We start from the raw sequence: 278,602 nt of genomic DNA, 5'->3' as shown, positions 1-278,602 counted from the left end.
TCAATTTTTTATGCCTTACTATACTATGATATTTTTTCAAATTCTTTTATGCCTTACTATACTATGACGTTTTTCAATTTTTTTATGCCTTACTATACTATGATGTTTTTCACATTTTTTTATGCCTTACTATACTATGGCGCTTTTTCACATTTTTTATGCCTTACTATACTATGGCGTATTTTTTACATTTTTATGCCTTACCATACTATGACGTTTTTTCACAATTTTTTATGCCTCACGATAGTATGATGTTTTTTTCACATTTTTTTATATGCCTTACTATACTATGACGTTTTTTCACATTTTTTTATGCCTTGCTATACTATGAAATTTTTTCACGTTTTTTTATGCCTTACTATACTATAACGTTTTTTCACATTTTTATGCCTTACTACACTATGACGTTTTTTCACAATTTTTTATGCCTTACTATACTATAACGTTTTTTTACACTTTTTTATGCCTTACTACACTATGACATTTTTTCACTTTTTTATGCCTTATTATACTATGAAATTTTTTCACGTTTTTTTATGCCTTACTATACTATAACGTTTTTTCACATTTTTTTATGCCTTACTATACTATGGCGTTTTTTCACATTTTTTTATGCCTTACTACACTATGACGTTTTTTCACATTTTTTTATGCCTTACTATACTATGACGTTTTTTCACATTTTTTTATGCCTTACTACACTATGACGTTTTTTCACATTTTTTTATGCCTTACTACACTATGACGTTTTTTCACTTTTTTATGCCTTACTATACTATGACGTTTTTTCACATTTTTTTATGCCTTACTACACTATGACATTTTTTCACTTTTTTATGCCTTATTATACTATGAAATTTTTTCACGTTTTTTTATGCCTTACTATACTATAACGTTTTTTCACATTTTTTTATGCCTTACTACACTATGACGTTTTTTCACATTTTTTTATGCCTTACTACACTATGACGTTTTTTCACATTTTTTATGCCTTACTACACTATGACATTTTTTCTCATTTTTATGCCTTACTATACTATGACGTTTTTTCACATTTTTTTATGCCTTACTATACTATGACGTTTTTTTGACTTTTTTATGCCTTACTATACTATGATGTTTTTTTCACATTTTTTATGCCTTACTATACTATGACATTTTTTCACTTTTTTATGCCTTATTATACTATGAAATTTTTTCACGTTTTTTTATGCCTTACTATACTATAACGTTTTTTCACATTTTTTTATGCCTTACTACACTATGACATTTTTTCACATTTTTTTATGCCTTACTACACTATGACGTTTTTTCACATTTTTTTATGCCTTACTACACTATGACATTTTTTCTCATTTTTATGCCTTACTATACTATGACGTTTTTCACATTTTTTTATGCCTTACTATACTATGACGTTTTTCAAATTTTTTTATGCCTTACTATACTATGGCGTTTTTTCACATTTTTTTATGCCTTGCTATACTATGACATTTTTTCACGTTTTTTTATGCCTTACTACACTATGACGTTTTTTCACAATTTTTTATGCCTTACTATACTATGACATTTTTTTGACTTTTTTATGCCTTACTATACTATGATGTTTTTTTCACATTTTTTATGCCTTACTATACTATGACGTTTTTTAAATTTTTATGCCTTACTATACTATGACATTTTTTCACATTTTTTTATGCCTTACTATACTATGACGTTTTTCACATTTTTTTATGCCTTGCTATACTATGACGTTTCTTTTCACATTTTTTTATGCCTTACTATACTATGACGTTTTTTCACATTTTTTTATGCCTTACTACACTATGACATTTTTTCACATTTTTTTATGCCTTACTACACTATGACGTTTTTTCACATTTTTTTATGCCTTACTACACTATGACGTTTTTTCACATTTTAATGCCTTACTATACTATGACATTTTTTCACTTTTTTATGCCTTACTATACTATGGCGCTTTTTCACATTTTTTTATGCCTTACTATACTATGGCGTATTTTTTACATTTTTATGCCTTACCATACTATGACGTTTTTTCACATTTTTTTATGCCTTACTATACTATGGCGTTTTTTTCACATTTTTTATATGCCTTACTATACTATGACGTTTTTTCACATTTTTTTATGCCTTACTATACTATGGCGTTTTTTTCACATTTTTATGCCTTACTATACTATGGCGTTTTTTTCACATTTTTTATATGCCTTACTATACTATGACGTTTTTTGACATTTTTTTATGCCTTACTATACTATGAAGTTTTTTTTACATTTTTATGCCTTACTATACTATGGCGTTTTTTTCAAATTTTTTATATGCCTTACTATACTATGACGTTTTTTGACATTTTTTTATGCCTTACTATACTATGACGTTTTTTGACATTTTTTTATGCCTTACTATACTATGGCGTTTTTTCACATTTTTTTATGCCTTACTATACTATGACGTTTTTTCACATTTTTTTATGCCTTACTACACTATGATGTTTTTCACATTTTTTTATGCCTTACTATACTATGACATTTTTTCACATTTTTTATATGCCTTACTATACTATGACGTTTTTTCACATTTTTTTATGCCTTGCTATACTATGAAATTTTTTCACGTTTTTTTATGCCTTACTATACTATAACGTTTTTTCACATTTTTTTATGCCTTACTACACTATGACGTTTTTTCACAATTTTTTATGCCTTACTATACTATGACGTTTTTTGACATTTTTTATGCCTTACTATACTATGACATTTTTTTATGCCTTACTATACTATGACGTTTTTTCACATGTTTTTATGCCTTACTATACTATGACATTTTTTTTTACATTTTTATGCCGTACTATACTATGATGTTTTTTGATTGATAAAATTCGGAATTCACATAGAGAAATCGAAGCGAACGGACGAGTTTCGAGAATGCAGAATTTTTAGTTTTTTTGTTTGAGGTTAGTTTTTGTTGTTTTGTTATTTTTCACACACACACACAGCAGTGTGATGGACCTCTGGTCGTCCTTGCTCAGGTTCGATCCCATGCCTTCAGGTACTATGATTTATCTATGGGGCGGCACGGTATGGCAGTGATTAGAACTGTCGTTTCACAGTGAGAAAGTTTGGGGTTCGAATCCCGGGCCTGTGTGCCTTTCTCGGTGGAGTTTGCATGTTCTCCTTGTGCATGTGTGGTTTCTCTACGGTCATTAAAGTCACTAATAAACCTAATGTTCATGTCTTTGGACTGCGGGAGGAATCCGGAGTACCCATAGTGAACTCACACAGGCACCGGGATAACATGCAAACTCCACCAGAACCATCTGACTGTGAGGCAACAGTTCAAAACACTGTACCGTCATTTGATATATCCACCATCCTCCTGCTAGCAACCTGATTGCTAGCCTACAGAAGACAGAAACCAGGGTTTATTTGCTAGTTAATGCTAGCTAACATTGTTAAATAACATCAATTGACATTTTACTAGTGATGTAAGGTACCACTGTGATATTTTCATATGACATGAGCCTTCAGATATCCCCTGCCAGTCAATCAAATGCTAGTATGCCTAAATTGGTTGTCTTGGAGACGTAGCATCCTGGAGGGCACATTCGACTGATCTAATATGATTTCACTCCAAACATAGTGCGAACAAGTTGACTCAAATATTGCCAGGGACAATTCTGTCCTCACAAAATATTGGTAGGGACATGTCCATATGCAAACCTATGCCCTTGGTGCAAGGCATGGCAGGTTGTGGTAACTGTGAGTGAATAGTGTGGGCCTATATTGACATATAGCAGCAGTTTCAGACCAAAAAATCATTACTGGTCTTAGCCTTCAAAACTCTGTGAAACCCCTGGTATATCTATACATCTGTGTGCATGAGAGAGAGCATACCTGGGGAGAAAACGCTACAGAGAACCTTTGACAAATAAAAGGTGGGAGACAAAGAGGAGAGCTAAAAAAAAGAAAAGCATCACAGGGACTGTGATGGAGAGAAAAACATCAATACTGTGTGCATTTAGAGGAAGTGAGTGAAAAGGGAAAGACAGAGCCATGGGAGAGAGGCAAGGAGCTCCGCTGAGAGAGAGAGAGAGAGAGGCTTGAGAATCAAGAGGGGAAGTCTAAATGAGATTATCTGAAAGAAGTCGAAGACAATGAGAGAGGCATTCAGAGAAATAGACAAAGGGAAGAGTAGAAGGCTTTCTCCAAACTGAGCAGGAGAAAAAATCCAGCCATGTCAATGCCGTGAATTCTGCTCAAACAGATCTTCAGCTTTTTCTTTCAGCACGGACATAAAGACTTTTATCTCCATTAATGTGTGAACATACAGTAATTGACATCATCGTCTTCCCTGCACATGCACTTGAAGTACCCAAGGTGATAGGCTGAAAGACGCATATTGAAATAGACTTGTAGAAAATAAAGAAACGAGGGGAAAAATACACAGTGGCCCTGCAACTCTACCAATGTGCATAAATCAAAGTGGCGAATAGAATAAAATACAGCAACTCCTGAAAGAATGATTGAAAAAAATCTAATGTTAAAGGAAAAGGCTGTTATTACATACTTTTCTCATTATCAAAAAATCCTCAATGCTTGTCTCCAACTTTAATTACCTTTAAAGTTCAATACACTGTTGATGTGCTTTTTAGAGATTTTGGAAAATAACTGAGGTCTATGACGGAGGAATAGCAACATATATCAGGCTTTGGATATTCAGGAGCATGTGTTAGTCATTCCACAATTAGTACGTGTATATGGCCAATTCAGAATTCAGAGTCAAGTCTCATTTATTAAGTCTGCTTGGACCAGTCTTTTATTTTAAATGTTTAATCCAATTTATTACCATGTGTGTAACCTTTTGAATGATCTAACACAGAAATTACACTTCTGCAAAGATACATGTAAATATCTACGTGGAATCAAGGCACAGAGGGTTGTTATGAGTAACTGCTGGGTTGCAGAGGTTCACCGAGAATCTGACGAAGATGCCTCCTAAAACTCAACAATGTGGATGCACATCAAACAAGCTGATTGGTTGATCCAACTCTCTGTCGGGAGGTTGTTCAAAAGAGATCACTCTAATTGAGCTCAACACATCGACATTAGGCCCAAAACCCTTACACATACAAAGGAAAACAGAATGAATGACACCATGAAAGACAGAATTATGTTGTAAGCCTTTGATGGACTGTGACATTCTTGCAACTATTAGATTAAAACACTCAAAAAATTTGAAATATACTTAAATTAGTACTCTAATAGATAGATAGATAGATAGATTGATAGATTGATAGATTGATAGAGTATTTTATTTATCCCCTAGGGATGATTTAGAATTGTACTTTTATACCACTGCTGGACTCACAATGAACAGTTATAAAACATAATCAAAATTGATGCAATAGAACCTTAGATTTCATCTTTTTTATTTCTTGTCAAAACCTGTCACTTACATAACCCACAATGCAACTCAACTGCCAGGAGTTTGGTCAGAGAATAGCAGCTAATGTAGCCTTGAGCTGTTAGCGTCAAGCAGACAGCGTCTATAACTCCACAAGACCTGTGAGCAGACTCCGATGTTGAAATACTTTCCCCTTTAACCAGGTAAATATGGAAAATTACCAGAAGAAAACATCCTAAAAAGAGAAATAAAGGTAACATATAAACCACCAATAGTCATTTTTGTCACAAGTTAGCTGCCAGTTCAGCTACATCCACATATTCAACCACCTAAAATCATGTCTTTGAAGGGCTTGTCCATGAATGTGTGTGTGTGTGTGTGTGTGTGTGTGTGTGTGTGTGTGTGTGTGTGTGTGTGTGTGTGTGTGTGTGTGTGTGTGTGTGTGTGTGTAGAAGGTTTTGGTGGGGTCACTTCAACAGACAGTCAGCAATATAATTGCACCTCATTAGTCGTACAGATTGGCGCCTTACACTCCCTCTCCATTTTCCTCGCTCCGGACGACCCCATAGGACGGCTGCCACTCAGAAGAAAGTCATTAACCAATCACAGCATGGCGTTTGTCACTAAGGGAAAAATAATGATAATCGTAATCCTTAGGATCTCCCAGATAACAAATTTATTTCATTTAAAAGCCAAATTACAGTGCTCAAATACAGCGGAGGCCACAGTGGCACTCAAAGCGGAGCGTCAGAGAGGGATGAGCGACGTGTCGTGTCTTCATTAGCTGTGCAAGAGGGAACCAAAGACTCTGCACGCAATTAATGCAACATCACAGCGCTAACGTTTATCACTCGCCCCCATAAGCGCACACACACTCACACACACTCACACACAGGCACACACATATACAGAGCGACATAGACACAACAGCGCACTGCTCATTACTCCAGTGCAGGTCTGGTCTCCATGGTCTAGGTGATGTGATGGGGGCTGTGGGAGCAGCCTCCCAGTTGTCTGACACACACACACACACACACGCACACACACACACACACACACACACACACACACACACGCACACACACCAGTCTTCACCTGCTATAGGGGATCAGGATGAGGGAAACCTCTGATTCACCGCCTTTTATCTCGGGCACATACTGACACACAGAAACACACACTCTCTCTCTCTGTCTGTCTCTCTCTAACACACACACACACACACACACACACACACACACACGCGCGGTGGAGTCATATCTTGATTAGGCGGCTTAGGTGGTCCCGGGGAAATACACTCATCTCTGTCTGTCTCTCTGCCTCCCCCTCTCTGGCATGTTGTTATCTCCAGGGTCCAAATGTTTGGAGATATCTTCACACACACCTGATGGCAAACAACCTCAGTTGTCTCCCTGGCCTGTCCTTCTTCTAACGGGCTCCTGCAGCCTTGACCGGACCCGCTTACAAAGGGTCGGCCCCAACATGCTATTTAGCCCTGATTGTCAAAGAGGAGAAACAGAAAGGTAAACGCAAAGGCGGTGAGCTCAAAATCCATCTCTGGAAAATTGGATTTCTTACCAGCCGAGGAACTCCATTTATATTTTGTTAAAAATTACAATATATTGTGTTGAATTGTGGCCGACTCTCTACCAGGTGGAATAATACTGAAGACTAGTTAGCTAAGCTAAGTTTTAGAACAAATATTTTCATTTAAAAAATCAACGCACGGATTTTGTTTCTCTCATTTGTACAAACAAAAAGTGACGTAAGTATTTATGTATGAATGCAGATGTGCGGACAAATGTGATCACATCCACTCGTAATGTATTAAAAACACAGCGATTAAATAATGGGAGCATCTCACAAATTCATGCAAAGGCTTCAATAGCAGTTGGCTCGACCAACTAGAAAGACAGTGTCATAAAACTGTCACAGCGGTGTGATCACCTCTCCTCTTTCACTATCACTAGTTCTGCTTTCTCCACCACCTTCACCCGTCAAAGACAAAACCAGAGATACAGATGCTCACGTTGGTGCCCTGTTAAATGTTTAAATGGTGATCCTAGATAGATAAACACAGCCAGACACAGGAAAAGAGGAGTCCCTCGTCAGTTGTGCAGATAATAAAATAAAGTATAAATCATCTTATCTGCACAGTATGCAAAACAGACAGAACAGGTTCATTGGAAAACTGACATGTGTTACAGTTAACAGTGTTTGTGAAGGGAGGGGTCAGCAGGTCAGCTACAGGTAAATTTAGTCTAGTTGGTTATTTTAGCACAAATGAGATGATGGTCTTCTTTGATCACAGAATTGAGGAAAACAAAGTAAAGCTTGGAGAAGATTCCTGATGTTTTATTCATAAAGACTTTATTGAGACTTATTGCTGCTGACAGTGTGAACATGCCGCTCATCATTACATAGGTTAATGACAGAAATGCATGTTGTGTAGACTAGTACATTATTAAACCTACTGTATTATAGAACATCTTTGCTGTTTTATGAGCAATTACAGAACACTTTAGAGACACTTCAATGGGATCACACCAGCTGCAACTCACGAGTGCTCAGGAGTCATTGTTGCATTATCACATGACTCGGCGCTCATGGGTCGGACCACACCCATCTTCGAACGCGGCCTTCGACTCCTCACCTGTAAAGTTCCGTGACTGCAGGTTGCACGGTTGTGATGTTATCAACGGTGATAAAAAAATCTTTCCACAGAAAGACAGACAGACAGGCACCTGCTACTCAGAACCACCTGTGTGGAAGGTCCCGCTACAGTCGCCGTCTCCAGGACCATGGTTTGCACATGATGACACACACACACACACATAAACATATTCAGGTGGCAGCTTGTAATAACGTCAATGTGTTGTTTTCACCTGCTCATCCGGAGGTATTCTGTTGACACAGTGAGTATTTAAGGCTATATGGGGGTTGGTATACACAGCTTGCAATTTCACAGGATGCAGGAATTAACCTTGAATATCCAACCTCGCTGTAGTTACACACACAACTCTGTGTGACAGCACGTGAACCACGGTGAGGAAATTCTTGCAGCAACAAGACTGAGGGATGAGTGACTTGAGTACACACAAACACACACACAGACAAAAACACAATATGCACATATTCCCTCTTTCTATCTCCATCACACACACGCACACACGCACACACACACACACACACACACACACACACACACACACACACACACACACACACACTGACACATCTGATCTGGTTGAGTGGGTTCTGTTCAGCACGTAATGACAGTGCTATGTGTTTTTTATTTTTCTTACTCCCGTAAAGTTGACTTATGCTCCGTTGCCTGGTGCATGCGTGGGTGTGTGGGTGTATATGTGTGTGTGTGTGTGTGTGTGTGTGGAAACACTAACAGAGTTCACTCATCTCATATTCACAATAACTGATGATGTGGTGTGGTCTGTGACTGTAGCCAAAACGATTGCAAACACGTTTCAAAATGAGTTTGAGAAGAAGCTGTTCAATTTTTCAACCGACTGGCCGTTGAAAGCCTGAGCTGCTTGTGTAAATACATGAACGCACACTGACACACTCGCACGTATGTGCAGGCCCAAAATGTACAGAGGCGCAAACACACACACGCATCGGCAGTCTTGTAGCAAAATAAGCAACTGATAAAAAGGCAGTATAAAAATAATTCACGCCACTTCATCCTCAATCTTTATTTTGCTGCTTTAGTTCACACACACAAGCAATGGCACGAAGGCACACACACACACACACACACTCACTCACACACAGGGACAGGTATATCATACATTCAGGGTCTACAGTGCCGAGGCGTTCAGTAATTGAAAACAGGACTGAATAATCTGAGAGAATGACAGCCCTGAAAGATTATGTGAACTCAAACATTAACACAATTAAGTGTGTGAGCACTGGAGTATGTCGCAGCCTTAGACACTGTCTTAATAGTCCCTCTGAACAAAGACAGAGGAATGTGTGTGTGTGTGTGTGTGTGTGTGAGAAAGAGAGAGTGTATGCATGACAACCCATATCACCATGGTGCGATGAAGAAAGACCAGAAGCAAAGCAGTGGCTGTGTGTAAAGCGCCAAATGTTGCAAAACAAAGAAATATGCTGCCACTTTAATTTGTTTAGTTTGATTACGAAACCAGAAATTCACCCAGACTCCTCCTGAACCCTGCGAAGAAGAAAAACACAGTGATAACAAATAGTCTTATTTTTTTATAGCAGTGATCTGCTTGTTAAAGACAGATGCTTTATCAGACAGTGAGCAAATGATTCAATTGTCTCCTGGTGATTCCAAGCCTTAGCAACAGCCGCCGGGTCGGCGTGGCGACGGCCCAGTTCTGATTTATCTAGCGAGCTGCGCTCAGGTGCTGTTTTGTTAACAGGATTGCAGCCATTTATAACTGTGTTTCATTACTGTACTAAGAGCCGATAAGATGATCACTCACGCACACACACACACACACGCACACACATTCGCACACACAGAGGCGCTAATTCAATCCGCTGACAGGGAAACACGGCAAACAACATCCATTATGGCCTAAAGCTAATTGGTAATGGGGGGCGAGGAGAAAGGGGGGGGGGCTGAATAACAGGAGCTTGGGTTTGGTGGGGGGATTTCTACAATGAGATGTACCTCTGGAGAATATTTCCTCTATTTTTCACCACCTATTGTTTGCAATTATTCATCACATCTATCTCCCCCACTCTCGCGTTTTACCTAAAATCAGTACAGGGACTTTTCAGAGTGCAAGATGCATCTTTCCTTCCCTATACCTTCAGTCTGCTTTCCTTCTTTTTTCTATTTTTCTTTCTTGCCACGAGGTAAAAGTAGAAATGAGAAAATCTGCCAATAAAGCAAAAGCATCCATCTGACCAGCAGCAAACAGTGAGCCCGAGACAAAGATGGCATCTCAGCCCCAGGTGGCATCAAACTACTGGTGACATTTAATAATTCCCTCTCTCCCGCTAACCCTCATCTCCCTCCCTCCTCGATCACCTGACTCACTATTACAATTAGAGATAAATCTTCACCCACAAGCAGAAGAAACAGGTAAGGAGAGACAAGCTGGTGATGAATTACCGTCATTCATGCAAAGACAAGATCTTTTAGGATTCCTGGTTTTGGCTCTGTTTATTTACTTCCTCCAGTCACACCACATCTGCAACAGATCGATGGTGGATGAACGGCTGGAAAGGCAGGCAGACCGTCAGACAGATGGAGTTGCAGGGAGAAATAAATAATGCCAGTGGAGGTGTTTGAGAAGAGAGGAGAAAAAAATTATAATAAAGAGAAGAGGAAAGAAAAGGATTTGAATGCCCGGGGAAGAGACACAGATAAACAGATAGAGGCGAGTGGAGACAGAAGAGGCAGGGAGCGATGGATGAGCAGATTTAGAGGGCAGGAGATAAGAGGAGAGATAAAAGCGTAGAGGAACAGGAGGAGGGAGGGAGAGGGGAGCTGCTGCAGCGTACAATGTTTACATGCACCAATACGTTGTTGAACATGTCTGCTTACTTATGTCATTAACTGGAGCTACTGAGCATGCACGCACGGAGGATGACGGCGCATGCAGGAACCAATGCACACACAAACACACTTATACAAACACCGCACATACACACACACACACACACACACAGAAAGAAGGAGCGAGAGTGATGACAAGTTGGAAAAACATAAGTATGTGTTTCAGCAGTTACACCCTTTTCATGTTGGCACATCCTCTTCCTGTTCTGTGTGTGTGTGTGTGTCTGTTTGTCTCTACCTCTTGAACAGACCTGCACTCTCATAAATCTATAGAAAAGAACATACACAGAAGATAAACAAATGATTTAAAAAAAGAAATGTGACACATTTTGAGTCTTGTGCATTGTTTTCCGTCTCACAAAAATATGATGAAATTACAAAGAACTCTGAGACCCAGAGGTTTGTGTGACCATGGTGAACGTGTAATCGTGAATGAAAAGTTACAGCAAGTTGGAGAGACTTGACCTATGTCGGTTGATCAGTCACTTTGGTCCACACTGAAATATCTCAATAACTTGAACCATGGAATCTGGTGCAGGGATCCTCTTCCTCTTCTTCTTCCTCTAGCGCCACCATGAGGCAGATATTTGTGGCTTTTCAGGAAGATGTCTCCAGAACTATTGGATGACTTGCCATGATCTTTGATTGCCACCTTCATGTCCCCATCAGGAACATTTATTTGATCATTTTGGTGATCCACTGGCTTTTCCTGTAGCACCATCACCTGCAAAACCAATGACATTCACATCAGCCTCAGATACTTTGATCTTTGTGCTAATTAGCAAACACGCTGCCATGGATAAACACGGCGAACATTATCTGCTAAGCATCAGCATGTTAGCGCTGTCATTGTGAGCGTGTTAGCATGCTGACATTAGCATTTAGGTCCAAGCACCACTGGTCGTAAGTACAGCCTCACACATCCACTAGTAAGATTGTGGACTCGTAGCCTCGTTCAGTGACTGACACTTGAAACCTGAAGCCATTGAATCCACCACTATAGAGAATAGAATGAGAATTGTCCAGATCATTTCTGAAATATAAAAATGAATTGAATTCAGATGAAATTTATAAACTGTACATTTGGCCTATTATATGCAGAACCGCCGGAGGTGGGCTGCTATCTCTCATCTCATGGAGTTTTTCAGGCTGGTGTTTTGGTATTTTCTCATAAACAGTGTCAGCAGCCAAGCAGCGTCTCGCTGGGTCTAGTGAGTCATATTCAGCAGACATGGAGTTGATATCCAGAGCCATGTAGGTGTCACTGCTGGGGTGAAGAGGCCCGAGGACAGAACCAGCACATCCATTCCTCTTCTTATTCTTTATCTTTTCTACTTTGAGGACCATCCCACGCAAACAATGGCTACTACCATTACAGAGAATATGAGCACTGTTGCCTTTGCATGTCTGGAAATTGATGAAGTTTGAGTCGATGGAGCTCTGAGCATCGCAGCCATGTGTCTGCCTCTGTACAGTGTCCTTTTTGATCCAACAACACAGATTTCACCTGACAGCAAAGTGCTTCTGGGTCTTCTCTGGACTCTGAGATTGACTGCAGATGATGGGGAGTCTGTGCTTGCCAGTCAAGGCGCAGACATAACTGCCCATATCATTACTGACTGGGTCCAAAGACAGCAGCAGATGTAGCCTGGGTTGGAGTTCAGATGTGCAGCACAGACACAAGTCGGCATCATCCTCTGACCCTCAGTCACTGTCCAATTTCCAACAAGCTCCTCCTCCAGGGCTCTTACAGGAGACGCCAAAATGTCTGTCTGGAGTCTCACACCAGGGACACTTGATACTTGATACGTGAGCATTGTCACTTGGCACATCGGTATTGTGAAAATATTGATTATAGCTGCTTTAAACTAAAGTAATAGCCTTGTATGTCATTCTAAAAACGTCCTAGTCTTCTATAACTATAAGGCTGAACCAACCGAAACATTTCCGTAGCATTGAGTATGAAGACCTGTTGATCACTAACTTCACGAGGCAGCTGGATTTCTCATAAGCAGGAATCCACCTTGCCAAACTCAGAGTCGTATCAGTGTGGAGCTACCGGCAGTTACAGACGTTATCAACAATGGTAGGTCCTAAAGACGTTAGCGTAGATGCTACAGCATCGGTTACATCAGACCTGGAGAGTATTTCATCATTGAAAGAAGAGCACAGCGCTGAAGGCTTTTCTCGATATAAAAGATGTTTTTGGCTTCGCCGAGTTTGATCTAACAACTGCTCCACAAAAAAAGGATCGGCTGAAGTTAGCCGGTGATAGACAGTGAGAGACAGATGGATCATCCAATCACCTGCCAAGTATTTTTTTGCTCGTTTCCAAACGGTTTCCAATGAAGCCTTCCCAGATGGTTCTGTGTAAGAAACCGTCTGATGCGTCAGGGTAGTCAATCACAAAAAAAAAACTGGCATTGAACACACGGCCAGTTGCCATTTTGGAAGGTAATTTATCAGAGCAAAGTTTTTGTATGGCTGCACATGTTTAAACGAAATTAAACAATTGAGAAGTTTGCCTTCTTGTGTTAGAATAAAAAACATATAAAACGTGTTTAGATTCCTCAAAGCAAGGTATCTAAAAGTATAAATCACACTGGCAATAGTATTTAAATAAAATTGCAAAATTGAGAGATTTAAAAAGACGCAGACGGACTCTTTAAAAATCCTCATCTCTGTACTTGAGACTCTGTGTGAAGATGTCAACAGCAGTGCTCGGGGATGTTCAAGTGGTCATCAGCAATATACCATCAGAGGCGAGATCTGTGCCACCTTCAACAGGGACATACCTCTCTGATTTAATCAGATATAGTATGAAAAGGTGTTGTTAGCCAATGAGAGCTCAGGCTGGATTAAGCTAGTTACCTAGCTATGTTCATGAAAATAGCAACAGAAAAATGACTAAAGCGTGGGTGAGATCGACAAAACTGAACGAGATGTTAGAAGTCAGAAATACTGACAAAACTGCTCAACAAAGGTCCCACATTATATAAAGTGAGATTTCTGTTTCCTTTTTTTTTTTTATTATAATGCACACAGCCTGTATTCATTTGTTCACTTGCAATCTTCTTAATTGGATCACTCACAGAAAAAGTGAGCCAATCAGAAGAGAGGCTCAGAGCCTCCTCTCTTCTGATTGGCTCACCGACCTCTTGAGCTCCAGAGACAAGCCAGACAGAGATGTAAAACTACTTTTAGGTGGTTTTTGGTTCTTAAAACCACAAATATATCTTCTTATATATCAACAGTTCAAATAAAACACAGAGGAAGTGTAAACATGGGACTTTTAACTGCTTAAGAACATCAACTGTTCACAGTAACCACAGCTTTGACATTGGTGGGACAGAATGAAACTAAATGGCACTTCAGTCCGATTATCAGACCAGGACGATTTATCACTGACTGTCAGCGCTGGGAAACAAAATGTGACCTGGCTCTGGCTCATATGGCTGCCAGATTTGGCAAGGCTTCGGGGGTTACAGACTTTGGTCGATTTGGGCTGAACATCAGCTCCAGCTAGTGGCACTCTGGTCCAGAATCATCACGTGTACCTGAGCCAACTCTGTCGTGACATTCATCACCTGCTGACACAAATCTGGCCACTCAGCTGGGAAAAACCATTTTGGCCACTTCGTTAACATTATAAATAGTAGCTGAAAAACAGAAAGGTTTTCATGAGAATAAACATTCCACTGTTCAAAACTACTGAGCGATCACCATTTAAAGCAACTGCTTACAAGAGCTGTGACAAAAATGTAATCAGTTAGACTCATGTGGTTGATATTCTCAGGATGCCTCCTCACCCACAACATACTGCACATTGCCTGCATGCCCAGGCAAAAGGTCTGCCATGAGCCAGGACGGGAATATGCTGCCAGAACAGTGAGATGTCAGCGAGAGCTGAACCGGTCTGAGTCCAATATGTCACATATTTTAATGAATATGCCAAATTTATGATGTTGAGTTTGACCAGACTGAATCGTTACATGCTTATTTTTAGGTCAAAAATCCCTAATGGGTGAATTCCACTTATACAGTAGATATTTAACAAAAGCAACTCCGCTGAAATGTCGTGTGGACATAGAGAACAAAAAGACATGACGTGACCTTTCCTGCATTTCAATAATATATTTACCCCACCTCTGAATACACCCTATTATTTCTTACTGTTAATTAAATTCTGTGTACTTTGGTTCTCACACAGGATACACTTTAATGTCTTTTAACAGATGTGTAATGATTTACACAACAGTACTGTAAATTGAAATTAATTAATCAGAAATTATTTTTGCTATATTTTGATTTAATTTGTAAGAAGTTATCTGTAAAATATAATAATAATAATAATAATTAAAAAAAACTTTAAGGCCTGTTAGACTGAAGGAAAGAAATAGAACTCAATTTAGATAGATAACCAGATAAATTAAAAATTTAATTACACTTTTAACACCAAAGTGGAGTTCAAGGCTTTTGAGTGAAAGATGTAATCAGAGACATGAAAATTTTACTTTTAATTGTCAAATGCCTATTTTCGGTCTTAAATTCCTCCACATGGTTTTGAGGATTTACATGATAACAGCAGCAAGATGACTGAAGTTAAGTAACTGGCCATACTGGATACTGGTTTGTATCATTGTCCTCTAACGCTGCCTCCAGTGCTGTTCCACAACCTGAACAGGTGACTGTTTTGAATTTGGCCGTTCTTCGCGGGGTAACAAAGGCTCCAGGTGTGACAGAGACGGATTTCGACAGAGGCTGTGAAACTGATGAAAGATTTTTGACTTCATCCTGGAGCTCACGAAAATACTTTTTCAATTTCTTTAGCGGTGTCCATGCAGACATAATCATGGTTCGATACGGACAAATGATGCACTGAAATGGCCTCATATTCTTCAGCTGTACAAAGGAGCCATCGGACTCGATGGACTCCCGTGTCACCTATAAGAGAAACATGAAGACAGCTCATTAGATCATCTTACTCCTGTCCATTGCTCAGGGCTCCAGGGTTTTGTGGTCCTTGTACTAACTGCATCTTTGTGTCTTGGCCTTGGTAATAGGCAGTTTGTGAATAGCAGCCCTGAATACCAGCTTTGTGACGCTCACACTGCACGGTGTTGGTTGACACCGTGTCACAGAAGGGTTGAGAGGTTGATTAAAATCTGTGTTCAATTCTGACGCTGTATTTTCACCATGTTTAGCAGCTTTCCTGCTGCGGTAAATGTTTATCTATCTCTGTGGCTGAGCTTTGACTTGAAACCACTTTAACCCTTGGCCCTTTCATCTCTTATATTAATGAATTCAAGAATTTTGTCTCCTGTGAAAGTTTGACATGAGTAGTTTGGACTTCTAAACCACATACAAATAACTGTCTGTTGTATTATCAAAGTCATTCTCATTTTTCTTTTTTTTTTTATGAGGACCTGTTTTTAGGTTAAAAAATAGGTTTGCATGCTAATTTTCTCAACCTATAAAAATTGATTTAACCCTTTAATGAAAGCAAAAATATAAAACTCATCTCAATCAGGGGAACACGAAATATTTTCAGTGCACGTTTCCTTGATAGATCAAGAGTCTTGTCTCCAAATATATCTAAATAGGCCTTTTTTCACAGCAGACGCTTTGACTAGACATTGTAGGAAAAGCCCAGGTGGATCTGATTAACATTTCCGACTGCTCTGCTCTATTCAAGTGTCCCAGTAAGTCATGGCAGTGTGAACATGAGCCAGAGCGCACAATACTTTAACACAAAACATTAATTTTATTATTGACTCCTGTGTTTTTCCCACTCTGACCTGTCAAAATCTCTTGAGTGGAAAAGGGCCTATCGTGGAGTAGCTGTAGATTAGATGGGTTTGCAGAGCACATCTGGCACTGGATTGTGTCTCAGTTGTCAGCTGTATGCCAAAATTAGCCTCATTTTTAAACATCTAGTACAAATTTGTATTATCAGAAATGAATTGCTGCAAAATTTGAGTTTGTTTATTCTTGATCTTGGAAACAATATTTTGAGGATTCAACTCATTACACACTGACTTGGACTTGTAAGGTCCAGAAAAAGCATGAGGAGCTTGAGTTTTTAAATCAAACTGCTGCAAAATTGTCTTTTCACATTAGCTTTGCACTATATTAGATTAGGTTCAGGTTAGATCAGATGAATTCACAGCTTGATCATCACTTAGTCCAGCAAAGACCATATTCTCAATTGTGTTTTGACGACTTTTCAAAAAAAAAAAACTTGCTTCTACGTTGCGCAAAACTGCAACAGAAACCCGGCTAGTGAAATTGTTCAGTTCATGGCAAAGATTTCTTTCTAAGCAAAGCGAACACATCACCATTAAAATTTTCAATCTGTTACGTTCAGTTCAGTACAAAACTCTGCCTTCACCAGCACTGTTGTTTATAAGGCTAATAGCTCAGTAGATTATTATTTACAACTGAGTTATCAGATTATATTTGTTTCTATGGCTTCCACTGTCTTTTAGTAAGGTTTAAACCAGGAAGTAGTCACGACCAAGAGCAGTGAGGTTTGATGTCATAGATTTGTTGCATGAACTGAATACCTTTAGTATATGCACACATCTGTCCTTGACTACCTCTGGCCACACTGGGTTCATTCACACCTCCAGTGCTTTAGTACCTGTGATCCAATCCCTCATTTGAATTCTGGCGGTGTATAGTGAGACTATGAAGAGCTGGCAGGCCGGCTACGGATGATGCCCACACAGCGCCCTGCCTTTTACATGCTCTACCCCTGGAGAGATTTCAATTAATTACTGTGTCAGTGTCCCACATTAGCACACTGGTCAGAAAACAAAGGCTCCTCAGCAAACAAACAAAACCAAGAATAAACCATTAAATTAATTTATTCTTGAGGCGATGGCAGAGTCAAGCCCATGAAAACGGAACCAAACACCAACCATTATTCAGAGCAGAAGCAAAGCCATCTGGTTTGAGTTTATATCTCTATGTGCATGTAATCTGTGCTGTAGTTGATCCGAGTACTGTGTAAACACATTTTAATACACTGGGGTGGGGTGGGGGGGGGCAAGAGATGTGGTGGTGTTCGCTTGTGTCTCTCTCTGCTCTCTCTCCATGCCTTTCCCTCCCTCCCTTTCCCCTGTCTCAGATACTTTTGGTATGTTGATGGATACAGCACACTCAGCAATATTTCAAGGCATGATAGAGGTGCAAAAAAAGAAAAAAGCCTTTCATGGCAAAACAAACAGGCTTCGAGCTGCTTGGGCTTGTGTTGACAAATGGGGAGGGAGCATTAAGTACAGTCAGAAATGGCAATGTGAATCCCCTGAAGAACTGAAAGAAAAAAATCTGACTACTTGGTTAGACTATAACCGTAACCATAAGGCCGGGTAAGTCTCACACACACACACGCACGCACACAGACACACACACACACACACACACACAGACAAACACACACACACATGCACACACTCACACGCAGTCCTTTGAGGAGCCTGAGGCCTAGAGGGAATAATGGTTAGCAACCTGAAAAATGCCCTCATCACAAAAGGCCTCCGACAGTAATAAATGAAATAGTTCAGGCACACACATTAATTCATGCTGGTGCTTCTGTGTGTGTGTGTGTGTGTGTGTGTGTGTGTGTGTGTAACCCTATGTGTGCATCCTTCTTTATGCATTTGCTGATGGTATCTGTGAGTGTTTTTGTGTGCCCATGCACATGTGCATGCATACAAGCACACATGTGTTTGTGCATGGATGTGTGTGTGACCCAGACAGAGAAAGAGAAAGAGAGAGCGAGAGAGAGAGAGACCAAGACTGTGAGCACTGTCACATAAGAAAGTGAGAAGTAGTTTATATTTATATATATATATATATATATATATATATATATATATATATAAAATGTTCTAATGTTGGATGTCCAGATGGAACGTGGCCAAAGTTTCAAATAATGAGGTAAACGTATTTAAAAAGCTCAGGTGTATAATCGCTCTGAACGCTACGATTCCAATGTCACCTCGTCATGGATTTCTTTATACGCTCATCCACTACAAGCACAGCTCGTTCTGCAAAAACAGTCTACGCTAAAACAGCGTTTCAAAATTAAAAAAACGATCTCCATCCAGACGACAGAAATGATCTGTCCGTGGTATCACACATGAAAACATAATTCACACGATCATTCACTGCTACGAACGAGGAGGAGCAAAGTCAGTTGTAGCGGTAAAATGCAGAATTTGGTCAGTTTGAGATCAATAAAGACTATTTTTGAACTGTGAATCACATAAAGTTCCTTTTCTGGAATCCCAGATTAAAAAATATAGATCTGGAAATCAGCATAATAGATCTCCTTTAAAATACCTAAAAACCACTTATGTGTAACGTCTACCTGACAAGGATCTGTGGTGGCTACATTAAGTCTGACGTTTGTCTGTCAGCAACAAAGACAGAAGTAGTTTGACGTAATAGAGTCGCAAAATCTCCTGAGCTCAATGAAGAGACTGAGTAGCTGATCTGGTCACTTCCATTTCCTATCAACGACAGTTTCTTTTGAACCTGACCACAAGCTTTCCAAAATTGTTCAGGAAATACGCGTATTTGCATCTGGCAGAGAGTTAGACGATATGATGGATACCACTCTAATACACTGTATGTCCATCCACCCAGACATTGTTCCAAAAGCTCAGTTTAAAAACTAAAATCTGCAGCCAGTGTTTAGATCTTAGGGTTTTTGAAAAGCTTAGTTTTCAGGTGTCGGTGACCTGTCCCCCGGTCACTACTCCTCTCGACCAGTTTAGCATGTTTGACCTTCCACTTAGTCTTCCACTCTTACTTTCCTCATCTCTGTCACTTTCTGAACTGTATACATTTCCTCTCTCTCTCTTTGTGTCTAAACTGTGTATTTTTAGTCACCGTTTGGCCTCACCTTGTTCTTCCCGTCATTCTCTTTACCTTTGCTCTGTCTCTCTCTCTCTCTCTCTCCAAACTGTGTATATTTGGGTCTGTCTATGGGGAGTCAGGGGTCATTATTAATCTTGCTAGCTCTCCTACCTTCAGGCATAACAGCAGGGCAGCATCTGCGTGTGTGTGTGTGTGTGTGTGTGTGTGTGTGTGTGTGTGTTTGTGTGTGTGTGTGTGTGTGTGTGTGTGTGTGTGTGTGTGTGTGTGTGTGTGTGTGTGTGTGTGTGTGTGTGTGTGTGTGTGTGTGTGTGTGGTGTGTGTGTGTGTGTATAAGTGAGAGGGAAAGGAGTGGTTGTGAATAAGTCAGTTACGCTGTTCGAGTAAAGGTGTGGGAGAACATGTTTTTGTGAGTGCACCGTCTGTATGGCGTTTAGGTGTGTGAGCATGTGTGTGTGTGTGTGTGTGTGTGTGTGTGTGTGTGTGTTGTGTGTGTGTGTGTGTGTGTGTGTGTGTGTGTGTGAGAAGGAGAGGGAAAGTGCATTTTGCCATGATGGATCATGAGAGACCCACATTCTTAATGCACAAGACAGACACCCATGAGAAATGAAGGGGAGAGAGAGGGGGAGAGTGAGCAGAGAGGGGGAGGGAACGAGTGTGAGCGAGAGAGGTGATGAGGAAACAGAGTGAGAGAGAGTAACAGAGAAAGAAGAGGGAGAGAGCAGGGAGAGTCCCTGTTCCTCCTGAACTCATTAACCGTTTTCCTCTCCGCCCTCCCTCCTGCACTCCCACAATGCCAAGCAGCGGCGTGCATCAATAACGCTGGTGACAGCACGAGGGGGACAGGTCAGACAAGCAACCGCCATCTCCCTGGCAACCACCACTATGGCCACCATCGCCACGACAACAATTGCAGAGTGCACATGGGGGGTATCCCCCCTTCCCTGCTGGCCCAGCTCCCCTCCTGCAGCCATCACACAGCGAGGGCCGCCGTGCCTGCTGCTGCTGGATCAGAAGCAAACTAAATCCCCAGCACGGCTCCGGCAAAGGATGAGGCGAGAAAAAGCTGAGTGATCTTGATTCTGAGGTGAACTGAATGGACAGGAGATTCAATCTGAGCTGAGTTTAGCAGCATTATTCAACAATTCAAGAGGAGGAGGAAGGGGAAGGGGCGTTCTGGAGTCACTGTGGCCGGTCTGTAAGATGCAGTGAGAAAAATTGAACATGATTTATAGAAGCCAGACGGTTGCTACACAAAAACCAGTAATATTTGGTGCCTGGTCATTAAACCAGCATTAGTTCATATTTGTAATGTGCAATATGAAAGAGGTCAGTCATGGTCATAAAATCATAGAAAAGTAATTCCCAACTCTGCAGCTCTTACAGAGCTTTTAACTCTCTTAGCTCTTTTTTTTTTTTTGATTAACCACTGTTCACTTCCTGCTTAGCAACAAACAGCAGACAAACAAAGTTAGCGACTCGCTGTTTGAAAGAAAAAACGTCTGGCAAACCAAAGAGCCGGATATTTTTCTAAGGAGTCAGTGGAGACCATGGCAAAGACCAACACAGAGTTGCAAGCACATTCATCAGGTGGCCAGACACATGACTCCAAATGCTTTTCTGCTGGATGTTTAAGTACACAGACACGGCTATGGTTGTAGCAGCAACACTGTGCGTTTGTTTTGTTATTTCTGCCCCCTGGTGGCAAAAACATTGATGCAGCTTTGTCATTTTATCACTGAATGTTGGACAAACGAGCCTCAAATAGGGAACGTCCTGCCCCCGCTGCTGGTGGACTCATTTTCCACTTGCCTCCGGTCTATTTTTTTTATCCTGAAACATATTTGAGAAAATTCTGTCCATTTTCAAATATGAATTACTGTAATTTGTAATAAAATCTGAACACCTCATCATTTGAACCGTGCTATATGAAGCGTTCGACAACTCCCAGCTCAGCTCCCACGAGGTGTTGACAGAGCGCCAATGTCAAACCTTTTAAAGTCTTTGGCGCAAAAAACGCCATGTTTTTGGCACTGAGAATCACCCATTATTTAATTCAATTTGAGTTTAAAGTGTTTTGTGAGCTTCTTATGTGGCATGGGTGCCTAGGTTTTTATAGACTCACTGTATTTTGCTTTTCTTTAATACCGTGATTGCACGTTCAACATGTTCAACTCCAAGACAGATTTAGTCTGGTGATGGGAAAAAGGGAATAATGTAGAAGAAAAGCAAGAAGTGAATGTTGAGTTGTTTTCATCCTAGCCAACATTGTTATATATAGGCCCTACATATGGCTGAAATGTACATGAACTACAGGTTTTAACCGTTAATGGGCATAATTTGTTAGCTAAAAGTGAAATAAAATTGGTGGCCGTCACCAAAAAAAAAAAAAAAATAGTGTTAACATGCATCTACTGAAAATCCTGTCATTTTTATCCCTCATTAAACCGTGGTTTCTTCATGAGAGGACAGAATAGCCATTAACCTATTTTGCCAGACAAGAATAAAAACAAACAAAGCCTCGTGCAAAAGCTTACTGACATGATCTGAAATGTAATGTGTGTATGTGTACTAATAACAATGAACTAAACTAAGTACCTATCAGTATCCAGTCCGTGCTGTTACATCTGTTTTCTTGCAGTTTAAAGACTGAGATTTAACCAATTAGCCTTTACCACTACACCCTTGTTTGTTACATCGGTTCATCTCAGCCGTGTTGAATACTGCATAACTAAAAACCACTGTTAGAAGGGCTCAGATTTTTTTTTTACTTTGTTATGCTGTTTTCCTTCTAAACTGTAGCAGCATAGTTAATGTTTCTCAGTTAACAATTTACATATAAATAACTTCTTTAATAAGAGACTACTACATGTTAGTGGTGCAGATTAATGAGATAGATAGATAGATAGATAGATAGATAGATAGATAGATAGATAGATAGATAGATAGATAGATAGATAGATAGATAGATAGATAAGGGCCAGAGGCTATACCCTCACACACAAATTTGATTTAACTCTCTTGCCTGTTAATCTTTAGTAATATAATTAATTCATTAAAGGTTAACGGTCCTGTCACTGCAAAACTGTGCATATGAACCTGGACACGACTCTCTCTCTCTCTCCGTGTGTGCGTGTGTGTGTGTGTGTGTGTGTGTGTGTGTGTGTGTGTGTCCAGTACAGAGGGGGAGCGAAGCGGCCGCTGCTTTATGAAGAGAAAATGAAGAAACACAGAGGCAGACAGAGCAAACGTCTCGGGGAAATTGGCGATAAAACGAGTCGGGAAACTTCGCCTGGAGACGTCGAGGCTGAGTTAAATATCATATCTAGTAATCGTGGGTTTTTTCTTTTTTTCGTATTTTCGGGTCGTTAAGAGGATCGGTGCGAAATGTCAGACCTGAGTTCGCGCGCCTCCTGATAGACGTGAAGCGGCGTCAACGGCTGCGGCGGCGGCGCGGCTGCCTGCGCGAGCCCACGGAGCTCGCGAGAGGGATATTTCCTTTCCTCTCGGACGGAAAAACAAGGCGGGGAGGGGCGGAGGGGGAGGGGGAGGGGCTGATAGAGGCAGCTCGGCCAATAACACAGCGAGACCCTACGCGGGCGGGTCTTGAGTCTGGGGTCTCAACCACTGAGAGCTCGGATGAGGGTCCGTGCCCCCACGTGGGTGTTGAGCTCCAAACGACAACGACCGGGCTTTGGGCCAATCACAGACGCGCAAGGTGTTAATCTTGACGCGGATTGGCTCGCTGTTTTTCACAGAGTCCTCTCACTCATCACGTTTAGCCCGTTGTTATTAACTCTTTCCTGCCACCGCGCAGAGAGGAGCCGCTCTGCCCATAAAATACAAACCAGCACTGTAATAGCAAAATGTGAATTAATGAATGATTCAGAGGCGGTTTGTTTTTAGAAACGCGATACATCAGATAATCCGGACTGTTTCAAAGCCTCGTTTCAGACAAAGTTAAAGAAAAGCGAGAGTAATATACTGTACTGTAGCGGAGCACATGGGGCGGCCGGAGCAGCGCTGCAGCCTCTAAACGTGTGTTTCCCTGATTATAATCAAATCAACTAGCATGAAAACAATGATACTAAAAGCACATAATAAATGTAGCTATACTCAACAGCAAGGTATAGCCCACATTCACACATTCAGGCTCTAAAAGTGTGGGTCAGACCTGCTCTTGCTTGGGCCTCCATGGCAGGGAGAGAAGCTCGGGCACGGCAACTGATTGAAACAGGGGAAACACTCCGCCCCGCCCCTGTCGTTTTAATTGCATTGATGTTTTATAGTTGATAACGCTTCACGTGTTGTTGACGCCTTTCAGTTTCTGCAAAGTCCCCTCCCCAAAAGAAAGAGACATTAAAAGCAGCCATTTTAAAAAGCACCAAAGTCCTTCCCTCCTACGCTATGCAGTCACACAGGCACCAACAGTGACACACCAAGCATCAATCTTCTCCCTTTTTTTTTTAACCTCCAAAAAATATATAGGCAAGCTTCATATAAAGGAGCCAAAGTAGAAGTCTGACACCGCCTCTTAGTGGTGGCTTTGGGAACTACAACTGCCTGTAGGCTATGTCAGGGCTACATAATGAGTGAGGATGCAATTGACTCAAAATGCATAAAACGCAGGAAAAAACGACTGAATTGTTGTTCCTCTTTTTAAAAACTCTGAGACGTCCTCTAATGTGTCATGAGCGCCATGAATCTATTTGTACTACACATGCGTATGTATCAAAAACAAGAGGAGTGGATGGGAAAGGTCAGATGTTCACAGTCTTTCCCATTGTTTTTCTTATAAAAGTTGCAAAAAGTTAAATTATAAAACTGTATGGACAAAGAAGACAGTCAATTACTCAAAGTTTGTGTTTTCTCTTGGTTAGTCATGTTTCACTGGATAACAAGTCACTATATAAACAAATATTCCCAGCGTTTAAAGGACAAATTTGGGTCCTGATAAGTCGATTTTCACTGAAACGGATTAATAATGTGTCGGCCAAAGAGAGGAAGGAAACTGACACACGAAGAAGTGAACAAAGCGAGGTAGAAGTAAAACCCCCTTACAGCTTGTTTTGGCATGATTTTACAACAGTAACAACAGGGACAAGCAGTGGACTCAAAGAATGATCCGGCTGATCTCTCTTTCATTTAGTTCACAACCTCTGGAATTGAACTGAGGACAAGCCGGAGAGGAGGGGGAGAAATACTTGAAGGGGGGAGAAAAAAGAGGGAAGAGGAGGACCGGAGGAATAAACTGAAGAAGAGGGAGACTGTGTGCATGTGTGTGTGTATGTATGTGTGTAGACGGGGGTGTCTGTAAGAGTGTGGGGGGGGCACGGTGGGGTATGAGACAGCACCCCGCAGTCCCACGTAATGGCAGAATAGAACTTAATAGGGTAGAAAAAAGGCTGGAGGCTGTTAACTCAGAAACGGTCATTTTGAATTCCCCATTCTCTCTCTCAGTCACTCCCTTCTCCCTCATCCCTTCTTCCTTGCACGTTCTATATCTTTAACTTGGTTTCCCATCCCCGTCTGCCTGTGTAATTTGCCGATTTTCCCTCCATCTCCCAGCACCCTTAACCTGTCTCCCACCACTCACCTTTCGGGCTGTTTCTCCTTCCTTTTCCTCCCTCTTTCACCTCCTTCTTCATCTGCTCCTCCATTACCTCTCTTTTCCTTTCCCCCCCTGTCTTACACCCTTACCTCCTCCCATCCATCCTTCCTTCCCTGCCTCATCTCTCCCTTCCCTTCTCACCTCCCTCCTCCCTCTCCTCCTCCCTCTGTGTCTCCTTGGAGGAGGTGTAATGATAGCTATTTGAGTGTCATCAGAGGACCGCTGTAATGGCTTCTAAAGCACCATCCCATGGTTGCCACGGTGAACCTGGCACAGCCACCGTCCCAGAATAAGGGGTGAAAAAAAAAAAAAAAAAGGAGAGAAAAAAAAAAAAAAAAAAACATCTGGTTGGCTATCGACAGGCGTCACCGTGCCAACGGCAGCAGGAGTGCTGGCGCATCAGCAGACGATGACGCAGCCCCCGGGGGCCACAGAGAGCGAGCTAATGATGCGTGGGATAGGATACATATGAGGAGGAAGTACAGTAATAGTGATAATAGTGATACTAATGAAAATAATAGCACTGATAACAATAACAATATATGACTTTTTTTGATTTGTGAGCAGCGTGTCTGTGTCTGCTGACCCCTGCTCTCTCCCACTGTCTGCAGTGTGTTTTCTGTGTGTGTGTGTGTGTATAAGAATGAATACATGTTTGTGTGTAAATTTGTGGTTGAATTTAAGAAATAGAGAGAGATCTGAGTTCCCTATGTTATTTTAAAAAAATAAGGAGTGTTGAGCACTGAATGAATTACTCACGGGTGCATACACACATATACACACACGTCATGGTGCAGCTCCTCTTACCAATAAGAGATCAGATGGCTTGTCCAAGTAGAGGAGCAGACTGAACGTTTAGAGTGAAGTGATTTCATCCACATCATTAAGCATGTATACAAAGACACAAGAGGGCTTTTTAAATTGCTTTTGTCCAGACAGATTTGATAAAGTATGTGTGATACTGCAAACTAAATGTACTCGCCTATTACCCCTCAGTTATCCTTTGATGTCTTAGTTTGAAGGGGCGAATGTCAAGTCAATTAACTTGAACATGTTGACAGAAAACTAAAAATTTTAAATCTGGAAGATGAGTTTGGGTTCACACCAGACTGTAAGGACCTGATCCGGACCCTCTGTCTGCAGAACAGGGACGCCCTCTGTAGGGCGGCGTACAGCAGAGCCCTGCGTCGTGCATGAAGATGAAGAAAGTCAAATTTAGGTTGTTACTTTCTGTAGCCATCAGTTTTTATTTATCTCCCTGAAATAGTTAGTAAAATATAATATAGCTGTCCTCATCTTATTGTGACAAATTACAGCTCTGAAAACGACGTGTCAATGCATTGTAATAGGAATATAACAGCTACCAGTTGAATCTGATTAGATTAAAGTGTAATTAAACATTTTCATTAAGATTCATCTAAATCTTTATAACACTGATATGAGGCCAGTGGTTTATTACTCACTGCTGAACATTTTAATTCCACTTTATATTATCATTAGGCCTTTACTAGAAAGTATGACATGCATCTACTTCAAGTTAAGATCTTTAAGATTCTCACATCAAACTCACTTTTTGATGAAGGCTGGCGTTTATTCTGCTATAGCTGTTGTATGTGTTTAATTCCCTCTCTATATAGTTGTTTTAATTGTCAGTGGCAGAGTCCGCCACTCATGACTCATCTTTAGATTACATATTGTAGAAAGAAAATCATTATTTAAGAATTATAAAGAAAAGGAAACATTTATGAGACAGCTAATAAAAAGTGAATAATTACTTGTATTACTTAAAACCCTGACAGAGGTTTGGTCTCAGTGTTGTGGAGATTGTTTTAAAATCTCCTATCACGATATTCCAATTTAAGAAAAACAATATTACTTTAGACACTTGACTATATGATTTCATTTTTGGAAAATGTTTTCTTTAGCCAAGCCGGTGAATGTGACATGATACATGCTATAAAAACGCTGACTGGAGATCGTTTTAGAAGGAAGAAAAGCTTCAGACGAGAAATAGAGAAGCTGATCTCAAGTCAGCGTCTCAGAAACGTGGGATGCCTGTGCGCTCGTCACCACGGGAACAATTACACTCATGTCCTTCAGTACCTGTGTTTGCGTATGTGTGAATTTAAGTGTGACACACATTGTTTATCACGTTTTGCGTAAAGCGCAGCAGTTCAAGTCCAGGTCAGGAGGAGTAAATCATTGGGTGGGTGATGTTTACTACAAACCCTGAGACCTTACTGACCTTTGTGTGTGTGTGTGTGTGTGTGTGTGTGTGTGTGTGTGTGTGTGTGTGTGTGTGTGTGTGTGTGTGTGTGTGTGTGTGTGTGAGAGTGTGTGTGTGAGTGTGTTGCTGTGGGTCAGTGAGTCTATGTGTATGTTTATGGTCATTGACAAGCAGAAGGGGGAGCGTGTGTGTGTGTGTGTGTGTGTGTGTGTGTGTGTGTGTGTGTGTGTGTGTGTGTGTGTGTTAGAAAAAGTGGGGAGGGGTAGTTCTGGTAGATTAGGCAGTTTGGGATGATTGGGTTGAGGATTAGATGGATTGAGGAACAGACACGTCTGTTTACTCTGCAAAGAAGACTTATAATAGGCTGATTGGCAAGGTTGATTAGTCACACACACACACACACACACACACACACACACACACACACACACACACACACACATATGCACTTCCTGCACACACACACATTCATTCAAACCTCCCATATGTTGATTAGCTTGTTATTGTTGCCTTTACAACACCTGCCATCTCTTGTCCCTTTGCTCGTCTCCCAAACTCAGATGTAAAGTCTGAGTCCCGGAGCCTCTCAGACACGTTTCCCATTAGGACTGACCCAGAGAGCGTGCAATCAGAGAAGGTGTGTAACTAAATCTTCAGCATAGGCAGGTAAGGGGAGCCGCACTTAGGCAACTACCCCAAAGGCATGGGGGGTGCTCTTGTTACCCGGCGCTGTGTGTGTGTGTGTGTGTGTGTGTGTGTGTGTGTGTGTGTGTGTGTGTGTGCATTGTTTCTACTTACCTGTCTTTTTATGTGTCACAGAAAGAGGCGAAGTGCAGAGCTCAGAATAAAGCGCAGAGGCAGAGAAAGGCGGGATTATACACATGGCAGGTTAGAGAAAGGCAGTGAGGGAGAAGGAGAGGATGGGAGGAAAAAGCGACAGGGAGAGGCTTAAGATTACAGAGGCGAGCACCCTTTGTTGCCGAGTTCAGTTGTGATGGACGGCTTATGTTTAGGGAAAGACTGAAGGAGTCCTTCAATGCACGACCATAAAATCTGCAGGACTGCTGAGGATGTTCTTCTTCACTGATCAAACTTTTGCCTGATAAGCGAGGAACCTGGACTTCAAGGAAGGTGAGGCAGAAGTCAGAGTATTCGATGTGATCCAAAGACAGTAGGCAAAGGAGGGCAAAAACAAAACCCCAAGAAGTATAGTCTGGGGAGGGGGGAGGGGGGCAAGTGATTGAGCCTTCAGGGTAAATAACAAGTCAAGTAAGTGCAAGAGTGAGGCTGGACGAGAGAGCCCTGTACAACAGGAGAAAGAGAGAGAAACAGGGAGAGGGTCGGCTGCAGAAGTGGAGATAAGCAGTCGAGAACAAAATTAGTCTACAGTGGTAGAGAGCTTGACGCGGGACTGAAGAGAGATCAAGGTTGACTCAAGTCTTTGCTGCCTCTAACCTGATTAAGGAGAAGAGAGGCAGCGGCGGAGGCGAGCTGCGAGACCCGATCCACAGAACGTTTGAGCCGGCGAGAGAAGGAGAGGAGAGAGAAAGAATTACAAGAGGACGCTTGTTGAAAGAAGCCTCTTAAGTCTGGGAGCTGGAATTAGAGCCACAGAAACTGCAGAGGGGAAGCCACAAAACCACAGTAAGTAAATTAGGAGGCTGTGGCTGGAAAAATGTATAATAAAGCTTTGGGCGGGGAGGGAATTTGTGGTCATGGGCGTGCTTTATATACTGTACCTTAATGAATTGATTTCCTGTCTTTAAAACATTTGCATTTCATCATTCTCCATGACATCACCTCCTTCCTTATTTCTCACCTTTATAAAAACCCTCACTCCACCATTTCATGCGTACACCTCACTCCTGAATCCAATGCCGGTTCCATTTACCCCACTTTTTCTTTCTCCCCCAATCCCTAAATTGTCTCACCCTTTGCTCTCCCTCTGTCTCTCGCCCTCCTGAATCCACAGGTGAAGATGCCTGCTAATGGGAACCGTCCCCTGAAGTTGCAGTTTGGTCTAATCAACCATGAGGGTCGCTACCTCACTGCTGAGACCTTTGGCTTCAAGGTACGAGCATGCCGTCCTGTATGAAAGAAGAGCTGTCGCATACTCTCTGCATGACTGTCGGTGTCGTGGTGGTGGATCCGTGCAGGGCCACACCATTTGAAGCAGAGGCTGCAGGCATGAAACTGCCAGGCTTGTTGTAAATAGATTTTAGATTGATGCCGTTCTTGTTTCTCAGGTGAATGCATCAGCTCCCAGCCTTAAGAAGAAGCAGATATGGACCCTAGAGCAGGACTCCCAGGACACCCAGGTAGTCTACTTGCGCAGCCACCTGGGACGCTACTTGGCCTCTGACAAGGACGGCAAAGTCACCTGTGAGGCCGACGGGCACAATTCAGACTGTCGTTTCCTCATCGTGGCTCAGTCTGATGGTCGCTGGGCCCTGCAGTCTGAGCAGCACCTCCGCTTCTTCGGCGGCTCTCGGGACTACCTGTCCTGCTTTGCCCAGATACTCACAGATGCCGAGCTGTGGGCAGTGCACCTGGCTCTACATCCGCAGGCCAACCTGCTGTCTGTGGCCCGCAAGCGTTACGCCCACCTCTCCAAGGAGGATGGGGAGATCGCTGTGGATTTGAACATTCCCTGGGGTGTGGCGGCACTCCTCACCCTTGTCTACCTGGACGGGAAGTACTGCCTAAAGACCTGCGACAGCCGCTTTCTCAGTAATGATGGGAAGCTCTTGACACAGAGTGGGAGGGCTACGGCATACACGCTCGAGCTGAAGTGTGGGAAGCTGGCCTTTAAAGACTGCGAGGGGAAGTATTTGTCTCCCATGGGGCCTACGGGCACCCTGAGGTCTGGACGCTGCTCCAAGCCGGGCAAAGACGAACTGTTTGACCTGGAGGAGAGCCACCCACAGGTGGTTCTGATGGCAGCCAATGGGCGATATGTCTCCATAAGACAAGGTAGGAAAACACAGACACATCAACAGCAAAGGATATTGTCACAAATCTGATTTTTTTTTCCCGAAGCCTTGCATGCATGCACACGCTGCAGCTCCTGAGTTTCCTAGGTTGCTTAAAGTCTCGCACAGAATCTCAAAAGTCTGATTAAAATGACAAAGCTTGACCTTAGGTGCCACTGACTGTGGTCACATGAGCCTGTAGCTGACACAAACTGACCTACACACATACATAATGAAACAGAGGGCCAGTAAATACTACAACTACTACTGGCCTGTATACTGTGCACTGATACACCTCCAGGAAACTGAGCTGACAATTCACAGGAAGTTCCTTATCATGTGGACATGCTGAATATGCATGGTTAAGAGAATAGACCACTCTCTAATGGTTGACAGCTGATAAGGGATGCGTGGTAATTATGGGTAATGTATTCTGCACATCAACATGTATTGGCATCACATTGGATGGTTGCATCTTTCCAGGAAAACAAGATAGATGAGGCTGATAGTCTCCCATATCAGCTGGGAGACCTGAGACGAATACATCATTTGTTTTAGGGCTGCAACTGATTTAGGTTAGTGCACTGTCGGTATTAAGTCTTACACCAGATTTGGTGAAATGACAGATTTATTGTGCAACCATGTTGGAAATAACTACAGAAATAGATTTAGTTAAAATTGCAGTACAGTTAAAGTTAGAGTTTTATAAAAATCCAGCAAATAGAAAAGAAAAAGTGGAGAGTAGAAAGTTGTTCTCCCTTTCTTTTACCAAATAATCATAAATGGTGATGTTTTTGAAGATCCCATTTCAATGCCTCTCAAATGTTCCTCCTGGCTTTGTTGGGTAATGGTGTTAACACTTTACGCTTTTGCCCGCGGGGCTTACTGAAACAGCTGCTTGTAACTTATATGCCGCACAGTAATGCTCTGTTGATAGTGTATCATGTATTTACTCTTCGGTCTTGTGACAGGGCTGTTGGAGTGCGTTATTTGATCAGCAAATAGGCATGACACCACAATGCTTCACTGAAGGATTACACCTGCTCCACATGGGCTTCAAAGTTACTTCTTCTCAAAAGCAAGGTTGAATTTCTTTGATCGGTTTCAAAAACTAGAAAAATTGTAATTGTAAGTGTCACATTACGTCTAACCAGAAGTGCACTACAAGTACTTGCCAAGAGTTTCAATTGCTGATGGGGAAAAGGAGTTTGCTGGTCAGATTTTAGCCTGGATTTGGGGTGGATTAGCATACACCAACAGTGCTTGTCAGCATATTTGGCCATGACACCCATCTGCAGGCTGCAGATTCTTGTCTGCAGGCTCCAGTTACTTCAGCCCTGGGTGATGTAATTGAATCTCTAAATGCTCATTGTTCCTGGTTAGCAGAGGGAGCTTCAGGCAGAGACCGAACGACTGGGAGCAAAGCGATTGAAGGCTGAAGAGAAGGAGACATATGGTGGAGTGTAAAGCACACATCCAGTATGGAGAGAACCGTAATGTAAACATATATACAGTACATGTGCATTCACACACTAAGAAATAGCTGCAACACGCTCCCTTCTGTCTCTTTTTTCTCTCCCTACACTTGTTCTGCACAAACAAAAGCTTTATCTTTCTCCGACACACTCACCCACACATAAACATGCAGTCCTGCTGCGGTGAGTGCTGAAGTGAGGTGTGTTGAATTATTGATGAAGTTGGCCCCTGTTCCTGGAAGGCTGGGGGGGGAGTCTGCTTTCAGAAACCCAAGCTGCCTCTCACCTGGGGCCATAGCTTCTAACCCGCTAACCCCGGCCTCCAGTCTGTGCCTGTGTCCTGCTGAAAATCAAGGGAACAGTCAGAGAGAGAGTCAAAATGCTGTATTTAGCAACATGTCACACTGCAAAGTCAAGATACAAGATTATACTTTCTGTTATGTTTTTTGGTAGGAAATACGCTTCAGTTCAAGCAAAGAGAAAGACAAAGATCAACCTGTCTTGTACGTGTCGCAGTCAGCAATACCACTGGACAAGCCTGTTAAATGCACGACATTAGCCGACTTTCCCTGGTTTGCAGTTGGCGCGAACACGTGGTAACAGTGAATGAAAATCTATATTAGTGTGAAAGGTTGAATTGTGAAGTTACACTAAAAGTGGGCTAAAACAGAAAACCCTCACATGCTGGCGCCTCAGAATTGTTCAGCACTTGTGTATTACTTTCTATCTCTGGGTTTGACATGATGATTAAGGGGAGAATGGAAAGCAGAGAAGGGAGGATACAAGTGTAGGAGGCCTCTCAAAGGACTCTGGGACAATAGTAGTGCATGTGGAGACAGGTGGGCTCTTCATCCTCCCTAATGTTGCTCGTGTCTTTAGACATAAATTAGCACCTTTGTTCATGCTCCAGTTAGTGCAGAGGAGTGATGTTGGCTATATATTTTAAAGTGAGTAAGAGTGTAGCAAATGGGTTAGCAATAAAGAGGATCCTTATTTCAGACATACAGTATATAAGTGTAAAAGTCTTTGTGCACAACAACGCAATGCAATTCTCTATTTTCCATCAGCCCTGAGTTGCTCTTTATTGCCTAAGGAGAGTGTGTGCATGTGTGTGTGTGTGTGTGTGTGTGTGTGTGCCTTGGTACGTGATGTAGGTCTGTCATCATGTCTCTCGTCACCTCCCCGTGTTCCCGCGGTCTAAGTGGTCCACTCTGCCCTGAAAGTGAAGAAGAAATGATAGTCCAAAGACATATACTTTCCATTAACACACACATGAGCACGCACACACATATACATACAAACGCACACACACACGCGTAATGCATCTATGGACAGATATACACACGGACAGATATACACACACACACACACACACACACACACACACACACACACACACACACACACACACACACACACACACACACACACACACACACACACACACACACACAGACAAGAGATAAGTGGAAAAAAAATGAAGGGACTGAAATAAAAAAACAACAGAAAATGCAGCTGTGGAGGAAGGAGGATTGGGGGGGGAAGAAGAAAATAAGGGACAGGGGGATAGTGGCATCAGCTTACTATTAATAATAGATGTCAGAGGCATCTATCGCTGATGGATTAGTTAGGCCTGCTCCACTTGCAGGCTGCAGGTAGGACAACACCAGAAAGTGGAGCTGGATCTGGGGTCTGATCCAAAATGTGCCGCTATTGAAGCTACCTGTGTGTGTTTGTGTTTGTGTGTGTGTGTGTGTGTGTGTGTGTGTGTGTGTGTGTGTGCAGCATAGTTTATCACTGATCGTGGCTATGATGACATCTTATTTCGTATGCTTGACCAACTGGTGTGTCAAAGATGGTCATCAACATAGCTATTGATATCTTCAGATTGCTGGCTTGGATTTCACTGTGTCTAATCTCCTTTTCTCCCGTTCTCTTTCTCTTTTTCGTCCTCCATCCGTCTCTTCTTCCTCTGTCTCGTCTTCTCTCATCTATCAGATAGAGGTCCCAGCTGAGCCCGGACTGAGGATCATTTCTAGCTTGAATTAGTGTGAAATGGACACATGGAATAGGTAGACAAAGCATGACATTGAGTCGGGATGAGAGAGAAGGAGAGTGATGGGCCCCCAGGCATAGGTGCGGAGTAGAGGGGGCAGAAATTTATGCCTCAAATGTACTTAAGATCGATGATAATTTAACCAGTTGTAAGACCCCATGATACCCAGTTTATCTGGTGTGAATAAGATGTGATTAAAGCGTCCCGGTAGCTCAGTAACCATGGCGTCTTTGTTGCATGTCATCCCATTTCTCCCTCCTCCAGCCCGTATCTACAGTCAGATATCAAATTGAAGCAACACACCCTTAAATAATCTTATAACTAGATGGAATATGCTTTTTTTTCAATCACCATCTAAGGCTGAAGAACCGTTTTGAAGAAAATTTATTTGTTGGAGAAATATTAAATAAATAAATAAAAAACTGTGCTGTGAACAGGCTCTTCAGAGTGGTATGTGAATCTGCATCTGTGTTGGATTAAGCATATGTTATTTATATGCATGCATCTATCAGTGGCTTTAAACCACTCAAGTGTATCACAGGTTCTAGTGGTTCTAGTGGTTCTAGTGATATACTAACATTACATCACCATAAAATATAACACTAACCTGTCCTGACCTCACTGGGAACACGCAGACCTTGCCTTCGTCCTGTGTTGTTGTTAGCCACGCTATAGGCTCCAGGCATGACTATGTTGGTGTAACTCATCTCAACAACTAGTGGATGGATTTCCATTCAGTTCTGTAGCTGCAGACATTCATGACCCATCATCAGGTCAAATGTTTAATTTGTCATTAGTCATAATAGTTTGGTTTATGACCAAATACCTGCAAATCTAATGACATTAGCTAATTAGCTAATGTTAGCATGTTAACATCTTTATGATTGTTACAGAGGACAAAGTTTTATTTTTCTGCACCATTGATAATTAAATAATATTTTCTGCTTCTTTAAGCCACTGCTGCAGTTTGGCTCTTGGTTAAATAAAAAGTATCTCTCTGTGCATGATTTTAACTTTGGGTCATTTAAGATGCACAAAACAACATAGCCAGTTAGTGCAGATACATTACTTATGGCAAACTCTCTCTATATTTGATTATTCATGGCTATGGCTGGTGCGTGGGAGGGGTTGAATTATCGGTACATTGTGCCAAGTGTGAACCATAATATCCTCTGGTCTTTTCCTGTTTTTCTTTTATTCTCTCATGGAGGGGATTGAGGGATTGGACGGGTAGCACTCGAAAGCTGATTATATCAGAGCCCCGCAGCGAAGAGGGCAGATAGGCAGGGCCGGAGGTGGGGCGACGGTGGGAGGTGGGGGTGGAGGGGGTCAGGGATAAGGAGGGAAAGATGGGGGAAGGGAGGAAGGTAGAAAAGGATGACCAGAGTGGAGAGGAGAGAGAAAAAAAGAGGGGATCAGTGTTGTTAAAGGATTAAGAAAATGTATTGGGGATATTCTGGGATTTAGCTCTCTGGCAATCTGTCTGTTAGTGGTCTAACAGACTATTGTTTTTTTTTTTGTTTTTGTTTTTTTGTACCAGCAACATGTTGAGTTGGAATAAAATATTCCATTGGACTGTTTTACTGTCCGGGCTTCTAACATGTGCATTAAAAAAAACTCAGCTCAAAGTTAGAATGAGGTTAGTGCCGGTTCCTCTGAAGCTGGAAGCCAAACCACCCGAGAGGGAGGGGCTGTCACTGCATTTGTGTTTACCCCAAGTGTTTGACACCAACGCTGTTTCATGTGTTAGTGATGAAAATGATAAAATAATTGGTTTCTATAAAAATGTTTGTCAGTCGAAGGTGTGATATTTGTGTAGGTGTTAAGTGGTCTCAGTGTAACTGACGCAGAGCTTAATGGTGAAAGTGTCAGCTGGTAACATTAAAGTGAGATGTGCATTCCACATATCAAGCTTGACTCTGTAAGATTTTCCTGCTTGGCCACATTTGGTGTATTTATTTTATCTATTGTATATTCTGTCCTTAAATGCATCCAGAAGTCCACTCAGTGAAAATGTATTTACCCTGAGGAAGGCACATCAGATCAAGAGCACAGTTCAAGAGGGAACTAAAAAACAACCCAACATCCCAGGATCAGACATGATTACCATCTCTTTCATGCTGGGCCAAGTTAAACATAACAATACAACCTGATTACCAAGCGGCTGTCTGTGGGTTTTTGACTTGCCATTGGGAATCCAGGGAGTAATAAAAGAGGTCTGTAGAGGCATCTGTTTGGTAAAAAAAAGTCTATTGGGACTTACAGATACAACAGTGCCATTGAGAAACAGCTGAAAAGGGAAAGTAACGTCAAATGAAAATGAAGCAGAGCAACAGATGGATGGATTTCTCCAAACATTAAATAGTCCGCAAGTTTTCATGCTGAAGTGTTAATTACAGAATGTGCTCACTGTGCCCCTCCAGGAGTCAGCCTCGCAGCCAATCAGGAAGATGAGACAGACATGGAGACGTTTCAGATGGAGATCGACAAGGAAACCAGGAAGTGCACGTTTCGCACCAGCCAAGGGAACTACTGGGCCCTGGTGGCTCACGGAGGCATCCAGAGTACCGCCACTGAACTGTGAGTGAGAGCTCGTTTATCAGCTGTGCAGAGTAGAAATAAACACATCTCCAGCTGTTTGTGTCCGTCCTACATTTTATATTAAAGATATGGGTTTAGAAAAAGGAGCTGCACCATCACAGTATGGTCCTTGGCTAAAACAGAGTCACCCTCTATAAATCACCATCAAATCATAAATCCTAAATCCCACGTGTAATCTCTCCAGAACAGTAGTTCCCATCCTTTTCCAACTCGTGGCCCACTTGAAAATCAGAGCCATTTTTATTTTTTATTTTAATGATAATGATCCAACATTTGGGATTGAACTGAAAGCAGGGGAAGCTCAATTTTTCTGTTTTGTTAGACACGGGAGAGATCACTTGTCGATTCACCATCGGTCTCTTGACTCTGTTTTCCTTTTTTATTTCTTCCTGTTGCTAACCAGCTATCCATCTCGATACTCCAGTTTTTGCCATTTCAGACTGAGATAGCAAACAAGTAGGTGATGTGCTCCTACCACTGGCTTATCTCAGTGACAGGCCTTGGATAGGCCTTTTAAAAGATCATTTTTGTTTAATTAAAAAGATTATTTGTATGTTTCTTATATAATTACATCTTTTCACCTGTTTTGCAAACAATTTGTCAGCCCTCTCCTGGCCCACAGGAACCACTGCTCTAGAAATGTAATTAATGTTTCATAATAAACAAAGTGAATTTCATGACACAATGGCAGATTTTTTTTTTTTTAAGAATAATGCAATGCAGTCACGGTCATTGAAAATTAAGTCAGTCATTGAAGTTAAATATAAATCTAGTAACAATAAAAATGATTGATGACTAAAACTGAAGGAATTACAGTAATAGTAATAGTTGAACTTCCCCTAGGAGATAAATAAAGTATCTATCTATCTATCTTGGCAACTCTGATTTGACAAAACCTTTAGTCTCTCTTCTTTGACTTGCTTGTTTAATCTTGTACCTGCACTCAACATGTAATCACAATATTTCCAAGAGAACTTTGAAGCAAGGAAAGTCTCATCTTCTCTTTTGTGATGCCAAACTTCAGGTCAGCAAACACCATGTTTGCCGTGGAGTGGCTTGGCCACAAGGTGGCACTAAAAGCTAACAATGGAAAATACATCTGCATCAAGAAGAACGGACAGCTACTTGCTGTGAGTGACTCCATAGGTAAGAGGCTTTTTGTTCTCCCCCCTTTTCTCCATGTATCTACAGCTCTATTTACAGCTTTTCTTATGCTCCTCCTGATGTTTTTATTATTTTTGCTGTCGACCTTTTGTCAGGTGAGGATGAGCAGCTCACTCTGAAACTGATCAACCGACCTATGCTGATCCTGAGAGGGGAGAACGGCTTCATCTGCCACCACAAGAACTCCAACACGCTGGATGCCAGCAGATCGGTCTATGACATTTTCACCCTGCAATTCAGTAACGGGGTCTATCATATTAAAGGTCAGGACACACTCACTCAAACAGGCTTCAGGAAGCAGCAAGACTGATGAGTTTCTCTGCCTCTCACCTCTCATTTACCGCAGCATCAGACTTATACTCTGTCTGTCTGTGTTTTTTGCTCTAAATCCTGCAGGTGTGGATGGCCAGTTCTGGTATGTGAACAGTGCCGGGCTGGTGTGCTCAGACGGTGAGACCCCTGAGGATTTCACCCTGGAGCTGCTCGAGCACGGACGCCTCGCCATCCGTGGCAAGAATGGCAAATACCTGCGTGGAGACCAGGGGGGAACGCTGAAGGGAGACGGACTCAGCCTGAGCAGCTCAGCGCTGTGGGAGTATTAAAACACTCCAATACAGGTTCCAACCTGAACCACTGAACTTATCTCAAGTTAAACTTTGTGGCATTTCCTTCCATGTTTTTCCTCCTTCTGGTTGCAAAGAGGCTGCAGCAAAGGACTTGAGGCAAAAGAAGAGGAAGGACTGACAGTCAGCCAAGAGAAGTCTTCATGAAGTTAGCAATGTTTTGAGAGAGCGCTTGATCTGAAATTGTGACTGAAAAGTTTTTGTGTTGTTCCTATAGATTTTGTCCAGGAAGCATTAAATGAATGTCAGAAACTAAAGAAATAAAGACACGTAGATTCTCCGGTAAAGAGATGTAAAACCAAGCAACAGCATAAAATACAACTATCCTTTCAGTCCTATCCTTGTTTCTTTCTCCCCAGCCTTTCTATCGCTCCTCACAGATATTACATGAGTGAAAACCTGGCAACAAAGTTGTGATACAGGTGTCACTCATCCAGTCTGGGGGCTCAGGGTGCCACTTGAGACGGACACTGAGGTCGCCTTTGAGAGGAGCTCAAGTCGTTAGCATAGTGTGGCTAACTGAGGATGCTGATGAGAATTACTGTAACCAAGACTCATGTACATGTTGGCAGTAGTCTACTAATAGGACCATTTCAACCTGTCACTACAAGCAGGTGGATTTATTTCATTTGTACCTTTGTTATGTTATAGTGAACATTTCCTGTGTCTTTCTTGAACATAGAGAAAAATAATAAACTTGTATGGTAGGTTATGTTTTGTTTCAGTAATGCCACTTAAAACTAAAGGTCTTTATAAGTAAAAGCCTTTATAATTTAGTTAAGTACAACAGTATTAGCTACAAAATATATCAGCTAGCAGAATGACCTTGTCAAAGTCTGCAATCATATTGGATTGGGTATTATTATTACCATGTAGGCAGCATGTGAATGATCGAATTGAAGCTAAATACAGTTGTCAAATAGATGTGGAAAAAAGTGCAACATTTCCTTAGTAATGTAGAGAAGCAGAAGGTAGAATAAAATTAAAGTAATCAGAACTGTTCAGTGCTTACTTTCCGCCACCAACCTCAGAGCCAGGAAAGCAGGTGTTAAAAATCCTGCTTTAATTTAGAAACATTATTAACCATAAAATAAAAACAATGGAGTTTCAGAGCTCATGAAATCAAAACTAAGATTTAAGAAGCTGAAATTGGGTCTGTAGTTTTTATTTGAATGCTATTGGGAATAGTGAAACAGTAAATTGTAAAAAAAAAAAAGTTTTTTAATTACTGTCAGTGACAGAGCAGCAGCTTCACTGTGGTTCACCTTCACCAGCGTTTCTCAAAGTGAGATCCGGGGACCTCCAGGGGTCCTTGAGGGAGTTCCTGGGGGTCCCCAGCAATAAGGGGAATCATTTATTTCCACTATAATTCCATCCGTAAGTAACACAATGACAATGTGTGATTATTATGGTCATGGGTTTCACACACTCTCTATAATAAAACATTTAAGCAAAAATCTTATCAGGTGGGGGTCTGTGGTCTAATTTGTGTCAGTTTAGAAGGTTCTTGACATGAACCATTGACCTACACAACTGGTTTCACTCGTTGCCTGACGAGGGCCCTCAGCAACCTCCCTGCACATTTAACCAGAGAACGGATCTAAATGTCCAAATCCACCGGCCTCATGTTCCAGGAATATTTAGATCTCAGTTCAGTTCATGTGTTCGGGGTCGAGCAAAGTCCCTCCACGAGCTCCAGTGGCGCAACCGGTCAGCGCGCGGTACTTATAAGACAGTAACCTGCAGAGTGATGCCGAGGTTGTGAGTTCGAGCCTCACCTGGAGCAACAGAGTTTTAACATGGTGGCTGAGAGAAAACTAAAGAAACTGATCACAATGCTAAACAACAACAATATCAACAATAAATGCACCACGATGACAGGCTTTAGCCTTCATGCAGCAGCAAAGGTGTGTCACTTCCTCTGAAGAGACTAATGATCGGGGGTGGTTCACCTGGTTAGAGCACGTACTATTAAGGCTTAGTCCTCACTGCAGCGGCATAGGTTCAAGTCCCATGGGGCTTTGCTGCATGTCATCCCCTCTCTCTCCCCCTGAACTGCCTGTCTATCTCTCACTGTGCGAATAAAGGCAAAAATGCCCAAAACTATAACTTAACAAAAAAAAGAGAGACAAATGATCACCTTCAAACTTAAACAAGATTCTCTTTTTAACTCTCTGTAATCATTTTACTCTAATTACTAACAAACCAACTTAGAGAGGAACATTCAAATCACTCTCTTAGTACTGAACACAGGCTCCAGTGGTTCAGTTGGTCACAACTCGATATTTGTAAACCAGTGATGCTGTGGTTGGGGGTTCAAGCCTCACGTGGAGCAAGAATTTTCTTTGGCAAAAAGATGATACGACGGCTCGCACCGATCACTAGGAGTCAGACAGCAGAGACGCCTGCAGATACGCTGAGTCTATTTGAAGGCATTTTGATTTTCACAAAGATGATTCTCATGGAAATCTCAGCAACTGCTCATCTTGCAACTCCTACAAAACATTTTAGGTTTGGAGTGCAGACCAGCCCACATTACAGTCGTTGCAGTGCATGTTAGTTAGCAGCTTTCTAGTGGGAACACTAGGAGTCAATTGTTTTCTTTCATTAGACTTTGACGCCTTGAGCAAGCTGTAAAAGTACTCTTGAGCAGTGGTGTAATAGGTGATGCTGAGGTTGTGAGCCTCACCTGCAGCAGGTGAGGAGACAACACATACTCGTTAACTAACAACAGGTCTGCATGTCTAACGTGGGCATGAAGGAAGGAAACAGCAAAACACTGTTCACTCACTCAACATCTTTACGGTTTGTTCAGTTCAGTTTCTCAATGAAAAGACCAGCGAACATCAAGTCACATCACTGCCACCTACTGGACAACATGTCACTTTCTCTGGTGTTTGTAGTTCTGCATTTTTCCTTAGAACAACCTTCAACTCATGAAAAACACCTGAAACTCTTTGTTTCTGCAACTGATTGAATTACTGACAATTTGGTTCCCTGCAAAACCTACACATAGAACAAGGCTGTTAAATGTCACTTTGTGGTTCTATTAGTTGTAATGTTTTGGAGAATGCACTAGATTATGATTACGAGCTTTAATCAAATAACCGGCTTCATTTTTTATTTGTTGATCATTCATAATCAAACCCTTATAATCTACCGGTCGTCTGTAAATGTTGCCACTTGTCTGAAGCCGTGTTCAGTAACAACTACAAGACAAGACACCAGGTCCTGAGTCATTGTTACACCTACTTGTCTGGCACATCACATCAGGGGACTGTAGATCTTCATCTTGTGTTGAATGCATCGGTTGTGTAAACTGAAATTGAGCGCGCAGCCGACAAGAAGCGATGAGTGATGTGGGTAACCGTTATTATTATTAGAGCTGTAGAACATGTCCAATAGAGAAATAACAATGATAACAAATGAAATTACACTCAACACAAAAGTGTATTTACAGCAGCAATTATCATGGATATTATTTCTCAGTCAAGACAGGTTACATAACACCGAACAAGGTTAACAGATGTGCAGGCGCAGCTGGGAAAAAAAAGTATTAAATTATGAGGAGAGGATTTTCTCTGAGTTCTCTGTAAACACTGAGAAGAGATCGGGTCATCTGCCCTGTGGACACACCCACGCCAAAAGCTCCTGAGATTCGACTTTGCTGGATCTGCTGCAACAAGCGCTGACATGAGAGGAGGAGGGGAAAAAAAAAAAAAAAAAAAAGGTTTTAAAAAGAAAGAACACCCACATGATTTGTAAGCAGAATGATGGACAATGACAAAAAGCTAACGGGTGCGTCTCTGCGGTCTTATAGAAGTCTTGGGTTCAATGGGTTTAAAAAATATATATATTACAGTGGCTTAAATATCTTCAACAAATTTACCAAACAGTTGCTGGTTATAGTTTCTCTATTAAGTTCATAGGCTAACTGTTCATTAATGTGACTGATTACTGGAAAAAGATAGATGAATCTGTAATGAGAGTAAGTGAGTTACAGGAGTGAGTGAGCAGAATTAAGCACATGTAGGTCTTACCTCCGCTCGCTGCAGCGCCTGTCTTAAACCTAAACTCTGGACCCTCTGTGTGGAAGCAGCCCTCTCAGGAGCACTCTGCAGCAGAGCCTGCGCCCAGGACCAGAGCAACCGATGAAGAGAAGGAGTTTCAAATAAAACATCTTCCTCCAAAAAGCAAGAACAACCCGAACACCTAAAGCCTGACCCCTAACCCAACAGGATTCTTAAGCCTCATGAGATCAAACTGAGAGAAGGTCTAGTTACGGCTATAGTCATTACAAACAATGAAGTTGTCTGTGTGAAAGAAAGACTGAAGTCTCTCTGGAAACAGGCCACACTGCAGCATGACTTTTTAATGTAGGTGGAGGAATAAAACGAATACCAACAACCAAACTATGGGTTTAGCTTGATTCCAGCAAAACTTTAAGAAAAATGCTGGTTATTTCTGCAGCGCATGCAACCAGCTGCAGGGGGCTCCTCTTTCAATCAATCAGTGTGTGTGTGTGTGTGTGTGTGTGTGTGTGTGTGTGTGTGTGTGTGTGTGTGTGTGTGTGTGTGTGTGTGTTCGTACCTGTACCCGGCGCAGCACAGCATGGTGCAGTCCACTCACTGCTGCTATAGATGAGCTCTCTACCCGAACTTCTATTGTGCTCAGGGACTCCTCCTCCCCTACATTTACCTGGAGAGCAAACCAGTCACCATACAACACTTGTTTTATTCCAATCAAATGTTTTTATAACAAAAATTATACATGGTAAACATTTATTAATATAATATTAGATCATGTTTTACCTCTTTTGCAGTCAGTTTGACTGTGTCTCCATTTGGACCTCGAGCTGTGAATACTGAGCTGCTCGGGACAATCTTGTCTCTGTGGTGTCCCATCTTCACTCCTCCAGGACCTTCAGACAACAGCCAGTCCAGCAGAGAAAGGCAGAGATTCTGAGGAGCCACCTTTGTCCCCTGAGGGTCCAAATCTGAGCTTTTTAACACCAGTGTATCCCTCAGTAACTCTGATGACACCCGTACACTCGCTGAGTACTGCTCTCGCTCAGCCTTTGAAGCACTCTCTCCTCCTCCCTCCCCTCGTCCCACACACCTAGTCCGGTGTGAGCTTAGAAAAGCTTGGATGCCGTCTGTTGGGATGTTGCTGGATTGAGATGTGGGACTGTTCACCTGCAGGGCGTGCAGCCAGTCTACTGTCAGTGTGTTCAAGGGCAAACTGATACAACTACTCTGCAAGCCAGGAAGGTGTGCCGTCTCCTCCTCCCCCAGGAGACGTGAGAGTGAGAAGATGAGTGAGCAGCTCACTCTCATGGGAAAGGATGAGTCGCCTGCAGCTGCTAGAGGCAACGATACCTCGAATGTTTCTCCTGGATGGAGATTGTGGAATGGGAATGAAAAACTAGTGGAGCAGCTTTCCCCTCCTGCACTGGATGAGTAGGAAAGAGGAAACACGGTGACGCTCAGTGTCCAGCCTCGTTCCAAAACATAAGGACTTGAATTATCCAGGACACATGTCAAGTTCAGGGAGTCTTTCTGGAGCAGTCTGCTCCACCTGGTCATGGCATGACATCTGATTTGCTTCTCCTGCCCAGGAAGATGCTCTTCACTGTTTGCACTGGTTATCAGCAGGAAGCTGACGTTGAGCACCTGATTCAGGTGCCGCAGAATCAAGTTTTTAGATTTGATGGCAGTTTTCAGCGCAGATGCTCTAAAGAAAAGCAAGGAAAACATTATTTATGTCAACAGAGAGGTTGTGTTAAGTATAACAAATCTCAGCTGTGTTATATTTCAGTGTTGTGTTATATAAACAATCAAAAAGGAATCATTTTGCGTGTACCTTTCACAAACATCCCCGATAGCAGACAGGAGATCCCTGATGCTGCGGCCCACCTGTGTGGAAGGCAGATAGGACAATCCTGCATCCTTCCTCCCCACAGGTAAGATAATCCTCTGGAGCTGTCCTCTGACTGACAGCCCCAGCAGCTGAACTTCTCCTGGTATAACACACAAATTTACAAAGATAGGAAAAAGGAAATTGTTTGATCTTTAGAGATGTGAGTCACAAGTTAAACAGAGACAACACACAGAGATATGCACAACAAGATAAGACACTGAGACAGAAACAAACAAGTCGGCCTTGTTACATCAGTGCAGAACTTAACTGCCACTGAGGTTGAAGAGCGTTTCACACACAGAATACAGAGCAACACACATTTATAACCACATACTCTTGTCTACCACATAAGTCATATTTTACAGTTGTGTATGAGCAACATCCACTTTACAACTTGTGCACTTTTTCCAAATTAATTAATTAAGTTCAGGAAGACACTATTATAAGCATTTAACATTTAATCACATTTATTTTCTTATTTCTTTTCTGTCAAAGTCACAGGAGCCTGTGTGAAGAGGATAATGTGATTTGTTGAATTTCTGCTTTAAATAAGTTGGTTGCTGTTCAGCAGCTGACTCAAGACGCACCTGGACAGACTTAGTAAGAAAGTTTTCAAAATATTCACTTTTTGTAACTGCTTTATCACACCGACCCATATCTATTTTTTTAACTCACACAACTGTTCAACAAAGTTCACCTTTATAGTGTGGTGGTATGGATTAAAAGCAAGGGCATTTATAAATTAAAGACTTTTTGTGTCAGGCCCGACTCACCTGAAGTGTTGTGTTCAGGTGCAGCCAAGGCGATGACTCTACACACATTTAAACTGGCGGGACTTCGGAGGGCAGCAGCCGTCTTACTGGACGTCTCCTCATCCCTTTCCTGGTCTTTTCTCCCAGACGATCCCTCTGATAGATCCAGCACCAACAGGTCTGAACCAGTGCTGTAGTAGAGATGGTGTTTATCCACAAGGCCACACACCACAGGCCCCGGTACACACCCCTCGATAAAACCAACTGTGTTGCCCCCTCCCTCTGGGCCACCCTTGTCAGTCTTCATCAGCACCACTCTCCCTTGTTCACCCACTGCCACCAAACACTTTGCATGTCCTGGACCCGTTTCCATGACAACAGACGCTCCAACAAATACGACTGGCTGCTCAAGGCTATGAATGACTCGGAGCCGTGATCCTGGAAGACGCAGAGGGAGGAAACACAGGCGTCCATCTGGAAGGCCACAAAGGATAACCGGTAATTTTGCGAGGGCAGCATCAATCCCAAACAGAAGTTTGAAGAGGACAGGCTCGAGGAGGAAATGACTGTCCGCTAAGGATGATGTTGATTTTGCATCACCAGAATGGACACAAATCAGCACAGGCCTCCTTCCCACTCCTGTTTTCCCCTCAGTGTCACCATGTACAACAGCTGAGACAAGTGGTAGACTGAACGAACTGAGCATCTCACAGCTGCTGGACGGGGCTTGTTTTGGTGTTTTGTACAAACTCAGGAGCCAGGACGCGTCTCTCTGGGATAGGATCAGGAGGACAGAGCCGACGAGGAGCAGCGATAACACACCTTCTTCTCCTACAACAAGGGATTCAGAGGAGATCTTCAGCTCAGCTGGACAAGACGATGCATCAGCTGGGGAGCTTGAAGCCCTGCAGAGGTGAAAGATGTGAGACATTCATGAACTAGCACTATTGTGAATACATTCATTTTGGACTGTGCATATCAATGTACATACCTGGACAGCAGAAGTGGCAAGCTGACACAGTAAACTCCACTCGAACAGGACACATAGAGGAGCTGTCTGTCATGACTCTCAACCAGGTCACTCACAGGACCAGGAAACTGGAGGACAGCCTGCAGCAAAACAACATATCAGAATGAAGAATAGAACATGTGAGCATGTATCTTTAACACCTGACTCTAGTCCAGTGGATCTGTGTGCAACAGTGCTCTGGAGTTTACTTGCCGTGAGTTTTCTCTCTTGTGTACTGAAGACATACACCTCGTCGCTGCCAGTGCAGAGGAAAACTTCTGTCTCTAAACCAAACTTGATCTTCGGTGTGCATGATGAGCCTGAAAAACCAAACTCTGTCCAAGTCTCAACAACACAGCGTCCTTCCATAACCACAACACCGAGGAAGAAGCAGCCAGCGTCCACATGTGTAACGTTAGGTAGGCACACTGTTACACTTAGCAGAGTCCGGTATAACAAACGTTAAAGTTGGTGGCAAATCTGAACTAGGTAATCCTGATCCGGAAGCGTGGGGTTCGGCGCCGGATGTGGATTTTAATACTCAACAATACTGCCACGTCCAAATTATGGTCTCGAGTAAAACGATAGAGGGTGTTTTCTGTCTTTTTTAAAATACAATCTGATAGAAGACGTGTTTGTCGTTTGATCGTATTTGGCGCCATTAGTCTGCTCAGTCAAGAACACTAGATGGCGTACTTCTGAATTTTCCTATTTTCAATTCACCCACGAAGAAGAGTTAGTCTCCGTCCGCCAATCAAAACAGCCGAAGTGAACATCGGCCGAAATTTGAAAGCGCCCTGTAGCCCGGTGACTTTAGGTGGTGACACAGATTTGCACTAGTCACAGACAAATACTTTAACGCTAAACACAATGGAACCGTTCGCTGAAGAGGATATCACGATGTATTTTTATGAGAACAGACTTAAAACTTTCGATGGGTGGCCATTCGACGAGGACTGCATGTGCACCCCGGAGAACGTGAGTAAACGTTAGAAACGGTTGACTTTTCCCGTGGCTAGCGACGCCTTTCCACTAGCCAGCTAACACAACAACAATTAGCTCCGAAGTAAGAAAACCACTAATATTCAAATGAAATGCTGTGGGTTTATCGCCAACACACGCTGGCTCTTGCATTTTATCGTAGCTTTGTCACGGAAGTATAAAGATTAGATTAAAGTTGTGAGTTAGGTTAGCTTCAAGGCTGCTGTAGTTTGAAGTCAGCTAGCAAAGTGCTATAGCTATATATTGTTAAAACACATAACAACAGCAGCAGAATCCTGTAGAAAATTTGGGAAAATAACAATATATAGATGTTTACTTGTGAGTGGTTTTGACTGATTTTATATCAAGTTTCCAGCTATAAGTGCACGTAGTAAAAATAGCAAGTTAAAACAGTGAAATATAAGGTAGTGGATGATGACAGGAGCCTTAAACCATACACAATATGTCACAATCATACACTATATTGACGGTTTCCTCAATTCTTATATTGTATCTGAGATATTTCTAGGTACTGTGTAAAAGTCAGCCGAATACAGTCCTATTTGCCACAAGATTTGTTAAGTTTACAGTAGTTTGTCAACAAAAATTCACAGATATCACAAAATATTTATTTTACAGTGTGGTTTTATCACAGTTGTCAAATCTGCAGATTTAAAAAAAAAAAAAAAAAAGAATGAATACCTGTATACCTTGGAGTTCAGGCACATGATTTGATTAAACTAGGTGCCACTGGTTTAGGTAGTTTAGTTTCATTATAATATAACTACAGCTGCACTGATTTCTCTGTCATGTTTTCAGTTACTCAATTAACCATTTAGTTTATACAGTTGAAGAAAATGGTGAAAAAGGCCAGAGATTTCCAGGGTCTGATGTGACTTTTTCATATCGCTTGTTTTGCCTGACTAACAGTCTCTAAACCCAAACATACCAAATTTACAATGACATAAAATGGAGAACAGTAGCAGTTGCTCACATTTGAAAAGCTGGAAGAAGAAAATATTTTGGGTTTTTATTTGGAAAATGATTGGTATCAAAATAGTCAACGATTAATTTTCTGTGAACTGACTGTGAACGATTTATTGTTCAGTAAAGTTGTTGATTACTTTTCTGTGTGTCAACTTTTATAATCAATTGACAGAAACAAAAAATCTCATGTTAAACAAATGTTCACTTGTTCCTCCAGATGGCCAAAGCTGGCTTCATTCACACCCCTTCAGAGAACAGCCCAGACATCGCCATGTGTTTCTTCTGCCTCAAAGAGCTGGAGGGCTGGGAGCCGGAGGATGATCCAGAGTAAGATAACGACATTAGGTCTCAGCGAGGCAAATAAAAGGACAGGAGATTACATTTTTTATGAGTCAAGCTGTAAAAACACTGGCTCATAATTTCTCATAATGAACTCAATAGCATTTTTTTTTTCAGAGCCTCTGTCACTGTTAAGCTGCATATTTTAAACTCCATGCTCAGTTTTTAACACACACAGTCTTTGTGTTACAAATTTGAAGTCTCCGAAATATCATCCAGATCATTTTCTCAGACTTCAGAAATCTTGAGAAGTTTTTTTCTGCCTGGGTTTTACTCCATGTGACTAATAAACTGATCTTTAATGTATGAAATCAGTGAACAAAGTGATCCACAGAAACACATTTTGAAAAAGCTAAATACCTCTTTTAAGTTTCATTTTCCCCTCTTTGGCTGGCTAACTAAAATCTTCCCATGTGGGATATGTGGTGATACAACTAGTGGACACAATAATCAAAGCACTGTACAGTTTTAAACAGCTTTAAATGCCAGTTTGCTGAATTAGAATAGACTAAGAGCTGTTGACTCTCAGCTCAAAATTTCAAGGCTATAAATGTTGTCAAGCACATATAACCCAAAAGTGTATTTTATTTGGCGTGAGAGAGTTCATTTGTGACCAAAGCTCCACACTTCAAGTGAAATTTTCCACTTACCTTCTGTCTGTTACATAATTTTTGCAATGTTTGCGACTGATACAACAGCACTTCAGGCATCAACTATCTGAGCTCATTTTAGCTCTGTAAATATATGCTTTATATTCATGGTCATTAAAATGAGACTGTTTGAATTACTGTGACACTTAAACTTCACATAATAGTGTGTATTATTTAGTGTTTTCTCTATGGCAGGCAGAACTTTATTGAAGAACTCAGGGCCACAGTTGGCATCTGAAACTTTGCTGAAATATTCTGTACCAGTGTTTTCCACATCCATATTCCCAGTGCAGTCATTCTCATGTCCATTTTACATGGTACAATGTATATTACCACAATATGTTTGTGTGCACAATTAACTATTTGTCTCCCCATTCATGTTTACCTCTTCATCACTGTGTTTGTCTTTGTTTCCAGAAAGGAGCACAAATCTCATTCATCATCCTGCCACTTCATTAGCCTGAAGAAGAAAGTAGAGGAGCTGACAGTGGAGGAATTCTTCAAACTACAGAAGGAGAGGCACAAGTCCATCATTGTATGTTCTTCAGAAGACTCCATAATTTTCAAATTACTAACTTACACAATACGTAGTGAATCCACTGTACAAGTCACATAGAAGTATGTAACTGTTTACACATTTTATTATTTATTCTAGTCTTTTCTGTTATATTTTTATCTTTTTGCTCTGTGAGCATGTCAGGCAAGTGAACTAATTGCACAGCAATATTAACATCTACAAAATGACAGTAAGTTCCTGTGAAAAAATGACACCATGTCATTATTCCTGATTGCAGAACAAATCCTGTAACGATGCCGTCACCAAGTTTGAAGAGGCAGCCAAACTGAGAAGAGCAGATATCATCAAGACAGCAATGGGGGAAGAGTGACGCTGAATGTCTGCAGATGAATCAAATGGGTGTGAGAGATTAATTGTAGTTGGCAAGAGACTGACTGGTTCCTCACTGAACTCCTTTCCATGTTTCCTTCATATTCTTTTATGTCGTCTTTGCAATATATCTGTCATTTTTTAATGTTGTCTGTTTTCATGTGGTCGGTTTTAACTCATTAAACTTTCCTTTTGGTTACCCTGTATGGTATGATCATTTTTTAGGAGGTGTGTACTCTGATTGAAAATGTACTGAGGTGTAACGTCAAGATGAGTCTGAAATACTGGCAAGAGAAGACTATGATATCCAGTAGCATGCCTTTGTTCTCCTCTTGCTCAGATAGTTGAGCAGATAGGCAAACTAACTGCATTTTATCATTAAAGCACGGAAGAAATTTATATTTGACCTCTGGTGACCTCGAGAGGTCACTGACCTCAGCATAGCCTTTTTCCAGTTTTTGCCCCCTCATTATAATCATGTATACATTTGAGAAAAAAATTGCATCTTTGGTCTAACAAAGATTTTTATTGTCCTTAGAGGACCCGTTTGGCCATGGCCAAGCCCTTCTGATTGGGGCTGGGCGAAGAAAGCAACGGGGTGGCACCCACTGTGGACCATCCCTGCAGAAGCCTCACAGAGCTGTGACTCATGTTTTACTTCATGAAGACAGTTTACAGCAGTTCTGTGTAATCGGAGTATAAAAATAAATATATATTTGACAGATACCGCCTTTATGCCTGCGGAAAAGTGAAAAGAATTTAAATTTGAGAGGCTGAAATCTGTTCGCCCTCTGCCCCAAAGATCACATCTGAAATGCCTCCACGTCCGAAAATGGAAACACTAGAGAAAGTTCCATACTTTGGTTATAAAATGCACAAAACGTAAATATAAGCTTATCTTCCCCACTAGTGTAAGAAATGAGGGACGTAAATTGCCATCGTTACTCTGTCCCCTCACATTCCCTGTGATGTGTTGCGTCGACGCGCGCTCCTCCAGGATAAATTGAAGTCCCTCCCAGACAGAAGCTGCTTCTCTTCACTCAGACCGTTGACATCCTCGTGCTGCTCCGTGACTCCAGTAAATCTCCATCTCCATCCTATAGATCATAAGCACTACCTGGACAGGAAAGCTTTGGGAAAAGCTCAAAGGCGGTTTTGGCACAGACGAGCTCGCTGTGGGTTATTTCTGTCACATCCAGCAATGAGCGCGTAAACTGTGGAGAGACCGGACCACCGCCACAGTTAAATCCACCACCGTTATGCGTGAATTAAACCTTCTCCTGTGCAGGATGAAGGTGACCTTTGGTTCTCTGGTGATCATCGCAGGTATCTGTGGTATTCTGAGCTTCGCTTTTCTGGCGACTTCCCTCGGAACCGACTATTGGTACATTATAAAGATGAATCCTGTGAACACGAGCGACTTCGAGGACATGAGCTCCCACTCGGGACTGTGGACTATCAACGAAGGTAGGCGACTACTTTTCCATAACTTTATGTCATGACTGAGATTTCATTGTCTTTGCAGTTTGCTGTTTATTTTATGATACAACTAGTGATATTGCGAATATTTAGGAGATAACTTAGTTGTTTTGCTTTGTTGTTTTAATTGTAACATCCAGGTGGGAAGATGCACGCAGCCTCTATTGACTCTTTCAAAGCTGACTACTCCAGGTACACTGAGACTGAGGTGCACATGCTGAGTAAGTCTCCTCTTCCAGCTTTAATGAAACCCTGCGCTCATCAACAACACATATCCTGCTAATGAAGTTTCATTGTCAAGACAGCCATAACTCCACAGATCCTCTATAATCCATCAGTGTGTGTGTGTGTGTGTGTGTGTGTGTGTGTGTGTGTGTGTGTGTGTGTGTGTGTGTGTGTGTGTGTCTACACAGACATGCACAGTGCTATAGTGGTGGTGCTTCCCCTCAGCCTGGTCCTCTTGCTGTTCGGTGGTATCTGCGGGTTGGTCAGCTCCCTGGCTCGGAGCCCCGTCCTCCTCACCAGCACGGCCTCCTACTTCTTCATCTGCAGTAAGTTCAACTTCAGTTCCTTCACTCTGTGGGCAGTTGTCACCGTATCCACTTTCAGCTGAAGAGGGCACCAGCTGTTTCACCTCAGTGTGTGTTACAGGTGGCGACAGCCACGGTATGGGGTAATTACTGTGTATGAAAATGGAAAACATTTAGTTGTAGAGGTTGTTTGTGTACAGTCTGAGGTGTTTTACCAGCCTTTAAAGACCGATTAATTAAAACAAAAGCTAATGTTACTCATGCACCAAGAACAGTCAGTACTACTAGTGCACCTACTGATAATACACACATAAAAGAGCTTAAAAAGATAGAGTAGGGAGTCTCTGTCTCACTAAGTTGTAAGAGAGATGTGTTGATAAAGATGACAGAATAAATCACAGCAAGTAGTAGTTGTGGTAAGAGAGATCTGCACCCACACGGTTCTGCTGTGCATCATTTACCTCAACGTTAAATTAAACAAAAGCCGTTAGGTGGTGATAGAAATGAAAGAAAAGTCAATTGCCCCGACACACGTTCATGATCATTTCAGTCAAATGACTGAGTGGGACAATGAACAGGATCCGTGTAAACTCAGTCTCTGCAGTTTCACATTTTAAACCACATTTCATCACAGGTTTAGTGGCAGCGCTGCCTGTAGATAGAAAATTACTCCCACTGCTTTGAAATATTTAAATACAATGGAAACTATTACTCTTAAGGTTTGATTTGATCACACAAAAACACACAAAGTCAAAGAATATGGTCATTGCAACACAGATATATATAATGACATAATATTACAAATAGCTGAGTGAAGTTTTCATTTGATGTTTTAGATCTAAAATCCTTAATACATTTATTATATTACAGAAGAAAGTGTAAAACACTAGAAAGTTGTAGAGGAGGTGGTGGACTTTATGTACGGCAGGAGTGCGGCAGTAAAGCAAAGCCATGTGGTTAACGCGAGCAGACGGGAACGCTTTATGTGCCGCGCTGAAATTGACCTCAGTTATAGTTACTGACCTCATGTGGCCGAAGGGACTGAAGTTTATTAACATCCAAGACTGTCTGTTTGACTTGGCCATATTGGTTAAGTATGCATGAACGGTCAGGTGTGTGTGTGTGTGTGTGTGTGTCTAGCTGCTCTTGCTTCTGTTACATCAGAAGTGCCTCATCCTGTACTCAGTCAGATGGGTTATGAGAGCTTTTATTGGTCTGTGGGGAGGCACAACAGTGAAGCAAAATTGCTTTGGAAACAACTGCAAACCAAATTTGCGTCTGACTAAGCTTCTGTATTCTTTTCATACTGACTGTAATTTCACAGTGTTCGGGACAGATGAGGAGAACTGGAAGAAGGATTTTAGATGTAGAATATAAAATATATACAGGGGAACTAAACAGACAAGAGACCGTGTGTCTTTTAGAAGATAAAAGAAAAATAATTATCACAATCAGGCAAATTTACACATTATATAACACATAACACTGATGTTCATCACTGTAACGTCTGTCCAAGTGTTGTGCGTTACATCAGTCAAAATTGCTCAAATACTTTTTTTAATGTTTAATATAATTTGTTTGGAATCTACTTTTTTTGCAACAGAAGTCTTTAAAAACATGAACATGATATTTTCATACTGAAACAACGCTGTGACACTAAAACCAAAGGATGACATTAGAGTTGACTTCCCTAATGATAATGTTAAAGACTATTGATTAAACATTATATCTATTAGTGAATCTAAGTCTGTTGTTGCTGTCATTTCATAAAAAGCAGCCACCACACCACAGGAGACCGTAGAGCTGACTGATTCATCTCAGAGAAATCCCTGATAGGAAAATCTGATGGGCTTTTAGACTTTATATTTAATAGTTGTCAGTGCAAATTCTCAACTAACCAATATTTTACTGCTTCTCACGGTAAAACACATAAAATGATGTGACTTCTTACAATCTTTCATGATTCAAATGCACAAGTTCCCACCTCAGCACTTATCACACTGACTCCCTACCTTTGGCCTGAAGCTGAGGGAACCAGCGTCCATTAAAACCCCAGAAACTTAAAGGAGCTGACCGAAAATGTTGCTAACTTGCGACAAATAAAAGCTGTGTGTCCTCTGCCTAACAAGGTTAAGACAACAGTCCAAATATTGCAGCTGCCATGTAACACGTTAACCCGATTATCTGATCCAACTTAAGGTCATAATCGGAGCAGGCAGAATGTAGTTAACAGAGCTGAATTAATTGTCAGCCTTTCAAATGAAATTAGCTGTTTACACACCAGAGTCTTGTTTCTTTTTGCTGTGTGTTTCTGAATCTGTGTCACAAAATAAACGTAATAAGATGTGTGTTTGGAAAAACAAAAATGGCAGACTCTAGTTACAGACAACTGACACTTGCTTTTTGCAACAAAAAAAAGTGTTGTTTGTGTCACAGCTAAAACTGCATGTGCTTGTCCTGATATGGCGTGTGTATTTATACCAACAAGAATAACAGTAAACACACCTCTCCTTTTCCTATGATGCTCCTGCTCCAGCTAATCTGCCACATACCCGACCCAATAATTATTTTACTATCCGGGATATCATGTAAATTTGGGTTTACTGGGAGAGTTAGATTACCGCTAACCATGTCAACGCTATTATTTTAATCTGGATATTTACAGTAATCAAGTTATTCGTCCGTCATAAACGTAGCGCCTGAGCATCTGGCAGAGCTCTTCCTTCTGGATCTGTTGGGCGCCCTCCTGCCAACGCCTTATGACCTCCATAAAGAGGACCTTGTGATAGATAAACACTTATTTAAAAAGACTCTTTATAGTCTCCCAGTAATAAGCAGCACATGGTAATGTGTGGAATACAATAAAGGTTTGAATTAGATTGGAGTCATCTTGTGAACTTGTTGACTGTCTGACTTTTAAAATATCCCACCCTCACTCCGAGCAAGGCATTTCTCTCTTTGTTGGTGTCTTTGTCGTCCCCCAGATTTTGTCCCTGTTGCGCTGTTTGTTGTTCAGCCTTCAGCTGTTCAGAGTGCATCTTCAGTCATTGTGTATTATGTTATAACCCCAACACAAACTGGAAGTTGTGTGTTAACACCCTCATACAAAGTGTGATCGGGAAACAAACAAACAAACAAACAAACACACACGTATATATATGTGTACATACACACAGACACGCGCACACAACTGCTAACTTGAATTCTCCGTTAATTGCTTTGTTCCGTCTTTGTTCTAATGTTGCAATGACTTTTCTCACCAACCATTAAACAGCCCAACGAGTGTCTGTGTGCGCTCCCTGCAGGGCTGTTCCATCGCCTCCCTTCTTCTTCATTTTCAGTGTAACTGATATTCTTCTTCCTCTCAAATGAGATCATTCACGAAGTCCCAGTTGAAAACCAATCCATGTTTATGACAAAGGCAGAAATACATAATGTGATGTCATCAATATTGTGTAAATGACGTACGTAATTGATATTATTGCTGTTCTCGTCAGTATTCTGGTGCCTGAAAGTAAGAAAAACATAATGTGACTAATTACAGCAAAAGCACCAGGAGAACAAGGAGTAAAAACAGACTGTGAAAATATAAGTTGAAGTATTAGTTGTTCTAGTTGTAGTTTTTTAATTATTGGTAGTAATAGTAGAATTAGTAGTTATGACGGACTAATTACGATTAATTATTTGATCTATGAAATATCAGAAAACCGTGAAGAAAACTAAGTCTACAGCCACACTAGCATGCTAACGTTCTGATGTTCAGCAGGTATAACGTTTACCATATTCACTACCTAACTTTAGCATGTTAGCATGCTACCATTTGCTAATTAGCACCAAGTACAGCCAAGACTGATGGGAACTTAATTAGGTTTGCAGGTATTTAGTCATAAACAGAATCCGATTAATTTGAATTTTGACTTGATGAAAAGGCAGGAGATCACCAGAGGGTTGTGTTGTGTGGGGAACATGAAAGTCTAAAGTACCAAATTTCATGGCAACAGTTGTTAACGTATTTCAGGTACAAAATAATGAACAGTTCAACGTATTATCATTTCCATCTGTAGAGCCAAAAAGGCCAGAAGCTGACGTCTTTCTTGTTTGCTTGACTGTCTGAAATATAAATATTGATCTTTTTGTCATAGGAGAATTTTTTAAAAACAGCAAATCCCTGCATTCAAGAAACTGGTACCATTGATTTTTTTGGGTGGCTTAAACAATTATCCAAGTTAAATGAATGAAAATGGAATAAAAAGCAAGTTGTTTCAGCTCTGGCAGTATTAGTCCCTTCTGCATGTACAGTATATGAGGCAGTTTCAGTTTTTTTCCCTGTTTCGCTGCCGCTCTGCCCTCCACAGTGAACCGCATAAAGATGAGACACCAGACATCAGCTACCTCATCATTCTCCGAACTCGTAGCACCCCAGGGTGTAATTGCAATAAAATGATTATTAGTCCCGCCCTGTGTAGCCTCTGCGCTCCACTTGCATCCCCTTAAAACAAGTCACAAGCCGTCAAAATTAAGAGGGGTTTCCAATAGCAACACACTGAAACTTGTGAGGACTGTGTGGGTGTGTGTCTGTCTCAGTCTATTCTCTGTTGGCCTGGATGTTGTGTAAGAGGACAATACATGCGTCAATGTATTTCCTGTGTCTCACAATATGAGATTTTGGGTAGCTAATGGCTTGATGTTATTGGTGTTATTGATGAGCTCTGTGTATGTGTGTGTAATGCATCCCTGTCTCCAGGTCTGCTGACCCTGTGTGGCGTGAGCCTCTACATCATCTACTCATACCAGGCCCTGGTAGAGACGGAGAGGCTGGTGGGGCCTGAAGGCCTCGCCCACGTTCACACCTCCTTCGGCTGGTCTCTGGGCATGGCCTGGCTCTCCTACGGCCTGGAGCTCCTCACCGGCGTCCTGCTGCTCGTGGCGGCAAAGATGGTCAAGCGGCAGCACAGCAGTCCCTCCATGGCCTGACACAAGCCTTCACAGAGGGTCCCACACATTCAGGACGGACTCTGAACTATACTGAGCTGTATATGAGCGAGGGAGAAAGAACAGTCAGGTGTGTTGCTGCCATGTGGTTCTGCTTTAGAACAAGGTACGAAACAATATTAAGGCGTCGAGAAAATACAAACGTTGGATTTAAGATGATTTGGATCATTTTAAAAGCATGTGTTAGAAGTTTAATGTTCTTAAATCTGCTTCAGACTGGAGAGTGACGTTCAGGTGAACTACAGGAGTGAGGTTTTAGGCTCTTGAGTTGAATTACGCCAATTCTGCCCTCTTGTGTTGAGAAGTGAAGTGGTTCCCTGTATTCACTGTCCACAGCCATGCTGACGTCACTCCAGTAATTTAATCCGTGCAAAACTAAACAGACAAACTTATATTTCAGCATCATTTCATGTTACATTAAGTGTACAGATGCATTATTATTCTCACTATATTTCACATGCACAGTGTGTCTGTGTTTTTAATCATGCAGATTAATTTGATGTAGAGTGTATTTCTTCGCTTTGAATGTTTACAGTGTTAAAACGGCACAAAGTGTTGTATATATCATTGTGCCACGTTAGCTCCATGTTTTTTTCTATTGAAAATGTGTAAGAAATGTTTGTTCCATGTGACGGCAGCTTAAAAATGTTACACTACTGCAGCAATTTACTTGTGTGTATTTTGAGGCCATTGATCCTGCCACTTTATTCTCTAAGTCCTAACAGTTTCCTATGTTGCTTCAGTACTCTGAGTATGACACACACCAGTTACTTTATCCATTTAATCAGAAGGTTCAAACATCTATAATTATCATATGTTCTTTACTAATTTAAGGGAAATTAGCAGAGAGACAAGGATATGTAAATATGTATCATATATCCTTGTCTGTGTGTATCTCAACTCACTGATTCACATTGAAATGATTGGCTGAGTAGCGTCACATGCGTTAAAGGCTAGAAAAGCTACGCCAGTCACTAGTGATCTTTGGTTTAAGTCACTGTTGGTTATTTAAGTCGAACGGGAGAAGCTACTCACTTTGTGATACCAGAATTAAAATCTTTCTCTCCTCCTACTTTGTTGCCATGAAAATATTTGAGAAAAAAAAAAAAAGAAAAAGCGCAGCATAGATAAACTTCGACCAACATATTTTCCGGGCTTAAAATAGAAGCACTTGTGACAGAGATTTGCTTCAAAGGCAGTTTGGATACTTGACTTTCAGTAGCTGCAGTGGGAAGAGTAAGGCGTGAGCTTAAACACACGACTGGATTCCTGCTGCTGTCACCCACAGCTTGCTGCGTCTTTCGATAAAAACACAAGCACACATCACTCAATATGAATCCAAGACGTTCCTATGGCAACCTAAACATCCTGTGCACTTTTCTTTTCTTTTCTTTTTTTTTTAGCTCCAACAATGAAAAGTTTGTCGTTATCAAACAGTACAAATATCTCCCTGTCTTTGTCTTCTTACTCTTGATTCTCTGTGTCTGTCCTTCTGACTCAAAACCCTCTGTTATAAACCATCACTCCATATCTGTCACACTGCACCTTGTACTGCATTTCTGCTGCTGAATGCCTTCACATGCAATCTAGCTGTATTTAATTTTTATTGTTAATTGTATCTTACACTTCATATTGCTTATATTTTGTACTTTTATTGCTTAGATTCTGTGTTTATCACTGATATTTCTTTATTTCTCTCTCATCTCTGTCTTATTTATTCTTTGTAAATATGTGTGAGTCTTAGATAGAAATGCACCATTTAAGTTTGACGTAATTGCAATGTCATTGTGCTTGCACAATTATAATAAAGTTCCTGAATCCTCACTCTTCTTTGCATAGTAAATGATTAAAGCATTATGAGCTTCAAAGACAAATGCATTGCTAAAATAAATTGGTGAGACAATCAGTGTTTTAATGCATCATTTTTAATGAGATGAGATCTTCCATGCTCATTCACGAACATCACAGTGCTTCTAGAAAATGGCACAGACTGGCTGACTGTTCTTTTGAAGTGGGCATCAACGTCCCGACTGTAGAAAACAAACTAGTCATAGATTCAGTCATTTCTTGATACAGTGTTTAAACAACAGGAAACGCTCAAAAAAGGTGAATAATACATTCACTACATCACTAAAAATAGCAAAGCTGTAACAGAGACCTGCTGATGTCAGTCTTTCTCTGGTGCTCACCTCTGATCCTAACTGCTGAAGCTTCAGTCGACAAGTTTCAGAATGATGCAGCACCAGTCGTTGTGACAACCCATTTTATATTCTAGTTCCACGTGTCCAGAATTTTATATTTGATCCCATGACAACCTCAACAATATTGTTTTAAGGTTAACAGATCTTTAAGGCAAGGTGATCCACCAAACAGGCAGGGAAACTTTAGGCCTCATATTAAAAGATACCTTTACAAAAGACGTAACTGAACAATTAAACAAATAAATAAATTGTGCCAACCAAATGAAACATCCTCGTATATACTACAGATTGTTCCATGTAGCTGTGGTCAGGGAGAAACCTCCATCATAATGGAGGTGACTGGCTGATATTTGGCACTTTGGCCAGTGTCAGGCCTGACTAATCAGTCTCATCTCAATATGCACACCTCAGTGGGTGGGATGAGAAGAGCAGGGCTTATTCATCACCCATCATTGATTCTTAAGATGACGGATAATACCACAGAGCTCCCTTAAAAGTCCTGATGTTTTAATCCGTTCTCATCAGGTAGTTTTTTAATATTCCCCTGACTGTTCACCACTTCTCGCTTATTGTTCAGGACGGATGAAGATGAGCTCTCTGCGCCTGCTCTTTCTCTGGGTCGCACCTATTCCAGCTCCAGTTACAAGCATCGCGCCGATTCATCCAAGAGGAAAAACACAGTCAGGTGCCTCTCAGTTTTGTTGTACTTCAGCGATACTTCCTGCACTGCCGCGGAGAAGTCCGTTCTAATGAAATTTGTCTCCAGTGGTGGTGTTTCTCCAAAGGTACAAAAACAAACAAAAAAAACAAAAGAGGAGGGGGGTTATGTCAGCCAGGTAAGCACACCTTCCCTGCAAACAGCAGACCCACGATGGTGAAGAATATGGACAGAACGAAGAGCACGTAGGAGGAGCCCACCACGGTGTTGTTGGGCAGCTTATATGGCTGACCACCGACCTCGCTGATGTAGAAGCCGATTGGGAATATGAGAGCCGCCATACAGAACAGGACCACTGTGAGGGAGGAGAAACAGGAGAGAGAAAGAGCATTAACATACTCTCTAGGGCAGCTACTGCCAACCAGGGGGTGGTCACAAAAGTACTGCATGAATGGTGAAATAACCAAAGCGAACGAGCTTCATATTCTTCCGAGTATTGGGGCTGTGTGAGGCCCAGCTCCTACTTTCTCTCTCCTCTCTAATACAGAGCAATTTTGTCTCCTTTCCCTAAAAATAGAAACCACCCCATCAATTATGGCTCCTCTGCAGTCACTTTGTCAAGATGTTCATAACTACCTGACTAAAAGCCTCCAGGAAAAGAAATGCAGAATCCTGGGGTGAGCTGTTTCTTTCACAAGAGATTTTTAAGCTGCTTCTCACTTTCACAGGCATTTTATAAACAATAATGGGCAGTTTTGCTTCAAGATGCTGTTATTTTCTGTCCTTGGTGTGGTGCTTTACAGCTAAAAATGTCTTCTAATGCAGAAAATTTGATCTTTAAAAGACTGCTATTGCTCTTAAGCTTGTCGTCGATCCTTGAGTGTCATTTGTGAAAAGAGAAATGTCCATATTTAGTGTGGACGGATACTGCTGGACATTGAGGTGCATTTATATTTATATTTATTATATATTCAAATTTATACAACAGTTAGTTCCGACCAAGTAATTTGATTGGACGAGAGGAATTCCATGAGCGCTGGGACTTTTAACTCCATGTATCACTCCGCTTCACGGGTGTTCTATCAACCGTTAATCAGCGTTACATTAACGGTCGTTATCTATCTTAGATTGCAACAAACTTTGCAAAGATGAAAATATTTCCAGAAATAACATTTGAATTAAATGACGTATGGTCGTCAGAAGAGGATCATGGGAAGAGGCCTGGATACTTCAGCTCACACATGAGGTAACGTGTAGATAAAGTAGCTAGCTAGTGTGCACTGTGCGGGTCAGGAAAGTGTATGTGCTGCTTAGCAACAGTCTAGTACCAGTCCAGTTGCGGAACTATTTGTGTTGGTGTTGCCAAATTGAAATTAACAAACAAATCATAATCTGTCTGTTGCTTATTTAACTAATATGGCGCTCGTAGAACTGTTGTGTAAAAGCGAGATCACACGAGAGGGAGTGATGTTGCTCGTACCTATGACCTAATCACAGCCGTGCTGATATTCAGCACATCACTCCCTCTCGTGTGATATTGCTCGATTGAAACTTGTGAATCCGATCCTGCTTGTCAATAAACATTTCCTGCATGTGTGTGAATGCATCATGGAGACCGCTGGTTATAATGACAGAGGATGAAAGGTGACGGTGAACACCTACTCCCTGTGAAAGCGATCCACCGGGCGTATCGGGTGGCCTCGCGGCGCCAGTGTGACATCACCAGTAGACCGCAGGTGACGGTGAGGGAGATGATGCCCAGTATGATGAAGAGGAGCGTGGTGATCCACTCTGGGGGCAGCTGTGGTGGGATGCAGATCCGGTCTCGACCGTGGATGGTCTGGCACTGCCGGACCAGACCCACAGTCAGAGAGCCTGGGAGGAGACCGATAGTTAGAGAACAGTTAATCACAGCCGAGTGGCATCAACAAAAAATAAATTGTGTTCACATATTGTAAAGAAAACCAAGCTCGCACGAAGTGTAAGGAAAATACAGAATATATTGGTTAACCAGTGTTATATAGGACCTAATGATTCTGGCTGAGCACCGGCAGAAACATGACAACACTTCATTGTCAGGATCAGACTCTGTTCTGCAGACTGAGAGAAACGGGTCCTCTGAAATCTCGGTTTCCTTTGCGCCTGCTTATCTGAGCCTGAGCACAATGGTTACCTTGTCAGAGGCCTGTCCACTGGAGCTACTCATGAATCCCTGTTGGATTATAGCAATACCGCTTTCAACAGATCGCTGCCTGCCTCAGCTGACATTCCTGTGGTAGCCGACTTGAAAGAGAGCAGATATGTGAATCATTTGGGACAAGTACCCAACTGGTGCAGTTGCAGTAAAAACTAGAGTTTTCCCCTGTACAAAAAACTTCATAGCTCCTTTCAGGCATGCACTTCATTACACATTATGACAATTTAGCATGTTGGTCTCGCGTCTGAATAAGCACCCTAGTCTTAAATGTAAAAGTCACAACAACAACAACAACAACAACAACAGATGTCCTGGAATCTTAAAATAATGTTTAAAGCTGCACTAACAATAATCTGAAGACAGAAAGGCAACATTCAAAAACATGTTTTACCTGTGTATTAATAACTATAAACTTTTTTTTTTTAATTATTATTATATTACTCATGAGATTTCTGTATTTTTGTTTTTGTATGTGCCTTTCGTATTAGTTTGAAGTGGGTTGGAAAAACCTGATGTCACACACTTTGTGCACCAATCAAAGTCTGATAATCTGTTGCCAGGGCTATGATCAAACCACACCCACACAGACCTGATGTAGCAGATTAGATTGAGTTCTTGACTCCTAATAAATAAAGTCAGAGGATTTTTCTGAACTTTAAGTTTCATTGTTGCTTATTAAGTCTTTAGTCTTTAATGTGTTACTCGGGGTTTAAAATCAAGTTTTCAGGAGCTTTGAATTTATTATTTCACAGGTTGTAAAAGACGAGACATTAGCCCGGCTCCACAGTAACTAACACATCATTCCAGATGGTATTTTAGCCAGTGATAAATTACAGAGTGGCTCATAATAATACGCTACAGTCTACTGCACATTAAAGTATGAAAAGCATCTTATAGCATACCTGTAGCTGCATGCTTCATATAACAAACTGTAATTCACAGCAGCATATGACATAATTTGTCCATGTGATGACTCTAGCTGTAAGACATGATGACCTCCCAGGAGTCTCTCTGCTTCCCCACAGTGACCGGGGGCAGAGGAACCTGTTGACATGGAAACAGGCTGATGGGCAGCATCCCAAAGGCAGCAGAGCCCCCCCCCCCCGGGATTCTCATATGACGTCAATCAGGTTCAGGGTTCTTGTATGAACCACTGAAGCATCACAGAGAGAGAAACTGGAAGACTGAGACAGAAATGAAGTCATCTGATGGCCTCCTATGTCCCAAAGCCAGGTGGGTGCTGTGATATTAGGTAGGAGAGCTATGTATAACACACACACACACACACACACACACACACACACTTGAAGCCCAACAGAGACAGCGTCTGCTCAACTCTGCATCCAGACTGACTGCAAAGGAAAGAAAAGCTAAATGAAATCCTCCCACACTTTCATTTATTCTTTTGTCTCCCTCCTTTTTCTTTCTTTCCCGCAATTATCTCCAGTGAGCAGTTAGCGCCTCACAAGCAGACACAGAAGAAAGAGGAACTTTATGCATTTTATGGATTTAAACAGAGCAATTTAAACCCAGTGAGTGTAAAACATAATTGACATGATGGCAAAAAATTAAATAAGTAACTGATATCACAAAGAGTGCAGGAGAAACACAGGGAAGCTCTGAAACATCTTATAATCAGGAGGAAAATTAAATTAAATTAAAAAAAGAAGCTGCTTTTGAATTAAAACCTCAATCTACATTTAACTGTTCAGTATTTTACTATAACATGCGTAAAAAGACATAGGAGAACAATATTGGACCTGACAAAAATACATCTCTAGGTTTTATTCCTGCTCATTCCACCAGTCAACTAAGCTGCTTGTAAAATTTAAAATTATTAAAAGTAATTCATCATTTCAGACCTTCAGTGATGAATACAGACTCTGGGTCCGAAGAAAATCCTAAAAACATTCCTCACCATCTCCGACATATTTCTCCTCTTGTATCTGACATGCCATGGAAATAAAATTAGCCTTTAAATGTTTAATGTTTTCATGGAAAAGCTCCCGTTCCTGACCGTGGATCATGGATAGTGCTGGGTGTTGTTATCAAGACCAGACTAATGGGAACATCAGGCCTAAACCACATCCTCCTGCAGACTGACCCCCTATACACAGGATATCCTGTTCCCTCTCAACACATCCTTTCATACCACAGGGCGGGGGACAATGTGAGTAGTGCAATCATTTCCCTGCATATTGGACTCCAAGCAAGTCAACAACTGAAATGTGTTTTTGCTTCATGCCATTATGGAAACTGAATTTTGTTTCTAATAAAAAAATTATTCAGAGAGCAATGATTACGAAGACTTACTAAGAGCGATGACAGCACAAGAAGAAGCAGCAGAAGAAAAAGTGAAATGTAAAGTAAAATTAAATGAGGTCCTAATGAATTATAAAAGATCATCAGTATAATGCATTTTAATAGAATAAAAAATGACTAAGAAAAACCTGGTATTATATTTTACTTGTTGTTTTAGAAAATCTACACTACTTCATTTAACAGGCGCCAGAACAACTGTATATGTTTGTCTAGTTGTACTTCAGGTATTATTGCTGTTATACAGGGACAGTTTCCTGTGGTGGTGTGGGATACTGTATGGAAAGAACTCAGTCTAAGAGTTTATTAATGGACGGGGCATTTGGGAAAGAGCTGGTGAAATGATAAAACTTAAAATAAGTAGTAATATTTGATATGACATGTCTCCCGTAAGACAGACCCTGAGAGTCCCGACAGTCCTGCTGTGATTTAACAGAGGTGTTAGGAAATGGATTTATTTCTTATAAGTGGATTGTTTGTTAAAATGGGATAAAAGGCAAAATCAACATTTTAATTCACAATACTATATATTTTTAAATCTTTATTCATCCTGAGTGAGTTAGGAACACATTCACACAATCATCCAGAGTCTGATCTGCTGGCCACTGGGCAGCTGCACTAAATCAATTTATGGTTCAGTGCTTTAATGGACTGAGAAGTCCTGGTCTCTCCCATCTCTACCAGATTTATCCAGCCCAGGGACCAAAACCAAAAGGTGACCTTTTCGTTTTAGCTAGTTGTTATGGCCTGGTCACAAACTACCCACAAGTAAACATGAGAAAGAAGAAAACAGGAAACCCGTCTGCCATAAGACTCTGGAAATGGGCTCTGAATAGTTCAGAAATTAAACTTAAAACTATGAAAACAATACCAATCAACAGCGATGTGTGGATGAATATTATAAAAAGTAATATATAGGAGTTTAAAAAAACCTAGACAGCCGACTGAAGAGATTTATCTGACTCAGGCTCCGTGCAGAGACACAGTTTGGGTGAAATTTATTCTACATATAAACTAAGCAATCACAGCCAAAATAAAATACGTCACGACTGAGCCTGCAGAGTCTGAATTCTCAAGGTGGAAAGCATTTCTCTCCCAGGAGGCCTAATTAAAAGTCACACATCTTCATTCCCCAACAACACTTCCTGCCCTGGGGTGATGACTATCCGGCTAATTAAACAGGAACAACAGGCTTTTAGTACAGTAAGTACAGTAATTTCACACCATTATTTACTATGAGGAATAAAACTCTCAGAGTGTGAGCTGTTCTGAACTTTAGTCCATTTTTGGTTCTATGACAACTGAGATTAAAAAAAAAAATTGGTGCGTGGATACTGATTTAATTATGCCACAAAAAACGGCTTGTTATGTGCTCGACTTGCAGCTGCAGCCAGTGTTTTTCACAACAAATTAAATCCTGTTATAATCACTCAGTACGCCTGCTACGTGCTTATCTGTGACCACTGTAGCATTAGTATGTAGGTGGCAGCTGTGCATATACTGTAGTGGTACTGTTTGTCCGTTGCATCAGTTTTAGTCAATGTTTAGCTTTGGACTTTGCATCTGAATCTCAGCAGAGTAAGATTCAGATGCAAAAACCAGGGAGGTGGGCTGTCTGCAGAAGATTGTGGGATTTGGTCAACACCTGTATTCAACACTATAATTCTAGGACTGACTGTACAATCAATGAAATTTGGCTTCCCACTAATGATAATTACTGGCTGTAATATGATCATATTGGTAATAACCAATCATTTAGTTTCATCTACAACCACAGCTGATGACACATATTTATAAAACAATGTTCATTCAATCACCAGCAGCTGTAAATCAGGATTATCCATTCAGACACGATCATTTCCAAATGGTGCATAATAAATGTATTTAAATGCCACTGAAAACATCATTTCAAGTCTTGGGTAATTCTATGTTATTAAATATTCCTTACTAAACTTCAGATAATTCAATGTAAAGTTCAGAAAATTAACCTCAGTTGTTATTTGTTAAGCGTTAAAGGGAAACTCCACCTATTTTACACATCAAAGTCTGTTTACAAGGGTTTGGCAGTAATACTGTATTTGTGGCAAAACGTTGTATAAAGCCTTTTGTCTTTTGACCAAGTTGTCAGTGGTCAAGTTGAATTGTGGGTAATGTAGGTACCACGGTGTGTTCAGCTACATTGCTTCTGATAATTTTTTCTAATTGTCCATGAGTATAACAATATCATGATTGAAGCGTTGCTGAATTCAGATTGGTGCATAAAATACTTGACATCACCTTTTGGCTTCTGAGTCTCGCTCATTTCAAAGACACAAATAAAAATATAAATCTAGTGTAAAATAACCAAAACTGTTCAACTTTTGTAAAAAAAAAAGAAAAAGTTTTTCATAGAAGACTCTGGTATTTTTTCAATCAGTAAGAAGGTGACTGAGAAATTGAGTCTTTGGGGCCTTTAAAGTGAGTTGACGTACTGAGCAGCTCACAACAGGTCCAGGGCTGTTTATTCAGTTTACTGGTTCTTCTTGTGACCACGCAGCTGTTTAAGATACAGAAATCTGATTTTGTAAAAGCTTCTCTGTTTTCCAGGTAATGGGATGATTAGATGTCAAATACATACTGTATATTACTTATTACGCAGTCGTGAAGACTAAGGTTCATTTCAGCACAGTTGTATGGAAAGTCCTTCTGAAACCCTGCAATCAAATACCTGCCACCATCAGCCCAGATCTTTTGTACCTCTGGACATTTGAACACATTAAATTAAAATGCCACAGAGAAGAGAATGACTTGTGCAACAAAACTAGTTACTTCTTTCCTTTTCTAAACCTTGGGGCTTTGGTTACATTAGCTTGACCTTTGCTGGAGCTGAATTCAAGAAACAAGTTGGGGAAATGTGTTAAATCTTTGTTACATTTTCTTGTGAAATACTTTCACCCTCATTAAGAAAAATCCCAGAATGAAAAATCACTCCTCATAATCTCTGACAACACAAAACCTGTGATAAAAACGATTCATTTTAAAAAGGGTCACAAACCAAAAAGTTGGACAATCACTGCCACGTGAATCTGTGTTGATGGTTTTCACAAAATGCGATTATGAAACTTTTGAAATGTCAAATTGCAAAAAAAAAAAAAAAAAAAATCAAGGTCTAAACAATGATATTTGTTTGATATAAGATTTCAGATTGAGTCTTCCTTTACCCCCAGTGTGTTCCCGTCACTCCCCATAAACAAGTGCTGGACCAAAGCGACCAACAACAACCTACCGGCTGATTCTCCAGTGTTGATCCAGTCCGGGTTGGCGATGCTGGCGATGGCGAAGATGTCCGCAGCGAGGAAGAGGCATCCTGATATCACGGTGAGTTTATCCATGTCGGTGGACACAGGTGGAGGTCTGAGTGTTTATGCGCCTCGATCTCACCTTTCTGTGACGGGAGCCGGGACATTTAGACGTCAGTAACTTAAACCCTCACCTCATGTCCCGTCATCCCGGCCACAGTTGCTGCGATGATGGTGATGGGGTCGGTCTGATCCACTGTTTGTCCCCACATCCTGTTGAATCCCACACGATGAAACAGGCAGGGATTTCCCCTCGGAATATTCACTATTATTGAACCTCAAACAGCCGATCTTGAACCGAGCTGCTGGTTCTTCTCCAGCCCGGGAGGTGAGGATCGCTGCCCGGGTTCATGGATCGTCTACCCCCGGATGCTCCACAGCATTCCGGTGATATTTGGTTTAAAAAAAAAAAGAAGAAAAAAAGAGATGAGTGGAGAATTCACAAAAGAGCTTTAATCGCTGCTCAATTCTCCAGCTGTGAAAATATGTCCATGCAGGCAGTCGACTAATTTTCTGAGTCCACACGGAGCTCCCGATCCGCTGGACGCTCGCAGATGGAAAACGCCACCTAGACTCACATCAGAGCTTCAACTCTCCACCCGTTTTACCGATTTAAAGCCCGTGTAAAGACACAACAGCTGTGTTCTCTGCCAGACGATGCTGTCCTCTCTCACTAATGGAAACTAAAATCCAGTCAGCTCGCGTCTCCATGTCTGTAGTAGGCAACTCTCGCGAGAAAATCCGTAAATAGCCGACGCTCCTGCCACCTTTGGTATCAGCGTAAATCATGCAAGTGGTGATCATTTAAGTGTGTTGCTGTGAGCAATCACACAGTCAAGATCTATAAAGTGGCACCTTTATGAAAGAGCTAAAACTCAAAAGTCCACTTACTTGCCATCTGTGGAGCTTTCAATTGTATTACAATTCTCATTTGAGTTTTCTCAGATTCAATGGAGCTTTAGATGTATACAATTTTGAACATTTCTTGGACTTCCCATCCATGTTGCCTTGAGAGTTCATTCCTATTTATTCATATTTTGGTTGAAAGTTCCAGAACAAGCGAGTAAGTGGACCTTGAATGGAGACTGTTCTGTCAGCTGCTTGATTCCAAGGTTGTAAATGAACCAACAAGCTAAAACTGATATATTTTATTACACGAAGACACAACAGTTAAACACATACAACTCCATAAGGTAGATAGAATTTATTCATATTTTACATGAGCTATACAGTTAATGTGGACAGATGAACATTGTGATGCACCAGAGCAGCATCACTGAAGAATATTCTGTTATAACACCTATAAATAACCAGTGGTGTTATGACATTATATCTCTCAGAACAACACTGCAAAATGTGGTGATGATGAAATCTGCTTTATTTCTGTTTTTTGTCAAAATGTAGAAGGGGACAAAATTTGCTTTGTCATCAGTTAGATAAGAGTACTACGTGGCGAGGGGGGCTTTAGATCTCATCCACGAAGGGTGTTTTTATGAGGTTGCCGCTGGATGCCATAGTCTTCTTCCCAGACATGAATTTCTTGGCAGCCTGGAAATAAAAAACATAAAGATAGCACACCATTATTAACCAGAAATCACATCTATCGTTATATTACAAGAACAAAATAAATCAACACATATTATTAACTGATTAATCTAAATCAGTAACAAATAACTACATTCCCTTTTAGCATCATAAAATAACCAAGAACTGACAAGAACCAAATGTCTTACGTTGGCAACATCGCTCAAGGAGACATTGTCAATGTTGTTGGAGATTTCCTCAGGGGAGATGTAGGTTCCGTCAGTCAGAGCCTGAGTGCCCAGTGCCTCCAGAAAACCCTCTGAGGTCTCCAGAGACATCAGGAACTGTCCCCTCAGCTGGGCCCTGAACAGTAAACAAAGACAAACCCACCATAAGCCACAATGGTGCAAACTAGGAGAGGGAAACATTTAACATGGGTGTAAATAAAGTGGGAGAGAAAAGGACCCACATTTTATTTTATTTTTTTTTACTGTTAAACCCATTTTGTTAGTGTTAGTGTCAACTCAAATAGAAATTTGTTCAGTGTGTTGGTCATCTAGACTGTATGTTAGAGAGCAGTCCGTCTGCATGTCTTACTTGGCCCGAGTCAGGTCAGCAGCTGTGACTCCACCATCAGCAACAGCCTTCACCTGGGCAAGAGCAGCCTTAATCACCTGCACAGAGGACAGAGGTCACGTCAAGACATTTTACTGCAGTTTGTGGTGATGAACAAGCTCCTGTCATGACTGTTGGATACTCACATCACCAGCAGCTGCAGCCTGGGAAATGGTGTAGACCCCAAACAGACCAGAGTCAGAGTAGCTAGTATTGAAAGCACTGACCTGTTCATAAAATGGATGGGAAACAAAAAAGTTTAACAGGTGCTGTTGCAATTATGATAAACACATTTGTAGAATGGCTGCAGAGTTTTCATGACAATCATGCACACACTCTCCTGTCATAATGAGCCAGGCCAAGCCCTAGTGTGCAAACTGTTTCACAAGATTGATTTACAAACTGACAACCACTCACATCAAAGGGGTCAGCGGTTGCCTTGGCAACACCCTGGACCAGTTTGTTGGAGACGTTTGATCCCCTCTTGACATGTGGACCAGCTCCCAGTACTTGCTGCAGCACACCGAAGGCCAGAGCCTCGCTGCTGCCCGCTGCTGCTGACTGGCTCACCACCGCTGAGTGCACCAGACTGCTGGTGCTGGACACACGGCTCTCACCTGGAGAGGGGCAGGAAGAGACGAGTCAGGGAGGAACACAGAGTTTCATTTTCTTCAGTTCAAGTGTTAAAACCAACTTGCACTTTTTTTTTTAACAACGCCTATTCAGCTCACCTCCACGATACTGAGCCTTGGCCCCTGTGGTGCCTGCTCCACTGCGGATGTTGAGGAATTGCTCTCCTACTTGCTTCAGCACAGCGTGGTCAATACCTGGAGGAAAGATGAATGCCATAAACTTAATGATCTTTAATACAGAGTATGTTCCTTTAATGTCCATTTCCATTAAATATTTCCTTACCAAGCCCCACAAGAGCCATTCTTGCGCTTGTGAAATTGTTCTGGACAAACTGGTGCAGCTGGAGGAAAATGCAAACATTAGAAAAAGGGATTGAATGGAAGTTAACACCATCAGCCTTAATGGAATAAATACTGGGAAAGTACTCACATGTTCAGACCGGATGTTTTCAACCATGTGCTCGGGGCAGTACAGAGAGTTAGAGAGGGCGTTCTTGTAGGCTGCTCCATGCAGGGCTTCGACCAAAGCTGGAAAAGGAGAGAAGAGGCATGATCATAAATTGAAATATTATTATGTTAGGTGGGAATAAAAGGTAAGCAGTACTATAATCAACCGATGTGGACATATAGATCTAAAGCAGTATTTGGGGTGATGTCCAAAGTCAGATTCTTGCAGGTCAAATTAATAGTCTGTGTGTGCATTGCAAGGGAAATAAAGGCCCTACCTATCTGAGTGCTGTGAGCAGCCTGAGCTCTGTCCATCTTCACTCTGGGTGTAAGGTCTGACACCTCCCATGGCCGGAACTCAGGGGCTGTCGTCACGTTGATCAAATACTCCATCACCGTGTCACTGCAGAACAATTACAAAGAGTGAAAAAAAAACATGTTAGTGATATGAAGTGACTGTGCCATTATCCAGCACTACATCCACAGACACTCAAACCATTTCTGCAGAATCATCCACTTGTCCTGAACTGAACTGAACATTTGTAAGGACAGTGTGCGCTAAGCCGTCACTGTTTCACCAAAATATGCCTGTACAATTCAAGAGGACCCCAGCTACCGTTCTTTGTGAAGAAGTTAATTACAGATGTTTTACAGCCTTCCACTCTACAAGGGATGAGTACTGATACTCAAAACATGTCCTCAGCCTGTACTACAAGTATGGGACATTTTTTTCAAGTCCATGTTAGTTTATAACTGATGTGCTTGTAATATAAAAACAACATTAGTGTTATTCAGAGACTTACATGTCATCTCTCAAGCAGTCAACAGTGTAGATCATGTTCTCTCTGGATGAAGTCACACTGCAGAGAAACACAAACATGCTGATAAGAATGCAGAGACTTGTGTACAGTGGTTTTTGCTATGACACATCTTTCTTGGTTACTGACCTCAGGCTGCCTCCCACAGCTTCAACACCACGGCATATCTTGAAAGATGAAGCTCCTTTGGTTGTCTAGGAAAACACAAAAATGCACATCAGCACCAGGCTGAGACAGAAGCCAATACTCATGCTCTAGATATACAGTGTGAAGACACAGGAGAACTGGCTGTATTGAAGGATCATACCAGGTTGGAGGCCAGTCGGAGGAGGTGGGTGACCCCCTGGTTGTCAGGGGTCTCATAACGACAACCAGCCTTGATGAACACCCCGATCTTGGAGGCTGGGGAATAGTTCTCAAGTGAGGCGATCACCAGTCCACTGGGCAGTTTGGTCACCTGAACAGAGGTTCATCATTTCCATCAAGTTCAGACAGATATTAAAGTAAAACATGCCAACCAAAACTATAGGTACAATTCAGAATAAACCTCAATATATTTTCTAACATCATTTCGACATTCAAAAGATTTGACATTTTATACTCAGCATAATATGGGAAGAGACAAATAGTTACTCCATAGAGCATAACCAAAATGTGTTTTCTATAACAAACTCAGTTTCATTCGCAGATTCCAAACCACATTGTCTGGACCAAGCCAACCCCACACAGGACCCCAGCACAGTGACCCTCATCATTCCCAAACATACATGTACATCCTGGTAGGAGCCAGCCAGGGGCTGGGCAAGGGACTGGCCTGTTCTGGCAGCCGCATAGAACCGTCTCTGTGGAAAAGAAAGACAAGTCAACTACCACTGACCTGCACATCCTGCGGCTGAAACTTAACGTGCTCGGCGGCACCACTGAACTCCACCTTACGGGCAGCCTGAGCTGCGTAAAGCCTCGTCTGGGAAAACAGAGAACATGGGAAGGCGGGACATTACAACTAAGGTGTTTCTTCCTGACTGGTGAAAGGGCAGTGTGACAAGAAAAGTGTTTAGACACATGAAAGATTATGAAATGATGGGATCGGTGGCGCAAGATCCTCTGGACATGACGAAAAATTTTTGTTATTCATAAGCAAATGGAGTTTTCCCATGATGAGACGTCCTTTAAGTACTTGGAAATCGAAATTTGAACATCTACAGTGTATTTCCACAACAACTAAGCAAACACCATCTGATGATGAAGATCATATGACAAACCCAAAAGCTCCTGAACAGGTACCACATGGACCTTGTGGTTTTTAAAAGTTATGTAATCACCTCTTGTCTAGGGCCTTTTTCAGCAAATGCAAATTAAGTTAAATCTTCTTTTCAGATCTATACTAATATTTAAGAACCAATAAAATTGTTATACAGATGAACATCAAATAAATAAATATACCACAAAGATTTGGTGTCAAAATGCTAAAAAAAAAAAAAATGCTATTGGGTGTTGAGCTGAGATTATATTTTCTTCCACCATGATATTATCTTTATTGACTTTACGGTTAGATTAGTTGTATAATGAAAACCAAATATTAACTGCTACGCAATGTTAAAGTTAAATAGTAATGTGTAAAGGGAAATGGAAAGGATGACGTTAAATCAAGTCTACACAAACAAGATATAACAAGCTCTCACTTGTTGAGTGGCTTGTTCAGCAGGCCAAAGGTTTAGTGAATTGGTTTTAATGTTAGTTCACAAAATTACGTCTGGACCATCAATGATACCGTTATAAATCGGTTTATTGCCAGTTAAACACTTGTCAGTTATGTCAGACTTCAGCTGGCCGCCTCCTCCTCTGCTCTTTGTCGCAGCTTGTCCAGACACGACCCTGAATATTTACACCGTCCCACAATCCCACAGACTGAAAAGGACTTTCGCTGCGTCTACAACCGTCCCGACACACAAACACACAGGATAGGATTTCTGAGTCCTTACCGACAACCGACTTATTCCCCGAATCCCCTTCATCTCCCCTCTCTCCTTCAGTCAGGACGATGAAGCAATATGGCCGGCTTCAAAGTGCCCTACCCAGAATGCACTGCGTGTTCCTTTCTTGCAAAAGTACCGCGGAACCAATGAGAGCGCGCCCTCTGCTGACACGGAGGTTTAAAAAAAAAAAAATAAAATAAAATAAAAAAGTATAAATCACACACACACACACACAAATATATATATATATATATATATATATATATATATATATATATGTATAGACAGACACACAGTACACCAATGTAAATGTAGCTAAGAATTGAATAATGGTCTTCAAATCTGTTTGTACAATCATTAACAAGACTAGGTCAAAAACCGATTTCAGCCCCTTATCTGTTTGCTTCTCTCCCACTCTGTGCTCAAATATACAGCATTTTAATACAGCCGAATTTCCAATAAAGCTCTCATTTACATATAATTCTGTGTTTGTTATCAGACTTATGTATATGTGTATGTGTATGTATCATGTTTTCTTACTGTGTTTTGATGGAAAAATTGTCCTTTTTTTTGTTTAATGAACAGGTATGTCTAATTGTTTGTATATTACAAAGACACATGCAAAGTTAAATAAAGGATGGACGTTTTTAAAAAAAATGTAAATGTGATGTCTTCAGTTTGTGTTAACCACAGCCCATTCAAAAATCCATAGACCTCGGGACTAGGGAACCGGAAGTGCTGGTATTCCGTTTTTATATTTTTTATGCTATAGTTAATCAAACAATCAATATTTACTCATAGACTTACTGCATTACCAGTTAAGTAACTCAACTTAAACTTTCTGATAGTAAATCTGTTTTTTATCACATCAGAAAAAAAGTATTTCCTGTCGTTTTCGGCTTGTATCACTAGTGCGCATGTGCGTCCCCGCACACGTGTGGTAAACGTTTGGACTTGCAACTGTCTGCATGTAATTCAGTTCGGAGAGTTCGTATAGCTACTGAATATTACTTATAAAACAATACCTCGTGTCTTGTTGCCCTTTCAAACCCAGGTGAAGGAAATACTCCTCCGTGAAGCATTTCGCCGAGAGGGTCAGAATACCAGATAAACAACTCAGAATGGTGAGTGTTGAGTTCTTAATGAACGAACAAGCTAACAGGCTAGCTAACTATTAGCAAACTGAAGAAACTAGGCTGCACAAAGCAAACTAACCTGAAACTCAAAGTAACAGCATCGTATTTGTTCATTTAAAAAAAATGCTTTCTTGAGGTTAATGCGGTGTTATTTTTGTTTTATGTATCATGGTCAGACTGAAGCTCAAGTGAACCCAAAGGCCTACCCGCTGGCCGACGCCACGCTGACCAAAACTATCTTGGACCTGGTGCAGCAAGCCTCTAACTACAAGCAGCTGAGGAAGGGAGCTAATGAAGGTGAGGAAACTGACTAAAGTAACAACTATTCAGGTGGTTAACCAACAAGCTCGGAATTTGATACGATAATCCGCCACTGTTCACAAAAGTCTGTAAAAACGTGGTGTCCCCTCAGGTAAATAGAGCAGGTTTTCTTGGAAGGATTTAAAAGACCCAGACCAGGAAAAGTGATTTCACACACACAAATAAATTATATCATCACAGCTGCAAGTACAAGGCAAATAATTGCCAACTATATGCTAACTTGATAACTGATTATTTCTCATTTTTCAGACACAAATGCAGAATATCTGCTATGCTGTGTAGCCATTTGTTTTTGAAGAGATGGTTGGATAAATCAAGAATAAGACTTGACCTTGGGCAATGGGAAGTTGTGATGGGCATTTTGCACTACTTTGTGATGTTTTAAAGGAAAAATATCTGGCAGAATAATCCATAATGCCAGGTAGTTGTAGCCCTACACCATTGGTCCAAATATTTCTTAATACATCAGTTGATTGTGATCAAAGGTTGCATTTGTGTAATGTTTGTTTGTTTGTTAAATATAGAAAATGTCTCTATTTTCGAACACATTAAGAATAAAAATGTTAAATTGGCCCCAATATGATGATTTTCACTTCTATTTAATGCAGTGCATCAACCTACTATGTCAGTAAAACCTTTAATATCCTCAATGATTTCTACTGATTGTCAGAGGTGTGTGTATCTGTGTTCAGGAATCACATAGAATCTGTGGTTTTGTATTTCAGAATCATTTCTCATCTCTTTTATACTTCTGTTACTCTACTTCTCCAGCCACTAAAACCTTGAACAGAGGCATCGCTGAGTTCATTGTGATGGCTGCTGATGCTGAACCACTGGAGATCATCCTCCACCTGCCACTGCTCTGCGAGGACAAGAACGTCCCGTACGTGTTTGTCCGCTCCAAGCAGGCCCTGGGCCGGGCCTGTGGGGTGTCGCGCCCCGTCATTGCTACCTCGGTCACCATTAAGGAGGGGTCTCAGCTCAAGCCACAGATTCAGTCTGTTCAACTGGCTATTGAGAGACTGCTCGTGTGAGCTTTGTTGCACTGTTGTGATCAAGTCTCCTGAAGGAAGGGGGAGATGAATTCCAGTTTGAAAGTAATCCAATTTTCTGTTTGGTTAAAAAACAGATATTATGCATGGAAAGGAAATATAGATGTTTTTTTTTTTATTTTTTAGGACATTGTGTCCACTTCAGTGTATTGGTTTGCTATGCATCACTGGATTCATAATAAAATCATTTTGTATGTAAACCTGTTTTTTTGTTTGTGTAATCTTTCATGTTATATTCATTTCATATTAAATAGTAAAACTTTAACAGTATCAGGTGTCCAAAGTCATTTGTAATTGAGACATTTGTGTCATTGCAACCAAATAAAACAGAAAGTAATTGTTGGGTTGTGGCCATGTGCCTCAGGCCACTTACAATGTGATAGCAAAATCTCTACAAGAATTGTAAGAGATGAACTCAAATTATTTGCTTTCAGTACACAGCATCACACTGTTTGACTTGTCTCTTTACAAGCCAATATATACATAATTGTACATTTGTAACATGAAAACCAAAGGAGACTGCCATGTATCTGAAAAAATTAGACTTAGGCAATATTCATGTGAAAGTACAAGTGCTGCATTAGCATTAATAAAGTGATAGGTCTCAATCAGTAATGGAAGAATTACTCAGATTGTTTTGTAATAGTACCAATACAATATAAAAATACTTAATCTGAGATTATTACTGATGTTGAGTAGAGAAAAAGTTTAAAAAAATAAGATTTTGATTTTATGGACTATTTTCTCACTGTTTGCTTTTTGTGGAACATTGTGCACTTTCCCTTATAGGACCTCAAACACCTTTTTAAATTAGAAATATTGGGAACCGCTGGTTTAACCTTTTAATAGTGTTGAATTTCGTGAGCTCATCTTCCTTTTTATGTAAAATATGTCATGTAGCTATTACAGCTGTTAAATAAATTCTGTGGAGTAAAAAATTATAGCAATTCTTTTAGAAATGTATTAAAGCTTAAAGTTTAATGTGGCATAAAATGAAAATACTCAAGCTCTATACTGGCGTAAATTTACTTTCAGTTAGAGTGGAGGTAAGTATTAATACTTAAGTAAGGGATCTATTTATTCCACGTTTTTATTCTAAGAATTTATTTTTTATGGTTATCTCTCTTTTCCACCTTTTTATTTTCAGGTCTATGGTTCTCCATAAAACAGAAAGCAATAAAAGAAATGTATCCCTCTAAAGTTGCTGATCAAGCAGGTATCCAGGTGTGACTTTTACCCCTGACCCGCCCTCGATGTTTTCATAAAACATTAATTAGATTAAACTTAATTATGTGTCAAAAGACTGATGTGAGCTTGTGTCAGGCCTGGAAATGTTTTTAAAAGTGTATATATATCTGACATATTAAGGATAACACTCATATTTCTCAAATAAATAAAAACACTGAAAAGCTTCTCAGTGTTTGTGTGAACGACCTGCAGCTGTGACACAGGTGCGCTCGGCTCCCTCGCGCTACGGAAAGTTTACCGACCTGTCTCTTTGGGAAACGCTCGACAAATCTGGGAAGGATACGTTACGGTTCGATAGGGAGAGAAGGTGGTTCTGCGTCTACGTCTGCGTCAACGTTTCCTGAAGTCTCCGTTTATGCCGTAAGTTTCCGCCCGTTTTCCACCCGTCAGGACTAAAGCCCAACCCCCCCGGATTTTGACCCCAGGCCGAAACGAAGCAAACGCGGTGCAGTTTAAAGCTAAAACTTGTGGATGAAAAGCAAAAGCCATGGCTGACCCTCCTGTTACCATATCGGAACACGAAGTTGAGAGCCTGCTGCAGTACAGCGAGCTGACCACCCGTCTGGAAAAGGCTCTGGGGAAGTTTTCCAGAGGAGACGTTGTGCAGCCTGTTCGCACCACAGTGCCTCTGCAGAAACACAACGGGTTAGCATGAACTATACTGTGAAACATTTACAGTCTGTGGCTACTGCTCATTTCTCAATCACTCAATCACTTTTACAGGTTCCTGGGACTGATGCCCACTTACATAGAGCATGATGGAGTCCTGTGCACAAAGTTGGTTTGTTTCTACAAGAGGGAGGATGGTTCCACTTTACCATCCACTCGAGCCACAGTGGTGCTGCTGGATCCAGAGTATGGGAGTGTTAAGGCTGTGAGTAAAACTGATGCACGCACGAGACAGAAAACAAACAAAAAAACAATCTAAACATTGAGGTCGCACAGTTTGAGCAGCTTCACCCTCAGACCAGTCAGGCATGTCTCCAACCTGCAGGTCATGGATGGAGAGGTCATCACAGACATGAGGACAGCTGCAGTATCTGCAATCTCTGCAAAGGTACGATATGCTTTCCATTTTTAAAGCACCTGTTCACAGTACCTGTCCTCTAATGTCCCGGTGTGTTCTCGTCCTGCAGCTGTTGATGCGTCCAGAGGCTGAAGTGCTGGCCATCTTGGGGACTGGCAAACAGGCTCTGAGTCATTACAACGTCTTCACTGAAATGTTCTCATTTAAAGAGGTACTGTTACAAACATTGTGAACGTATGAATCGAAAATCAGTTCAGGGCAGTGTAAAGGATTTTTGGTGAGTACAAGTGGAATAGTATCCTTATGTCTGTAGCTCAGTGTTTCCCAACTCAAAATAACCTAAAGGATCTCCAGTGTCAATATATTCACTCAGTGTTTTTAGAGTGCTGTGAATATTGTATTGTTAAACATGTTGTCCCTTTTTATTGTAGGGCTGAATGATATATATTCATCACATCCTTATCTAGATATGAACATGTGCAATATTAATATCACAAAAGGCAACATTATAGACAATATCAAACTTCTCATGCTCACCCGCCCCCCGTTGTCATGGCAACCCTGCATGAACAGGTAAAGCCAGCCCTTTAAACAGTGTTTAGGAGTAATGGAAAATATAGGGCAACCCTCAGTTTTTTTTAACCTATATTTCACATAAATATTGACGTATGAAATGTCTCTATGGTGCAGCCCTACTTTATACTAAATCATCTTAAAGTTAGACTATAGTTTAACATTTTAGGAAACATGCAAATTTTCTTTTTTTACTGAGAGATAGATGAGAAGACCGACACTGCCGTTGCTTTAACCGGCCGAACATTCAACAAATGCCTTTGTAGTTTACTGACAACAACATTTGAGCAGCAATCTCCAAGTAAAGATTTGAACAACGAGTGAGATTTAAAACAAGTTTGAGGATTGAAATCTGATTTCACATGCTCTCCAGTATGTGTGCAAGTATTTGGACGTCCTGATTGATTACTGTTGGAACTTGTTTTGTAATTGGTTGATATGACATTTGTAATTCCCCCCCCGATCACCCCAGGTGCGTGTGTGGAGCCGCACAAAAGACAGAGCCGAGAAGTTCATGCACTCGGTCACAGGTCCTGTGACGCCTTGTGTCTCGGTGGAGGAGGCGGTGAAGGGAGCAGACGTCATAGTGACGGTAACCAGATGCACTGAGCCGGTGCTTTTCGGTCAGTGGGTCAAACCAGGAGCCCATGTGGCAGGTGAGAGGAAGTGTGGAGAGTTTTAGATGAGTACCATGTAAAATGAGCAGAATTCAGGGAACATCAAACGTTTAAAACTTAAATGTCAGTTCTTGAATGGACTTTGGAGCTCTGTAACTAAACGGATTATTTCACACGGTTTCTCTCCTGTTGCTGAGCAGCGGTGGGAGCCTGCAGGCCAAACTGGCGGGAGCTGGATGACGTGTTGATGAAGGAGGCCGTGGTGTACACTGACAGCAGAGAGGGAGCAACAACCGAGTCTGGTGACGTCATTCTCTCTGGGGTCAGCGTCATTGTGCTTTTGAACTGACTCGATAAGATAACCGAGGCGTGTGTTACTGGCTCCCTTTGCAGAGCATGTGTGGAAAAATGTGACTGTGGATCTCATGTGTTCAGGCGGAGGTGTTTGCGGAGCTTGGAGATGTTATTAATGGGACAAAACCTGCTCACAGAGAGAAGACGACCGTGTTCAAATCCCTTGGTAAGCCCCTCCTACAAATCCATATCATGTGGAAAGTACTTTATTTTTTTATCTCAGTACAAGAAGAATCCAGTTTACAACTATACTTTCATGGTATTCAGTGTGTAACTGTATTTGTTGTTTTTTTACAACAGGGATGGGAGTTGAGGATGCAGTGTCTGCTGAGCTGGTATTTGACCAGTGGAAAGCCAAAAACAGCCAACCATGAAATGTCCATATATTCCTCTCTGTTTGACCGTTACGGTGCACAAGTTGATCAAGATGAAGGCAATGAAAAAGTCACTGCTGTGTAACCTGACGCTGTGTATTTAATGCTGAGATAATAAGTCGATTAATCAGACAGCCAGTGAAAATGCCAAGTATTTTCTGGCTCCAGCTGCTTTTCTTTGTAACATGTAAAAAATCAGTAAATTCTGGTTTTAGACTGATCAGACAAAAAGAAATCTGAGGACTACTCATTGTGATGTGGGAAAGTGATAAGACATTTGTTACTTTATGCTAAACTAAATAAAATAAAGTCATGCAGTCGCTACAAACTGTAGTGTGTGGTCAGAAGATAGAGAATACATTGAGCATTTTCAAAAAAATTTATTTGCTTAAAAAAAAAAAAAAAAAAAATCAGCATATAACTATATACTATTACATATTGTGAAAATGAAACCACATTTAGCAAGAAAGTAAATCCAAGTATGTACTTCATCTGTGCCACTGAAACACAGATGAAATTAATCCAGATTTAAAGTGATTCCCCAGAGCACCCATGCAATTTGATCATTGCTCATTTCAAAATAAAATGCAACCGCTGAATCGTTACCGCTCAAGGTCATATTGTACAAGAAAGACAGTAAAATGAGTCACAACCATCGAGTGCTGATACACTGGCTCATAGACTTCATAAAACACAGCAATAGATGGGGTCAAAATGACATGGTTACACACCATTATGACGGCAATGAGCATCATATACTGAGTAAAAAGCCTGAATGTTGAAAGCACTTTCTGAGCAAGAACTGCATGAAAACTTGAAATGATGGGTTTAACTTTTAAAGTTAAATAGATAACGAGCCAGCACAGCAACTGTGGCTGCACTGTACCTTCACATGCCCGACAGTCAGTCATAAAACACTGTGTGTATTCATTTACCACGTAGTGAGAACAATGATTTATCTAGAAAGCTCAAGGAACAAAATGAAAGAATTACCTGTTAAATATCTATCAGACTGTGTAATGTGTAATTACTATTGAACTTAGCAGCTGCTACAACATGTTATAACTCAAAGTCATTTAAGGGTTAAAGAATTTCTTCATAACTGCATCGATAAAAGGTTAAAACAAAAGTAAAAGGAAGAAAAAAAACAACATTTTAGTGTTCACAGAGTGACTACAAAGTGATGACCGTTGACTGAGTTTTGGCAGCACCTCAGTCTCGTCAGATGACATGTAAACAGAACGGTCCATCAAACCACAGCTGACAAGAGACTGACAATGAAAAAAAAAAAGGAGAAATTAGAGCCTCTAAAAAACAATTTATCTCAAAGTAAAATTTCATCAAGGCAGCAGGAATCTCTTAGTGTGTAGGGGAAAGAGCGCAGTGCAGGACCTCCTTCTTTTATAGACGTAAATCTATGGTGATTTCACGATAAATTCATGTTCAAGTAGTGTTTCTTCACAATGTCTGAGGAAAATTACATGAATGTTTTTTTTTGCAAAATCCTCCCTCTTTCTCCTTAATTAACCCCAGATCCCAAATCAACCCCCCCCCCCACCCTCACATTCCCCAAGGCCTTAAGCAAAGTCACTTCATTCCAGTCGATCTGAAAGGACTCAACAGATGTAAGAACCCACAAGCCAGACTTGACTGAAACCTGCCAGCGCTGCTTAAATCTGTAAAGTTCTTTCAGATGGACGTCTGATCTACCAGAGCTTCTATGTAAGCAAAGACACAGGGGGTGAACAGATATTTGGGAAACCCCGACATCATCCTCTTCCCTCTGAGTAGTCGAGTTCTGACTGCAACTGTATTTTCTACTCCCTGTGTTTTTCCATTACAATATTCTGCACTTCCTCTTCCTCTTCTTGATGGGTGGGGGGCACAGGACCGCCCTGATGGCTTCGTCAAACACTGTCTTAAGGCCGCGCTGCGTCAGAGCCGAGCACTCCAGATACTTCACTGCACCTGGTGGCCAGAGGAGACAGAAAAAGCAGAAAGATAAAGTGAGTCACAAGATTATTTTTATGTTTGCATGATAATAAAGTCCAAAAATATTCTGTAACTTTAGTGAGATAAACTCTCAACCAAAGAGAGTAAGAATTGTTCCAAAAACATTTCAATACAATGTTTATAAATTACAGTCAAATGATGAAAAAGAAGTTTTACCAACATAATGTCCAACATCTTTCAGGTTCAAACAAACCCACCCAAATGTAACATAATACAATTTAATGTAAATAAATGATTTGATTCATGGTTCCATTAATCAATTCTGCCAAGTAAGTAAAGTGCAAACGTCACCATCTAATTTTCTAGTTTATCAAAAATAAAACGGTGGTAAACCAATAAGGCACATAATTTTCAAAAATTAGGTGGCACCACTATGGTGTAAACAACTTATTAAATTCGCATGATGTTTTGATTAGAAAAATGTGACCATGAAACGGTGGCTTGTTCTCTTTTTTAGCAGAACTATTTTTTTTTTTTACGGCTTTAGAGAAATGCCACAAATAAAACTCCCTCAAGAAAAGGTTCTTTCAGTTGGAAACTTTACCAGACTATTATGATAATCTAATAATTTGAAGGATTGGTGAATGTGTTGAGCCTCAACTGACTTATTTCTTTAGCCATAGCCAAGCCCTGGGGGTAGATGATGGGGGAGAGTTTCTTTTCCTTGAGCTTTTCGATAGTGTCCTTGTCGTCTCTCAGGTCCAGCTTGGTGCCCACCAGGATGATGGGTGTGTTGGGGCAGTGGTGCCTCACCTCAGGGTACCACTGCAGGAGGAGGACAGAGTCAGAGGCGGGATACAGGATACAGATGGACAATACGACACACTGTGTGGAATGTGGGTGGGTTGCTAAAAAGGATAAATTTCTCTCTCAGTTTTTTGGTTGTTATCCAAATTCAACATGATGTGACCTCTGAGGAACTCCGGGGCAAGAAAAGGACACAAACTTCTACCAGCACATAACAGCTCACTTGACATTTATTACTTTACCAGCTGAATCCTAATTATCCCCTTCAATTTAACTATTATGTTAAGTAGCTTTAAAACTGGGGGGAAAAAACAACATATTTTTCCAATTAAAAAAACATCAGCACAACAAGGGCCAAAGAGCTGGTGTAGTTTTTGCATAGAAATATGTTTTTGTTTTTCATGGTTGCATCACTATGAACGGACCTAAAAATCAACTTTGGGGAGAAAATTATAAATTTTTCTACCAAGTTCATTTTGAATCCCAGCAAGAATCTATTTTAAAAGTCCAGTTTCTATCATTTACTTTTAGAGCTGAGCCTGAGAAATGGAAACTGTCTGAAATGTGGCCAAAATTCCACATCTGGATCATTGACAAAATTGAGTCAATTCCTCCTCCACCCAAACTGATCTGACCATGAAACTTTGTGGAAAACAGTGAAAGAGTTTTTGAGATTTGTCGCTTGCAGACAAAAGCCTAACATTACAATCACTGGCAAAGGTAACGGCTTTAAAGAGCAGGCTGTTCTTACCTTGGCACGGACGTTCTCAAAGGAAGCTGGACTGACTAGTGAAAAGCAAATCAGGAACACGTCCTGAGGAGAGACAAGGACACCATTAGCCAAATCTGAAGACAAGCAACATTACAAGAGACAAACGTTCAATATCAGATTAAAAACTTCCATGTTTCTGTTACAACTCAAAACCTAATCTAATAATTATCTAATTAAATAAAAGATACATAAATCTAATTCTGAACTGGTCCTGTTGGTTAAATACAAACTGACTCCCACTTTCAGCTCCCTGCAAGTCTTTGGCACAGAGACCCTGTTTGTTTGTCAAAGGACAAAGAGGGCAAACAAGAGCTCCCTTTCACTTCCTCCAGCCGTTCTCCAGACAGTGTATAGGTACTGTGGATACAAGGCTCTACTCTGCAGAGTGCACAGACTCCATCTTAAGTATTACTGGCCAGTGAATAACTGCAAATCAATGCTGGCAAAGTGAAAAACAGCATTCATGCCAACATTGTTTGGCTGATACTAGTCTGTGCAGGACAGTGGACAGAGACAGCCAGTTGTTACTACTGGTGTGTGTGTGTGTGAGTGAAAATAAAAAATATATATACACATACTGTCTGTGGGTAGGACAGTGGTCTGAGCCTGTCGTAGTCCTCCTGTCCTGCTGTATCCCACAGCCCCAGGTTCACTGGTTTCCCATCAACCATCACATTGGCAGAGTAGTTGTCGAAGCTGTAGGACAAAAGGTGGATATTAGATTTTCAATTAGTTAGTGTTATAATGTACAACATTGTAATGTATAATTCAGGGAGGAGATACAGTTGCTGACAAACTACTCAATGATTGATATCATTTTGAATGTTAGCTTCCCGGACGTCTGGTGGGCTTCGTCCCTCACCTAAACCTCGCCACATATCCACCTCTACACCACAGCTGTTCATGAGAGCTGCCTTTGTGTGTTACTTACACTGTGGGGATGTACTCTCCAGGGAAGGCATTGGTAGTGTAGCTGATGAGCAGGCATGTTTTACCCACAGCCCTGGGAGGAGAAAAGAGGGGAGAGAGGGAGAGTAGGTAAATAAACTGATAAATACTGATTTTACACTTATTCTCTCAGTTTTAATAGTAAGAGTATATTGTATAGTCTGCAGTGACATTAAACAGCAATTTAAGTCATATCTATAGCATGTACTGTAGGTTTCTTGCTTGTATGAGTTTAACAATTCAGAAATCGAGACCAAAGCCTCAATACAAACGTCCATAATCTCGTGTCGCGATACTGGAGCCTCTAACCACTACTCGTCTGACAGGTTAACAAGTCACGTGAGACAGGTTTAACCTGAAAGATCAAACCACCTTGTTTTTTATTTCACAAATAAGCTTTTAACTTTATTGTGGGTTTATCCTCTACAATTCTATTAGTATTTCACAGTATTTAATTTGATTATTTACCTCTGGCAAAACATTAGAAGTTGCAAAACATTAGTGTTAATATTGCCCTGGTGACCCTGTTGTGTCCTACATCCTTTATATTTGAAGGTTTATTTCGATCATGACTTGCATAGTTAAAAGCTTTGGTTTAAGAAAACAACCTCCTTAAATGACAGTCAATAATTTGAGCTGCGATGTACTTGGTTTTGTCCTGGAAAAAGTTTCTCCATGTGATGATGCACAAGTCAAACAATAAAAACAGTAGAAGTTTAACTATACAAATGTGTGATAACAAATCACAATCTTTACTAAACCTGATTTATTAGTCCAAAAGAGCACCAATATTTTTCACATACATATATAATCAAATGTCATCCATTAATGAGAGATACTTCCTTCAAATGATGGAAACTTTGTCTAAAATCAGTTTGTGTTAAGAAGTTTAAATTGTGGTTTGTGGTCAATCAAGATGACTTAAGCTCTTTATCTCAATTAAAACTATTTCAGTTAGACATTTTTATATTCAATTTTGTTTAAGATAAAGCCCTGCTATAAAAAAAAACTGCTTTCAATATTTAAATTTTGCACTAAATCTTGTCAAACTATTTTATTATAAAATAAATCAGCTGTTTTGAAACAAAGCTTTCCCACATTTGATGACTAAAGAGCAATGATGCATTTGTGCAGTTTGCATAGTTTGTTTTTATTCCAGTTTGTAATAAATAGTTGTACTTGATGAAGTTGAGTAAAACTGGCTGGTAAATGTGAAATCTCTCTTCTTTTTCTCTCTCTGTCATCTTCCCAAACTGAACAAAATTCTTTAGGTATTTTTGTATTATTGGTCAATTAAATGGGCTGTGATTTTCTTTTGATCTAATTTAGACATAAACAAATATGTTGTTGAACTGATTATCAGTGTGGCTGATGGAAAAAAAGACACAAATTGTTCACCGCAAATCTGTAAATTCATTCAGGGAGAATCCACAACTTTTTATTCAGGACTAGCTGTAAGTTAAAGTAGCTGTCGACATGGCAGCCTGCGTCAGGTCTAATAAATGACATACTGTGGCCCATCTAGTCACACCTAACCGGAACATGTAGATAAATCTGTCTGACCCAGCTGGACTAGAGAGCGGGCACAACAACAGCTGTCGTTCATGTTGGCATGTTATCCGAGGCTTGTTAGTCGTTGGCCAACTGTTGATAACTGGGTCAACGAAAACAGCCGCGTTTCACGCTTAAGTCGCTATCATACGAGTAAAACCCGGACATTTTAGAGGTCAAAGTACGAATAAAAAGACACTTTAACTTACCCGTCCCCTACTACCACACACTTAATGGCCTGCATCGGACGGCTCTCTCGCTGGTGACCCAGCCAACGTTACAGCAGCTCGGTCTCGGTTAGCCTAGCAAGCTAACAGCGGCTAAAGTAACCCAGTCCTGTGTGGCCTGAAAAGTACCGCGTCCACAAAATGACAGGACCTCGGCCGCGCTCCAAAAAGTTTTAAAAATTATATCGATGCAGAAAATGATCCGGTTTGACTCGCAGTCTTCACAGCGACACCCCGGTACGACAGGCAGGCAACACCCAGGAAAAAAAAAACATAAAAAAAAAAGAGTCAAGATTGAGGGAAAAAACGCCCACAGTTCGGGAAGCTGCAGCTCCGAGATCTCTGCAAGTCATTTCCGGTCTGACCAGGACCGTGAAATCCCGCCATCTACCGGTTACTACAGCAACAAGGCCGGTGTCAGGTGACATGTCTTTGTTGATTGCAGTGATGGAAGAAATAATCACATCATTTACCCAAAGTAAAAACTGCAATGGAACAATAAAAAATATGTTTTTAAAAAATCAGCAATGTGTTAAAGTAGTTAAAAGTTCCATAGTTTTATTTTACATGAATAGATAATTTTAAGTCATACATAGACGTGTGAGAATAATTTTAATGTTCTACAGTAACTAGCTGTTAAATAAATTTAGTAAAGTATAATGGCTCTGGAATGTAGTGTAGTACTCAAGTAAAGTTATCAGCACATATTGAACCTGAACTTGCAATTTAAGGAGGTTTTTATTCATATTAATACAGCCGCACTCTTTAAAGCAGTTTTATTTTGTTCTCAAGTTCAAGGATTTCAAATACTAACCGCCCTGAAGAAGTAATAGAGGAATGGTACAAATCAGTGCTGAAAATTCACTCAATTACAGTTGTAAGTTTTGTATTTTCTTTTTAAGAAACCTTTACATTACATTTCATAGGGAAATCTATAGTTACCAGTTACTTTGTAGATTAAATAAATTATAAAATATGATGCACCTTTTAGATTAAGTGTATAAAGTAATTAAAATGAAATGTTTCTATATCAATAATACAGTAATTTAATGATATAACACTTTGAATGGAGCTATTCTGCAAAAAATGTAGTTTTAAGTTTGACACTTTTATTATATTTAGTTGATTTACTTTTGTACTTTTAAATGCAGAACTTATATGGATATTGATAGTTTAACTAAAGTAAAGGATTTGGACTCTTCTGTCATTACTTGTATGCATGTAATGTTTGGCGTCTTCCTTTAATACTGCAACACAATCAAATGTCAGTGTAGCATGTGATCACTAGAGAGCAGCATTTTACAGTTTTAAAGCTCAGAAAGGTCAGTACATGACCTGAATGAATTTACTACCTGAGGGAAATATATACCTCTCTCTCTCTCTCTCTCTCTCTCTCTCTCTCTCTGCTTTACTCTCTCACATTCAAAGTCCTAAACCATCATCCTTGTAATGGTGTTATTTCTCCATCAGTTAATTACTTCCCATGGCAACCACTCAGTCCAGTATCATCTTCAGTTTCTGCACACACAGAGGAGACACACACACACACACACACACACACACACACACACACACACATACATATTAACAACCTTTAGTCTGGATTATGTTTTGGGGGGATTTTTTCTGCAAACAACACATTAATAGGATAAACGTCATCATTAAGTGCGGGGTAAAAGCAGGGGAGAGAGATTAATGAAGGATAAACAGGCCTGTTGCCAGCGCATCAGGGAGGCTGTAAAACACAGTGGAGTCACCCTGTGGGACCGTAGGAAGTCAAACTGAGAAAAGACATTAAAAAGAAAATCTTCCCTGAGGCATATACAACATATAGCAGGATTTATGTCTTGGATGAGTTACAGAGCTGTTGGGCATATTAAATGCTACCCAACAAATTTGTGGGTCAAATAGTGACAAGCACCTCTTTTAGGACAGTTTGACTGTGCTTCAACCAATACACATGACCACAGTTTAGCCTCCAATGATTTGGGCTGCAAACATGAGAGTGGTATATATCTAACTCTCCACAAGAAATCAAATAAACTTAATTCCCAACATTACAAGGAATTAAAACTCATGCAGTGCTTACATCATTGTTTAATTTAATGTATATTGTTTTGCTTTAAAAACAAAAGAAGAAGATATAGTAGACATGTGGACTGATGCAGATCATATAAAATTTTTGAATCAAGACTCTAATTTTATGTTCAGTGACATATAGTAGATCTACTGATAATCAGTGGAGGAGTTGCATCTAATTATAGATCACAGTCTTGGCTGTGTTTATGCTAAATATAGAGGGAGTTTTTACACCATGCATTGTTTAATTTGAAGAGAAATGAGGGGGTTCTGTCCTTCGGGATGTTTCTGTGTTTTCTTGTGATAACTGTTGGGTCTAGAAGAAGGATTGGTACAAAGGCTTTACATCAGAGGTGAAAGGAAAGATGCTTAAAGAAGCCAGAACCTCTTTTTAAGAGCTTTTGTTAGTGAGGCTTTGTTATGCGCTGTCATGCTCAGTTCTCCTTCAGCTTCCCTGTTGCCCTCAGTCCATATGCACCTTCCTTCAGGCTGCACGTTCAGAGAGACATTTCATCGGCTCATTATGTTCAACCATTAGTTCTCTAAATAATCACCAAGATTTAATGACCCCTATCACAGCGCCCCTCATTTGCATAGGAGTCAGATTGACAGTCTGCAGGCAATCAGCACTTAAATCCCTGAATGTGCTCTGTAATGGTAACACACTCACAACAGAGTCCACAGGATGCCAATTCTCACTGAATGTGTTAGAAAGTCAACATTTTTACCAGAGTGAAAGCTTAATGATGAGAGTATTCGCAAGGTATTCCCTGGATTTCATCATTTCAGCTGAACTGAGCACATAAAGCACATTGTTGGACCCAGCTGAGGCTTTGGCATTTGAACTGCTGCTATCTCTCGCTCCCACATGATCAATGTAAGCCCATAGACTGTGGTAATAAGATCCTGTAGATAACGAGTGTTGCTATGAATCATTCAGCAGCTCAAACACATCTGATGGCTTTTCCGAGAATGTATCTGTATATGAGGAGCGCATCTGATTCGGGCTTGCAAATGTTTATTTTTGATCTGACAATAGACTTTCACAAGATTGACTTTATAAAAGAGTAACACTCAGACATTTCAATCCAGCTCATTATATATATACTGTATACGAATAAATGAACAAAAAAATACTCTTTATTCCAGTGCTAAATCTGCATGTAATCTGCTTTTATGCACAACAAACCAACAGTTTCCACCTGAAAATGTGTTTGTAATAGAAATCAGTTCCCTTTTATTCTTTGAAAGCCATGAACAGCCTCCAGACCTCACACCTCTTATTCGACTGCATGTTGAGCTGTGACAGGAGGATGCAGAGTTTACTTCAGGATAGTGTCAGACGACTCTGTGCAGCTTGTTCATTATCCAGCGGCTACAGCTGTTAAAACTCCCTAAAAATAAACTGCACTTTTAAAAGAAGTCCTCACTCTGCACCAACAGTGACACGCAGCATATGCAGAGCTTTAGTCATGAGATGGCAGGGAGCTTGAGTCATTCCTGCAATCAGATTCATTCAGATACACTGGTGAGTCACATGTTTCTGTGGTGGATGTGATGGGAAGTTTCCAGTCAATGGGTCAAATCACAGCACTTTGCTCCAAGTTGGAAAGATGTCCCACGTGTTTCCTTTGTCCCCCTTCTAATCCTGTGTGTTTCCCTTCTTTACCGACACTGCCTGCTCCACTCTCTTGACCACTGTGAGAAAGGAAGTGTGTCACTTTTCTTCTGTGTTTGCATTAGCAGGAATGTGTGTGGGACTACTGCAGATGGTTCTCAGGAATTTCTCAGACACTCTCCAGGCTCAAACAGAAAAAGATACAACAATAAACTTTATTTGAATTTCAAAGGAAACCTTAAATTTGTTGTATTAAATCATTACCAGAAGTGGTGATAAATCAAGTGCGGCTGACTCAGCTCATTGATAAACACAGCATGTTATTTTATTGCTTTAACATGAAGCTCTTGTTCAAGGAACCTATATTTCACTATGTGTCAAACAGACAAATGGCAGGGCTGAGTAGACATTGAATAATCACTGGGTCTCGTTCAAAATAAATCTGAATCTTTCATACAAAAACACTGATGTCGTATGGCTCAACATGTAGGCTACCTCATTATAACAGCATGGGTCATGAAGCAGGTTACTTGCTTATACACGTACTGGATGAATCCAGTTCCACACAGTACAGGCTCATCTACTTCAGTGCAGCAAAAGTTCGGATCATGACACTTTGGACGAGCCAGAAAAAAAAAAAAGCCTCATCACTGATGAGATAACGTGCTGAAATCTTCCACAATTGTATGAGACTGGCAACAGAAAGACATCTGAGAAGAGTGAGTGTGTGTGCGTGTGTGTGGATTTGACATATTTCCGTCAATTCTCCCCCTAAAGGTTTTTGAACTCCTACATTTCCCAGAAAGCCCGTCCACAACCACCAGAGAGTAGAACTTGTTGCATGCCCCAGCTGTGGGCGCGATTAAATAAACTCGATTATACAACAGTTAGTTCCGACCAAGTAATTTGATTGGACGAGAGGAATTCCATGAGCGCGGGGACTTTTTACTACATGTATCACTCCGCTTCACAGGTGTTCTATTAATCAGCGTTAAATTAACGGTCCTTATCTATCTGAGATTGCAACAAACTTTGCAAAAAATGAATATATTTCCAGAAATAACAGTTGAATTAAATTGTGTGTGGTCGTTAGAAGAGGATGAAGGGAAGAGGCCTGGATACTTCAGGGCACAACTGAGGTAACGTGTAGACAAAGTAGCTAGCTAGTGTGCACTGTGTCCGTTACCAACAGTCCGGTACCAGTCCAGTTGCGGAACTATTTGTGTTGGCGTTGCCAAATAAATGATGTAAATAAACAAACAAACCATAATCCTTTGTTGCTTATTTAACTTACATGGCGCTCCTAGAACTGTTTGTGTAAAAGCAACATCACACGAGAGGGAGTGATGTATTAAATACCAACATGGTTGTGTGGCCTCGTACCAATGACCAAATCACAGCCTTCTGATATTCAGTACATCACTCCCTCCTGTGTGACAGTGTGACAGTAACCGCATGATGCTTTTCCCAGGTAAGATAAAACTATCACCCACCTGTTTTTTTTTGTTGTTTTGTTTTTAAAGCAAGCACTGACTGAGTATTTTCCCTTGGGGCAGAGTAAACAGACTGCCGCTGTGTGATGTGACAAAATGGCACAACTATTGTACTGATGTCATGAAACTTTTTGCAGACATTCATGTCTCCCAAACAATGAATCCTGTAGTTTTGGTGATATTTGGTGACTTTTCATCTCACGCCAACATAAGGTTGACTTCCGTGAGTCGGAGTGAAATATGTCTGAAGCTGTTGGGTAGACTGCCATTAAAAAATCCCCCGTCTTTTTTATCTTATCTTATTCCCATTAGCCTCGGCTGTACTTCCTTTTGAGTGGTTTACTAGAAAATGTTAGCATGCTAACATGCTCCACAAAGCTAGCGAACGTGATTATACCTGCTTAACATCAGTATAGCATTAGCATTTAGCACCTTAGCATTTAGCTACTGGCACGGCTGTAGACTGTCATGTGAAGATAAAAGTTAATCTTCATTGTGAAACTACATGTCTTGTGGCTGCTTCCACTCTGGTTTACGGAGTCTACTGACAGTAGCTAGCGGAAAAATTAGCATTGAAATGACAATATCTCACCATGGTAGATTATTGTCTCCATTTTGCCACTTGCAGGGGGGCTATTAAACATACCCCACCAAAGAACAAAATAGTTCAAGGTACATTGCAATTGTCTGTTTTTTGTTAAACACTGTCAAACTGTGATGAGGCATGATAAACTAAAGCATGTTTTGAGACTGACTGTGAAAACTGTTGTGTAAAATCACATCTTCACTTGATTATCCACTTGATGTTTCTTAACAAAGAAATAACAGCAAATTGATATATCAGCCATGTCCATAGCTCTTGCATGTTTATATACAGAGTGTATGTGCCGAGCGGCCACTCACAGGGCTCGAGGTCTGTCCATCCACTTCCTCGCCCTTTACATGAGAAGCTGTAATGTGGCTGACACATGCTGCCTTAAAGAAATATGGAGCGCATTCATGCAGTATTTTCTGCTGGCTTGTAAATGGAGAAAGTAAATATAACTACATTTCAGTGCAGGCAAAGATGATGTCAGACTAAGGTCAAGTTTATGGTTCAAAAATTAATCAGTGAAGCTGAGCCAAACGGAGGCTGACCCTTACTTTTTCCTGATCTTTTCTATTTTAGATTCACATGAAATGAGATGAGCGATCTTCAGTTTGACTCACAAGATATTTTCTGGCATATGTCTGCCTTCATTTGGAAGACAAATGCTTCATTTCCAAGTGTTCTCAATCCTGCGAAGCACATGCTCACATTGTGGACAACAGATGAACTAACAATAGCGTTTCACTGATTAGAGGGAAATAATTGAATTATATGATGAAGAGAACTCTTGATGGACTCCATCCCACTTGGTTCCACTGAAACTGGAAATGGAGCCTCTTCCTGTACTGGTCCGGACATCTGCACTTAACACAGGACTATTCCCAAAACTGACGGCCTTCATCTCCCAAAACTCTCTATATTTACATGTCAAGGAGAAGTGCAGGCAGAAAAAATAGAGAAAAAGAGAGATGCTAATGAATATGTCATGTGCCCAATAAACTTTTCTGTCACGTTTCTCTGAAGAATCATACTGTATGAAACCAACTATGTTTGGTTCTTGGCCGCAGGCAGGCCTCTGAGGGGGTGTGAGGAGGAATTTATGGGAACTTGCTGCAAATTAATTGCAACTACCAATGCTGTAGAGCCAGTATTTGTTTATGCCTGGAGCCTTTTGAGGGGAAAAACAAGTGAAACCATTAATTTTCTATTTTTAGGAAAGAGAGGAAAGTTGTTTTGACAATGTGCTGTCATCCATTCGGAGTTAAAACATGTAAGTGAGAAACATTTTTTAGAAAATGCAGGAAATGCTCATGTCCCTGGAGAGAGCAGCGTTTGGTTCAGTAACATGTGATCAGCTCATGAGATTGACACTGAACTAATCAATATTTCAAAGTAATTAAACCATGGCAACTCTGAGCTTTCACCATTGGATCATTTCACCAGCAAATTGAAGTGCACAGAACACATTGTGTACTGTTGTATGCATGTGAAAGCTTTGTGTTCATACTAAAGTTAATCAACACCCTTAATAATCAATTATATATACAAATTTATCTAAATACTGTATATGGGCTGTTGTTGTGGCTGGTCTGTGTATGACTCGGTCCTACACTTAATGAGTTCAGTATGTGTATTTCAATGGCTGTTATGTTATGAGCGTATTTGCACTGATTGGAAATGTGTGTAAAGTTTTGTAAAGTCTCAAGAAAGTGTTTAATTATTTCCAGTCACACTGAGGTAATTCCTGCTGTATGAAACAACTGATACATGCATCAGTTATGTCCGTCTGTCTGTACTGCCAGCAGGTGGACTTTCAAAGCAGGAGAAGTGGACTGTGATTGTACCACAGAATGGAAACTAAGGGTGGGAGTAGTGTACGATTTTCCATATTTATTGCATAACAGGTCAAGCTTTGTATGAAGAAAGGGGAAATTCAAAACCCTCACTATAACTCACAGTAACAGTGAGACTGGTTTCATAGTGAATTTGTAGCATCTTATATATTAGTAGAAGTAAAAACGTATGAAAAAAAACATCTGTTTCAAACCAAAATCTGAACATACTGTCCAAACTTTGAGTAAAGGAACAAACTGAGCTAAGTTGGCCATGATGCTGTAGCTGATGATGCTGCCTTCACTCTTTGTGTGTGCACAACCTGTCAAACAGAAATCGTAGCTTCTAAGTCAGATACATTAATGTTAGAAATACAAGAACAGGTCATTGCATTATCAGCATCATGTTGCAATTAAATCAAATGTGAGTCTTTGCTAAAACGTAAAGGGGAAAGCATTGAGCTCAACAGACTGAAGACTGTAGACCAGATAAATGGCTAATTTTAATGCATGCAGTACACACACAGTTACAGAGTGTGGGAGGTGTGGGGGTCAATTGGGGACCAAATGCCAGTGTTTGGCCCTTGGCCCCTGTTTAATCTGTTTAAACTGTTTAATCTGATCATTCCTGTATTCATACTTTATTAGCCAATCTATTTTAGGCAACATTTTCCAACATTACAGCTTGTTAATAAACCCTCAAAAGTCAATTTAAAGTGACACAGATCAGATTTCATAACAATGTGAGGGTGGAGGAGGGCAGGCTGATCACATCACTTCCTTTTCTGTAACTCTCTCCCATTGTCCCCCTGTAGTGCTGCACAATGAGTCCTCAGCACAACTCCCTTCCTGAACTTTGGACTGCACGCTGGGTCCGGCCTTCATATTCCCCTCGTCAGTACATCACTCTTGGCGTGGCTGGGATCTTCCTCTCATGGGCGGGGACAGGCAGGAAGTATCCAAGCTGGACTCTTTCGGCCATGAGCTTTTGAAGGTGTCATCATGCCTGCATCACCAATGACGGATGTAGGGCGGATGAATGAGGTCAGAATCACTTTTAAAGGCAGCTATTTAGTTGATAACTGACATACAAGACTGTTTAGGAGGGCTCTGTGGAGCAGTTCATCAAAAGTGTGGATCATAATTGATAAGAATTTTAACTACTTCTAAACGATTTAACTAGACTGTGCATACATGAACTAAGTAGCTTTAAGGAGTAATTCAGCCAAGTCTGTGTGTGGTTGAGTGTGTGTGTGTGTGTGTGTGTGGGTGGGTGGTCAGAAGTAATCTACACTGACTCTTGGCTCCACAGTGTATGTGTAGTTAGGCTTCATTTTAAGTCATAAATCACTGACTACTTAAAAAAAAAAAAGACTATAAAATGGGGAGTTGTTCATTTATTGCGGTCTGTGTTTGAATCTGACTGGCGAGGGGTGTCGTACATTCATGTTTGAGAAACAGTAAAAAGCTGTTTCTGTTTCACTGTGGCTACACAAACTTCACAAACTGGTGGTGTAATCTTGCCTCACCGTTCAGGCAAGGTCAGAGGTTTCAACCTGTAGAGGTCAACAATGCTTTTCTGCCATAAAAGATAAAGTGTCGAGACCTTCAAGAAAGTGATAAATCTTGTCTGTCATTTAAACTATAAGCTTTGTGAAACTACTACTACTTATAATCTCATCACAAAGTCCATTAGTAGCTATTTCTTACGATCATATCACATGATCTTCCTCAGCAGAAATACAGTAGTTGCCCAGAGGTCACTGAATTGTAGATGTTCAAATTAAGATGGACATCATTGATCCACAACATCTTATGTAATAATCAAAATAATGATCATTTTAAACATCTGATGAAAAGGTTAAACAATTTTTTTTAAAGCATTTTATAAGAATATCTCATTATTGCTACCAGTAGTAATAATAATAATAATAATTAATAACATTTAAATCATATCTGAAAACAAGGCAGAATTGCTAGAGGTTGAACAAGCTGTAAATGAACCCTCCAGTTTAAGCCACTTATCTGCATCAGATAGAAAATGAAGGTGAACAAATGCACGAAGCTGCTTTGTGAAATGAGCTGGGTAATAATTAACACTCGCCTTTATTTATAACTTACAAATACGTTTTGGAGACACTAAGTGGAAATCTATTTTCAACCAGTGTTATCATCTAACCTGCACCTCATTCAGATGTGACTGTCTGCTCATAAATCCGCAATTACAGTAAGTGTGTGAGTAAATAAATGCATCCTAAGAAATAGAGATTATTGTAAAAACAAGGAAATAAGAAACCCTGTATGTTTGCCACCTTTAGAGAACATGTTTAATCTCTCCTCTGGTCCCTGCAGGTAAGAATCAAATCATTTGAATTTAATAATTTATTTATGCTTTAGTGAGATCTGTGATAATTGCTTCGACTGTTCAACAACAAAAGCTACACCTGTAGTGAATTGGTATTTTGTGTGTGTGTGTGTGTGTGTGTGTGTGTGTGTGTGTGTATGTGTGTGTGTGTGTGTGTGTATGTGTATGTGTATGTGTAGGTGTGGGGATGCAGGGGCGGGGCTTAATGACGTCGCTGTGGTTGCACTGTAGCTAATGTGAATGCAGACGGAGCAGCTGAGGATGGAGCAGAGACGGAGAAACGCCGCCGCCGTCTCACACCGCGGTCACACACCTCTGAAATATCCCCTCTTCACATAACAACCCCGCTCTCATTTACACGCAGACTGCGACTTCTGCTTTTTTTTTTTTTATTTTGAAATGTTTTCCTTTTTTTTCTTCTGTTCATTTCGCCGCTGACATCTGCGCACCAGTCCACTTCACCCATCCGTCTGTCAACACAGCACCGGCTTCGACTGTCTTGTCAGTGAAAGGAGAGAAACCCCGTAAAAAACCACTCGGCTAAATCCATCTTCCGCGAGGTTCCCGCCGGACACACCTTCTCCTGGTCGGCCCTGTCACTGCTGCGATAAATATGGATGAAGACAATCACGGTAAGGCTGTTTTTTTTTTTTCCCCCTTAATGTCCACACATTTCCTTTCCCTCTCAGCCCGTGTGCAGGGATGGATGGACGGCATGTATGGATGTGTGTGAGTCGGATGTGATGGAGCTATATCAGATCAAAGATGTTGTGGTTTTTGCAGAGACGACTGAAAAAAAAAAAAAAAAAAAAACCCCAACAAAAAAAACAAAACAAACAACGGGTGCCATGATTTAACACCTGTTACTAAAGGAGCATTTCACAGAAATACAGCTTGCTTTGCACGCTCCTCTTACTCGCAGGTGAGGCAGAAGCATTCTGTTCCTTCATAGAAACATGTTTAGAAACGCTGGTAAAAAAGAAGAAAAACAAAACAACAAAGTACAGGAATTATTACATTTTTTCTTTTTTTCATGCAGTCACCTTTTCCATCTGTCTGATGTCTTGCTTTAATGCTTTGAAGTCGTTCTCACTATCTTGTCGCTCTGTTTGAAGCCTGTAAACTGGTGGAAATTGATAAGATATCTGACTGGCAGGATTCCATATGGAGGACAGACCAAGCAGGATCTGCATCCTTTTTTACCAAAGCATAACAAAATAAATAAATCCATGTATTGATATTTGAGGAATGTAGTGTTACCAGTTCTTATAGTGATATGAAATATTGTAGGGGTGGAGAAATATCACATACAATCACATTACCAAGTTAAACACACTAATAAGTATAAAAAAGAGGAATATGGCTGCAACTTATAATCATTTTCTTTATGGATTTGTTTGAATATTAACAAAAAAGTGATGAAATGTCAGAACATTTATAAAAAAAAAATGCTTATTTCAACTTCCCAGAGCCCAAGGGGGGGCGTCTTCATATTCCATATTTTAGTCCGGCCATCAGTCCTGACCCAAACAGATCCTGTTTTCATCCATCCACTAATGGACTAATTGTTTCAGCTCTACAGAGGAGTATTAGTTAAAATTTATAAAAAAAGATCATTCTTAGAACTCATTATTGTATTGCATATACATCTGACGAGCTGTAGTGAGGTGCTGAATATACTGAATGGTAAACGTACGTAGTGCCACAGTCCTGACAGTGTGATTTTGTGATAAAGCTGAATAAAATGAACCTGTGCAGCTGCATTTCGACCCTGGATTACTGCTCACATGGTGGCTGCTGCTTTATTATAAGATAGTGGCTGAAACACACACACACACACACTCACATGCAGGATGCTTCTGAGCAGATAATCCAAACCGCCTTGTGGGCTGGAGGCCTTGAAGGCAGTGTAGTGTAAACAAATGGCTATAGTCTGATAACAGTTTGTCAGTTAAACTGTAAGAGATTAGCAGGGCCAGAAGAGACCCTCATCTGAACTTCACCCCCCACGTCTGAACAGTCTGAATATACTGTATGTGAGAGTGAATATGTGAGAATAAAAAAAAGAGGGTCTCTTCCTTTAGGTGTAACTATTATTGTGTTGCTGTGCTGCAGTTGTCTTCACAATAACCTTGTTAGACATCGTCATACTTTTAATCTCCTCTTCCATCGTATACATCTCCATTGGCTATATTATTTTTGGACTGTAGTAAATCTTACTCTGTACATTCATGGTCCTCAGAGGAAGAACTCCAGAGTTTTTAACGAGACTCTGACCTCTCCTCTAGCGCCACCATCAGGCCAGATTTTCCTCCGATATGCAAGCGACTTTAAAATCAAATTGTCATTAACTTGACTGAGTATCCTGGGGGATTCGTGAGGGGGTGAAGTCCTCTTGTTTAGGAGACTTGAGTGTGCTTGACTCCCATGTCTTCATTGTAATTTCATGAGGACTTGCCCGTTGTCATATATGCACCCCTGCTCCCCAAAAAAGAAAAAAATTACGTTGCATGTGCTAGGCGTGCACCGGCCATGGATGAGGCTGGTCTGAGAGATATCGGCCACTGAATCATGTGACAGGATGTCTGAGAGCACAGAGGCATGCTGTCTGTGATCAAACTGGAAACATACGCCACAAGCTCAGGCAGATTGTGCGCAGCTCTGTGCAGTTTGTGAATTATTAAAATAACTTACCATAAATGTTCAACTAATCAAGAGCTCTTGTTCGCTCGCTCCCTCCCGCTGACTTGCACACATCACTTAACATTGTTCACATGCACACCTTGATATGCTGCTATCACAGCTCAGACACTTTGTGTGTCCCTGGGTGTTTGCTCTTCTATTGCAACATATGCATCAAAGCAACAATGACTTTTTGAATAGTTCAAATTCCAGTCTTTTTTTCCCCTGGATATGGGACAATATAAGAAACGTATCTTATTGTCAATGTGTAGTTTTTATATAAAAATTTTAGCCTAAAATTCTGATGTCAAAAAGCGTAAGACTATGGATGATAGTTACAAAGCCAATACTGGTGACCTTTCAGCACAGTGCTTGTAAACCCATTCAGTGACGAGCTGTGCTTTGTAGCTTTGTAGGTGTTTTTTTTTTTGCATGTCAACAAATGTGCACGTTATCGTCATGGGTTCTCACGCCTGCGTGTACAGTATGCATGCAACATATGTTCAAAGTTGGAGCTTTAATTTGTTCTGGACCAGTGAACCAATCTGAGAACAACAGAGAGGGCGGGGCCCAGCAGATGCCATGATACTCTGTAGGATTAAGAAATAAAGAACTAATGCTCCCACAAGCCACCTCTCATGAAACTGAAACAGGATGTAGATGAGACAGGTCCAAAAGCTCAGTAAGGGACATCACTGGTGGAATTAAGGTGCAACATTGGGATCATAACCTGCACATAGGATCCATATTTCTTCCCTAGACCTCTGAATGACACTATAAACTGTGCCACTGAGTGTTATTTGTGGGACTCAGCTGTAGCATGGAATTCATTAGTCCATGTTTACTGCGCTCACTAATCAGAGTTGGCGCTTCTCTGCTCAGTTTACATGCCACAGAGCAGACAGGGCCTGGCCTCAAAATGGATGAAAATCAGCAACAGGCTCGAAATCCTAAGTGTTTTTTATTACTCATGTGTCTATTTTTAGAATCATTGTATAGCTGGAATGAGAAGTGGAAAGAACACAGAAGCAGAAACTGGCTGGGAAACAGTTCACTGAACGGCTGGAGGGAGGCCATGAATTTTAACACTTGGCTTTCTTGTATTTTCTCTTCTTTATAGCAGCTCTATGATGCGTCAGTCAGGGGATTAATGTGGGCTGAGTGAATGGCTGCTTTGGGAGTTAGACGTTATTAAAACGTTGATGAATAGAATTCACCTTTTAAAATTTTCCTGCACTTTTCCAGCCTGAATGAAGATGTCCGATGTCACGATTGAGGCTCCTAATAAAATGTGTTTTGTGTTTGCGTGTACAGAAGCCCCCCCGAAAAAACAATGTGCAAAAATGTTTGTTTACGGGGTCCTGTTAGGTTCCCTTGACCATATTTCCTGTGTAAGTGTCATGATAACCCCACGGTGTCAATCAACACTCTTCTCTCTATCTGACCGTGGGAAAAGTTGAATGGGAAAGGCCTTTCCTACAATTCTTCTATTCTCTTTGGACTGAGCGTGTGTGCGTGCTAAAATAACAACTGCTATCAGACTGCAGCACTGATGTTTTGTCCGTGTGAGCTTTTTTAATGTTGCACACATGGCAGTATCTGTGTGCAGAACCACGAGTGCACATCTTGGTCTGTGCCCGTCTACTCTGCATTTTTAAATTATTTCCACATATTTAATGGACTTCTGACTTTATGCACTTATTGCATATGACATTTATCACAGCAGGCATGAAACCTTACCTCAAGTGGCTTTTGTGAAAACCTGAATCAACATACTGTATTGTACGTGTGGTTTCTTTGGATCCAGGACCTTAGTTCTGAGGGGAATTAGTTGGTAAGAAGGGGAAGTTGTTGTGCTTAGGGTACGGTCTGTGTTGTGGCTGTAGGGGAGTGTGTGGGTGGACATCAGACAGTCACTTGGGGCGAGCTGAGGCTGTTCTCTCACTGTATACTTCGCCCTGGGAGGCTGGCTTAAAGTAAGTGGTTAGTGCTGAATGGCTAGACAGCAGTGAAACAGAGCTCAGACATCTGTTTCTCTCTGCATCTGCATGTTTCATCGGCCTAATGTCGCCCTGGAGATGTGCTTCATGCGTAGCTTATAAGGGAAATGCATTAGAGCTGAAATGATTAATCTATTAGTTGATCAGCAGAGAATTAATCAGCAAATATTTAGATGATTAATTAAGTGTTTAAGTATATTAAAGCAAAAATTACAAAAAAAAATCACTCCAGTCTCTTAAATCTTAATGTGATAGTCAATGAAATATATTTGAGTTTTGGACTTTTATTGGAATAAAACAAGACTTATAAATATATCGACTATGGGAACTTGTGATGGGTGTTTTAAGTAATGGCAGGCCCTAAAATGTTGTAGTCATCTGTTCAAGAAGCTATGACAGTCTAGTGGAAACTCCTTTCTTCCATGTGGAAAACATGTGTTACTGATATAATTTGATGATTATATCCAACAATAAGTAATTATTAATCATTTTCAGAAGTATTTGCTTTCTTGCAGAGAGTTAGACGAGTGAATTGATACCACTCTTGCTAAATATGAAGCTACAGCAAGGAGACAGTTAGCTTAGCTTAGCTTAGCTTAAGACTGGAAACGGGGCAAATGGGGGTTGAAAACTAGCCTAGGTAACAAAATCTACCTACCAACAACACCTTTTTACAGGGAGTTATGTCCTGCACTATTTTTATTATAAGGAATTTGTTGCCTTTGGAGAGCCAAACTTGCTGTGTCCCTCTGTTTCCAGTCTTGATGCTAAGCTAAGCTAACTGGCTGCCAGCGGTTGCTTCATATAATTACCACACGGAACAAAAAAAGTGACAAAGACCATTTTCCAAACTGTCGAGCTATTCCTGTAATGAACAATACCAATACCACCAACACTGTATGGCAACGTGTACGTGTTGTCTAAAACCTTTGAAAAGCCTTTGCTTGTATGTGAACGTCTGATGCACGATGATGGAGAATTTGCCCTCTAGTATAAAAACATGGAGCTTGATTTAAATCACCTCTTCCAAATGCCCCGTAGCGTCTCACTAGCCTGAAATGAACGTCTGAAATGATTTAGGCAAAAGAATGCGTCTCTTATGTGTGTTGACACAGATGCCAAAAAATGTGCTAAAATGTACTCTTTACTATCTCGCTGGTTGACCCGGCAGGCTGGCGGTGTTGTTTAAAGGCTTAAGGGGAGATTTGGCAAGAACAGAAATTCGTTTTGAATGCCAAGATTATGGGTTTTGCGTTGCAACATTAGACGATTAAACATACAGAACATTACACCACATGCAACAAGACAAATACACAAACACAGACATAGACACTGCCGGCGCATTATGTGCAGGGACTGAGTCTGAGCTTGTAACAAACTGCACTGTTCAAGTGTTGAGACTATACACATGGACCTGATTAGGGGAGAGACTGGGGAGGCTTTTCGACATGTTCCCATCTCCATGGTAGTGTGTGTCTCTGTGTGTGTGTGTGTGTGTGTGTGTGTGTGTGTGTGTGTGTGTGTGTGTGTGTGTGGGGGAGACAAGACATTGTAGCTGTCTGTCAGTAGACAACATCTCTTCTGTTGTGAATAGAGGTACGCTTTGCCTGGAATTATTGCTCGGAGCTGTCGAGAGGGAAAGCTCTTTAAGTGTGAGATGGAGAGCAGATGGGAGACAAAAGGCTCAGCAAATTAAATGAGCAGGAGTCAGGGAAGAACACAGGCAGACATTAAGGGCAGCAGAGATGTACTGTGTTCGAGTAATCCACACCTAATTTCAGTATAGGGAGAGAAAACAGGGTCCAGCTTACCATACAGGCAGAGTGAGGAGGGGGGGGTTGTTCGAAGTGGCTGGATGTGTTTCCTGGCTTCTGCCGTGATAGAAATGGAGAACCACACCAACACACCCAGCTCGTTCTCACCTTAGTAAAATGTCCTGGCGCTCTGTCATTTCATTTCCTGCACTTTATAGAGTATATTTTCTCTCCTGTTTCAAATAGACTTGTGTGAGGACAGAGCTGCTTTTAATGGAAAGTCTTTGATCCAGCAGGTAGCCATGGGACAGGTTGATATTTAACATGATCCATCTACAAGGATCTGCAGTGAACTGCCAAGAGAGACCAGTGGCCTGAACTTTGTGGGTGGTTTCGATAGCTGTTGTTTTGATCAAAGGTTACTCTGGTCTTATTGTGAATGGGATCGTGGTGGTCCGCCAAAGTCAGTGTTTTTGCAGGCAGACGCACAACCATCACAGGAACATCCTGGACAAGCAGACTGGAGGCCGACGCACAGCGGCTCACTGAGCGGTTTGAAGTTAGTGCCAGTCATCCGACACAGGGCCGACCCCTCCTCCTCCTCTCCCCTTTTTCTGCCGGTGTCTGCACGTTGTCAGCATGTTTGGAGATATCAAAACGTATTTGCTCTCGTTCTTTGTTGTGTGTAGAATGAAAAGCACCCAAGCCTACAGATTTCAAAATTGCTCCCAAGCTAGATATCTATCACAATAATGGAGGTGAGCGTGTTCATATCAGATAAAGCGTTACATTCATTCGGCTTCCTGTCAATCACCTGACACCCACAGGAAACAGCAGAGGTGTCTGTCAGGAAATAATCCCTCGGATATGTTGCCTTTCAAAATGTATTGTCACATCCATCTTTGTTTACTGGGTTAATTCACAGCTAGGCTGAGCCTGTGATATTTTAATTTTACAAGGATAAAAGCTCAGACATGCTAAAACAAGACTGAGTGTATACAGCCATGCTAACAGCAACATGAGGTTGCACTTACACACAATGGTGATATGAGCATACAAACAAAGCTAGTAATGACAATGCTTACTAATGTTTGAGATGTATAATGTTTACCATGTTCATCATCTTAGTTTAGTACGCTAGCATGCTAAAAAACAACCAACTGAATGACATTCTCATAGCCACAATCGCTAATGTGGCTAACGCTCACGTCATATTGTTTAGACTGTAATTACAAGTCACCCGCAAAGGAAAAACCATTCACGTCATCCTCCTCCTACTTGGTGAAAAGAAGAAGAAGCCAAGAAACCTGTGGCAAATTTGATGCAAAGCTAAAGCTAAAAGTTATACACAGTTTATTTGTATCTAGTTTAATTTGTTAAATAATTGCTCCGAATATGTAACGCCACAAAAGCAGCAAACATACAGTTATACATTGTACAGTCTGGATGTTGGAGTGATTGAAGGGAATGTGAACTAGATGTAGATAGCAATAAACTATTAGATATTTTTGCCCCTTGACAGAATGAAAGTGAAGGATATTTTACCTGGAGGTTTTTCATAGTTTCCCCATAAATTGTGTCGAAAACCTGGACAATCATCTGAGATGTCTCGCAATGAGGGAACAGTGAGCGACTTGGACCCCACTCCGCTTGTGAAAGCCCCTCATCCTGCCCGGATGCCAGAAGAAACAGCATCCATCTAATTCATTCTCAGGCTGATCAAATCATCAGATTATAGTTACTTTGGCCTCCAGCATATGGCCGTGGAAGCCCCTCAGATCCTACTGGCAGTGTTCATTGAATCAAATATTGACATAGTGCTGATGCTGAGCAGATGTGTCATATAAGGAGGACATGGTGTGCAGACCACCTCCTAGGCAGCCACGCACTCACAGCAGGAGGTCCCTCCACAAAACTGCAGATTAACCAGAGCAATCAGCATGAGGGCTCTTCAGCTCCCCGAGCCCCAGATTCTCCCTGTGACCCCAGCGGTAGTTAAAAACTAGAAGCCATATTAGCTCCATAAATGTGTCCTCTCACGCAGAGGGCAGCAGGACTGTCGTTACTAAATGATTACTGAACAGGCTGCAGCAAGGTGCGCTGTGATAATGCACATTTTCACAGGCACAGGTACCACATCAGACACATTTATCACATATTCATACAATCTTAATGGAAATATTTAATCTACACAACGAAAATGGGCAACGTTTGTTGATGATCGTTTAATATAAAGAATCTTTCAAGTAAAAACAGTGAGATATTGTTTAGTTTCTGAAATTTTGAAGCTGAATAGTAAATTAAATATCTTCTGGTTTTGGACTGTGGATTGGACAAAAAAAATGTTTTCTGACATTTTCTAGATTGAACAGTAAATCAATTAATCGAAGGGATTAATTGGCAGATCAGTCAGTCATTAAAATAATAGTTTTCGACAGCAGTTTGAAGGAAATAAAATAAGAACCTTATGAAGAGCGATTTATCATGATGAACTCGGCCTTGGAAATGTCTTTGTCTTGCTAAATACCTGCTGCTTATTGCCACATAGCAGCGTGCTTTTTACACATGCATGTAGACGCCTGTGTGTGTGTGCGCGACCTTTCACCCTCTGTATCACAACCTCTTCCCCCTCACATTGGCCTTTGTGCCGACAGCCTCACCAGACTATCTGCTGCTACACTTACTGTCACGTTATTTTATCCCGCATCACGGAGGCAAAGTAGGTTAACGTCAGGCAGCGGCTGGTCGGCGGGAACATCTGTGTATATGATGTTATACATCACACTTCTGCTCTAACAGACCCGCGTTGGGCTTAAAGAGCGGCGGGGAGGGCGAATGCGTGGGATTAACGCCAGCTGGCCTTTGTGTGTATGTGCTCATGTGCATTTCTATCCACGCGTCTGTCTGTATGTATGTATGACCCCGGCTGTAATTCATGTCTTCGTCTACAGTTAGAGGGATTGAGGGTGGCGGGCTTCAGATTACAGTCTGGGTCCAGAGCAACTTTCCCCCGGCCTTCCTACTTCCTTGCATGTGTCCCATTGTGGTGCAGTGCCAAGCGGGGTAACAGGGTTATCTTTTTTTTTTTTTTAAAGCTCATCCACTTTAAAAGACATTACAGTAGGTAAAGTCGCTAGTTTAAAGCCAGTGGATCTGGACAAATCCTCTCTCACACACACGAGTCAGCGAAAACTGGGACTGCAGCCAGTGTTAAGTGAGCGTGGGATTTTCACTCCGAGCTCCATGTGCTCCGAGGACCTTGCTGGTTGTAGGGAAGTCCTTGAATGGCCTGTTGAATAATATCCTTCTCTGTGTCCAGTCTTATGAGGGGGCTTCTAATGTTTGCGCCCAAAATAAACATTGTAAAAGTTATGAAACTGATGGAGACTGGTGATGGTGTGTGTGCGCCAAAGTATCCCTGCATTAGTTTAAATGCCATTAAAGCCTCTGGTTTCAGTGGGTGGTCAGGGACAGTTGTTAGTTTTGGGTGTGAAGAGCAGCAGGGGATTTACTCCTAAAAGTAGATTTTGAGGGATTTTGTTTTTAGGGGGGAAATTACTGGAACCTCTTGTTCTTTGGTGCACATGTTGGAGTTTAAACCCTTTGGACCCTCTCAACCCACAGCTCAACACACTGGATTTCTGAGCTCTCATACACTAGATCTCTCTTAGAAGTCACAGAGAGATTAAAATGTGTTTCAAGTCGAGTTTCCTGCACATTTAGCTCCATTTAAATCAGCGCTTCACCAACTGCAGCTACCCCATTATCCTACCCTGGGTCTTCTGTTTGCTATGAAGCAATGACTCACACCATAATTGATTTTAGTAGATTATCATTCAAGCGTGGCTGCGTTTGGTTTGAAAGTAGTGACAAACTCTGGCCCCATGACTCCCTCTGTGCTTGCTGAAGACACTAAACTAATTTCCTGAATCAGTCATAGAGGGTCACAGGGGGAAGTGTGTTAATAATGTAATTGGTGGACCACCTCTGTGGAAGAGCCCCCCAACACTAAACAAGATTTTCCACCGCAGTGTAGTTTGAAAAACATACTCCAGATCTAGTAAGAGAGGCCTGGATTGGAGGATAATGGTGGTGGGCTTTTATTAAAGTGTGCATCCTCTGCTTTTCATTAGATTAGTAATGAATGAAGATTGTAATCATGCACACTGTCGCAGCCAGTGGATATCTCCATTAGCTAATGCAAGGCCTCAGGCAAATGGAAAACATGAAGCTGTCTGCTGTGTGCACATTATCTTCCTCTGGGCAAATTACTTCAAAACAGAATCCTAATATTATGGCTGTAAGTTAGCTAATGATTTTTTTCAGTATTGATCAAAATCCTGATTTATTTTTTGCAAAAAAAAACACCCACCCACCCAGGATGCTAACATGCTCACAGTATTAACAATTCGATGTTTAGCAGATCAATTGTTGAGCATGTTTACCTTAGTTTAGTGTGTTAACATGCTATTATATGCTAATCAGCATGAGGATGTCAGGTATTTAGTCATAAATCTACTGTAATACTAGATACATTTACTTATCTTAAATATAGATTATCAAAATTGTTGCTTGTTAATTTTCTTTTGATCGAATAAATATAGTCCGATGTGTGTGTTATCTCTGTTACACCAATTCATGACAGTATTGAAAAGTTGTGTGCTTAAATCTTGAGCCATTTAGTACCATGATGTGTCATCTCTTAGTTTTATCAAAACTGGAGCAGTGTTGTGGCAGTAACAACCTTTTGAAGTTTGAATTCTTGACCTTTTTAATTACAGTGTCTCCTCAGGCCAATCACTTTTGTCTTTTTAGATAAAATGCATCAACTGTCCAGGCTTTGTCAAAATGTGACCGGGTGGATCTGAGTCAAAAATTTTGACATTTACTTTTAATGCCCTCAGCGGGTAGTGCCACATTTTTGGAATTACCCTTATTTTATCTCTTGCTGAGAGTTAGATGAGAAGATTGATACTGTTCTCATATGCGTCTGTTACTTATGAAGCTTCAGTCAGCAGCTAGTTAGCTTAGTTTAGCGTAAAGACTGCAGGGAGACACCCCAGCGCAGCAACACGTCTTTCTCCCAGGTTACTGCTCCTTCCTAATTTCATTGCATGTAGACCAAAAAAAAATAATCAGAAAATATTCCTCAAGTAAAAGATTAAAGAATTGTGTAGCAGTCTGGAAACTTTTTAGGAGCACTAATTGGCTTTAAAGCCTCATTCGCAGCACTCACAGTTGTATTGCTGAAGTGCTGTGATTTAGCCAGAGGTTAGCAACGCTAATTAACGTCTTTATTTTCATACTTTATACCCCCCTCTGTTCTCTATTAAAAACATGGCCCACAAAGGAAATCCCTCAGCTGTTTCTCCTGCTGTTTACCTGACCCTCATCACGGTGCTTCAGAATTACATAAGCAGGTCAGGAAGTGCCTTTTCTCTCATTGTTAATTTGAATGCCATCCATAACAACACTCGGCTCCCCTCAACTCTTTTATAGGCTGTCGAATTAAAAGTGGGCTGAATGCTTCCTCTTATAAGCCCACTGACCTTTTTTCACTTTAATTGGCGCAGACTCCTGCCTACAATGGAAAATAACAAGTGAGGTTTTTATATATATATATATGTGTGTGTGTATCTCCTTTAGCAACATGTAGGCACAAAGCTGAAGCTGTGATATTAGACGTGCTGTTTTCCCGTTGAGAGATATGCGTTTTCTGCCTCTAAGCTGGCTTAATGAAGCGAGATTGCACGGGCTCTCTGTGCGTCAGAAAGATGGAAAAATTGAGAAATAAAGTGTGTGTGTGTGTGTGTGTGTGTGTGTGTGTGGAGGGAATGAAACAGAGAGAGAGAGAGGAGTAGAGATTAAAAAACAAGATTGAGACAGAGACAAAAGGCGGAGAGTGAAAGATGGTGAGGAGCAGCGAGTATAAAGCGAGTCATCCTCCCTTCTTGCTCAGTTTTTTGCCCGGAGCTGTAAAAGCCTCACGGCCGGGGGAATCAGGGTTGTAGGCCGTGTTAAATTACCAAATTCACATGTAATGAACGAAAACTTAATCTGGATTGGTTTTATTAATAGAATTCCCCCTGAGCCAAATGGAGAAGGAGGGAAGGGGTAAAACACTTTCAAGTGGAATAATTAAGATCCTTCGCCTCCTCTCTCTAGTTAATTAAGACGAACATGCAGGCGCCTGATATGCGTTGCTCCGGCAGAACAAGGTGAAAACAGTCGATGCGGTAGCGGCAGCTCCTGTTACTTCACTGTGTGTGTGGAAGGATGAATCCATCTCTGCTGTGAACTCATGAACTTAAGAACTTGTAGCCACTAGATTGGATTTAGGGCTCAATACTTCTGTTTCCCTTCGTCTTTGCTCCTGTGATCTTTGCCCTTTTTCCTGTTGTGCAGGGAGCAAGGAGAGCTGTTGGGGAGAGGGATGTGAGCTGTGTAGAAATGAGTGTGAAGGTCTGCTGTGTTTTCTGCATCGTGTGTTTCAGTTCCTGAGGATCTGTCCCTGGAGGAGCGGGATGAGCTGTCAAACATCCGACGCAGGAAGAGAGAGCTGCTCGATGATATTGAGGTGTGTATGATACTGAGGTGCATATGAGCAGATACTGTATTGTAGGAGCTGGGAAAGCAAATTATTTTGGCAATACACTTTATACATTTATAATTTCTTTTAAATTTAGTTTTAATCTTTGACCTTTTTAATTCTCTTTGCCTATCTACTGCAGCACTGTAGGTCTATTTGCATGATGCAAATTGCCCCAGCAGTATATCTTTGCACTCCCAATTTGCTGGGGAAAAAAAGTGATGATGATATTCGACTGCGCACAGTCGCACACTGTAACGCTCCTCTGTGCTTTATCCTGCTTTGTCTCACTCTCTTCTCTCAGAGGTTGAAGTTTGAGATAGCAGAGGTCATGACGGAGATCGAGCAGCTGACGTGCGTCGGAGAAAGGTAAGTCGGTAGTTTGCGTACAGTGTAAGATGTCTACAGCATTCATCAAGTATTTCTATGCGCTTTGTGGCTTGTACTAGATTGTACAATCTATAATCCATTATAACCGCTCTGCTATAAACTCAACCTTTATGAAGCTTATAATTTTAAGGTTTTGTTAACATATGGTTGGAGATGTGTAAACTCAATTAATCATATTAAAAGGGAATAATCTAAATATCAGAATATCAAAAACACCTCTCAACATAATGGAGTCCAGGACAACAACATGACTATCTGTGACCTCAACACTAAAACATGTCATTCAACGAACATCTCTATGGCAGCGTCGACAAAAACTGAACATTGAAAGCTTGGTGAAGATAGAATAGGGTCGAGCTGTTATATTAATAATAATAATAAATAATAATAATACATTTTATTTATAGTCGCCTGTCAAGGCACTCAAGGACACCTTACAACACACAGTAAAAGATAAAATGCAAGTACAAGGCATAAAATACAAAATAAATTAGAATAAATGTAATTGCATGAAAATAAATATGATTAAACTGTTGCAGTTAAACAGAATAGAGAACGTTTGAAGATGAAACGTGTTTTGACGTGGGATTTGAAAATAGGGAGAGAATCAATTTTACGGATCCAAATTAATTGTGAATTTGAATATTTTCACATATATTCAGATCAAAGATGTTTTTAAGTTTATTAAAGATGCTGAATCAAAAACATATTACCATCTTTTGAAAATAATTTTTATGTAGAACATTAAATTGTACCTTCAGCCATCAATAGCAGCCAGTGGACTTCTGGCTCTTAGTTGACTCATTGCCTCTATCTCAGCTGGGTTTGACATTTGCATGTTGCATGTGCTTTTTGTTTTGAATGATAAACTGTAAGTTGGATGTGAATAAAGTGGAAATACCTGGGAAGGATGTGAATTTATCTGGAAGACTCAGCTTGGTTGTGTGTTTAGATAAATTTGACTATGTACACCGATTGGTCAACGAAATGCGAACAACGTGACGGTGACATGTGAGGGTTCGGCCTCACAGTGACAGTCAATATCTGCCAGTATAAATCAATCAGGCCTGTTCTCCGTAGTGATTCATTGTGTGTCCACAGTGTGTGCTGTTTGTCATTCCTACTTTGTCTTCTCATCTGTCACTTAATCACCCACCTGCATTACACACACACACACACACACACACACACACACACACACACACACACACACACACACACACACGCACACACACACACACACACATATTTGGGTTAGTCTGTGCACAGTGGGGGTTTTTATTTGTCTCCATGTGCATATGTCTTTCAGATTAGATGCAAGCATGAACATACAAGCATATAATGAGTAGAACAGATGTGGCAGGAAATAATCTCCCCAGTTGTAACTATAAATAAAGTGTAATTGTTGTGTTTAACATTCAGGTACTTGACTATCCTGTTGTTTTCAGTGTTTTTTTTTTTTTTTAGGGTGAGAATGTGGAGTCACCTATTTAAAGCTGGACATTTATGTATTTGTGTTCCAGTAAAACATCCCAGAGAAACAAACAGATCGCCATGGGCAGGAAGAAATTCAACATGGATCCAAAGAAGGTATTGCTTTTGTTTTTGAGTCCTGTACCAGCCTCACGGGCTCCAGTGTCTCTGTGGCCTTTCGATGAAATGAAATGAATCAATTCTCATCAAAGAAATCCTTTTATTTTCCATCCATCTGTAGTTGATCGAGATGAACAGCCGTCCTGTTTTTCTCCTCTTTTGTCTCCAGGGAATCCAGTTCCTGCTGGAGAACGACCTCCTTCAGCACACTCCCGAAGACATCGCCCAGTTCCTCTACAAAGGCGAGGGTCTCAACAAGACCGTCATCGGAGACTACTTAGGCGAGCGGTAAGACAGAGCATCAGTCAGGCTGAGGGAGAAAGCCCTGCTTACATGGGATTTATGCCCCCTCCGTGATTAGAGAAGGATATTATGGGCTGGATTTATTGACGAAAGAGGGAGAACATGATTGACCCACCCCACCACCCCACCCCTCCTCCTCAACATGAATCTTTGAGGCAGTGTGGGTGTCTTGTCATAGTCCACCCATGTGGACTTATAACTGGTAATAAAAGGGCTCCTCAGATCTGTGGCCAGACTGCTGGGTAATGAAGAAGAAGGGGATTCCTGCAGAAGACCATTGAGATAGATGGTGTTATCTGAAGGTGAGATTAGATAGTCAAACACACGATATGACGAACAAAGTACACTGAATCAAAACCAGGAAAAGGGGAGCTGAACATGCAAGAACATCAAAGGTTTAGTGTTCAGAGGGCAACACCAACTAAACTGAGCTAAATAAAAGAGGATTAAATTAATTACACACAACACATATCCCAGAGAAAATCATCAATTGCTCATAATTTACAGAAGATATGGTATTTAAAGTAATCATCAGTGCTATTTTTACATAAACAGCACGTTCATTTTGCTCCTCATTATCGTCAGTTGATAAAACACACTGCAACCATTCAACCTGTAATCAGTTCTTCTGTAGTGTGATACTGCACATTAGGTCTTGTACACTAGAAACTCTTGTCTTGAACAGGAAGTGATGCATTTGATGTCGCCGAGGTGTTTTTGTAATCTTTTAGATTTCTCTTTGAAACTTACTCATTCTGAAAACCTCCTTTAGCAAAAAAGAATCATAGTCCGTCGTAGATGCCTGGATATTTGTTGATCGCAACACATCGTTAGGGTCTGTCATAAGCCTCTAAATGAATAAATTCAGCCGTATGGATTAAACCAGTTAGCTGAGTGGTGGTAATATGAGCGTTCAGACAGTTTAACGGTTAAAGTTAGGAGAGTTTATTTCAGATTGTGGGAGGTAGAAAGGAAGCTTTGTTTTGGTCACAAACTCAGTGTTAAAGCTTTGTATTGGTCTTATAAAAAAAAAAGCTGCAGTACAACATTTTTTAAAAAGGGTGTGGATCAGAATGGATGATCCACTCCATTCTTAATCCAAGCAGGAAATCACATCAACCACAGTCTGTATTCACTTAGTTACAGGTGCTGATGGTGCATCAGCTGAACAACTGCAGTCAGACAGTAGCTGAAACAATGCAGTAACACACAGACACGCTCTGAATGAGGCTCACATGAAGGTTGGGGAGAACGGCGGGGGGGGGGGGGGGCTCTGTGGACTCCTCTCGTTGGCAATAGGCTTTATTCATGCAGGATCATCAAAGAGGCCACCTACCCAGTGGAAATCACACTAAACACAGGCTCAGGGTTTACACTCAGTAATTATCACTAATTAAGCTTATGCAAGGAACAGGAACCTATCGTTACATGCTGAGCAGAGAGATAGATGGGGTGGGGGTGGGGGGGTTTGGTGGGGGGTGCAAGTGGGGGACACATGGAAAGGAGGTGGAGACTGGAAGATAAAAACAGCTGGAAGGAGGAGAGATATTGGGAGATGGTGCAGGCTGAGTGGGCGACTGACTCTTAAATTACACTAGCAGACAGTTTTTGTTTGGCAGCACTTTTTATTGTTCTTGTATAATTCAGCTTCGTTTGTCACATACAAAACACTCACTGTGGCGTGTTTATATTTATCTTTAATTTTAATTTCACCTTTCCAAACAGCAGGCCACTTCCGAGTTTCTTTGTAATAACTGTACCTATAGCAATAACCTATGTCAGACTCACGGGACAGGATTTGTTTTACTAGGCTGCAGACAGGCGTATAAGGTACAATACAGTCAGAAAAAAAACTTCATCCTCCAAATAATCCAAGATTGTTATTGCAATGCAACTTTGTTGTTTGTTTCTTGTAAGCCAGAACTCTCTGTACTCCTCTCAACCTTTCCACTGCGTCTTTGGACAAAAAACATAAAACACTAAGTCTGAAAATTCCTGGTTTCATTGGAACAATACACAATACAAAACAATACAGGATCATGGACCCTGATGTACAACAAACATGATCAGAGAAGCGGTGACCGCAGCCAGAGAGCGGCTTTTGATTCTTCCTCAGAAACCCCTCTGATGGTCAAACAAACCTCTGAGAGAAAAAGAACCTTTTGTAAGTTTTGTTTTAGCTGTTTTTCATCAGTCAAACGCACCGTTTCGCCCCCTCGGGGAGGAGAAACATTCAACACTGGCCAGCTGTTTAAATTGCTTGCAGACCTGCTCAGCATCCGGCATGAATAAGGCCACAAACATGACAGGAATGCTGGGAAAAAAAAATTCAGGTTGAGAAATGCTTTCATGAAGGAAATATGTTTTTCCTCCACCCGGTCTTCTGGGTTCGCATTGTGTTCAGAGGTATCTTGGATAGTTTTCAAAAATGGCTAGAGGTTAGAACAATAATGGAAATCAGATTTTTCTCCTTTTTCTTTTTCTCCACCAGGGATGATTTCAACATCAAGGTGCTGCAGGCTTTTGTGGAGCTGCACGAGTTTGCAGATCTCAACCTCGTCCAAGCACTACGGTCAGCTGAGTGATTAACATCATGTGCACCACCCCCCCACCCCCCCTCACTCCCTGCGGCATCGCAAATCAAGACCCTCTTCTCCTTCTCTCTGTAGGCAGTTCTTGTGGAGTTTCCGTTTGCCAGGTGAAGCCCAGAAGATCGACCGAATGATGGAAGCGTTTGCCTCACGGTACTGCCAGTGCAACCCCGGAGTCTTCCAGTCAACAGGTCAGACACACAGCAAGTTACTGCAGTTTAAACCCCCACACTCACCCCCACACTCACCCCCACACTCCCCCCCCACACTCACCCCCACACTTCCCCCCCACACTCACCCCCACACTTCCCCCCCACACTCACCCCCAGAGGCCTCTCAGATATGAAGGCCAGTATCTCTTCATCAACACTTCCTGTCTTCATTTCAATTGATTTAAATGGAATTTTTTTTTTATTGTTTATATAAAAATCAACATTATTAGTGATTTGTTTCTTTCTTTCATTTATACAATTAAATTTTTTAGGTCAGGCTGGTAAAGTTTGTATTTATCCATTACTTTTTTGCTAACTATTCGAATCAGTTTATGCTTATTTATAGATATTTCCACAAATTATCATCATTTTACTAAACTATTACAACTGTGTATCCAGTCCTTTTAGCTATTTCAACCACTTTCCCATTACTTTTGAACCATCGGTTACATTATTTATCCACTACATTTAGCTAATATCAACAGTTTTTTATTTATCAATTACTTTCAGCTAACTATTACTTTAACTTACTTCATCCATTAACACATTACTTATAACTGTTTAGACTTTCTTGCTGCCTATTTTTGATACTCTCATACAGTGTTGGTGACTGATTCTTTTTCTTTTTCAAACAAATTGTAACATTTTTTTTCAAATTAGTGGAGTTAATCTTTCCACGTTCCCCCTGGCAACAGCTGGAGTACCTGTGGTGCGTACTCCTGGTTGAGAGCTGGGCTTCAGTTTGTCACTGAGCAATGTGTGAAATCCAAATCCGTGCAGTGACAAACAGTCCGGCCTAACATGCCGACAGAAACACTGCCTGAGGGTTTATAATACGATGACCTGTTTTTTTTTTTTTAATGCATTTCAATCATTAAACCATAATTTACTGTATCTAATGTTCAGTGAGGATTAACCAGATTACAGTTTCCAGTTCACTGCAGCAGATGAGTTCAGAGAAAACAACCGGCAACAAACAAGGGAGATTCATTATTCAGGAAGACTCAACCTGGCTAAGTGATACTTATGATAAACAAAGCCGACAACTACAACAGTTAGTACATAATTAAAAAGGTTTTAGAGCAACCTTATTGTGTGTTCAAGACATTTTACAGTGTGAAGGGATACTCCAGACTTTTGGTGATCTTCAGGTAATCTATTACCTGCTTAGGGACGAGGTTGAGCAAATTCAGATGCTATGAGATCGGGATGTATGGTGGTTAAGCTACAAACAGGGTGTTATTTTTAGGTATTATAGAAATATAAGATTTAATGTTTCCAGCATAAAAGCCTCCACAATGACACGAAGTGCATTCAGTCATCCCATAATCTGCATATAGGCTGTGTGTGTGTGTGTGTGTGTGTGTGTGTGTGTGTGTGTGTGTGTGTGTGTGTGTGTGTGTGTGTGTGTGTGTGTGTGTGTGTGTGTGTGCGTGCGTGCGTGCGTGCGTGCGTGTGTGTGTGTGTGCGCGCAGGGCAGAGCATCAGCACAGGACCATGTGTGTGGTAGTTACCCCACACCGAGCCTATAAAAGTATCACAGATCTGTAATTACCAGGGTCATGAGCAGCACATTTCCCTCAGTGCTTCATCATGACCGGTTCTTTCAATACACTGACACTCCTCTTGCTCTTACCAGCAACTCCTGGCCCATAGTGCACGCTGTGTGCAAAGCTCCAGTGTGTGTGTGTGTGTGTGTGTGTGTTTTTTTTTTTTTTTTTTGTCCTTTATAAAGAATGTGTGCAGGCAGACAATAAGCAGCGCAGGACAGCCAGCACCAAAGTGTGTCAGTGTGAGGAGACAGACAGAGTGGAATGAATGATTCATTTACAGGCAGCCACTGGGCCGTGTGAGTCTGAACATTAACACACAGCAGAGAGACTACAACCCTGCACCCCTCTCTCTCTCTCTCTCACACACACACACACACACACACACACACACACACACACACACATACACACACACACACACACACACACACACACACACACAAGCGAACATAGAGAATTTTTCAAATGCAGTACAAATGTAAAATTATGTTAAAAAAATAGGCCTCCAAAGATGTACGAGTAAAACAAAGAATAAAACTAGATGTTAGTTTTCTCCTCTTTTTGATCTTGGTGTGAAGCCTGTTTCATTGTCTGTTATTACTTGCTCCAATGTTACATTTTTCTGCATTGTATGTTAAATTTGTGCCATACCACCATATATTTGGTAAACAAAGATTTAGATTTACAGATTTATTCTTATATAGATCATTAATACTGTGTGTAAACGGGGTCTCTGTGGCAGGATCTACACTTTCCTAACCCTTTTGTTTCCCTCCCTGTTGCTCTCAGACACCTGCTACGTGCTGTCGTTTGCTATCATCATGCTGAACACCAGCCTACACAACCCAAACGTCAGAGACAAACCCCCCGTGGAGCGCTTTATCTCCATGAACAGAGGCATTAATGAAGGAGGAGATCTGCCAGAGGAGCTGCTCAGGGTTAGGATTTGTCTACAATTGTGTGTTTGTGTGTGTGATGACTGATCTCTGTGACCGTTCTGTCACACTCACTCCATACGACTCAGGCATTTCCTCCGCTGTTTCCCCATATGATTAATAGTTTTCCTCCCCTGTCTGCAGAACCTTTACGACAGCATCAAAAACGAGCCCTTCAAAATCCCAGAGGATGATGGGAACGATCTGACGCACACATTCTTCAACCCCGACAGAGAAGGCTGGCTCTTGAAGCTTGGTATGTGCATTCAGAGTTGCAAAAAGGAACCTTGATTATATTGTTGCTTTAAGTCACGAGGGTCTCAACGTCAGTTTGATGAGCAGTGACCTTCGTTTCCCTGGTGGAGTGTGTTTGTTTGTGTGTGACTTGTGTACGATGAGCTTCCAGGTGGCCATGATGAAGGGCGATGGCTCTTGGGCAGCAACAAATACCTGATTAACTTACTTAACTTTTTCAGTTTTATTAGATTTAAACATTAAGTCACTGTTTGTGCTACATTTTTACCAACAGGAAAAGATGCAGGTTATATCCTGACCGTTATCATGAGCTGATGCTAACGCCAGTTTCACCTGGAAAAGCCTGAAATTGAACTTTTCTAAGCATTAAGGGCTCGATTACACCAGCGTTTACAACAGCAACATTTTTAGAAGAAATTCATTTTGGAAAATTTTGACTGGAACTTCTGCAATCAATGAATTTGTTCTCAGTAAATTTGCAAATGAAGTTTTTTGTGAACTGTGATGCATGAGTTTGTGCCGTTTCTTTGGTCAATGCCAGATGTGTTTTCAGCTCCACAATCAAATATTGAGAGAATTTATGACACATCTTGGCATTTTAAATGACTTTTGTGTTTGTTGTTCATTTTCCCGCTGCGACCACTCAGACCCCTACTGGCTGATTAGCTGGCCAATCATTCAACAGAGCTGACTCTCATCAAACTATGAATCCATTCACTAACTGCCACAAACAGGAACATTACAGACTTGTAATGCTAATAGTGACTTTAAAAAGAACTTTTTTTTAGTCAGCTCATGATTTCTGCCCATTTTCGCCCAGGAAACTGTCCACCTTCATAATGGCGCCTGATATCTTGCTAGAAAATTTGTGACGCAACTGCAAAGTGTCTTTTCTCTCTTCGTCCTACATCACATGACCTCTCCTCCTCTCGTTCCGTCTCATATTGTCTCTCCTTGCTCCTTTTTGTGATCTCTCTCTCTCTCTCTCTCTCTCTCTCTCTCTCTCTCTCTCCGTCTCCGTCTGTCTGTCATTGTGAATTTTGCGCTTGCTGTCTTTCTGTGTCCTTGTGTGTTTTTTGTTCCTCACTCCCTCTCTAACCTTTCACCCTTTCGCCCTGTGTTTTGTTCTTTCATTCTGTTCTGTGATGGCTGTTCCTTCTTAAATCTCTGTATTAGGAGGTAGGTAACGCTCCTTCCTCCTCCATCCACCCAGTTCATCACAGAGTGTCCTCACACTGGCATTGGCTGCCATTATCTCCTTAGCACACCGGGCCCCTGAACATGCTAGCCGCCTCATGTAATTGGCTTGTTGTATCAGAGCTGTTACTGGGCAAAAAAAGTGATGGCATTGTGAGGTGATGGGTTATCTCATTCAAAGGAAAGGCGAGTTGGAGGTCAATGATCTCTCTCATCATTTTGCATGGGGACTGGCTGCGTTCTTCTTGTGGCTCTGGAGGAGGCTGGATGACGCTGAGGGCTCGTCTCAGTTGGTGCACACACACAGCGCTAATTTAGCATAAAAAGAAGCCTGGGCATGAAAGATAACTGCTCACCTCATCAAACCTCTGTGCCACTCACCACATCCCCAAAACATACCATGTCATGTATGTCAGAGCCATGCACAAATAAGCAACATGTTTTTTGCAGATAAAATGAAAAGACTAATGTAATGATAGATCACAATCACTGGTGATCAGGTGAGTCTAGATTGTTTAAGCCTTTTGGAATCAAAAGTTGACATGAACATTAAATGGATGGATCAACTTTGACCTTGTGTATTTATGGGTGCTCACCTTCAAGTTCAGTTTCACATTGGTCAAGATAACAGATTCGAACTGGATATTTGAAGGAAGAGTTTGACATTGGTGGAAATACCTGTATTTGCTTTCTTACTGAGAGTTAGCTGAGAAGATCAACAAGCAGCCAGTTAGTTTAGCTTAGCACAAAGATGAAAACGGGGGGAACTTGTAGTCGGAGAAGCTACTTCCCTGTTTCCAGTCTTTTTGCTATGCTAAGAAAACCCACTGTACTGTACGGATCTGATTTTCAGCTAATTCTCAACAAGAAAACTTAAAAGCATATTTCCCAATATGCCGTACTTTTTCTTATTAATATGACATTAGCTTTTAAAGCGCCAACAAGTCAACCAAAGGACTAAATCAAATTCTTAGACACTGCTGCAGACTTTGGACTTTTCTCCATGTAACGTTAACATGCATTGCTCTGACGCATGTCACTTTCAGGGGTCAGCTGAGCAGGTCCCCTCATGCTTTGTACCATTAAAGACGGCCCTGTGCGTCACACAGCTCCTGTGTAGCTATCTGCCAGAACATGCAGTCATGCTCGAGCTTTAGTGAATGGTGCTGCTTGAATCCGCGCTGTGGGAATGCAAATGTGCCGCTGCGTGACCGATCATGCAGTGAAATAAAGGAGACCTTTGCCCCTTTCTCATTTTTGTCCCTCTGTTCCTGCCCTACAGGCCTCCATACCTCCCACTGCTGCTTCACGGATCCCCCCCCCCCCCCCCCCCCCCCCCCCTCTCTCTTTCGCTTATGCTCTCTATTCCACTAGCTGCACTTGCCAGATCATTTTAGATTCAGTTTTTCCCCATTAGTGAATTCTACACTACTAATTTTAGCTCCACCAGAGGAGCCCCTGATTAATGAGGGGAAGATTTTCGATATGACATACAGCTGCACTGCTGAGGCTGTGAAGCTCCATAAGCTCTCATAACACCTACACTGTTAACCCAGATCGAGCCCGTCGCTATGCCTGAGTCCATCATCATCCAGCATGACAATAAAAATCGGTCATTTAGACGTTCTTAGAAAATATTTCAGAATGCCTGTGAGCTGTGGAGGGGTCCCAAAGACTGAGCACTCTGTTAGTCATCTGTTCATGTTGTAAGTAAATTGTCAGAGTGAAGCCATGCTTGTTCTCTGAGACAAAAGCAAAGAGACAAAGACGGATGTGGGAGAAAAGCAAAAGCAAAAAGTATTCAGCATGTAAACTGATAAACTTATCATCTAATCCACATTTATATTAGATACATGGCCAATCATTGTAAAATATTGTGTCTGTCTTGCCTTTTAGAACTTCATATTTATTTAATAACTAAATTACTCTCATGGGAAATATTTTTATCTGATTCAATAATACTAATAATAAAAATAGACAAGTGTGGGACTTTCTACTCCCTCACATTTATGCATAATTTTGAACCTTCCCACATCTATTTGCACTCCCTCTCTGGAGTGTCATAAACAAACAGCGGAATGATAAATCTGCATTAGAAGGTCGTGCAGTAGAAAGACATAACAAATGTCAGGTTTTGAGGATGAAACGAAACATATGGCTGAGGGGGATAAAGAGCTCTCCAGGCCGCCTTATGGTTGACCGTAGCAGAATAAAACATATACCCACATTTGCCCGACAAGAGGCGACTATATCTTACATGCTCATTCCAGCTGAGTGAGAAAAATGTAGTGGTTGCATGTGCAAGTAAATATTGCTCATAAATAATACACCGTAGATGTCGGATTTTACTCTGTACAGCAGTATAGAATGAAAATCTGGGTCAGGTGCACATTACATATTGATTACATCAGTAACAGCGGCTTTCTGCTTGTTCTGTAAAGTCAGCAAACATGTTATTATGGCGCACATATTGCAGACTGTACATTGACATCAGCCACATTCTGTTTTTTTGATTACATAGGTAAATTGTTCATTGCATCACCAATGGTGTAATAAACAGAAAATCCAATAATCCCAATAATCCACGTTTATCTGAAGATTAAGGCAGATGGAGAGTTTTTGTTTCTTATAAAGAAATCTCTCTAGACTATTCCTACCCCCACCCCACCGCTCTCCTGCCGAGCCTCAGGCAACTATCTCTGGGGACTGGGAGCGGTTGGTGGAGGGAGTATCCAGCCTCTGATTGAGCCTAATAATGCAGAGACATGTTGATCAGAACCAGATGTGGCACGTGGAGCTGAGGTCTCCCGAAGGTTAACCTTTACGTGCACAAACACTATCACCACTTCAGTTTGAAATCAAACGCTGTTTGTTTCTCTCTGCAGGCGGCCGGGTGAAGACGTGGAAGAGAAGGTGGTTCATTCTGACCGACAACTGCCTCTACTACTTTGAATACACAACAGTAAGTAGGCAGATGTGTGTTTGTGTATCACATGCACATGACAGCTGTTTTTGCAGCTTGCCGACATAAAACACGTATTTTAATGGGGAAGATCTTATAGTTTGTGGTTGAATGGAGGGTTTCTGTATGTGCTCAACTGCTTCCAGCCCGTGAGTGGAGACTTCCTGGAGTATCCACTAGTTGCTTGGCTAACTCACGGTGATTACAAGTCTCAAGGAAGTCATCACATCTGGCCAATAAATTGTACAAATTGTACAGCACATTTTAAAATATTTACTCTGATATTGGTCTAATGAAGCGCAGCTAAGTGTGTGAAACAGCTGATGTAAATAAATGTACTATAGATAGATAAAGTGCAACAGGAACGTAAGTAAGGAAGAAACTTAAGAAATTAAGAGCACATGTAATCATTGTCTCTCTCACTCACTCACACACACACACACACACACACACACACACACACACACACACGCACACACACACACACACACACAGTTAGAGTTAAAAACAGAGGCAGAGGTCTTTGCCTTCCAGCTCTGCTATTTAACAGATGTAGCCCCTTTGACCTAAATGAACCTCACTCTAGCAATTAACATGAGGCATCATGGGAAACATCTGCAAAGTCTGTGGCACACATCTGGCCCCTGCTACGCCGTAAGCCAAGAGCCTCCCCCAACCCGCTGCGAGAGTCACCCCGCGCTTCACCCCAGCAACCGAGCATCCCTAACACACACCCACATGCACCAATCCCTCAGCACACACACACACAATCTGCAGTGGGGTACACATTCAAAGAGGCACACACACGCAGCCAGCTGTGAGAAGCCGTCCCCAAGCATTTCCTCCCCCTGCTGTGCCCCCTCATTAGTAGGAAGATGACAAGCAGGACATGGGGCTGTTCCTCAAGGTCTCCCCCCACCCCGCCCCAGCACGCACACACACACACACACACACACACACACACACACACACACACACACACACACACACACACACACACACACACACACACTTACTTCACATCTGGCCCCGCAGACACAATAGCAGTCGCTGGAGGATGGAGAGTGTAGGGTTACGCGTCCCTTGGGTGCTGTCCCCTACTTGACCAGGATGAATAAAAACCTCCAGTGTGCTTTAATCACCACCTTGATTTATTTTACTTTGACGCTGTCAGGCTCAATTTAATGTAAAGATTATAGTTAAAATACTTACCTTCGCTGCAGTGCAAATTAAAGATGCTACATGTAGCATCAAAAAAGTTTATATTTTAATATTTTTGTTTTCTTATTTGTAGCTGTTGCAAGTCGTAACTTTAAATGTCATTGCTCATTCCTCACTGCCGCTATATATTGTCCTCGTTCTGGTCCTCATCTTAGATGGTGGTAAAGGGACATTTGCTTTCTGAATGCTGAATGTCTCTGTGTGTGTGTGTGTGTGTGTGTGTGTGTGTGTGTCTCCAGGATAAAGAGCCTCGTGGGATCATTCCTCTGGAGAACCTGAGTATCAGAGAGGTGGACGAGCCCAGAAAACCTGTAAGGAGCAACTCCAGACACTGTCTACTCCATATAAATCCACTGTCATCTAAAGTCACACAGACAACATAAAGTGAAAACAAAAAAAAATGACAACTTATATTTTCTCAGAGACGTTATTTATTTTGCACCATACTTATCGTTTGCATGCCTCCTGATCTCTTCCCAGAACTGCTTTGAGCTCTACAACCCCAACCACAAAGGTCAGGTGATCAAAGCCTGCAAGACGGAGGCGGACGGGCGGGTCGTTGAGGGCAACCACGTAGTGTACAGGATATCGGCCCCCACGCCAGAGGAAAAGGAGGAGTGGATCAAATCCATCAAGTAAGAGGCGGCACGATAGTGTGGATCCATTTACACTGAGAGGGCACTTAGCCAACACGGGGCTGCTCCCATGTGGGCCTTTCTCATGTCTGACCTTGACTGTGAGAAATCTACACACACACATACACAGAGCTGTGAGCTTAATCATAAATGTGCACACCAGCACAAATACACACACACACACATGCTGGTGACTGAATGTGACTCTGTTTCTCACACTTCCACACAGATAACACTCAGAGGTGATTTCTGCTCTGCTGGATAAACTCACTTCCCATTGAGTAGCGCTCAAACACAAAGACAAACACACATGCATGCACACCTATTCAGGCACTTGCTGCACTCTCAGAACTGTTTTGGCAGGCTTTACACTCGATTTGTCATATCCAAATGCTGTCTTGTTAACCAGTGAGAGGAGTGGAGGTGCAGCAGTAAATTGGACCCAGTGGGTAATTGATCAGCTCGCTGGTTATCATCCACTCAGCTGCAGCTTCACCGGCAAATATGATCAATACCAGAGGAAAAATCATATTACACAGTCCTTCCATGCTCTAATGATATTAAAAACCCAGTTAGCATTGACAGATGTGTATCCATTAAATGAAAGTGATGGGTTTTTTCAGCTAAGTTGCTGCAGTCTTATTCTGGTGAAGCTGCTTCATGTACAGTTAAAGTGATTGAGAGGAGAGAAGTGCTCATTTTTCTCGGGTTGGGAAATTTAGAGTTGGTTGACCTTCAGATGACACACTGCCTGGATTACAGGTTTCACACTCTGTTGCAACCTCAGAGCGCTTTTAGTATAAAAGTACAAGTGTGAACCAGGAGTGCTATCTCTTGCACATCATAAGGCAATGCCTCTTCCTGTTGTTGGAACGATAAAGATCACAGATTTGACTCAGCAAGACAGCGCTTCAACCACACTCTCACTTGACTCAGCTGCGGTGGCGGCAGACTGTCCTGTGGTCAGCAGATTCACACTCACACACACACACACACACACATACACACACACACGTTATATCCACACCTGACTCATCTGCAAGGGTGGAAATTGCTCTGGTGGTAACTCTTCTGTGCACATAGACACGTACAGGACTGGCTATCTCAGCATGTCCAGTGTTCTGCTGCTGGGAAGGCTGTGGATTACTCAGCCTTATTCATCTTTAGTGTGACACTGACAACACCTCAGGATATGAAGGGACGATGTAGAGCTGCATGAACCCACACTAACAACAATTTAAAGCCGCTATAATCCAGTTTTTCTGATAACAACGTATCAAATGCCTGTGTAATGTGAGAGGTGTCGCTTGTCACGACGACCCTCTCAGCTCTGTGAAGCATTTTTACGGCCCAAGACTTTACTGTTTTAGTTCGCTCTCATTGTTCTCATAGCATAACAGAATCAAAAGGAGAGTTAATATTGGATTTCATATTCCTTAGGTGGCCAGAAACACAATTCAAAGTGGATGTGAATGTTGTTAAACATATGATATGTATATATATATATATGTATATGATGATATGATAATATGCTAGCTTGTCTCTGCTAAAGCTAAAGAATCACAGCATTAATAGTGCAGCAGATAAGCCTGTATATGGAAGGTGTTGTGCATTTTATGCCTAAAGCATGAAACATTCTCCAGTGTTTCTATAAACCATAAAGTTTATTTTCAGACGTGGAGGCATCTGGAATGACCTCCGGGACAGGACAGAGTCCCCTGGAATAATGAGTGGTCCAGAGCATAAAAGCATGCTAGCTTCTGATTAGAAGAAGAATGCTAATGTGCTAGCTAGACATATAATTCCATAGAACACACAGCAGAAGTTGTCAGTGTTTTTAACAAGCTATAGTTACCTTAACACCTGGAAATGGTGGGATCTGCAGCCCCCTGCTCCCCTCTATAAAAAAAAAAAAAAAAATGATGCCTTACAATATTATGACATTTTATACCTTACTATACTATGACATTTTTTCCGCATTTTTATGCCTTACTATACTATGACGTTTTTTCATGTTTTTATACCTTACTATACTATGACATTTTTTCCGCATTTTTATGCCTTACTATACTATGACGTTTTTTCATGTTTTTATGCCTTACTATACTATGACATTTTTTTCACGTTTTTATGCCTTACTATACTATGACGTTTTTTCATGTTTTTATGCCTTACTATACTAGGTCGTTTTTTGACGTTTTTATGCCTTACTATACTATGTCGTTTTTTGACGTTTTTATGCCTTACTATACTATGACGTTTTTTCATGTTTTTATGCCTTACTATACTATGACGTTTTTTCATGTTTTTATGTCTTACTATACTATGACGTTTTTTCCGCATTTTTATGCTTTACTATACTATGTCGTTTTTTGACATTTTTATGCCTTACTATACTATGACGTTTTTTGCCTTACTATACTATGACATTTTTTCCGCATTTTTATGCCTTACTATACTATGACGTTTTTTCCGCATTTTTATGCCTTACTATACGATGACATTTTTTCCGCATTTTTATGCCTTACTATACTATGACGTTTTTTGCCTTACTATACTATGACGTTTTTTCATGTTTTTATGCCTTACTATACTATGTCGTTTTTTCAAATTTTTATGCTTTACTATACTGACGTTTTTATGCCTTACTATACTATGACGTATTTTGCATTACTATACTATGACGTTTTTTCCGCATTTTTAAGCTTTACTATACTGTGACGTTTTTTCATGTTTTTATGCCTTACTATACTATGTCGTTTTTCCGCATTTTTATGCCTTACTGTACTGTGACGTTTTTTCTGCATTTTTATGCCTTACTATACTATGTCGTTTTTTCACGTTTTTATGCCTTACTATACTATGTCGTTTTTCCGCATTTTTATGCCTTACTATACTATGTCGTTTTTTCACGTTTTTATGCCTTACTATACTATGTCGTTTTTTCACGTTTTTATGCCTTACTATACTATGTCTTTTTTTCACGTTTTTATGCCTTACTATACTATGACGTTTTTTCATGTTTTTATGCCTTACTATACTATGACGTTTTTTGCCTTACTATACTATGACGTTTTTTCATGTTTTTATGCCTTACTATACTATGTCGTTTTTTCACGTTTTAATGCCTTACTATACTATGACGTTTTTAGCCTTACTATACTATGACGTTTTTATGCCTTACTATACTATGTCGTTTTTTCACGTTTTTATGCCTTACTATACTATGACATTTTTTGCATTACTATACTATGACGTTTTTTCATGTTTTTATGCCTTACTATACTATGTCGTTTTTTCACGTTTTAATGCCTTACTATACTATGACGTTTTTAGCCTTACTATACTATGACGTTTTTATGCCTTACTATACTATGTCGTTTTTTCACGTTTTTATGCCTTACTATACTATGACGTATTTTGCATTACTATACTATGACGTTTTTTCCGCATTTTTATGCCTTACTGTACTGTGACGTTTTTTCCGCATTTTTATGCCTTACTATACTATGTCGTTTTTTCACGTTTTTATGCCTTACTATACTATGACGTTTTTTGCCTTACTATACTATGACGTTTTTAGCCTTACTATACTATGATGTTTTTTTGCATTTTTATGCCTTACTATACTATGATGTTTTTTTGCATTTTTATGCCTTACTGTACTATGTCGTTTTTTGACATTTTTATGCCTTACTATACTATGTCGTTTTTTCACGTTTTTATGCCTTACTAAACTGTCGTTTTTTCACGTTTTTATGCCTTACTATACTATGACGTTTTTTCATGTTTTTATGCCTTACTATACTCTAACGTTTTTTCATGTTTTTATGCCTTACTATACTATGTCGTTTTTTCGCATTTTTATGCCTTACTATACGATGTCGTTTTTTCATGTTTTTATGCCTTACTATACTATGTCTTTTTTTCATGTTTTTATGCCTTACTATACTATGACGTTTTTTGACTACTATACTATGACGTTTTTTCATGTTTTTATGCCTTACTATACTATGTCGTTTTTTGACGTTTTTATGCCTTACTATACTATGTCGTTTTTTCACGTTTTAATGCCTTACTGTACTATGACGTTTTTTCCGCATTTTTATGCCTTACTATACTATGTCGTTTTTTCACGTTTTTATGCCTTACTATACTATGACGTTTTTAGCCCTACTATACTATGATGTTTTTTTGCATCTTTATGCCTTACTATACTATGTCATTTTTTCACGTTTTTATGCCTTACTATACTATGTCTTTTTTTCACGTTTTTATGCCTTACTATACTATGACGTTTTTTCACGTTTTTATGCCTTACTATACTATGACGTTTTTTCACGTTTTTATGCCTTACTATACTATGACGTTTTTAGCCTTACTATACTATGATGTTTTTTTGCATTTTTATGCCTTACTATACTATGACGTTTTTAGCCTTACTATACTATGATGTTTTTTTTGCATCTTTATGCCTTACTATACTATGTCTTTTTTTCACGTTTTTATGCCTTACTATACTATGACGTTTTTTCACGTTTTTATGCCTTACTATACTATGACGTTTTTTCACGTTTTTATGCCTTACTATACTATGACGTTTTTAGCCTTACTATACTATGATGTTTTTTTGCATTTTTATGCCTTACTATACTATGACGTTTTTAGCCTTACTATACTATGTCGTTTTTTCACGTTTTTATGCCTAACTATACTATGACATTTTTAGCCTTACTATACTATGACGTTTTTAGCCCTACTATACTATGATGTTTTTTTGCATCTTTATGCCTCACTGTACTATGACGTTTTTTGACGTTTTTATGCCTTACTATACTATGTCGTTTTTTCACGTTTTTATGCCTTACTATACTATGTCGTTTTTTGACGTTTTTATGCCTTACTATACTATGTCGTTTTTTCACGTTTTTATGCCTTACTATACTATGTCGTTTTTTCACGTTTTTATACCTTACTAAACTATGTTGTTTTTTCACGTTTTTATGCCTTACTGTACTATGTCTTTTTTTCACGTTTTAATGCCTTACTATACTATGACGTTTTTTCACGTTTTTATGCCTTACTATACTATGATGTTTTTTTGCATTTTTATGCCTTACTATACTATGACGTTTTTAGCCTTACTATACTATGTCGTTTTTTCACGTTTTTATGCCTTACTATACTATGACATTTTTTCCGCATTTTTATGCCTTACTATACTATGTCGTTTTTTCTAATTTTTATGCTTTACTATACTATGATGTTTTTATGCCTTACTATACTATGACGTATTTTGCATCACTATACTATGACGTTTTTTCATGTTTTTATGCCTTACTATACTATGACGTTTTTTCGCTTTTTTATGCCTTACTATACTATGACATTTTATGCCTTACTTAATACCTGGAAATGGTTGGATCTGCAGTCCCGCTGCAAAATTGGTGCTCTAAGAAAAAAATTATGACACACCGCCACAGCAGCAAAAAGCAACTTTATGCAATCCTGGCAAAGAAATACATGATTATACTAGAGAAATGAAAATAAATTCAGAATGCTGAGTTCAATGACATCCCAAGGTCACCAGAGGTCAGATACAAATTGCCTCCAGTCTGAAATAAAACCTTAGGGTATGTAGAATTATATGCTGAAACCTTCATGCTTTAATCATAAAATGCATGATTGTTTTGCCTACCTTCCCCACAATAAAGGAAAATCCACCCTAAAATACTAGTTTGTTAGTTTTCCACCTTTGTGTTGTTTAAACAAGAGTTTTGTGGTGATCAGAGTTTTCCATTAACAAACACACTGAATCCCCCTAAATATGCAGGCAACAAGAATAGTCATAGTTACATGGAGCTATTGGAAACCTTATCCAATAGTGGCAAAAAACCATCATGCTCATCAAGTGTGGTTGCACTTCACTGTGTATTTTTTTCTGTGGATAATATAAATTATGAGATGTTGAGATATTTATAGCACAGCAAGTGGAGTTTGAGTAAAGAACACATTTTGGAGGTGTAACAAATCACCATAAACATCATGTTTTGATGTTGATCAGTCAGAATCAAAGCAAATTTTTAAACCCACCAGAATGCAATGCAGGCACAAGACATAATGTGTTTTGGGAAGGATGCACTGACTGATAGTGACAAGACAGATTAAGGTCAGGTTAGTACACAGAGAAATTACTGAATCTCATCCCAAAATAGTTCCAGATCGCTCTAAACATCACAAACTGATCATGTTTTAATGTTGTTTTCTGTAAGCTCTGCATTAGGTGTGACTTTCTTTGACATATCAGTCCCACAAACAAAACCACAGTCATTCTTAAAATCAGTGGGAGACTAAAGAGTGTGTAGAATTGATGTGGTCAGTTGAAAACAGCTGATCAGTGACGTGCTCCTTCGTGTCGTCTCTCCACAGAGCGAGCATCAGCAGGGATCCTTTCTACGACATGCTGGCCACCAGGAAGCGGAGGATAGCAAATAAGAAATGATGATCGCCCCATCTTCATCACCACTGTTTCTGTGACCAGCAGAGTCCTTGTGTGTGTGTGTGTGTTTTTGTGTGTATGTATGCGTATGACGTGTGTTACAGGGGTTATGAAGGACTCCTGATTGCTATTTCAGGGCTGGAGGACAAGGAGCAGACACAGTTTTTCAGACTGAATGGTTTATTTCCACCTGAAGACGGTCTGCACCTCAATCGAAGACTGATGTGAATGAAAGGTTTCTATTTCTTCTGGTGCGGACTTGAACACTGAGGTGACACGGTGTCGAAGGAACTGCAAAATCTTTACCTAACTGGATGTTATTGGACAACAGGATGAGGACTGGCAGAACAGCCATGACTGGAATCATAGGACATTTCTACATAATGTGGCTGTGGCGATATTGCCCTCTGCTGGACCTGTAAGGAAATACATCTACTGCACTACAAAGAGATAGTGAGGATTTGAAACCTGAACCTCCCTGGTCATATGTCATTCCTTTCATCCAGAGCGGCTCATCTGGTTGGTTATCTGCTCTCTGCCAGCGAGACTCCCAGATGCCAGTCAACATTTTATCTTCACCTCACATGTCCTTGCCAACACCAACCATGTTTTATAATATCCTCTAACTACAGAAAGCCTCAAGCTTTTAAATCAGCTGGTCTGATTGTTAGCCCTCAAGTGACTGTATCTGTATATGCAAACACTGATTTATTCAAGAAAATCAAACTTAGGCTCATATTCTTTTTACATTTACAGTGCACCCCCGTATTTCCTCTTTGAAAACACAGAAGTAAACAGTTTGGGGAATAACACTGAACATATATTCAGTGGATTGACCCTTGTAAGTGGCCACAGTTTGAAGAAGCTAAAATGCATCATATATTAATTCTGTACGGTTATGTATTGAAGATCCACCTCTGTGATCAAGTTCATTTCTTTTGTATTTATTTTCTTATTGTTTAACAAAAGAGGCAGCCCCCGACTTACATTATGCATGTAAAGTATATAATGTACATACTGTTTTCTTTTTCTTCTTTGTTGTGTTTATGTAGCATGTAAATCATAATGGCCATAGCCTATACCCGTTCACATTTTTAGTTCAACAGCTAACAGTTTACAATAGTGGAAGAGGGACCTTGTGCAGAGCAGTGAAACCTCCTCACACTGTGTTATTACTAAGGATCAGATGATACATGATGTTATATGAAAGAAGAACTCAGTATGCTGGGAGAGCATAGGATGTAAGTGGGTTTTAAAATGCCCTTGAACAAGTGAACTTCAATCATGTGAACACTGACTGGAATCTGAGGACTGTTTTTTTCCCCCCTAGACTTGATCAAACCAACCCACAGGTGGTGCAGCTTTTAGGTTTAAACCTGGTTTGATGTTGGTTTGGGAAAACTGCTCCTGAATACTTTGATGAAGACTTTGAATAAAAATACATGCTGATCAGAGAACAACTTTTGTGTGAATTCAGTAAGAGGAGCTCGACTCGCCAAAACTTACCAGGTCTTTGGTTATTTCAAACATGGAAACAGTGTTGTGAATAAATGATAGTGAGCTGAGCCGCCTCGCTGACCCTGACCGCTAGAAAAGTGTGTGTATTTAACAAAACCTGAATAGAGACGAGTGCCACCAGCTTACACCCTCCCTGACCGTATCTACATCATAATTTTACCGTAGTGAAAGTTCGTTCAACACATACAATCAATCTATTCTATATAATATAAAGGCAGACAGGAGCTTTTTCAAAAGCCCCTGGCAACTCGTCATTTGTCTCAATCAGAATTTTTCATTCATTTCAATGCCACTTGTAAACAACGTCAAAGACCAAGAACAAATTACAATTTCTGCCATTAACAAATGTATTTTAAGGCTTTTACCTTATACAATGTATAAATTCTGACATGCTAAACTAAAAGGTATAACAGCAGTTTTTCAACGTCTGTCTAAAATTGAAAAAAAAAAAACAAAACAAAAAAACAAAAGCTTAACCATACTCATTATTGTCTTTTGTCCAAAGAATATGGTCAAAATTAACAAAGTTTTTCTAAAAACAGAGCAAAACAACATAACATCTACTGATAATCCTGATACAGGATTTTTATGTATAAAAATAACTGATAGTACAGTTCAAAATTAAATTCACAGTATTTTTTTTATGATGCTAGAAGACACAAACTGTATTTTTCATTAAAAAGCAAACACAAATGGTCCACAGCCATGATAACAAATTTTTGATGCTTTTCTTTTTGAACATTTAAAAAGAAAAATAATGTGTGAGGAGAGAGAGCGAGCCAGGATCTAGAGAAAAATCCTCATCTTGTGAAAAAGTTTAAAAATTACAGCGAGTGAATCTTAGGCTTCAGAGCAAAATGAAAACAAATCAGGAAAAAAAAAACTGGGAAATGTCCTCAAGTCTGTCCAGGGTTAGAGTGGAGGTCAGTCAGCGAAGCCTTGTTCCCGCCACTGCACTGGTCTGCCTCATTCAAGAATATCTCCCTCCTTCAGTTTGTCTGCTCCCAGTGGGATCGAAGAAAAAGAAAAATAGCCAAAAAAACAAAACAAAAAAAAGAAAAGCAAAACATTTTGCAGCTCTGCCGATATGGTGACATCTTAAACTTGCAGTCAACATGATGCCTTACAGTTCTCTTAGGCAGTTTCCCTTTAGTTTCATTCTTTATTGAAGCATGTGGATATCTGTGATGGATGTTAACAAGTTTTCAAGTCCTGAGTTCCACTGAGCAGCAGCTGAGATGTTTAAGCTCCAGGCTTTGTTTGTGTTCATACAAGTATATATTACTATTTTTCATCATAAATGTTCAACAAGGTGATAATTTTGCCTTTTTAACCATAGTTAGGAGAATTGCGGCAAATAAATCAATGCCTTAAAAAAAGATTTCTGAACATTTTAAAACACTTTAGTTGTGGTAAAAATACAATATATTCCCAATGAAGAAGCACCATGTCAAAAAGTTGTTGATGTCATTCCTCTGCTGTTGTTAAAATGGTGTTGATGTGTCTGAAATGACAAAGAAGAGTACTTCATACAATTTGTTTGCAGAGCCATGAGTCCCAACATTTGTGCCTATATAAGTTCCTCCTGTTTGTTAGCACCGACAGCACTAGAGCATGCTGCGATGATCATTAAAAAAGACGCCCACTCACTGAGTCAATGTTTCAGGCCACTGGAGAATCCGTGGGAGTCGCCATTGGTTCGGCTGTAACCGTTTCCTACAAAACAGGATCAACACTTCAAACTGACAAGCTCCACAGCAGCATTTAACTCAGCATTATGGGGGTTTTTGGGGATGACTCTGAATGTGAAAAATCTCTAAATACCTGTGTATCCATTGAGATGGCGGTGAGATGAACCGTTAGTGGGTGAGGTGTGATGAGAGGGGGGTAGATGGTCACTGCTGCCATCAGTGTAGTCTGTGCGCCGGCGTTTTTCCGGTGAAAAACCGTTGTCATGTTTAGCGTCCTTGCTGTCATGGTGACGTCGCTTGCGGCTTTCCCTCTCCTCACTGCTTCTGTTCTTGTGGCTCTGAGTGGCTCCTGGACTGTGCTGCTCCGCATCACTGTCCCGCTGCCTCCTGCTTTTCTTCTTTTTCTTTTTCATTTCAGCGGCTCTGTCTGAATCCATGTCAGAACTACTAGGGGGGAGACAGAAGACACACAATGATTATTCTTAATCCACGATTTAAATCTAAACTAACTAAGATATCAGGCATCGTAATCATCACAACAAATTATGTAAGTCTAAAACTCTGTTACTAAGAGATACTAAATATCAAAATAAAAAATCTAAATCAACGAGGAAACGTCTTCAAATGTCCAAACATTACAGGCTACAGTTATAAAGCAGCAGACTTTACTTTTGAGAAGCTGACACCAGAGAATGGTTAACATTTTTTCCACTATTGCTGCTGTAAAAAGGTATAAAACTATTGATTATCAATTGCATCACTCACCCGCTCTCACGGTGTCTGTCTTTATCCTTTGACTTCTTCTTTTTCTTGCTCTTTTTGTGTTTTTTAGAGTGACAGGCCTCAGAGCTGTCGTCTCTCTCCTTGCCCGGATTATCAACAGTCCTTTTGTGATTTTGATCCTCCCTGTTTGGAGCTGATCTAGACGTGGAGAGAGGAGCCCGAGGGGGCGAGTCCTTGGACTTTGAGGATGTTTCTGGCATTGTGTCCGGCAAGGAAGTCTCCTCTTTTGAAGGGTAATAGTTCCTCTCCCTGCCGTTGCTCTTGTCCTTTGTCACCCGGGATTCTCGACTCTCCTGCTGCCACCTCCAGCGACTGTGAGAGTCCTCGCGGTATGAATAGCCGTGTCCCCTCCGCTCAGAGTCCCAGTCCTCTCTGGATCTGTGGTGGTGGTAGTGGTGGTAATGGTGAGAGCACCTGTCGCGATCGCGCTCCCTGGGGTGGTGGACAGTCCGCTCATAGCGACGCTCAGAGTCCCAGTCCCTGTAGTATCGATCATGGGGAGGCAAACGATCCCTGTACGAGCGATGATGGTGGCGGTGATCTCGGTAGTCCCGCCTGTATCGATGACGATCACTGTCACTTTCTCGCTCCTGACTCCTGTCCCTGTAGTGTCTTTCTCTGTCTCTGCTCCAGTCAGAGTGCAGTCTGTCTCTCTCCCTGTCTCGGGAAGGTTGTCTTTCATTCCCTTTAGAGCTGGGCTTGTACGGGTGCTGCTCCTTAGCATCTGTACGTCCTTCATTCCCTGCTGACGGTCCATTGGTCTGTGGTAGATCCTTGGCTTCAGCCCCACTTACGCTAACCTTCTGTGGAGCAGCAGGCGCCCCACTGGTGCTTTGGGAGCAGTCTGGCGGGGTGGATAAGGCCGCAGGGTTGCCATGATGTGCAGAAGCGGAAGCAGATTCACTAGATCCGACAGAATGGGTCTTTGTAGCAGTAGATGAAGGTGGCGTGCTGACAGCGGAAGATGCTGTATGCTGAAGCAGGGGTTCAGACACAGTTTTAGCCCTTGTGTGAGAAGTGGAGAGGTGCTGGCTTTCACTGGCAGCCGGATGGACGCTCTGAGAAGAACTGGCCTGGTGGGATGAGGCTGAATTATAAACCTCTTTGCTGGAAAAACAAAACAGAAAAGCACATAAATAATGCTTTCCGCCAAACTTTTAGGGTGTTATGAGAAAAACAATTCAGATTTCAATGCGACCAACTGAAGCAATAGTTATTCCTGTAACTACTCCTTAGAGATTTCTTGTTGACACAGCATCAACTTTTCGTCCTTCTCATTGTCAGAATGCCTCCGTACCTTGGTTCACCATGGTCACCATCTACTCCATTAGTAGCAATGGGAGCGACAGAGGAAACACTTCCAAGATTACTGCCAGAGATCTGAAGGGCACAAACATTACATCATTATTCATTTAAAACTACTATTTTTTGCAACAACAAAAAAATCTACATATCATAAAGATTTTATATTAAAGAGATAGCAAAAACACAAAGCATGTAATTTACCTTCTCAGAGATTTTGTGTCCATTGATTTTGTGTTGTCCATAATGGTGCCCGTTTTGGCCTGATTTAGAGACGCCGTAGGTTGATCCATTTAATCCGTTACCATTATGGTGCACTCCTGACTCTCCATTTGTAGCTTGAGGAGAATTATCAAAGACATCTCCTGTTGTGTTATTTCCATTAAGATGCGACTTGGCTAAACAGCCGTTATCCAGAGCGCCACAGTTCTCCTGGTCTGATTCCTCTGACGACTCTTGGCCGTACGGCACCAGGAACGATGCTCCATTACCTCCAGTATGGTGATCCCCGTTACTGCAAGACGTGCCGTTAACATGGTTAAGCTGACGAGGAACAAAGCGAACGTCTGAGTGGATGTCTGAGGTAGATTGTGAAGAGGATAAAGAGCTGGAGGAGGAGGAGCTGCTGCTGCTGGCAGAGGACGGCTGGCTGTAAGAGGATGAGGAGGAGGAGGAAGAGGAGGAGGAGGAGGATGGGCGGTTCTGTTTGCCTTGTCCAATAAAGAATGAAAGCTTCTGGCGTTTGTCGTGATCTGGGATCATTGTGGGCCGGCTGATCGAGTGGGAGATGGAGGAGGAAGAGGCCAGTCCATGGCTAGGTTTTCCCACAACACTGCTGCTGGTGCTAGGCTTCGAGCTTGTGGGATAGTCCCTCAGAGATCCATTCCCATTGACGTGGAGAGCGCTCTGAGGAGACAACAAGGACACAAGAAAATGTTTTGAGTGTCTAGGTTTAACACTGGCTACATAATTAAATAAACAACATTAAAATATGCTTAATCACAAGCATATGATGAAAGCATGTCTGCAGTACCTTAGTCATGTGTGGGGGCAGCTGGGGACCTATGAAGCCGATGTTGTTGTGGTGGACGGTGGTGTTGATGCGTGGTATCACCACAGGTCGCGGAGACGACTGACCAGGGATTCCCGGGTTATGGCTCATGTGACCGTAGTCCCCTGTTTTTTTCACATCATTGGATCTGATGGCACCAAAGGAAGGGACATTAGCAAGGGGAAACAGGAAACAAAGAAGAAAGAAGAAAAACAAGTTGTGCTGGTGTGTAACCAGAGTTGAAATCTCAGTATTAGGCACAGTTTAAAACAACATTAAATATAATATACAGCATATTCTGAGTGTGAGCGGAGAACCACACAATATGAATACTTTGATTACATTTCTGTTTAATTCTAAAAACAATTATGGTTTACTCACTTGATGTAGAAAAGGACATATGCCTGCTGGTTGAGAACAGACCTGATGTCACTGACAGACACAGAGGAGTCGTTCATTTGATACCACTGACCGTTGCTCGCCTGTGAGACACAACAGAGAGGTGGCAGGTTTGACACAATAGATTCATCTGTGGTACATTTCAAATTTGTACTTTTTTCAGTTTCTGAATTTGAATTGTTCGATATAATAAAATTGAGAGATTTTGACTGCCGAGTATAAATATCACCATATTAACATGTGGTCAAACATATTATAGAGTAATGTTATATACTTTTCCATGTTTTTGTATGATCTAAAACAAGAACATGGGAAAAAAAAAATTTTCTCTGTAATTTCTCAGTTCAGACCTCAGTCTGACAACGCTTTTGTATCAACTCCGCATTCAACTCTGATAAAAATGAGCTGTTGATGGAGTGTCGTAGTGATAAATGTGTGCATGTGCACTTGGCAACAACAGTGTCCTGATAGATTAGAACAGTGATCCGTAGCAGTGCCAGTACCTTAATATAGCAGAAATAGTGTCCAGCATGACAGCTGAATCCAGAGTGGACCAGTACAGCGTACAGCCCGTAGACCTGGGACTCTCCCTGGGACTGAGACATGAAAGGCCGCAGGTCCAGGTACTCTGGATATTTCACATCCTATTGACCATAAAACAGCTGATTAATATCAAATCACCATCAAATATTCACTAAGCCATCCATGGTTATATTATGGCTCTGAACATGTTAGTCCGTGTGTGTCAGGCTACCTTAGTAATTTTGCCTCCACTGAAGTTTGCAAAGCGTTTGAGTGAGAGGGTGAGCACGTTAGAGCTGCGGTGGATGGTAAATCTCTTTGAGGCTGTGACCATTTTTTTGCACCTAAGGGGGAGAAATGTTCAGTGGTTAGACAGCAAATTGACATATACATAAATAAACAAACAAACAAATAAAACACTTGTCATCTTTGCTTAATTCATTTTGTTAGTTAAACAACTTACTTGGTGCATTTGTAGGCGTTTTCTCCATCCAGCTGCTCTGGTTTAACAAACTGCTCCAGAGCTTTGGAGACACTGGGAGCCGTCTGCATAGAGAGAAAAATCAATTTTGAGGTCTGGTACTATTAAAGATCCGTGATTAAATCTGAATGAACTGATTTGTTACATATTTGCAGTGATTGAGAACTTAAGTTAATTACCTTAATTTCAAGAGTAATATCCAGAAAAGGGTCAAATGTATCTGAGACTGCTTTGCAGTTTAAACATTTAACTGAAAAAGACAAATCAGTGTTATTAGTGTAGAGAAGTTGTAAAACATAAAAACATGACATCAAGTAGAAGAAACAAATCAACACTAATCACTTACCTCTGGACCTTAGGTACCCGCCAAATACTTGATGGATGAAAGTGGTTGCCTGTGTTTGCCTGTCCAATCTGTCACAAAGATAAATATTATGAGGATAAAAACCAACAAATTAGGGCTGTAATATGTTGTAATATGTTGTAACTTTTGCAATGACAAGTTACAACATATTACAGCCCAAAGAGCAGGAGTGAGAACGGGACGAATTAGAGCAAGAGTCACTAGTTAAGAGGCCACCTGTTAGTAGAGAATAATAATAAATAATGGACTTGATACTCAAGGTTCAAAAAATCAATTTTAAGAGTCCCTGAGAACCATATTGGTCAGCAATGTATCAATTAAACATGCCCTGCTGTACTTTCAGTTAAAAATGCATGTAGACTTTCTAAGGGAACATAACTTACTTGGCAGTACACTGATTTGATATACTTCAGCAGTAAAAATAAATACTTCCCTATATCTACATGGAGTTTTTATGCAGCATCTATCCTCAATGGCCTCTGCAGAATGTTCAATGGATCCAACAAAATGTATAAATTAAAGTTTCCTTCTAATGTTATGCAACTTACTTCAATTCATGACCTATATTAAAGTTGAATAAGTAACCATCTAATGATTTAGAACATTTTTGTCAACCTTTCAGAGTAAACATGTGGTTGCGAGTTATCCATTTCTTACTCCATAAACAGCATAGGAGGAAACTTACTTGGTTCCAGGTAAGCAGGACTTTTGCATAGCATCAACTGTGTACCGCAGGAACTCATGGGCATCCTCTTGGCTTCCATAGCGGAAGTGCTTTGCTATCCCTGTGGGGGGAAAAAAAAGCAAAGCGGAAGACATGCAAGCTTGGTAAATACCACCAATGATTTTAACAGCAGATTTGTAACTCCTAACTTTCACCAGAAGATTTCCCTCCAAAATGAAAAGGTAAACAGCCACACAGCGCCTCCTGTCATTCGTTTTAGGTAAATATTTTGTAAAAGGGCACAACTTCAATGTTCTAGTTTTACAGGCAGTCACTTACTTTTGAGCTCATTGATCACACCAATGGGCTTAATGACATTCCCAGAGTTGGCAAAAACCTGAATGATGTGGTTTTGCATGGTACACATCATACAGAACCCCGGCTCATGACCTGTGGCAGGGAAAGATGGACAACAACACTAATGAGTAAGACATGATTCAGGCAAGAAAGACGCTCATAGATACTTTTCAATTTCATGATTGTACAATTACACAAGAACTTTAGTGCAAAGATGCACCATCAAAACACTTAGCACTAGCTTACATGTTTTAGAGTGCTCCCGTGTCAGCATGTAGTTGGTGAACGGAGGGGTGTAGGTGAGACACTGCAGGGCTGAGTTGAGGAAGCAGGTGTTCCCCATGTTCTGCAGACCTGCACCAATGCGGTGAACCTGGGTCCACTTCAGGTTGAGCCGCTCTGGAGGGAAGAGGACCTTCTGGGGCAAGTCGATGCCGTCACCACCGCTTATCACTTGGACAAACAGAGGCAACACTAAAATTAGATTCAATGTATTTGCCAGATCCAGGAAATCAACAAGTATCTGTATATATGCTACACTGTTAATGTAAGTACATACAGACATATGGTAAATGAACATCAGTACCTTACAGTCATACCTATCAATCTAATCAGTTGTATAATGTGATTCTGACTACTTAGTAAAACAAGCTGAAGAAGAAAAAAAACAAGACACAAATAGCTTTCTCTTTTGTTTCTGCAAAACAAGTAAGGCTGCTGCTCTTTATATCCAAACACCTATTGCGTCACAAGCTCAAATGATTGATCATGCTCCCACTTCAAAACTGGCTTAGTTATGTAACTGGATGAATGAAAGTAGAGTAGAAGCAGCAACACAACACCCACAAAACCAGTTGTGTCACACTCTCATACAGAAACAGTAGCTGAAACTTTAGCTTCATTAGTTTAGCTTTGCATTCCCACCAAACATCCGTAACATTGTTTCTTTACCCCAGTTCAAATCAAGACTCAAAATTCATCTGTTTCAATCTGCATATTCGCCGTAATTTCATTGTTTTCTTTTTAACTGTCTGTTGTTTTTATTATTTTTATTGTGTTTTTAATCTTCTGTAAAGTGTCCTTGAGTGCTGTGAAAGGTGCTGCCAATTAAAATGTATTATTATTATTATTACTTGTGTATAAAATTTAACTCACTTAAAGCACTATATCTAATTCAGCAAAAGAAAATGGAAATCAGAAACATGGTCTTTTTTGTGAAAACAACTTAATACATGTTTTGTACCAGCATTTGCAACACAACAGGTGTACATCAGCATTCCCAATATGGGTGGTGAAACATTGACTATTGACATAATTTCTGCTTGCTCTTACCTTGCTCCTTGGGTCGGTCCACAGGGGAGGGGGTACTGTTGTAGACGGCAGCTCCAGGCGTGGGGCCCAGGCAGCCTCCTGGAGCCTTCAGCCTCGGAGAGTCACTGGGCATTGTGGGGCCCACTGCCCAGCTGCTGGAACAGCTGCCGTCCATCCCCACGTCTCCACTGGTGAAGGGGGATCGCTTACACCCGACTGACTCGTGGTCAGATTTTTCTGAAGATCTGTCAACTATGGTCATTGTTCATTGCTGTGTGAGGGGCAGAAACACAGAGGTGTACAACTTTAGGAGCTGCAGGAAATACAGATAAATTCCAAGGTTTTTTGTTTTTCATTCATGTCGCTTTAGATGTAGATCTGTGTGTGGTTTATTGTGACACAACTCAAATATCTTCTTCTTAAAAGGATGTATTTAAAGGGACATAGTTTTCTTAACTTGTTGGCTTGTTCTACACAAGTGAAATGGGTGGTAGATTATACACATTTTGCCCTTCACTAAATTAAATTACATTGCATTAAAATTATGACCACTATATTGCATAGCTAACATATCACTATTTATCAAAAATTATCAGTAACTGTCGTCAAACACACTGTAATATCTGAATTATCTATTTTCACTCTTATCTAGTACTTAGTAAAACACAGTCAAGATTACAATACTAACTAATAATTTTTGGATCAATTTTTTAAACAGTAGATTATTTGTATAACAAAGTAACCAATCACAATAGAAGCAGTTAGAAATAGCTAAATCTCTCAGCCCTGAATTCTTGTTGCATGTTGTTTTTACACCTAGAATTGTATATTATGATTATGACCACAATGACTTAGTGTTGGAGAAAAGCCTTAACTGACTGATCACACTTAAACGTATCTATTAACTAAAGCTATGGATTAACAATAGTACATTTATCTTGCAGCCTCTCTTTGTATCGAAAAACTAATGTACTTAGACGTCAGTGACAGCCATTTATGGACACCTAGCAATGTTTCTTTTCGCTACACAACAAACGTCAGAAACACTAGGAAGGCATTCATTTCTATTTGAATATGTTCAAACCGATCGACATACGAGACCTAAGCTGGAACTGAGTTAGCAAAACTTACGAAGTCATTGTTATTGGTTTAAAAACGCCACCGAGGAAATGTCCTGGTTGGAAGCACGTTTAAAACAGCAGCTGTTCCCTCCCACCTGCTCCGGCAGACAGGCACACATTGGCTAACAGACGGCTGCTAGGCCTTTAACACGCAGCGCCGCGTAACTTCAGTAAAACACGAATTAAGGCTTTATTAGCCCTCATGGGAGACAGAGCACCGACTAAAAGCCTCCCTTCCTCGTCGAAGTATGGAACAGAGTGACTGATAAGGAGCAGGCGGCTCGAGAAGCCACCAACACCATGGAAACGGTGAACGTAACACATAGCCACCGAACGCAGCTAACATTACGTGCGGCGGCGCTCGTGCGTTAATATTGATGCTAACGCTGCTAGCTAGCTCGGCACGATGGGCGCTCTCCGACATGGCGGAGAATAACATAGCCATTTACTGTAAATGTCTGTGAGCAGTTTTCTGCTTCCGCTTCCAAATAATTTAGATTTAAGATGTGTAGGCCTGGGTAACAGGGCATCTAGCTAGCTGAGAAAGGAGGGGCTCGACACCGGTGGCTGTGTGCACTCATCGCGCTGCTCTCTCCGACATGACAGAGAACCGGTGTAAGGATATTACAACAATTCACTGAGGCTTAGGCCCACCAAATTATTACGGCTGCAGAGTAAAACTGTCACTCGATCGTATAAGCAACATCACACTCACCTGGAATATGTTACGAATACGTTAATAGCGGTTGTAAATCCATTCCTTATTTCCAGCGGGTGTCCGGCGGTGAACAATGACGTAGCTAATTGCCCCACGGGTACATCCGGGTACCTGCGATGAAACGAAGTCTCTGATTGGCTCATTCTGCCGTTTCTCTGTGAGGAACGTGTTTCGGGAAGTCGCATGTACACACCTCTGACCTTTGTGTACATGATGTACAATCAACATTAAGTGCTTTATACTCAAGAGTTATTCTGTAATTGGGCCCGGTATAGTTGTTTGGCTAAAACCAGACCTACCAGATATACTTCACAGCACAGATTACTATATCTATGCTGAATTGTGTGCCCATAATATTTCCACTTATAACGGTTTTCAATATATAACTAAGTGCATTCCCTGTGACCAGTAACTCAACATTTGGACCATCATGGCCAGGGAACAAAGGCATTTGTTTGAACATCAATGCATGGAAATAAATGTGCCCATGTCCCCATTAAATCAAAATTGGAAGGCTCCCTCTGTCCACAGCTGCTGCTTCTTCAGTTTCAAGAAGCTGCATGAAATCAGAATACATATAATCAATTGTACTTGTAGTTCACTTTTTCAATTTGTCATACATGCATGACTTTCAAAGCAACATCTCAGATGATCAATAATCACTTATTGACTCTTAGAAATCCCATCAGACATAGCCGAAATGGGTTTTATTGAACAGCTGAATGAAAATAAATAATTGCACCCTTACATCCAGGTGTACAAGATACACTCAAATGCTTACACACACACACACACACACACACACACACAATCTCTCTCTACCACTTGTACCAAATCACAGTACAGAAGTAGTTAAAAAAAAAAAAAAAAAAAAAATCAAGTTTTGACAGTCTGTGGGTTGTTGAAATTTTTAAGGCTCAGGTATTGTCCAACTCAGAGACATGAACTGTGGCTTGTGAGCTCTGAAGCCGACTGATCTGTCTCCTCAGCTGCATGATCTCTTCCTCCTGCTCTTCAACCCTTCTCTGCAAACCATGGATCAACTGAAGGGGAAAGAATTAAGAACCATCAGTGCAGATGCAGGTGCAATAGGCTTCCTGGAGGCAATGTCATTTTCAAAAACACACACAAACAAACATATGAACACATACCTCATTGCCACACCTCCAGTGAAATAAAAGCTTAATTGTTATTTCCACTTTTTTTACTTTGTAGATTTTATTTTGAACAAAAAGGCTCAGGTGGTTAATTATCATACCCTGTCCTTACTGCAGAAGAGTTCACTCTGTAGAAGCTGGCTGGCCGTGGGCCGAACACTAGGATCTTTACTTGTTAGCTTCATGATGTACTTAGCCAGGGCTGGCCATCTGTGGCAGAATGAGTCTGGGATTTTCCCTTCTCTCAGGTCCCCAAGGGTCCGGACCCGCTCCATCTCCGTCCCAAAGGGCTGGAATAACTCGAGCGCCAGCACTCCAATGCTGTACATGTCTGACTGCAAGAGCAGCAACAATACAAACAAAGTTTCAACTTTAATGACTGACAGTAGTTAAAAATGTCGAAGGAGAGGTAACACTGATGAAGATGAAGTTCAAAATGATGAAGTATAAAAATAAAATAAACTCTGTGTTTGATGAAAATAAAGTCTGAATCAATCATAATCAAGGTGTACCATTACTTTGTTTACCTTTGAATCATAATGGGAGCCCTTCAATTGTTCTGGTGCAGCATACACAAATGTACCAACACCAGTAGTATGTGAGGAATCTGCAAAATACACCAGAAAGGTGACTTATAATCAAATAGCACCATCTATTGGTTATGTGAGGGACTGTGTCGAGAAAATATAACAAGTCAAGAGTTGCAGTTATTACCACTGTTTGGAGAGTTGGTGCTTTTATGTCCATCAGCTAGTAAATCCCTGCAGGCCAAACCAAAGTCCCCAATCCGAACATGGCAGTCATGAGCACGGAGGAAAATGTTCCTTGGCTGTGAGAAAAGCAAAAAATGTACAATTAGTTCCACAAGTTACTGGGTGTAAAGATGCAGATGTCCAAGGTTTTTTATACAAATAATAAGGGCAGAAATGAATCATTTTAGGATTTCAGATGATCTAACATTACATTCTAAACATTTGATGGGGAGAAAGAAACTACAACACTGTGATGTAGATACTGGATGCATCCATCATAAAAATGAGAAATGATTCAGAAAAAACACCAGCTTTACAGCACATAAACCCACATACACTATTTGAATCAGGAAATACTATACTGTGTTTCCTGCACTGGAAAAGATAAATTGGTTAGAATGTAAGCATATATTGAACTGGAACAACCTCTTAACTACTCTGCCTGGTGTCACCAGTCCCTATAATTGGCCCCACACACAGCAACAAGTTATCAGCTGTGACAGAAAGGCTGGCCATCAAAGTTAGACGCATAACTCTCCAACCAGACAGAAAACACAGAACGGAGAACACAGAAGTAGCTACTGAAAACACCAAACACGGAAAAGAGAAGTAGTAACATTTCGATTTTCCCACCTCTAAATTAACTGACACCCATCTGAGAAATTTATGCTTGCAACAACAAACAAGAATAACCAGATTCTGATTCCCACTTCCCTTCTGAAAGACTAAGCAGAGACAGCAGGAAGGCTGCGCTGCCTGATCACGCTGGAAGAGCAGAAGGAACATGAAGATAGGAGCGGTAACGGTCTCAATTTTCACAACAATTAATTCTACACTTCCGTGATGGAGGAATACTTGCGACGTTTTGAAGATGTGTCAAAAAAATATGGAAGCAAGTTTCTCATGCAGGTGCAAGATGGTTCACCTCGAAAAGTTTTCAGGAAGGTAAATGCAACAATGCAAACTTATTAAACTACTGAATTGAATACAGAATCGAAATATGCTAAACCTGACTACATGTTACAGAAAACATTGTCACATGGACAAAAACACGGCATGTTATATATTATAATGTCAGCAAATCATATATAAAGAAGCATGCATATTGATGGTGGTAATCACAAGAAGCTTTATGATTACAGTTACGTGTTTATGCTCCTATAGGATCAATTTCAGACAAAAGTACTTCTTGTAGCGTCAGACTAGAACATATTCATGAATTTCCCCTAGTGGATAAATAAAGTATCTATCTATCTATCTATCTATCTATATATCTATTTGTGTTTTTCAGTTTTTGTCCTGTTGTGATCTTTCTTGCTTTAGGGCCATGCAATACTTCCGCTTCATCTGGCTGCCTCTTACAGAAGATTTAAGAGCATGCAGAGTCTGCTGTCAGCAGGAGCAGACCCTGAAATGAGGTCTGGACAAACACACACACACGGACAAGATATAGATATACACATTAACACCTAGCATTGTGCCCATCAATACTATGGTGTAAGATCAGGTTGCTTTTTCACTGTGCAAGCCTCTCATTAAATAAAAAATAAAAGTAACTCAGACAGAGTTGCTGAAACTCATTTCAGCTGTTTAGTTTATTTCCTAAAACAAAAAAGATCACATCTACAGTATGAATTTAATTTTGTATTTGCCGACTTGAAGACTTCCTGTTGCAACTGCTATGAATTCAACTCAAGCAAACAGAAACCCATTACAATGACATGCATTGCACCATTTCCTTTTATCTACTAAAGTACAAATCGACAGCTCCCCCTCCGCACAGGCATCACAGTCTCTTCCTCTGTCGCAGGGACCAGCTCGGTCAAACCACACTACACTTGGTGATAGTTTGTTGGCCGAGCATCCAGACAACTTGGTCAAAACCAGATTCCAAGTTACAGACTGCTGTGATCGATTTGCACAGGAAGGCGAAGGCTTGTCTACAGCTCCTCTGTGAGCATGGTGTTAACGTCAATGCACAGGTAAATCAGTTTTTTAAGCAATAACTAGGATCTTTTAAAATATATTCGAACAAACATACATCTCTTACAGATTCTCAGGAATGCAGTTGCTCTTGAAATAATTTGGCTCTGGTGTGGTTTCTTATGGTTCCTCGCTTAGGTGAAGGGAGAGAGTCAGCAGACAGCTCTCCACCTTTCAGTACGCTACACTGCTCTGTCTGCTGTCCAGATTCTTGCCAGCTATGGCGCTGATGTTAATGCTGTGGACAGCAACGGGATGACGCCCCTACATATGGCCGCTGGGATGCTCCATAAGGATATTATAGCCAACCTGATCAGGCAGGGAGCAGATATCAACATGGTTTGTGTTGTTATTCTTGTTTATTTTTGGCAGTATTTTTTTTTCCTTTTTTATATTTTCAGAATTGAACAAAAGACAAACATGGTAGACATTTTCACAGTCATTTTGAGATATCATACATGAGCACAGGTGTGATTAATAATATTAACGGCACATTTCATGACTCACTGGGACACTTGAATAGACCAGACCTCGTTAATGTTATCAGTAACACCTGCGCTTTTCCTGCTAGCAGTCAAACTAAACGACCTTGAAAACAAATGAAGAATATCAAAATTATTGAATACAATGCATAAATTTCTGTCCTATTAAACTATATGCTAAAAGTTCAACATGTTAAATTAAATTAATGCAAATTCCTGACTATTATCAAGGGGCTGAAGAACACTGGAAACACTCCTCTGCACTTAGCTGCTGTGGCAATGGCTATGAAGACCACCAAGACCCTGCAAGACGACTTAAACTGCATCTCTGAGCTGCTGGATCATGGGGCCGAGCCCAACGCAGAGAACAAGGCAGGAATTACACCTTTACACGAGGCATGCAGCATGGGCAACAAGGAGCTGGTCGAGCTGCTGCTCAGGTACGGAGCTAACATCAACAAGCTCAGCCAAGCAGGGGAGAACTGTCTGTTTCTGTTCCTGAACCACAGGTCTAATGTAAGGAACAGCTCCCTGCTGGTGAAGCTCCTCAGCCTGACCTCCCCGCTCACCGTCTACAACCAAAACTGCCACCTGCCCTCAGCCTTGACATTACCATGTTTCTTGAAGCAGAGAGACCAGCTACTAAAACTCATTCAGCAGCCAAGAAGGCTTCAGGATATTTGTAAGAGTGATATTTACCTGAAACACATCCCAGACAAAAAAGGGGAACTGAAAGAAATCCTGCCAGAGAGGCTATATGACTTTGTCTTCAACTACTGGGAGAACACACACAACATCTCCTTTGTGATTGATGATGACCGACAGGACTCTTTTGATAACACATTTGATAATATTACTCCTAGCTGACACCTGTGAGTCAGTGACAGTTGGAGGTGATGTCTCAAGCTACAGACACACCTTAAATCTAATAACTTCAAACATACAAATACAAATTTATCAAAGCCGCTCACCTTCAGGTCTCTGTGCATGATTCCCCTGGAATGAATGTACTCCACCCCTTCCAGTATGTTTCTCAACAGGCTGACAGTGTGTTCAGTATCAACACATCCGTAAGGGCCTGAAAAAATATATAAAAGTATTAATTTCCGAAATTGTATTCGTATCTTAGAAAACGTGAAATAAACTACCACCATAAATAAAATAAATTACATTAGCAGTCATTTGTGAATGGAGAGAAACTGATTAAAAAAAAAAGATGTGCTCGTGAAATATAAATGAAATCTGTATTTGAACAATACAATATTGCAGAGTCATGCATAATGTGTTAAACAATTACATCTTGAGGTTTGTTCTTCTTTGGGTTTGGCGTTTCTCTCAGAGATCCAGTCCTTTATTGAGCGATCACACAGCTGCATCTGGATGTAGAGCATCAGGTGGAACTGTACCTGCAGATACAGAGCAACCGTTTTTAAGGGTACATTTCACCGTAACGCTTGTTCTCTGCTTGTAATTTTCTTAAAGAAATATTTGTACCATTAAATCTAGCAGTTTTTGTCCTTATTGTAATGAATCTAATCCACCTTAAGCATCTACCTCTTTAGAAGGCTTTATTGTGCGTTTGTCAGCCCACTGTTGGCACTCCTTGTCGATGCAGGAGTTGTTGTTCAGCTCGATGCTACTCCTGCTGGAGTCCTCCTCTAACAGTGCTGAGCTGTCCCAACCCGTGGCAGGACATTTGGAGCTCTTCACGGGATCGCGCTGTCCCAGGAACACACAGGGGACGTAGTTCTCAGGGAGGCGGCGCATCGTCTTGGGACACAACAGCTGGCCCTTCTCTTGGGTTGGCACTAAAGCCGACTCGGCCTCTTTTGGAGATACTTTGGCACTTGCAGCTTCATCTGTTGGTGCTTCACTGAGGCTTTGAAAGACTATAGACGAGCTGGTGTCGCTGTTGTCAGGGCTCCCATCAAAACTGCAAAAAGAAAAGTTAAGAGTTGTTGGACACACTGATATTACATCATACATAGTTGGTTTGTAATTTTATTTATGAATGTGTGTTACAAAAAGTCATGAATCTGATTTTGTATACACTGATCCTACTTGTCTTGTTGTCCAGGTGATTCCAGTGCAGGCAGGAGAGACTCAGGATCTGCAACAAGGACAGTTTACAGATAAAGGGCGTCTGTTTGTTTAATTGAACTTCAAGTATAGCTTCCTCTCTATATGTTCCTGGACAAGGTTGAGCCAAATGTCTCGTCTTGCCAATCTCTGTGAACAGTAACTTCATTCGTTTCAGCCGAACAAACACGTCGCAGGACAGCAGTTAAATACTCACGTGCTGCAGGCTGAACATGTTCCATCCATGCAGTGTGATAACCCACAACATTTACATGCTGCAGGCTGGACAACACTTTGACTTCCCTAAGGACCTAGAACAAGCAAAACAATCACGTTTGATTAAAGTGGGTGTCTCTCATATCTCTGTATTTGGGCGTGAAAAGAGTCTTTTGATAAAACACTGATGGCCCACCTTCATACAGTCATCCTTTGAGACATTTTTGATAAGAATTTTCTTCACAGCATAATATTGTCCATCAAGTTTGTTCATAACCTACAAGAAGATGTGAAAGATAACATGACTGTGTTGATCACTTCAACTCATGTGCTTTAAAAGGAGCTGGATAGGAGGAATAGTGGGAATTAGAATTGAGTAAAAATACCTTAAAAACATTTCCATATGATCCTTTCCCAAGTCTGCAGATTTCTTCAAACTCACTAAGATACCGTGAGGTCTGCGCTTGAAATAGTCCCTCCTTAGGTCTGTGGGAAGACAAACATTTCTTACATTAAACTTAAATACTCCTTGGAAGCAGCAACATTCAAAACTACACCTCGTACACCTTACCTTGCAGAAGGATTGTGCGTGTTTGTGCCGAGACCCTGTGAGATAAGACAAGGATACACACAGTGTTCACGCTGTAAACATGACAACAATAAACACGGATGAACACTACCCATGTAGAGGCTGAGTGTTCTGCTTTGGTCAGAGTGCTTATTGACATCTATTATACTAAGTAAAAACAATCTTTTACATAACAACATACCAACTGGTACAGAAGCAGCTCATGTATATACGTAGTGTACAACATGTCCATTACCTGTGGGTACAAGGAGGAGCTGGCGGCATTAAGCAGCTCAGTGAAGGCCCGGTTGTGCTGTAGTCTGACGGTGCTGAACTCATCACTTATGGCCAACGGCGAGAGGAGGTTCATAGCTGCTAACCGCTGGCCAATGACTGTCAGAGGGATAACAAAGTTATATTAACTGAATTCGTAATTAACGACAAGGAATAAAAGGTAGAGACAGAATGCTAAACATATATTTTAAAATCTTTGGAATCCCAGAACAACATATCTGTAGCTACCTTTAAACAGCGTACGTGAGCGTGCTGGATTACTCTCGTAGACGAAGCACAGGTGCTCCAGCAGAGACCCCAGGAGAAGGTGGTTGGGGATCGCTGAGGCAAACTCTTGGATGGATGGGTAATGTCTACCAGCTATTAACACCTCACAGTCATTATCTGTGTCAGAAGCTGAGCGTACATAGAAACGAAAAATGAGAAAGAGGAAGCGATGGTGAATTATAGGCCCAAACTGTAGTACAAAAACACTTCAGAGTATATTTAACTTTGTTCAACTTCCAATAAAATCAAATAATGTATCAACAATTATTTTTCTGTGTATAAAGTTACAGCTGTCTTACCTTCTTCAATAACTTTTGCAATCATTTCAACAATGTTTTTTTCTCCTAGGTCCATTTTTCTGTATGAAAGCCTTTCGGTGCAATATTAAGCACTCATGGAGCTGTAATAATGATTATCCTGTTCACCTCCAAGGCACAAAATAAGTTCATCTTGATTATACATAAGGGGGCGTCCACAGCAGTAATGCTTATCTGCCTGGTCCAGCGGACACCAGCCTCCTCCACCTAGTGTAGCCTACTCTGTAAACACATGACCAAGCGAAGATACTTGGCCCCTGTGCCAGAATGGGAAGGAGGGGCTGTATCATCTGTCAAAGTTCCCTGACACTACTTTACTTTCATTTGATCACACTGCAGGATGTGTGGAATAGCAAGTCTTCACTTACAAGACCCATGTAAACTTGTTTGTCAACTGCAAGTTTGTATAAGATAAAGGGTGAAAGGACACTCCGCCGAATTTACAAGTGAAGTTCAATTTCCTCGTTGTAGAGAGTATGATTCAGCCTGTGAAAACAGTTGCATAAAGTCTTGTGTGGCAGTGGAGGCAGCCCATGTCATCAGGGTAATCCTGGGTTCAGCTTGAGGCTTCAAACATTTGACAAAAAAACCTGCATTATAAGCTGAGGGGCATGGAGTGTGAAAGATGGCCACATTTAAGAGAAAGGGAGGGTCAAATGAAAGAGACAATTAAGTTCCACCTATTTTGCACCTTGACTACTAGGAACAAAAAGGCTGGATATCCCAGTGTCTGTTCCTTCAATTTTCTTTATTTTATGTTATTTTTCAGGGCAGTTTTAGCCTTTAATTGGATAGGGACACTGAGAGAGTGACAGGAAAGTTGGAGGATGAGATTTCAACCCGGGCCGCTACAGTAAGCACTGAGCCTAAGTGGTAAGCGCTCTGACAGGTGAGCCACCAGTGTATCAGTATCAGTATATTGATATATACTGTGGTAATATAGTATAGCCACATATGGAGGAATATCTTTCTTACGAGGTTATTGCTGTAATATGAGGGTCAAAGTTGAACCATAGACACTTCAAATATTTTTACTTTGCAGTTACACAAAGACACTATCATGGCTCGTATAGTATGAATGACTGTCCCAAGCTGAGGGAAAGGCTAAAACATCTCTGAATGCAAATGCATGTTGTAGCCCAGAGGTGTAATAACAAACATCATACTAGTATTAAAACACTGTCTGCAAGTTGAAAGTTACAGTACAAACATTAGTGTGACAACTACACCAAATATACATTTTAATATTAGTACAATAAACAAAACACTGGCTTGTACTTTCAAACACCAGTCTGTGATATGAATTAAAATTATACCAGTTGTCTGTTAGTGGTTTATATGGATGTTTTTTAAGCTGGAGGAATAATGGTAGGGTGGGCTCAACACTGCAGCATGAGAGTCACGTTGTTGTTCACATGGCATATAAATCCTTAACCCCCCCACCCCACATTAATAAACCAAAAAAGCTAATTTAAGCTATTCAAAGTCAGATGTTTTGTTCCGGTGTCACCGTGTCACGTAATGTGGGATCACAGCCAACAATGTGCACTTGTTAGGTAAACGGTAACGTAACGACAGGCAGCAACTTTAAGCGGAGGAAAAGCTGCTTACTGTCAAACTGGACTTCATCGTCCTCTTCGCTCGCCAAACTTAGCAAGCTAATGTTAGTCCCAGCCTCGTGTTTCCTCCTGCCGGATCCGAGGCTGTGTCGGACCAAAATGTTGCTGCCATTACCGGAACATTCGTCCGACCGCAGGAGTCCGTTGTTGGATGATGAACTGTACATTTTTGTTGTATGTAAATAACGGCAGTTTGACGAAAAAAAGTGCTAATTTTAAAACGATGCTCAATTCACAGTAGCTACCCCATATCTGTAGTAAGATATATGTCAAAATACTCGTTTAACTCCAGCTCCGCTAATGTTTACATCGCACGAATATGTCAGAAAAGACAGCGAAAACTACCCTAAAAGTCCCATATGTCCACCATGTTCACAAACGACCATGATTTAACAGCTGTTCAGGGACCGTCTCAAAATAAACGTGCGTGACTCACAACGTCATTAACTGCAAGTGAAAAAAATGTTACACTCAAAACTACAGCGTAAAATCAACACAGATGTTGTATTATAATAAAAATATAACCCTAGCGTTTAAAAGAATGGAGAATGACCCAGTAACAAAAAGCGACTTATGCGTTTCTTACAATATGAGGTACTTGCACACGCGCCCTAACATCTCAACGGGTCAAAGGTTCCGGTGGGTTTGGTGATGAAATGCTTCAAGGTTTGAGGAAATGGGTTTGTTTATATTCATTTTCTACACAGCGATATTATTATGTGGACGTTGTTATTACTCTTAGATTCTGTGCTCATTTTGTGAGGTTGCTTTTTTTACACACTCAATATTTTTACATTATCACTTTTAATAGTCAGACTGCGCAGGTTTTGCGCAGCGGTGACGCTCGTAAACAATTTGCGCACTGCGCGCGGAACAGCTTCACTTTTGTGTTTACAGCACGATGTCGTGAAGCGGTTTTTTACCACCGACACTTCGTGAAAACAAACTAGCTACATTTGCATGAATGTCAAGTCGTTAATTAGCGTCTCTATGTTTATCTATTTCAGATGACGCCACATATCAAAGTTTGAATGAGTTTTGCCTCAAGCTTTTCAGGCTTTGAAAATGTCTGATGCTTGGTAAGTTAGCTACCATAGTATTTATTTAATTTGCCTGCAGATATTTGTTTTTAACACCGTGCAAATCTGAATATTGAATATGCAATGTTAAAATGTTATTACGTTTTATCCCAATTATTTCACCTTGTCTTGTCTTGTTTTTTTTAAACCTGTATCACGTTTCACTGTAAAAACCGCACATTTATGTATAATTACATCCATACATGTATATTTAAATCCAAAGAAACTAAAGTAGGACTCCACAATTTATAATCAGGTCACCTAACATTCCCACAGCCCTCATATACTCATCACAGATTACAGAATGGTTTTCATGAGTTTATTACACCTTTAATATTATCTTTATAGTTATGCATGTGTAAATCTGTTGCAGCGGTATTAATTAAGCAGAGGGCGACGTTATTATTCACCATTGTGCTTGTTTTCTTCTCAGTAGCTCCGAACCTGCAGGAGCCATCAAGGCCATTGACAAGCACTCAGTGCATCAAATCTGCTCAGGACAGGTGGTGCTGACTTTGGCCACTGCTGTCAAAGAGCTGGTGGAAAACAGCATTGATGCAGGAGCCACCAACGTTGGTAAGCACAGATATACACAAAGTTTGTTTGATACTGAGTTTTTTTTTGTCACATGAAGAGGTTTTAACAAAGCACATTTCACTCATGAGAGCTGCTGTTGTGAACACTATTAAAATTATGGTTTTATCGTTGTTAAAATGACATGGTGCCTTTGTTTTACAGTCCAGCACAACGGTAGATATCGATTTAGCTTAAATTATGGACAGAAATTTCTTGTATCATGTTTTAACGTCTCAGAAAGTGCAACAAAATAAATCCTTTGTGGCAAAATATGTTGAAAACAGAGATCTATCAGAACAGCTCACCTGGAAGCCCACCTGGAAATGGGCTGAGTTATCTGCATAATACAGTTTAAAGTAATCAAGATGACATGATTGCTTGTCATTGCTGTGTGATGCTCAGTATCATATTGTTACATGTTCCAGATGTGAAACTGAAGGAGTGTGGAACTGAGCTAGTGGAAGTGTCAGACAATGGCAAAGGAGTAGAAGACGCCAACTTTGAGGGACTGAGTAAGTGTCAGCTTCGTGTATACGCTCCGTTAAACATGGCCGACCTACTGAAGCCTCCTCTCTCTGTTCCACAGCATTGAAGCATCACACATCAAAGCTGAGAGATTTCTCTGATCTCATCCATGTGGAAACATTTGGCTTCAGAGGTGAAGCCCTCAGCTCTTTATGTGCTCTGAGGTAAAACACTTCAACAGCCACGTTGTTTCGGCACATACACTTAAAATACCTTTCACCTCATTAAGCCTCCAACTCCTCGTTCCAGTGATCTGAGTGTGGTGACGTGCCATGAGTCCAACCAGGTGGGGACCAAGCTGGTGTTTGACCACAAGGGCCACATGGTGCAGCAGTCACCCCATCCCCGTCAGCAGGGCACCACGGTCAGCCTGCAGCAGCTTTTCTACACCCTGCCTGTTCGACACAAGGAGTTCCAGCGCAACATAAAGAAGGTCAGTCATTAAAACGATCATTCTGATGTTTCTGCATGTTTTAGCCCTTTTACCACTTATCACATACATGTTATGTAACTCCAGACAGTTTTCTTTTTGGTTTAACAGTTAGTCTTATACACTCTAGGCAGCCTTTGGTTTCCATTCATGTTATATGAAATTGCTTTACAGTGATTTTACACTTGCCTGAGATTCTGACAGTGAACATTAAGTTTTTGAATTACGTTATCATTTAATGGTAACAGAGAAATCGTGCCTGATGGAAACTCAGATGTTGAGTCTGAACAGCGATCTTAATAATAATGATGAATTAATCATTATTTATTTATTGCTATACTGAAAAATATTTTATATTTTATGTAAATAAGTTATAAAACCTTGACTTGAATCTCGAATATCCCTCCACATTATCCCAGACCAGTTTTTGGACTTTGCAAGTTGATTTTCATACCATAAATGAAACCTACTGGATTACAGGAGAAAAGGGAAAACACATCAATCAATATAAAAGTGAGAACAGGTGGCGGGAATGTAAAAAAGTAAAGGGACAAAGCATATGACATATTTAACTTCACGTGAATAATTTATATGATTCTGAAGTAAAACTCTTCTCTCAGGACATGATATGTAACGTAACATGTAATCATGTAAAGCCTGTAGGCATTTCATAGTTTTCATTTAGTATCTTTAAAAATCTTTTACTGTAGAGCCAATCAGTGGCTGCTTAAATGACATATATCATTCATGTTTAATCCCTGATATTTCATTGCTTTGTATTTTCAGGAATATACCAAAATGATACACGTCCTGCAGTCGTACTGTATCATCTCTACTGGAGTGCGTATTACCTGCTCCAACCAAAATGGGCAGGGAAAGCGCAGCACGGTGCTCAGCACCAGTGGAAGCCAGAGCATGAGGGACAATATAGGAGCCATATTTGGACCAAAACAGGTTGGAACTCTGGCACATTGTGTTTACATTTGTATTGACCATAATGTTTATTTAACTGCAGAGAGTGTAAGTGTAACCTCATCACTATGTGCATGTGAATGTCTAATTTTTCCAAATTGCTGACAATATTGAAGTAAAACTGTTTTGCTTCCAGCTTGATTTTCCTTGCAGAGTTTCTCTATTATTTTTAAGGAATTTTTACAGAATTTCCACTACTCCTAAAAAAAGAAAATGTCTATGGTTTAATGTCTGTTGTGTGTCCTGCAGCTGCAGAGTCTTCTGCCTTTTCAACAAGTTTCCCCTTCAGAAAATATTATTGAAGAATATGGGCTCAAGGATGCAGATCTTCCCAAACAGCTTTTCACGTGAGTGGCACCATTGCATTAAAGTCCTATATTCCTCTCTCTGCATACAAAGCAGAGTTTGTTTGTTTTTTAATTAAAAACCTGTGTGTACTTTGGCAGCATGACGGGGTTTGTGTCACGAGGAGACCATGGTGTTGGGAGAAGCGCCACAGACAGACAGTTCTTCTTCATCAATAACCGGCCATGTGATCCCCTGAAGGTAATTCAATTGTAGAGGATTTATTGGGAAATTTAAAGGTGAGGATTCATTGATACAACCTGACCTCTGGATATTCCTAACTTGCAGGTGACCAAACTTGTGAATGAAGTATATCACATGTATAACAGACATCAGTATCCATTTGTTGCCTTGAACATAGCTGTTGCCTCAGGTAAGAAAATTTATTATATCAAAACTCGATTCCTGAAAAACAGAATTGGCCTTCTGAACCACATGAGGGTTTTTATGTGGTGTTATTTCAGAGTGTGTGGATGTGAACGTCACCCCAGACAAGCGACAGATTTTCCTTCAGGAAGAGAAACTCTTGCTGGCTATTCTAAAGACCTCCCTCATCAGCATGTACGAGGCTGGAGTCAATAAGATCAGCCTGAACTATACACCCATGCCCAGCAGCAGTAAGAGCACATCATTACATTTATCCTGCATGTCAACAGTTGATATGTACAGCAAATATTTATATTATAGCAGAGTAATATCACTGAGAGATTTTTCAGCATGGATTTGGTTTAGACTTTTCCATTACAGTGCTTTTTATTTTTGACATTTTTCCTGTCACTTGTCTGTAGATGCAACATCGGCATCTGACCTGCGTCAGGTGGTCCCGTGTAATGAGAACATGCCAGAACCAGGAGAGGCCGTGGAACCGCTGATACAGAGCCCAAAGTCATCCTTGAACCTGGCCAGTCTAAAAGCTGCTTTTTCAAGTCACCACAGCTCCAATTCTGGGAACAAATCAAACATGTCAAAATCTGCCAACAGTGGCCCAACACAGAAAACACTGCAGACGTTTTTTAAGGGTTCTGTAAAACCTCCTGCTTCCAACCCAAGTGTTAAATCTCCTTTGAAACCTGCAAAAGATCTAGCTGAATGCTCCCCAGTGGGAAAGTCAGTGCTAGATGGATACAGATACAGAAAGGTATCGTGTAGTGATCCAGAGGATGAAAAAGACAGTTGTGTTTCCACTTCAGCAGCTCCAGATAGTCAGTGTTCAGGCCTGGAGCGCAGTTCTCCTGAACCGCTGATTGACAGTGTAAAAGATGAAACATTCGAAGAAACATCAGACAACGGTCAGACTGCTCCTGAACAGCAAGAGTTACAGACTGAGCCATGCGCTTCAAATGAGGACGGTACTGTGAGCCCTGATGCTAAGAGGGCCAGGACAGAGAATCTACATTTCCCTACTGAACTCAAATCCAACACTTTCTTAAACTGTTCTGAGGGATCCTCTTCCTCTAAAGTGGATGCTCCAACCTGCTTACAGAGGAGGACTGTGCCCCTCCAGTTCTCTTTACAAGAGCTTGAAGGGAAGATAAGGAGGATAAAGAACCAGCAGAAACAAAAGGCCAGCGACGAGCTACGCTACCGACGCTTCAGGGCCAAGATCAACCCTGGAGAAAACCAAAGTGCAGAGGACGAGCTGAAGAAGGAGATCAGGTAGGATTTCACTACTTCACTATAACTACAGCTGAGTATATTATTAGTATACTATTCAAGTGTAACTACCAGAACAGTAAACGATCCTACTTTCATCTCAACAGTAAAGACATGTTCAAAGAGATGGAGATCATCGGTCAGTTTAACCTGGGCTTCATTATCACCAAACTCAACTCGGACATCTTCATGATTGACCAACACGCCACTGATGAGAAATACAACTTTGAGATGTTGCAGCAGCACAATGTGCTCCAAGGACAGAAACTCATAGTGTAAGAGAAGTGTAAATCAGTAGATTCATCTTTACACTGAATTGTTTAGAAGTACCTTTTTCCTTTTTTTTTATTTCCAGCCCTCAGAAACTTCACCTCCCTGCGGTCAGTGAGAATGTCCTCTTAGAGAACATCGAGATTTTCAGAAAGAATGGCTTCGAATTTCTGGTGGACGAGGACGGTATGGAAGTTCAACTGTTTGATATGAGGGATTAAACATGAGTTAATTTCATTTCATGTTTAACATACAGATTTCCCATTTGGATAATTACGATTACTAAATCAGATTTTTCATTGCGATTCTAGCTCAGGTGATGGAGAGGGTGAAGCTGGTGTCTCTGCCCACCAGTAAGAACTGGACTTTCGGTCCAGGCGATATTGAGGAGCTGATCTTCATGTTGAGTGACAGCCCAGGGGTCATGTGCCGACCATCCAGAGTCAGACAGATGTTTGCCTCCAGAGCTTGTCGGAAATCTGTGAGTTTATACTTATAATAAACAGACACTTCAATAAGTCAATTGTCATTATATTCCCTCCTTGGCCAATAGAGGTTACATGACTACACCGGTGTGTTTGTATGTTTAGCTTACAGCAAAGCATGTTTTACTTTTTATGTGTTTTAATCTTTTGTGTTGTAATGTAGCACTGCTGCTAATTTGATTGCCAAAAATGCAATAATATTTTTGCTATGAATGAAAAAGTAAACATGCACATCTCATGAAACAAATGTAAAATTTCAAGTCTTGGTAGTAGTGTAAGCATTTGTGATTTTTGGTAACAAAATAAAATTTTAATTTTGTTATAGACTCATTGAATAACATTTCACTTTTTAAAGGAATTTGTTTTTACAGAAATTGTTTTGCTTATGTCCATCCTCAGGTGATGATTGGCACCGCTCTGAGTGTCAGTGAGATGAAGAAGCTGGTGGTTCACATGGGGGAAATTGAACATCCATGGAACTGTCCTCACGGCAGGCCAACCATGAGACACCTCGCCAACCTGGAAATCATCTCACAAGACTGACCATGACAAACTATCAAGAGCCCAATCTGTACATATTGTATATTTGTATTGTTCAGATACTTGGTATTGTTTTTTGTTTGTTTGTTTTTTTTTTTATAGATATGTTCCTATTTTTAATATACTTGGAGGAAATAAACAATATACATGAAGAGTTGACATTCGTGTTTCGTATTGTCCTTTTTGACTGAATAAAGTTGCCGTAGTTGTAAGCGTCCTTCGTCGTTGCCATGGAGACGAGCCTAGCGTTGTACGTGAGATACACAAACGGAGCAAAATGACACAGGGGAAAGACGAGAAGAAAACTACGACAATAAGTGGTAAACATGAAAACAAGAAGAAATGTGGAAACGCGGATCCGGAACAGACAGCGGAAGGATGGGAAAAAGGAAAGTTAGTGAGCTGCTCTGGTGGTTTAAAGGTAAATTCAGCGGATGTGGATCTGAACCAAACCAACCTCCACCCTGCTAGCGACGAGCAGCCGGAACATGATGACATTTGTGAACTCCCCACACTATTTAACCTAACTATTCAGAGGTAAATCATCACGCAGCATTTATTAAATTAAACTAATCATAACCTGCCTGGATAAAGTAAATGCATTTCCAAGGATTTGTGGCAGTGAGGAACTGGTTGTGTCTGAGGTGTAAACTCTGGTGTCTCTCACTGACAGGTATGAAGGGGAAACCTGTGACGGCCAGTCGCATGGGGAAGGTGTTGCTTGTTTTGAAGGAGGACATATGTACAAGGTGCAAAAGCAAATAACACTACATTTTGAAAAAGTTGGAAAAGCTTATATATTTGATTTTATAATACAGTATGCATACTTTTTTTGTGAAGGGTATGTTTACTAAGGGACTAATGAATGGAGCAGGTGTCTTCACGTGGGCAGGTGGGATGAAATATGAGGTAGGGTACTGTAATTAAATTGTATTATATTTCATATTTATATTTTCTTTATATTGTAATATATAAAATATGTTTTATTTACTGATGAACTTAAATTTGATTGATAACCCGTGTGTACATAACATTTCTCAACATGCATCTTGTATACATGCAAAATAATAATAAAACCGAGAAAGGTGTAGAATGAGAGTATGATAATATGGTTTTAAATGCTCAGGTCAAAATCTTGAATTAAATTGAAGTTTCTAATCCAACAGGGAGAATTTGTGTGTAACATTCCCATGGGCCAGGGTGCCTACACCTGGCCAAATGGCAGCTCCTATACAGGTGAAGTGTACAATGGTATACGACATGGGACTGGAATTCACAAATGTGCCATAAACGGTGTGTCATACAGAGGGCAGTGGGATCAGGGCAAGAGGCACGGAAAGGTATGATTCACCAATTTATTATCAGGAATAGTCGTTCCTGTTTTTAATTTCTTTTTAATTGGTCGTCTTTGTGTTAGGGTGTAGTGTATTATAACCCGGATAAAACCTCTTGGTACAAAGGAGACTGGGTGAAGAACAACAGAGAGGGATTGGGAGAGAGATGGTATGTACAAGAGTAAATGATCTAACCTGTTGCCTGAATTACATTTGAACTTTCTAAAGGTATCATCTGTTTGTTAACAGCTACCCTTCTGGCAACATTTACTCTGGTGAGTGGAAGAACAACCTGAGACATGGAGAAGGCACGATGCGGTGGCTAAAGCTGGGACAGCAGTATGTTGGGATGTGGCAGGATGGAGTCCAGGTATGAAATCATGCACGCATACTGTAGCAAATGATACTGTATTATTATCCCCTCTAAAACACCAAGCTTTCTATATGTTTTTGTTATGAATCACATGAGCTCACTTCTTTGGCAGCATGGGCGAGGAACACACATCTGGATCCTGAGGCGAGCTGATGGATCCCAGTATTCCCAGAGTAATCGGTACACAGGGGATTTCGTTCAGGGTCAGAGGCACGGACTTGGAACGTTTTACTACGCTGGTGGTGCAATCTACGAAGGAGAATGGAAGAACAATAAAAAAGATGGGAAGGTTAATTAGAGATACAGAATTGTCTGTCAATGTCTATATGCATATGTCCCCAAATGTACTCATCATATTCAGTAACACATCTACAGTGATCCTAAGATGATGTAAATTGTTACACACTAAAAGTGACTGTGCTTTATGGTTCATAGGGAAAATTCACTTTCAAGGATGGGCATGTTTTTGAAGGGGATTTTGTGGATGATCAGATGATGACACCCAACTTGGGTGGAAACAGAGCTCCCACTCCTCTGTGTGGTAAACACCTACATCACATTAGCTCCATTCAAAATGCTCAGTCTGCCAACAAGGAGATACTTAACAATGTCACAGTCTGAAAACCTGACCTACAATTTTGCATCTTGTTACAGGTGCATTTCCACTGTTAGGTAGTGATTCATCTGCCTTAGGACCAGACATGGCTCTGAACATTGAATGTCTTCTGGATAAAATCCCTGAGAGAAAGCGTGACACAGAGCGCAAACAGGTGAGGTCCCACATTATTGTAAAACTGTCAACATACAGTATGATCTTAATCCTAGATCCTTATTTTCAATCCTGTGTCCTGAGTAACAGGTGGAGTTTGTGATACTGAGGAAAGACATGGAGCTGCGGTCCATCTATAGTTTCTACAGCAGACTTGGTCATGCCCACTCCCTAGATAACACCTTCCTGCTGTCCCGCCTGCAGCTGTGGCGCCTGCTCAAAGACTGTCACATCCACCATCACGACATCACTCTGACACAGATAAACCATTTTATCAAAGGTGAGAGGGGCCGTCATTCATAGTCTCTCTTACACCTCACATATACAGGATACTGATAGCTTCATGATTACAGTATTTTTGGGATACTTGAACACTGTGGTTAATGTTGTCGTTCTTTCTGTGCCCCAGAGGATGCCACTGCAGAGATCCACTGTCCTTTTACCCCCATGACGCTTCGTAGGCTCCTCAGCTGTCTAGTGATCGTGGCCTACCACATCTATAATAAAGACATGGTGTAAGGAATAGAACCTGCTCCAACAGATCTTCACCAGTAGAATGGAAATCTCAGATGTGCAGTCGTTCCTCCACTGAGAGGGCTGACATGATATTTTGGTTCAGACTTTCATGACCATCTTCACGATTAACTGTAATAACTCTTTTGATTCTATTTTCATCAGGTTTAATTGGTCCAATACAAAATACGTTGCAAAATTCCCATCTGACTCAGTTGTACTTTTTGTATTAGGCTAATTAACAAATGCTAACAAAGCTAAATTGGCAAACATTACACCTGCCTAACATAATAGTGATGTTAGCATGTAAGTGTACTGATGTTAGCATTTAGCTCTAAGCTCCTCTTTGCGGAGCCACTACTTTGATGGTAATGAATTTCAAACTTTATCCAATTTGCAAAGATTAACACTAAAATGTGCTCAAGTGACCTTAGAGTTCACCGATCACCATCACACCAAGGAATAACACAAAGACAAGATTGTAATAGAAATGTTTTTTTTTTCCTCTGTGACTCGTTTATACTTTGCATACTTTTCACAGGTCACAAAATTACCTTTTGGCTGCCTGCTTATCCAAACTGATAACAGACGACATCCTTCCTAATGCTAAGAATGTAAAAGGTGATAACATGCATGTACACAAATTAGATGACAGAGGAACCTGCAAGCTGATTTATTACAGCATGAAAAGTGTCAAATAGGGACATTAGAAAGCTCCCAGACAGGAGAGCCAGTTATTTAATAGGATTAAGCGCAAAACATTGGAGACGAAAACAAACAATTACTGCAGATGTTTTTGTCCATCAGGTCCTTATAAGTTTGCAGGTTCCTCATTTTCCTGGTGTTTTTCAAGTTTTTTCTGAGAGGACACACCTACAGAAACTGATGGTGTTGATGCCATATATTACTGAGTAATAGCTGTGCTCACTAAGTATACCTGTGTATATCCAGGCTTCCTGTTTGGAGAACCACACTTTTCAGTGGTGGCTGGGAATTACATGAAGAGATGTTGGGAAGTCTACCAGGTTTGCTGCAGTGTCCACGCAGCCCTGGGAGATGACCAGACCATGACCTGCAGACACATGCTGTGGATGTTCAAGGTGCAACAGACTTTCTTACAATTGTAAATGGTTTTGAGTTGAATTTATAAAGGGTTAAAAAAAAATACATCAAACTATTGCATGGCTGTTTTACCTACTGAAAATGATGTTGCCTACTTTTCAGCTACAAAAGTCTCCCATACCAAGAACCAACATCACACTCAGGATTAATTAAAAACAAATGTTAGTCACATACATAAAATGTATAATTCCCACCTTGTTTAAGACACGGTGTTGATAAGTTTATTGTAACCCCTGCAAGGATCTTCGTCTGCTGGACGATAAGCTGACCACAGCGAGGTTACTGAAGATCATCACTGCAGAGTGCCGTGACCCCAACAACCTGTCCTCCTGCCTGAATCTGGAGGTCTGCCTGTAGGCTTTACACCAGCTCTTTACACTCATCCATCATTTTTTTCAATGCCCATTGAAAGATTAGCATTCATCCACCTACCCCAGTTTGTGTATTCCTTTCCCTCCTCTGTATCACTTTTGTTGTCGTCTCTCTCTTTTTCTGCTGCAGATTACATTCCTGGAGTTTTTTGAGGTACTTCTGGGCTGTGCTGAGGTGAAATGTCAGGGGGTTTCTGGAAGTCTGCCAGTGCGCCAGTCCCTGTCCAGATCTAATACTGAGACCAGCGGAGATCTTCCCGAGGTGAGTGTAGTCTTTGCAGCAAACCTTTAAATACTTGTTCTGTCCAGGTGGCAGCTCTAAAAGAATTCCCCCATCCCTCCTGAAATCTCCAACCCTAAATCAGCAGGGATTAGTTGCTACAGGCAATCTAGCATGCAAAACAAATCAACATTTATCTTATTCGCTGCACCAGATGTTTTTGATTGAGGCGGCAATTCACATGCAACACGAATTTCACGAGTATCTGTATCAGAAAGACATCCCAATATCCTGTATTAATATCAATATTGTTACACCCTTGCTGTTGATATTAATGAAGTATGTAATAAACTTGGCTATATGGTTTTCTCTTAAATCTTTATAATAGTATTTACATCTTATCATAGATCCCTGCTCAGGACATCTCACAGAGTCAACAAGATGTCAAGACTAAAGTCGATAAGCAACCTCGGTCTGCAGGTTTGTAATGTTGGCTTTTATTTTATGTTTTATAGATGATTTATAGTATCGACTAGAAAATCATAAAACTCAAAAACGTATTAAAACATGTATTATATTTCTTCTAGAGTACAAAGAAGAGCATAAAGGTGAGGGGAAGGGAATGCAAACCAGAGGAATGGAGGCCAAAAACCAGACAGTTCATCAGTTCTTCTACCACTTTTTCTTCCCTGCGTTTGACCATCACCAGTTGGTGACTAAAAACATGGAGGAAGATAAACTGCCAGGAGGCCGAGTTACATCACTAAAGCCCAATCAGAGCCAGGTAGACTACTTTTACTAATTCCCAGCTAAGATTTATTTGTTTTTGTTGGGTAAGTGTTTTGGTTTTTATGTAATGAATCTTTATCCATGAGATTTAATCAGGCAATCTTCATGAACCAACTTGTTTTTTTTTACTGTTTTATGCCTTTTCTCATTTTACACACATAACCAACATTAGTTAAAATTCTAAGCAACAATATAATACTGGCTTAATATTACAGTGTTTCAATTTATATATTATAATGAAATGAATATTGACAAGTCAAGCAATACTTCTTTAGCATAAATACTGCCACCAGATGGCGTCTTTCGCTTTTCCTTTCTGGCTTTCCATCCACTTATCTCTGCTTCACATTTGCAGATGCAGCAGTGAAACCTGATGAACGCAGGAAGAAGACAACAGCCTTCAAATGCAGTAATAAAAGCATCGAGAGTATCGCTGATTTGTTGGATGTAAATGAGGAGTATTGGTCGTTTCCTTGTTCTCAACTAGAACTTTAATCAAACCATCTTGTAAGATAAAACTATTTTCCAGTAATCTAAAAATAAATGTCAAAATCACTCAAATACATTTTTTCTGAAAGGATATAACAAAGTTAGTGAATACATGTTAAAATTTAAAATAGAAAAACAGTTTGCTACACATTAGAGGGAGGGGTGAAGACCATGAGGTCACTTGGACAAACAGACTGGCGTATCCGTTCCTTTGGGTCCGGGGTGAAAAGAAGCAGGGCAGACTCCGCCGTCTGAACCTAAAAAATGCACCAAGAAAATTCAGAAATAATATTTAGCAATGTTAAGGCTGCAATAAAGAAACAAAAGTATTAGTATAGGAAACTGTTCAATGTCAATATTTGGAAGATAAGAAATTTTAAAAAATGGAAGAAACTTTAACCTGTGGTGACACTGTGGTTAACACTGAAGGCACCTCTGGCATTGCTGTGGCAACAGTGAGAGAGTGAGCATAACCGTGAGTAACAATAGTAAAAATGTGCAATTTGTAACAGTTTAAAATCAAACAACGCCAGAAGAAAAACCACACAATCACAACATTTGTACTTAAAGTTGCAGTATGCAGATCTGATGTCTCAGGCTTGACAGTTAAAACTATTTTTTTTAGATCTGAATTTCTTTTAAAAACTACTATTTCTCAAATTCCTATTATATAAATTAATTTCTTCAAATGTCAATATGCCTACTGCAGCTTTAAAACCCATTAGTGTTGTTAAGGTAAAACAAACCCAAGTGTACCCAGCGTGAGTGCATGCACAGTGCCTATGGGTATCAGTCGTACCTGGTTCTTGTTGAGTTAGCAGATCTTCAGATTGACTTCTGGGACTCTCCATCTCAACATCCACTGCCATAGGCGACAGTGTTTCTATGGCAACTGCCCCCCTTGGCGACAGGCTGCATCTCTGTGATGGCTGAAGGTAACGCTCAAAGTCCAACCCAGGAATTTCCTAAAGTTACAAGAGAATTTGTTTATTGTATAGACAGATAAGACTGGATCACTCAAAGCTGTGATCCAAACAACAGCTGAGTGTGAGATTTTTCAAAACAGAATTCTAGTGAAGTCAGAGAAATTGTTTACCTCAACAACTGAGCTGTCTGGTGTACAACACACAGACTCTTGGGCCTGTACGTGGCCCTGCACAGCAGCAGGGGGGAAGATGGGAGGCTGGCTAGGACTCGCACAGGGCGATAGCGAGAAACTCAGAGACGATGAGGGCTCACGGGCCTGGGAGACAAGAGGTGTTTTGCGTGGAGAGAGGGAGCATCTTGGAGAGACAGGGAAGTCAACATCAGCAGCTTCAGCTGGTTCGTCTTTCGCCTCAACTACAGAAATGGATGGCAGTGAAAGTACTGGTACAGAGACCGGTTCTTCCTGTTGTGCAGTGCTTCCTTCAGGCTGGGTGTCGTCTGAATGCATTTCTTTGACAGGTGAGAAACAAAGAGAGACATTCACAGTGTCCTTTCTCTCCTGGGGCGGCTGAGGAGTGCCTCCCTGAGACTTTGGTGCTTGTGCTGGGGTTTGGTCGTGGGTGAGACGCAGGTGGGCAGGAGTGAGAATGGGCTGAGCAGGAGAGGCGACGGTCTGAACGGGAGTCTGTGCCAATGCAAAGGATCGTCGAGTGAGTCTTCTGGGTGTGAGATAGTTGGAGCAGGGAGAGGCCTGAGGCAGCACAGCGGCACTCAGGCGGCTGGATCTTCTCACTGAACCTACAGAGACAACAATATGTATGAATTGGTTATTAACCCCAATCTTAAAGCTCAAGCAGCTGGGAACAGCACACAAGCAAGCTCTGATACATGACATGAAACGGCCTTTGGCGTGTAGTTACTTTTCTTTTACCTGGTGGTTTGGCTGGGCTCTCCACCTGGAAGAAGCCTCCATCAAAGACCACAGTGTCTGGCATTTGGGCCTCTTCTTGGGGTGGTGGTCCCTGAGAGTTCAGGCTGGGGTCATCCTCACTTTTACCAGCATCCTCTGTGGCTTTCTCTGCCTCAGCTGCCTGCTGTCTGGCTTTCATGGCTGCTTTCACGGCAGCCAGGCGAGACTTGGCTGCTGCTTTGTTTCCTGTTGGCTTGGCAGGTGCAGCTGATGGTTTCTGTCAAAAGGACACGTGTTTGTTTTCAGACCATTGCACTTCTTGCTTCTTAACTTCTATGTAAGCTCTCATGATGATGATGATGATGATGGAGCGTTCATGAATCTAAATTAATTTCAGAGTATTCACCTTCACTACTTTCCTCTGTCGTGGTGGGGGCTTGTGCTCTTCCACCCAGCCTCGGCCCTCTGCTTCCTTGAGAGCGTCAAACTTCTTGTTGACATCCTCTACCTGACAAGTGAAAAAAATATGTAAAATTGTGCTTCTCTTTATACATTTGGTGTCTGAAACAACATGTTGTCCCTCTCCTGTGAGGCACTCACCTGGTAATAAACCATGTCCCAGAATCCCTGCAGGTCAGTGCAGGTGGTGATCTTCTCACCTCGGCCCAGCTCACAGTCGTCCACTAGACCACTGAACTGTTTAAAACGCTCCTTCATCAACAGCCTCGCTTGGCCGACAGCTGTACGCATACGGTCTCTCACTAAACAGACAGGAGCAATAAAGACACTTAATTACAATTGTTCAGTTAGGGAATACTGGCATTGTTCCCCTGTTAGGAACACCACCACCTCTGTAGTTAAATCAAATTAAATTAAATAGTCACATATTTAAGATGTCACTCTGCACTCTGTTAGAGAAGACACACTCACTCTCTTCTGGAATGGACTCATCCTCCACTTTGGACTCCCAGTGGACAGACAGAGTCGTAAGTCTGTCTGTCTCATTGGCAATTTCCGATCTGAATAAAAAAAAAAAAAAAAAAAAGAAAGAATGCATTTAAAACATTGAATTAACTGAACAATTAATTATAAAACTAAAATATATGACTAGACAATATTTACAAAAAAAAAATGTCACCTGAAGTATGGTACGTCATGCTTTGATTCCAGGGGGCTGGCTGAAGTTGGAGGAGCCACTGAGGGAGATGTGCGAGGCGGGGAGCGGCGAGGGGATATAGAGGGAGAGGGTTCCCTTGGTTCAGACTGAGGCTCAACATTGAATACAGGAGCTGGTGGAAGAATGAAGCTGGGGCTGGGTAGGAAGAGTCACAACATGACATTTAGATGCAACAATATCACAACATGAAAGCTTTCTTGTATTTTAAATAGATTTTTTTTTTTTAAAAAACTAAAAAATATAAAAAGAGAGAAAACAGACTCACCTGGGTGTAAGGAAGGCCTCTGCTGAGCGAGGAGTGAGAGGCTCAAACTTGAAGGACGACAATCCAACAGGAGCCTGGAAGACAAACCCCTTTGGGGCAAATGAAGAGACTGGAGCCTCAACAGGCTCCACAGCAGGGACAGAGTCGGCTGGAGCCTGGTCCACCACCATGTCCTCCTCCTCCTCTTCCTCAGAGCAGGGCGTTGGGCTGGGAGGATGAAGTGTTTCCTCTGGCTCCTTCAGCTCAGGCTCCTACACAAGACAGTAACAGCAAACTATGTGATCAACAAGTTACTACTAAAAATAAAAATAAAATGTCATCGCAGGTTGAACACCTTGCGTAATCTCACAGAAATGCTCACCTTGGGGACAGGAGTCTGGGTGGTGTCATTGACATTCGCTGTATTAAAAAAAAAGATGCATTAAGAAACCGGGAAGAAATTAAAAACAATTGCTCGTGTTCACATGTGAAACTATCAACTTTAAATGGTACCTTTGCAGTTTCTGTCTCTGCCAGAAGGAGGGGCCACAGGGTTGACAATGGCTCTACTCCTAGTGGTTCTTACATCTGTGGGTGGGAAGGGATATTCTATAGTAAGAGTGGTTTTCTAGAACAGTACCGTCTTTCTCAGTTTGCTTTGACCATCTTACCGCCAGCGGTGTTACAGTTTCAATGACAAAGAATAAAAAAAAAACCTGCTTGAACTCTTTGTGTACGATACCTGCAGCCTTGTCTTTCATCACAGGAACCGATGTAACAGGAGGCCTGTTGGCTGATCTGGTCGACAAAGCTCGTACAGCAGGCGCCACTACAGTAGGATGGCATGACACAGAGACACAGAGTGAGATGTAAATAAGGAAACACAATAGGGTAAAACCAACATGATAGCTGGTCTCAAGGTCCACTTAAGTGCAAGATTTTTTCTTCTTACTGGTTACCTGCAGAAACTTTGGTCTTGGTTGTAATTGGTGAAGGCTTGACAGGAGCCACCCGGGTCCTGGTTGATCTTTCCACAGTAGGTTGAGCTATAGGAAGAGCAACACGTCAGATGTAAAGTCAAATGAAATCACCAGGTTGCAGTAGATAGTATGAATCATTTAAAATAAAAAGCAACATTCAATTAGTTTACCTTTCTTTGCCACAGTATTTGGGTCTTGTTTCTTCAAAGGCTGTAGAGATTTTGGTAAAAGAAAAATGATGCAACAAAGTGCATAACAGCTTTTAATTTTATGGAAGTTGATATCAGAAAGATGTTCCAGATCAGAGAGAAAATAGTACCTGCGGCACTTGCTGTTGTTTCATTGAACGGGTGACTCTGGTACTCTGGGATGGGATCACTTTTGTCTGAAAGACAAGCATAAATTGCACGTTGATCATTAAAGTGAACCCAGCCACAAATAAGTTTCCCTTTGTTATTACTTAGGTCTTCATATCCAGTAAGAACAAATAAAAGCAGTGGGGTAGGGGTATAAATTACAGTAACAGGTCTATTGTTGAGTCCTTGCTCACCTCTTTAGCTCTTTTTGGAGCAGCTGGGGCCACAGGGAGAGAAACAATGCTAATGGTGTCACTGGGATGATAGAGGCCAGTCTTAAATATCCCTTTACGCTCCTTTTCTCTCTTTTCCTTCTCCTTCTCAAGAGCCTTCCGCTCTTTCCAGCGCTCAAGCTGTTTCAACCTCTCCTCTACTGCTATACCTGTGGACAAACAAGTGTGGGATGAGGCACAAGTTAGTCAGAATGATGGCCACAAAAAGGCAGAGCAGCCTAATGATCACAGCAGGTTTTCTATACAAATGGCTGCTAGTCATTGTAACCCATTAAAGCACTAAAAAGACATGTTAATCATTCAAATGGAGGGTTATTGGTCATTGTACATGCACACAGGTTATTTGGTTTGAGTTGAAGCTGTGATGGATAATGAAGCATTACTTTTAGCAGGTTTTGCAATGTTCTGCGTCCTCTCTTTAATGATTGACATATTGCCAATGGCGATGGAGGCATCCAGGGAAGAGACATCCAGCTCAGGGAGCTTGTCCAGCTGCCTACGTGTGTTCACGGCCCGATCCCGATTCTCCTTCTGGGACTGAGACCTTCTGCGGGACAGTTTTACCCTCAGCATAGACACACTGGTGTCCCGCTGGCGCAGGTGAGCAAATCGAGAGTCCATGTTATCTGGAATAATTATGAAGAGGTAGAGGATGTATTAGAGGAACACTGGATATGACAGTTATTACAGATAGTAAGATGCATCACATACATGTAACTGTAACTGTCTCATTTTACTTTAAGTCAACAAATATTATAACGGCTACTGCAAATGCCCATCAACAGTTAATAACAACAGAGATTTATTCAAATATCGCTACTTTAACGTTACATGATTACTTTACTTTATCCAGAATAAAGCTTTTGTATGACTTCTTGTGTCTCTAAATATGAATAAACTTGTTTTGCCTAACCTCAGTTACAGTAGCGTTAGCTAACAGGCTAACGTTACTGAATTAAACTACAGTAAACACCAAAAAGCCACGAGGTCAACCAAACCATAATAAGGGGAAGAAACACAAGAGCCAGAATATAAAAAAATGGGCCAGAATGAGTCAACACGTACAACTTTTGTATTTAGTGAGAAATTATTCCCCTGGATAATACATGCAATATTTTACTAGCTTAAAGCAGTGATACAAAACATTACGTTAACTTCTGTTTATCACGGCCCATATGATTAAAATTTCACTTCGACCACTGACCATAAAGATTAACTAACATTTATCTATCGGTAAATGATAAAGCCTGTGAAAACTTACGCTGCGTTTGATCAAAATTGTGATTTTAATGCGTTAGCCACCACAATTAGCTGCCCCGCAACGACTGATCGTGAAATAAGAGGAAGCGACCAACTAACTTAACTGTTGAATTAATAACGAAAGGCCTAAAACAGCTAATTAGACAACATTTAATTACACATCCGTCTTACCCCGTCCTTTCCAAAAAGCCTTAAAACAAACTCCTTCTTGGGACCGTCTTGTAAAAAACTAAATAAACAAAAACTAAGAGGGCAACGGACGAACTCTGCTCAGCCGAAAAACATAACAATCATGGCGGGTGAGTTTTTGAAATTCACCTAAGGTGACGCTGATTGGCTGCAAGTCACGCGGCAACAGTGAGCGCTGATTGGTTCTTCGTATTCTTCTTCAGATGGTTTTTCTGTGGTAGTTACACTAAGATTTGTCGTCCCCCTCTGGTCTGGAGTATGAAGTGTAAATTCAACAATTTATTACTCATCACTTTTATATGTTTTTTGTTTTGTCATTCCTTGCATAATATTAATTAAATAATTAAATTATATTATCAAATCAAATCAAGTTTATTTAAAAGCACATTTTAAACAACCACAGTGCTGTACAATAAAATACAAAGAAATAACATGACATGATAAAAGCCAAAAGGAAACAGGAAACAAAGCAAGGAAACAAATTAACTACCCCAGGCAGAGACAGACAAAAATAAAAACAAAAAAACACAGAGGCTGAAAGAGAAAAATAGAGCCATAAATAGGGCCATTCAAAGCCAGAGAAAACTGGGCGCCTACGGCAAATGCCCGATCAACCTTTCCCCTTATCCTCGACAAAAGGACAGCCAGGAGCAGCTGGCCTGCGGATCGGAGAGATCTGGGGATAGAAAGGGAGCACAGGAGCTCAGGGGATGTACTGGCCTGCCAGACCAGCCTGCCAGGCCGTGTAAAGCCTTAAAAACAAATGAAAGAACCTTGAACTCAATTTGATACTTGACTGGTAGCCAGTGCAGGGATGCAAGTACAGGTGGAATGCTGTCTCTCTTCCGGGTACCAGTGAACAGTCTGGCAGCAGCATTCTGCACCAGCTGTAGACAAGACCAGGAGGATTTGCTAATTCCCAAATAGAGAGCACTGCTATAATCCAGGAGGAAGTAAAGGCGTTTATGTTAACCTTCAGATCATTAAAGGTGATCAAATGGTTTATGTCTGGCTGTTCCTTTCTGGAAATAGCAACCTTTCACAACAGTGTTAATTTGTTTGTCACATTTTATGGCTCTACGAATCAAAGATGACACCAACATTTCTGGCCTGAGCATTGAGGTGAGGGGGCAGGGGTCATATGGGATGTGTTACGATGGAATCGGTCTTACTATAATTTAATTTGAGACAGTTATTTGCCATCTAATATTTCACATACTGGAGCCATTCAACGAGAGAGAGCATCAAATTATTAACATCATTATCACCAGGTTCTAATGGGAGGTATAGCTGAGTGTCGTCAGCTTGGCAATGATCGGAGGTATTATATTTTGGTTAGATGGAACCTAAAGTTATCAAGTAAAAGAAATTGGGCCCTAGAGTGGAGGCTTGAGGTTCTCCACAGGTGTTGGGTGCAGATGAGGACAGTTCCATATTTGACAGAAAAAGGTCCGTTAGGTAGGAGGCAGAGCCCAATGCTGGAAACCAACCTGGTCTCTAAGACGGTCCAGAACAGTAAGATCCACTGTGCCAATACGCACGTTTTTCTAACTCTTATAGCAAATGTGTATTTTTTTTCCTCAGTATATTCTTTTCTATAGTGCATTCTACTTCACAATATTTGAAAGCAGCAGTGTCAGTCTATCCTTTAATTTTGCCATTTATTTTTCCTATTAAAGAGACAGTATTGCTGCCGGATTAAATCTGATCTCATGTTTTTGATTCTTTTTTCCCTGCACTTGGCAGAAGGGAGACCTAGTTATTATGGATCAAGATGCAATTCTGATTCAAATAAACTGTCTTTGGCCTGAGGCATAAGAGGTTGATCTTACCATATGATAGATGTAAAAGTTCAGTGCCTTAATCAGCATTTATTTTCGTTTTCATGATGAGAAAAACTGTTCCAACTGATGTTATTAGGTAAACTGTCAACAACCTTTATTCATTGTTATGCATCTAAACTAAAAATACATTCAAATGAAAAAAAGACATTTCTTACATCGAGTAAAATTAATTCTTAATTTATTTAAAGTTAGCGTAGTTGTTTACAAACCACAACACTTTTGACATGATGACATCTTATTTTAAAACTATCACTGATCATCAAAGGAACCTGGAGTAAACTGTTCTGTGCATGTCAGTTTTTAACTTAATTTTGTCACGATGCCTTCATTAAAAAAAATGCATGAACAAATCGTAATTTGAAAGAAATCAAATAAACAAACAAAAATAAACAAAATCCTACAAGTATGTACAAAGAAAAGAAAAGAAAATGTACAGTAAAAATCTGGATTTTTACACATAATTACAAGAGGAAATTACAATTTTGTAGGTTAAAAAAAACTTAGTGAGATAGCTTTTTATTATATATTTTTTTATTTTACAATGCAATTATTGCATTACGCTGATGCTGTCATGATACCCTGCAACACTGACAGTCTTTAGTGTGGTGAAACAGTCTCTCGGCGCCATCAGTCCAAGAAGAATATGTTGTTGAACTGCGTTGCACAAAGCCTCTTAACCTCCTCTGTGGAAGAGAAAAGATAAAAGGGCATTAAGGGTGAAGTGGAGATTAAGCATCAAAGGCAGATTGTCTATTGTGGTGGTAATGACACAGATTCACTGTTTGCCAGGTGGTGGAGACATACCGTTTACTTCAATCAGATTGGCGTTCTTCTGATTCAGGATCACATACAGTTCTCTCTGGTCTGACTTCTTGCCGACTACCCAGTAGTCTGTCATTGCTTTTACGATGATTTCTTCATCTTCGTCGACCCTGAGAGACAGACAGAATTGTATTTAACTAACTACGATTAAGTATTTACCTCTGCAGTCTACAATATGTCTTTAAAAACACATAAAGAGACCCACATTAAATTACCTTAAATTCAATATTCAATTACATAAATAGCACGGTGAGCAAGTTTTGAATGTGCTGACAAGATGGATGACGAGCAGCATCTACACATCAGCTGCACCAAAACAGGAACTGATATTGATACTGGGAATGTCGATGGCAGCGTAAGTCCCACACACTGACAATGGGATGTTCGCATGACTAGAGTCTCATGACTACTTCACAAGACAGTAAGTTTACAAAGTTCCCAGGAGCATCACACTACGTATGAAAATGACACAGTTGTGCTGATATCCAGGGCAAAATATCTGAGTTTGCGGTTTTCACACATTTTCTTTCTTGGGTGTGTGAAATCTGAAAATACTCTACAGCTGCTGTTCAGAGCTGAAGATAGTTTTAACGGCCGTGTGCTGTCGTACTATCCACTAACATGGACATAAGAGGAAATTTCCTTAACTAAAACTAACCAATTATATCTAATCTTTGGTTTCTGCTGTGAAGGTCAGCATTGCCCCCAAAGCTGATTTGTGGCCAGCCACTAGAAAAACTCTTTCACAAATATCTGGAGGGATTTGGTAAAGAATTATTACAGCTGCAGTTTCACCAAGCCGATGTTCTCTGCTGTACCTGGCAAAGTCACAGTTGATGTCTCCCAGGATCTTCATGAGGTCAGGATGGACAGAGGTGAGGCAAACACTGGCAGTCTTCCTCATGTGGATGGTGCTCTTCTCCGCCAGGTTCATGTGGTTGAAGTAGATGAACTTGAACTGGGGCTCCTTCTCTGGCCTGAGCAGACACAATAAGGAAGAAGAGATAAAAAAACAAACAAACAAACAATGAAACAAAAAGAAAGCATAAATAAATACATCTTCACTCACTATTAGGATTACATAGTATTTTCATTATTTTACCCAGTGCTTGTGAAAACCACTGTCTTTGCAGAATAAAGGTGATGCATCTTTTTCATGGATCCCACTTCATTGTTAAGGTGACATTAATTGGTTCTGAGAGGAGCTGTTCTCATCTCTCATGTCACATAACGCAGGAGAAGTTACAAGCACAATTTTGACACGTCTGGATGAACGCCACTTCTTTCTACTGTGTTTTAACACAGACCAACTATGGTTTCAGGTTAGAAAGTTCAGACCATTCTGTAAACACACATTACTAATAAATGATACAGTAAGCCAAATCACTTTGGATGATCACATCCACCAAGAAGCAAGTTCTGCATTTCAATTACTCCACTGTCCACTCACCCTATGGTGAGCTGTGAGCACACTTATTAAAGTAACAGTGCTGTAATTGCATCTCTGGAAGTGTGGCTGTGTGTATTCAAATGGGCTGTACAACTGATTTTTATCTATGTTGTATGTAATTATTTACAGCTCCATCAGGCCGAATCAGGACACAGATATGGATGCCAGCTGAGGATTTTAGGACAGCATTATTTATTCAGTGGATTCTTCACTAGAGTGATTAAAAAGGAGCCCATCAAATCGTCCTGGCCAGGGAGTCCAGTCTTACATTACAGGCCAGGGCGTATCTGAAGCGAAGTGTTGGGGTTAAAGGAGAGCAGGCCAGGATGCCAGTCTTTAAAGCTACACTGCTTGAGTTACCCCTAAGTAGTGCCATGACGATACCCAATGGTATCAGAGGGTCGTCTTTCACTGCCAGCCAGGAGGAGTTAATACAAAAGGACTGAATGCAAGATGATGACAAACAACATGGCTCCTGTAATCACCAAGGACATAACAGCACTAAACTTTCTACTAAGACAAAAAGACAAGAACCTGCTGGTTGGTCCTACCTACACAGTTAAAAGTAAAGCTCTTGAATGACCTGCCTGAGGAACCCAATCATTACCTTCTTTTAAACGCATTAGATTCTTTCTGACACTTTTCTAACAATGAAGAAACAGTTTTGTTTTTTTGTTTTACAATTGACAATTAATTAACCAATTAGTAAGTTATTGAAATGACAATAATTTCTTGTTCCAGCTCTTTAAATGTTGGGATACTGCACGGTCATTATGATGCTCCTGTTATTTAGAGCAGGACTTTAAATCTTTCTCTGTGTTATAAAGTGATGCTGACCCAATCGTAGCATCGCCAGGAAGAAGTGACTAAGACGAGAACACGCCACCTTCACAGGGAAGTGAGTTATAGATTACGATAGAGGCGGATTCTCAACTGACCCTGATATCCTGCGGTTAATGGTGAACTGTTCGCATATATCAGACGCCAGCAAGGTAAGCTGAGGGCCCACCAAGCTGTCCAGCTGTTCACAGAACTCCCGCGTCAGTTCCACAGAGGCTGGAAAGAGATGGAGGAGAGAAGGATTGTAGGACAAGAGTTGAGAAAAACGTAATATTTTAGCTTCCTATGAGCAGGAAAATACTACAAAAAACAGAATGAAAAAAAAAAATCACCTGGAAAAAGGGAAAAGAAAGCTAATTTCATCATAAAAGTATGTGGGTGCACACTTACCGCTGATCATAAAACAAGCAGCAGCGCTCATCGCCTGCAGAAGAGCAGATCAGTGCAGGTTAAATGCAGAATCAAGGTCACACAGGTTAGAAATTACATTAACGTGATGATGAGCATCGTGGCACGTACTTCATCATTTTAAAACTCTGCTGTTTAATCTCAAAAATCCATATCATTTGATAGAGCAGTGGAATAGTTCATCCTAAATCTACTGTTCATAAACAAAGCCTCCAGTCACAGATTATGAGAATCATCCTAAAAATGAATAACAATCTCCCCCCTGTTTTAATACATTAAAATATTCCCGTATGCGTATGAATGAATCAAGAGATTGAGTCTGTGGATGAAATAGTAGAACATATTTACTCAATCATACCTTATAAACGATCAGGTGCAGCTCCTCATAGCCGTCCCCTGTGCTGACAAATATTTTTGGAAATCGGAATTTGGCCTCTGGATCTTTAAGATTGGTAGGTCCTGTCAAAAACCTGGAGAGAACAGAGAAGTGCTTAGCTGAATAATTATTCAGATAATGGATGTGTTATCTGACAGACCCCAACGGTTCACTAGGACCCCAAAAGGCTGATTAAAAATCAAGACTTTTTCCTCTTGGGAACATGAACGCACTCAGAACATTTCATGTGAATCTACAGTTTCATGATCTATCCTGTGGAAGAAGTTGTCATTTTGGCCCGAAGGCGGAAAGCGACGTTTAAAACAGGAAGGGCTCGTCCTCTGGGGAGAGGTTAAAGTTCTCAGTATTCTGTTTAATGTTAGTTGGTCGGTTCACCACTTTAATCTAAAATAAAATTTCTCAACAGTTATTGGATAGATAAACCATAAGATTTCGTACATACATTCATGGTCCTCAGAGGATGAATCCCACTGACTTCTGGCGCCACCATGAAGTTCATATTTGTGGTTCAGAGTAAAAGGTCTGGGCAACTACTGGATGCGTTTCCATGAAATTTGCTAATCACTTAAATCATGTTCCCCTCATGATGAATTCTAATAACTTGATATTCAGTCAATGTTAGTGACAGTTAAACCCTATTTGCCCCAATTCTCTATCTTGGCATTATTACCACTTAGGACATATCCCACCTAATTAACTGCAATTGGACAGATTGGCAGAGGCATACAACCGCAAGGAGGTAATTCTAGTTTAATCACGGAAAAGACTAATTCATTTCCTCAGTTCTAAAATTAATTCAGAGGTTGTTCAAGCTTCAGTCCTTCATGACTGATTCAAACGATAAGATCACAAACTGAACAAGGAATTCACTGTTGTGCTGTTAATGCACTGGAGGTCATGGATGCCATTTAATATTAAGCGTAACTACTTGCAATGGGTGCAAAGGCATGTCTGTGTGTTAAATATGCCTCCTCTATGTGCAGCTTTGCCTGCATGGATCTCCAAGTGCAGCTGTCATCTTTTTTATTTCACTTTATCCCAGTATAATGACTTTTCTGGCCTTCGTCAGGTAGTCTTTATATTCTAGTGTGTCATCCAGTTACAGCTGTAAAATCCTATCCCATCGTATGTCACCAGGAGTCAGACTTGGACTATTGCAGCAGCCCTACTTCACCTTTGGACACTGGTTACATCAAGCAGCATACAGACACCCAAGTTCTTCCAGACAGTAAATTCCTGAGCAAACTTTCTCTAGTTACATATGCACACCAGGACTGAAGAGAAAGTGGATCTTTCCCCCGAGGCTACAGTAATACTCGACCCTCTGCTCTGTTGCTTGACCATGAAGTATTATGCCGCGTTCCATTTACCTCGGATGTCAGAGCTGGGAATGTCGTCACGCCTGAGCTGACTGTGTTGAAGCACAACATACTGGAAGCATGTTGTTGTTACGGTTAGCAATACCAGTTGATTACAACACATTATGTGGTATTTTCTGCGTACAAACACCGTATCTGGACAGTACTGTTTGTACGACTGATGAAACACAGATAAGACAGAAGCTAATAAACAGTACAATACTACAGTTTTCACTTTTCGTGACGCACAGAGCAGCCACCTTGGATTTTGAGTTGGGTTTGGTGAGGCTCTTCAGACTTTAGCCTGGCCTTCCGGTTATTATTAAATTAAAATTATATTTCCGACTGTACTCTTGGAATTTCCTAGTTCCCAGTTCAAACTGAATGCACCATTATCCCAGGGGGTTCCCGCCTTATCTAATTTGGTTGACAACAAGCAAAGCTCATTACTCAAGTATAAAGCTTGCTCTATTGGTGCAACACAGCAACAACAACAAAATCCAAATTTTAGTCTCAATTCGATCCTACTCTGTGCAGAGGAAGTGGGTACATTCATATAGTGACTTACCTTCCATAGTGCAACAAATTCCCTGCAACCTCTGGCCTCAGAGGAGAGTCCCTGCCAGCCAACTAACAGGAGAAAAGATAATAAGAGAAGGGAAAATGTGAAAATACTATTTATGACTCATATTCAGGTCAACTGTCTTGAACACTCTGTCTGTATCATTAATGTAATAAACCCTTTACAGTAGATTGCATTACATTCTCTTACTGTATTTAATCAATGTGATGTTCAAGTTCAAGTTCATGATCAAGGGTTGAAACCAACATCAAATATTTTCATCTATGTTTGGTCAATTATCATCAACGATTAAACTATATTTAAGTGCTGTAAATATAAAATTCTATGAGATGACGAGAGGGGAGAGCTGAGCATTAGCAGCATTGGCAGCACAAACCATTCTACATAAAAACTCCTTGCTCCTTTGTTGCTTTCATAATGTCCTCAATTTGTGTCCCACACTTCCCTGATCTATTCATTTTATCTGTCCGTTGTGCACTCCCTTCTCCTCACCTCAGGTTCAGAGTGTCTGGGGAACAGCGAGGTGGTCAGGTACTTGTACAGGATCCTCATGTCATCTTGTTCCAGTCCGCTCCTGCAGACAAAATCAACACCTTTACACCTCCTAACCTTCACACCGGACTGAGAAAAAAAAAAAGCAAAACTAAAAAGTGTGAACCGTATATTTTTCAACATACTGCAACTTGTGCTCTGCATCATCAGTTAAGATGTTAAATCAAAATGTCCCCTGGCTGTAATTACAGTTCAGCCATGGTTGAGCATGAAAGCACACATCGCAGCTGCTTAATTTGGACAATAATTAAACAGCTTCTCTGTTTGTCTACTGACAGTTCACATTGAAAGATCACACTGCTCTCGAGCCATTTCATTAGCAATCACATAATCCCCCTGTGCTTATACTCAGAACCGGATGGCTCACAGCGCAATTAAAGGCAAGTGACATGTCAGGGAGCACATAAACCGCAAAGAGGATTAGACATTGTGTTTAAAGCCACCTCTGTTTACCCAGCATGCCATGATGTGTTTGCAGATGTCGGTGCTTTGATTTTTGTATAAGTTTGTGGGAACCATGAAACCTTACAGATGGTGGATGTCAGGAACAGTCACGCACAGTTTAGAACAAATTTTCAGCAAGCACTCAGTCCCTACCAGATAAGCTGGTCGTTATACAGGAAGGCTGTGTATTTGATCAGGCTGAGGCTCTCCTCCACTCTGTTGACAAAGGACTGGATCTTCAGGTAAGTCATCTTGTCCAGTGGGAAGAAGCTGATGCCTCCAAATACATCCAGAAGGTCACAGGACTGCAAGTGGAGAGTCTGCAGATACTGGAAACCCCAGAATGAACACACACACAGACACACGACAAAATGACAAGACACAGGAGAAGGTAAGAAGAAAGGGGGTTAGTTTACACGTCTACAAGTGCCTCCTTACAGTGCAATAAAGAAAGCAGAATAAGAAACTCCGTGATTGGCCGTCTGCACAGACGCTTGCATCATCCTGGGGCAGAGAAGCACTGACATTCAACCTCTGATACGCACACCACAGCCTCTCTCTTTCTCTCTGTCTTTGAGTTACATGGTGGAGAGGGAAGCCTGTGTTAACTTAAGAAGGGTATTCCCTAATTAGAAATTAATTTTTTATACTTTGTGTTTTGCTTCATAGCTGCATTGTTCCAGCAAGTTGACAGTAGCATGAAGTGAGGACAGCTGATGTAGAGAGATTAGTATTGAGAAAACAGGCGTGACTGCAAACATTTTCAAGATTTTGTTAAGAGTAACATGAGCATTTACAAAGAAACAACAACAGTAAATCTATGTCAAGAGGACAAACCTTGTGGAAACACTTACTTCAGGCTTGACTGACTTTTATAAATAACTGTCCGTGCATTATTATATTAAAATAAATCATGTCGTCAAAGCAGGGTCAATATACATATCCACCTAGCAACAAAGTGAGAAGTGGACAGATGTTTACCCTGTAGAAGAATTTTTCGAGCTTCTGAGTGAGCAGCTCCACTCCACCTGCTTCCATTGCTCTGCCAAACGTGCCATTGAAGAGCTACAGCGTAAAAAAAATAATTATTATAACAAAACAATTCTTCTTGCATTATAAATACATTGGTAGTTTGAGGTACGGTGGTTAGTGGCTTTTAGAATAAGAAAAAAAAAACAATATACACTTTACATATGCAAAAGAGAAAAGCTGCATAAAAGCATAACAGCTAATATCATATAAAACATACTTGAACTGACCTTGTACATGCTGTAGCATTGTCTTACGACAGCACCATAAACAGTATCCTACAGAGACAAGAGGGAATGGTAAGTAAAATGTAAAACTGCCAATATTTTAAGAAAATGACATGAAGACATCCAGGAGTATCTCTCGGGACTCACAAGTATTTCCTCTTCCTGATATTCTATTGTGGGAGGTTTACCATCTTTGTTTGGTTTCTCGATCATTGGGTTTCGAACCACCTGAGGAATAGCAAATAAAAAGGGATTAGTGAGGTAAAACTAAATTACATTCCAAAGACAGTCAACAAAGTCTAGACAAACAGTAAATGCTGAACCACTAATGTACATGTAAGCCTTTAAGATACCATGACTATCCAGAAACTGTCCTCAGGCTCGAAGAAAAACTGCCGGTTCTTCTGTGTGTGCAGGGATTTAGCTGGCTTTGTCGGACAGAAGGTCCTGCAAGACAAAAAGACATGACTGTGAAAAGCAAGGAGACACACTCAAAGCGAGACAATCAGCTAAAAGTGCCACCGTGGTCTCTGTTTAAAGTACAGTATTAAGATCTCTTACCTGGTGAACTGTACAATGGCTTCACAGAGGCCCACATTTCGGATCTTCTCATTCTTCTCGACCTCACTGGGGTGGTAAAACAAAATCTTCTTCTCTTCCTAAAAAAAGACTCTTTGCATTAGCAATGCAATGACCAAATAAAAGGTTTTCTTAATGACTATTAAGTTAAAAAAAAAGGAAGTTGTGTTACTTGTGTCGTTCAGGTGTAAAACATGTGCATAACAACTCTTCCTCTCGGAGTCAAGCTCACCTCTCCTTCCCGTGGTCCAAATGTGGGGTTATAAATGAAAAAACTAAGCAGAGATGGTGTGTACTGTTTCTCTTGCATTCCTGAGGCCATTCTGGGACTGTAACAGACACAAAGAGAAAGTTGATGACAAGATAAAAGCTGAAACATCACCAGATTTCTTCCAGGTTACATCAATGTCATCTTTACCTGATCATCAGCATTAGTGTAACTTGTGTCTGGACCTCCTTTGCTCCAAAGACAGTTTGGTTAGCATGCCGTGTTCCTGCAGAATGAAGACAGGTACATCACATACTGAAGCATGTAAAATCTAGAGATAATAATAATAATCAACTAATTAATAACTGATGGGTGGACACACACTGAGTATAGTGATGTGCAGAAGGTTCAGAAAGTATTTATACTAAGGATGCACAGTTCTGCTGACAAGGTGGATCAGTATCTTGCACATGAATTTGAGTTTTAGCAGTAAAATATACTTTGATATCAAAAGCAAAAGTACTCATTCTGAAAGGTGGTTAATGTAGGATTTATTAATGTCGGTCCAACTACCTACCTTACTTAATTACCTTTTTATATTATTAAGGTTTTGAGTAAAACGCTAAAATCTTAACTTGAAATTAAGTTCAGAAGCGCTGGATAAATTCAGTGGAGGAAAAAGCTCAGTGTTGTTTTTTTTTACTTTATTATAGTAGTCGATTAATTGTTGATTTCCCCCCTTGTTTCATATTTTGTCACTGTGTCCACATATGGTAACTAAATTTAGCAGAGATTCCCGCTGTCGTTTAACCGGTAAAGTCTCCACGAGCTGAACTACAGCACCTCGATGTCTTCACACACCGGCTGTTTATGTGAATGATAATTTGAATTAAAAAGACCCGTGAGTTAACGAGCTCAAATACTTAACATTAACGGTTACCAGGTCAACAACCAGCCGATGTGAAGTCAAGTCAGTCAGAGCAGCTAGCGGGCTAGCTGGCTGTGCTAGCAGTAGAGTTGTGATTGCTGAGGTCCAGGCGGAGAGAAAACCCGAGGCGGTAACGGAAAAACACGACGGTAACACTCACCTTTCGGAGAATATACACACAACGCTTTCAGGTGCTCGTGGTTGTAGACAGCGTAAATAAAAATAAAAAATGAGGAAATGAGATCAATGAGAGGAGACGCCGCATTATACTTTACATTCTTAACTTCCTGCTTTTGACAGCGCGGTGTCACAAGCGCATCTGTTCGGGTAGAAGCAGCTTCAAAACCAAATAAAGGTTCCTAGTCTCCACAAGGAAAAGGAGCGTGTTAAGAACTGTTCTTAACGTCTGTTGTATTAAAGGACACATTTCTCAATACGTTTTCATCTTCACTTAACTAAACAGTTTTATGGTTTCAATTTCACCTTGTTTACATCTTTGGTTACATCGACCTGCAACTCTACGTTGCACAGTGGAGATAATGCTGGCGCACTGTGCTGTTTGGTTTGGTGGAGTTTGTTAACAAACCTAGTGAAACACCCAGTGACACTGTCTATTTGAATTGTATTATATACTATATATATAATATTGGAAAGACAATTGTAACTTAAATCTCCATGTTCAGCTCTTTGTTTAAGTTATACCTCACATTTACTTTCAAATCAATCCACTTTATATCTTTTTTTTTATAAAAAACCTTGAAAACCCTAACTAAATTAATACCCAAATAAAATTCCATAGTTGAGAATATTTTAGTTAATGAGCTATGAATAATACACTATACACACTACCCACACTTTTATGTTCTTATCCATTTTGCAACACCATCAGGGAGTTATCTGATCGGTCCCAAATTCACTCTGTACACAGCAAATATTGATTTAATTTAGGTTTTTTTCTGTTTACTGTACTCTGTATTAAGTTAATTGATCAATAACAACTATTGGTGTCATTATTTATTAAACATGCCTGAAATGTTTGTACAGTACTGTTTATTCCTGAGCTGCATGTCAACAACTTTAGGCTTTAGTTTTTCTCTAAAAGTCATCTTGGTGTAAATGATTAATTTATGTCTTCGTGTTTGAAATTCATATCAGAATATTATATGTACCATCATATGAAACTGCTCTATTTTCAGATAAGAATCAAATATTGCATTATGAATTTCACTTAATTTCATTGGTGAGGATGCACAAATAACAAAGGGCAGGCATAAAGAGGCAATGTATGCTTCCACATGTTTATTTATCTCATTCATTGTCAGAGGTGGGACGTGCACAGACAAGAAAACATGGACCATCACAGTGGAAAGACAAATTAAAAGTCTGTTGTTTTTAAATGGACAAAAGGTCATTCAAAAACAATTAATGCACACAGAATTTGGTAGAAAAGGACTTGGGGATGGAAGCTGGGATCATTTGACTCCGGAGCTGGGGAGGTGACTGAGGACCTGACGACTTGAGATATCTTCATCTGCAGAACTCAGGACAGGACCATTGTCTGGAATTCTAGAGAAAAAAGAAGCATGTTGAAATGGCTCTTCTCCAAAATAACAACAACCTTTTGCAGAATCTGTGAGTGTATGATAGACACTGGGACCTTTAACTGACCACCCACCAGACACCAGACAAAGCAACAGACAGAAATCATCTTTTTGTCCAAACACTTGATCCTTTTATGTAATACAGCTGAGCTCAGATTTTACTAGTAGCTGGAAGATGTGCAAAACTGGGATAAGCATGGAGGTCATGACTTGTAGTGTCCAGGCAGGTGGTTCCTGCACTGATGGACCTGAAGCAACTTGGTTAAACAAAGACCCTGAAGGCACCAACATAACTTCAAGGACTTTCTGCACCAAAGAAACATTTTCATGATTTTAAGTCTGAGCTCAAAGGAGCCTTTAAACATCCCTCTGGAGTAAAATGCTTAAATTATTGCACTGTTGTGTTGCTTCTATCAATTGCGTTGCTTGTCACTACAAATATTTTGTCAAACTCTGCTTGTTATTCTTACAGTCAGTCCCCTATTTACTGTAAGTAAAGAAGCCTGAGGCAGTGCGTTTCAATAACACTCAATATATAAAGGTAAAGGTAAAGAAAAAGTCTTCACTGTATGATCCCAGATCTGTGAAATCTAATATATTCCATTTAGCAAAAGACTGGTAGTTGGCACTGAATGAATTTAAATAGTCTGTCTAATAACGTACAATGGCAACAATACATTTTCTCAGGGGGCTAAAAGTGCTTTAAGCTGCACTGAGCCACTGAGATTTAATCCAACCACTGAGATAATTTCTTCTTACATCAGGAGTTTTAAAAATACGATCGAGAGAAATCAGACACTGACCCTCTGCTCCAATTCTGCCGTCACTGTCATCATCAGCTGCTGAGATGAAGCTCTTGGTTTCTGCCTCAGTCAGTGTCCGCGCCCCGGGGATGAACCGCTGCAAGAAGTACCTGGACACACACACACACACACACACACACACACACACACACACACACACACACACACACATACAGGTAGTTTTTGAGTTGACTTTTCACTGACACATGCAGAGATGCATTTAAAAACACATAGTTCAACCCACAGCTCTTGTTACACAGAGGTGAATTATACAACAAAAATTACAATAATAACACTGGTGCCATCCCAATAATACTACTGTGATTTATTGGACTAAATCTTTCTTTCTTTCTTTCTTTCTTTCTTTCTTTCTTTCTTTCTTTCTGTCTTTCTTTCTTTCTTTCAGACTCACACATAAATACACACAAACTGTATATTCAACCCTGTAACTCAGTACAATTTAATATGAAAACTATTCTATTTGAAGACAACTTTTAAAGTAGTTTTTAAGCAAGAATTAGCTATTTTGGGTGTTTCCTGTGACTGGAGGTAATAAGAATTACAGTGATAGCATCACTTAGCATATTACTGTATATGTTGGGAAAGGACCAAAAGCTTGTAGGTGAGGGAGGGGTCACACACTTGAGCTCAGACTCCTCGATGAAGCCGCTGTTGTCCTCATCGAGGATCTGGAAGACATCTTTGACCTCCTTGGGCGTCTTTGAGGACAGGCCACACAGCTGGAAGAACTTCTTGTAGCAGAATGAGTCCGGAGCTGAAAACACATTAACACGTAATGAGCATAATGAGTAAAAAGGAACAGGAAGAGGAAGAGTGGGGTTAGAGCCGAGGTCCACCAGGTTGGGAGCTGACGTGGAGATTAAAACATCGTGTGGCCGCTGTCCAGGTGGCAGATTTTCAACCCCTGATTTTATCTTTTAAGGCCGGCAGACACAGGCCACCGTGATTAAAAACCTTTCCAAATTCAGGTTTCATTCCTTTATTCAAAGCTGGATATGACTTTAGAGGAGAGGACACTGTATAATAATGAACACAATGCAGCTGTAGAGAAGATTATGCACCTTTCCGTGTGAGTTCTGAGTTTGATTTACCAACTGCAGATCAGGATTATTGTGCAATTGATCAAAATTACGTGTGAATTAATTGAGTTAATTATAGCTTTTGATCCTGTGAAAGTCTTATCATCACGTTGAAGTGGCAGATAGAGGAGTCATGTACTTTGCATAATCTGCTGAGCGGTGGACAGCGTGCTGGCATTTAATTTGATAATGAGTAGTTTCAAGTATTGCCAAAGCAGGGATTGGTCCAGTGTGTGTGTGTGTGTGTGTGTGTGCGTGTGACTGTGATGAAATACTACCTTGACAGTCCTTGACAGCATTTTCAATGGCCTCAGCTGAAAGGATGGAGGTGAGCGACATGTTGGTCCTGCAGTGTAAAAGGACAGCTCAGTAAATTATTCACACATACACTCTCTCTCTCTCTCTCTCTCTCTCTCTCTCTCTCTCTCTCTCTCTGTCAAACACCTTTTCTTCACCTACTTCAGGCTTTTTGATTGAACTCAGTCTATTTTTGTGTCGTGCTGGATTAACATTTTCGCATTTGCTGATGTATCTAGGTTAATATTATGATCCCATCAAAACTCCAGCAGTGATTGTTTGGCAAATATGCTTGAGGGAAAAAAAAAAATTTAGAGTTATACTTGTGGTTTTCATGAATTCTATCTTATAAATTCATAATTAATTATGTTATGATTCATTCTTGATTAATTGTGCTCCTGATGCGATTGCCCCTGGTGGCCTCTTAATTACTGAGAGTATTTGCTGCACTTAATCGGCTTGTTTGGGCTGTACAAAATAATTGGCATTTAGGGACTGCACAAAAATCACTGGGGAGCAGGGTGTGATAGCAGAGGGACAATTTTATATTTTATCTGATAAAAAAGCAGCAAGAGCCCCCCCCCTCCCCACAGTGTTGTTATTATTATTATTATTATTATTATTATTATTATTATTATTATTATTATTATTATTATTATTATTATTATTATTATTATTTTCTTGGACTCTCCCTTAAGTTTGAGCTGTTCAGGCCTCTTACAGAATGAGTCAGCTGGGCCAAGTCACATTGGTGCTGATGAACTTCAACAACTAAATATTTTTACAGCAGAGTAAATAAAAAAACAAAAACTGACAGTTATTTTAGCATAAATTAAAAACACACAACTTTCTGACCTCATAAGTAATTTTAGCACAGTCCCAATATTATCTTGTGTTTGTACATATATTGTTTTTTTATGTTATTTTCATCATCTAGTTTACAGTAGTGAATATTTGGTGAGCTAAAAACAAATCGTATTATTGACCTAACAGTTTAAAAACACATCTTGTCACTTTACTCCTTAGAGGATTTGGTGGTAAAAATACTTGTTTGTAGGCTAACAAAGAATTTCACACACAGCTAAACATTTCTAAAACTTGACTAAACCCCCTGCAACAGTGAAAAAAGTGAAGTGTAGGCTACAGGCTCTGTCACCCAGGCAGGTAGGCAGCACACCTGGCCAACACCTGCACTGAGAGTTTCCCCCGTGCAGCTGTGGGACTCACCGCTGTTGGCTCGGGTTCCTCTCCGTCCAGGTCCAAAACAGCAGCAGCAGCAGCAGCAGATAAGGCTTTGTGGTGGCAGCTGACAGCTGGCTCAGTCTTATATATACACAGAGGGCTGGATGCACCGACTGATGCTGGAGGATCAAATTTTCCCGCAGCCTGCCGCCTCCTTCTCGAGTTCCTCACCTGCTCACCTGCCCAATTAACCTTTGCTGTTTATATCCGCTACACACTGCTCTCTCTCTCTCCCTCGCTGTCAAAACTGGGAGGTTTTGTCCAATCAACAACCCCCGTGTTACATTGCCTTTTCCCCTCCCTTCTCCTCCCCCCCCCTCTCTCTCCCTCTCTCTCTGCAGGTGCATGTAAGAGCTTACACACATCTAAAATTTAATCAGGTCCCCTTTCTGTCTTTGGTTTTAGTGAATAATCTCCTAAATTCAGATGACCATAGGGAGCAGCAGGTCATAAATCATCTTATGACTCACCAGGGGATTGTTATCCTCATGTGTTGCACTGATATCAGGGCTACAAGCTCAAAAACCTCACTGTCTGTCTGTCTGGGGTGCCATTATTTACCTATAAGCCTGCTTAACAGGTTGAAAGAGGGCTTAGGTATAAATTTTACTTAAGCTGAAGACAATGTAAAAGAGACCTTTGTTTTCTGTAAAGAGCTTAAATGGTATCCTATTAGTATTTTCTCACAGTGTCTTCAGAGAGAAAGGAAGTTACAAAAAAATGAAAGGAAATACTATACTGTAAATTAGTCTGGATTGTGAACTAAAAGCAGAACTGTCACTCCAAAGTATACAGCTTTTACCAGAGACAACAACATATTTAGTTTTAATAATATGTGAGTGTTTGATTTACGCCACTGCTGTAACAACGGTTAGATGCTGCGTGACTTTTGTGTGTTATGATGGTTTTCATCTGGAAATGCTGTCACACACACACGAGCTCAGGACCACACACACACACACACACACACACACACACACACACCTGACCTTCTGTGAGGTGGTGGTGGTGGTGGTGGGGGGCGTGGGTGGAGTTTTTTTTGGGTGTTGCACCTGGTTACCATGGCAACTGTCCACTCTAAACTGATGAGTCTGTTGCAGAGGGAAGCCTTTCCAACCATCTGACACAGCAGCATCTCCGGTGAATCCAGTCAGCACTAACAGCATTAGCAGAGAGGGGAGGGAGTCTTTTTGTAATGAGAACCAAGGGAATAAATCTCATTATTCTTCAGAGTTTCACCTGCGGGGGAACCTCTGATTCAGACCCTTATTCACCTGAAGTTTAGGAAGCAAATCAACATGAACATCTAATTCTCCAAGTTTGCCATGTAAAACCATCAGGCATCTGAAACCCTTGTGACTCATTTACAGATTAGAGGCGCCATCTTGTGGCTGCTACCCATCACCGCAGGGCATGGCCGCGGGAAGAAGCTTAACCTCACACTGTATGGGGATGAGAGCTGGATTAAGTTGGGCAAGAGTCGGGTGCGTGCGAGTGTGTTTACGCATCAGAGTCTAGATTAAGAGGGTAAATCTTATACTAGCATCACATCACCACAGCAGGATGACGATGATGATGTTGATAGTGTAAAAGGCCATTTTAAAAGTTTGATGATGCAACTTTTGGAAGAGGCGAAAACACATTTCTCCCCTTACAGACAGAAAAGTTGAATTTGTGAGCAATAAAATTGACCCTTGCTCAATATCAATATACTGAGGGGTTCTGCTGCTACAGCTTTATTTGGTCTGGTGGTTTCACCAGCAGCTAATGGCGGCTAATGTTAGAAAACTTCAGGTAAACAATGCACATTACAGAATCACTTCCCTTTTTCCACATGTGCTGCTGTACCATTATTAATAGCATTATCAGCCTTTAGCTAAATGTTAGCCACTTAGCATTACTTACTTTTAACATAATTTGACATCAGCAACCTCCAAAAAGAAACAGTTTTGCATGTGTCTCATTTGCTCTGCTGTTGTCATTTAGGATGGTTAAGATTTTTTAGGATTGATCTAAATAATATTGTTATCTTTAGGTCAGATTTACTGCAAAATTCACCTAAACCGTAAGCATTAAATGTTGACACCAATTCCTCAACCGTTAGTGTATGACTTTCACTGTCATCTGTGCTCGCAGGTAAAGAGGTGCATTTTTCGGGAGGCAAGCTATTCTTTGCGGCTTTCTTTGATTGCAACTGCGTATGAAAGACCAAGGTCAGACTTGAGTTATTGAAAAAGAACCTTTATTGTTTTCCCATCGTCCGTCCGTTTCCCATAAAAGTGCATCATCACTGATCTCACAGTAAGCAAAACTCACAGACTAAAACGACGACAGAAGTGAGAGAGAGAGAGAAAAAGACACAAGTCAACCATGCTATACACTTAGTCAGGTACATTCAATGTGGACAGCAGAGATGTGAGCAGGGCCAGAGAGAGAGAGAGAGAGAGGGAGCAGGTAGTTTATGTTCAGGGATGGAAGGTCATGTGTATAAAAGTGGTGTGGAGATTTGAGAGAGAGTGAGAGGGAAGAGGAGAAGAGTGGAGGAGTACGTCTTGGCTAAAGTTGTTCCTTTAGAGTTGTGAAGTAAGATGTTGGTCATTTCATTCATTTAATGCTTGACCATGGCAGCGAACTCTGCGGGGAGACAAAGACAGAGAGAATTTCCAGTGTTATTTCAAGATCTTGGGGGGGGGGGGCTGTTTGACATTCATTTGAAGCCAATAAATATGATTCATCTTGTGTTAAAAAAAAAAAAAAAAAGAGACATTTTCTCACCATCAACTCCGATCTTGCCATCACCATCAGAGTCACCGGCCTTGAGGAAAGCCTTGGTCTCAGCGTCGGTCAGAGCTCTGGCACCGGCAGAGAAGTTCTGCAGGAACAGCCTGGAGAGCACAATCATTGAGAAATGCTGAATAAATAACATTCATGCAACCACATGCCATTTCTGCACCGAATCTATTGGTTTCAAAGGTGTCAATTTATCTCCAAAGCCTAAAGGATTATTCACTGGATCCTTGTTGCTTTTAGCTCTAGATCATTTGGGATTTCTCATTTCAAATGAATACAATGCACTTGATTTGGACCAAAAATTAAAGCTGCGTTCCTTCTGATTCCTCCTCTTGTCTATGACACCCTACAACGTGAGACACCAGAGGATAGAGCAGGCATCGAGTTACTCCTGAGGAGAACACCTGGTAGCCCAATATTCTCTGATGCTTTAAGGCACTGACATCATTGTGAAGTCACTGTGGGCCAAAGAAAGATGATCCCTGTGTTACAAGAAGCCCGAGGAGCTTGAGATGAAATCTAGGAGAGGATGCCTACTTCAGCTCCTCCTCCTCAATGAAGCCACTCTTGTCCTGGTCGATGATGGCGAAGGCCTTCTTGATGTCATCGGCGGACTTGGCTGCCAGGCCGACCTTAGCAAAGAAATCCTTGTGCTTGAAAGAGTCGGCAGCTGAGAGGAGACAGAGGGAGGATTGTATCAGACACCGTGCAAAGAGCACATACAGAGCTGCACTCCTTTTCTTTTCTTTTACAATAAAAGGAGCGCAGCAGCTGGTTTCTGTTCATCTTCAATTTGTGCTTTGACTGTCAGTCTGCATTTTAGCTTAACCTTGCAGAGGTGCTTTTCTTACAGCAGATATACTGATACACATTAGGATACATGCTCTCTGAGACATACAGAAATTACATTAAAGTCACATTCTGCTTGCTTGCTGCACCACTGATCCAGCATCCAAGAAGTGCTTAAAAGGATTATCCTGCAGTGTTAAATGCATGACTGTTATTGTGATCAGGTTATACTGTTATCTGGTGATACAGCATCAGCAGCTTCACTTTGCAGCAAGACACTCAGCTACAAATGAGTAATGTAGAACTCCAGTTCTTTCTCTTGCAGAGCAGATTTGCTGAAGTGCATGATTTTGTGTGTGTGTGTAGCTACTTTGATGTCCCAAGTTATAATACCGTATGTGGTGACGGGTGTGAGGGGTTTACCTTGGCAAGCTGCAAGGGCTGCAGTGATGTCAGCGTCACTCAGAACTCCGGCGAATGCCATTTTTAACTGAGGGAGGAGAGCAGAGGACAAGTCATCACTTCATCAGTTCAGCTGCAGCAAATCAGACAGGATGAAACAGTTTTACTTTGCATCTAACCCTGTTAAGTTTCCTCACTAGCACTTCAAATCACAGTTTTCAAAGTTACAAAGCTACATGAAATCTTCATTATGCCATGCAATGCATTTCATAGTTCCTCTCTTTGAGTATTCCAAGGCACAAATGATCAGAAAAAGTAGTCCAATTTTTTTTTTCTCCCCAAAACCAAGCCCTCCAAGGCAAAAGATCAAATATCCTTTGCAGCTGTGGTTGGTTGGCAAATAGATTTTTTCCATTTAATTCCTTAGTTAGTCCAAAGCCAAACTCTGAGCTTCTGATGTTCAGAATCTGGCCCTGTGAAGCCCTTTCCTCGATTTGTATCCCGTTGCATGAAGTTGAAGCCCTGAAACACACTCTGTGAGTCAGGCAGTGGTCCTGACTAAAGGTCTGCAGCTCTTCAGTGAAACTCACCTCTGGGTTACCTCTAAGACTAGAGTGGATTCGCTCTGATGAATCTGATGAATCTGCTGACTGCAGTGAAGCCCTCAGCGACTCCCACAAGCTTATATACCTTCACTCACCCGAAATATGATGCATAGGCTATGTAATAGACACTGTGTGCAAAGCAGTCAAAGCAGTTGGTAGAAAAATGTGTCCAGTAGACAGAGCTGGTCTATTTATATCTACATAAATGAAGATGCTTAAATGGTAGGCTAAGTGTAGGCCTATGCAAAAGTGCCTGATATTGCATAGGGCTAATAATATACGCTGCTGATTTGGGTGAAACGTTCTCTGTGACCATGTAATTTTGATCTGCTAAACTCTGCAGAGCACAACGGAGTGGAGAATGAGGTAAACCTTTATATTGTCTATGGTTATCATTACAAGTGATCAGACAGATCAAACTGCTATGTATAGTGTAAGTTATTACAGCAACTTATTCTCCTGTCGGTCTGGTTTCAGAAGTTTAAAGATTGAACGAAATAATTCTCTCATGAGTAATATAAAGTTTTGAATAGTTTTTGATGGTTTTTAAGTTTTAAATTGTATTTTTATTGTGATACTTGTGATGACAGATAAAATATATTGTATACATTCTTTTATTTTGTATTGTCGAATGAGTCCGTATTTTATTTATTCCAAGAGATTTCCTCAATAAAGAAATGATGACTAAAACACAGTGTTAGTATTGCTGATGTATGCAGCCTATAGCAAAGCGTAACCTGAACTTCTAAACCATAATCACCGGTGGTGATTAATGACCCACACGTGCCCTCTGAACTGAACAGTTTTGGTGAAAACGAGCCTGTGCATAATTGGCATGCGTAAAATGTCTGCAATGACTTTGCTGGCATTCCAGTGTCAGAAAAGTGTCAAGTTGTTGTGATTGATTGTCGCAGGCGATAGTGATATTGTGACCGAATCTTTTTTAAGATATACGTCTTTATGTGTTTAGATATTTAGATTTTTACACAGATTGTAACATGAATTTATCCAATGAATGCATATATAATATAATATAATATAATTAAAATAAATATATTGCAGTTTTTGCATTTGGCTCAACATTTGTGGAGATGAGACGTTCGACCAACTGGGATAGTATACAAACAGAAAATACACTGAAGCTGCAGAAAGCCGTGTCAGCTGTGCTGAACTTAGAGCTTTACTCACAGCTAAACAAATCAAATTTCAAGCAGAGTATATGTATAAACAAACAAAATATAGACCTGTAGCTACATTTCCAACCTCTTTTCTCATTATTTCAAAGAATAAATAGGGTTCACGTTTCCCCGTATCACTGAAGTTGCTGTTGCAGTGGAGCAGTGCATCATTTTGAAGGGCTCTTTCTGCAAAGTTTAATGCATTTTTTTTCATGTGAATGCAATCACTATCATAAGGTGTAAGAATGAATAAAAAGGGGGACACGAATAATGAAAACAAACACAAGATGATGAGATAAACAGTACATCACACTAGGGTGGGGTGGGATTTGGCTGGAGGGATTCAGTGAAGTGATTTAATTTATAGCAGTCCTACATAGGATCATCCACCAGGTTTTATTTCTTATTTTTTATGACCCCTGACACTCATTCAGATCATTAAGGCAATGAAACTATTTGAGATGCTATTTGAGGAAACACTGAAAGTTGATATCATATCATCATCTTAACACTTGAGTGCCTTGGTGTAGTAAGGCGCGGTTCTCACACTGCTCTAAACAATGAAATGAAGTAAGTAACTGGTCCAGGGGTCTTTCCATGCCCATGTTTGCTCCCGAGAGGCTGCAGGTTGTCATGTGCCTGTTATACATCAGGTGGCAGTATTGAGATGATGCTGCGACTAACATGATTTTACTGTATGTGCAAAATTTCTGATAAAGCCTCTATTGAAAACACTCAGTTTCCACATATTTACATAGAATAAGTTCTCAATTTAAGTGCAGCTTAAGTATGTTGTCTAATTGGTCACTTCCTCCACTTTAGTGTTTTCACACGTATGCTCTCTCCCTAGCCAGCATTTTTTTTTTTTTTTTTAAATTTCACTCTGCTTCCTTTTCATTTCAAATCTTCTTAAAAGCTCTGTAAAACTAATCTTTGGCCTTTAACATTTGCTGTGGTCAAATGAGGTCTCTCACCTCAAACGACTGGGCCCTAGATACTGTAACTATTCCTGCCCTCCTTCAATATCAGGCTTAAATTACAAATATCTCACAGCAGAGATGAAACCCATTAAGCAAAGCTATGAACGTCTGTAATTCGAGAAAGTGAGGGATGCTCCGCCATCATATTCTGACGTTTATATTTGAAATTCTCTTTTGTAGCAAATTTGTGGAATATTTAGAAATCGAAACCTCATCTTCCCCTGGTTTAATAACCATCTAGGGTTAGTAAATTACTTTAAAATATCAACTTCCTGACAAGAATTTAAAGTTTTCATAGGTGTTTGCCCCCTCACGCTGCAGCAGAAATAGAAGTGACCCATATTCCCCTGTCACCCTCTTCTTCCCAGCAGAGCAGTGGTTTGCCATCTGAGAGAAAGTTGCAAATAAATGTGCCGCACTGACAGAAGTGCTGTGAACGTTCTGGCCCAGAAACTCTATCCTGTCCCCGAGCTCCTCTGCTGGGTCACTGCAAGTCCTCGGCTTCCTCGGGCCAGCACTGCTGGAGCTCTGCCAGACACCCAGTCCCCCTATCACTGTTTTCTCAGACCCCCCCATCTCTGTCTGCCAGAGCTGCCTTTGATCCAACAGTCTGTGCCAGGCTGGGCCAAAACTCTGCCCCCCCACCCATCTGCAATCACACCAATAAACATTTCAAGCCTACACAGTGGCTAAGACCACAGTGCCAAAAAGCCAGTGAATACTGTCCTGATGTCATCCACTACAAGAGCAAATCAAACAACTTCCCTGCAGCGAAATGTAACGCAAAAATATTCTTTCAAATTAAAAAACTGAGTATAATATTCATATTTATTATATTTGTGGAGGAAGATGAGTGGCCTTATGCTGTAGAGACTCTGAAGACACAAACTTGTGGGCTTAGTAATTTATTTCAGAAACTTATTTCAAAAACTCGGATTTATAGATGGTCTATTATTAAAAAATAGTAACATCTGTAACATAGTTTTCACGGTGAAGAGGTAATGACGAACTGGAATAACTTGACTCACAGCTGGAGCGATATTTGGGCACAAAGTGTCTTAATTTACTAAGCTTTATGGTAGTAAACAATAAAATAGTCTTTCAAATAAGATATTTTCACCTACACAATTATTTAAACGAAAATAGGCTAGATCTTGAGTACATGTTGTGTAAGTGTAAACATATAATTCACACCATACTCCTCCACCTAGGTCGTCAGGCTGAGGTTGCCAGAATGAGAAACGTGTCATTTTCACAGCGGAAAGTTGCTCATGTTGTTAACTGGAGAAACCGAAGCCCCCTGAGCCCCTGCAGAGGCCGGACCTCTTAAAGTGCTCGATGTAACATAAACACGAGAGAGAAACTTCAGCTCATCTTGACAAGGCAAAAACAGACAAAAAACACATTCATGTTTGATGGCGAAAAGTAGATTTATTTATGAACTCTTCCGGCAGGGAAAGACACATAGCAGAGAGGCAATATTTAATTTGAGTTTTACTTGAATTACTATATTACATAATTTTCCATTTGAACTCTGATGTATTTTATTTTATGACTCTAAACACATGGATGAGTCCATGGGATTTATTGTAGCTAAACATTATAAAAAGAAGTTCATCCTGAGATCATCACCGTACAACATATCATCAAGAGACTGTGCAGGCCTTATGAAGACTTGACCAGCGCAGAAAACTCTGGAAAAAGAGAAAGAAAAGCTGAATTATAAAGTCCTTTTCCCTCTAGCTAACACCATCTTCCTGCATCCATCTTCAACAGCTACAAAAATACCTAACATAATGAAGTCTGTAATTCTGGCAGTGACACATTGTGTGAGGTGATTGTTGTACCTGCACTTCAGTTGCCTATAGCAACAAACAAAACAGAAAATACAATGCAGCACCTATAGTTAAGTGCCCCTCAGACCTGCCTACCTTCCCAGCCAATCTTCCCATCTCCATCTGAGTCTCCCTCCAGGAGGAAAGCTCTGGTCTCAGCTGCGGTCAGGGGCCTTGCCCCTTTGGCAAAGTTCTGCAGGAACAGTCTGATGGAGAACGGGGGAGGTAACACCACAGTAAGAGAACATCCTAACATCCAACAAAATAAATATATAAATAAATAAATGTGCTGCATCGGATAGAAACCCAATACTGCAGCTCAAGTGTACAGAAAGTATCGTCCTTTTCTGTTCTCAGAAAACATTTGGATGAAATACAGCTTGATACATGAGATGGTGTGCATATTCATATACATGGGATATTTGTATAAAACTCAACTGTAACTCATCCTGCTCTATGTAGCCACTTTTGTCCTGGTCCAAGATCTTAAAGACTCGCTCGATCTCTGTCGGACTTTTCTTGGATAAACCCACAGTTTTGAAAAACATCTTTGGGCTAAAGGAATCCTTCGCTGAAAGTGAAACAACGGATAAAACTTGATTAGATCAAGTAAATTAAAATATTGATACACAGTAGGCAACAACTAGCATCCCTATTCCCCCGAAGTAACATGTAATTACAGTGAAATGCATAACCAAAGGCCTCACCTCCTGGGACAAGAACAAATATTTCAATATATAACCCAATATGACCCCCCCAAAAATGGCTTCCTCACCTTTACAAGCATTGATAGCTGAAGTGATGTCTGAAGCTGCAAGAAAGTCGGTGATAGCCATGGTCGTGGCGGAGACTCTGTTGTGCTGGATGTTGCAGCCTGGTGTAATATGTGACCACTAATGGGCAGAAAGACACAACTGGTGACAGTGAATAGGCTTTACCCCCCCCAGTGTCAGAAACCACCAGTGTCCTTCTGTCTGCTGTCACCTGCAGCTGACCACTTCAGACATCGTGTGTGTGTGTGTGTGTGTGTGTGTGTGTGTGTGTGTGTGTGAAAGGGAGGCTGAAAGACAGAGTATTTTGCATTTGCACAACTGTGTTTTAAAGATTTCTGTGGAGGTTCAAAGGTCATAATGGATTCGAATCTACCAAAACAGACCCAGGTCAGGTTGCATCTGTCTGTAAACAAAACAGCACTCAGTGAGGTTATATTTGGTGCATCTAGAGGGAACCTGGCTGGCCTGCATTTCCTCTTCACTAGTGTTTCCAGCTACAGTTGCTGCCTGCCCGTGGTCGTCCCTGGCAATGTTTCCACAGGCTGTAAACATCCTGTTATTATGGCCTCTGTCACTTTCAGGCTGTGCTCAATGGAGCTGTCTCCACTCACAATCACCTTGTTCTCACATGTTTTAGCCCATGAAAAGCTATGTTCTCAAATGAATGTGTTAATTTAAAATGATAAACCAAGGGTATACTGTAGGTATAAGATAAGTGTACAATTCACATATTCTGAGTGGCAAATTAACAGTTAATTTAATGTGTATAATGTTTACATTTAGTCTAAGTCCCTCCTAAATTCCTGTTAACTACTAGTAATTTCAAACAATAGTGACGTACTAAATTGGGTTACACGATTAAAACTTATTGTTGCTAGCTAAATGTCTAGCACCTTCCAACTGAAAGCGCTCAACTCTGTAAACAGGAATTCACTGTAGCCTCACAAGCTGTCAAATTATAATTAGGTAATTTTCATGAGGGGAAGCAATTGGCTATCTGAAAAAACGAACTGAAAAGTTTTATTTATATATGCGTAGATGCGATTACAACACAATAATACCTCTGGGCAGCACTGTCTCTTCAGGGCAGACTGGAGGCTACAGTGAGTCGCTATTGGAAAGTTGCGGGGCGGACCAGGATAGCTGGTTATCATGCTAACTTCAGTAGAAGAAAAAACGTGATGGAGACAAGAGTTAACATTGAGTGAACTCACAACATTTCCTCTAGACCGGTAGGTAAACAACTGTTAATGCTAATTTTGGCTATGTAGCGATAGCAAAACTTATAAAAAGCTTCTTTAAGAAAACATAATTATGGCAAATTAATGCCAGTTTTGTCAGTTAATTCAGTTAGCTATGACTGTTACACCTGGTACTTACTGGATGTAAGTACTTAGCTAATCCTTAAGTAAGAACTAGTTTGAATACACACATACTACATAGGTTTTTTCTATCTGCTCCTAATAAACTCACAACTGAGTGTATATTAGTAATTATCAGTTGTATGCACAAACTGCAAAGTGCCTGACTGGAATTAATTGGTTGATTTCAGTGCTGTTCTCACCTGTGAACTGTTTCACCTGGCAGCCTAAAAATGTTCTTTAATTTAATAGTTTTACCATATATTATTATTATCAGCATATGTTTTACCTCTCCTCTTAATATGTAACTTAAGACGTTTACTCAGAGACATTATTTACTTTGTACTTTTATCTGAGAACAATTTTACAGTGATTTTACTTCAACTCTAGTAAAATGTGTTTTCAGTAAAAGTAGTTAGTGACCGTTGACGTACTCACGTGCTGACGTCATCGTAGTGTCACATCTCTGGACTTTCTGTTACTGGCAGAGTTTGTTGCTGCTCTGTCTAAACAGTTCTGTTTTCTTCATCACAGTGACAAACTACCTGCTGTACATATAAACTTACACTAGTTCTGCTCCAGCACCCAGAGCTCTTTGCTCCGTTTAGCGACTTTCACTAATTCAGCAGTTGTTTACATACTGTTCAGATCAGCTAGTTACATTAGCTTAGCAGTTAGCGCTAGCTTCTTTCTCTCTCTTGCCCGGTGTGTCTTGGACCAACAGAAGAACTTGTTCGTCAGAGTGTGGTGTTGTTGTAACTTCAGTGTAGAGGACTGTGATGTTTATTACAACTTCACGATGTCTGCTGTCTTACCTTCGACGTACAACTTCATTATGTCTACTGTCTTTCGTTGGACACATAGCTCAGTTCGTTAACCGGAGCCGCTCTACTATGTGACCGTCTATGTGCAGAGCAGCCTTGAGCGTGATAGGCTATTACTCGTGACGTCTAACCAATCAGATCGTGTTGTGGGCGGGACATGGCTTCAGACCGCAGAGTGGAAACTACAAATCAGGGACAGGCAGCATTGAAGACGAAGTTGTGCGTTTTAAAATTAATTGATTTCATCGATCGGCTAGAGCCCGGCCAGCATCAGAATGATCTGATATGACTTCACTCCAAACATAGTGCGAACAAGTTCACTCAAACATTGGTAGGGACAACTCTGTCCTCCCAAAATATAATGCAAACCTATGCCCTTGTATATGCACAGACTCTGGGTGCCAGAGTTTACTGATCCTTGAGACAGGGTTTAAATAGATGCATTTTTCAGTCAGTTCTCATGTGTCCCCATGCAGAGTACCAGTTTAAATGAAAACCTAAAAACCACCATAACTGGACATGACAAGTACTACCTGATGATGACAGCATATAGTTGAGAGGGGTTTGCAGTGCAAGGCTGAGCCATATCTTTGTCAAATTTGAAGCTTTTTTTTTTTTTTTTTTCATGTGAGACTGAAACTGTCAGCCAAAAACAACATCTACTAGTTGCATATGCCCTTTTTTTTTTGTTGTGCTGTGAATCAATCAATGGGACTTGGTGGAAAACCACCTGCTGAGGAATTCTCACACTTGCAGGTGCCTTGGCAGTTTGCAGCTATTACATACAGGAAATGGAGTGTGGTTAGCTGGCAAAATTATAGACTTTTGTTCTGACAAAACACACAGCCCCCTGTATCCTTCTACACCACATTTGACCTCTTTTGTGTAACTGAATTATAGTCCATGTGATTTCATATTGACTTTATCGTGCTTGTTAATGCTATTATGATTCGAAAAGCCATGTTTTCCGCAGTTTCAGTGCACATATTTCTTTGTAGCTCCCTTGTGTGAGGGGCTTCTGCTGGGCTGCGTCACACTGGCCCTACCAGGCAGCACGTGTGGGCCCTAGGCCCGGTCAGAGTGACGTGAGCCCGGCTTCCTCAGGATGGACTACAGTGAGGCCTGCAGTAACCAGAGGGGCAGAGGAATGACAAAAACATCCTCTGTTCCCCCTCATGTACCTGCCCCCCTTGGCCTTGCCCCTTTCCACGGTCCGATGCTTGTTTTCAGGAAGACCAGGCTTCCTGCGTGATGGAGCGGTGGATGAGAGGAGGAAGAGGGGGATGGGATAGACAGGAAAAGACAGACACAGAGAGAGATGGATGGGGATGGAGTGACGGTCCTGTGAACAAAGTGATTTGAGGGACTTTGTTGCGATTGGTGGTTGTTTTCTTGACAGGTACGAGCAGCTGTTAGGGAGTCTGAACAATGGAAACAGGGAAGATTACTCTACAGATCTTCTACGTAGATAGAAAACTTTTTTTGCCTTTTTATTTTTTTCTCTTGCACCTGAGAAAAGTCATGTACGATTTTGGCAAACTTAACAGGGAGTGGCCTGATGTACAATTGGGACAAATTAAAGACAAATTTTGTGAGTACACAAGTCAGTGTTTGAACTTTCTGAATCTGGATCTTTGTACTTTCACTTGCCTGAAATACAGTCGTTCCTATTTCATGCTTCAATTTCTGATGGGAAATACTGCGCAATGGGACAACCAGCACAAGACACGTAAAGCAGCAGAGGTAGGTATCACACCAACAGATGGTAGGTTACACTTTATACAAATTAAAGGCCCTTTCGTATTCTATCAGCACTGGTTACATTCTTGTTTTGTGCTGAACTGGTTTGTATGTTCTCTGTGTCTATGATATACTGATACAAAGCTTATCTGGAGAGACTGTGCTGCTCAAGTAAACTTTGACAGGATGGCTCATAGACACATACTGGATTTTGTGGGAATTTATTATATGAGATTTGGCTTCACACCAGTCACCACTTTATCATTAATTCATAATCATTTATTATTATTACAACCATATAGATTTATGGGTTTTATCATTTATGCAGCTAAAATCTAAAACATATAAACCACAAAGATATTATTCACTGTAGAAAACGGTCCGTGTCCCGCCAACAAAGTTCCTTGGAGAAAAAAAAGTTGGCTGTCTGTACGATTTACAACCCTGGTGATAACTGGTGCATACTTTGAGTATTTTAATGAACACATGAGACGGACAGACTATATCCCACTCTAAGTTATTGGTATAGCTGTTTATATCTTTTATATTTTTGTCAATATCTTAATCCTGTTTGAAAAGATAAATCATAATCTGTGAAACGTGTTTGTGTTGAATACTGGGTGGTGCTGTAGTACTGAGGGTGGGACCATTAGGTCATCACTAGATTGTTTTTTTTACATTGGCAATACACGGGAAAACCTTTATCCTGCCTGATGTTCTGATATTGACCTTTAACCTTTGCTGTGTGGACAGAATAAATGTAAAATATGTCTAGAACAGTGTGTCAGATTTCAGGCAGTTGCTCTGTGTAATGCCTTGAGTGGAAACAATTTATCTTGGAAGCCGTTTTAATTCAGATAAATGATAATGTCATCAGGTTAGGTTTAATGTCCTGCTGCATGCTAGACTAAATCTTTAAGTCCCTCTGTAATGACTGAAACGTTTGGCTTCTCAGACAGAGACAGGCAGACGGAGAAAAGGAGAGGTACCCTGTCCACCCATGCATCCCTGACGAAAGTGGATGCTCCTCCCTTTTCCTGGGTTCAGTTACTGCTTCATCTATTTCTATCTGACCAGCTGTGGTGTGGGCATGCCAGTGACGCTCTCGAATTCACCCACCCATCACCACTACCCACCAACCCCTGTCTTTGCTAACAGTTTTATCTCACGGCTCTGTTTTGGCACCAGTCTTTCAAGCTTTAAATGTGTGGTTGTCTGGCGTCGTGCATGTGTGTGTTTCTGTGTGTGTCCCTCTCTTCCCTACTCGACTGTGTTTTGACATGAATCACTCATCACTGGATGTGTGTGAGTCGGTGTTGTCTGTAAATGCATCTATAGTATTTAGTCCACAGTGCATTATGAGTCTTTATGTGGGCCTGTGCATGTATCTACAGTGAGCGTGTGCTGCCGCATTTCAGTTAATTAAATGACAAAAAAAAGAACTTGAACCACACCACTAACTCCCTGACAGAAAATAATGTTTCACAAAGGTGTTTGGTTCGTGTTTGAGTTTTTTCCCTTTTTGGGGAATTTTGTTCCATATTTTACTCCGATATGCCCTAACGCAATAAAGGAATTTAACTATGTGTTTGACTCAGTGCGAGTGTGCCTGAAGTAAGCCCAGTAGCTTCCCCTTACCCAGACAATAATATTTGTTGCGTTTCTCTCCCAACCAACAGCATAATGACACTTTTTAATCTCACTTTGTCTCTCTGTCTCTCTATAATTTTCTATGCTTCAGTGTTGGCCTGCGGCAAACTTCAGGCAAGTGACTAAAAAAAACAAGTTTTCTGTCGCTTTACCATTAAATGATTATTTAGTAATAAATGGAAAAGATACAGGTGGCAAACCGAAAGTTGTCTAACCATCCTGACGATGTTTCATTGAACATCTACATAAGTTAAAGGGATACTTTGACTTTTTTCAGGAACATACTTATTTGTTTTCTCGCGAGGAGTTAAACGAGAACGCTCACTCTCGTGTCTGGATGCTAGCAGCTGACGTACCCAGCTTTGCTTGCAAGACTGGAAATGGGGGAAACAGCTAGCCTTGCTCTGTTCAGTGGTAACATTATTCGCCTATCAGCACCTCTAAAGAGCACTAAGTTCACACATTATATCTTGTTTGTTTAATCCATAGAAAAACCAAAGTGGACAAACAACAAGTCACTGTTTTACAAGAGGTTGTGTGCCAAACTATTTTTTGACCAGGGCAAGTTGCCAGACAACCAGGGGAGACTCCAGAGAACTCTGGCCAAGGAATTACATAACCCACTGCTAGCTGTTTCCAGTTTTTATGCTAAGCTACATTAGCCTACCAGTGGAAGTAGCTTCATATTTAGCATAACACTGTCAAGCTTTCCAATTTCACATAGAAAAACACCTGTGTGGTGTGTCAGAGCCTGGTAGAGTGACTGTACATTAGGAGATGCATGTTAAATACATAGAGATCAAGCTGTTTCCATTGCGCTTGGTCCTGGCCACTCTATTTCTCATCTGTTTGAGCTGTAACTAAGGGGAAATCCTGACTCATTACATTTTTGACTTAAATGTGTTTGCTGCTGTGCAACTGGATCGGGGGCCTGATGAATTCCAGCCAGCTTAAGATGCAAGTGATAGGATTTGTGCTGGGACAGTACAGGGTGAGGGGGTTGATGGGTTTGGGAGGGGGAGTCAGGGACTCCCTCGGAAGTCTCTGAGGCGGGGCAGCTGGGTGGTTGCAGCAAAAATAGCGGTGTCAGGGCGAGAGACTCTGGCTGGATTTATAGGTGTGTTGGACAGATGGATGTACGGGACATAGTACGATAGATCTGACAAGCTAAGACCCTTCCCAAAATATATTCCCTGAACAGTCCATTCTCTTTGTTACAGAGCCCGTACAACAGCTAAAACAAGTCTCCATTTAAAAGTAAGGGTTTGACATGAGAGTACAGTGTACTGTTTCATGTTTCTATAGTGTGAGGTAGTGTGATATACCCCGGGGCAGTGCCTGATTCCCAAATAAAGATATTTATGTATATTCCAAAGCCACAGGCCCCTGTAAACCTCATCACATTTAAGATTAGCCGCTGAAACAGATCTGCTCTTATCTGATCGGGGTTGTGTATGTGTGTGTAAATGAGAGCTCTGTCAGCGAGCGTTCAGTCTCAAGCCTTTCCATAAACACTTTAAACCAGTCGAGGAGTTCCACAGCTGTCTCAGCCTGCGCCTGTTCAAGTGTGTGTGCCTGTGTGAGTGTGGTCGCACAGGTCAGGGGTCACGGTCATGCTTTTCAACACTTTTCCCGTTGTCTTTTTCCTGCCAGCAGTACTGACATTTCAAGTAGATTCCTCCTCACTTGTGTGTGCGTGTGTGTGTGTGTGTGGCTACTGCGTGTTAACTGTATGTTCCTGCTGAAATATCATTTTGCTCAGCTGGTCCCTTAGCTGTGGTTTGATTACAGGACGGGATGAGGTAAGTGTTTACATACACTGTCGCACCCATTGCTCAACCTTTTAAATGGCACAAGTGCAGAGACTGAAATGCGTGCACACGAAGTGAGAGACAGGCCTTTCATCACTGGTTTTAGTACCAGACTGATATAATGGTTAAGTGTTAAAAGCTGTTGTCTTTCTTGGCCTTTGTTGCATGTTGTGTTCACAGTTTGTGTTTGTGTTTTAAACCAACTCTGTCACTCTGCTGCCGTACAGTGGTAGCCAGCTGCAATGACACGTTGCAAAGGTGTTTTTAACCAACAGAATAACAGCATCTCTGCTTGTGTTGTAGCTCTCGGTTTGTAATTACCTATACATGGAGACACTGCAGAAATAATACATTTGTCCTTCAGATCCATCCATAACTAGCTGCACCATCCCTCACCATCAATGTAAGCGTAGCTCTTGAATATGGTGCAAGCATTTATTAGGTTTTCATGCTTTGGTAAACACAACTGAAAACTTAATTAACATGAATATACTGTATATAGAAATAGTTTTCTGTGTGAATCTGCTATACCATTTTACTGAGATGCATATTCTAAACTAGTATGTTTTACTTGATGCATATGAACTTCGGATCTCGGGGTTGTTTGTTTGTGCTTTGCATTTTGCAGAACTTATGAAGTTGTTTTAAGTGAAATAGAAAAATGCAAGCTTTTACAGCTCAAACAAAAATCCATGAAAATGAGCGCTTTGAAGTGAGCATATTTCTTTTTCTTTTGTTGTTTGTTTGGTGAAGCAAGACAAAGACAAAGAAGGTGACATAACATAACATCACAGCATCCACTACTACCGTGTGACAAAACAACTGACAGCTTTTGGTTATTGCTGTAGATTTATATAATTTATATAAGTGGGAATATTTCTGCTTTTATGATCCATCATTCTGTGTGGGAGTCATTGTTGTCAGCTGTCACTGTCATTATTATGGAGGCAGTGACATTCCCTCTGACACTACATGAAAACACCCTGACTGAACACACTTGGGATCTATGGCCTGCGTAGTGTGACTCACTGATCCCACTGTGCACTGTTGTGTACTGATATTGACATCTTCTTTGAAGGGATATTTATTTCTCCCTCTGTCACGAAAGGGATTCTATATGGTGAATGATGAAGTAATAAATGACTCTCAGTAATCTGTGCTCTCATAGCACCAGAGAATGAGTAAAGATAGACTTACCCCCCCCCCCCCCCACACACACACTACTTCCATCCAACCAAATCCTTCCACCAACACAGACCCACCCTCCTCACACAGCTCCCTCTCTGTTTTGTTACACCTTAGCATACAAACACTCACCCCCCCCCCCCTCTTTTCTTTACACTCACACACACTCATAGTTCACCCAATATGGCAGTGCCCTTGGCAGCAGTGGTGCTAGTTCAGGCGGGCACTGTTCCCAGGTCTGGACCGGGGAAGAGCAGGTGTACTGCTGTCAACAGAGGCTCATAAATACTCAGCCAGCGATCTGAGATGGATTACACATTTATGTCATCATATTAAAGACACTCTGTCAGCAAACACTTTTAAGACCCTATAATCTCTCACCCAAGAGAAAAGTCTTCTCTCCCTACAAAGGGAGTTAATGGCATGGCTCACTGCTCTGTGGCCCCGGCCAGTGCTCATTTGCAACAAATTAGTCAGTCAGTTCACGACCACATGCAGAGCTGCGCCCTGGCTGCTATCAGTTTAAATGCAAAGGCTGCAAAAAAAAAGGTTCCCCAGCGTCTTTTACATGTTAACGACAGGGGAAGTTGGAGTTTTATTACTGCTGAAGCCTCGCATCTTGAACAAACGTGTGCATGTCATGACATATTTACCACTCTATATGCTGTTATTTTAGTGTCACATATCACTCCCTCTCGGCCACTCTCCTCTGCAGCCGTGAGACCCCGCTGTGTCCAAATAAAGGCTGCAAACAGCACCGCCAGCGTCCTCACTGGATGTTTCGTTTTCCCATGTTACCCATATTGCTTTGCGGTGCCCCATTTCACTGGTGTCGGACAGTGACTTCGGAGACCGAAGCTCCATATGTTCCTCTCGAGTCTTCAAGCATGGTGTATTTGGCATGCTCAGAATAAGCCCAATGATCTCCAATTACCCTCCTCTCACGGATTGTTTGGTGTCACTTGCCGTCTGCCGGGTGGATATGATGATTCTGCGCCTGCAGTGTAAAAGGATAGTTGCACAGTTCTTCTGGCGTATACCGTGCAGGTTACAACTCAATTGGAGCAGAGAGACACACAAAGCCCAAACCAGTTAATTAAAAAAATTCAAATTGAAGTGTCACCTCGTTGCTTAGGCTTGTCCTCACCCTCTTTAGCGCAACAGACACATTCTTTTTCCTAGTTCACCTGCTGATGCGTCGTGAGGTCGGGTTTCCCTGCGCGCTGCGGGGAATCGAGCCAGTCCACTGTAGTCATGACGAGAGAGTTGGCAAGTCGTCTTTCAGCATGCCCTTGGCTAAAGAAGAAGCGTAGATCGGTGGAGAAAATATGTCCAGTGCTTTGCCCTGCTTAAATAAACTACATCAGATAATAAAACACAACTGTTAGACTCCCTCAGCTTCTTCCCAGTCAGTCAGATGGCCTGAAACCAAAGGCGTATCATTCATTCATCTGACATTTAGATACACAAGTTGTTGAGATATCAGATTATGAGAAACTCAGACAGGACACATCAATCATAACTCCAATGTGAAAATAGAATGTGAAATAGACCGGAACCGGCTCACATTTTGTGACAGTGAGACGGCCCTCAGTTCCCTGACTGCGCCACATCCTCATATGTTCTGCTAAGTCGGGTGAAAAAAGAGTTGACTACACTGAAACACTGTAAGTTGCAGGTTGCTGGGTGACACGATGGAGGACGTCTGCATAAAAATGAAGAGAAGGGAGAGGAGAACTCCTGTCCCGAAGACAGGAGTTCTGAATGGAAACACCATCTGTCCATCTCTATGTCTCTTTTCCTATTTCCTGCTTTATTACCCGTCTCTTCCCCCCTCATTTCCCCTCTGTCTCGGGAACCAGAGATGGACTGAATGGTGACGCTGTCGCCTCCTGGGAACAACATCCTGATGCTGTCTGGGTGTGTAAAGCAGAACTCCAGCATCAGTGATTTTGTTGCCAGGGGGACGACTGAACCAGCAGGAACATCCTATATAATAAAGTTACTAATGACGATACTAATGATGAATGATATTATAGTACAACTGACAGCAGCAGCAGAAACAAAGGAGCTATGCAGTAGCAGTAGGAATTGTAATACTAGTTAGATTTATAGTTGCAGTAATCACCACCATGTGATTCTGCTTTTAACCTCTAGAGGGAGCTAACGTTCACTGTTGCATCTGGTGAGACCATGTACAAAAAACACTCCCTCAAGATACTTACCCACAAATCCCTGAAATATACACTCTTAAGACCACAAGACCACTCTTTCCAACGTTTATAAAGAGTTGTTTTTTTTTTGTTTCATCAGTTCATAAATCTTTGTTGCAGAGATCTCCGGTGTCTGTGTTTTTGTGAATTGCTGCCTGGCCTTTCTGCTTTTGAGGCTTACCGGGCGTTTGCACCTTGCACCTCCTCTGAGATTCTGGTCACGAACTCTTCTATTGATCGTTGACAAGGAAACATGTCAGCCTTACATCCTCCTCGGTGGTGAGGTCGGTCAACTCTCAGCCACACGTGAGCTCTTTCCGTGCATGAACTAATGTTGAAACCACAATTACACGAGAAACATTTAGTAGCCAAGTTCAGTTGCTTTTGAACCCTTGCAACTTGGGCACTATGTATTGAAATGACAACATCTCCCCAAAGGTTCCTTCAATATCTGATGGCTTGAAGGCGTGAGATATAAGAATAATGTAATGTATAACGTATAATAACTTTGAAAGAGATTTTACTCTTTTCTTTAATGATGGAGGCTCATTTTGTGATAAAATAGTTTTCTTTGGATCTTTGATCAAACAGAGAAGTGTATTGACATAAAACACAAGCATGGCAAACTTGTAATTAATATAACAGTTTCCAGTTTTACTGCTACAATCACACTGGTATTCACATGAGAATAATAGACAGTAACGGTTGCCTATGTGACAGTGACGCTCTATCAGCACAGACAGCTGCGTTACATTAGACCAGATAAGTTATTGATCCCCATCTTGCACTCTGCAGAAAGTCCAGCAGCCTCCCGGGAGTGTGCTGTACATATGAGCTCTCTGTCCTCTGTCTGTCCTCCCATCCTTTTATACCTCTTCCTCTCTATCGCCTTCCTTCACTGTCCTTTCACCCCCCCCCCCCCCTTACCTCCTCTGATCTACTCCCCTCATTTCATTTTCCCCCTGACTCTTTCAATCTCAATCCTGCTGGATCCCCCCCCCCCCCTCTTTTTCTGTGCATCTCTCTGTCTCCTCTCTCCGTCCATATGTTTAGCTTGTGTCTTGCCGTGCCCTCGATGAGCTTTCTGTCGTGCAGTAAAAGCCGGGGGGAAAGAGCGGGGCTCACAGAATGCAAGGTAGGAGGAGAAATGTGCTGGTGTCATGCATGGTGGATGCAGAGAGGTATAGCATATTGCAACACATTTTTTGCAGCATCATGATGCAGCAAGATTTCGGAGCGAGGCGAATCAGTTGATAACCATGTTCCTCTCTTTATTTCTACAGAGTTAGAATACTTCAGGGGTGGAGCTGCATTGACGATTTCATTGGATGGTTTGAAATGGCTTTCTACAAGGAGATGCAGTGACAAAGGAAACAAGAAACGGTATCATTTTGATTTCTGTTACTGTGGTGTACTGATGGTCTGATGGAGACACAGAGGGTTTGACATGTGTGTGTCCTCCTCTCTGGATGTGGTGGGACCTAAGAAGTGTTGTTCCTGTTTTGGCTGTTTGGTCTTATTAACTGTCCTTCCCTGAGCCCCTCCACCTGTTACACAGTGAGGTGTTAATTTACCTGAAACAGGGCAGATTACAAGCTTCATGGCCTACTGCATACGTGTGTGTGTGTGTGTGTGTGTGTGTTCCTGTGTGTGTGAGACCATACAGTAGTGTGCGTGTGTGTGTGTGTGTTTCCTTTTACATCCTTTACGTCACAGCTGCTGTGAGTCAGCTCCTCTCTTCCTTTCCTGAGTCACTCATCCAGCGGTTGCTTGGTTACTGCAGAGCGGTGAAAGTTTCCTATTGCGTCTTTGTCTCCGCGGATGGATGGGCCCCGATATTTATTCAAGCACAGGAGTGACTGGCCAAATAATGTATGTGTTTGTGTGCATGCGTGCGTTTGTGTGCGCGCTGTTACATCCATTGGACGAAGGCTGACAAATCAGTTTTAGTACATCCTGTTGTTAACAGACACAGAAGGGCAGTCTGGCCTCTTCACATATTCAGTGGATTAAGAAAAGACAAAACAGACTGTGAAATGGAATTATATTTGTATGTAAGAGGAGGTCCTCTTTAGACAAGGCCCACATATCATCTTCAGCCGAAGTTTGCTGAATCGTGTTGAAATAGTGGCTCCATGTTACAGAGACCATAAAGGTCACAGGCACAATTATCATACCAGTCAACACACACCATCAACAACTGAGCTCCCATTGGTTCCCACTTTAAACATGTAACACTAACGAAAAGCTTCGAGTGCCTGAAGTCAGAGTGGTGATTCTCCTTTAATGACAGTTACAGCTTCTACAAGTGCTCTTTAAAACTGGTAGATAATCTGTCTCACTGTCCACTTACACTATTACTTACTGTATGTGATAGCTAAGATGGCTAGGCTAACCAAGCTAAATATTAGCCCTCTTGAATGAACACACAGTAATATTAAATCTCAAATGTATTTATCTACTATTTATCTAAGTTTAACTCATTAATTTCCATATTATAATAACATCAGGGCTAAATTGCCCCTACGTACATTATAATTCTGGTTTAATACAACTTGGGTCTTATTTTTGTAGTTTTGTCCATCATTTGTTGTGATAAGTTTATACTTACCAGCTTTATGCTTGTTAATTGCTGAGATCTGGGATCATGTTCACAAAGTCACAAGGGGCAAGAAACATGAGCAGTCACACGATCAGACAGGTTGTAAACACAGTTTAGCCAGACTGTTTTGGTCAGCAATCCCTCACTGAACAGGAAAACAGTATGAGCACAACTACAGCAAGTATTGTAGGACAAATTGAAAGCTGCAAAACTTTGGTTTTATGTTCAAATAATTTTGGCCTGACATTTGTTTATAACCTCTAACATGTTTAACATGTTTATTGCCCAATCTTTTCTCAGTGTTTCCAGATCTTTCATTAATTAGTGATTCTGTTATTAATACTAATAGAAAAAAGGGACCAGGGGACAAAAATAATATTTTTGAAGCTCTCAGTACTGATGTTTATCAAACTGAAATTTATAATGTGGTCCTAAAATAGTTTGATTTCCTTCACTTGTGCATCACAGGATGATGAACTGAATCAAATTAAATGCCACTGAGACACTGTGACTCATTCATACAGGGATGAAGAGCTCCAGTTTTGGATATCTCCAGGTCAGATGATCCTGTCTGATGAGAAGCAGCAGCCAATCACGTGCTTCTGTATCCGTGACCAAAGAGGAAGGGCAGCCCTTAACTTGTTGAGGAACGCTGACCGCAGATCGAGCTTGACAACACGGTCATCATCCTTCTCTCTCTCTCCTCAACACTGTTGTCTTCCAGAGGAGCCAGTCCAGCAGTCAGCACTTACGTCTTTAGCTTCTTCTGTCTCAGAGCGCCCAAAGGACGCCCCATGGACAAGACTTATCTTAAACATGCAGGACATTTTCCCTTTGATCACAAAGAATGTAAATTTGAAAACCCAGCAGCAAACTACTACAATGGATCAGCCTGATAGGTTTTTCATTTTCTGTGGTGAGGACATACCAGCACCACTTTTTAGTGACATTTGCGACACTCGAGATTGTAGGACATTCATAGGGAACACTGGTTGTCATATCAGTGATAACAACAATGTGTCACCTGATTTAAAAGACCCCACTGCCCAGCCGCCCTCTGATCCCAACAACAACTATGAGGATGATCAGAATGAAATGGTCATCAGAGACAATTTTAATATTCGCACTCGTAAGGGTCTTTTAAAATCCAGTCAGAACTACAAATGTCCCGGAGACTCATCTGGAAGGGACAGCAATGTGAAGATGAGGAAGAGTGTGTCCTTCGATGATGATGTCACGGTCTACCTGTTTGATCAGGTACTGATCTCCCGCTGTCATCAACACTGTGGCTTGGTTGTTGCTTGAGCTTTGTTTCCCACTGAGGTTGCGAAGGTGTAAAGGTCTATATACTGTGAAAATGAATCTTCTCAATCAGCTTCTTACTGTGAGTGATGCAGTCTGATTTTGTCATTTTGCCATCTTCAGGTGCTTTAAGGGGTAAATACTTTACTTATTTATTTTAGATAATAGATCATTTTACTAATGGTAAATCAAGGTTTTGATGCTCGAAACCTCCTCAATCTCCAGCCATCACCCGCTGTTGTTCTTCGTAGGAGAGGCCCACCGTGGAGCTGCACTCTGAGCCCTGCACATCTCTGCCACGCAGCTCTTTCTGCAACCTGCCAGATGTTACATCAGACGACAGTGGTACAACTCTGACGGACCATGCCACTTGTTTTGCATGGTTTATCTCATTAACTACAAATTGTGTATATACGTAACATTACTGAAGACCATCTTGCTGTGGTGGACAGTACGCAAACTGAAATACTGTGCTACTGTACTTCAAACCAGTTTATACTCAATCTCAAGTATTTCACTTTTCATTCAAGTACAATAACTAGATTATTTAGTTACTTTAGACATTAAGATTTTACAGAAGAATAACATGTGGAAATCATAAAATATGAAGGATTGTTACAGATTAAACTAAATTAATCTAAACATTAAATATATCATAGAATAACACTCACAGAACACTGAATCATTTTTACTTTAGATACTTTAAGTGCATTTTTACCAACAGCAATTTAACTTTCTGTAAGTAACGTTTTCAGTGCTGGACTTTTACTTGTAACGGCGGCATGTTGCAACTTTTACTCCAGTGAAAGGAAAACTTCATAACTTTGATTTTCTTCCTCTCAAGGAGTCACTGGTTGCAATCTGTGTCATTATATTGCACTGAAATGAGCATCTACCTTCAATATTATGATGCATTCTGGGAGTAACAGTGTTGAATTCAAAACACAGTTATTATAGATATATATGTTCAAAAATCTGCAGTGGTGTTATTGGTTGGAAATATTTTTGCCTATACAGGTGCAGCTAAGAAAATAGCCTACATCTTTACATAATAATCATTTTTGTCATTTACTGATAAATAAAAAAATATTTTGACATTAAAACTTATTTGACTATCTGGGGGGGAAACAAACAGTTTTATCCATTTCAAACAAAAGCTTATGACAATGTAAGAAGATCAGGGCGGGACACTGCAAAGGGTAACAAACTTCAGTGTTTGTATGTCCTTCTAAACCCAGACGCTGAAGGCTGTTGGCAGCTCATTGTCACTAAATGTGTGTTTGGTTGGTTTCGCCTGCAGGCTTGGAGTGGGAGGACGACTTCTCAGCTTTGGAGAAGAACTGCCATTTTCAGTGTGTGGGTCACTCTCGGCGCTGCAGCCTCTCCCTGCCGACACAGAGCTGGGCTGCTCAGTCCAGGCCGGAGCGTTACTTTCTGTCCCAAACCTCCCTGTTCCTCACCCATGTCACTGAGTCAGACCTTGAGCTGTGAGATAAACGGTGAGTGACACACATAAACGCACACACACGTATTGAGCTGTGGTTGCTGATTTTTACGACACAGTGGCAGTCGACCGCACCGTCTGTCTTCAGCCAGAGGCCGTCTCACTGTCACCATGGTCTAATGTGACATCCACACTTGTTTTTCTTTCAGACAGCCGGCCTTGGTCTAATGGAAAAACTGACTAATCGTCCAGATCTCGTCCTCCTCACCTCCAACTCATCTCCCCACCTCCCTCCTCTTTTATGATGAGTCAGGGATTTTAATGGCTTTTCTTTTTTTTTTCCCCCTATCTTTTCCTCTCTGCCCCAAATGGATTCAAAGCACCTGCCGTTCATGACATCACAGCCAGGCAGGACTGTGTGACAGTGCATTCAGCTTTAACAGTTGTTGGTATGACATGACCACTGGCTCGGATGTGAAAGAACAGCCAGTTGCGTAACAGAGCTGGTACCTTTCCAGCTGCAAACCTCTTTGGGAGCTGCTATTCACGCCAGCTTGTGTCCTTGGACCTGAGCTGTGAAGCAGTGACACAAATGTGTTCATTTCCAACTTACACAAGTTTAATAAATTGTCATCTGTGTCTGAAATCCCACTTCTATCTTTAAATTGTCGGATTCAACCAATTCCAGGTTAATCTGGTCGAGTATATGTTGTTTATACAGTTTGTTTTGCTCAAACAGAGCGTGCTTGTGGAGGCCCTGTTTACTTGCCTCATTACTGAAGTGTATTCAGCTCAGAATTTATCAGCGGCTGCGGCTAAATAAACAGTGTAAGCCTTAGGGCCAATGGAGGCAGAAACTGAACAAACTAAAAGTAATAGATAATGTTTCCACAGAGCCAGCATCAGCGAGGTTTGGTTGATTAGATACAGTGTACCTGAGGAGGAAAGGAAACCTGGCAGGACCAGTCTTAGTGTTCATAAGCACACACACACACACACACACACACACACACACACACACACACACACACACACACACACACACACACACACACACACACACACACACACACAGGCTGTTCAAGGACACATGCTAAAAGTGTTTGCTTCTGAGAACTGGGAACAACACACCTGTAAATTATTGTTGTTATTCACAATATTTAAACACAAGTGTTAATGTTACAAAAAGCCAAATCCTTTGACTTCATTCATAAAATGCTTTTAACTGTCAGCTTCCATAAAGTTTGTTTTTATTATTGCCAAAGTATTTTCGGATGTTTCGTTTTCCCGACTTTCGAGCTAACGTGTCACTTAGCCTTGAAATTGTTGCATTTAAAAATGCATTTGAATTATTTTGCGATATATGTTCACTATTATTTTTCCTGCATAGGTGTTTTTTTAAGATTAAAACAAAAGTCAAGGTATAATAATAAACGCCCAGTGACAAAAGGGGCATTACACTCACAGTGCATAAGCAAGGAACAAAAGGGGGTGGGGGGCAGTTTTGCCTTGGATGCCCCTGGAGCAAAGAGACAGGGTTCATATGCAAAACCACACATGCATCCAGTGTGCTTGGGCTTTAGCACAGAGACACAATGAGTGTAATTCCCTATATACTGGGATTTTACATTTTAAGCACAAAGGTGGAAGCTGGAGATCTTAAACTGCGACAGTCACACACTGATATCTGCTCTGAATGGTCCCATATCCTGTACATTCAACACATCACTTAGGTTAAGACGTTACAGAAGAGATGAGTTATGGATTGTTTAGTTGAAGTAGCTGCTCCACCTCTGAGCATTAATACTGAAAGGAGTTTTACTAGTTATGAATCTGAAGGAGTCTAATTTTTCTTGAAGTTGTTCAAACAACAAAAAGGATGCACCCTCAAATAAACACACATTTTCTTTATCCCATGGGAAGTCCATCATACCCGGCATGAAGCAGTGTGACCTTGAATTATAAACAGTGGGATCCTCTGTGGGGGGGGGGGGACAGTAATCTGGGCGGAGGAGGGTTCAAACTGGCCTTGAACATCTCTGAGGCGACGCACTGGCATCACTACGAACCAGAAAACTGATGATATGAACAAGATGTGGAGCGGAAGTCGCGGGCTCTAAAACATACAGCAAGATGTTGTCCACATAAAGGGAAATTTTTATGTTGGGCTCAACCTACATTTACACATCTTATGGTTGGGCCCCATCTGATGACCTCGGCCAGAGGCTCCATTGCAAGAGCAAAAAGGGGCGGGGCTAAGGGGGCGGGGTTTATTGACATATTGAGCGATGGCGTGGGAAGCGTTTTTATCTATCACTTCTGTATTTCCGAGGCGTTTGTGTAGAAAACGTAAGGTTAGTCTATCTGTGATAATAGATAACAACAACAAACTAATGATCAACAATATTAAGATAAGATGATCATAATGAGTATTTTCTAAAAAAGGGAATAAACATTTCTAAAACTGGCCCAGAAAAAGCTTTAAGAAACTGTGATTACTACTAGTATATGTCTCTTCCACACCACGGCCCTGTCTCAGGCTCCACTATCTGCCACAGTAGGAAAGGGCAATAATCCCAACTGCCAACAGTTGTGTTTGGGGCCCCAGGTCAAACAGACAAAGCAAGATTACAGCCGATCACACATCCATGTGTGGCAGGGGTGTGATGGTGATTATTCAAAAAGTGTTAATTATGTTAATCATGTTGTATATTTACTCAGTTCAACTGTAGTTTGAGGGCGTCCAGCAGTCTACATTACCCTCTCTTCACAGAAGCACTGCAGAGCAAAAAAATAAAAAAAGTAAATAATGTGACGTAATTTAAATGAGACCTGGCCGTGCGTCTGTACGTTCAGGTGAAGCCTGGAGGACTGTATTCAAATGAAGCAGAGGGAGATGATAAGCCACAATGGAAATTATGTTAACTGCTCAGGGTTAAAGGAACCAAAACGCAGTATTACTGTCTTTTAACCGTCTCGCTTCACTCCTCACAGCAGGGCCAAAACAAGATCAGTTCACCTGCAATTCAGGTGAGAAAACACTACATTTCTTCTTGAACACGGACTGTAGTACTGTGGAAGAGCAATGTGTAGAAGAGTGACACAATATGCTCTTCTTTAAAGTAAGAAGCACATTGAAATTTCACTCCAGACATGGAAATACATTTTTTTCCTCATACTGTAGATTGGGAACGATATCACTTTAAAAACATGTGGTGACGAGTCATGATATCTGTCACCTTCAGTATCTCTCTGAGGAGGCTTTTCATTTTCATCCAAAACATGCACATTCATTTTCACAATTAAATGATGTTTACTAATGTGGCTTTTACTTGAAATCGTGACGCCATGATGCTGATATGATGATATTTCTACATCAGCAGTAGTAATAACGAGAGGAAAAACACTGAGTCGTTGCATGTTTTGTGGGTGATCCTTGATGCTACACAGATATCAGCTATCATCAGTGGTGTAAAGTCATTTTCTACTTTTTTACTTTGCTTCATATAGCAGCAGTTAGGCTACTAGTTACTTTGGAGAATAATATTTCACACATAAAATATGTGATCGGTCTATAAAATATGATGATGAACTCTTATAGATTAAAATTTGCTCCACTTCTAAAATCTATAACATCAATAATAATGATCTGATAATAACAGCATGATGAATAGTTTAACTTTTTATACTTTGTCTTACTCATAGCTTACTTCTGTATTTCTAAGTACAATTTTGAATGGACTTTAACATGTAACGGAGTATTTCTGCAGTGTAGTATTGCCATTTGTGAGAACTACTACTTTTATTTTGCCTAAGCAAATGGTAGGATAATTTAATTAAAACAAATCCTTATTTAAGTAATTATGAGAGCTACATGGTTTTTATAATGCTGTGACACTGTGGCTGTGCAGCAGGAAGAGGAGGAGGAGGAGGAGGAGGAGGAGGAGGAAGAGGAGGAGGCTGCTGGCAGCTGGGGACAGAGCGAGGAGCCGCAGGGAGTGAGCCTGCTCTGTGATTGGCTGAGCAGCGCGACGTGTACATCAGTCAGCTACAGGTAGCGCACATGTGACAGTTGTCTGAGTGAGTGCGCGGCTCGGTGACGCTCCGCTGCTCGTTCCTCTATGTGATGGTGCTTTCACTGACCGTCTGCATGGTGACGCTTTTTCTGTAAAAGGAGGAAAGTTAGTTTAACTTCCAAGGTAAGGCTTTTTATTTATTAAAAGAAAAAAGTTAATTTTGTGGTGTTTAATTCACTCTCATTGTTGCTGTGTGTGTATCATTTACTACAGTGGATGAATTTGACTGGCTGTTTATCTCATATCAGCTCTGACACTACCGTTGGGGTGATTAAACTTGGGTTAGGGAAATAAAGAGGGAAGGGGAAAACTAAAGGGATGGTGAATCACTCTGTCCTTTTATTTTCTTTTTTTGGTGTTTACACTAATCTATGTAAAACATTTTTATCTAATAAGTTTTAATATCAGCATATTTGATAATATGGTTGAAAGACATTTCCATTGCTTGTGAATTCACAACAGCATATTTCAACATGTAACAGTCACTGACACCGGGACGTTTATTTACTGATTCATCGGCTCCAGTGTTTCAAGCCAAACCATTTTCTGGTTCAAGTGAAGTTAAAGAGCATTGCTGCTGCTGCTGAGTGCTGCTGGCTGGTCTCTGTGTTTTTGTGAGTGTAACCTTGAAATGGACATTATCTCAGGACTGTGGGGATAAGGGAGTCGTAGATTAACAGACCAACATCATGGGGTTTTCACACTGCAAGAGGCTGATTAGATACAACAGGATGCAAGGCTGTTTGAATTGGAGAGAGGCTTACACAGTAAATTGGGGATTACAGGCTGACTGAGAGAAAAAATTTAAAGATTTTCAGCTTGTTCTCCTTGTCTCTTAACATTCATGTCTTTTCTTCCAGGCCTATTGAAGCTGTGAGATCTACACCGTCAGAGAGAGAGAGAGAGAGAGAGAGAGAGAGAGAGAGAGGGGAAGGTGGCAGCAGGATGAAGTCCAAAGGGAAAGCTGTGAAATCATCCAGGAGGACCTGGTCTGACCCGGAGCCAGAACTAGAAGCAGACACAGAACCAGAGCCTGGCTCCAGTGAGCAGGAAGGCTCAGAGGCCTCAGTGCGGATCGGTGGCTCCTGGAGGGGGTCGCTGAGGAGCGGGGACAGGAAGCGACAAGGAGGAGTGGGTGGAGGGCGGCGGCGGAGACAACATGGCTCTAGCACCAAAGAACGCAGCGTCCGCCGACTGGAGAGCAACGAGCGGGAACGCCAGCGCATGCACAAACTCAACAACGCCTTCCAAGCGTTGCGCGAGGCCATCCCTCATGTGAAGACTGACAAGAAGCTGTCCAAGATCGAGACACTGACCCTGGCTAAGAATTACATCAAAGCGCTGACCACCATCGTCCTGGACATGTCAGGGGCCTGCCTGCCGGCCGGCGGGGTCCAATCAGAGGCCAGCGCCGCCAAGCTTCTCCAGTGCTACCAACAGCACCTGGAGGAGGAAGGGGAGGAGGGTCTCACCCAGTATCTCACCCACATGCACAGCTTCAGCCAGGGCAGCTAACAGTGGCTGCAAGGTGGCTCGGAGACCAGGAGAGCACACGGAGGCTGGTCTCCACGGCAGAAAGGTGTGTGTGTGTGTGTGTGTGTGTGTTGTGTGTGTGTGTGTGTGTGTGTGTGTGTGTGTGTGTGTGTGTGTGTGTGTGGAGAGAGACTTCTAGGGCCAAGTCTGAAACTATAGCCAGTTCCTCCGGTGCTCACGCTGCTCTGAGGTCTGGTCAGAAGCGGTGTCTTCTGCAGGAACCAGGAGCTGTTCCACATCTGTGGTGTCTGACAATAAACACACGCTTGAACATTCAAAGGGTGACATGTCGAGAACTTGCCCTTCATGGAATGATTTCAGGACCGTTCACCCTCGCAGACACAAAGTGTGCAGACTGGACATGGACCGTGGCTGTGAAGTGAAAAGACTCATTTGTTATTGTACTCAGAGAGGAAGGGCTAATCTTTCACCATTCTGCCTTTTTTTTTTTTTTCTCTTCTTCTTCTTCTCGTCGTCTATGGTTTGAGCTGAGGCAGGGACTTGTTCTCCTTTGTGTTATCTTGTGATCTCGAGTATTTTCTGTTGAGAAACCTGCTCTAGTAGCCTCTAGTCATAACTGTCACATTCAGGAAGAAAAAAAAAAAGGCAAGCAGCAAACCTAAATATTGAAATGTTGAAGCTAGAAAGTCTGTTTGTTCATTTGAGAACACGATTTACTTCTTACAGGCCGTGCACTCGTACAGTAGCTGGAAGGCAGAGATGATGTTTAAAGTGTATGTTGTTTGAAGTTTTTTTTTTTGGAGGACATTGTAGTGAAAAACACCAGGAGAGGAGAAGATATTTGAGAAGTTATCATCAATAAACACGTTTATTTATTGACAAGGACTGTTATTTTGACCATGCATAACACTTGAGAATTGTACTCCACAATGTCAACAGCATTAATGTGTTGCTCACTACACAGTAACACAGTTTGATGTTAGTTATTCACAGATAATACAGACGGATCTCTGTACACTTTTAACATTTACAAATGCTGCATCATATTTAGACAGTTACTCACCATATGGGTGAATTTAAGCAGCTGTTAACATAAACTAACATCTGAACAGATGCAATCCAGCAGTGTGAATGGTCTATGAATATGTCTTAATGGAAAACTGTATTTTAAATTCATTGCTCTTTGTCAAACACTATTCCACCTTTAGATATCACCGCAAACAGCCACGACACTTGCTGTATAATACTAATATCTTTACAGATTTATAACAAAATATAGTGTTTTTGACGAGTGTTTTTCTCACTGCTCGGTCATTCTGCTAACATCAGTCCAAAGGAAGTAGACGACAAGACAACATTCTCCTGAGAAAGAGGAAGGTTCAGTTTTAGCATTTCAACCACAAGACTTTTACAAGCGATCCACATTTTTCCCTTATTTACAACAGTAATCATTGCACATACTCCACGACAGTAACAGAATAATCATAACATGTTTGGTTTGTTTTTTTTTAAGAAAATAACATCAAAATCTTTATAAAACATAAGTCAACTGTGTGTGCAAGGCAAGCAGCAACCACCACAGGTAAAGTAAGCCATTGCAGATCTGGTCACAGCTGCTACATGATGGTTTCCAAAAAGACACACAGCTGTATTTAAGTTGATGGGTAAAACTCTAAATCCCCTCTAGAAATAAACAGTAGCAGCTCTTAATTTGACTCCTTCCTACAGTACGTGTCTTCTACCATTAAAAGAGACGAAGGGAATGGTTTAACCGTCACACTCAGCCATGGTGGTTTCTTCTTGCTCATCTGAGCTTCACACACAATTTGGAATAAAACCAAAAGTTGGGCTACAAAAAGTCCCGGTCAGAAACTTGTGGGTGACGAACAGAAGCTGCATCTTTGTTTTTTCCGCCGTCTGTGTCATAAAGTTATACAGCAGTGTGTCTGATGAACAGACAATAGAAGCCGCCTGGATCAAACATGTCTGTTTGCTTTATCCAGTGTCCAGAGTAATCAGGCTTTACTCTGTTTTATCATGTGTTATTAACCTGTTGCCTGCAGGCTAAGATGAAATATCATTTTTATTTTTGTACACAATACCAGCCCTGGAGCTGCAGCTGAGTAGCTACACAACTGTAATTCAAATAAACTAATGATACCATATATATAGATGTATATCTATATATCTTACAAAAACAAAAAACTCTTAAAATACATCTTTTAAAAAAAACCTCACCCTTCCACCTTCACCTTGACTTTACACGTGGTAAAGAGAGAGACCACCCAACCAACAGAAACATCACATCCTGATAAATAAATAAACAAAATGCATTAAGACCGTCAAGTTCAGAAACAGCAAGAAATGACAATGACAATAGAAATGCCCGTACGAAGGAGACGAATGCTTAGAACAAACAACAGTCAGAGACTAAAGAACCTAAACTGTCTGCTACACGGACTCGGGTGACATGACGGCTGGAGGCTGCTCTCTGGAGTTTCAGTTAAACTGTGACTGCTGCTACTTCAGCGTTAAAAGTAGAAATGGTTTTAAACAAAACTTTACTTCTGTGTTAATATAGTTGAGGATGTCTATGCGCAGTATGTGTGCAACCTTGGCCTGTGTGTGTGCATCTAGCATCCCACAGCATTGCCGTTGACCTCCGTGTTCCTGACCAGGAGGGGGCTCCGAGGGGCCGGGGCGGACGGGTCTGTTAGAGAGGGAAGACGGATGCGGGGCGGCTCCATGGAGTTCCCTCTGATTGTGATGTGATCCCATCCACCCTAAAAGACAAGCGGAGACAGAGAGGGAGAAATTAGCTCCAGCCATTTATCTTTGCTGGCAGGTAAACCTATTTACCATCTTTAAGCACATACATTTTATTGTTTTTTATCTGCTGTAATTTGCTCAGGTTAATATGTGAAAAACTTACCTGTTGCAAAGTCAGAAGTCAAAGTAAACACCTGATATTCACTTGACTGTTAGTTACAATGACAATATACTTTTTGCAGAGTGCTGGATATTCTGGTTTTCAAAGCCAAAGATATGTCCGCATGTTCAAGAATGTCAACTTATAAACAACCAATACATTTAAAGACACTTTCAACTCCAACTGCGTATCATGAAAACATCGCTGCATTACATTTAGCATGGTCATACTTCATCTCTTCATTAAACGTTTCTGAGACTCAGTATATTTATAGTCCAGCATGAGTGGAGAGGATGCGGTGTTGGGTAAGGCGAGTTCAGTGGATGTGTGAGCTGTTTCTGATTGCAAAATCAAGTTTATAACTTGGTAAACAGATAAAAGAGATACACCCCTTACCCCAATGCCGTAGTCCCACGACTGTCCTTTGGGCTCCATGGGTTGGACTCCGAGTCGATGGCACACTGTCCCACAGCTCAGACTGTGGCTGCCCTGCACCTTGTCTGCTATGATCCACACCTTCACCCCCACAACAACGAAACAACAGAAAATACTCACCAAACAACATAAAGTATAACATTGATCATCTTAACTCATCACTGCATTTAGCAATTATAGCAATAAGCCACACATTTCGAATAATGAAATATATTTTAAAATCAATAGTTCAAGTGTCATCGGTTCCACGTGTTGGCAGCTTCAAATGAAAGGAGAATAAATGTCAAATCTGAGCTTCAATAGTCAGAAATCTTGCGATGTATCATCCATACGCCGTCTACAACAAGCTCATGTTTACCAACCCCGCCGGCCCGCGATGCTTCAAACCACAGAAAATCAAAAAAGGCACAGAACTGCTGAATTAATGTGCTGGCTATCACATCCACATCTATCAGCTACACAAATGTATACAATAACAGTGAGGCAAGTATTCTGGTGAATATCCTGGTACCCACCTGGTCCAGAGGCCCTACAGAGACCTTGCGAACATTATTAGAGATGTGTTCCCAGGAGGAGCCCTGGGGGTAGCTGGGGGTCACACCCTGTCTGTACCACAAGTTTCCTGGACAGGAAATTGCCACATCACAGATATGATCAGAGTAAGTCTACCAAGAAACATAAAGTCTCTCAAAAGCATAGATTTGTAAAAAAAATAGAATATATTAGGTTTCCAAAAATGTAAGTGCTAAATACAAATGCATTTTTGCTTCACCATTTTCATCTACAGTGTAGACTGATGTCCTGCCGACAGACACCTGCTTTAGCTTCTGTTTGGCCGGGGAGGGGATGTGGTACCAACAGTCTCCTGCAGAGGGAGACACAACACAAACATAATACAACATCAGTAAAAACTCAGGTCTGTTTGTAGCATCAGAGGCTGGCAGCTTCGACTTCCTTAACTCTGCTCATTTTACGTAAATCATAATGTTTCTGATTCCAAGTTGACAGGGACGGATCACAGTTTCTCCCACTGACCTGCAGGGCTCTGAAGAGAAACAGATCCCCGATAAAAGGCAGAACCGTCCTTTGCAATGGCCCAAACCTGGCTGGCACCACCGATGGAGACGGACTTGAAAGGCTGGTCAGTTCCTACGTGGAGCCACGAGGATCCCTGAGAGACCAACAAGAGGATGTTAGAACAATTACTTCTCAAGTACTTCTCTTAGATTGTTTTTGTACTGGAAGTGTCTTTTCATTGTCCATATTTAGCTGCTTATAAACAGGAATCAGACATAAAAATATTCTTTTGCAGTCCTGTATCAAAGTCTTCCACAACTTCAGTCCTGATGGGCTAAAGATAATTAGAGGATCCCACACACTGTCCCAATGAAGGGCGATGTGGTAACTTGAACTAATGTATTCTACATTCGTGATGCGAGCAGGAAAATGCCAGTGAATATTTATTGATGACTCACCAAAGTGGTGCAAAACCTGTTCATGTCTGCTTGCATATCATTAATGTGACTCACAGCAGGTGTCAGTGCGGTGACTCCCAGTCGGCAGAGCACGTCTCCCTTGTTGCTGATCGCCCACAGAGGAACCACGTCCACGCTGCTCTGAGCGGCACACGGCAGGATGGTCACGTCACTCAGTGGGATGGGTGGGATTTCTTGCCAGGGTCCTGTAGTGGTCAGTTTACATTTCCTGTGCAGGAGAAAAAAAATAAATACAATCGCTCACATGTGCCCTGAACTGTAACATCTGCAGCAGCTGGCAAATGACGCAGATCAAACGTCAGTCATTGTAAATATGTTTTCTCTTATTGTGTCCAACACCTATAATATTCAATACTATTTAAAGATCTATAGGAAAAACCTTGTGATTAGGACGTCACATTAACAATATGTTTTGTTAATTGTGTAATAATTAACCATAAAGTATATTTTCCCACTGACCCTATTGTCTCTATTGACACACACACACACACACACACACACACACACACACACACACACACACAAACGTATTGGAGCCTAATATGCCAGTGTTGCTTTTTATAGTACCTGGCCCATCGCCTGCGACGGACAAAGTCCTTCATCGTTTTATAGCCGTGATATGACCTGTGCGGTGAGATGGGGAAGAGGAAGCAACAAAAACAGAAATAAGTGAAGGTCATGACTATGAGGGAAGCATAATTTGAACCAACAGACACAGCAGGTGTGTTTGAGGAATTGCAAATAAAACTTACGCCGGAAAATCAGCTGCATATTGCCAACCTTCTCTGTCCGTCCCCCCAGAGACACTGTAGTCGATGGCCCAGTCAGACGCCTGGAAACGGCACATGGAAGTGAAACAGGGTGAAAACATCTGCTTTTTTAACTACAAACCAAGACCCAATATTTATAGTATACAAGATAAAGTTAACCTGAGAACCACAGAACTGGTTTCAAATCACGACAGGGTGTTTCCATGAGAGTGTGTGTGTGTGTGTGTGTGTGTGTGTGTGTGTGTGTGTGTGTAGCTGTTCTTACCCATGTCCACTGAGGTGAGGGAGGTTTGGTATTTGTTTTTGTGCACTCATGGAGTCCTGATGCATCACTCCACATGTAGCGGTCTGTGGGTAGACCTCTGAAGAAAAGCAAACACACTTTAAATAAGTCAGGACTGACTTAATCAACTGATCAAAAATGTCTGTGTTTGAGAAAAATACAATTACGCTACAAAACAAATCACTGGAAATATTTCAGCAACATTTTCTTCTGACAAAGATACCACGTGGGAAAGAACAAACTGCCCTCTTCCTCTCAGCGGTATCTGGAGCGAGTGCTCTACCTGTTGGTGTAGCCTGTGACGGGGTTCCACCTCTGGTTCTCATAGATGTAGACGCTCTTGACATCAGTCTGTGTGTAAATGTTATCTGTGCTGCTGGCGAGTCCCTGGAAGAAGCCCCCTCCGTAGCCCCCGGTGTAGACCCAAGCAGTGTGGTCAAAGCCAACCCCCCACGCTATCCCAACGCTGTTACACTCCACCACACGCATGTGACCTCCAACCTGCCGCCAGAACCTGCACAAAATAAAAGTGGTTAAAGGTAGAAAGGGGAAACTCATTTCCTTTTTTATCAGGTCTTATTTTCTTTCTCCTGCATCCGAGCGGTATCTGGCTTATTCTTACATTTGGTCGCAGGGTGTCGGGTAAGGCATGGCCTCCAGACTAGGAGAGGGCTCACTGACAAAGACGTCTCCTTTACAGGTGATGGACCAGATGGCCTGTTTGGAGGGAGGACCCTGGATCGCTCTGGAGTCGCAGCATGACACACTCAGCAATGCCAGCTGGGAGAGAAGCAAACGAGAAGTGATAAGAAGAGACGGAAAGAAGGCGAGAAAAGGGAAATGGTAGAAATGAGTGTGCGAATCACACTTCAGCAGACAGAACAGCCCAAAAATAATAGTGCACAATTTCTTTTCTCTCTAATTGATGGCAGTTATATTGATCAATAAGAGTGGAAAACTCCACCTATGATTGCTATGTATTTATAAAATGGGTTTTATCTGAGTTTCAGATTAAATAATTTGGTTCTAAAACCTTTTTTTTTTCCAGGTGAGAATCCAACATACAAGAGCAATCACGCTGTGTAGTGGCTATACATACCCAGTCGTGCATTTCCAGCTCAGTGGCTGCTGCCAGTCTGATCGGCCACCTCTGTTTGGTCCGCTCAGGCGTGTAGATGGCAAAAGTGTGTTTGGAGTCATTTAGCACAGGAACTAGGATGGTGACCTCATTGATGAAGGCATGCAGGTACTGGGGAGAGTGACAGCAGCGATGGAGGAAAAGAAAAAAAAAGTAGAGATACAGTTAAAAATAGTAAATAGAGGAAGAAAGAAGAGAAAGAAAGCGGTGGTGAGTGCAAGAGAGCAACAGCAGTACTGATTCATTTGAATGAGTGACTCTATTTTCAGACGGTATCTGTTATGTTAACATGCGCAGACATTTTGAGACTGACGATGACACTAATCCACCTCCCTCATGAAGGCATATGAATCCCCCACATGAACTGTATCGACACACACACACACACACACACATACACACACTTCTTCCTCACCTTCTTCTCCTCGTAGAAGTTGTAATAGATGAAAAGGATGCCGTCCTTGTTGCCCTCTGGCCCTGAGAACTGCTCTAAGGCAAAATGAACGTCTATCCACTTGTGCGGCTTCCAGTCTCGCCACCACTGCATGGTTCCCTTCTTCACCCACACAGACTGTGATGAGGGTCGGTGTTCACGAATGAGACGAGGAGGAAAGAAGAAAACACAACCACATAAAGACGATATGACACGGGACTGTGAGGGAAAAGGGGATCAAGTTCAGAAGTTGCTGCAGGCCAGGGCAGGTCATAACCACACGTACCTGTTCTATGGCTTGTTCATAATGTCGGAAATTATCCATCTCTCTCTTGGTCCTCTCACTGAGTTGTTCGAAGATTTGTCTCCGCCAGGCTGCCGTCTGGGCCGGGGTTACAGACAGACTCATGGACTGGACTGACTGGATCAGAGCTGGAGGAAGAAAGGTAGATAAAAAAGAAAAAAAATCAATGACTAACACCAGGAAAGGAGAGGAACCTTAATGGCACCAGGGGTTTCCTGCAGGCATGAAATGGAAATATAAGCATGGTATCGTTCTGCGTTCTGAGGCTCCATCCCCTCAGCTATGTCACTGAACTCACATGAAGTGTTCATTGAGCAGTTGAACCAGTTGAGCTGGGAGTGACTGTCCACGGAGCAGCCTCCTCCACTGACCCACGCCCACAGCGGATGCTCATCTGCCCCATACGGGTCCTCTACGGCAAGAGTGTACGTCGCCACCGATGACAAGCTGCAAGTGTCGGCTGATTCCAGCACTGCTCCGGTCTGGGCCTGCTGGACCTGTACCTCCTCCAGGTCCACGTTACTCCACTGGGGGTCAAGAGGAACTCCAGACTGACTGGGGGTGAGAGCGACATCAGTACAGGGAGCTTTGACCTCTCCTTCTCCAGATACGGTCTCCCCCTCCAGAACAGCGGGAGCGGCAGATCCGACATCTCTTAAGGTCTTTGCAGGTTCTCGATCAGACACGAGTTCGGAGATGAAGCTGTCGCTGGTGACTTTGGGGATGCGGGGTTTGGGGACGTCGGAGGGCTGGTCAGACGTGTGATCTGTGGGGGCATCAACAAAGGACTCGGGGGACTCAGAGGTGGCAAAGCAGGTGGCTGCATCTGCAGATCCTTTCTCCGTGTCTGATTCCACATCACTCACTACTGACTGACCACGCACCTCACCACAGAAGTAACATCCAGCACTATGAAAGAGGAAGAGAAACTGAATGAATTTATGATGATGGCATGCGCTGAAGATTAAAGCAGTTTCCTGCATCTTTCAGTGAAATTTGGAGAGTTTGCGCATTCATTTTAATCAAGTCATGGTTTTATACCGAAAGATTATTTTGTGTGTGTGTGTGTGTGTGTTCACCTCTGCAGGCTGGATGCGCTGGCACTGGAGTGGGATCGATCTCCATCTCGGGGAATATTGATAACCTTCCAAGTTTTCCCACTGAGCTCACTGGAGGTCACACCTTGTCTGAAGTACACCGCGCGGTCCTCACAACCGATACCCCACACCTACACACGACAGCAACAGGTTGTGACTCCATGCCATGAAAGCCGCGCGGCAATGCTAATGTAACCAGAAGAGAGAAGGTACTGGATATGTTAAATCACCTGATCATTGAGTCCGACGTTGATCATGATCATTTCTCCAACCATGCTGATCCAGCCAGAGCCACAGGGATTGTGGGAGTTTACACCACGTCTGAACCACACCTGGAGAAACAAGAGTGTGGGAAGAAAAGTGCTCTTTATCATAACACACACCTGCTCCAACACTACTGTTACCAACGGCTAACGTAGTGTCTTTACTAATGCAGTTTTCTTGTTTAGGAAATCGTCTCAGTCAAATTAAATCAACTCCAACATTCTCAACAAAAACATTTTAAGCTTCAAGTATTCTACCATGAGGTGGTTTTATTTTGTCCAGTCTCTGTAACTCGAGCAGTGTGCAGTTTGTCAGCTGATAGCAGTCTGTATATGTGTTGTTGGTATTGTGTGTGTGCACGTGCATGAGTGACGTATTCATGCACTGTGAGGTTTGTATTTTAACAGCAGATACTGTATGTGTCCAAGACAAAGTTGCTTCGGTACAATTAAAGTTTATCTTTATCCTTATCTTTATGATGGTTAGATGATGACCAAAACTGAACCTCATAACCTTCATAAAAGGGAGGATTTATTGCAGCTAGGTGTTCCTAATAAACTGAAACGTGAGTCGATACATACACAGCCAAGATACTGGACAATGGTAACAAAAATAACAAAAGCAACTTCAAAGCACTTAGTTTGGAGTTAGCTGGTGAAGATTGTTTCCGATCCTATGTATCTTTTATAATGTTCACCACAGAATTTTCTTACTTTGTTGTCTTTGGTCACGGCCCAAACAACATTGACTCCCACAGCCACATGTATGGCTCCCACATCAGGGCTGGGAGAGTCCACCACCACCCACGAGGCACCTGACATGCAGAAAATAACATTCTCCATAAAGAGGATAAACACACACACACACCACATCCTCCTCCCACCAGTGAGCTCGTGTACCTTTGGGGCAATCTCGGCCAATGCCCTCCCTGACAATGAACTGCCCCTCCCACAGCACCGCCCAGACCAGGTCCCCTGGGCCACAGCTGATCTGGACGACCTCCCCAGGGAGCGGCACCTCCTCCCACAAAGAGCCCTCAGGATTGTGGTGATAGATACCCTCTCTGAACCACACCTAGATGAAGACAAAAGGAGGGGTTAGATAATCAAGACTGAGAGCAAAACCGTTAAGTGATGGAAAAAAAATTATTTGCATCAAGCGATTCAAATACACTGATGTGACAAGACTGCGAGCGTGTGATCTTGCTATGGGCAATAACAAGGTCAATAAATAATACAACAGACACACAACCACATCCTTAGTATGTGTGAATACAACACAAACTCTTAACATCTATTCGATTAGACAGATGCATTACATTAGACACAGTTATTAAACATTGTATTTTATAAAGCCTGACGTGTTTTATGAGCTGCATGTCAGCAAAGGTTTACTTTTAACTGCAAGATATTCTTAGGTAGCTTTTCTGCCTCTATCAACAACATAGCATCACTGTGTTTATGCAACTGATTTATGATTATTGCATATACAAAGGCAATAACAGTAACTTAACTGACTTTATTTACAAGCTAATCAAGACTTGAAGTACGTTGATACTTAAGGCTTAAGTTGGAATTACTTGTGTGTGTGTGTGTGTGTGTGTGTGTGTGTGTGTGTGTGAGAGCTGTACCTTGCCCTGTAGGGACACGGCCCACAGTGAGAGCCGGCCCCTGGGCTCCTCATTGATCTCCCAACCTCCACAGCTGATGTCGCTGAAAGGATCTGGTAGACTCGTCCGCTGTGAAGGGATCTGTTAGCACACACAGGAAGAGAGACACACACAGGTGAACAAACTGACAAGCTTCACACAACACACATGCACACAGCAACACTTACCTTAGCCCAGGTGTCCATGGCTTTGTATCTCCTGTAGCGGAGCCATCGCCTGCGACGGACACAGGAGTTCCACTTCTTGTCTTTGGTGTAGGTGGCCGGGAAGTCAATGGCGTAGGTCCATCCCTACAGACACAAACACCTCAATCATTAAAATGAAGCAGGAATAAAATAGGACAAGACGCTGCTGTTGGAGTAAGGAGACGCAAACCAAAAAAACAAAAAAACAAAAAGTCATCGCCTACTCACCCCTTTCTCTGTGGGCTCTCCCTCAAAGTTTTCATCCGCATACCAGTCTCCCTCCCACTCCCAGCTGTTAGAGGGAAGTTGAAAACTGTCCAGGGGTTGGTGTTGCAGCCCCGTGACATCACTCCACTGCCAGCGGTCGCTCGGCAACAAACGCTCCGAGAAACCATCAACAGGATTCCAGCGCTGATAGACAGACGGACAGACAGACACAGACAACAGGGTTAAAAACAATAGGAAAATGAATCCAACCCAGTTTCACTCTTTCAAAAAAATTTATTGCCAAACAACACTTTTGTTGAGATGTAAGAGGAAGTCACAAGAACAGCACCGCCACTATAGAGCAATGACCTAATGCACATGACCTGACACAACCTGAGTTTCCCATGAATGTAAATCCCCCCTCCCCCCTATTCGAGTTACACATATAGCACAGAGACAGCGTGCCGTCACTGGGTCTGTTTTTCTCATTACAGCCTCTGATGTGCTTCTTAAGGCACACAGCTGACAGTGTGCTGGAGTTAGCGACAGAGGAAGTGGAACACAGCTGTTTGAGGATGTTGCTCTTACTTTTTCAGTCACTCAGTCACACATGACACTCGTCCTAGGGGAACTCCACATTTTCAATTTCACTTTGGAGACTTTGTGCAGAAAATAAAGGATAGCCACAGAAAAATGTAGGTGTTTTTAACTTACATAGCGAGAGAAAAAAATACCATAGCTTCCTTTCTTTGTGCATTTCTAACCTTGATTCCAGTAAGCATGTTTAAAAAAAACTTGAAGATACCCACTTGATTCTCGTAGGTTTCCTCCTGGTAGCGGACGGGCAAGTCAGAAGCGTGGACGTTCAGGTAGATTTTATTGTCGCAGGCGATGCCCCAGCAGCACTGCTGAGCCGCTGTCGCCCGCTTGAACTCCATCTGGGCATCGCGGCAATGCTCCCACTGCTGTCCCGCAGTGGACAAGCTGTAGACCCGCCCATACACATCCACTGCCCATAGCAGGGAGATGGGCATGGCTGCACCTGGGACCTGGGGAGGAGGAGAAAAAGACTGGGTGAATGTAGCTAAACTGACAAATCGACCACAATGTATGATAATATCAGGTATATGATCTGTATCTGCTAGTTCCGCTGCAACACCGAAGCTACCAGCACAACATTATTTATGGCTGCTTCATCACGGTGTGTCAAATGAAATTATTCAAGAATCATTTTACGCTCGTTTTTGCAAAACCATTATCTTTGAAAACTTTGTGATCCTGCCGTGAATTTCAAACAAAGTCGTGAAGGTTATAGGAATGCAGTTTACAGAACAGTTACTCATAATAAAAATGTCCAAGTGGTGAGTCTGCAGGGTTGGAAAGGTTAGGTTGAAAGGAGAGAGGCTGACAAGCAGCACAAAATAAATTTATAAGGTCAGAGAAATAAATTGGAGACTGAAACACAGTGATGGAGAAAATTAAGCAGAAGAATCTGATTGGATTCTGTCATAAAACAACATGAAAATACTACATTGGTCTAAATATTCCCTGAAGAATATTGACGAACACAGGCTGTTTTAACATTAACAATGGTTTTGTTGTAATCAAATGTCCTAAAGAGCCGTGACAGTGTGACAGTGTGACAGTGGGTGAGCACGCACAACGCCATGACCCTGAAACTGAAGCAGGTTAATATAATTCAGCCATTAATCCCACGGCTTTTATGGCTCCAAATACAACGCACAAATTGTGTGGTGCACTGTGTTCTTGGTGGGTACCGTTCTCCAGTCTGGATAATAACATAATTAAATTATGGATAATTCTATTTGATTAACCTCCATCAATCACCACCAACAAGCACAGACATGGCACAACACTGTATCGCCGAACGTCTCTGTCTTGGGGGTTCATATCTTTTCTGTTGAACAGGTGACTCCGTTACTGTCACCTGGTTGCCAATGCCAGGTAGGAACTAAAATCACTCTGAGGCAAAGGGACAAGAAGAATTAACGTAAAAAGGTGCATACAAATTACAGTGGTAGTTTAAGTGCTGTAAAAATTACTTGCATAGTAACAGCAGCCAGTTGAAGGATTGATTTCTCATAGTATGTTGTACAGCTGAGTTAAACAACAGGAGTGACTAAGGTAAAGTTAAATAATTAACCAGAGTAAGGAAAACAATAAAAAGGGCAGAGCTGCACATAAGATCCTGAGCACTGTGTAGTTACACTGTAATCAGGATCATGTGTTGAGGTGGCACTGATCCCTGCTGTGCTGTGTTTACACCACTTTTGCTCCACTTTTTTTTAGGTCTGACCCCAAAGCCTTGAAAATCCCATAAAGTCACTGACTCCTATTCTACATCCGGGACAGCGCCTTCACAACACCTTTAGGCCCAAACTGTGTAAACGATTGTAAAATACAGTAAACAATGCTAGGCTTGCTAAAAGCTTGTTTTAAATGGTCTCCATTTCACAACATTGCGTAACCGGCGAGGATGCTGCTGGTAAAAGGCGTCTCCTCCGTCACAGCGTCCTGCACGTTCAGCACATACAGATAATAATAGTAATAATAATAAAAAATATATACCTTTAAAGTGCGGATAATGATGACACTACTGTGTTATTTAAAAAAATCATGCGTTATAAAGCTTTGTAAGAAGGTAGCTGCACATTAACTCCATGCTAACGGCACGAGCTACAAATGAGAATTAATTGATAATACACTGCAGGTGTGAACGGCAGGAGAGAGAGGAATGCTCCAAAACAAACGCACACGGTACAGTAAAAGCAGCTTTAGTCTCCAACACACAACACTCGGCTTGTTTTTGGTGCAGGCTTACAGGCTTAGTCCTCTAGAAATAGCAAATTAACGAGAGTTCAAAGACACCAACCTCGAGCGTCCTCTCACAAACCGTGAACCGGCGCACGCGGGACCTCGCCGCCGTTCATTCAGCAGGGGAGAAACGAACGGACAGCTGGTTAAATCATGATGTACCCTGTGATATTCACATCACAATTTCTCTCCACTGTGAAACAGGAAGTGCTCCTATTGGCTGTTTCCGCGGCAGCAGGTGTTTGTAGCCGTGGCGTCCGGCAGGTGGCGCTGCTGCCTCACACAGGACGCAACAGACGTGAAGCTGCAGGGCTCATCACCCTGAGTCACAACCTCTTTATGTCAAGACAAGAGTACACTTATGTTTTATAAGGGTTTGATCCTGAGCAGGCCGATGACAGAAAACACACACACACACACACATGCAGACTATGTTTTATGCTCAAAAAATAATGTTTTTCAATGACAAACCAGCATCCTTCACTTTATAATCAGGGGGCCAGGGGTCATAAAGTCAGATTATTTATCTTATTACTCAGTTTGTGCTTTGTAAACATTTCATCATATCCATTCCTCCTCTCACCTCGTACCTGTCACACTGCTCTGCATGTTCAGAGGAGCAATGCTGCACATGTTGTTTTCCTGGGGGACAACAGCTGATCGCATTAAACTGCAAAAACATGCAAAAGAAGAAAAGAAATTGTACTGGCTTCCTCTCTACGTGTCTGTGCTTCACGTGAATCTTTGTTTTTTAAGTTGAGTGAGACATGCTTTGGTGTCAGGTGGTAGATTAAAGTGCTGCTTGTGTTTATGTTGCACAGGGAGATGCAGCTTGATGAATGTTACATGTGGAATAAAAAGACATGCTTTTGCAGCTTTGCTAGAAAATGAAAATACCACTCTGAAATAAAAGACTGGAAAAAAAAATAGTAAAAATAACTGAAAAAATTCTAAACATCTGTATCAGTCTTAGTCTCATTTTAATCTATTTGTTTTATTACAAGAGTGCAAGTTTTTAAATCCTTTATATGTATTCAGCCGAGTGAAACATAGAACAACGTGTTACCGAGAACCAGTGAGAGGAAAACAGAAGATGCACTTGAACATGAATTACACAGACTTTGAGTTTATCATGTTTTATTGAGAAAAAAAAAAAGACTACATTGGTCAACACAGTGGCAAGGTACTGTGAAGAAAGCATGTGGCATTATCTATGTCAGTATGATGGGTTCACCTACGAACATCAGTGGGTCTGTGCGGATCAATAAACAGTTTCATCAATCAGCTCCTCATCATACACTTACATCCTGTAAAGCAAATACATGGCAAAAAAAAAGTTTTCTTCTTCACGAAATAGTTAATACTTTGTTGATTTCAAACAATGACCCACCATATACACGTACATTGCAAATGTCTACCAGTAAAGTACATCTTTATTTTGCATAAACTGTGCATTGTTCACAGAATCTACATTAACAGTGGAACCATGAGTAAGGAAAAACATTCCCTTCATCAAAAGGTCATTTTACCCATATAAAATACATACCAGCAGTCAAATGAAAATCAGCGTTGGATCCACGGCTCAAAATGAGCACAGTGACCATCATGTTTAAAGGGGCACCTTCACAGAATGGACTTCTGTATATATATTTTATTTAAATATCTCTTACAAACTTACTGTATATAAATAGCCTTCTCGTTTTAAACTGCGACGTACTGTTTTGCCCTTCGCTCAAATGACCGACTCTTTTCCCAACACGTCACTTTCCCTTCATTCTCACAACCTCTGTATATCACAATGCCTCTTTTAAAAAGAAAGACAAAAATAATTATGATAAAAATAGAAATAACAATGTATGTGTTTTTTGGCAAGTCAGGAAGACAGCCTGGCTTCTGGTCTGTTTCACCAGCATCAGGTCACTATCATTTACATCAGTATTCATTGACTGCAGCACAAACAAGCCTGAAAAGACCTTTTGACACTCAATCGTAAAGGGAGGGTTAACCCCAAAATGAAGATGCAGGTTTTACCTCCATATTCACACGTCAGTAAAAAAGTCTTTAGTTATTTATGGGACCATCAGACTCACAATAAACCCCAGTTGCTTTGTCTCAGCCTCGTATTCCACGTCCGGCTTCTTCAAATACACTACGTGCAAACATAAAAAGTCTCCCTTTGCACAGTAATGCATGTACTGTGTCGCCAAGGGACTCAGCAGGTGGGTCCAAATATCCATTATTATGTGTGATGATGTAAACAATGTTTTGAAGAAATTTGAATAAAAAGTTAAAAAGAAAACTGATTTTGGTTTTTACTCTTTTCATTCGTTAGCCACACAACGTTTAGATTTAGGCTCAGGGGGGGCTGGAGTCAATCCCACTTGTCAGTACCTGTCAGTACTTCGGGAGAAGGCTGAGACAGGGTGTGTTGTGGTTTTCTATTTTTCATTTAAGTTTAAAATTATAATCCTTTTCCTTTTTATGAATGGCCAGCTCTCTACATCGCCGAACCTTCATTGCTAATGGCGAACTCCAACACTAACAATCTACACCGGATTGAGTTTGACAACCTTCGCACGAGGGATTCCCAGGAAACGATGTATGCATATAGTCCAGTGCAATCTCATCTCACTGGTAACTGTGGATTATTATTACACCTGTATGTTTGTAAGTTATACTTCTAATGCAAACGGAACATTTTCAACTGCTGCTGCTTCACATTAACGGTATTCAATTGACAAAACACGGGTTGGCTTTTGTTGTGAAGCAGCCAGCAGAAATGCATGTAATTTTTTTAAAGAGACATGATGGTGATTAGATGAATTATCACTTTAACACAAACACAGATGGGATGCATAACACTTTGAAACATTTTCTTTGTACTACAAAGTTTTTTCAGAATATCCTGTTTCTCCATGTGCTGGTTATGCAATGTCTCTCCATTGTGGCTGATGTGAAACATACACTGGCACAGTAGCACACACTTATGTTAGGAAACAATGGATCCCTCTAATAGAGCAGACTGGTACTGAGAGAGACTAGCATGCAGGCTGGTGAGATGTCAGGTTGGGGTGATATTGAGTGTGTTGCAGAGGTCCCATGTTGCATGATTCCCCCGAAGGCATGACAGCGGTGAAAATTCTCCTGCTCTGCGTCAGATGTTTGGCGCTGATCTGTCATTTGTGACAGTTGGCCTCAGCTTGACCGTGGCGAATGGATTCCCTCCTCTGCAGGGGGAGAAAACGGTCGAAATCATTTCAAATCCACCATCAAGTAATCGTCAGTCAACTCACACATATTGGGCTGTAACCTGTGAGTTTGTGTTAGTTGTGTTAGGTCACTCACCCTAGAAAAGGAGCCTTTGCAGTCCCATTGACTAAAGAAACCTGTTGTCAAAAACAGAAGAAAAGACCCTTGAAGATCCAGTGGACAAAGAGAATACACACACAACATTCAAAACACGCCACCACACACTACAGTCACCACAAACCCACACCCTCCCTCCAACTGTGAAGAAAGTCATTGTTGTCAGACTAGTTTGATAAGATTCCCCCCCCCCCCCCATAGCCACAGTGCAGCTTTGACATGTACTTAAGATACAAACTCAGACCTCATCCAGTCTGGAATCTAGACAATCTAGAAAGGCTGGCAAGAGACACACTCGTCTTTTTCTCTCACCTCAGAACGATGATAATGTTATCGTCTCCACAGAGCCAAGTGAGCATGGGGAAGATAAAGTTGAGGGACAGACTTAAACTAAGATTTTTATCATTCATTCATTCAGCGTGCAGACACAAAATAACAGATGTAACTTGCTGCAGGAATCTTAATTGATTTCAGTGTATTTTTCAGATGCACATCTTTTTTAGTAGGAGCTCAGTTACAAAGCTTATTAGGAAGGTCTTTGTTGCATTCATTATTATTGCACAAAAACATGCACTACCCTACTCTTCCAGTAGAGAGCAGACAACATCCAGAAGTCACCAAACATGCAGCCACAGTTAGGCTCAAAACACTCTTACTCCCTGAACTCAGCCTTTCAGGCAGCACTTCCTCCAGGGGTGAGTACTGTCTGCAACAAACTTACATTGCTTAGCAAACAATCCACAAATCATAAGCAAAACAATATATCAAATTTAGCTTCTGTTGATATCCTGACTGTAAAGGTATCAAAAATATTACTGTCTAATCATCATATCATTGTCTAAATTACTCAATAACAAAAACTATTAATCTTAAAAAACAAACATAATTTTCAAAATGAAAACATACTCAAACATTCTAAACCTGTCAAGACAAAAAAAAAAAAAAATCAATATTCATATCAGGATTAGTTGTGTTTTCACTGCAAGCAGACATATGGAATTAAAATCAAGACGTACAATTGAGCGTTGGCAGCAAGTTACATATCTACTGTACAGTACACACAGAGCTCAAAACCAGAATCTGATTTATTTTATATCTGTTTTACTATATGTAAAACATTACACCAAAGAAATATGTAATTTTTGGAAAAACATGTTAATTTTGTGGGAACTACAAAACACAGGTCACAGCTAACGTTAGCTAAAGATAATTCATCGACTTTTTCTGACCTGTTCCTGTGATTGAAAAGTCAGTTGTGATGCTCCAGTATTTTAGAGTTCGTTATACCACATACTCAGTGTAAGGCAACAAAATCTAATGATAAGAAGTAACAGCAGATAAACCAGTCTTGCTAAAACCTAACTAGCCTAGCTTAGATACAGAGTACAGTAACTAACAATGACTCTTTTTGTTCAGTGCTTTACAATTTATTTAGCAGACTTTGACTGAATAGTGGCTGAAATTGCAAACAATTTTCTCTTAATATCACTGTTCCTTGAATTACTGGTGTCACATCAAGCAATTAAATGTTTCCTGCTGAAAATGAGACGCCTCAATTTAGTGTCCAATCTATCAAATGTGTAAGGGTGGTATGAGCTCAATGCTACCTGAAAGCAAAATTCAGGGAACTCAAGTCCACAGAGCAACGGTGACAAGTTCCACCTTTCCCCCACAATCACGATACAAACCTAAAGAGCACAGTCAGCCCTCTGCCTTCACCTGGACAACTGTTTGAAGGCGGGGGGGGAAGGATTATTTTTGTGTGTGTGGCATTATTATAGTTTTTATTTACTCTGTGCTGCATTCAAAACTGATGTAAAATTGTGAAAAATATTAAAAATGCGATAAGATAAAGAAGTTTATATCATGGTGAAACCCTGAGCCAGCAGATACAAAGGACACTGAGTACAGACAGAGCAGCGAGGAAGGTGATGATGAGGGAGAAAGCAGAGTGCCTGGGCTTGTCTGCTGGCTGGACAGCTACTAGTTCATTTTCAATCAGCTGACACAGTGCAGGCACAAAATGAAATTGTGTCTGTACCCTCGTCCTTTATGCCGCCCTCTGTAACTCTCTCTTTTTCTTCCAATCTCTCTCTCCATTACTGAATAAAACCTGGCGTCTGTTTCTTTGTAATATTTTGGAGCCAGCAGCTCTGTGGTCTGTTTTATATTTTCCTCTTTGTCTCCATAGACTGCTTAAATCTGTATCAGCTGCAAAATTGCAAATAGGCTCCTACACATTTAAGGCTTGTATATCCTTTTGGGAAAAGATCATCTCAATAAATATAAAATATTTCCTCATACAGGTTAGAGGAATTGAGGTGTGTTTCTGACTCTGATCTGTTTTAAGGGTGTGGAGGCGATGACTATGCATCAAGGAGACATTGATATGACGTGATTAGTCAGACTAAACATCTAATATGTGTGATGGCATTTTGTGGTGTGTGGGCGTGGAGTGTGTGACAACTTAGGTTAGGCAGTGAAGATATTCTATCAGGGAAAATACCTTTTCTAGAGCATCTGACCCATTTCTAAGACACTTAAACATGGCAGCTGCCCACCACAAAGTCTTCTACTGTTAGTACCACTGAGTAGCTCTACTGTAGCCACCAGGGGCTAACACTAACAACAGCTGTTAAAAGAAAGAAGCTGTTAGTTTACTAGCTAATTGCTAACTTAGTTGTTGCCTGTTGCTTGGTGCCGAGCAAGTAAAGTACAGTACAGTTTTGCTGAAAACAGCTTCCTGCTGAGAAACCAATCAAAACCTGAGCTGAGGAAAACTTCAGATTCAAATTACACATACTCATACTAATTTGACCCATTGTTATTATGAAAAAATATCAATTATAGCAGCTTTAAAGTACATTTGTTGTTTAATGCTTGTAGGTACACTGTGTGTCATTATTTTAAAATATAAAGGAAGCCTTTGTTTTCAAAACAGCAAGCCAATCCCGTTCCATAAATCATACGTTTTTAAATATCCGGCGTGATTGTTTGTATTTCCTGGTACAGTACTTCCACATTACTAAAATGTATTATATAAATAAACAATGCGCAGCTACCTACAGCTGTAAGCGCTTCTTTCATCTGCAAACACCAACAGCACAGAATCTCACCTCCTCTTACTGGATAGTAAAACAGCTTTAAATAGTTTTCATGTTAGTATGTTACATGGCCAAACCCCCCCCCAAACATTAAATCCATGTTAAAGAGTTTGTTTTAGTTCTCTTTTGATTATCCCTCGTATGTCTTTCCTAAACAGCTTTTTGGCACACCATTTTGTTAAAAGGTTTATCTGGAAAACAGGAACTTTAATACCTAGAAGTTCTGCAACATCACATTATTAAACTGCGCACAGCACGCTCACACCATTTCCACCAGGCAATGATGCTTTATATCAAAGGAAACAGAAGAAATCAGACACACAAAGGATCTAATGTTGCTCTCTGCACTTAAGGAGACAGTTTCTTGGTTTAGTTCATTATGTGAGTGGAGAACAGTGAACAGGGATGGTATGTTCTGTCCTCCTGTGGCCTTACCTTACAACTTAAGTCGATAAAATAGGTGTGTTTTTCCAATTAAAAAAAAGAAAAAAAAAAAAGATCTTGTGCAGGTTTAATAAATACACCAGACCGCACCTGGCTGGCTTGTGCTCATGCAGGTCCTGGTACTAACCGTGTTCTGTGGTGAGGGCGTTGAGGAGACCATTGGGCTAGAGGGGGCGTCATCGCTGTAGTCTGGTGGGGGAATCAACACCGGCTCTTCCTCCTCCTGCTCTGGCAGACTGGCCACACTCAGACTACGCACTGGTGTTCCCAGATAGCTGCTAAGACATACGACATAAAGCTTCAGCTATCAAAACATCAGCCGTAGCTACATTATTGATTCACTTCCTGGCATGCCGTGATGTTTTCTTACCTATTTAATATCACTGGCTCAGTACAAGGTCTGCAGTACGATGAGGGAAACCAGCCCCGCCTAATGAGAAAGACACACACATCACATCAAAAACATCATAAAACATGACACTGCATGATACCATTACACAAATAACATCTACTCTGAAACAGCTCTAAGCTCTGTTAGCTTAGCTTAGCAAACAGACTGCAAAAGGAGGAAAGCCTGGCCCTGTCCAAAGGAAACAAAATACACCTATCAACGTGTCTAAGTCTCACTAATCAAGACTATATTTAGTTTCTTTAAGCCATACAAGAACATATTGTGGTTTTAAGGCAGTTTGATCCCAGACTATTACTTGGCCACGTGCTGTGACTTCTTGGAGTCTTTCAACTTGTTTTTGTTTTGTTTTCTTCCACAATTTTTTTAAAGGGATTTTGCCTTAGGGGTGCCAGTAGGTGGAATTTGTTACCTGTGGACAGAACCAGTAAAGCAACTAGTAGAATAAATCATAATTTTCTCTAGAGGAGACCTCTAAACCCAACTTTAGTAACCTTGTTGTCACTAACTTATGGTCACTGAAACTAACAGAATCTGGTGCAAAAATTTGAATACAGTTCGCAATAGTCAAAATTAGGCCAATACAGGTTGCTTGATTCCTGTCCTGCATAATGTCAGTGGTATTAGCATTAAGCAATGTCAGCTGGGACAGGTGGGTGGTTTTGCTCTGTTTTCAGTGACCATGTTATTTTCTGTAGTTTTCGTCTAAGATCACAGAGAGAAAGAAATCAGATGAACATCGGATGATGCACCTCAGTGTTCTTCAGCCTGGGTGGGTTGTGTGATAATATAATAATATGCCCAAAAATCTATTTCGCTAAAATGATGCATGTCTCTTTTGAATTATGTTCAGTTGCTGGACCTCATTCAATAACTGACTAAATAGAAGAGTCAGAGCAGAAGAACTGATACTGACGTTCCCCATTCTGCGTGCACACAACAGACTGCGAGAGATCTGTTTTTTCAAGGGCTCGTGGGTTACAATTGCCGAGAATCACGCCCACAGACAGCACACTTGAATCAGATGCACACATCAGACATAAAATATATAACAGACAGAGAGATTTTGTTCACTAAGACTCTGAAGTTGTCTCCAAGTCACGTCTAGCGAAAAAGATGGCTTATCAGACCAATGCACTGGATTTGTTGCTAAGAAACAGAACGTACTGTGATTTATCCCAACATGTACTCTTCCTGACAAACCGCCACTGACTGCATTAAAACCACTCTGACTCAAAAGGCCACTTAATGACACACACACACACACACACACACACACACACACACACACACACACACACACAGGGCGCAGATAAGGCTTGCAATTTGTTTTAAAGTGGGAATGAAAAACATTCGACACAAGCTCTGTAAGCACTCCGTAATCCTTTCTCCAGCATTATGAGTCCTAATTGATCTACCGAGGAGTTGAAGACGGCTGTAATTACACTGGCAGCTCAGAGGCTACTTTACAGATTTATGCTGCTTCGGTTACATACACAAACATGACTTGTATACAAACAGCGCCTGAGAACATTTTTCCCTGTCTGCCGTCTGGAGGTGACACGGAGTCACTGCTGCCGAACAAAGGTGCAAATACACTCTTATAAAAAAAATCCTAGTTGACGTATTTATTTCAATCACTCATCATAATGTGTCGGCGGTAAAGAAAATCAAACATTTGTTCATTGTTGGGTGACATATAAAAGACCGGATGTCACTTGTCTGTGTGTGTGGTTGCACCTGGATTTTTTTTTTGTTAGGCAGGGCAGAGAGAGGGAGACATCAAGCTTTACGACTGTCATGTCGAACATACCTGACATAGTCCATGTTTCTAGACATGATGTATTAGCGCAGCAAAATATAAAGAAACACAGAGCAGAAACTAGTACTGCCACCTTAGTTATGTGAGAAATGCCTGTGTGTCAGTGCCGCTGCGTATTTGTTGAAATGAAAGTACATTTCGTCTTGTGGGTGTGCCAATGGTCATATTTAGTTGGTATTTAAATCGACTATCTGAGGGAGGGATTCCACAATCACACTTTCTATTCCACATTAAACTAATTTTTTTAACAAGTTATGTAAGACTCTAAAAAAAAAAAAACATATATATCCTATCCAGCTCTTAAGGTTAAAGCATAGTTATATTTATATATTTTCGTTACTGTCAACAAATCCCATACTAAAACTAACAATGTGTTAGTCTGTACTCTCTGTGGCTCTCAGCCTTAAGCGCAGCGGCTCCCACTGAAGGCATGAACCTTTAAAAACAGGTCATGTAGTTTATGTCGAGGAGGAAACATTTGCTGTGGACTATTTTCAGAGGCGGATTAATACATATTTGGTGTGTGAGGAAGTAAACAAACTACACTGTGTGTGGTCATGGTAATAAAGGAACATGTCACTAACACTCATTTCATAATGCTTTGATGTAAATAAAGTAGAGCCATCGACACGTCCCTGTAATATATAAATATTTAGGTTGGACATAAGCAGAGTCAAAACTTACTGCCCCGTCTTCTCCAGCTCCCCGTACAGCCAGCCGTCCTTCTCATCCTGGATGAGCAGGTTGATGATGTCGCCATCGTCGAAGCTGAGGAGTGTGTCATTGTTGCCCGACGTGTGGGGAAAGATGGTCCTAACCCGGTGTTTCCTGCTCACATTGAGACCAGACGACTGGGATGTCGACCGGGACATACTGCCCTCTCCGAGACTGCCTTGGTCTGGAGGCAGCAGAGGTTCAGAAAAACAGAGATGTCATCATGTCAGATATCGGTCAAAACGAAGCAGTATTTTGACACTTTGGGAGAAAATGAGTGCGCTTTCTTGCAGCGAGTTAGATGAGGAGATTGATACCACTCTCATGTGTGTACGCTAAATATGACACTAAGGGAAAACAGCTAGCCTAGCTCTAGTACCAAAACATGGCTACCAACACCTCTAAAGTTCATATATCAACATGTTGTACCTCATTTGTTTAATGTGTACAAAAACTGAAGAGTAAAAATGACAATGCCCCATATTCTGTGTTCATAATAATGTGCTGAGGCTAGCTATTTCCCTGTTTCCAGTATTTGTGCTAAGCTAGGCTAACCAGCTGCAAGCTTACATATATGAGTGTTGTATTGATCTTCTCTTGTAACTTCCTGCCAGAAAGCGAATATGCATATTTCCCAACATGTAAATTCCTTATTCCTTTAAAGTCCAACACAATATTAATTTACAAGTGCCGCCATTTTGACTAAATGTGAAGGGAGTACAGCAGTAAAGCCTTAAAAAACATGGATCTTGTTGATCAATGACTGGACTGAAAGATGCCACAGTCATTCTATGGGAGACAGGTATATCTGTTTCAGAGCCGCCATCACTACCTGAGTTGTGGTCTGAGGACGAGGTGAGCGGAGATCTGGGCTCTGGGTTGAACATATTGGCTAGCGGACTTATCTGAGCCTTTAGCGGCGGCGCTGGAGGAGGCCCCACTGACTCCACGTTGTTCTGAAGAGAAAGCAAAGAACATGATTAACAGATGCGCTAATACGGCCGTGTGAGTTGGCAGTATTCAAATCATAACAAGTGTTTCCTGTTGAATGAACTCATGTGCGAGTCCTTATTGAGGCAATGATTTTAAACAGTCATTACTGAGATTGAAGCTTATTGTCTCCCTCCTACGCAGCAATAAACAGCCGTGGGTGAAAAAAAACATTCAGTGGACTTTAACAGACGGTGTCAACAGTACATGTAGGATTTCCCATGGCCGGGAGCCAGATAATGATAACCTGCCACTTCTCTCACAACGGCTTCAATCTGATACAGGAGAAATCAGTGTACCTTTGAAGGATAAACTACAAGCCACAACAAGACAAGATAAAACTCTCCAGGGCCTGTCTTTTCTTCAGGATTTGTGCCACTTATTTACGATCTGACAATTTCATCCCCAGCTTTTATTTTATCTGAGGCACCTTACACTAAGATAAGTATCTAAATAGATATAGGTTTCAAATGCAACAGGTCTCTCTTGAAAATGAAATTTTTGGAAATAATCCTTATCTCACAGAGGACACAGTTTTGATGGCAGTTACATGACGAGCTAAAACGCACCCTGTTGTAGCGCTCAACCAGCGGCGATTGTTCTGGCGTGGTAGCGAGCCCGCCTATCATAGTCGCCACCGTGTCCGGCACCTTGGTGATGTCGCTGCACTTTTCCTGCCAGCTGGGGAGCTTCATGGCCAGCATCTCTTTGGCCTGGAAACACAAGAGAAAGAGAGAGAGGGAGAGCAGGTGTTAAAGAATTCATAATGGAGGGGGGGGGTCTGACTGCGCAGGATGTTCATCTATGTCCACGCTTACTTTCTCATGGAAGTTGCTAATTTGATAGGAGAACATGCAGTGCTTGTCTGCCAGGAAACAGAAGCGTCTCTTCTCTTCCAGCAAGGCCTCTCTGCAGCCGTCAGCGATGAACTTCTGCATGTCCATCTGGCGTGATGAGATAGTCTCCATGTACTGCAGACAGGGTCACAGGACATTCAAGGAGGTCAGGGCACAGCATTAAGAACTAGTTCAGTTTCAGTTTCACAGTGATAGTAATATATTATATTGAGATTTTCCAAATTCGCTCAGTGCTTCACCAGGCTCATGAAAAGGCACTGTGCCTATATCAAATAAATTAATAAAATTGCTATAAAGAAATAATTTAAATAATACTTTAAAAAAGTAGAAATAATGAATAATAAATAAATGAAACAGAAATATAAATAAATAAATAATAAAAGATAATAACAGAAAAGAAAATTAAAAGAAAAAAATGTATGAAAAAGAAATTATAAGAATAGAAATGAAAAAATAATATTTTACATAAAATGACAAGAAAGAAGAAAAATAAATAAATAACAAAACAGAAATTATAGATAGATAATAATAATTTAATTAAATTAGATTTTTTCAGTATTTATTCTTTCTACTGACTCACTTTTAGTTTAGGTATTGGCATGGTAGTTATTAGGTATTGTTGTATATCTGTATATATTTCTAATCACATTAGCACTGGTTACTACTGAACACCTGTGTGTCATCACTTACCTAAACAAACTGTTGTTTTTTACCTTTTCATGAGCTCGATCAAGTGCTGTGTAATTGTGTTGCTCTGACGAGTGTTAATAAAACACCCTTGACCACATTTTTACTGGCTGCGATTTATGTTTTCTGAGTGCATGTTCACGTTGCAGCTGCCAAAGCCTCAAGCTGCAGTACAAGCTTTTATACCTCCGTTTTTTGTTTTTTTTCTCTCTCTCTTTGGCAACAAAAATGAATTTAGTAGAACAGGGTGACTCAAGCACAGCAATCAAAGTCTCTACACTTTGCAACAAGTTTATTTGGGTGTCTTGCTGCTCATGGATCGATCTCAGCGCAGTGGGAAACCGAATCAGAGTGCTGAAAGACACACCTTCCCCACAGAGCGCCTGAGATTGACTCTGTCTGTCATGCAGATGCAAATGGTCGGCTGGACCTGACATGACGCATATCAAACTCTGTAAAAATGACTTTTCAACCTCCCCTCCATCCTTTTATTCTACACCCACCCTGCGGATGTATCTCATTTTCCCCAGGTTGTCATGGTGATGGTAAAGCAGCCTGTCTCTAAGAGCAGAGACCCTCGTTTTCTACTGCCTGGTCTCATTTTCTGTCTCTTCCTCTCTCTCTCTCTCTCTCTGCAATATCCCGTTAGACGCCGAATCAAAGCTCTTCCTCTCCTATTTTCACAGCGAACAATCACCCGGGCTCTGAGCGAGAGGTGGGAGGGCACACACACAGGACTCGGCTATCATTGGCAGCTCTACAGATGATGATTAGAGCGCTGGGCAGTTAGCCTCGTCTCCCTTGTAGTTCACCGGTGTCATTTTTATCAGATGATGAAAAAGCCACTTCTTGGGGGGAGGAGGGGCCCCAGTTTCAGCTCACCATGAGAGCCAGGCTCAGGCTGCTGTAAGCTCCACCCAGATAAGACGACTTATCGTGAATGTGTCTTTTAATAGTGCGAGGATAAACAGGAGGCTGACGCTGATTTTAGCAGTAGAGGAAAAACATCCCTGTTACAACCTGCGGTAACTTCTTGACTTTTCAATTAAAAGGCTTTGTTTAAGAATTCACCCGAAACAAGCCAGGCTTACACACCATCCATCATCAATGTGAGGCCATAAAAACAGTCGATAAATTAAACCAAGAGACGGACGGGAGTAATTGCTCAGGCTGTGCAGTCCCGCCTTCATCTCACCACATTGATTTACAAAGCAAATCGCTGTCTGAAGTGTTAAGACTGCTTGTTGGTCGCGGACAACAAGATGTAAACACCCCCAACAATGTGCAACACTCAGGAAGAAATATACTGCAGGGACTCACGGGGACACTGCACAGCTTAAAACAAACCCACATCATCAAAGCAATGTCAATCCAGACTAGCAAAACTTCAAAGTCATGTTTGTGTACCTCTGTTCACTCAGCAGTGACATTTGTTTTGGCTGTGTTTGTCATTTCAGAGTGATTTCAAGAGATTAGATTTTTATGAGAACACACTGCTGTTGATCCACAAATGCTTGCAAATAGTTGTAAACAGATTCTTTGTCCTGTTGCTCATTTAATTTAACTCTTTGCTAGAATGCACACTGTTGCGCCGCAGACAGCGCAGAGATCAAATAATGAACCTGATATCAGCATCAGCAACACGACCACGCCGGGGTTAGACATCACAGGATCATATTCATTCACACGCTGCGGCTCAAACCGGCAGCAACCAGAACGGCACTGAGTCAAAAATGTGAGCTTTGATATCCATATGATGTATAGATTTATTAGTAAATATGCAGAGATGGAAGAGATTTGAGGAAACTGTTTTGAAAAATTGGTATACATGATGATTTAGGCCGAGGAGTGTTTTGTAGAATAAAAAGAACAAAACAAAGAAAGGCATTATGCAAAATTGCATATAAGGAAACCAGAATCAACCACAAACTTTATCTTGAAGATGATCAGATGGTGGATAAGAGCTTTAATTTGGATGGATTTTTAACATAAGATACCAAAGAAGGGACAAAAAAAATCAAACGTGAGTGCGGCTTTCTCTAAATGAACAGTTTACTTAGTGCTGTGAGGAACTTCTTTTGAATGTCGCTCTTAAGAGTCCCACGTGGGCAGAGGACTGTACATACCTCATATCTAAAATGATTTTTGGGAGAATTGGATTTTCCTAAGTGCTGCTGCCCAGCTAGCTCTGATTTGGCATATTAAAAAAAAAAATGCAGCTTCCTCACTGTATGTCTCTGAATGATAAAACTAAATCTAGTTACAGTGAAGATACAAGTCTGTCTGTAACCTCTGACTTTTTACGATAAACCAGAAACAGAAAAAATACATACTCGCCAACACTTGTGCAAATTTGGGTGTGTGAGCGTTCAATATAAAAACGCAATCATCCGTCTGTAGCTGAGCACACAGAGCTGAGGAATAATGGTCTTATTCTCCCGCAGGTAAACACAGACAATCTGCAAACAGCTTTAGGCGTGGTGGCACCTTTGATGGTTTTAGTCACTCGTGTAAAAGAACTTTTAAAATGACATTTTCTTCCCTTGTGAGCGTAAAGATCTCAGGACACTTAGAGGGTATGTAGTGGTCGAACACACATCTTAATGTCTGTCATCAGTGATGTAATGCCCTCACATAATATTCATTTCAAACACAACTGGAAAGCAAAAGCAACTTCATCTTATATAAAAGCCTGTACCTTCGCTCGCACCTCCTTCTTAACGTTGGTATGTGAACATCATGAGAACTAACTTGGCCACTTTATCTTGTCTTATCTTATCTGATCTGATCACGGACATGAGAGCGTGAGCGTGTTACAGTGCCATGCTTGAAAAGCCACACAAAGTATTAGACAAGTGCATGCTATGCTCTGCAGGAAGGGAAAAGGTTGGAGTCGGTGCATAGTTTCAGTCACTCACCTCGTTCTCTTTGATCTCATACTTGGATGAGTGCTTTCCCTGGCTTTTCCTCCTGAGCTTCTTCAGGTCTGTCTGAGTGCGCTCCAGGGAGTCCTGCTTCAGCTTGTGCTCTGACTGATAGCGCTTGAACGTGGCCTGCACCAGACGTTTCACAGGGAGGGAAGATGATGCAGATTTGCAGTTTTCATTATAGAAACATTGCTCAATTGCAGAGAGGTTAAAATAATCAATCAACCAACAGGAGGAGAAACCCTGGTCAGAAAATGCATAAGTGGTTAAACTGATGACTAAAACCTAAGAAGTGTTGATTCCTCTCTTTGAGGTTTTATTCCATGTTTCTGCCTCCAGAGATTTGCCTACATGAAATATGTTTGCATAAAAACTCTCATTAATAGAGGGAGGACGGGCTGGCGGATGCTTTGCACTGATGAATAGAGGTAAACTGCATGTGGTGACACTTACATTCATGTATTTCACATCCATCTCTGTCTTCTTTTCCAGCTCAATGATAATCTCACTGTGAAACCTCTTGAACTGCAGAGAGAGAGAACACACACACACACCTCGTATTCGTTGCAACATACATCATCCTCCATGCGCGCTGTTCCAAAAACAACGTACAGTTCAGTCACATGGCTCGTCGCGATAAGAGCGGAGTGACCTGCTGGAATGTATGATAATGGGTTTCTGCGAGGATGAAATTCCTCCCACTAGAGATGCCTTATCAGCCTGTTGAGGTTAAAGATTTACAACTTTTTTCCTGTCCAGATAAATTACAATTGGTCCTGCAAGTAATAAGGAAACTTACAGAAATGACTGGAAGTTTCTCATCCACACAGCATGTTATTATTTGCATTTTAGGACTTTTGCACAAAGTTTTTCTTATATCAGACTGAGTGTTAAGATTCAGCTTTAGCCATATTCAAACTGGTGACGCTTGACTTCCATTTACTTTCGGGAATCTGAGGCATTTCACCCCCGAGGCAGCGGGGCCAGAAATGAATCTGTGGCTTTTCCACTCTTGTCAAACTTTTCTTTACAGCTTTTGTTACAACAATTTCAAACTGTTAAAAATGAGGGGAATGAGCTCAAAAGGTTGAAGGGGTCACGTGTCCAGAGACGAGAGTGAAACAAATGGCCATTCTCTGTCTATTATGTGAAGATAAGCGGAGCATTGGTGGCCACAGGGTACTTCTAGGAATGACAAATGGTTCCTCCGCGAGGCTCAACAGGTGACCTGTCAATGCACTGAATTACTTAATGACATAATGGAAGCTGAGAGGAGGTTGCTGAACTGCTGTGATTTTTATTGTCAACGAATCCAATGAAAAGTCAAAAACCTACAATTTATTAGTCCATTTCTCAATACTTTCCCCAGGCTACAAAAGCCATCCACTTCCTCTGAAGATGTAAATCTTTAAAAACTGGTCAGAAATTGATAGTTTCATGTCGTAAAAAGGCTCAATAGTTTTTCTACAGCATCTGGCGCTGTACTGCCACTAAACCGTATTCAGACATTAGTAAATGTTGCATTTGTCGGTGTTGGATTTGGTGTGTTCCTAAGTATTTACAGCAGTAGGAGGCTGGTGTGTGTGGGATCGACTCAAAATAAATTACAGTGGCCGTGTTCATAGTAATAAATGAACATGTCACCAAGTAGAACTGTGTGACTCACTGATACTGTATGTTTTTCTAATAGTTTCTGGACAGCAGTGGAGCTCTATAACACAGAGGAATAAGCTATATATATAAGCTGTGGCTACACAGATGAAACCTGTTCGTGGGATCAATTCATTATTGGTAATTATTACCAGTCAGAGCCTTTAAGGCTACTTACGTTTTCCTCAAGTTCATCATGGACCTTCCTGTGGGCGTCTGCGATCTCCATTAGAACCACACCTACGAAGACATCAGGGACAACCTTTAGTTTATCAGAGAGGGTTACAAAAGAAAGAGGAACTTTGGGTTTGTATTGTGACCAGGGTCAAGAGGAGTTCTAATGTAAGAAGTTGATATTTTGGGAAACAGGGAAGACGATATGCCGTTTTTACTCTTTGATTTTTAAACAAACGAGATAAAACATGTTAATTAGTGAGCTGGTATGTGGTTTAACTGTTTCCCCTGTTTCGTCTTTGTGCTACGCTAAGCTAACCAGCTGTTTAATGTAGCTTCATATTTACCCAGACATCCAACTCTCAGCTCTCTTAGCTGATATGCATATTCCCAAAACTCACTTCTCAAACTTCTCCTTTAAGCACAGTCGGTGACAGAGAACACGTGGACACCAGAGACCAAGCATCCGAAATCAGTGTGTAACTAGATGCAGATTCAGCAGGAGATGTAGTTTATAATAACTTGTTGAAAACCAGCAACAACAAACACAAATTTCCTGTATAAACACGACCTCCTTTTCATCAGGCCTTACATACATCTTTACAGTCCACATTTTACAGATGACTTATCGCCTTTCAATATTTGAACAGCTGTCAATAAGTAATCTCTATGAAACGTTCTGGTATTGTGTGGACGGATACAGAACAGTCTCCATTCACAGACAGGCTTCAGTGTAGATAGAGCAGCATATGACATGAGACAATGGCAGTGGGTCAATACTGTAAACAGAAGTGGACAATTGTAGCTAAGCAGTTTATAGTGCTACCTCTATCACAATGGGGTGAAATCTAGACTCAAGGTTTACTATAGGACACAGTGTTCTGGTGAAACCTGTAAAAACAGTACGGGACAGCATATCTGGACATGTGACGGTGTCACTGTGAGGAGAACGGGCAGGCGTGAACAACCTACATGGATTTCATCACCTTCAGACGAAAGCAAAGAAACGCACAGGTGTCAGGTGTCAGGTTCACTTTGTGATTTTTTTTTTTTTTAGGTGAAAATCAGGACCCTGCACCTAAACATGAACACCAAGACACCCGGCACCTGACATTCCTCCCTGTTCGCCTCCGGTCAAAGCAAACAAACGTAATAACCCAGTGATGCAGAGCTGGACTTCTGCGATCCAGCAGGCAGCGTCCAGCTACAACAACATTGCCCTCTGAAGGTCACCAGAACGTACTGGTAAATGCTGCCTTTGTCCTTCGACGGGGAGGGGTGGCGCTGGGCGCTGGGCTGTTTGTACAGCCCCAACAACAGGCTGCGCGGGGTGGAAGGGGGAGGCTGAGAAAGGCCAGGACGGGGTTTAAAGAGGCCGTTGTATACCTGCAGGTTTCACCTTTGGGGTTAACAAGGTGTAAACGCATGACTGAGGGATGGTAAATGCTACAGAGAGATTTCAGCGACTGAAGATAAATATGGACTGTAAGACGCAATCTGTCACATGAACAGCTGAAGAGGGTGAATTGCAGTTGAGAGAGACAAGGTACAATGTTGTAAAGAAGTCCATGGAAATAAAGCTGAGGTGTAAAATGTAAATCATTGATTTTATCTAGCTGAAGTGTGAATAAAAGACTAAGGAGACGATGTACCTGGCTACACAATGTTTTAAACATCCACTGGTAATTCAAGTTCATCAACAACACGGGGCGACTTTTTCTCACTCTGTTATCTCCTATCTCGGGCTGTTGAGGATTTAAAGTACCAAGATAATCTAATCTCAACTCAACAGTTTCAAATACACAACGCCATGTTTACACGCATTTCTACACAGACTGGTACAAGGTTGATAAAAACACATGTGGAAAACTACACCACCCATGATTCACTCATATAACTTATGATTCATTATTACGAATGCTCTCCTCCACTTGTCTATCCAGCACGTAATGTAGATACTGTAGCTCACGTTGAGAAAATGACTTTTGACCGTTCAATTCAACACATGTTGCTTGCCAGTGTGTGTGTGTGTGTGTGTGTGTGTGTGTGTGTGTGTGTGTGTTATGCTCAGGATAAACAGCAGAGGGAAAAACTGGTCCTGTTATGATCATGCACTTGTATGTGTTCTTTGCGCCACCAGTATCAAATGCCATTTTTTTCTTTACAAGGCGGCTGATAAGACGGAGGGCGACGCCTTCCACATTGTCAACAGGTGACGTGATTTATGAGCTGGCACTGCCCTGTGGCAAGACATCCCCTGCCCATTTGGTACTTGATAAGGAAACTGTGCAATATGAGGTGACGTTGGCGGAGCAACCAATTACCGCTGACGCGTTGGCACCTTTTTTTCTGGCTCACCTTTATTTCACCACTTTATCCGACTGACAATCCCTCCTCCATTTGCCAAGTGCAAACAACATCTGAGTTAGGGCTGAACTTTGCTGCGACCATCGGTCATCGGCTTGTGGCAGCGTTTCATCACTGAGATGCATCACTGGGTTTGTCTAGGCAGGCTCGCAGTGTGTGTGATGAAACACGGCCACCTCCTGTGTGACTCAGGATTGAAGAGTATGTCACTGCAGGTGGGGAGAGGTTGTGTTTGGAGGTTGCCATAGATATGCTACTCCCTCCTCGTAATCATGATGATGTCGCTGCGCTCGATACTAACACCGCTGCGGTGGAAACACTTGGAGTGGTGACTGTGATTAAACTCCAGTCGGACTCATTGTTTCTCACAACACTGGCTGCTCCAAGAGGATTCAGACCTTAGTAACTCTGCTGTCATCCATTGTGAGGTCAAGGAAAATCCTGTCATCTGACTCCCAGTTTTAATTAATGTCATCTTGTTGAACCAAACAAACTGAATCTTACAACTAGGACACTTTTACAAAGTCATTGCTAAAAACCACCAACCACCGACCACCGACCACCGACCACTGCACAGAGCGTGATATTACTGAAAGCTCCGGATGAGCTTATAAACGTTCCCTGAGATAAGCTTGTTTTGTCAACCGGAGCAGGGACAGGACGTTCACAAAGTATATCGACACCGACACGACAAACTCCATCTACTGATGAGGATCATGTGACGTGGTTGAAAGTTCAGTAATAGCAAAATTAAAGGACACTGAGGTGAGGTGACACAAACATAACAATGTAGACGGCTAACTAGGCCTCCAACTATTCGACTGACGAAATAATCACCTTGTCTTTAAAATGTCAATAAGGTGAAATAATAACCATCTCAATTTTTTTACTTCAACCAATTGATTATGAAACTGGTTTCTGATGATCTATTACCTTCAGCTCTACACTCAAAAACTAAAAGACTTGTGTGCAGACAAATGTACGTGCTCGCCAGCCTTGAGTATTCAGTATGAGCATCTACTGTCATTCAGCATGTCTACTGTGTTCACAACAGATCAATAGCTGTGACAGCTTCCTTAACATAGAGTGATGACCTGCAGTTACACACAGCACACAACATTATTTATTACTCCAGCACATAAAAGTAACTGCAGCCCCGAGCATCAATAATAAATCTATATTTACTTAACAGAGCAAACTAAAAGGCAAACCTCAAATAACCTTAAAAACTGCATGTGTGTGCGTCATATGTTGCTCACGCGAAGAAGAAGAAGAAGTTGGTTTGAAGTTCTTAAAGACAGTTACTCCCACTAAATACTGGTTGAAATCTTTAATAGCCAATAAGTGACTTGAGACTCTGTGTGGGCACGGGAGCGCTCAAAAAGAATCATGGGATATTTTTGTGAAATGACTGGAGTGTGACGGCGTTTTAGAGGCTCCAACTTCATGGTCCATTGAGCGGTAAGTGGATCTCTGGTCCCTTCACAGGTCCCTTGGAGGAAACTACCGGTGGACTGGAGAACCTTTAGTTTAATAGCGGCTGCAGAACGAGGTTGTTTGAGGTCTGGGATCATTACAGAGTCGTGGAGTGTGACGGCAGAGGAGTCATAACTGACTCAACCATGAGTAGAGTCTTTGAAAAACAGCCTCCCCCCCTCCTTTATTTTACTCATTTTCAGCTGTCTCACCAGCAGTCTGGTTTGGGAGAACAATCGTGTCTGTGTGGTTGACCCTGATATTTTAAGTGTGTAACATCCTACGTCCAGATACATTTACGTCATTAACGCCATATCGGCTGTCACCACGCAGAGACACACACACATCCTGACAAGATATAACACATGTAAGAACATAGGTAATATAGGTGAGCTGTAGAGGTGCTTTTTAACCTTTAAGACAGAACCAGATTTGCGTTTTCCACCTGTTCCCGGCCTTTAAACTAAGCTACGTTAACCGTCTCCTGGCTGCGGTTTCAGCGTTTACAGGCAGGTATGAGAATGGTATTGATCGTCTCATCTAATGCCCAATTTTTTCTTTAATGAAACTTTGGGAGATGTCGCATGTCATTGCTCCGATCAGCCTAAGGTGGACACTGCTAAAATGACATATTATGTCATACACATCATTTCGGATGTTGAGAATGAGAATTTTTCAAAAAGAAAAGCGCTTTTAACGCTTTTAAACACAACTGGCTCTAAATGAATGAAAGTTTATTTTCTGTGTCTTTATGAAACCGCTTATGGTTCCTTGACGCTGCTGGTGATGTTGTGTCTGTCACAAACTCTTATTAACCATAACTTCAACCTCCCTTCAGACTAAATGAAACCAGTCACAGCAGCTATCGGGGGGGGAAACACTCAACAAATCCTCTTTCTCTGGGGAGAGAGAGAGAAAAAAAAATCGCTCTGGTCGACATTACCATTTCTCTCCTGCTGTCAGTGTACTTCAATATTTCAAAAAACAATTTCGACTAAAGCTTGACAAACAGTTCAGAGAAAAGGTGGAAGGGGTGGAGTTCGAGCTATTTATTCTCCAGTAACATTTTCAGTCCTTCAATACCTGCTGCTTTTCAGAGTGGAATAGCAACTCCCTGTGGAGTCCAGTCATGCACTCATACACAGGAAGTTTCTAATTGTACACCCACTTAAACATTTAAATATACAGTGTGATGTATGGCATGACAACTACACCGCCATGGTTCTTCTTCCTAGACGGATGGCAACATTAAAGTGATCTATGATGTAAAGCTATAAACATGTGTGATTCCACAGATAGTGGCTTTAAAGACTGTGTGACTTTTGCTGAACTGCGGGCACCGTGGCCTCAAGTAAATGTTAATGGCGCATTCAATTTTTATTCCTTTAATGAGATTTCTTGGCTCCTTACAGTTGCTGTGAATATATCATCATTAGGCAACCTGACCGAGAGCAAGTGGGATGGGTTGACAAGCTGGAAACAGCAAACACGTCTCCTCATTAAGAATGGTCTGTTTATCTCTTGTTATACTTTTGGGATAAAAGTAAAATGTTGCTAAAAATGTCGTGTAACAGCAGCAAGTGGAGAAGAGAAATAAAGTGAGCAAACTGACTCGGTAATGTCAGTTACGCAGCAATATCTTATTCCTACGTTAGCTAACATTAGCTAACATTAGCCGCAGCTGTTAATGTAACGTTGGTTAAGTACCAATAGCAAAACATCCAAATAACTCCTTTAACTTTAAGACAAAGATTGTGTTCTTTCTTCTTCTAAAGTTACATGGTGCCACTTTAATATTTGACATAATTGGTACCACAGCTAATTGGTACAACCATAAATCCTGTAAAAGTCAGTGTTGCCCCTTATTTCCACACAGCCTGAGCCTCCCCTTGGCCTCCGCAGACTGACAGTAAAGACCTGCGGTGGGTTTGGTGAGGCACATGGAGGAACAGGGGGATGAGCCTGGATCACTGGTGGGAAGATAGTCCCCTCTGTCTGTCTGTTTGTTCAGCGTGTTTGCTACTCCTCTCACTGCAATGTGTGAGAGAATTCACACTGTCTCACTGTCATCTACTCCAGGCAGTCAAAGACCGGCTGCCAATCCATGTGTCTTTTTTTCTAGAGGCCATTTTGAGGCTTTTCTATATTGGGTTGCATTCTTATAGTTAGGGTCAAATAAGACTGTGCAATGTAAAGTTTTCCTTTCTGCAATATTTCAGTGGTCGATTTTGTTGTTTCACTTTGACGGTACACATTCAGCTGCAGGCACATGCACACGCTCACACTCATATAAGCAGACATAAAATATCTACTCACACCCCAGCATGGCTGCAGTGAACAGAAAAAGAGACAAAGGCACAGAGAGAGCCTTTTATAATGGTATTTCAATGTTAAAGCTGTTATCCTCAACTTCCCGCATGTTAAAAATCTGTCAAAGATGACAGAGCACCTGGTGTGGCGTTGCACCTTGTTGTTTTTGGTATGCAGCGAAAATGTCACCTGCCAACCACGCAAACACGAACATATCATTTAATGAAGCGATGAAATACGGGCATGTTAACTGACAGGTGTGACCTGACAAACTCGACCAACGTTTCGTAACGGACGGGTAAGGAGAGTGTCTCCAGTCACAGTGAATGTTTCACTGCACAGATAAAAAATAATCTTAATTTCTAAATACGAGAGAGAAGATTTCTGTGTTTGCATCGCTAACTTGGAGAGAGAGAGAGAGAGGTTCCATACTTCCTGTTGCGTAACATAATCAGCGATAAGAAAGGTTTTTAAAATAGATATAACATCTGTGTCTATATATCAAAGCGTGCTCAGTTACATTTCATTCTAGGAAACTGTCCACTAGCATTATGAAACATATCCTTCATAGTTTCCTTTTCTGACACTGCTACTGCTGTGATGATCAACTCTGCTGCTTTGATGCTTTGCTAACTTCCTTATTCCTTTATTAACACATCCACCAAATGTGACAGACACACCTAATCTTGTCTCTTTCATGCAGTGACAGCTCAGTGAAAATCACTGCACCTCGTCTGACATTCCATCAAAATGTGTTTTTAACTTGAAGTAATGCAAACGCCATGTGAAAGAAGAGAGCTCAGTTAGAAAAATACCGGCAGAAAAATAAACCCACTGCTTTTTTTCTTTTCTTTTCAAAGCCATGCATCATGATGTAAAATCTACGTATATTCACAGTGGTCGCCAAGACCACGGGGAAAAATGACAGAACATTATCTTTCCATTTTAACTTCCCTGCTCTGATTCCTCGCCTGTCACATCAAGCTGAGCTTACATGAGGCCAATTTGTAGACCCCAGCAGGAAGAAGTGACGCAGCAGAATATACAGAAAACCACTTGATGGATTGTAATTGCACTGAATTAGGACCCTTGGACAAAATGGGTCAGCTCCAAATTTTAGAACTAATAGAATAATGGGAGATGAGTCACAGGATGGATGCACAACAACCTGTGCAAGCTTGATGGCAGCCTCAGAGAGGAGAGAGAGGAGAGGCCGCACTTAAGTCGGAGGGAGAGGCAGACAGCAGATAATAATGAATTTCTGCCGCTACTGTGCCACGAGGGTTCAATCAGTGTTATTTCCAGATGTTTGCATTTAATTGATTCGCATTTTTGGATGACGGCTGCACGCAAGGCAATATGTCACCATGATGAAGGTGCATAGAAGGGGCTTTTTGTAATGGTGCCGATGTTCAAGGATGTTTGGGTGAAATGAGGGCGGTGATTTAAGTGAAAAAGTCACTTTCATCATTTCATGGTGACTTAAAAGAATCAGTTGGACATGAGAAGATCAATACCATTTCCAAGTCTGTATGATACTTATGGTAGAAGGCTACAGCTAGCATCCAGTTAGCTTTGTTTAGCAAAGGTGAGAAACTTTGGCTACTAGCACCTCTAAACCTCACTAATGAACTAATTAATTGTTTAATTTGTATGAAATGACATGTTTAGTTTTACAGGGGATCATTTCTTAGCTGTGGGCAGTGACTTCTTGGAGTCTTGTTGTGGTTGCCAGGAAACCTTCAAGAAATAGCCTATAACACTCCTGTAAGACCACAGTTTTACACAGTTTTATACTTTGGTTTTGTATATAAAAAATGATAGAAACATAACGTGTTAATCAGTGAGCTTCAGGTGGATTTTGCAGCCTTCAGACAGAGAAAGCCGGCTAGCTGTTCCTCCCTATTACCTTATATTAGCCTTATAGCTTATATCACACAATGACGTGGGAGTGGGTTTGATCTTCTTGACAAGCGAATAAGTGTATATCTGTAATAATGATCTTTTTCTAGTTTTCACCACAGAGACATTCTAGCACAGATACCAGGCAGAACCCCCCCCCCCCGAGACTTGGCTCACTGTAGGTAGATTCAACATGGGTTGGTGTGAAACTCACCAAGCTCTCTGGAGACCGGAGACACGATGGCATTCTCTCCAATCCTTGCGACCGCATCGTAATAGGCCTTTCCAGCAAGAGTCATGGCTGCGTGGGGGAGACAGACAAACATCATCAAGTCACTTGCTGGTGTGTTTTAGTGAAATGCATGCAAGAGGACTTTTGACAAACTAAAGCAGTATCAGTGTCGGTGAGGGTGAGAACTGTGTTTACCTGTGACTGATTTCTCATAGCTCTTCCCAAGGTTGACCAGGTTTCTCAGGCCTGGGTTGAACTGCTCCATCACATTCTGGGACGAAGAGCAGAGATAAAGTGTGTGGAGGGAAGCAGCGACCACAGCTTCTCCTGATACAATAACTTCGCTTACTCACAAACATCTCTAATTTCTTCTTTTTCTTTTTTCTTTTTTTTAAGGGCCTAACCGTGAATAATAAAGATCATGAGGCTATTTTTGATGGAGTGGGTGTAGAGAAGAAATACATGAAAACAAGTGCAAGTGTTTGTGCAGTTGCTCTATAAATATCACCATGTGAGAACAATAAAGCTTTCAATTTTTAACTTGACCCCTCACGTATACTTTACAACTCCCTCAAAAGAGCGAAGTCCCACACAAAGTCGCAGTTATTTGCAGCATTGAACCTCATCACACTCGCCCTCCCACCCACCCCGTCTCGCCCTCTCTCTTTTTCTATTGAAATGCCTCAACAATCAAGTGCTGTTCACCTCCCTGTCTCTATTCCCCTGGCACGCCCTCAACAGAACAATGAAGGGGCAGGTATGACTTTACACGGAGAAAAGAACAGAGCGGAGGAGAAAGAAAAAAGAAAAGGAAACGGGTTCCTTGTTTTCTTTTCTCTCCCTCTCTCTTGCCCTCCCAGCTGAAACTGTGGCACACTGTAAACTACAGGTATGACTCTCTCTCTCTCTCTCTCTCTCTCTCTCTCTCTCGCACTCGCACACACACACACACACACACACACACACACACACACACACACACACACACACACACACACACACAAACACACAAAGTCTGTATCTCTCTTTTGGATCAGGAACAGGAATCCAAACATACACACACACCCAGACACACACTCTCACCTGCTTATCAAATGTGAGGGGCAGCAGTGTAAACTTGATTAGATTAATCTGCATTGATTAAACAATATTATTCTCATGATCAAATGACTATTGATCAAGTTTCAGCAGGTTGATTGATGGGTTGGGAGAAACTTTTCTGTCTCTCCTCACATTTGATGGACAGGAGAGCTTTGACTGCACTGAGCTTTACTGTGATTTATGCATCTTGTAATTAAATAACAGGGTGTGTCCCTCTTGTTTTGTTGGCGTTTACAGGTTGTTATTAGAGTTCGCAAATACTTTCGTTCCCATGTAAACAACAGTTTCAATCTCACTTGCACAACCTTTTTACGGTAATGACAAGGTAATAAAAGGAAATAAAACTCCCTTAAAGCGTACACCCAATAAAACACACATACAAATCAAACCTCTGTGGGTTTTAGTCGAGGTTAAAATGCAATAAATATTAATCATAACCCTGCTGTGTAAAGCTGATTCCGGCTCTTAGTCTTAATAACAAAACAGACGTACTATCTATCATTTATTTGCTGGATGTATCACTCACCTTGTATGTACTTTCAGTAAGCTTGCTCACATCATCTGGAGCACGAGACATGGTGGCAGGTTGTTTCTCAAGCCCAGAAGTCGGAAAATAAAATAAAATTAAAAAAAAATAACAAATAGAAAAATAAAAATGATGCTTCGTAGTCCAGGTGTTCACACGCTCACGCGCTCACAATAATAAATCCCACAGCCGGACCTGCTCACTATCCGTATCCTCACCGCTCTTTACGTGTGGGCAGAGCGACGCACGCTCTGACTGAGACGCCGAGGGACTTCCCCGTGCTGATGAGGAGGGCGGAGGAGCGCGAGGGGGGGGGGGGGGGGGGGGGTGGGGGTGCGGGTGGGGGTGGGGGTGGCGTGACGTCAGAGGACGCGTTAAAACAAAAAGTTCTCTTGGTGAAATAAAAAGTTATGTGAGAGTGAATGAAACAACCTTTTGTTTAAAATAAATAAATCATAAAAGATTAAAAATCTTTGCACTGGAAGATTTTGTTCTTTAACTTAAGAAAATTTACACTTTATAAAAAGACATTTCATACTTTTAGGCTAAAAGTAGGATAAATGTTAGCAGGCTCCAGTGGCCGAGGCGACCAATGAGGAGACAATGAGGCAGGTATGACGTACATCAAGGGGTTTCTGTTATTTTTTTTCCCACAGCACCATGTAAACAAGCACCGACAACCACCATAACAGCCTGACTAGCTTATATACCAGACTCCCTCTAATTACTGACTGGTCTGTACCATACACACAGTAGCCCCTTAAACACATCCCCATAAATATACAATAAATATTTACATAAAACCCCTACCAAAATATAAATATACCATCAATAAATATTAAAACACCTGAAGCCAATGAATAAATACCCATAAATAATTAACATAAGTATTTACATTTAAACAAGAAACTAAAACTCCCTTCTACCCACTTCTTACTTGGCATCTCCCTCCTGGAACTAATAAAACATGTCTGAACCCATGGGGAACCCTTTTGCCTGAACACCCTGAGAGGAAGAGGTAAGACAGAGGTAAGTTTATGCTTCACACACCAAGGAAAGACAATTAACTAACTACCAGTTTGCTTATACCGAGTCTTACCTCATAGTTTTACTACACAATTTACTGCTGCAATGAATCAAACATCAATACGCAGTTTCTACTTATGTTGCTCACAGGTGAACAAGGAGGTGGAAGAGCCTGGCATCCCCGCTGTGAACCATGTGCTCGGCAAACTGCTACACAAAGAAACAGTAAAACAGTCACACAAGCAAACAATTCATTAATCAGTAAACACTTTAAAACCACATGTGTGTTTGTTTTATTTAACTCACCAATACATGCCAAATGTGTTTCACAATTTATCATTAACATTATCACAGACATCCAGTAAAGGTGAGCTGCCCTTACAATAAAGTTGACCTTTATGATCAAAAAGTATTTTTGTGAATATCAAATTACTATATAGGCTATTGTATTATTATATTTTGATTCATTTTGTGTTTGAATAACTATGTTTCACACTATATTTTAATGTAAATGTTATGGAGCACAGGGCCGGCCTAAGCCTTAACGAGGCCTTAACATGGGTGTCTGCCTCATTGTTTCCTAAAAGTCAGTTTCAAACTAAAACAGGGTCAGCAGCGTTTCCAAAAGCCTCAGTTTTAAGGGCTTGAAATCTTCAGAGTAGTGTGGACGCCAAAAACTAAAACGTATTGGTGTGGATGCAGCCTAGTTGTAGCTGTGTTGCACTGACAGAGGCAGTGGGAATTCATTAAACCTTTAGTACTAGCTAGCCAGTACCTTAACATAATATTGAATTTTCATATGATGACCTTTAACATAATATATATTTTAAAAGAAATAAAAAATCAGTGATCTTGAGGGCTCTCTGGTGGCCACGGGTCCCAAAACAGGCACAAAGAGAGAAATACAAGTACAGTACTTGAGTAAATGGACGTCGTTATATTTCACCACTGTTAGTCTTTATCAAATTCACACATGAACAGGCCACTCACATTGGATTTAAAACTTTCCAATACGATCTTCATATGTCAGCGTATGAAGTGCTGTACACCTGAGTAATGTGTTTGGGTGCTGTGTCTCTGTGTGTAAAATTAGGTTATAACATTGTAATCTACATATTTAGGCTATAAAATATTGCAGGGTGTTAAAAACATGCAGGAAAAGTTCATTTTGAAAAAGATGGTTTGGCATTTACTGTAAAACCTGACATGGCCTGGTGGCGGTGATGTATCCTGTCATTTGAAAAGCCAGTGGTGAATGTTGTCCTGTCTGTCCGGCACTATGAACACAAAGTTTGTTGTTCATCCCAACTTAACTCAAATTTGCCATTAATTAAATTTCCGTAAAATAAAACACAAAGTGACCCTAGCACGTAAGCAGTTGCCAGCTGCTCTGTTTTATTCCTTATGCGTATTGTATATTTTGAAAGTCTTTACATTCTTGATCATATATTTCTTTAACTATGTGTATGCAAGAGAGAGAAAGGTGGAAGCTTAAGTTTTACAGGTAAATCTGAATGTAAGCTAATAAGAGAGACACATATGATCATATCTATCTGCTCCATTTGATATTAACCTTATATTTAAACTTGGTAACTTCATCTAAACATAATTTAGGGATAGTCACAGTAATTATAACCTATTGGTTGTGTATTTCTTGGGTTGTTAGCGCCACCGTGTGGATATGTCCTGCTTCATACTAAAACGTATTAATCTCCACTGTCCTTGTGAAGTTCGGCTTCACTTCTTTTTTTTTTTCTGTTTCACAGATGCATGAAAATAGAAACCTGCAACATGTGAGAAGATGTCCCACATCACAGAGAGGAATGTGACCCAGACCAGAGCCTCCTGTTCAAAAGCTGGTTGTTGTTGTTCTCCAGCCACATGATTGAAACGCATGGTGACAATTTCAAGCCTTTACGGCTCTTATCTGCATCCAAGAGCCACATCACCCCCCTCCACCCCCCTCCACCCCCCTCCACCTCCCTTCCTCCCCCGTGTCCAATCACTCCGATTTCAGCATTAACTTTATTCCTACTTGAGGTCCTCCAGTGATCTCCTGCGAGAGGACCAGCAGATATGGACAGGTAAATCCAAAGTCTCCTTCATTTAAGACATTTAACCTTTTAAAAAAAATCCATATTTAAACTTTGGGACATATATTGACAGAAAAAATGTTGTATGGATCTTGATGCTTCTCCTCCTGGTCCTCCTGGGTGTGGCAGAGACTACAGACCCTATGACAGATTTGGGTAGGTCATCATTTGTTTTATTCATTTTTTACAGGCATAGCGGCTTCCTAATGAAGTATATCTTCTCTTTTAAACAGAAAATATTGCTGGGAAGCTGGTTTTCTATCAAACGGAGGGAAATGCCACTTATGTGAGAGACACAGGGGAACTGGCGTCAGATGTTCCCACAGAGACCATGTTTGAACTCTTCGATCCTCAGCGGAATTTCAGCACCGCAAAATTCTCCTATACGTGGGATTTAGGAAACGGGTACAAGGATTTTTCCTTGTTTTGAATTTTCACAAAGGCTTGGGATTCTTTTCTTTATCATTCATATTTCTTTTGGTCTCCGCTGCAGAGAAGTGATCCAAGGGACAGAGCCAGTTGTCCGCTACCACTACTCAGAATCAGGGAACTACACTCTGCGGCTGAAAGTCGGAGTCAATGTGACCAAATATGCCCCTCTGATCACCGGGGTCTACTCCACAGATGTTCAAGTGCTCGGTTCGTAGTTTTTCGCTTTTTATAAATACATCAGCAACTTGTTGCAGTGAGACGATGATGAGGCTCTGGTAATGTCACTGGTCCCAGGTGCAGTTCCAGCAAACGTATGGAAATGAATGCAAAATGAATAAACCCAAGAAACTGAATTTGCTCTGTTAGATGATCTGATATAACTGTCATTAGATGCTCAGTACTAAAGGAACTCTTGAAACAGATTTTAATAAAAGAATGTTTTTGTATTTTAAGTCTTATCAAAGTTCATTTGAGCTAAACTAATCCTAGTAAGTAGAGAAATGACTAATAAGTGAAATTAACTTTGTAGATGCCATCAAAAACATCGAGCTGAAGGGCCCTTCAGATTATGAGGTGTCTCAGAACACCAGTTTGGCTTTTCACGTCGATGGAAGGTAAGTCACATTTTGTTTATTGATTTCCTTTTTCTTGCAATCAATTATTGTGCACAGAATAGAAAGCACGTATCTTGTCCAGACTCCAATGAAACAGTCACTTTAATTTTCCTGTGTATGTCTTTGTTGATCACTCATTAATCTCTGTATTTTATGAGATACTTGAGATTCATCGTTCATTACATTTCAGTTTTTCCCATCAAATGTAGTGTGTTCAATGGGCAAGAGTGTGAAATAATAATTTGTTTTTATTTATTTTTCCTTTATTTTACCAGGAAGTCCCATTGAGATAAAAAATGATCGATGTGAAAAAGACACCATTATTTATCTGCCTATTTTCCTTTTTCACATTTAGAAAAAGAAAAAATAAAAGAAACAGAAAATAAACAATAATGATAATGAAGGTTAATTTCCCCTGTGTGTGTCTTTAGTCCTCCCATGTGGGTGTGCTGGCGTTTCCTGCCTAACTGCGTGCCAGATGTGGGGGGGGGCTGCACACTGACCATGTTGTATGAAAACACCCTGAGACTGAACCACACCTTCACCTCCGCTGGTGTCCACTGCCTGGACATCAGCGTCCGCAATGACGTCAGCAAGCTGGAGACGTCCTTCAGCCTCTATGTCAAGAAAAACAGTGAGTGACCACACACACACACACACACACACACACACACACACACACACACACACACACACACACACACACACACACAAATACCAGTGCGTTAACATGCTACTTTCCATAACAAAAAGACGGAAAGGGAGGGAAGAGGGGAGGCAAAACTCAGGAAAGAAGATGTGCAGGAAAAGAGAGACAAGTTAAAAGTCTTGTTGACTGACATGTATTACAGCACGTTGCTGTTGCTGGAACAAAGCCATAATTGAATGGTTACACGGTTTCTCTGAAGATTTAGGAAATTCTTTGCCATTTAAGGGTTATAAAACTCACATTCAAACATCTGTTAGATAATATTAAAAGTGCTTTGTCATGAAGTGATGAAACAAGACCAAAGCTCTGTGTTTGTTTAGACTCATCTCATTCAGCTGAAATGTCCAAATCCAATCAGAGGATGGATGGTTTAAGTGAGATGTGAAAGAGGGAGGGGAGCTGCGATACCACCGCTCCACTAATCTGAGCACAGATGTAGAACACACCTACAACATCACCTGGAGAACAGACATCACACTCGAGACTACTTCACCTTTGGTGCCTTTTGAACTGGGAGAAAAACCAGTAAAACAAAGCCATATTGATCACCTGACACCTTGATCTCTGTGATGAAATCAGAGCATGTGACCACAACAAACCCTCAACCCCTCCCATGTGACATCACGCTGTGAACGACCCCGAGAGGTTTAACAGGTTTCAGTACCTGTGACTCCCCGTTAGTCAACTCTACAGAATATACTTTTATTTTAACTTGACAAGAGCAACACGGCTGTCAATATGAAAACATAAATACACACAAAATGTCACTGTACTTAACATGGGAAAGGTATAAATACTAGAAGTTTTTCCCAAGGGAATGGAAGTTTATTTATACAGCATCATTCAGACACAAAGCAGTTCAAAGTGCTTTACAGAGTCGTGGAAATACATTGAATATAAAACATTAAGATGACATTAAAATTGCATTTAAAAACAATAAAAACTCATTTGAATAAACAAAACATGTTAAAATCAGGTAAGAAGCTAAATGTGCACTTTTCTAACTGCATATTCATAAGAACGTGAATTTGACATGAAAGGAGATTTCTAATTATACACTTAGTACCAGTGAATATGAAAGACCAAGAGACCGCAAAAGCTTTTAAAGTGACTCATTAATCAATTTCTTTATTTCTTTATTTTCATAACCAGAGACACAAGGATCTGATCAGACACAGGAATCCTGCTGCGTCTCTCTGCGGTTATGATTCTTCTCTGAAACCAAAAGCAGATTCTCTGACAGAAATCATAACGATGGAAAGTTTTTCAATATCCTTCGTCCCTAATGATCATAGTAATTACACATGCAGTGAAATACTGAATGTACATATACTGTCTGCAGTGGGGACCTGCCCTGTTTATAATTATAGCCTGTAAACATGTCACTGCGTATTACACAGTATAACAATTGTAATAAATCTGTCTATAACCCTGAGATCAGCATAGAGACAATATAGATAAGAGAGGTAGAACAGATGGAGCTAGTTCACCTGTATGTAACGTTTTCAGGATCATATTTTGGGAGCTCGGGAAAGTGCAGCAACGTAATGAAAGAGCATGAACAGAACCGAAATGCCTGTTCAGTTGTGGAGTTTGAATTGGGTTGTTTTGTTTGTAAAATCTTATTAATTTATCATGTTGTTATAAAATGAACCAAACTGATTTCTTTAATGTTTCTATTTACAGAAGATCTGATTTATTCATAAACTCTTTGATTAATCTCCTTTTTAATTTGAATTCAGTGCGCAGACTTTTTGTAATTTGAATGAGTAAATAAATCACAATGACTCTTTGATGATTCATCAGTTTGATCTAGTGGATGCACACAGCTAACTACTTTTAATTTCCTATTTTTTGTTTTGGTTTTTTTTTACAATCAAAAGGATTCTTGAAAGTGGGAGCTGTTACTGTGTCATGAGGTGTTTCAGATAAAACTTACCATGTGCCATTTAGCTGCGTTAGTTCCACTGACAGAGAAGCAACAGTGAAAATGGAGGAATCCTGGCATGTCGGAGGAGAGCGAGCCGACTGGTCGGCACATGTCTGCTGTGCTCAATTGATTCGTTGTCGCTGTGATTCAACTGAAGTTGTTATCCAAGAAAAACTCATAATAACCAACTTTTCATGTCAATTTCCTACTAAATAGGAAGCAACTTTCCTTTCTATGAAAAACTGGAGAATTTCAGACATGGATATTCACATTGTATAAAAACACACTGTGATCCATATATATACGACTGCACTTTCAAATCATGTGTTGTTACTAAGATAACTACACTCAAAGGTAACATGTTTTTTTCTGTGTTGATTTCAGCCAACCCCCACATGTTCTTCATCCTGACATGTGCTGCCGTTCTTGTTGCAACTTTCTCCTTCATCACAGTTATCGCCTGCCGCCCTCTTCATCACAACAGATTTCAGGTACATGACGGACCGAATGTGACCTGTATTCTCTTATGCTTCAGATTAACTTTTCATTGCCCTGGGTTTAATGGGGCAAAGTGATTACAGGACATGCATATACTATCAGGGGTCAGCATTTCAGATGAAGATCATCCAGGCCACATCAATAAGTGGTAGTAAAAATATGTATTTCATCATATTGTTTAAGATTGGGTAATTAGTATTTATTTATATGTTTACATTAGCTTTGATGCAAAGACTCTTAACCCTTATTGAGGTAATCAGTGATTGCACTTAATGCTGTAACTGGCCACAAGGAGGCTGTCTGTGCCTAGGATTGAATTATACCTGAACAACAGGTATTTCTCTTCGGAGTAGAAATTCAATGTACTATGAATGTGGGATTGATTTTCACTGTTTGTGCAACTGCGTTTCATCTAAAAGCAATTTTTAACCAAAAAGACATTTCGATGACTGACTGACATTTGTCTGTATAAATGTCATTTTGCAGATTTCAACTTCCAGTAACGCTTTATTCCTGAAGAACCAAGACTCCGATGGACAAAGCACGATTCTCTTCAACTTCCCCAACATGGAGAGAGGAGAGAAAGAGCCACTTATCTTGCAGTATGGGACTCAGTACTCCTCTTAACCATCATACGACTGCTCTGTCTGCTATCTATCTGTGTTCCAGTATACTGTTGCTACATGCACATATATGCATTTGTAATAACTTGTAATAAGTGTCATCTGGTCACATATCACCATAACGGATTTATATAGCTAAATCTGTGCACAACACACATAGCCTGAAATGGTATTTCTTAATAGATCAAGTTGCATAGTTGCCTGTTTAGGACTATGGTCTAAGATGTGTTAATTGTTGGTTTAGACGTTCTTGTTTAGAAAGTTAAATACCATCTGCATATTCCCTAAAATAGGTGATAGTGATCAATTAATGAGTCACTGAGCTCAGGCTGACATTCAGATGAACTCATAATAAATTAATGGCTCAAGTGCAGCTCATGATTAAGCAATGAGTTTTAATTTAAGCATGCTGTGGATGCATCAGACCTACTCATTTATTTTTCTTCTTTTATATATTGATGTGTAAATGTGGGCATTGCTTTGCTTTCAAGATAAAGAATAAAACATATGTTTTCTTTGTATCAGCTTTTTCTTGCAGCGCTAAATATAAAAGAATTTAATAACTGTATAATTTCTGCTCTGAGATCAGTTTGATCTCTGTGGAGTGGAAGCCAGAACAGAAAGTCAACACTTCTTGATTTCTTGAAACATTTGAAGAAGCGCTATTCGACAGCGCAACGAATGTACACAACACCCCACACACACACGCACACACACACACATACACACACACACACACCAGTAACACAACTACAAAGACTAAGAGAGGGGGAGTTGTTGGATAGCTCTAATGTTAAGAGGGAGGATGGCTGTGTGCTGGAGGAGGGTGGTGATATTCAGCCTTGCTGGACACAATAGTGAAGATAAGAGAAACTGGAACATCTAGTTTCAAAGTGACTGAGAAAGTGAAGGGCAGAGGGGGAGGACTGGTTTATAGGCTACTGAATCCAGTCAGACTTAAAGGAGCTATAGCCAGCGTTAGCATCAACAGCTGTTTACTTATCAGTCTAGAAGAAACATTGAGAGTTCAGCATCAAACTTTATTCCTTTTCGCGCTAAGATCTGTCTCCAGAGGTGGAAAGCAACATCAATGTCAACTCTTGTCTCTATCACATCTGTTCTGCTCCAGTTAGCACGCTAACCAGATAGCCTCAGCCCGTCTCGTCACTTTTCCGATAGCGACTCACTGTAGCCTCCGGTGTGCCTTGAAGACGGAGTGCTGCTCAGGGGGTGTGTCATAATCTCTTGTATTATAAAGTCAACGATGGCCGAAGCTCTTGTCAAGCGACAATCACAACCACCCGCGAGAAACCACGTTCGGTGGCAGAGAAAACTTCCAAACAGCGCATCAGTTCATATCTCGCATCTCAGATTTGAATCAGTTAACCTCAGAATTGAATATACGGAAATTTTGACCTGACTGTCGCGCTAGTCGGGGAATCGCTGTGAACATTTTAAACTTTGGACAACGTGAATGTCTGTACCAGATTTCATAGCAATCGACCCGATAGTTGTCGAGGATTTTCATTCAAAACCACAAACATTACCCTTGTGGTGGTGCAGCAGGAAAAGTAAGGAGATAACTAATTATAAATATATCTGAACCAAATTCCATGGCAATTCATCAATAGTTATTTCGAGTTTCAGATTTCAGTCTGAAAGTAGTTGATTGACTGACTGACCTGACGCTTCTATCCACACGCTTTCATAATGAAGGAAATCTGGCCTTTACTAGTAAACCCTCGCCACGCCATGATGCACATTCTAAGATATATTACACTATAAAAAGAAAGTCATTGCAGTAACTGAGATGCTGAGCGAGACGAATCGTTATTTAGCACCAAGTAACAGGTGGTAATTATTAAGTTAAAAAAAAACATCAAAGTGTCAAGGGAAAATGGTTTGAGAAGAATTAAACCAAACAAAAAGGATGGATTAGCTCACACAAAACAAAATCCTTGAATCTTTTCCAACTGTGCTGACGTCAATCAGATTATTTTTATGCTGTTTTATACCTTGATGGCGTTCGATGACAGCTTGTCCTCGGTTAGAGATGTCACAACATTATTAATCGTGAGGTTCTTGATGAATGCCAGCTGTCAGAGATGCTGTGAGGAGCTGCAGGTGTTTCCACGAATGCCTCACTCCCGTCAGAGGATCGACCTTGAGCTAAAACTCTGCTGGGGTTAAAGTCTGCAGCCGTCCACGGTTTTGAGAAGAATAACTTATGATGCACCAGGCTTTGATCTCCTCACTTCACTCACATCCGCTGCAGCTGCCTCATGTGAATATCTGGGGTTGGGAGACTCTCACAAATGAACCTGGAAATGTAACTAGCAACTTTTGCATGTTCAACGGAAAAAACACTTTTATAGCGGTCTAAACTCACAAACAGCTTGTTAAAAATATAAGCTATAACTGATCTTTCCACTGAAAACATAAACATCACCATATATATTCCTTTTAAGGAGAGTTAAAAAGTTTCTGAGCAGATGTTGCTTTATCAGGCCTTCACATCAATGTGGGTGGAATAATATCTGGGGGCTCTGTGGTTGGAAATGTGTTACCTAAAATACTAAGCCACAACCACCGTGATTAAAGCAGCACTAACAGATTTTTTTTAAATTGGTCATTTGGGGGCAGTTGTGGGCCGCTGTGAACACAACACTGTTATACAATATCATCACCTTATTAAACTGATATGACGAACACATTTGCAAACAGTTGTTTATTTACATATTCAGCAGATACATTAGCATTTATTTGTCACTAATTTTATTTTATTCGTCATGTGTCTGGCCACCTGACAAATGTAAGTTTAATATTCACTCTCCCACCCAACCTCCACCGTGTTCATCGGCCAGTCACCAACAGTGTCTGTCTGCTGTTTTGGCAATGAGCGGGTAGCGTGCAGTGGATTTTTAGAGGCCCATGTGCTGAAAACAGAGGCAGTGAGACTGAACCGAGACATTAAAGCTGCAGGACAGAAAACCAAAACATTGAGCGGACGAATGCTAAAATGCTCCGTGGAGCTGAGAGGAACTGTTGGAGTTGGATGATAATTCTCTCTGAGGGTCCGTCACTATTTAACATGACACACATTTGATTAATGCAGCTTTAAGTAATCCCTGACTGTGCTGACAATGTGAATTCCAAGCGGTTCTCCAGTCAATAACAAAACTGTGAAGCCTGCTTATACGTCCATCTGTGCTGTTCCATTTTCCACATCATTATTTCCATTTTTCTTCAACAACCTGATTTTGTTACACCTTGTGAAATTGATTGATTAGTTAAGTTTTGTGTTTGCACGCTGTTTTAGGTTCGTTAATTTGCCTTTAAGAATTACTCATTACACCTCATCTTTATGTGTTTTATTATTAAATCATTTTTGATGCGTCATTACTTTTACATTTGGCACAGCAAAAATCAACCATTATCCATTAATCTAGCTTTTTAATATCAGACGTAAAAACAACAAGCTGCTAAACTTGGAAACAGATACAAACACATACAGACCAGCCTTGGACATCCTTTCCATTTCCATGACTATTATTGATCAAGTTGAAGTGGAGACTCTTATGTTACTGCATTTTTTTTCCCCCCTCTTCACTCTAGAAAAAAGGCTGAAGAGATGAACAAAAAAATTGCCTTCCACTATGCCATGAAAATTTAAGCTGAATAAATTCTGTCTTCAGACAAGGCCACAAGGAAAACCGCCTGAAATACACAAATTAATCAGACAATCTCACTCAAGAGCATCATGTGAAGGCTGCAACACCAAAACCCTGCTGCTGCCTTCAAAGGCCAATACAATGTAATGCGTGTTTGGTTTTTATATATATATATATATATATAGAGAGAGAGAGAGAGAGAGAGAGAGCTATATATAGCAGGCAAGTGCAAAAATATCATTAAATATATCAGATATCAGAGAGCACATTGTACATTTGATGTAATTGTTTGCTCAGTTTTGCTTTAATTCAGCAGCAACATGATCAGCTCTTTGCATTAAATAATCGGCGTAAAGTTTTAGGCCTAATTGAGACGTTTTCAGAGCACTGCGAGTTCGAAAGGAGTTTCTCGGTCTAAGGGAGTGTGTCTGTGACGTTACCCATGACCCTTCGGCCTCTCTCATCTGTTAAGCGTTGCTAATGCCACCCGGGACACCTGTTGTTGTCTTGACCAAAGCCTTCTCTGTGTAAAGACCCTGCTCAGCCTGTGTTGCTTACTGCTCGTGTCACTCCTGTGTCACTTTACCAGCTTGACAGATACCGCTAACAAGAGGCGATTTTAAACTGGTGTAGATCTGCCATATGCTTAAACAAAGTCTAGCACAGATTAACTGAATGATCTGATGTTCACTCTTAAATACCAAATATACGTAAAATAAAGGGAGCACAATGCAATGGCTGACGGATGAAACACAGACATTTGTAAATTAATTTTGCAGCAGTACTTTTCTTTATTTTCCACATTTTCATTCATTGGCAAAGCAAATAATTTTCAACACTTGGCACTTAAGTCTCCATTACAAGGCCACAAGACAATGTGGATAGTACCTTACACATGTACTGAAAACCGAGATTACATAAAAAGCTAAAATCTGCCTGGACAGAGACACTAAATGATGGAAAATTACACAACACATACAAATGCTTCATGTATGACATGTACATTCAAATTACATGTGGGAGAGTTTTGATAATTCTAGTCTATATCATCTTTTTGTTGAATGCTTGGTTACAATATCCACTGCAACAACATTACAAATCCCAGATAAAAATATATCACAACACTAATGAATATATATATAAATATATATATATATATATATATAAGAATATATATAAACATGATTCACCATTTTAAACAAGTTTTGTTCAAATGGAAAAGGCAGGAGAAAAAGCACTGTGATAGACTCACTAGTATCACTGGTATCAGTTACGCAAAGGAAGAATCAAGCTTCCCAATAAGGTAAGGTTTTCCCTAACTCCTACATAAGCTGGAAAACTAAATCAACAGTAGTGTTTCTAAGTCTATTGCACACACGCTCCATTACCACACAATAGATAAAGTGCCAAATAGCATTTTTCCAGTTACATTTCCAATTAAAAATGTCCGAATACGTCAGGATCAGAGGTGTGATTGATGTTGGCTCTAAGCCCATTCCCTAGTTAAGGAAGAGACATAACATTAGCCAGACCTTTAATCTTTCCTCCCACACAGCACGCAACACCAGCTCACATGCCAAAGCCAAACAGTCAGCTAGTCTGGAGTTCAATGCATTTGTAGTAGTAGCAGTACATGCGTGTGTCTGCGCCGGACTAAGGTGGATTTTCATTACTTCAGAGCTTCTGAGTGTGGAGGGAGGGGGGAGGGGTTGGTGTTAGCAGTAATACCTGAGGGGACCTTTCTTGCTATGGTGGGTGTAGTGAAAGTTTTAAAGTACCTTAATCATGGCTGATTCTGATTATCTGATTGTCTCTGTTCAGCCTCCACATGAAAAATTTGCACTTTGGTGTGTTACCACATTCAACGCTGCAGGATCCGATTGTCCACAACTGTCGTGTGTAGGCGAGCGTTTGATTTTGAGAGACCCTATCTCATATCTCTGTGCGAAGCAGACAGCAGGTGTAACATACAGTCCATAAACTGCTTTACAGTAAGAGCAAACAAAATGCTGAATGGATGGAAACACCAGCTAACGAAGAGAGAAGCAGACAGGCAGTTTTTAAGCGTTGGGCAGCCGCTCCTGACACATCTCCAAAGGCCGTTTGAATGCCCCCCTCCCAAAAACTTCAACATTGCTTGCCAGCCAGGAGACCACATTCCCGGGGATGTAAGAACTGCAGTTGGCCATCGACTGGATCTCGACTGGCTTCAGAACACGGTCCCAAATGTTCACCTGACTCAGCTCGCCCACGAAGGCCTGTCCGGCATCAAAGCGCCCGCCCACCACGTCCTGTAAGGGCCATAAAAAGGAGGGGGTCCATTTAAAGCATCGTCAACAACAACAACAACAACACCCATTATCAAAGGTAATTATCTTTGTGAGGAGGAGGGGGTTGTCTGTGGGACCGTGGATGGCCGGCTCATTAAACTTAAACTTTCAGGGGTTGACGGTGTGTATCTGCCTTGTTCTGGTCTCGTCTGAGCTGTGAGCACAGTTGCTACCAGTGACAACACTGAGGTTAAATCCTTAGTATTCATTTCTGGGAATCTTTTGATTTTAGCAGCCTTGAGGGAAGGTTACAATCTACTGTATGATTAAAAAACTAATACATGGTGAGCATTTTATAAGTTCAGTCCAGGATCACTAGACTGAGTATATTGAAATGGGACTCCAAGCTTTTATCAGAATTTCCCCTCCTGGCAGTGAAAAGAATGAATCGATAGACCTTCATGTTGGAGAGTAAAAACATACTGAAAATATAATTAAACTGTTAAATGAACAAATAAAATATGAAAAATACAAATGATTAAAACAATTTATAGACTTGCTGACATTTTTCATGTCTGGTCTCTGTTGAATTCCCTAAAAGTGTCCCACCTATTTGTAAAGCACTTGAATGCCACTGATTGGATTTTGATTGAACTTCTGGAAATGATGTCTCTCATTACTTTCCTTTGGCCTTTTCAAAATGATATAAAGACGGCAACAGCGGACACTATGTTGTCTGAAATTGTCTCACCATGTCACACAATGATCTGTCTAGACTATGATTGACAGTATATGTATATTATCATCAAGTACTTTACTGCTGTCCAACTTAGCTATTTCTTTTACTATGCTAACAAGACATAGAGGCTACAGCTAAAGGCTAATGTTAGCATGCTCACTCTGACAATGCTAACATGTTTAGCAGGTGCGCTAAACACAAAACGCAGCTGAGGCTGATGGAAATGTGATTAAGTTTGCAGATATTTGGTCATTAATCAAAATGAACAAAGCTAATAAAAACATTGACCTGATGATGGCATGAGATGAAAGGTTATTACAACTGATCCTGAGGGGAGAATAAATGTTTGCACCAAATCTTATGACAATCTAACTATAAATTTAAATTTGCTGGATGCAGCTTTTCATACTTTGTTGTCGGGCATGTGGCTTGAAAAGTGTCAAACACTGCTGGTTGGATTTCCTACAGAGACAGATGCATCTCGTTCATCCGTTTTCACATTGTTAATAATGCACTGATTGGTCCAGGGGGAGAACTCGGCATGTGTGTGCAGTGACAGGTCTGCTGTTGTCTTGATAATTATTTTGTCATGATAACCTGCCACCATCTTATTACTGCTGCGTTAGGTCTGGTTGATTTTCTTATTTTCACCTGCAGTTTGCAAAGGTGTGTCTAAAATAACATTGCTCACTAGCAGAGCTACTTGACATTGGGCTTTGAAGTGTTTAACTTAATGTGAACATGCTGCACTGGGGAGTTGATGGTATATTGTTTTTGTGTTTCACTGTCTGTTCTGTGCTTTCTTTGATCTTGACAGGTTAATGTCTAAATCAGAAGACACGGGGATGTGTCAGATATGATCACTCATTTCCCCCTGACATTTTGGGGTTTCCTCCAACGCTTCCTTACCTGCTCCTGCCCCAGGATGATGACTCCCCCAGGTTTGATAGGGTGCCAGGCCGCCAGGTTGTCACCAGTTCCCAGCTTCTCTCCGTTTTGGAAAGCCTCCCATTGGCCGTCCCGTGTGGTCCAGGAGATGCAGATGTGGTGCCACCTTCCATCACGTACCTCTAAAGGCAACTGGGCAACCTATGGTCACAATACTTTGTACTCAGTTGTGGCTTCAAAGTTTATTTACACACAGGAGAATTAAGAAACAAGAGAGTACTCGCCTTATCATTGATGAGAAGCTCTATCGGGTTATTGCCCCACTCGATCAGCACTATTTCATTCGCTTGGCCCGGCACTCCGTACGAGAAGGGCGTCCCTATGCCAGGAGTGGCACTAGACTTGATCCACATGCAGAGTGTGAAGGCGTACATCTCCGGCAGGCTCTTTGTGATGCGGCCGTACAGGTAGTTGGTCCGCTGGGGCAGAGACAGCTTAAACTGCTCTGGGGACTTGAAGTCTCCTCCCCCTGTAATGAGACAGGCGGACAGAAGGAGAGAGAGGAGACGGGGGCGGGGCGGGAGAGGTGAGAGGTGTCCTATGAGGTTATGTCTTTTCTTGAACTTGTTAATCTCTGTCTGGGAATGAAAGTGAGGAAACAAAAGCATCGCCTTCTTTTATCCTTCATTCACAGACAGTTGTGGTTCAAAACAGCCTCAACAAAAAGATCCCTTTTATGTAAAAAAAAAAAAAAAATATGCATGTGTCTCTCTTTTATTTCACAGTCTCTGATTCATCAGACTGTGTTTATATCCCTGAGCGCCCTCCTCTACTTCCTCTCCATTAGTGTATTAAAGGAAAAACCAGGTTGCATGTGTTTGTAGCATCATGCACCATTGTTCAATTCTCAGTGACTTCCCTAACATTAAAACAATAGTTTATCATGACTTTATCTGTACTGCTGTAAATCTGACAGGTGGTGTTTTCCAGCACCTTTCTCCAGCTCACTGATCCTCTCCACCAGGGCGTTCAGCGTGCTCTCCGTCTTCAGCCTGTACGCGGCTGTGGCGTTAGACAGCATGCTCTTCTCCTCCTCCAGGTTGCTGACTTTCTTCAGGAGCTGTTTCTCCAGCTCCCCGAGCCGTCGCTGCAGCAGGTCGCGGAGCTCACTGGGGAACGAAGCGCCGGATACGTTGGCCCTCATCTGCTGTTGCTAAGGAAGGATGGACAGAACAAAATAAGCAGGGAAAGCACAGAGATAATCAGGGACTATGAGCCTCCTGAGAACTGCAAGTGATGCCTTACATCACTGTGATTCTTCTGTATGAGTGACTGACAGACCTATTAATAAACTTTCAGGACTTTTCCATCAGTGCAAGTTGGAGAGAAATACATTCTTTCCATTGTTGGACTACTGTATAAGCTTCTGGTCAGTTTTCTAATTCTGATAGTTGTTAAATCATCTATGGAAACTTTCCACGTTTGTTTTCCATGGGGGCTGGAAATAAACAATCTGAGTGACTTACATGTTGTGAGGCTGTCATTTCAAGTCTGTGAGGAAGATATTGTTTAAGCTTTTTAACACTGTAGGCGATCGATGAGTACCCTGTAATAAACGCACGTCCCTTAATGGGTCCTGTGTAATAAGAAGTGTGAGGTTCTACAATCATTCTCTTTCCCACAGATGCCTCTGTTTGATCTCCACCATGCCCACTAAGGATTCTCAAGTGCCAGTCTAATGCTGAGCTGTGCATCTACAATGTGTCCTAATCCTATAAATCCGCACCGACAATCAAACAGTGCTTTTACGCATGGCATAGATTTGGCACAGGGAGGGTATGCTTTGCGCAATTGGTGACGCCTTACCTCCAGGTTTTCCAGCCGGTCCTTGAGCCCTTGCATGGTTTTTCCAAGACTGTCAATGGTGTCATTAGGATCTCTAGGAACATCCCCCATTGTATTTTGCTTTTCTTTCCCCCAGGAACCCCCCTTCTCGTACTTTCTATCGTCGGTGGCTGAGGCGCAGAGGGACAGCTTGGTGGTTAGCTCGTTGATGGTGCCAAGCTGTTTGGAGATCGTTTCTTTCTGCTGTAAAATTGTTTCTCGTAGCTGCATGACAGTGTTTCTGAGCTCCTCTTCTTGGCTCCCGGCGTTAAGCTCGGGTAACAACGTCACAGGGCAACTGGCATCGCCGCTGAGGGGTATCGCCCGGCAGATGTACCGCTTTCCATCGTCCGGCTGGCCGCTCGCTAGTTGACCGGAGCCCAGCGCACAAAACAACAATCCGCACAAAAGTGAAAACATACCGGCGGCGTTCACCGTAAAGGGAAAATGAAGGGAGAAGTGAAAAGATCCAAACACTAAACCCTTATCGCTCTCTGACGGAACCCAATCTGAAGTTTAGCGCGTAAAAGTGAACCCTAAATAAGTCTACTCCAAAAAAGACATCACGTATATCTGTTCCTACAAAGCAGCGCCATGCCTCGCCAACAACATCAAGGAAATTCTGAGCAGAAAATCCGATAAAGAACGAGTCGGTCACTGTAAGCCCGGTTAATGTGACTTGTGTAAACGGGACTATTCCTGGCACAGGCAGAGCGCGAGCGCACAGTGTGCCGCTGATCGGACAGCTCCTCTAAGGAAAGAGGATTACCAAAAAAGGTGTCTGTGGAAGCTCCTGGATTGGTTGTAGTAGGATGACGGCACGGACCCGCTGGCTCAAGACATTCGTTTATTAATTTGTTCGTGGGGAATAAAAGTTAATGAAGCTTTGGAGACAGTGAGGAGTTAATGACCTCTCGGCAATTAAGCTGATAACTGTGGTGCCACGGGGAATGAAAAAAAAAGTGGCATCTCAGTATCATTTCATGTCACTTTCACTTTCTCTGATTCATTTATTCCTCACTGTATATGTGAGCTATAAGTGTGAGAGAATAAATACAGA

The 278,602-nt window shown here is 41.1% G+C and overlaps 26 protein-coding genes, 2 long non-coding RNA genes and 1 other non-coding gene across 43 annotated transcripts; 14 read left to right on the top strand and 15 right to left on the bottom strand.

The window, feature by feature from the left end:
- Positions 1-28,397: 28,397 nt before the first annotated feature.
- On the top strand, positions 28,398-39,590 carry fscn2b (fascin actin-bundling protein 2b, retinal). Its single transcript, XM_056365302.1, has 7 exons — positions 28,398-29,346; positions 29,675-29,773; positions 29,949-30,675; positions 36,629-36,785; positions 37,831-37,952; positions 38,066-38,233; positions 38,367-39,590. Exons 2-7 carry the CDS (start codon positions 29,681-29,683, stop codon positions 38,570-38,572), a joined length of 1,473 nt encoding a protein of 490 aa, XP_056221277.1. The 5' UTR covers positions 28,398-29,346; positions 29,675-29,680; the 3' UTR covers positions 38,573-39,590.
- Positions 39,591-40,285: 695 nt separating this feature from the next.
- trnai-uau (transfer RNA isoleucine (anticodon UAU)) lies at positions 40,286-40,379 on the top strand. The gene is made up of 2 exons: positions 40,286-40,323; positions 40,344-40,379. It is a non-coding gene; the product is annotated as a tRNA-Ile (tRNA).
- Positions 40,380-42,024: 1,645 nt separating this feature from the next.
- On the bottom strand, positions 42,025-46,692 carry faap100 (FA core complex associated protein 100). Its single transcript, XM_056365279.1, has 8 exons — positions 46,487-46,692; positions 46,256-46,374; positions 45,286-46,169; positions 44,456-44,612; positions 43,405-44,326; positions 43,184-43,291; positions 42,634-42,720; positions 42,025-42,281 (listed from the first exon to the last, which is right to left on the bottom strand). The coding sequence occupies exons 1-8, from the start codon at positions 46,640-46,642 to the stop codon at positions 42,150-42,152; spliced, it is 2,565 nt and encodes an 854-aa protein (XP_056221254.1). The 5' UTR covers positions 46,643-46,692; the 3' UTR covers positions 42,025-42,149.
- A 360-nt stretch (positions 46,693-47,052) lies between these two features.
- On the top strand, positions 47,053-50,315 carry birc5a (baculoviral IAP repeat containing 5a). The gene is made up of 4 exons (XM_056365334.1): positions 47,053-47,251; positions 48,459-48,568; positions 49,648-49,765; positions 50,025-50,315. Exons 1-4 carry the CDS (start codon positions 47,144-47,146, stop codon positions 50,115-50,117), a joined length of 429 nt encoding a protein of 142 aa, XP_056221309.1. The 5' UTR covers positions 47,053-47,143; the 3' UTR covers positions 50,118-50,315.
- Positions 50,316-51,075: 760 nt separating this feature from the next.
- On the top strand, positions 51,076-58,941 carry tmem235b (transmembrane protein 235b). Its single transcript, XM_056365328.1, has 4 exons — positions 51,076-51,583; positions 51,736-51,816; positions 52,009-52,146; positions 56,870-58,941. Exons 1-4 carry the CDS (start codon positions 51,376-51,378, stop codon positions 57,097-57,099), a joined length of 657 nt encoding a protein of 218 aa, XP_056221303.1. The 5' UTR covers positions 51,076-51,375; the 3' UTR covers positions 57,100-58,941.
- An 83-nt stretch (positions 58,942-59,024) lies between these two features.
- LOC130161930 (uncharacterized protein C16orf52 homolog A-like) lies at positions 59,025-68,569 on the bottom strand. Of its 3 annotated transcripts, none has more exons than XM_056365331.1 (3): positions 67,758-68,569; positions 61,639-61,851; positions 59,025-60,331 (listed from the first exon to the last, which is right to left on the bottom strand). In XM_056365331.1, exons 1-3 carry the CDS (start codon positions 67,861-67,863, stop codon positions 60,147-60,149), a joined length of 504 nt encoding a protein of 167 aa, XP_056221306.1. In that variant the 5' UTR covers positions 67,864-68,569; the 3' UTR covers positions 59,025-60,146. The 3 variants fall into 3 exon arrangements, with proteins under 3 accessions (XP_056221306.1, XP_056221305.1, XP_056221307.1); XM_056365330.1 differs by lacking the exon at positions 67,758-68,569 and adding an exon at positions 64,092-64,205; XM_056365332.1 differs by lacking the exon at positions 67,758-68,569 and adding an exon at positions 64,036-64,178.
- LOC130161941 (uncharacterized) lies at positions 60,345-64,301 on the top strand. The gene is made up of 3 exons (XR_008826206.1): positions 60,345-61,222; positions 63,199-63,406; positions 64,177-64,301. It is a non-coding gene; the product is annotated as an uncharacterized LOC130161941 (long non-coding RNA).
- Positions 68,570-69,019: 450 nt separating the features above from the next.
- Positions 69,020-73,981, bottom strand: LOC130161916 (cytochrome b-c1 complex subunit 2, mitochondrial). 2 transcript variants are annotated; one of them, XM_056365310.1, is made up of 14 exons: positions 73,849-73,981; positions 72,744-72,830; positions 72,174-72,323; positions 71,996-72,060; positions 71,852-71,908; positions 71,327-71,451; positions 71,032-71,129; positions 70,885-70,942; positions 70,701-70,796; positions 70,387-70,586; positions 70,116-70,196; positions 69,952-70,028; positions 69,564-69,717; positions 69,020-69,378 (listed from the first exon to the last, which is right to left on the bottom strand). In XM_056365310.1, exons 1-14 carry the CDS (start codon positions 73,879-73,881, stop codon positions 69,295-69,297), a joined length of 1,365 nt encoding a protein of 454 aa, XP_056221285.1. In that variant the 5' UTR covers positions 73,882-73,981; the 3' UTR covers positions 69,020-69,294. The 2 variants fall into 2 exon arrangements, with proteins under 2 accessions (XP_056221285.1, XP_056221286.1); XM_056365311.1 differs by lacking the exon at positions 72,744-72,830 and adding an exon at positions 72,634-72,708 and having other exon boundaries at positions 73,849-73,947.
- Positions 73,982-74,763: 782 nt separating this feature from the next.
- snu13b (SNU13 homolog, small nuclear ribonucleoprotein b (U4/U6.U5)) lies at positions 74,764-76,621 on the top strand. Its single transcript, XM_056365336.1, has 3 exons — positions 74,764-74,966; positions 75,155-75,275; positions 76,071-76,621. Exons 1-3 carry the CDS (start codon positions 74,964-74,966, stop codon positions 76,331-76,333), a joined length of 387 nt encoding a protein of 128 aa, XP_056221311.1. The 5' UTR covers positions 74,764-74,963; the 3' UTR covers positions 76,334-76,621.
- Positions 76,622-77,807: 1,186 nt separating this feature from the next.
- Positions 77,808-81,149, top strand: crym (crystallin, mu). The gene is made up of 8 exons (XM_056365323.1): positions 77,808-78,244; positions 78,323-78,473; positions 78,594-78,656; positions 78,736-78,837; positions 79,672-79,855; positions 80,017-80,138; positions 80,252-80,336; positions 80,471-81,149. The coding sequence occupies exons 1-8, from the start codon at positions 78,087-78,089 to the stop codon at positions 80,542-80,544; spliced, it is 939 nt and encodes a 312-aa protein (XP_056221298.1). The 5' UTR covers positions 77,808-78,086; the 3' UTR covers positions 80,545-81,149.
- Positions 80,910-87,138, bottom strand: LOC130161929 (ras-related C3 botulinum toxin substrate 1). Its single transcript, XM_056365329.1, has 6 exons — positions 86,785-87,138; positions 85,008-85,079; positions 84,655-84,772; positions 84,056-84,118; positions 83,163-83,322; positions 80,910-82,512 (listed from the first exon to the last, which is right to left on the bottom strand). Exons 1-6 carry the CDS (start codon positions 86,817-86,819, stop codon positions 82,382-82,384), a joined length of 579 nt encoding a protein of 192 aa, XP_056221304.1. The 5' UTR covers positions 86,820-87,138; the 3' UTR covers positions 80,910-82,381.
- Positions 87,139-91,495: 4,357 nt separating this feature from the next.
- Positions 91,496-131,609, top strand: LOC130161921 (cytohesin-3-like). Of its 2 annotated transcripts, none has more exons than XM_056365317.1 (15): positions 91,496-91,638; positions 95,229-95,457; positions 97,231-97,410; positions 109,709-109,791; positions 110,108-110,172; positions 111,717-111,783; positions 111,956-112,074; positions 114,581-114,661; positions 114,759-114,871; positions 117,235-117,383; positions 117,525-117,636; positions 121,718-121,794; positions 123,255-123,326; positions 123,496-123,650; positions 130,080-131,609. In XM_056365317.1, exons 3-15 carry the CDS (start codon positions 97,392-97,394, stop codon positions 130,150-130,152), a joined length of 1,185 nt encoding a protein of 394 aa, XP_056221292.1. In that variant the 5' UTR covers positions 91,496-91,638; positions 95,229-95,457; positions 97,231-97,391; the 3' UTR covers positions 130,153-131,609. The 2 variants fall into 2 exon arrangements, with proteins under 2 accessions (XP_056221292.1, XP_056221291.1); XM_056365316.1 differs by having other exon boundaries at positions 96,958-97,410.
- usp42 (ubiquitin specific peptidase 42) lies at positions 131,078-142,542 on the bottom strand. Of its 3 annotated transcripts, none has more exons than XM_056365266.1 (18): positions 142,429-142,542; positions 140,614-140,863; positions 139,528-139,734; positions 139,264-139,374; positions 138,946-139,045; positions 138,243-138,310; positions 138,076-138,146; positions 137,879-137,961; positions 137,648-137,759; positions 137,397-137,537; positions 136,876-136,976; positions 136,477-136,642; positions 135,648-136,349; positions 135,439-135,521; positions 134,124-135,248; positions 133,492-133,805; positions 133,318-133,383; positions 131,078-133,171 (listed from the first exon to the last, which is right to left on the bottom strand). In XM_056365266.1, the coding sequence occupies exons 2-17, from the start codon at positions 140,852-140,854 to the stop codon at positions 133,322-133,324; spliced, it is 3,687 nt and encodes a 1,228-aa protein (XP_056221241.1). In that variant the 5' UTR covers positions 140,855-140,863; positions 142,429-142,542; the 3' UTR covers positions 131,078-133,171; positions 133,318-133,321. The 3 variants fall into 3 exon arrangements, with proteins under 3 accessions (XP_056221241.1, XP_056221243.1, XP_056221242.1); XM_056365268.1 differs by having other exon boundaries at positions 133,492-133,802; XM_056365267.1 differs by lacking the exon at positions 142,429-142,542 and adding an exon at positions 141,724-142,071.
- Positions 142,543-143,102: 560 nt separating this feature from the next.
- eif2ak1 (eukaryotic translation initiation factor 2-alpha kinase 1) lies at positions 143,103-152,684 on the bottom strand. Of its 2 annotated transcripts, none has more exons than XM_056365282.1 (15): positions 152,158-152,684; positions 150,191-150,358; positions 149,925-150,061; positions 149,672-149,706; positions 149,487-149,586; positions 149,297-149,377; positions 149,102-149,195; positions 148,867-148,915; positions 148,360-148,738; positions 148,103-148,211; positions 147,777-147,883; positions 144,303-144,417; positions 144,116-144,195; positions 143,690-143,923; positions 143,103-143,474 (listed from the first exon to the last, which is right to left on the bottom strand). In XM_056365282.1, exons 1-15 carry the CDS (start codon positions 152,330-152,332, stop codon positions 143,349-143,351), a joined length of 1,989 nt encoding a protein of 662 aa, XP_056221257.1. In that variant the 5' UTR covers positions 152,333-152,684; the 3' UTR covers positions 143,103-143,348. The 2 variants fall into 2 exon arrangements, with proteins under 2 accessions (XP_056221257.1, XP_056221258.1); XM_056365283.1 differs by lacking the exon at positions 152,158-152,684 and adding an exon at positions 150,529-150,808.
- LOC130161920 (ankyrin repeat domain-containing protein 61-like) lies at positions 144,427-147,796 on the top strand. Its single transcript, XM_056365314.1, has 5 exons — positions 144,427-145,285; positions 145,664-145,758; positions 146,151-146,322; positions 146,462-146,662; positions 147,037-147,796. Exons 1-5 carry the CDS (start codon positions 145,184-145,186, stop codon positions 147,670-147,672), a joined length of 1,206 nt encoding a protein of 401 aa, XP_056221289.1. The 5' UTR covers positions 144,427-145,183; the 3' UTR covers positions 147,673-147,796.
- A 142-nt stretch (positions 152,685-152,826) lies between the features above and the next one.
- pms2 (PMS1 homolog 2, mismatch repair system component) lies at positions 152,827-159,199 on the top strand. Of its 2 annotated transcripts, XM_056365277.1 has the most exons (16): positions 152,827-152,845; positions 153,173-153,244; positions 153,678-153,820; positions 154,246-154,332; positions 154,407-154,509; positions 154,595-154,778; positions 155,562-155,729; positions 155,997-156,094; positions 156,194-156,293; positions 156,381-156,465; positions 156,557-156,709; positions 156,881-157,748; positions 157,853-158,020; positions 158,101-158,201; positions 158,327-158,496; positions 158,900-159,199. In XM_056365277.1, exons 2-16 carry the CDS (start codon positions 153,231-153,233, stop codon positions 159,041-159,043), a joined length of 2,586 nt encoding a protein of 861 aa, XP_056221252.1. In that variant the 5' UTR covers positions 152,827-152,845; positions 153,173-153,230; the 3' UTR covers positions 159,044-159,199. The 2 variants fall into 2 exon arrangements, with proteins under 2 accessions (XP_056221252.1, XP_056221253.1); XM_056365278.1 differs by lacking the exon at positions 152,827-152,845 and having other exon boundaries at positions 152,885-153,244; positions 153,681-153,820.
- Positions 159,200-159,278: 79 nt separating this feature from the next.
- On the top strand, positions 159,279-165,021 carry rsph10b (radial spoke head 10 homolog B). Of its 2 annotated transcripts, XM_056365182.1 has the most exons (18): positions 159,279-159,577; positions 159,714-159,789; positions 159,881-159,949; positions 160,207-160,380; positions 160,458-160,543; positions 160,624-160,744; positions 160,860-161,036; positions 161,183-161,288; positions 161,402-161,517; positions 161,607-161,796; positions 161,926-162,031; positions 162,571-162,650; positions 162,981-163,129; positions 163,392-163,496; positions 163,653-163,784; positions 164,150-164,222; positions 164,330-164,526; positions 164,887-165,021. In XM_056365182.1, the coding sequence occupies exons 1-18, from the start codon at positions 159,318-159,320 to the stop codon at positions 164,896-164,898; spliced, it is 2,229 nt and encodes a 742-aa protein (XP_056221157.1). In that variant the 5' UTR covers positions 159,279-159,317; the 3' UTR covers positions 164,899-165,021. The 2 variants fall into 2 exon arrangements, 1 of the variants encoding a protein (XP_056221157.1); XR_008826194.1 differs by lacking the exons at positions 164,330-164,526; positions 164,887-165,021 and having other exon boundaries at positions 163,392-163,504.
- A 120-nt stretch (positions 165,022-165,141) lies between these two features.
- On the bottom strand, positions 165,142-171,411 carry dlgap5 (discs, large (Drosophila) homolog-associated protein 5). Of its 2 annotated transcripts, none has more exons than XM_056365179.1 (19): positions 171,279-171,411; positions 170,231-170,473; positions 169,809-169,996; positions 169,578-169,643; positions 169,429-169,468; positions 169,238-169,324; positions 169,021-169,107; positions 168,792-168,866; positions 168,661-168,698; positions 168,300-168,550; positions 167,996-168,169; positions 167,788-167,876; positions 167,458-167,618; positions 167,264-167,365; positions 166,879-167,134; positions 166,117-166,745; positions 165,820-165,985; positions 165,421-165,464; positions 165,142-165,277 (listed from the first exon to the last, which is right to left on the bottom strand). In XM_056365179.1, the coding sequence occupies exons 2-19, from the start codon at positions 170,466-170,468 to the stop codon at positions 165,164-165,166; spliced, it is 2,805 nt and encodes a 934-aa protein (XP_056221154.1). In that variant the 5' UTR covers positions 170,469-170,473; positions 171,279-171,411; the 3' UTR covers positions 165,142-165,163. The 2 variants fall into 2 exon arrangements, with proteins under 2 accessions (XP_056221154.1, XP_056221156.1); XM_056365181.1 differs by having other exon boundaries at positions 168,300-168,535.
- A 1,796-nt stretch (positions 171,412-173,207) lies between these two features.
- ccz1 (CCZ1 homolog, vacuolar protein trafficking and biogenesis associated) lies at positions 173,208-183,284 on the bottom strand. Its single transcript, XM_056366674.1, has 17 exons — positions 183,126-183,284; positions 182,248-182,323; positions 182,062-182,158; positions 181,812-181,909; positions 181,604-181,697; positions 181,398-181,478; positions 181,254-181,301; positions 180,976-181,059; positions 180,148-180,323; positions 179,491-179,572; positions 178,984-179,045; positions 177,019-177,130; positions 176,643-176,676; positions 176,351-176,468; positions 174,781-174,939; positions 173,945-174,072; positions 173,208-173,823 (listed from the first exon to the last, which is right to left on the bottom strand). The coding sequence occupies exons 2-17, from the start codon at positions 182,259-182,261 to the stop codon at positions 173,768-173,770; spliced, it is 1,443 nt and encodes a 480-aa protein (XP_056222649.1). The 5' UTR covers positions 182,262-182,323; positions 183,126-183,284; the 3' UTR covers positions 173,208-173,767.
- Positions 183,285-184,249: 965 nt separating this feature from the next.
- On the bottom strand, positions 184,250-188,227 carry pvalb9 (parvalbumin 9). Its single transcript, XM_056366675.1, has 5 exons — positions 187,994-188,227; positions 186,748-186,815; positions 186,012-186,144; positions 185,370-185,479; positions 184,250-184,531 (listed from the first exon to the last, which is right to left on the bottom strand). Exons 2-5 carry the CDS (start codon positions 186,806-186,808, stop codon positions 184,506-184,508), a joined length of 330 nt encoding a protein of 109 aa, XP_056222650.1. The 5' UTR covers positions 186,809-186,815; positions 187,994-188,227; the 3' UTR covers positions 184,250-184,505.
- A 2,006-nt stretch (positions 188,228-190,233) lies between these two features.
- On the bottom strand, positions 190,234-192,731 carry LOC130162923 (parvalbumin alpha). Its single transcript, XM_056366822.1, has 5 exons — positions 192,580-192,731; positions 192,011-192,077; positions 191,336-191,468; positions 190,784-190,893; positions 190,234-190,642 (listed from the first exon to the last, which is right to left on the bottom strand). Exons 2-5 carry the CDS (start codon positions 192,069-192,071, stop codon positions 190,617-190,619), a joined length of 330 nt encoding a protein of 109 aa, XP_056222797.1. The 5' UTR covers positions 192,072-192,077; positions 192,580-192,731; the 3' UTR covers positions 190,234-190,616.
- A 3,432-nt stretch (positions 192,732-196,163) lies between these two features.
- Positions 196,164-199,621, bottom strand: LOC130162922 (parvalbumin, thymic-like). The gene is made up of 5 exons (XM_056366821.1): positions 199,537-199,621; positions 197,363-197,480; positions 197,026-197,158; positions 196,684-196,793; positions 196,164-196,446 (listed from the first exon to the last, which is right to left on the bottom strand). Exons 2-5 carry the CDS (start codon positions 197,421-197,423, stop codon positions 196,418-196,420), a joined length of 333 nt encoding a protein of 110 aa, XP_056222796.1. The 5' UTR covers positions 197,424-197,480; positions 199,537-199,621; the 3' UTR covers positions 196,164-196,417.
- Positions 199,622-206,231: 6,610 nt separating this feature from the next.
- On the bottom strand, positions 206,232-207,321 carry LOC130162645 (uncharacterized). The gene is made up of 2 exons (XR_008826292.1): positions 207,055-207,321; positions 206,232-206,928 (listed from the first exon to the last, which is right to left on the bottom strand). It is a non-coding gene; the product is annotated as an uncharacterized LOC130162645 (long non-coding RNA).
- A 1,481-nt stretch (positions 207,322-208,802) lies between these two features.
- Positions 208,803-214,138, top strand: LOC130162029 (uncharacterized). 3 transcript variants are annotated; one of them, XM_056365463.1, is made up of 6 exons: positions 208,803-209,325; positions 209,428-209,527; positions 211,271-212,003; positions 212,300-212,393; positions 213,349-213,547; positions 213,706-214,138. In XM_056365463.1, the coding sequence occupies exons 1-5, from the start codon at positions 209,190-209,192 to the stop codon at positions 213,537-213,539; spliced, it is 1,254 nt and encodes a 417-aa protein (XP_056221438.1). In that variant the 5' UTR covers positions 208,803-209,189; the 3' UTR covers positions 213,540-213,547; positions 213,706-214,138. The 3 variants fall into 3 exon arrangements, with proteins under 3 accessions (XP_056221438.1, XP_056221439.1, XP_056221437.1); XM_056365464.1 differs by having other exon boundaries at positions 208,819-209,279; positions 213,702-214,138; XM_056365462.1 differs by having other exon boundaries at positions 209,300-209,325; positions 213,702-214,138.
- Positions 214,139-217,532: 3,394 nt separating this feature from the next.
- Positions 217,533-219,938, top strand: bhlha15 (basic helix-loop-helix family, member a15). Its single transcript, XM_056366272.1, has 2 exons — positions 217,533-217,691; positions 218,429-219,938. Exon 2 carries the CDS (start codon positions 218,514-218,516, stop codon positions 219,081-219,083), a length of 570 nt encoding a protein of 189 aa, XP_056222247.1. The 5' UTR covers positions 217,533-217,691; positions 218,429-218,513; the 3' UTR covers positions 219,084-219,938.
- On the bottom strand, positions 219,903-233,309 carry tecpr1a (tectonin beta-propeller repeat containing 1a). Its single transcript, XM_056366271.1, has 24 exons — positions 233,166-233,309; positions 231,082-231,321; positions 230,294-230,476; positions 230,048-230,170; positions 229,842-229,961; positions 229,111-229,285; positions 228,925-229,025; positions 228,178-228,279; positions 227,930-228,078; positions 227,149-227,759; positions 226,833-226,978; positions 226,529-226,684; positions 226,075-226,224; positions 225,598-225,755; positions 225,259-225,489; positions 224,958-225,054; positions 224,675-224,754; positions 224,490-224,546; positions 223,956-224,130; positions 223,462-223,597; positions 223,199-223,291; positions 222,942-223,048; positions 222,388-222,507; positions 219,903-221,845 (listed from the first exon to the last, which is right to left on the bottom strand). The coding sequence occupies exons 2-24, from the start codon at positions 231,304-231,306 to the stop codon at positions 221,696-221,698; spliced, it is 3,645 nt and encodes a 1,214-aa protein (XP_056222246.1). The 5' UTR covers positions 231,307-231,321; positions 233,166-233,309; the 3' UTR covers positions 219,903-221,695.
- A 924-nt stretch (positions 233,310-234,233) lies between these two features.
- Positions 234,234-260,406, bottom strand: baiap2l1a (BAR/IMD domain containing adaptor protein 2 like 1a). Of its 3 annotated transcripts, XM_056366569.1 has the most exons (15): positions 260,166-260,406; positions 258,734-258,809; positions 258,521-258,607; positions 250,256-250,317; positions 248,881-248,952; positions 248,419-248,553; positions 244,775-244,927; positions 244,526-244,669; positions 243,799-243,922; positions 242,937-243,150; positions 240,392-240,451; positions 240,149-240,299; positions 236,786-236,810; positions 236,453-236,493; positions 236,274-236,334 (listed from the first exon to the last, which is right to left on the bottom strand). In XM_056366569.1, the coding sequence occupies exons 1-13, from the start codon at positions 260,214-260,216 to the stop codon at positions 236,787-236,789; spliced, it is 1,353 nt and encodes a 450-aa protein (XP_056222544.1). In that variant the 5' UTR covers positions 260,217-260,406; the 3' UTR covers positions 236,274-236,334; positions 236,453-236,493; position 236,786. The 3 variants fall into 3 exon arrangements, with proteins under 3 accessions (XP_056222542.1, XP_056222543.1, XP_056222544.1); XM_056366567.1 differs by lacking the exon at positions 236,786-236,810 and having other exon boundaries at positions 234,234-236,334; XM_056366568.1 differs by lacking the exon at positions 236,786-236,810 and having other exon boundaries at positions 234,234-236,334; positions 240,149-240,296.
- Positions 260,407-263,379: 2,973 nt separating this feature from the next.
- Positions 263,380-268,094, top strand: tmem130 (transmembrane protein 130). The gene is made up of 7 exons (XM_056366643.1): positions 263,380-263,440; positions 263,518-263,689; positions 263,778-263,923; positions 264,246-264,330; positions 264,762-264,964; positions 267,354-267,460; positions 267,954-268,094. The coding sequence occupies exons 1-7, from the start codon at positions 263,380-263,382 to the stop codon at positions 268,092-268,094; spliced, it is 915 nt and encodes a 304-aa protein (XP_056222618.1).
- Positions 268,095-272,528: 4,434 nt separating this feature from the next.
- On the bottom strand, positions 272,529-278,250 carry nptx2b (neuronal pentraxin IIb). The gene is made up of 5 exons (XM_056365941.1): positions 277,525-278,250; positions 276,652-276,871; positions 275,943-276,187; positions 275,680-275,859; positions 272,529-274,052 (listed from the first exon to the last, which is right to left on the bottom strand). The coding sequence occupies exons 1-5, from the start codon at positions 277,960-277,962 to the stop codon at positions 273,822-273,824; spliced, it is 1,314 nt and encodes a 437-aa protein (XP_056221916.1). The 5' UTR covers positions 277,963-278,250; the 3' UTR covers positions 272,529-273,821.
- Positions 278,251-278,602: the final 352 nt, after the last annotated feature.

This window comes from Seriola aureovittata, chromosome 21 (assembly GCF_021018895.1).
Source record: "Seriola aureovittata isolate HTS-2021-v1 ecotype China chromosome 21, ASM2101889v1, whole genome shotgun sequence".
Lineage (NCBI taxonomy): Eukaryota > Metazoa > Chordata > Actinopteri > Carangiformes > Carangidae > Seriola > Seriola aureovittata.
Note: the sequence above shows the minus strand (reverse complement) of the source record. Positions and strands in the feature narration are given on the sequence as shown.

What these genes read in the sequence shown, in the direction of transcription:
- fscn2b (XM_056365302.1), top strand. Translation starts at nt 29,681, where the DNA reads ATGCCTGCTAATGGGAACCGTCCCCTGAAGTTGCAGTTTGGTCTAATC. An exon ending in ATATGTCTCCATAAGACAAG is followed by an intron (nt 30,676 to 36,628) that starts GTAGGAAAACAC and finishes GTGCCCCTCCAG; the next exon opens with GAGTCAGCCTCGCAGCCAAT. An exon ending in CAGAGTACCGCCACTGAACT is followed by an intron (nt 36,786 to 37,830) that starts GTGAGTGAGAGC and finishes GCCAAACTTCAG; the next exon opens with GTCAGCAAACACCATGTTTG.
- faap100 (XM_056365279.1), bottom strand. Translation starts at nt 46,642, where the DNA reads ATGGAAGGACGCTGTGTTGTTGAGACTTGGACAGAGTTTGGTTTTTCA. An exon ending in ACCTGAACACAACACTTCAG is followed by an intron (nt 44,613 to 45,285) that starts GTGAGTCGGGCC and finishes GTGTTATACCAG; the next exon opens with GAGAAGTTCAGCTGCTGGGG. An exon ending in CTGTGCTGCGCCGGGTACAG is followed by an intron (nt 42,721 to 43,183) that starts GTACGAACACAC and finishes TCCTGGGCGCAG; the next exon opens with GCTCTGCTGCAGAGTGCTCC.
- birc5a (XM_056365334.1), top strand. Translation starts at nt 47,144, where the DNA reads ATGGAACCGTTCGCTGAAGAGGATATCACGATGTATTTTTATGAGAAC. An exon ending in GAGCCGGAGGATGATCCAGA is followed by an intron (nt 48,569 to 49,647) that starts GTAAGATAACGA and finishes CTTTGTTTCCAG; the next exon opens with AAAGGAGCACAAATCTCATT. An exon ending in AGAGGCACAAGTCCATCATT is followed by an intron (nt 49,766 to 50,024) that starts GTATGTTCTTCA and finishes TCCTGATTGCAG; the next exon opens with AACAAATCCTGTAACGATGC.
- tmem235b (XM_056365328.1), top strand. Translation starts at nt 51,376, where the DNA reads ATGCGTGAATTAAACCTTCTCCTGTGCAGGATGAAGGTGACCTTTGGT. An exon ending in ACTGTGGACTATCAACGAAG is followed by an intron (nt 51,584 to 51,735) that starts GTAGGCGACTAC and finishes TGTAACATCCAG; the next exon opens with GTGGGAAGATGCACGCAGCC. An exon ending in GACTGAGGTGCACATGCTGA is followed by an intron (nt 51,817 to 52,008) that starts GTAAGTCTCCTC and finishes GTGTCTACACAG; the next exon opens with ACATGCACAGTGCTATAGTG.
- LOC130161930 (XM_056365330.1), bottom strand. Translation starts at nt 64,200, where the DNA reads ATGATCCACGGTCAGGAACGGGAGCTTTTCCATGAAAACATTAAACAT. An exon ending in GGAGAAATATGTCGGAGATG is followed by an intron (nt 61,852 to 64,091) that starts GTGAGGAATGTT and finishes GTCTCCTCCCAG; the next exon opens with GCTCTCTGACTGTGGGTCTG. An exon ending in GTGGATCGCTTTCACAGGGA is followed by an intron (nt 60,332 to 61,638) that starts GTAGGTGTTCAC and finishes CCTCCCTCACAG; the next exon opens with TGGTCCTGTTCTGTATGGCG.
- LOC130161916 (XM_056365310.1), bottom strand. Translation starts at nt 73,881, where the DNA reads ATGAAGGGGATTCGGGGAATAAGTCGGTTGTCG. An exon ending in AAAACATCCGGTCTGAACAT is followed by an intron (nt 70,943 to 71,031) that starts GTGAGTACTTTC and finishes ATTTTCCTCCAG; the next exon opens with CTGCACCAGTTTGTCCAGAA. An exon ending in CAACCGCTGACCCCTTTGAT is followed by an intron (nt 70,197 to 70,386) that starts GTGAGTGGTTGT and finishes TTTTATGAACAG; the next exon opens with GTCAGTGCTTTCAATACTAG.
- snu13b (XM_056365336.1), top strand. An exon ending in GAGGAAGGGAGCTAATGAAG is followed by an intron (nt 75,276 to 76,070) that starts GTGAGGAAACTG and finishes CTACTTCTCCAG; the next exon opens with CCACTAAAACCTTGAACAGA.
- crym (XM_056365323.1), top strand. Translation starts at nt 78,087, where the DNA reads ATGGCTGACCCTCCTGTTACCATATCGGAACACGAAGTTGAGAGCCTG. An exon ending in TATCTGCAATCTCTGCAAAG is followed by an intron (nt 78,657 to 78,735) that starts GTACGATATGCT and finishes CTCGTCCTGCAG; the next exon opens with CTGTTGATGCGTCCAGAGGC. An exon ending in GTGACGTCATTCTCTCTGGG is followed by an intron (nt 80,139 to 80,251) that starts GTCAGCGTCATT and finishes TCATGTGTTCAG; the next exon opens with GCGGAGGTGTTTGCGGAGCT.
- LOC130161929 (XM_056365329.1), bottom strand. Translation starts at nt 86,819, where the DNA reads ATGCAGGCCATTAAGTGTGTGGTAGTAGGGGACGG. An exon ending in TGTGTGGTAGTAGGGGACGG is followed by an intron (nt 85,080 to 86,784) that starts GTAAGTTAAAGT and finishes TTCTCCTCCCAG; the next exon opens with GGCTGTGGGTAAAACATGCC. An exon ending in GGCTATGGCTAAAGAAATAA is followed by an intron (nt 82,513 to 83,162) that starts GTCAGTTGAGGC and finishes TCTGGCCACCAG; the next exon opens with GTGCAGTGAAGTATCTGGAG.
- LOC130161921 (XM_056365317.1), top strand. An exon ending in AACCTCGTCCAAGCACTACG is followed by an intron (nt 114,662 to 114,758) that starts GTCAGCTGAGTG and finishes TTCTCTCTGTAG; the next exon opens with GCAGTTCTTGTGGAGTTTCC. An exon ending in GAGTGGATCAAATCCATCAA is followed by an intron (nt 123,651 to 130,079) that starts GTAAGAGGCGGC and finishes GTCTCTCCACAG; the next exon opens with AGCGAGCATCAGCAGGGATC.
- usp42 (XM_056365266.1), bottom strand. Translation starts at nt 140,854, where the DNA reads ATGACCATAGTTGACAGATCTTCAGAAAAATCTGACCACGAGTCAGTC. An exon ending in CGGGTACCTAAGGTCCAGAG is followed by an intron (nt 138,147 to 138,242) that starts GTAAGTGATTAG and finishes TGTCTTTTTCAG; the next exon opens with TTAAATGTTTAAACTGCAAA. An exon ending in ATATTACTCTTGAAATTAAG is followed by an intron (nt 137,962 to 138,075) that starts GTAATTAACTTA and finishes CTCTCTATGCAG; the next exon opens with ACGGCTCCCAGTGTCTCCAA.
- LOC130161920 (XM_056365314.1), top strand. Translation starts at nt 145,184, where the DNA reads ATGGAGGAATACTTGCGACGTTTTGAAGATGTGTCAAAAAAATATGGA. An exon ending in GGAGCAGACCCTGAAATGAG is followed by an intron (nt 145,759 to 146,150) that starts GTCTGGACAAAC and finishes CCTCTGTCGCAG; the next exon opens with GGACCAGCTCGGTCAAACCA. An exon ending in AGGGAGCAGATATCAACATG is followed by an intron (nt 146,663 to 147,036) that starts GTTTGTGTTGTT and finishes ACTATTATCAAG; the next exon opens with GGGCTGAAGAACACTGGAAA.
- eif2ak1 (XM_056365282.1), bottom strand. Translation starts at nt 152,332, where the DNA reads ATGTACAGTTCATCATCCAACAACGGACTCCTGCGGTCGGACGAATGT. An exon ending in GCTCCTCCTTGTACCCACAG is followed by an intron (nt 149,707 to 149,924) that starts GTAATGGACATG and finishes CTTATCTCACAG; the next exon opens with GGTCTCGGCACAAACACGCA. An exon ending in CATATGGAAATGTTTTTAAG is followed by an intron (nt 149,378 to 149,486) that starts GTATTTTTACTC and finishes ATCTTCTTGTAG; the next exon opens with GTTATGAACAAACTTGATGG.
- pms2 (XM_056365277.1), top strand. An exon ending in AGCTCTTTATGTGCTCTGAG is followed by an intron (nt 154,510 to 154,594) that starts GTAAAACACTTC and finishes TCCTCGTTCCAG; the next exon opens with TGATCTGAGTGTGGTGACGT. An exon ending in TCCAGCGCAACATAAAGAAG is followed by an intron (nt 154,779 to 155,561) that starts GTCAGTCATTAA and finishes TTGTATTTTCAG; the next exon opens with GAATATACCAAAATGATACA.
- rsph10b (XM_056365182.1), top strand. Translation starts at nt 159,318, where the DNA reads ATGACACAGGGGAAAGACGAGAAGAAAACTACGACAATAAGTGGTAAA. An exon ending in TGTGGCAGGATGGAGTCCAG is followed by an intron (nt 160,745 to 160,859) that starts GTATGAAATCAT and finishes CTTCTTTGGCAG; the next exon opens with CATGGGCGAGGAACACACAT. An exon ending in CCAGCGGAGATCTTCCCGAG is followed by an intron (nt 163,785 to 164,149) that starts GTGAGTGTAGTC and finishes ATCTTATCATAG; the next exon opens with ATCCCTGCTCAGGACATCTC.
- dlgap5 (XM_056365179.1), bottom strand. Translation starts at nt 170,468, where the DNA reads ATGGACTCTCGATTTGCTCACCTGCGCCAGCGGGACACCAGTGTGTCT. An exon ending in GGGACATGGTTTATTACCAG is followed by an intron (nt 167,366 to 167,457) that starts GTGAGTGCCTCA and finishes TTCACTTGTCAG; the next exon opens with GTAGAGGATGTCAACAAGAA. An exon ending in CAGACAGCTCAGTTGTTGAG is followed by an intron (nt 165,986 to 166,116) that starts GTAAACAATTTC and finishes TTGTAACTTTAG; the next exon opens with GAAATTCCTGGGTTGGACTT.
- ccz1 (XM_056366674.1), bottom strand. An exon ending in AATGCTACAGCATGTACAAG is followed by an intron (nt 181,060 to 181,253) that starts GTCAGTTCAAGT and finishes TTTACGCTGTAG; the next exon opens with CTCTTCAATGGCACGTTTGG. An exon ending in CCAGACACTCTGAACCTGAG is followed by an intron (nt 179,046 to 179,490) that starts GTGAGGAGAAGG and finishes TTCTCCTGTTAG; the next exon opens with TTGGCTGGCAGGGACTCTCC.
- pvalb9 (XM_056366675.1), bottom strand. Translation starts at nt 186,808, where the DNA reads ATGTCGCTCACCTCCATCCTTTCAGCTGAGGCCATTGAAAATGCTGTC. An exon ending in TGCTGTCAAGGACTGTCAAG is followed by an intron (nt 186,145 to 186,747) that starts GTAGTATTTCAT and finishes ATGTGTTTTCAG; the next exon opens with CTCCGGACTCATTCTGCTAC. An exon ending in CGGCAGAATTGGAGCAGAGG is followed by an intron (nt 184,532 to 185,369) that starts GTCAGTGTCTGA and finishes TTTTTTCTCTAG; the next exon opens with AATTCCAGACAATGGTCCTG.
- LOC130162923 (XM_056366822.1), bottom strand. Translation starts at nt 192,071, where the DNA reads ATGGCATTCGCCGGAGTTCTGAGTGACGCTGACATCACTGCAGCCCTT. An exon ending in AGCCCTTGCAGCTTGCCAAG is followed by an intron (nt 191,469 to 192,010) that starts GTAAACCCCTCA and finishes GTCTCCTCTCAG; the next exon opens with CTGCCGACTCTTTCAAGCAC. An exon ending in ATTGAGGAGGAGGAGCTGAA is followed by an intron (nt 190,894 to 191,335) that starts GTAGGCATCCTC and finishes TGTGCTCTCCAG; the next exon opens with GCTGTTCCTGCAGAACTTCT.
- LOC130162922 (XM_056366821.1), bottom strand. Translation starts at nt 197,423, where the DNA reads ATGGCTATCACCGACTTTCTTGCAGCTTCAGACATCACTTCAGCTATC. An exon ending in AGCTATCAATGCTTGTAAAG is followed by an intron (nt 197,159 to 197,362) that starts GTGAGGAAGCCA and finishes TTTCACTTTCAG; the next exon opens with CGAAGGATTCCTTTAGCCCA. An exon ending in TGGGAAGATTGGCTGGGAAG is followed by an intron (nt 196,447 to 196,683) that starts GTAGGCAGGTCT and finishes CTCTTTTTCCAG; the next exon opens with AGTTTTCTGCGCTGGTCAAG.
- LOC130162029 (XM_056365463.1), top strand. Translation starts at nt 209,190, where the DNA reads ATGTTTAGCTTGTGTCTTGCCGTGCCCTCGATGAGCTTTCTGTCGTGC. An exon ending in GACAAAGGAAACAAGAAACG is followed by an intron (nt 209,528 to 211,270) that starts GTATCATTTTGA and finishes TCATTCATACAG; the next exon opens with GGATGAAGAGCTCCAGTTTT. An exon ending in CGGTCTACCTGTTTGATCAG is followed by an intron (nt 212,004 to 212,299) that starts GTACTGATCTCC and finishes TGTTCTTCGTAG; the next exon opens with GAGAGGCCCACCGTGGAGCT.
- bhlha15 (XM_056366272.1), top strand. Translation starts at nt 218,514, where the DNA reads ATGAAGTCCAAAGGGAAAGCTGTGAAATCATCCAGGAGGACCTGGTCT.
- tecpr1a (XM_056366271.1), bottom strand. Translation starts at nt 231,306, where the DNA reads ATGCCCATCTCCCTGCTATGGGCAGTGGATGTGTATGGGCGGGTCTAC. An exon ending in GTCACAGGCTACACCAACAG is followed by an intron (nt 225,055 to 225,258) that starts GTAGAGCACTCG and finishes GCTTTTCTTCAG; the next exon opens with AGGTCTACCCACAGACCGCT. An exon ending in TCACCGCACTGACACCTGCT is followed by an intron (nt 223,598 to 223,955) that starts GTGAGTCACATT and finishes TTGGTCTCTCAG; the next exon opens with GGATCCTCGTGGCTCCACGT.
- baiap2l1a (XM_056366567.1), bottom strand. Translation starts at nt 260,216, where the DNA reads ATGTCTCGTGCTCCAGATGATGTGAGCAAGCTTACTGAAAGTACATAC. An exon ending in TTAGCAACTTCCATGAGAAA is followed by an intron (nt 244,670 to 244,774) that starts GTAAGCGTGGAC and finishes TTGTGTTTCCAG; the next exon opens with GCCAAAGAGATGCTGGCCAT. An exon ending in GCAAAGGCTCCTTTTCTAGG is followed by an intron (nt 236,335 to 236,452) that starts GTGAGTGACCTA and finishes CTCCCCCTGCAG; the next exon opens with AGGAGGGAATCCATTCGCCA.
- tmem130 (XM_056366643.1), top strand. Translation starts at nt 263,380, where the DNA reads ATGCTTCTCCTCCTGGTCCTCCTGGGTGTGGCAGAGACTACAGACCCT. An exon ending in ACGTGGGATTTAGGAAACGG is followed by an intron (nt 263,690 to 263,777) that starts GTACAAGGATTT and finishes TCTCCGCTGCAG; the next exon opens with AGAAGTGATCCAAGGGACAG. An exon ending in CACAGATGTTCAAGTGCTCG is followed by an intron (nt 263,924 to 264,245) that starts GTTCGTAGTTTT and finishes TTAACTTTGTAG; the next exon opens with ATGCCATCAAAAACATCGAG.
- nptx2b (XM_056365941.1), bottom strand. Translation starts at nt 277,962, where the DNA reads ATGTTTTCACTTTTGTGCGGATTGTTGTTTTGTGCGCTGGGCTCCGGT. An exon ending in ACCGGCTGGAAAACCTGGAG is followed by an intron (nt 276,872 to 277,524) that starts GTAAGGCGTCAC and finishes ATCCTTCCTTAG; the next exon opens with CAACAGCAGATGAGGGCCAA. An exon ending in GATCAGTGAGCTGGAGAAAG is followed by an intron (nt 276,188 to 276,651) that starts GTGCTGGAAAAC and finishes GTCTCATTACAG; the next exon opens with GGGGAGGAGACTTCAAGTCC.